Source organism: Penicillium coprophilum (assembly GCF_028826855.1).
Source record: "Penicillium coprophilum strain IBT 35676 chromosome Unknown utg000006l_segment0_segment0, whole genome shotgun sequence".
Lineage (NCBI taxonomy): Eukaryota > Fungi > Ascomycota > Eurotiomycetes > Eurotiales > Aspergillaceae > Penicillium > Penicillium coprophilum.
The window spans coordinates 1,259,101-1,512,022 of NW_026622725.1; the positions used below are offsets into that span (position 1 = coordinate 1,259,101).

Consider the following 252,922-nt stretch of genomic DNA (forward strand, 5'->3'; position numbering starts at 1 on the left):
TTTGTAAATGCCTATATTCAATTGTAACAGGCAAGCCAGGTTTGTCACTTGTGGTCATCTTACACTCCATCAGGCTTAGCGCAGCATACTCTCTGTATTTACCAGCATGATACGATGTCAAAACCAATTCAAGCAAGCTTTAGGGCAGTATATACCAACACATCAGACATCCGCCTAAAAATTGGAGAGCCCAGGGAATAGGGGGGGTCGTCAGGTTGTCAGGTTGTCAGGTTATTAGGTGGGTTTTTCATACTAGTAGCTCCCAGTAGGCTGGTTGCTACTAGTAGGAGGTCGGAGCTACTAGTCGCGACTAATATAGGGTTAATAAAATAAATTATAGCCCTAAAAGCTGTTAGGTTATTAGGTTAAGTCTACTAGAAAGAGTGAAGTATTTACTAGTAGGCTAGGAGCTACTAGTAAAAAGTGCCTAACAATAACTTTTATATATTTTATTATATACCTAACAGTCTTAATATATTAATATATATTATATAGGGGGTTTTCTAATAGCTACTAGATATAACTAGTAGTAACTAAAAATTTTAGGGTAAATTTAATATATAATTAGTATTTAATTTTTAGTAATTACTAGTAATATCTCGATAGAAGTTATTATCTAGTAGGTTCTATATAATATAGGAATAATATATAGAAGTTAATATAGATAATTTATTATTACTAATAATTACTAGTTAGGACACTATATTTAAAATATAGTGTAACTTAAATATTACTAAGAGCTCCTAGAAAGTTCCTACTAATAAATTAAGGGAAGGGGTTATATTTATTAGTAGTAATTACTAGTAGTAACTAGTGGTCTATAGTCTAGTATAATTTACTAGTAAAAAATAAGTATTATATATTATATAATTAAAAAAGTTAATTAATTACTATAAGCTTTATAAAAAAAATAAAGAGTGATACCTAGTTATTACTAGTTATTCCTACCTATAACTACTAACTTATACGTTATTATCGTTATCACTATTATTACCACTATTATTACTATTATTATCACTACTAGTAATAGGGGCTTTACCCTTCCCCTTATCGCCCTTATTACCCTTATTAGTAGGGCCTTTACTAGCGGTAGTAGCTTTAGCTACTTTAGCCTTAGTAGCCTTAGTCCTAGTAGCTCTAGCCTTAGTAAACTTAGCCTTAGTAGTAGCTATAGTAGTAGGGCTAGGACTAGTACCGCTATTACTACCACTATCGCTATTATCGCTAGTAGATCTAGTATCACTATCCTTATTATTAGTGGTATAGGCTAATCTATTAGACCTAATTAGTAGTAATATTAGTTATAACTAGTAGTAAATAGGAATATTAAGGAATAAAACACACTCTTAACTACCACTAGAGACTCCTATAGCTACCTTAAGGTTCTTATACTACGCTATATTTTTTATCTATAAAAATAGTTAGTAATAGCTAGTAATAGCTAGTATTATATAGTCGTAACTTATAGTATACTTATATCTAATATACTTATAAATACTAGTAGCTTTACCTTTCCCCTTAGGGATATAGCTATAGTATAGGTATAATAAATAATAGGCTAGAATAGTCTTAATAAGTAGTTAGTGATAATTAGTTATAATATAGGGAGTAGTAACTTATAATATTAGTATATCGAATTAGCTATTAGCTCTTCCTATATCTTATATAATCGTAGATTCGAACCTTTTTACTAAATATTATTAGTTATAAGTAGATACTACTAGTAAAGTCTAAACTTATATCTATTTATCTAGGTATCTACCTATATAATTACTCCGCTACTAGTGTCCTTTTAGGTACTAAGCTATAAAGGTAGTAATTAGTAACTATTAGGAGTAATAGGATAGAAGGAGGTAAGATTAAAAAATATCTTCCGGTAATAGGTATAGTATAAGTACTAAAATTATTATTATAGCCTTATACTAAGCGATATATACTATAGTAATTAAGGCTCTAGATTTTAATAATATCCCTTTGATAATATCTCTAAATTTATCTCTTTCACTTAGGGTTCTAGGAGCTAGTAGTAGTTATTAGTGGCTAATGAATACTATAAGAAACACTCTATTTTAGTATATATCTCTTTAATAATATCCCTAAATTTCTCTCTTTTACTTAGGGTCCTTAGAACTAATAGTGGCTAATAAATACTATAAGAAACACTCTATTTTAGCGTATATCTCTTTAATAATATCCCTAAATTTCTCTTTTACTTAGGGTTCTAGGAGCTAGTAGTAGCTATTAGTGGCTAATAAATACTATAAGGAACACTCTATTTTAGTGTATATCTCTTTAATAATATCCCTAAATTTATCTCTTCTACTTAGGGTCCTTAGAACTAATAGTAGCTAATAAATACTATAAGGAACACTCTATTTTAGTAGATATCTCTTTAATAATATAATTTACCTTAAATTACTAGTAATATAAGGGAGCGATAGGAAACTATAGTAAATCACTTAAAATTCCTAGATACACTATTATTTCTATTTCCTATCCCCTCTTTTCTAATCTCTCTTCTATACTCTTTATCTAGGTTATTATCCTAGCTTAGAAATCTAGGGTTTACTATATAAACCGATCACTTAAGGAAACTCTATCCTATACCTACTTATTATTAGTCACTACTAGTAGGTTATTACTAGTACCTAGTTCTACCTTAGTAGCTAGTTAAGATTTATAAACTATACTAGTAGAGCCTAGGGATAGTTAGTAGCTAGAAGGAATAAGTAGTAATAATTATAAACCTCTAGTAGTATTAGTACTAGCTTATCTCTTTCCCTTTACTAATTTCCTAACTAGAGTAGGAGTTAATAGATCTTATAGGGCTAGAGGTAGTGACTAGTTATTAGAGCGAGTTAGTAATATTTAGTAAGGATTACTAGTGACTAGTATTAACTAGTAGTAGGGATTTTATTATACTTACTTTTTCTCTTCTTTATATTTTAAGCTATAAGTATAGGAGAGTCTATAGTAGGCTTATTACTATTAATCTCTATTAGTAATAGTTAGTAACTTATAATAACTAATCTTTATAAGTAGTTATATATACCTATAGCCTAAGATTAGTATTTCGAATAGGATCCTAGTATAGATAATATAGATATAGGCTATATACTAGTTTTTATAAAGTACTAAATATCTTTTAAAGACTACTTATTATATAGTTATATACTACTATTATTAGTAATTACTAGTAATTACTAGTAGTAGAACTTATAATTTAATCGCTTCGATAATAGTAAGCTAGATTCTAGTTTCTCTATTAATATAGGTATATAGTGACTCTAAGAGATTAGTATTTAGAGGGTATTTCTAGTAGCGATTAGCTAGTATCTTAGATATAAAGGTATTTAAACTAGTAAGTATCTATAGTATAGCTTTATAAGTAGCCTATATAGTGACTCTAGGAATTCGTAAGCTATATAGTATATTAAGAGTACTATTTACCTAACTAGTAGTTACTATAAGTAACTTAATTATTATAGTATATACTAGTTACCTATAAAACTTAGTAATTAGTTAAAAGAAATAGATATAGTAGAAGATAAGAATTTACTAGATTTACTCCTACTAGTCCCTAAACTAGGCTATATTTAGCTATTCTATAAGGAAATAGCTAAATCCTTTAGTGATTATTAGTAATAAGTAGTAGTAATAGGTAAAGATAAACTTACCTACTACCTACTTAGGATATATATCCCTAATAACTATCTTAATACTAGTACTATTAAGGTAAAACTAGTGTATCTTTACTATAGCCCTTTCTTTAATTAGCTAGAAGAGTACCTTAAATAGATAGTAGTATATTTCTATAGAATCTAAGTTAATAAAAATATACACTAGTATATATACTAAGATAAGATATTATTAGTAACTACTAGTAGTAATTAGAAGTAATAGGGTAAGTATAGTAGATATTATAATTTAGGATCTTATCTTTTATTATAAAGATAACCTCTATAATTAGGCCTTCTACTTACTTAAAGGTTATACCTATTTAAAAAAACTTTACCTAGGTAAAATATTTCGCCTATTTACTAGTAAAATAGATAATTTATAGATTTATACTATTATTATAGAACTCTTAGATATATACACTATTAGGATTAGGCTAGTAGTAGGTTAAAAACTCAAAAAGAGTAGCTAGGAGGAGTTAGTAATCACTAGTAATTATATTAAGTATCTATTAATTACTATATATACCTATACTAATTGTATTTTATAGAACCTTCTCCTTTATAATCTATACCTTAATTAGGTTATAGTTACTAAGGGATATATATAGCTCTATAAGTAATAATATATTTTACTCTATAAGAAAATTATCTATAATTCTTAATTAGATAAACCTAGCTATAATTATTAGTAATAGCTAGTAATTACTAGGAGCTTATAGAAAGGATAGACTTACTAGTAGTTAAGCTATAAAGGTTCGCTTACCTTATTAATACCACTATATTAGCTTTAATACTAGAAGGTATATAGTATAGTAGAGGTAGTAGATAGGTATACTTACCCTAAGAGGTAAAAATAATATATAGAGTTACTAAGAGATCCTTTAGGATAAGAAATATAAAGGTAATATTATAGGGTAGCGAAAGAGCTTTCCCTTTAGACTTATAAAAAGCTATAGTAACTATTAGCTACTAGTAATACCTAGTATCTCTTAAAAAATTATAAACTTATAGTAAAACTATATATAGGATCTTACTATTATAAGGTATATATAGTTATTAGTAGCGTTAACTAGTAGGGGGGTAGTTCCTTTATATAATATATAAAGATATATATTATCTATACTATTTACTTAAGAAAGAGGGTATATAAAGTGCTACTTTCTATTATTAAAGTACTACTTAGAGTACCTAATAAAGGGATATTACTAGATATAGATATTATTAGTAATAACTAGGAATTACTAGAAATACCTAGATAATAAGACTTACCTATTATCTCGATTCCTTAAGAACTATTTTTCTCTCTAGGTATTAAGTTTTATATTAATATATATAACTATAATAAAGTCCCTTAAAATACTACTAAGTTTACTCTTAGACCTAGTTCTAATTAGTTTCTTACTAGCGATTATAAGTAATTATAATTCTTTAGAGCTCTATCTACTCTAGAAGGCTACTAGTAACTATAAAGTAATTAAAGCTATATTAGAAAGCTTCTAGTATCTTCTAGTATACTATAGTACTAGAGTAGGTCTAGGTTTTAAAGATATATCTAATATTACCTAGTTTAGGGTAAATCTTCTCTCTATACCACACTTTATTATTATTTACCTAGGTATTCTTCCTATATTAGATATCGGAATAAAGTTTACTAGTATCTTCTAGTAAAAGGTATAAAATATTAATAATATAGGTAAATCCTTAAGAGTTACTATAAGGGTACTTAGGTAGGTAGAATAAATAAAGGATATATTAGATAGTTTAAAATATTAAGTTACTATATATAGTAAGCTAAAGGCTATTATTATACTTAGAAATTACCCTAGAAAGCTTAGAGCTATTAAGAGTAGCTAGTAGCTCTTCGGAATATTTAGGTTTATTAAGGTATAATTTATAGCTACTAATTTTATATAGTTTCTAGATCTTAGCTTAGTCCCTATAGGGGAGAGAAGGGTTATCTAACTACCTAGCTATAGGAGTTTCTATAAGGAGCTAGAAATATAGAGATAGGAAAGGTAAAACTAATATATTAAAGGGATATAAGAGAGAAAAGAAGTAGGAAAATAGGATAGGTAGATAGATAGGGGAAGAAGGAAGAATTTAAAGAAGAAGACTAATAGTGGTAACTAGTAGGTTTAAAACTAAAGAAAGGTAGGGGATAAACTAACTAGTTAATAAGTAGTTATTACTAGTAATAACTAGTAGGTAATAAGTAAGAATCTACTATAGTTATAGAGTGATTAAAGTCTAGGAAGAAATATATATATCCCTAGGGAGATAAGATATTAGAATAAGAATATTATATTACACTAGATATTACTAGTAATAACTAGATATAATTAGTATAATAGCCCTAGATAGCCTATTTTAGATATAAGGTTAATAAATTTTTTATCTTTAGAATCTACTTAATTAAGAGATCTTAGAAATAGAAGAGAGTTTTAGGTAACTTATAAGCTCTAGGTATAGCTAGTAGGTAAAGAAATATTACTAGATTAGGTAATAGAGGGTACCTAGTACTAATTTCTTATATATAAATACTTACCCCCCCTTATTACTTTTATCTTTCTTTTTCTCCCTCTTATATTTATCTTACACTAGTATAACCCCTCCCTATACTATTTATTATTTATTACTACTAGTTATTACTATCTATTCTAAGTAAGTATATAGTTATCTTTATATATTTATATATCTTAATTAAATATCTAGGCTAATATATAAGGTTAAATAATATATAGAATACCTAGAATAGGTAGAATAAGATATAATTAGCTAATTTAATAAAGAGATTTCACTTTTTTTACTTTTCGCTAATCTTTTCTTCGATTTTAGATATTACTTTTATTTATAACTAGTAGTTACTAGTTATTTCTAGTAGTAATCTTTAAGAACTAAGTTTAACTCTAAAATTACCTAATTTTACTAGAAGCTACTAGTTATAGCGCCTAATAACTAGATCGATTAGCTAGCTTAGCTAAAGGATTTAAAAGCCCTAAAGGTTAATAATACCTAGAAAGAGTATATAGTAAAGAAGCTTACTTAGGAAGGTATAGTGGTTCCTAACTTAGTGATATAAGTTTTAACTTACTAGTAGTTACTAGCTATTACTAATAGTTACTAGTTATAAGGTACTTTATAATTACCCTAATTATATTAGTAATAAACACTTCTATAAGTTTCGGAAGACTAGACTAATTATATATTTTAATCTTTTTTCTACTTATTATTACTATAGGTTACTAATTATTACTAGTAAAGGCTATTACTTAATATATATTATACTACCTCTTTTATAACTATTCACTATATATTTTCTATTTATCGATACTACTTATTATAACTAGTAGCTAATAGTGTCTACTAGTAGTAATAGATCTAGAAAGTACTTTAAATAGTTCTATTCTAGTAGTACTATTAGAAAGTATATTAAGGAGAGCTACTATATAAGTTTATACTATTTACTACTACCTATTTCTAGTAATTACTAATATTTACTAGGGAAATAAAGTATATACTAGTATATATATACTAAGCGACTAGGTAATAACTAAGGAAGGTATTTTATAAGTTATACCTATTTTCTTACTAGCTTTTACTATTAGTTACTAATAATTACTAGTGACCCTATTAAGACCCCTAGTGATAAAGACTTAGATATCGATATAACTAAGAGTAGTGATAATAAGGAGCTAGTCGAAGTTACTGGTAATAATAAGGAGACTACCCCCCTATATCTACCCTCTCTAAGCCCACTAATACCACTTATCTTTCTACTAGTAAAGCCTATACCACTACTAGTAATACCTATTAGGCTACTAGTAATACCTATTAGGCTATTAGTAATACCTATACTACTACTTCCGCTATAGAAAAGGAGCTAGCGAAGTAAATATAATCTATCTATCTATTATTATATTAAATTACTACTAATTACTAGTAGCCCCTACTTATTCTATTATATAGTAAAATATATAGAGTGTAACCCTACCTATATCTTACGTTATATATAAGTGTTACCTATAATAAACGACTACTACTAGTTATAACTAGTAATACTAATATATTATAGGAATCGTTCTATAGAATAATTATTCCTACCCTACTCTTCTAGTGATTACTAGTTTTTACTAGTATTTAATTTCCTACTAATAGTGGTTTCTTTTCTTAAGGTTATCTTTAGGCTAGAGTTTATAGTTATCCTATAACTTTCTAATATACTTTATAATTACTAGTATAGTTTAAGCCTAATTATCACTACTAATAATTAGTTACTACTAGTAATCTAGGTGTAAACTAATAAACTAAGAGTTTAGAAGCTATTATACTAATTATATCTAGTTATTACTAGTAATATCTAGTTTAATATAGTATTCTTATTCTAATATCTTACCTTTTCCACTATTTTACCTTTAGGTATAGAGATAAGCTATTTACTATTATAATTTACACTTAATTCTAATCCTAACCACTAGTTACTACTAGTAATTACTACTAATAAATATAACCCCTTCCCTTAATTTATTAGTAGGAACTTTCTAGGAGCTCTTAGTAATATTTAAGTTACACTATATTTTAAATATAGTGTCCTAACTAGTAATTATTAGTAATAATAAATTATCTATATTAACCTCCTATATATTATTCCTATATTATATAGAACCTACTAGACAATAACTTCTATTAAGATATTACTAGTAATTACTAAAAATTAAATACCGATTATATATTAAATTTACCCTAAAATTTTTAGTTACTACTAGTTATATCTAGTAGCTATTAGAAAACCCCCTATATAATATATATTAATATATTAAGACTATTAGGTATGTGATAAAATATATAAAAGTTATTGTTAGGCACTTTTTACTAGTAGCTCCTAGCCTACTAGTAAATACTTCACTCTTTCTAGTAGACTTAACCTAATAACCTAATAGCTTTTAGGGCTGTAATTTATTTTATAAACCCTATATTAGTCGCGACTAGTAGCTCTGACCTCCTACTAGTAGCAACCAGCCTACTGGGAGCTACTAGTATGAAAAACCCACCTGACAACCTGACAACCTGACAACCTGACGACTACCGCGCCGGAGCCCAGGTTTGATAGAGCCTAGGACATCAACGACTGCTTGAATAGAGAAGTGAACTTAATTTACCCAATATGAAGAGCTTGAACAACTAGAACAAACTGAAAAATAGGAAGGAATTCATGAAACCCCAGCTATCTAACCGGTGTGCCAGACAATTCTTATTTCTACGCGCAGGGTCTACTCGCCAGTTATGGCATATACACTACGTCTGGAGGATATTTAGATTTATTTTGATATATTACAATATGATTATACCCTGGGATGATGATGATGAAGGTATATCGCTTCTGTGGTGATTATCCACCTGTATGTAGTATCTATTATCTGGATTTACGCACACCGCGTCAAGTATATATCACCACCTCCAGCCCATTATGTCCACCCCAATATCTTAGTGAATATAGATAGGACCACCACTAGCAGATAGTCGATCGAGCAAGAAACGCAATTAAATCAATATATAGTATGGTAGCCTACCGCTCTGCACAATGCGAGCAGTCTGCTAGGCACAGAGCACATCAAATTATCGATTGTACCTTGACCAAGAGCATCATAACCAGAGAAGATACAATAAGTGAGATACTCTTCGATTTCATTCTATCCATCTGTATTGCTCGGGCACAGGAGTCGTAATTTGAGCTTTAGCACCCAACAAAGCAGTCCATGAAGCCTCATGTCAGATCTGGAACCCAATATTTGATACATGTCCCGGATTCTTCAAACGACTCCAAACCTGTTCCCGACCGGAGAATTTCTCCATTTTCTTGCTGGAAGCTAATTCGGGAGTGGTCAGGAGAAAAGATATGAGTGTAATCATTATTTTGCTATTATAGTTTGTCCTCAAGCTGAAACAAGCACATACGACCATAGGGTGTGGAAAACAGGGCTTCCCGTCCGCTCAGCCGTACTTAAGCCACACGCCGGTGAGTTAGTAGTTGGGTGGGTGACCACCAGCGAATCCTCACTGTTGTATGTTTTTTTGTCTTTTTTTTCTTCAAAAAATCGCATGCTTAAACAGTGTGGCAGCTCTGCCTGAGCTTTGGGTATCTTCTACTGCATTATTAAGAGACAAAGATAGTCTATCGTTGTGCTTAACCTCTATAAGCTTATGTAGTTCGCTTAACTGCGGTACCCGTACGGAGTAGACATCGATATGTACTTGGTGCAGTTCATGGTACCTATTTATTGGACCCTGGTTCGTTAGATTTTGTCTTTCTGTTTGACTGAAGCGAAGGCCTCGCTTTCCCTCTCCAGTTCTCTACTGGCTTGCAACTCCTTTAGAAGTCCTTCTATCCCTCTATTAGGTGTACCGAGGACCAAAGTTGACACAAATGATTCCACTTGCATGATAAGCCTAGTGTGATACATGCGCGAGATGCCTTGTGAATTTCGGACGATGGCCGAGGACAGTGTTTTGGATGCGAGAACCGGGTAGTAGATCATGATCCTTGTGTAGATTAGCCACAGATCAAAGAAAAAAGAGGACAGACACGTTTTGGTCTGCGTAATCACATACCCGATGAGGATGATATCAGATTTGGGCAAATATTTGATCAAGTCAATTGAAGCTATTGCAGATTTTGTGCACAGAGATTCCGACATGAATACCGCTGGATTGGGTGCAATGTGGAAACTGTTGTCTTTAACTAGATCCACGCCTAGCCTTGACCCCCAGGCCGCGGTAACCCGATGGATAGCAATGAGACAGTTGAAGTATGAGAAATGCAGCAATAGAAGGACTCCGGCTGTTGGGGACTGCGGAAAAGCGGAACGTCTTCTTAGTTCGGGTCGGAACTCGGTGGGGATACTATCCTTCCACTCTTGGAGCTTTTGGTTCAGCATCCCGACCGCGGCGGCCACCTCAGCAAGCGGGCGATCTGCTGCTGCCAATGAGTAGAGGTGTTTGTGTACCTGGCTCTTGATTAAGGCGAGTTCACATCCTGATCTAAATGCGTTGAAAGTTCCTTGTTGGTTTGTTGTTGGCATGATTCCTATGTCGTCCAGTGGAACTTCCATTGGTAATAAGACGTCCATATCATCGTCCCGTTGCGCTAGTGGAATACCATCCCGAAGAGATATCCTAGAACAGGTCAGCATCAGATTGAGATGTCAATGCCACGGAGTTTCGTACTCTTTGTCAAGGCAGTATATAATCCAGAAAATCCGCCTGCGGTGTTCTAGTTCTTCAGGAAACAATCCAGACCCATCCGCATTTCGTTCGAGTCGAATTTGATGACATATTTGCACCACGGAGGAAATCAAATACCCGCAAGGCTGACTGCTCAATGTTCCCAACAGAAAGATAATCTATAGGAAAAGGACTTTTAGTTACATCTTCTCTCAAGGAAGTTGTTTCTCTTACCATCCCTAAGAGTGCTTGCACGGTCCATAGATCTGGTAATCCAAAGCAAAGCTCATTCAAAACACCTAAGGCGTTCTTCATAAACAGCCAGCTTTTCTGATGCTCTGCCTGCACAAGGGAGTTATTCTTTACGCGCAGCATAAAACTTATCGCCAAAACGACATTGAGACTCGCCCAACGACTGGGGGAATCGAATATGCCGTGTAAATTGTCGTCATCACAAAGTGCCAATAGCGATGACGGTTGAAAGATAGGACATAAGGGGTTGAACTGCTGTAAATAGTCATTCACCAGCGATGCGATCTCATCTTTTGGGGGCAATGGGCAAAAGTGTTTGTCGGGAAACAAGTCCTTAAGCAGGCCTTGATCCGTTTTTTGGTGGACACCCGGTGAAAAGAAGGATTCCAAATAATCAACACATCCACTTTCCGTTCTACGAGTCATCCATTTCTTTCCCTCGGGGGAAAAGACCGAGAAGCCTATGCGTATTAGTTAGCTTGAATTAACCACAAGATCGACTATGGTTCTCACCAGGGCCTGGTGTTTCTGTAAAACACCTTGGAACAGAGAAGCAAGGCAGATCGTCCGGTATTCTTGTGTTGACCACGTCCGAGATTGGGCTGGCTAGCGTATGATATGCATTCTGCGTAGGGACAGAGCGGTCTTTTTCATGGTCCAGGTGTATCGGTCCTGAATCCCAAATACTCATGTCTGTTCTTATATCTCTGTTTCCGGCTGGAGTTGATGACGAGGATTCATCCGACTGCTCAAACCCCTCGACAAAGGATGGTCCGTTCACATCTTGACCCAGGTCGAACCCTATCTTCTGAAAATGAGCTTCCATACGCTGGATATTTGCCTCCAGTTGATCGATCATATTTTTACTGTTGAAATTGTTATTCAATACTGACAGATTATGATATCGGCTATGGTGTTGTACTTCTTCAAATGCTTTTGCCGCCTATAATCGGTCAGAGAACAGTGAACCTTGGCTTTGCTGCAGTACGAGCATTTGGATCTGTTGGTAACTTCGCATTTTATCTTTCTGTGCCGACAGGTATCGCATGCCTATGGATATCATTAGTACATGACTTCATTTGTCTCTGTGGAGCACAACCTTTCTCTCCCGCCGTCGCTGTCTTGGGTGTCCATTTTCTGTCCTCGATAGTCGAGATGAATGTTGGCGCAACGAAGATTCGCCACGGGCTAGGCTGTTAAGCACCCCATTCATTTTGAATATTCATGAATCGTAAAAATTACAAAGGTAGGTATAGGATTCCGAGACTGGAGCCCTAAGCGCGTTGGAACCCGGGTGTATTAAAAGAATAAAGCAAAACAAAACCAACATCAAGAATTTCACTCATATGTCCGAAAAGGGGGCTATTTGAAGCACCAGGAGTAAAAAAGCGAACAGTGGAACAACTGTATCAGATAGCGACTTGTGGGAGATTTCCCCATATAAGTTAAGCTCTGACCCTTAATTCGGAATCACTTAGCTCCGATCCGATCTATCAAGTCTTTAGGTATTGCCAGATATGGGAATGTGATTTTACATACGGTTAGCGTATAACGGGTCGTTATTTTCTAGCCTTATTTGGTATAGCTTGGCATCATCTACAGTGTCTATCGGATGCCGGATGTTCTTTAATTGGTAAATACCACGTATTGAGATATGCCAAGACCTCCAGGCCCTAACCGGAGAGTCACTGCCCCTTTCAAGTTTTGACTTCTGGTCTCTCCATTGACCTCGATATACATATGTAAGTAGGGGTCTGGCCCACATGAAACTGGGGCAAAATGAGCTCCGCTTCGGGATCCGGAAGTACTTTGATAGCCAGGCACACATTTCTGGCCGAACTTACATCATCCTCCAGGCTCCGACCTATCTCGGCACTTCGGAGGTTCTTCTGTTGCAGCTATTCACAGAAGATGATTATCCCTTGACCGGATATGCCGGGATGCTAATGAATTTTTGTTTGTCTACGGACATTTTATCTGTGGATTTAGAGATAAACTTATATATGCCGAGCTCCCAGATTGTTTGTGGTTTACTGTTGTCGACCATATTCTTTCTCGACTCCCCATCAATCTATTTTTTTATTAGGTTATTACATTGAATTGTATCTTCGTGATTCTTTTTAGTGTCGTGCTATCTTGTTCGCTCTAACAAGAGCACCCAGCGATACGGCAATCCTGCTCCTTATTCCAGTCCTTAGAGAGCTGACATCGGAATCAAGATGTCGCTCTTGGGGACACTCAACCCGAATCCCTCTCGATCTCAGTCTGTGGTCAGTCACAATACAGTGCTATCCTCGGGCGAGCAAGATCTCAACATGATCCACGACCCAGAAAAGGACGAGGATGAAGATACTATGCATGAGGAAGAAAACAGAGAGGCACTGGTTGGTCGACTAGCGCGACAGCTCACCCGGCAATCGACTCGATTCTCTGTGAACGGTGTATTAGACAATCCGTTCACCAATGGAGATTCTGAATCGACACTCAATCCTAACAGCCCCAACTTTAAGGTACGGGACTGGATGAAGATGTTGCTGGCCATCCGGTCTCGCAACCCCGACAAATACCCAGACCGGAACGCTGGTATTGCATTCCAGAATTTGAGTGTCCATGGATTTGGATCCCCCACCGACTATCAGAAAGACGTCCTAAACTCGGTGCTGGAGCTTGGGACCATGGTCCGCCGACTGGCTGGCCTGAAACTTCAAAAGATTCAGATCCTGCGTGACTTCGATGGTCTTGTAAGGAGCGGAGAAACACTGGTGGTTCTGGGAAAGCCAGGTAGTGGGTGTTCAACTCTACTCAAAACCATTGCCGGTGAAATGAATGGCATTGAGATGTCGGAGGAGTCGATGCTCAACTATCAGGGTAAGCGTCTTGCTATATCATGCCATGTAACTTCAATTATTGAACAGCTTTTAACGCATATCAAACATTTTAGGTATCCCTGCAAGCGAAATGCAAAATTCCTTCAAAGGCGAAGCGATCTACGCAGCAGAGACTGACGTCCACTTCCCCCAGCTCTCCGTTGGCGACACCCTCATGTTTGCGGCTTTAGCCAGAGCCCCCCGAAACCGTCTTGAAGGGGTGGGAAACAAGCAATATGCCGAACATATGAGAGACGTGGTCATGGCAATGCTTGGTCTTTCTCATACAATAAACACCCGGGTTGGAAATGACTTCATCCGTGGTGTTAGTGGAGGCGAGAGGAAACGCGTTAGTATTGCAGAGGCAACTCTCAGTCAGAGCCCCTTGCAGTGCTGGGACAATAGCACAAGAGGCCTTGATAGTGCCAATGCGCTCGAGTTCTGCCGAAATCTCGCTCTTATGAGTAAATACTCGGGAACCACAGCTTGCGTTGCTATCTACCAGGCTTCGCAGAACGCCTACGATGTCTTCGATAAGGTAACATTACTTTATGAAGGAAGGCAAATCTACTTTGGGCGGACCACCGAGGCTAGGAAATACTTTGAAGACATGGGCTATGAGTGCCCAGAGCGTCAAACCACGGCAGACTTCTTGACGTCGATCACCAGTGCTGCGGAACGTGTGGTTCGGAGTGGATTTGAAGGCCGCGTTCCTCGCACTCCTGATGAATTTGCGGCAGCATGGAAGGGAAGCGAAACACGTGCTAAGCTACTCCTTGAAATCAAGGAGTATGAGGCAAGTTACCCCATAAAAGGTAGCTCCTATGATGCATTTGTCGATGCTCGACGGGCTATCCAGGACAAGCGCCAGAGGGTTAATTCACCTTATACCATTTCGATTTGGAACCAGATTTCCCTCTGTGTGACCCGCGGCTTCCAGCGCCTTCGAGGAGACTATAGCTTGACAGCGACAGCTTTGGTTGGCAACTTTATAATGGCTTTGATTATTGGATCGGTCTTTGTGAACCTTCCTAAGGATACTTCTAGCTTCTATGCTCGGGGAGCTCTTTTGTTCTTTGCCGTCCTCCTCAACGCCTTCTCCAGTGCATTGGAAATCCTGACCCTATACGCCCAACGCCCGATTGTTGAGAAACAAGCCAGATACGCCTTCTATCACCCTTTTGCAGAGGCACTTGCATCGATGCTCTGCGATACGCCATATAAACTGATCAACTCATTTACCTTCAACATACCATTGTACTTTATGACCGACTTGCGTCGCGAAGGTGGAGCGTTCTTTACCTTTTGGCTGTTCTCGATCATGACTACGTTCACAATGTCAATGATATTCAGAACCATTGCGGGAACTTCTCGATCTCTCTCCCAGGCATTGGTCCCAGCCGCCATTTTGATTTTGGGTATGGTCATCTACACTGGCTTCGTCATTCCCACCCGAAATATGCTTGGGTGGTCTCGCTGGATGAATTACATCAATCCAGTTGCCTACGCGTTTGAAAGTTTTATGGTCAATGAATTCCATGATCGATACTTTGAATGTGCTGCTGTTGTTCCCTCTGGTGGTCAATACGAGAGTGTCTCCATGGATCATCGCATCTGCTCAACCGTCGGTGCCCAGTCAGGCTCCACAAGTGTGTCTGGATCTTTGTATCTCAGCCAGAGCTTCGGGTATCTGAAGAAAAATCTGTGGAGGAACCTTGGAATTCTCTTTGCCTTCCTGATATTCTTCATGTTCACTTATCTTCTCGCCACCGAGTATATCTCCGAAAAAAAGTCCAAAGGCGAAGTGCTTCTGTTCCGCCGAGGTCATCAGCCAAAACTTGCTGGGGAGAGTGATTTAGAGGTATCCTCGCAACCTTCTGCAGTCGCCAAGACAGATGAGTCCCCTCCCCAAGCGACCGCAATTCAGCGGCAAACCGCGATCTTCCACTGGCAGGATGTGTGTTACGATATCAAGATTAAAGGAGAACCGAGAAGAATTTTGGACAATGTTGACGGCTGGGTCAAGCCTGGGACCTGTACCGCATTGATGGGTGTCTCTGGGGCTGGAAAAACGACTTTGCTTGACGTGCTCGCAACCCGAGTCACAATGGGTGTTGTCACTGGTGAAATGCTCGTCGACGGACATCCTACTGATCAATCCTTCCAACGAAAAACTGGATATGTTCAACAGCAGGACTTGCACTTGTCTACGTCGACAGTTCGGGAAGCCTTGGTGTTTAGCGCCTTGCTACGTCAACCTGCCACAGTTAGTCGACAGGAAAAGATAGACTATGCCGACGAGGTCATCAAGCTTCTTGGTATGGAGGCGTACGCCGATGCTATCGTTGGTGTCCCAGGTGAGGGATTGAACGTTGAACAGCGGAAAAGATTGACGATAGGTGTGGAGCTTGCCGCAAAACCCCAGCTCTTACTATTCCTTGATGAACCTACGAGTGGTTTGGATAGTCAAACTTCTTGGTCCATTCTTGACCTCATCGACACGCTCACAAAGCACGGACAAGCAATTCTCTGCACAATCCACCAACCTTCGGCGATGTTGTTCCAGCGATTCGACCGCCTTCTTTTCTTAGCTAAAGGGGGTAGAACGATTTATTTTGGTGAGATTGGCGAAAACTCGTCCACTTTGTCGAACTATTTCGAACGGAATGGTGCTCACCATCTGACCCCTGGAGAAAATCCCGCAGAATGGATGTTGGATGTTATTGGTGCAGCACCGGGTACGCACAGCCAAATTGAATGGCCAAAGGTCTGGCGGGAGAGTCCGGAGTATGAAAAGGTGAAAGAACACCTCTCGGAGCTGAAATCTACCTTGTCTTCCAGCTCAAACGGTGATTCTTCGCCTGACGCATTCCGGGAATTTGCTGCACCTTTCTACATCCAGTTGTGGGAATGTCTTCTACGTGTGTTTGCACAATACTTCCGAACGCCCACTTACATCTGGTCAAAAGCTGCCCTTTGCATTATCACATCGCTATATATTGGATTCTCCTTTTTCCGGGCCAAGAATTCCATCCAAGGCCTCCAGAACCAGATGTTTAGTGTGTTTATGTTGATGACAATTTTTGGCAATTTGGTGCAGCAGATCATGCCAAACTTTGTTACGCAACGTTCTCTTTACGAGGTGCGAGAGCGTCCGTCCAAGGCGTACAGCTGGAAGGCGTTCATGATCTCGAATATCCTGGTGGAATTGCCATGGAACACACTTATGTCGGTCTTGATATTTGTGTGCTGGTATTATCCAATTGGCTTGAATAGGAATGCAGAGCCGGATAATGCAGTGAGCGAACGAGGAGCCCTTATGTTCCTACTGATCTGGACATTCTTGTTATTCACCTCGACCTTTGCGCACATGGTGATCGCAGGAATTGAACTGGCCGAGACTGGTGGAAATATTGCGACACTGTTATTCTCCCTGTGCTTGATCTTCTGTGGTGTTCTCGCCACCAAGGAGGCCCTACCTGGATTTTGGATCTTCATGTACCGTGTTTCGCCATTTACCTACTTGGTTTCAGCGATGCTTTCGACAGGTGTTTCGGGTGCTGATGCATTCTGTGAGGCAGTCGAGTTCCTAAAGTTCGACCCTCCAGACAACCAAACTTGCCAAGACTACATGGGTCCCTTCATCAAAATGACTGGGACCGGATACCTGAAAGACCCTCAGGCTACATCTGACTGCTCTTTCTGCACTGTCAGCAAAACGAATACATACCTTGCGCAAATCTCCAGCGATTTTGCTGATGCTTGGCGGAACTTTGGCCTGATGTGGGTGTATATCGCGTTCAATATCTTTGGCGCGTTGTTCATCTACTGGCTTGCTCGCGTTCCAAAGGGGAAGAAGGTATCAAAGCGTACCTAGGCAGGCTATTAACATACCATGGTCCCCAAACATAAGTATCTTCGTTCTGCAGCTTGGATAGCAGGGCTTCTTGGTTCCCCTGATGCTTTTGTCCCATTTGTTCTTCCCTTGTACAAGATTGCATTGATCCGCCCTTTCTTTTCTTTCCTTCTTTCCTTCTTTTCTTTTGATTCTTTTCACCGCTATCATTTGATTGTTAGTGGCCTCGAACCAAACCAACATGTTTAATAGAACCATTAGATCCATGTAACCAGTCTGCTGCTCTCTCGGGCCGACCCCCCCTTTCTTTTCCGTCCTGTTGAAACATTGCATTGATGCTTGAATACTTACTAGAAATTGAGCGATTGTCTGATGTTTGTTTAGTAGATTATAGGGGATGCATACTCTACTCTTCCATATACTGAACAGCAGATATTCAGTCTTCTTCTTCCCTGTCACGCTCATTACCTCAACACATCCATTTCACAATATACATATGAACATAGACATTTTTCTTTCCATATACGTACTATCTGGGGATTTCGAGTCTCTTCGTACATTGACACTAATGAAAAAGTCAAATAGTAAGAAAGAGAAACTCATAGGAAGTAAGGCTTATGGTGCATGATCCGTTCGGAGATTATGAGTTCACGCTTTATGTTCTAATAAGCATATATTGCTTTCTTTCCAATATAATGGGAGAACCAGTCCACATTGCGCTCATTATAAATTATATGTGTATCTAATTGGGTACATACGACCATAGGGTGTGGAAAACAGGGCTTCCCGTCCGCTCAGCCGTACTTAAGCCACACGCCGGTGAGTTAGTAGTTGGGTGGGTGACCACCAGCGAATCCTCACTGTTGTATGTTTTTGTTTTTTTTTTTAATTTTTGTTCTTTACTTCTGCTTTCCATACAATCTGCCTAGGGCCTTACAACGACTGCCATGTGGCCAAGGTCAGACATGAAGTGCCCAGATAAATCATGTTCGATGCCGTTAACTGCGGCCAAGTGGAAACAGTCTACGCAAGACTGATCTATTATGTGCTAAGCATGGTTTTCTCTCTTTCCCCTGCCATTTTCCCAAACTCGCCCACCAGTTCATCCCCTGGATCGGAGCCATATTCGAGAGATAGGAAATGAATGACATCCGAAAAACTAACACTGGTAAGGATCATATGCTGGCCGAACCTTTCAAGGCCAACATATATCCACTGATCCAAATCCACAACACCAGATGGTTCTAAGACTTTTTACTTAGCCCCGTCTGTGTGAAGTCAACGCCTACCAATTTGAGCTCTGATTCCCATGACCGAACACTGGAATAGATTCTATCGAACTCGCTTCCTTTCAGCCCAGTCCTGAGCGAAACTACTTTACTAAAGGCATGAAAGGTCTGCCGTAGCTTAAATTTAAGTGACAGAAATTGACCGAAGCTGGAATAGTATCGGCAAGAAGCTGACGACATTGCTGAATATCGCTGATTTATTTAGACAGAAAAATCAACAGCGATACCACTTACAGTTTCATAAGGTATAGTCTCTCCGTCCTTATTTTTCAGAAGATATATAGGGTTGATAATATTCCCTCTCACCCATCGCAATTCGGAGCGTAGTCGGAGATACACCGTGCACCCAACAGGTATCAAGGTCCGTTGCTTGTTTAAACCGCAGATTAAGAGCTAAATCTGTCTTAGATCTGAGTGAATACTCTTGTATCAAATAGAGAGCCTGAAGGGAACTTCGAAAGCCAGACCTCGCTCCAGTTGTAAGTTCAAGGTCTTCGAGAAGATCGTCTCCGAAATCCCGAGCAAACAATCGGCAGAGTTTAATGATGAGGGAAACTTTCTCTGGATAAGTGATTCAACCGTTTGTACTGTTATTCGCTAGACCGAGAGGGGTACTGTGGTGCATTAGCTAGCATTCTTGGATTAGGACATTGTTAGATTCTAGAAAACGCACGTTCCTCGGTTGTTCCTTTGGCCTGGATTGGCGTCATTATTCAATATCATTCGACATAGGCCCAGTTGATGATTCCCTGCCGCTGTCTGGATATCTCTAACACATCATCTTGCAAGATAATTTGTGAACAGCTTTTGGATCTTTCCAGCCTCACCAGATTTAGATGTGGGTAATGTCGACGATAAGACATTATCTGCTTGAATCCTGAAAGCCAATTGTGAAGAACCGCACAATATATCAGCAGTCCACGATTTGTCCACGAAAATCAGCGGAGTTCGAAAACGGAATATCCTTACGTTGAGATCACGTTGGCAAGGTAGTTGTGGGTATTTTGCTAGGTGTAGACTCTATTCGATGATTAGAAATGGGACGCAACAGTGTTATACTTTTCATGGAAATCACGCCTACCAATTTGATTGATCTCTGCACAGCTAAGACGTAGTGATATCTTTCGATGGGATCAATGAATCAATCTTGAGTGTGAGTTTGCGTAAAGGTAAAGATACACTGATCACATATGATAATAAATCAATTTGATACATGTCAATTTTGGATATTAGAGTAGAATATTGTGACTCCAGAAATAGCCAAGATGTCATCCTACATCATGGAAGCAAAGGCGAACAACGCAAACCCATCAGATATGTTTGTGGAAGAAGCAGTAGCGTGACTCGACTCTATATACAGCTCCTATCTGTAGGCGTGGAGTGAAAGCCTTCTCAAGATAAGTTCTATGGTTCCTAGTTCCCCTTGAGTGGTTTGGTGCTTATGCTTTCTCTTGGTGGGGTTTTAGGCCACAAAAAAATGAAATGGACGGGCAGCGATTCGAACGCTGGACTTTTCGCATGCAAAGCGAACACTCTACCAACTGAGTTACGCGCCCAATTGATGATATGATATATCAGTTTTATTGCACTATAAATAACCTACAAATACACCTATTACAGGCGACAGCGGATGTAAAGACGTTGTTAAACATCTTCTCGAGATTGGCAAGACATAATCAGACAGAGAGAGGATAGTAAAGAGACACCGCCGACCGAGCCAACGCAGTCCACATAAAGCCGCTATGAAGAAGTTATTCGAGGCTGGGGCTAACCTGAATGCGAGGAACAGTTGCTATCGCAGGAGACACAGAACGGAAATGAATTGATTTTAAAAAGGATAATAATAGAAAGGGGTCACTGCAAAATAACAAGAACGAGATAGGCAAGGATGGCAGGCGTAGGTCAGCTCATATCACTAGGTCCCGTCCCACATCTGTTCTGTGACCCCACGAGAAATCCCTTGGAGCTTTGTAGTATCTGAAGTGAGCAGTGGTGGTTTATAGACTGACCATATCTGTATTGAGGTCTTGGACCGAGAAACAATGAGGTATTTGCCAATAAGTTCAAAGATACGCTTGACTCACCACTATCTCATAAAAGCTCAATTTATATAGTATTTCTGCTTGGGGCAGTCGCACCTTATTTGAGTTATAGCCCATCATACTCACACCTTTCCAGATTCTTCTATATACAAACTCAGATATCGCTCGTCTGATTTAGGAGAAGGTCATATCTGAATCCTGATAGAAATCCTTGCTAACAGCCACTGGGAAATCTTTGAGAGCAACTAGATGCTGTAAATCAGGTTTCTTAACAGGAGCCCAATGCCACGTTGATCTATGATCTCCTAGTTAGCTGTGACTCTAAGCTCGAGCTGAGATTCGTGTTCTACGGAAATGATACCCAGCTGACTGTGCACCAAATTGAAGGTGGACCAATCACGACCAAATGAGCGAACCCATATTTTGAAGGGCTCCATAATTTCTTGACTCTGATAATGAGCAAGACAATCTATTTTCGAGCCAGGTTTCCGTAGATAATTCTCAAGAACAGTACTTACATGTCTAGGCTCACATCCAGACCCACTCTAAGCCACTTCTATCTTGCTATGCGAGGGAAATTAAATGGACCTGGGAGAAAATACTCCGTAGGGCGAATATGTACTCCGTACGTGCTTTTGCCTAAGGGTGAGCCTCATTCAGGGGAAGCCTCATTTAAGGTGTCACGTGTAGTATACGAGTCGGTGCCTAGCTGCCAAGGCTTTGGCTTACTCCGTTTGAAAGAGATTTGATTCCTGAGTTACACATGAATTTATAACGTTGCAGAAGTTTGCATTTTTCGATAGAGAATTTATTCTCAGAACGTGATTCCCTGTCAGCGCCCCATATTGCGTGGAAACGCACATACCGACATTGCGAGAGAAGTAATTCCATCACCAGTCCCAATATGGCCACTCCTTCAGTGAAGGCAAAGGATGAGGAAGCCAAACCAGCAACCCTCGGAAGCTATGCGGTACGCTTTGATATCTGAATAGATCTGAATTTGCCTCGAGAGACTCACACTTTCTCTAGAGGATTCTATCGTATGGTACCACTCATGGGGGTATCTATATCATGATACTAGGACTGATTTGTGCCATGGGTTCGGGAGTTGTATGTTCAAAGCGAATTTTCGAAGTGTGCTCGAAATCAACTAATGAAAAACACAGGCCCTTCCGTTGATGAACATTGTATTTGGCCAGCTGGTGGGAACATTCAACGAGTACTTTGTGCCGGGGTCGGGTATTACAGAGCAATCATTCAAGTCCGCTGTCAACAAAGACAGGTAAGTATCAGACTCTATTACCCATGACAGTGAAGAATTTACAGTCTCCTTTTAGCTTGTATATTGTGTATCTATTTATCGGAAAGTTCTGTCTGACATATACGTCTATGGTGACTTAGATTTTCTGCCTACTTAGTCTCGTTGTTACTAACACGAGGTAGATTTGTTTTCGATTGATTAGCCTTCGCGCCTCGGGGGCCTTACGACTGGAGTACACCCAGGCCCTCTTTTCACTTCCTGTGAGCAAGCTGGACGAGATGTCAGTCGGAACAGTCACACATGCGATAACGGCGCTATCAAATACGATCCAGCAAAGTGTTTCCGATCGACTCGCCATTTTGTTTCAGTCGCTCGCCTTGCTGATTTCGTCTTATGCAATCGCATTTCGTTATTCGTGGGCACTGACGCTTGTTGTTAGCGCAGCCATTTTATTTGTGATCCTTGGCTTTAGCCTGACAGTGCCGTTTTTAGTAAAGACGCAGCAAAGTGTGGATCAAGCGGATGAGAAGCATGCAGCCCTCGCCGCAGAAGTATTTGGCTCTGTTCGGACAGTGTTCGCCCTGGGTGCTGAGCAATCACTTTTCAAAAAGTATACACGGTGGGTCGAGGAATCACGAAAACGTGGCTTAGGTATGTCCTTGGTCAGTGGGATCCACCTTGGAATGCTCTTCTTTGCCATGTATGTCAGCTTCTCTCTAGCCTTCTGGTTTGGGTTGAAGCTGTATCGTGAAGGCCACATTGCTAATATTAACACCGTGATTACGTATGATCATCCATCTTTTGCATACCTGTGATATCGTGTTCTGACATTCGGTCAGGGTATTTTTCTCGGTGCTTCTCGTCGTCACTATCTTGGGAGGTATTGCGGGCCCATTGATGGCTATCACGAAGGCTATAGGCGCATCAGGTGCCTTTTTCGGCGTTATCGATTCAAAGCAGGATAAGGAAGTTGGGATTCAAGATCCCGAGCTATCCCATGCTGATATCGTGTTTGAAAACGTGGTATTTTCCTATCCCACACGAAAGGAAATGACAGTGCTCAAGGGATTCAACGCACGATTCGAGCGGAACAAAACCACGGCTTTGGTTGGATCTTCCGGTTCGGGGAAAAGCACTATTGTCGCATTGATTGAGCGATGGTATCAGATTCAATCCGAAGAAGAAGAAGAGTCTACGCCGGGCCAAATCCGTGTAGGACCTCATAACATCAATGACCTGGATGTGAAATGGTGGCGATCTCAGATTGGACTTGTTCAGCAAGAGCCGTTCTTGTTCAATGATTCAATATACAATAACGTTGCTTTCGGTCTGATCGGATCGCAGTGGGAGAATGAAACCGACTCCGTGAAAATGGAGCTCATCACGGAAGCTTGCAAGCAAGCCTTTGCAGATGAATTTATCGACCGCCTTCCCATGGTATTGTTGCGCCTTGTCCACTGCAGTCGTGTTAGTTCCATTTTATTGATTATTTGATTTAGGGTTATTCGACTACTGTCGGGGAAGGTGGAATCACGTTGAGTGGCGGACAGCGCCAAAGAATTGCCATCGCGCGAAGCATCGTCAACCAACCTCAAATTCTCATTCTTGATGAAGCGACTAGCTCGATCGATGTCCAAGGAGAAAAGATTGTGCAGGCAGCTCTCGATCGTGTGTCCAAAGATCGCACTACAATTATGATCGCTCATCGCTTGTCCACCGTCCGCCGCGCGGACAAGATCATCGTCATGAAAGACGGCAAAGATATCGAAGAAGGTTCCCACGAAGAGCTGATACTCAAAGAAGGGGCATACCATAGTTTGGTTCATGCCCAGCAGCTGGAGCCATTGACAGATATGGTGGGGGCCGACGTGCCGGTCTCCATTTCTTCGCAGAAAGAGGAAGTCAGGCCTGAAGATTACTCGAACAAAGAAGGAATGGATCAAGGTTTCCAGGATGGCCCCGAATCTATGAAAGAATTTGGCTTTCTCCACAGCTTTGGGGTGCTCTTCTCTGAAAATCGTAGCCATTGGGTCCTATATGCACTGACGCTGATCGGGGCTATAGGGGCAGGTTGTGAGAGCGCACCATACTCCCCCAGTATCTTCTGGATACAAGCTTACAGGATTCACTAGCCGGTTTTTCCCTACAAAGTTGGCTTTTCGCCAAACTGGTTCAGGTTTTTCAGTTCACCGGTCAAAAACTTGTGGACGCTGCGAATTTCTGGGCATTGATGTTTTTCGTCCTCGCTCTTGCCATGGCGACCTTCTATTTCATTCTAGGACTTTCTTCAAATTCAATCTCGATGGTAAGTCTGCATATATTCACAGACTCTAGACAAGGCTAAATGTTCAGTTCGTCGTGTCCACTTCTCGAATGGATTATTTCCACAGCCTCTTGTCCAAACCGGTGTCTTACTATGACCGCAAGGAGAATTCCTCGGGTAGTCTGGTTTCCAGACTCTCCACTGACACAAAACAGTTGCAGGAGATGTTTGGTCCAACTGGTGTCTTCCCTCTCATCTCGATTTTCAACATCCTGGGGTGTGTTTCAATCTCCTTCGCCTTTGGATGGAAGCTGGCGGCTGTCACCTTTTTTGCCGCCATGCCATTCATATTTCTTTCTGCCTTCATGCGTATTCGATATGAGATCAAATTCGAGTCCCTTAATGCCGAAGTTTATGCCGATAGCTCCAAGTTCGCAACGGAGGCGGTTCGGGCATTCAGAACAGTCACTGCCCTGACCATGGAGGATACGATCTTGGAAAGATATTCAAAGCTGCTGAAAGATCAACGTCAAAAGGCCACCCGAAAGGCGTGGTACGCAACATTGATATTTGCGTTTTCGGACAGTATTGAGCTATGTGCTATGGCGCTCGCCTTCTGGTACGGCGGCCAGCTTCTCGCGTCCCACGAGTATGACCCAGTTGTGTTTTTTGTCGTCTATATTGCTATCATTCAAGGCGGCCAGTCTGCTGGGCAGTTCTTCAGTTTTGGTCCGAACATTGCCCAGGCTAAAGCTTCTGCAAGTCGCATATTAGCTGCACGGCTACCTACCCCGGAACAGATTCGGCATGTTCCGATGGGGCCGCTCTCTTCTTTGGATGACACACCCAGTTCCTCCATCGAAGTGAAAAATGTCTCTTTCAAATATCCCTCTCGCGAGGTACCAACTTTTGTCAATCTGGATCTCTCCATTGACAGTGGTCAATTTGTAGCATTTGTCGGACCTTCAGGCTGTGGAAAATCCACGCTTGTCTCGTTACTTGAGCGGTTTTATGACTGCAGTCAGGGGAGCATATCATTTGGTGGCCGAGACATCCGTTCCATTGAGATTTCATCTTACAGAAGCGCCTTGTCGCTTGTTTCCCAAGAGCCAAAACTCTTCGAAGGCACCATCCGTGAAAATCTCCTTCTCGGTCTGGAAGCCCCCGAAGATTCGACCACCGAGGACCAAATGATTCAAGCATGCAAGGATGCCGAGATATATGACTTCATAGTATCTTTGCCAGATGGCTTCCTGACAGAACTTGGCGTCAATGCCCAGACCTCGATGAGTGGTGGGCAAAAACAGCGTATCTGTATTGCACGAGCACTGATACGAAAGCCGCGACTTCTCCTTCTTGATGAGGCTACATCCAGTTTGGACTCTCATTCGGAAAGTCTTGTACAAAGTGCCATGGAGCGATTAGCCAGCAAGCGAGAGATGACTATTGTTGCGGTTGCGCACAGACTAGCAACTATTCAGAAAGCCGATGCGATCTTCGTCTTTGGGGAAGGTGCGCCGGGCCAGGGATCGAGAATTCTTGAGTCCGGAACACATCTCGAATTGTTACGCAGAAAGGGGGCTTATTGGGTGATGGTATGTTTCCCCCTTGAGCCGCGTCTACTGCCCATCACTAACGTGACTAAAGTGTCAAGCACAAGCTCTCGACCAGTGAGAGGTGAATATTCCAAGCAATACTCTTTTTATTCATTTCTCCTATCCTATACTTCTCTGTATCTATAAGACTAGCGCAGAATACACACAATCTGCCTCCAATGTAAATTTTATATGCGGACTGTAACTGGACAGTCTAGTTTATATCGAGATCTGTAGGGTGAGATAAGGTAGGGAATTGATAATGGCTTGAATTGAGTTAGTGAGTGGGAGCGTGGGAAAGAGAGACTGGAGGGGGGATCAGCTAGGGCACAAAGGTCATTTCCATCCCGGTCAGTAACACAGGACCACCAAGATATATCTTTGTCGCCATGTGCAGACACCAAGAGAATTGAATTGGAAGCGTTTCAGGTGACTTGCGGTCTAGTATAAGTAGTATTTTCAATAAGGACAAAATGACTTCAGAGATGTGATAATAAAGTAATGAAGACCATGAATGTATACTAAACAGAAGTATTATTATTGCTCAGTGTTCGCGTTTCATCTAGTTCCCTGCTATTGTTAGAAATGTATAGTTATATTTCTTTATCATGCTAAATCAAGCACATACGACCATAGGGTGTGGAAAACAGGGCTTCCCGTCCGCTCAGCCGTACTTAAGCCACACGCCGGTGAGTTAGTAGTTGGGTGGGTGACCACCAGCGAATCCTCACTGTTGTATGTTTCTTTTGTCTTTTTTTGGGGGTTTGCAGATCTCACTCATCGCTAGCCTTTCATTCTTTTACATTTTACAAAGCGGAGCCAAAAACATCTTTAAACATAGAGCGCAGCGCACAAGCCAGGCCAAGAGCCTGGGGACCAAAACAAGGTGAATGCAGGAAAAGAGGAAATCAGAATTCTTGGTTAGCACTCCAGAGCTCGTTCTTTGTCTGTCGTCCTTTGTCCTCGATGCTTTTTTGGGCTCCCTGGCCCCTCTGCCAGGCTCGACTCAAAAGATCTCTTTGACTTCCCACCTTTATCCGAAACCCAATGAAAGCTACCGCAATGGAGAAGTTATTAATATGATGGTCGAGCTTCGCCCTCGAATCTTTTATCACCATGCTATAGTGCTCTAGGATCTTTGCATTCTTCAGTCTGGGTTGTGAATCGAAATAATTATCAGACCACAATGCCCACCACTCGTCTCCAAAAGAAGGAAAAGGGCGAGGGGCTTCTACATGGTCTTGTTGAACAAAAGCGTGTTCGAAAATCGAGATCTGCTGGGTCCAGTGCTGCGTCCAAGCCAGCTCGATCTGGGGGCACGAAGAAGGTACTATGGCACACTCCTCTTTTTTTAACAGAGCTACTTGAATAAAATGAGCTAGAAATATTTTGAAATGCTAATATTGCTGGCCTCCATTAGGGAGAAGGCAAACAGCAGGAGCCTGATTCGCCTCATGTTGCTCTTGCAAATTCACTCCTCCAGCGTGGTGCTGGTTTTCAATTCACCGAACCGCCTGAGCAAGTCAGACCCAGCAGGATAATATGGGGACCGCGTGAGGTTCCTATCACACAACAATCCCAGCTGCCCGACGGATGGAGTGTAGATGAGCCGGATCTCAACGAAGCGTAAGATCAAGAGCACCTCCCTCTCTGGATTCCTTCTTCTTCACTAACAGTTTCGTGAAGTGATGTGGATGGCCAAATTGAGAGATGCAAAGAACGCATCAAAGAGGGAATCATGCCTGATTTTTTTAAGAACAGGATGACAACGTTTACAGCCATCAAGCAAGAAAAGATGTAAGGAAATACTACACTCTATGCTGTATCTTTGTTTTGTTACATATTCTAACGTCAATTATTTTGCCCTCGTTTAGGGATATGATCAGCTCCGAGCCTCAGGGCCTTGGCTGGGAAGTTGTTCAACGCCTCGATTCCTTGAAAAAGCTGGAGCGGAGCCTCGGAGACGGAGACGACAATGAGGATGATCTTTCTAACGTCAAAGCTATCATGACTGCTTACCGCTCTAGGAAGCTGACCTGGGATAGGGATTCAGTCACTTATTGGTCAAATGGGAAACTGATTGCCGGACCCCAAAAGTTGAATATGCAGGAACTTTATGCTCTTAGCGCAAAGCATGGCCCAAAGGGATTTTGGGTAGAAGGAGTAAGTAAGAAAAAAAAATCAAGACGGGGACATCAACCTAGCGCTACACCAACAATATCCACAACTAAATCAAAGAGGCATACGCACAGTGCTGACTCAAATTTTTAGATCGATGATTGCAGCCCGGGCCCTCTATATCTGTTTTTCTCCATGAATTCGTGCTATAATGGACTCGCGATGCATACGGTAATATCTCCCATGAAGCAAACCTAAGGCCCCAAGTGCTGACATGATTGCGAAAATTCAATAGGTTTATATATCACTTCGAAACCCAACAACCCAAGCAACAAACACAATGGCAACAACCATGACTTTTGATTTTCTCGAGGATACTGGCTCTTCGACAATGCGAATATTCTCCGACGATAGATTCCAGATTGAAACTTTATCTGGCGCACCTCTGCCCGCGGTTGGGCAAGCAATCAAACAAACCGCCGCTGGGCAGATAGTGGTTCAGAATGTGATACTTCAAGCGAATATCATGTTTAATGGTCAGCCCCTAGTTCCCTACTGGGTTGATATTCAAGCTTCTGTAACTCCAGGACGCAAAGGAACCTCAGGAGATCGGCTTTCTGGTGTGTGGATCCAACATTTGTTGTTCGTTTTGTCAATGCCGGATAACACTCAAAGGAAGCACATTGGCACTGATATCGGCGAGATGATACTCAATCTGCCTATTCCAGATTACAGAAACGCGCGTCCACCACGATTTGTATAACCCATTTGTTTACAAAGCTGTCTCACTATAAAATCCCATTATAGTGCCGAGGCGATGAATCCCGCAATTGGCCATGAGCAGTTGTGGCCCTGTTTTGAAGAATTTTTTTTCCATCTGTCTTCGTCTTGCTCTTGTTTTGAAATTGGTTATACTCATGTTATTTGCTTCTTTCTATTTTTTGTCTGGTTATATTGATATTTTATTAAGCTATACCGGGACAGAATTACTTTATCGCTGGTGATTACTCCTATCTCCCATTCCGCACCCATCCCGTCCCTAGCAGTGACTAGTCTATGATATATAGGTATTACTACTACCACAAGCTGGACATCTGACGATAGCAGTAAGACTAGGGAGAAAGACAAAGCAAGAAGCAATAGGATAATATGACCCTATCTATACTACTGCCAAACATGGTCCCATGTCCTACTGTTTGATACGGTGGATCTATATCAGGTGTGACGTTTTTGAAAAGTGATTATTTTGTATTCAAATATAAAGTGTATTACATATTTTTTTATTATGCTGTTCCAAGCACATACGACCATAGGGTGTGGAAAACAGGGCTTCCCGTCCGCTCAGCCGTACTTAAGCCACACGCCGGTGAGTTAGTAGTTGGGTGGGTGACCACCAGCGAATCCTCACTGTTGTATGTTTTTGTCCTTTTTTGACCTAACTTGAATCAGGTCAGATTTACTTTAAGCGATCTAGAGTGATATAGAGGGAGCGGGATGAGCCTTAGGGGTCAGTGCTCCAGGGTATTTTCCACTTTCCAGACTACTCGGTGATGCTCACCAATATTACTATAACGACATTAATAGAATTTATACCAAAGAATTCTACTATGAATGCTACGGTCAATAATCTTGTGCGAAATAGTCCATCGTGTGTGAGTGCGGTTATTGCGTAGCCGTTATTTGGTACGATTGGTATGGGTTGGCCGTTCACGGCAGCTTGTTTTTCTGTTTGCTTAGTGGCATTCCGTTAATCATTCTGCAAACTAAGCGAGATGAATAGATTCAAAAGATGAAGGCTCCGCTGGGGAATAAGTAGGAGGGTTTCCTGGCAGTTTATGAAATATGAAGGGGTAGGAAAGCTGATATCCATCATTACCTGGGCGACGGATATTGTAATTATCTTGGTGTTAGCAATAAGCCCGACGTTAAATGTAGGGAGGCACAGGTACACTATGTTGCAAAATAAGAAGAATCAATGGGATTGCGGCTTAGTACATGTTGTGCTACAGCAGTAACGTGCCATGATCTTATCCAACCAATTATAGGAAAAAGGCGTCGACTGCAAATCTAGTAAGACGTTCCTCTACAAGAGGTCCAGACAGTCTGTTATACTTACTCTAATTATTACAAACTCCCATCATATATGTGTATAGCAAAACACAAACGGAAACAATGCATGCATCCCAAGCGAGCTAAATATAAGGTTTTGAGGGTTTCGGCGGGACCGAAACTACCTTCTTATCCTCGAAATGAGCCAATATAAAGTGAAAAGAAATAGTGACCACACTACACGACGACACATAGCATTTCAATGAATGTGCAATAGAGCTAAATGAGTGTATTCACTATTCATTCACCATTCCAGTTCTCAGACTCGCCAACGCATCATCCATCAGCTTCCTCATTCGCTCATCTTGGCATTTAGTCCTAGCATCCTTGAGCGCATCCTCCCATATTCCCCATCGCTCCTGCGTATAGCCCGTCCAGTCTTTGCCTTTATACCTCTTTCCTGGCCCTGTGCCACATTCCTCAGGATACGAGCAACTGTGGACGACATTCGCCCACAGTCGCTCCGCAGCGTAGATGAACCAGTAACAAGCGGACTCCATCGCCGCCGTATCTACTAGCAAATCGTTCTCAAATGCCATCGTCATACACCAGATAGCCCGTAGTGATCTGTCCAGGGGATTGAACGGCACTTCTTTCTTGGGAGGTGTACGGTCAATATACGCCGTCTGAGTGAGCTGCGCGAGAAAAGCGTTGAGTTTCACCCAGCGCTCTCGTTCCTCAGAATTCAGGGTAGGATCACATGGGACTATATGGTTAGCGTCCTGACTGTTTGACTTGGAGGATAGAGTCACCTTTATACTCGCCACCAAACTCGTGCCAGGTCTCGAGCTCCGTGTAGCCAAACGACGGCATGTCAGTCCACAGGGTATCGCCCTGGACTGTCAGGGGCTCGTTCGTAGAAGGATCAACGGCAACTTGCTTGTGGAGATAACATATAAACTCGACCAGCTTGGTATGTTTGGATTGCTCTAGGCGTTGAGTGAGCTCCATTACTGCAAGAGAGACGTTGTAGTCTGCGAGACCGACCCTCATTTGTTCGCTTGGACCATGAACGGATAAGGCAGTCATGGTCATGTTGATAATCTCTTGGGCTGCATCTTGCGGTGTGACTTCTTCTTTGACTACTTTGTCGAGGAGTTTAAACTCCGCGGAGTTTTCGATTTGTTGGAGGAAGTCCTCTTTCCCCATAGTGAGGGTGGTAATCAAAGAAAGTCGGGAAATGAAAGTAAGATGGAGAGGAAAAGAAGAGACTTTGACAAATGAAAGAAGGCAACTGGGATCTGCAGAAGCGGTTACGGCGGAAGTGGGCTGTGTTGATAGCTCGTTTTGGGGGCAAAGTATTATTGCTTAGAATTGCTTATTCCCAGGTAGGTAGGCCCCCAGTATTAGTCACCGCATTGGCCCCTAGACTTGGCATCACAGTCTTGGCACTCCATTCTTAGCCCTAAGTGTCTAAGGTATCAAGCATTCTTCCAAGGCTGATATGTCTACTCCGTACGGAGTCCTCTGTAGGGGGCCAAATCATGCATGCAGCTCAGCCTTACACATTGATTCTCACTCAGCCTGGCGATTATGAGACGTTCTACGGAGTATGTGCTCCGAGTTTTGATTGAACTCCTACCGAGTCAAGGTTAGCAGCTTTGATGCTTTTACAGCTTCATCACCCATATCTGCATATACCCTGCATCCATGTCGCATATTGAAAATTGTATCTGTCGGATGCCATAGGCATCCAGGCATATAGATCAAACATGTTTGATATGCCATCATGTTTGGCAGTATAAATAGGATCTCAGTATCCTATTCATACTTGCTTTCTCTTCTTCTCTCTCTCTCAGTCTTGCTTCTAGATAGAGAATATCATCATCTTCTCTGTCATCAGTATCTTACATGTGAGGGATTTATCATCTGTATCCACAGGGGTATGAAGCCCATAAATATGGACTTCTTGCCAGGCATTGAGAGCTCAGACAGTTAACAATTTATCTGGTGCTTCGAGGATCAGGATCATCTCTGCAAGAGCCCTTTATCCCATCCACGATTGGTATACTGCAAATCTCAACAAATATCACTGGATCCCTCATCATTACCAGAATCAACGCAATCTAGTCCGGCTGACAAGCCTCTTTCTTCTTCTAAGCCATCAAGTACCCAGCCAAATTTGGTAACAAGAACAACAACCAAAAGGTGTTCAGCAATATCCCTGATGACAGAGAAGATGATGATATTCTCTATCTAGAAGCAAGACTGAGAGAGAGAGAGAGAGAGAGAGAGAGAGAGAGAGAGAGAGAAAGATGAAGAAAGCAAGTATAGATAGGGTACTGAGATCCTATTTATACTGCCAAATAGAATGGCATATCAAACATGTTTGATCTATATGCCTAGATACCTATGGCATCCGACAATTTTTTCAATACTAGGGGTTGATCATATGATATAAATTTGATTAGTAATGATATAGGCATACCAAGCATTTATCACTTCTAGTATATTTTATTTAGATGCTAAGAAATGGATAGAGGGATTCGTATCATATAATCGGGGTAGTACTGTAGTAGTAAAATAGCTGTATTTTACTCCGACATTTAATGGGGGCCTTATGGGTCCCCCTGAATGGGCTATAGGTTGGGATTTGGGCCGGGACGGGACCCATTTATGGGTTTTGCAGAGGCCTACCCCGCAGCAATCATTATATATTTATTTCCTATATACAGGTTCGGATGGGCTTTGGTTTATGGGCTTTGATTTATGGGCTTATGGGGTATAGGAATGGGCTGATTCCACTCTATACAATCAGCATCTATTTGCATACTCGGGAGAGATCCCACTCGGCGTTTGGGTTCGGATTCTTGCTTCAGTTGGATGAAGCGCCTGCATAGTCATACGCAGCTAGTTAGACTGCAATAGGTTAATTAAACTTTGATTGATTGATTGATTGCTTGCTTGATTGCTTGATTGATTGCTTGATTGATTGCTTGATTGCTTGATTGATTGATTGATTGATTGATTGTTTGTTTGTTTGTGATTGATCGATCTATATCAGACATGGATGCCTATGGTATCCAACAAGTTTCCTTACACGTACCTTCCGCCAGCTGGATAGTCATCGATTCAAACCTCCCACCTATGTTTGAATTGCCCAAACGTGCCAGTCAAACCTCCTCTTTATCCGGTTCGGGTAACCGAGCATTGCAAGGCTGACCCCTCGTCCACTTCATCTCCTTGCCAATGTGTCGGATGCCATAGGCATCCAGGCCTATAGATCAAACATGTTTGATATGCCATCATGTTTGGCAGTATAAATAGGATCTCAGTATCCTATTCGTACTTGCTTTCCTCTTCTTCCTCTCTCTCTCAGACTTGCTTTCTTCTTCTTCCTCTCTCTCTCAGTCTTGCTTCTAGATAGAGAATATCATCATCTTCTCTATCATCACAATGGCACCTTCACGTGACCAAAAGGCTGAGTTCAGGGAACGATGCAAGTCTGACAGCAAACTGTGCAAACAGATCCTCCAAAGTTACAAACTCAACGAAAAGCACTATCACCTAGATGGATGGTGCGAAATTCTCTTACTGGCCACTTCAAAGGCCAATGGCTACATACAGGTTTCGTCCCATGGCTTCAACAAGTTTGCTGTCCTTCATGAACTTGTCGTTTGGGCCAACGGCCAGGAGGTCAAGACAGGGCAGGATGCATCACATCTTTGCCATGAGCCAAGGTGTAGCAATGTCGACCATATCGTTCCTGAACCAAAATCTGTCCACCAGTCGCGGAAGAATTGCCTCGTCTGGATACCATGTCATCACTGCACAAAGAAAATCTTTATTTGCCAGCACACACCGGCGTGCATCCGGTTTTGTGCCGGGTTCAAAGATCAACAACAATTTCTAAAGGAAGGTGTCTGTGGAAGATTTGAACCACCTAGGTAATACATTGTGTGTCTATGCAGGCACCCAGCGGCTAGGCTTGATGATGATGAATTTATTTACCCGATGTAGCTCGCTATGCGATGCGGGAATAGCGTCCCAGAGCCTGCTCCCGACGACGAATGGTGGTCAATCAATCAATCAATCAAAGTTCAATTAACCTGTTCAATCAATTAATCAATCGATCAAAGTTCAATTAACCTGTTGCAGTCTAACTAGTTGCGTATGACTATGCAGGCGCTTCATCCAACTGAAGCAAGAACTCGAGTCCAAACGCCGAGCGGGATCTCTCCCGAGTATACAGACAGATAGATACTAATAGTAAAGAGTGGAATCGGCCCATTCCTGTACCCCGTAGTCCCATACATCAAAGCCCATGAATCCAAACCCATTCATAAGAAATAAACACATAATGATTGCTGTGGGGTGCACCCCCTACCTTCCATCTCTCTCTCTCTCTCTCTCTCTCTCTCTCTCTCTCTCTCTCTATTCTCCCTGCCTCAGTTTCAATTGATGGTGATGTTTTCGTGGCCAGTTGATTGGCGGCATTTTTGTCGACTCTGGCCGAGTTCTCGTTTGACAGCTTCGCTTTCGTCATTAGCTAATACCCATCGTCTTCCACACCTAGTCCCATTGCCGCGAGGCCTGTCGGTTCGTCGTCGTTCTCCTCGATCCCAACGTGTTGGAACTGCTGGAGGAGACCTGTTAATCTGCGGGAGTTCCCCATTATTGTGGGTGAAAAGTACACTGGCGGTAAGCTTCTCAAATAGCAAAGACACTGACACAGGCTGATGACTGTAGGCGTACCGGGCAAATACCGTGTGGTCACAGACTACAAGGATGACCAAGGCGACTTCCGTGGTGTGATGCAGCATACCGGTGCAACCACTGGCGGCGCTTATACGGCCTGCACGCGCGTCACAAGCCCCAAGCCTGAGACCGGTAAAGACAAAGGGGACAAGAAGGGTAACAACAAGGAACGCAGCGTCCAGGCGACTGAGGCTGAGATCGCCGAGGAATACACCAGCCACAGTGTCAACGATCTGGCCACCCGCGCAAAAAAGAAGAAGATTGGTAGCGCTACCTGTGAAGGCACCACGCTCTCTAAGAACGATGTCGCCAATGCTTTCAAGGAGTGCAAAAAGGGGGGGTGACCGTCGCGTCGGCGGCTATCCGCACAAATTCGGTAACAAGAGCGCTGGAGCCCAGGTTTTTGAGGGCGTCACCAAAGACTTGCGCGAGTATCCTATCCTTAAAGGTGGAACTTGGACTGGTAGGTCATCAAGGCTATGGTTGTTGGACCGGGACTGACCATTGGAATAGGCGGCCCACCCGGCAAATACCGTCTTGTCGCCGACTACAAGAATAACTTTGTTGGAGTCATGGTTGACAAACCTGGTGCTGCTTTCACCCGTTGCACTGTCAATGCTGATTAGACTTGTTTTGGTATCTGATTAGGGAAGGAACATGTTAGGGGCTAGATTGGCTTTTCTCCTTCCATTCTCTCACAGGGGTTCTTTCACTACTTCGTACTAATTTGGAATCAAATCTACTACGCCTTCTATACAAGTGACTTGGCGAGTGTATTCTCTAACAACCGATTGGCTAAAAACGATAAAATAGAGTAAGCGCCACCCGCTAGCTCTAAATTAGTTTCCCAGGTTTTTCCGGAACAGCGCGTCTGTTCCATTGAGCAGTATAGACAATTTGAACACGAGGTGCGGCATTTTAAATCGATCGTTTGTACTCCGTAGTGAATTATCACTTATGATTTTATCTAGGTTGACTTTATTAAACCTGCTTATCGTATTCCACTGCTATCTCTATTCTTACTTATTCTCAGTAGGTCACCGATATTGATATTGTTAGGTCTAGTATATTCGCTTTTTGACAAAACGTGGAATGAAGGCAATGCACGTTACTTTATCAGCACAGTTTAAGCACGAACAGGAGTAACCTTAGCGACCTCCTTCAGGTCCCTACTGCTGAGTCCAACCCGAAGAGTAAATTCACCCTCAGGAATGAGCCACTTCTGAGAAACAATATCCCAATAACTCAAATCCCTGCGCATCAACTCAAATCCAACAAGACGAGACTCGCCAGGACCCAAATGTACCTTCTCAAACCCGCGCAGCTGCTTAGGCGGCGTTCCGTCGGGTGTACTATCCGGGAATGTGACATACAGCTGGGGAACAGCTGCACCCTCGGTGTCACCAGAGTTGCTCACCGAGACGGTGACATTGAAGATAGTTTCCCAAAGAGCTGGGTTTCCACCGGGCTGGACGGGCTGGTCTTTGGGAATAGAGGAGATGGAGTCAGCCACGTGCTTAGCAGTGAGATTCGAGAGACTGAAGGTTGTGTATGAGAGACCGAAACCAAATTCATATTGCACGGAGATGTTCTGAGCATCAAAATAGCGGTAGTCAATCTCGAGCTTCTCATCGAACCAAGACTGCCAGTCGTCCGGGCCCTTGGTGGACACTTCGGTGGTGGGTGGGGCGTTGTAATCGGTAGTGTTCTTAGCAATTGTGTAAGGAAGATGGCCGGAAGGATTAATGTCACCATAAAGTACGTCCACGATGGAGTTACCGGCTTCCTGGCCAGGGTAATGTGCGGCGAGAATAGCAGTGACGTTGGGGTGGTTAGCGAAGGGGAGAATGTTGATTCCGGAGGAATGAGTAATCACGACTGTATTGTTGCATGACCTGGCGACGGAAGCGACAACTTCGTTGCCGTTGTAGTCGAATTTCAGGTTCTCGCGATCGGCTCCTTCTTCAGCCCAGGTCTTGAGGAAGACAAGACACACATCGGGAACTGTAGGGACCCAAAGGTCAGTGACGCTACTGGTCGCAATCTGGGTGTTGTTCAAAAAGTATTGTACGAGAGTCTTGTCCTTCTGAGCACGGGTCTTGATGGCCTCGAGTGGGGAGACGAGATAGGTAAATCGGCCGGTACCCGAGCCGCCACCGGACGCGAGGTTGCCAAATTCAAAGGTTGCTTGATTGACAGCACCCATAGTGTTCTCGCCTGCATCGTTGCCAAAGATGGCGATGTTTTTAGGAGCCTTCAATGGAAGGGCCTGCTTCTCATTCTTCAACAAGACAGTAGCCTCGGCTGCAAGCTTGCGGATCAGCTTAGCGTGGTTTCCGCGGACATCACGGCTTCGCTCCCCAGTGAGGTTAAACTCCCGGAGCCAAGTTGACCGAGGCGAGAACGTATTCAGATCAGCGGATGAAGGATCGATTTTAGGGTAGTTCTTATCCTGACCTAGCCAGTAGTAAGGAGTCATGATACGGACGATCATGTCATCGACACGAGATTCATCCACAGTCCCATTATTGACAGCATACGTCACGTTCTTGCCGAAGAAAGAGCCAGCTTCGGGGACCTGGCCATAGGGCCCAAGACCACCGGGCATATTCATGTCGAGACCGCCCTCGATCGATGCGACACCAGAGTGAGTGCCACCCCAGTCGGACATGACGTATCCCTGGAAACCAAGCTCTTCCTTCAACAGGCCGTTTAGCGCCTTGGAATTCTCACAAGCATAAGAACCATTCAGACGTTGGTATGAGCACATGAAGCTGGCAGCTTGAGCGCGAACAGCATTGGCAAAAGGCCAAAGATACAACTCGTGCATAGTGCGGTCATCAATGTTGGAGGAAAGTGCTTCTTGGATAACATCCGTGACAGTTCCATTGGTGTCGTAACTAGGGTTACGCTGAGTTTCTTGCTCATTTCCAATAAAGTGCTTAGCAGTAGCCTGCACGCCAGCGTCTTGATGGCCGCGGATGGTCTCCTCCATAGCAACGCCGGTCAGATAAGGATCCGCAGCAAAGCCTTCCCAGTTTCGGCCTGCGTAGGCAGAGCGGCCGAGTGGACCGGCAACAGGGCTGAGTGCAATGTGAGCGCCTTTGGCTTTGAATTCTTTTCCCATAGCATATCCTCGTTCATAGAGGAGAGATCTGTCCCATGTTGATGCTACGGTGACACCGGCAGCAAAGACGCTAACATAGTCAGCGACTCGAATTGACAGGGGACCATCTTGCAAGCAAAGGCCTGGGAAGTCGAGTCGCGGAATTGCGACGATATTTCCCACACACGGCCCCGGCTGGCCGGTAACCATGTCGGCTTTCTCGTCTACGGTCAGCTTCGCCACGAATTCTTGGGCTCTAGCGTGGGCCTTTTTCCAATCACCTGATCCGGTGGCATTTGCTGTAGTGGGGATTAGCAAGAGACTTATGAAATTGATAAAATTTGACAAACACATACGCGAGGGAAATACAGCAGGCGAGTGTCCATAAGGGCCCAGGATAGTTGTGTTCTTGGGCTGTACATAATTAAAAGCATCTTCGCTTCGACCAGCCCCATCAAAAGATTGACCATTAGCCAATATGGCGGCCAAAAGACCTGAAACCACAAGCTGAGTGACAGGTGCCATTTCTCGTGACTTTGTTAGAATGGCGGAAGGTTGGATGGTATCTGGAAGTATCTTGCGATCACCCCAGACCACTCCTTCTTATAGACCGCAACCCGAAACGGGGAACCCATCATCGGCATCAGAGCAGATGCAGCGAGATTTGGGGAAGAGCCGGAGTTTTGCCGAGAAAGGGCTCGAGGTGACATTTTAGGTTCGTGGGGGTGGGGACCCCACGTTATTCCTCTGGGGAAACTTCAGCCCGTGCAGAGTCAGAATTAGTGCACTTATATGGCGTCTTTTAGTACAGATCCAGCCGGCAATACTTCGGATGCTTGTAAAGTTTTATGATCCTAGCAATATCACTGGCTTCTCCGCAAACTTTCTAATCATCTAGTTTTTAGAAGAGGAGTAGCGGCTTAGATTCGGAGGTTACCTATCCCGTGTTTTTCGTGATTTGATCCGTGTTGCCGGTGCAAAGGAGAGAATTGGAAATGATGGCACGGTTCTCATCAATTTTCGGTCTCCCTTGAAGCCGATGGTATCCATATGCATGACTCAGCTTCTCTAGTGTCCACCGGCCCAAAGTCATAATTTCTCCTCACGACGCAATAATCTTCCTGAGGGGTAAAAGATTCATAATCATTACAAATGTAGACTAAAATGTTCTATAGGCCACCTACCGAATGAGTATATCATCAATGTCATATGATTCCACTATCTCCCTTAACCGAAAAACTATATACATATTTGTTCTAAGCCAACGCATTGGTGGGTTTCATCCGATCCCGAATTCAAACCACTTTAGGAAATTTTGACTCAAATCAATTCCTGCATAAGAAATAAGAGTGCATTGTGCAAAGTTCCCAAGGGAAGTGTCAAGTCCAGATCAGCTTCCATGCTGCAACGAGGCAGCCCATGCTAGCGTAATAGTAGATAACGATCGCAATATTGTTAGCTGAGGTATTATTTCTACAGCAAGGAAGCCGACTTCACCTCTAACTCTCGCCTGAGGTGTCCGAAGATCAGATCATAGGGTACATGGACGCACGTATGACTCGTTTGTAAGATAATGATCATTCCCTGGCACATGCGCCGCTAGGTCAGCATAGAGGACTCTAGCTGTGGCAATGAATGCAAATTTGAACGTGTGGAAAGTAAGGAGCGTGGAATTTCAAGCATTTTTTTTGCTGGTGATGGTGATGGAAAGGTACTGCTGTTGTGACCCCGAATTGCTGGCAGGCATTCCTGATATTTAGAATTTGGTTACCCAATTGAATGCCGAAACTAGCTTTCAGTCACGGGTTCCAGTTGAAGATGGCTTTGGGTGATCCCTAGCATGGGTACCCCTTTCAGTCATATGGGTTTTTTTGGCTCATCATTCCAATCTAACTGCAGAATTTTTAACGCCTGGCTTGATTGTGGTTGCTCGATCATCAACCAAACTGGCATTTGGAGCTACTTTCGCATTCGACGGGAGGCAGATCTACGACACGTTCATGCAAATCTAGAGATGGGGGGGGATTAGTGGGATTTGCTTCAAATTTTGCAACAAGGGCCGAAGGTTGTTAGTATTGGTGAGAGATTGAGCGGGATAATACGATTGATGTTAATGGCGGCCGGGGTTGCTGGACCACAGGTGTGCTGGGTTATCACAAGGGTGGATTGAATTGAGTGCATGACTACATTGTCCAAGTGGTTTGATTTTATCGAAAAGGTTTTCATTATTAAGATATACTAACTCGACTTCCTGAGGCGGTTGAACGAGCTATGAATAAAGAAACTACCGGAAAGAAATAGACCTGAGAAGGATGACTCTCAGGCAGATCCTTGCCACCTTTGCGGGTCCGTGGAAGGTCGGACAGGGGCAGTCCCGATGTGGAACGTTTACTGGCCGATGGCAGTGCACTATTTTTGAGATGATTAGACAAGTCAATGGATCGAAACGAGAGAAGGGTTCTCTTACCTCCTTTCCAGCGGGGCAGCAAGCAATGGTGTTGGTGCAGGTGGTTCCCTCATCGCCCTCGTTGGTAATGCCTGGAAATTATCAGTATGATCTTGATGGGAGATGGTATGCGACAACTAACCGAGAATGTTCAGGTTCTTGATGAGGCTGACAGAGGTGCAGGCGGAATCACCAGTGCCGATCAAGTTGTTCAGAAGACCCTCGGCGAGGAGGTTACCAAGGATGCCCTGGCCGCTGATATCCTTCTTGGGGTTGCAGCAGGACACGGTACCAGCTTGGCAGAGTCCCTCAGCCTGGGCAACAGTAACGCCCTTACCCTTGGGGGTTCCGTTGGTGGAAGGCATGGCAACAGCCGAAACGGCGAGGGTAATGATGGTAGCGAGAGTGAACTGCATTATGAAGGCTGGTTGGTGAAGGAAAGTGTGTATAGAAAGTGAAGATTAATGGAAAGATGTGAAGTGATGAAGATGAAAACTGAGGCGCTTAGGACACCCTTATATATGTTCATGTGGTCGAGCTCCCTTAGGGAAGGAGAACTCTGGACTTGGAATGCGACATAATTCTGATTCGCGAATCTAAGACAGACATACCAACATGGATAGAGATCATCAGAGATCATCATTACCCCTGGACTTTGCCTCCTACATTCATCGATCCGATATCTGCAACCCCACTAATCACTGAGTGGATATTGAATTCCTGCTTGATGCCTCCGAGAACTTTCCTGCTGTCAATGCAACTCTAGCTGATAAAACCAAGATCCGGGTAGTCCGGGTCCGGGATATGGAGCATATGGGGCCCCTTGTGATCGAATCACAACGTAGTTACTTGCTACGAAAATCAGGTTTCCTTTCTTTGGGCCTTTCCAGACCATCATGACTCTCTACATTTGGCGATTCATGGCGCCACGATCGGGACGAAATCAGTCACGGGCTCTCCAAACCATCCACTTTCATTTACGGCAATCGAGAAATTCACTAAAAAGGGTTAATGCTCTTGTTCTCATGGTGGACCACTCTCTCCGCAAACCTGAATAGCCCCGTTATTCCTCGTAGGACACCCATGGGTTCAAGGGCGATCCAATGCTTAATCCCACTGGATATCATGAAACCCCTACTAAGAAAGCACTAATGTTTTCCCAGTATCCAGCCATACACTACTTACGAGAGCCCAGGCCTTTAAAGCCTCAAGGGACTATTATCAAGGCATGATCCCAAGTTGGCCTGATTTACCATACGAAACGATAGTTGTGAGGCGGGTAGAGGTGAAAAGTGCCATTGGCGGTAAATACCGTAAAATACTGAGATCGGCAACCTTGTAAATGTTGAATCTTATTACATGGTAGGGCGCTAGGGGCTATGCCTGTCTCAATAAATATCGACCCTGAAGGAGCTGATTGACGCATGTAATATGGAGCGTACTCGCTATTAACTAGGCATGAGACAATTATTACTTTCCGATTGCTTGAATGAGACATCGAAGTTGCTCTTTGCTTTACTTGCCGGGAAGACCCACCAAATCCTAATTGTACTCCCCTGCCTTCCCTCTCCCCTTGTAGGCACGTTGAATGAGACGCAGGCTCCTAAACATCCGTAGATCTACTCAATCTCCGTAATTGTAGTGTTGATTCGGAAATTAAGCTGGACCCCCTAGATCTAGCCCGCAGGAATGTAAGCAAATGTGAAACAATGACCGATCGACATAGGTATGTTGGTTTTGATTGCAAAATTAGAGGTACGTGGCATTCCAAGCCTGGGGTTGTTTTCCTATTAGGAGCCTGGACGTGTACAACAACACTTACTTGTATACTACCTTGATCCTTCCCTAACAATATAAAAGGGTACTCGAGTAACCTGCATCTCTCATCATTCGCTTCTCAGTCCTCACTTTTACGAACACTCTCTTTACTTTTTTATCCACCTTCTTTTCCAACTCACCTTCAAAATGAAGTTCACTATCGCTACCCTGGTCACCATCGCCGTCTCTGTTGCCGCGATGCCCTCCGTCCAGGGACACAATCCCTCCAAGCAGATCACTCTCGCCCAGGCTCAAGGACTCTGCCAATCCGGCAAAGTCGCATGCTGCAATCCCAAGAAGGACATTCATGGCGACGGAATTATTGGCAACCTTCTTGCCGAGGGTCTCTTGAACAACTTGCTTGGTGTCGGCGACTCCGCCTGTGCCTCCCAGAGTCTGATCAAGAACCTCAACATTCTCGGTGCGCTTTTTTCCCTTCATACTTCTCTTTACCCCTAATATTAACAAATATAACAGGTTTCACTGAGGAGGGTAACGAGGGAACAACCTGCAAGAACACTATTGCTTGCTGCCCCACTGGCGAGGATGTAAGTGAACTCTCCCCACACTTCGGCTCCAACCCCAGCTAATCAGTCTCATCGTACACAGTGCAGCGCCATCGAGGCTTAGATTTTTCTGTAATGGTGATTTCTTTGTCCCATTTGGGTGATGGGTGGGGCATTGGCAAGATAAGCATGTTGGAGGCAAAACGGTGCTCTGAAAGTGCATATCTGGTTTTTGATAAACGTCAGGTCGAGGCATTGAGGACTTACGGGGTTGTAAGCTAGTCAATTGAGTTATACTTCAATATAATATACAACTTGCTACTGGTGGGACTGGCCGGATTGTAGATCAAGCTTCATGAAAATATATATCCCATACAACCAGATCGAATTCCATTATGGCTACCATTGGTCCTCGGAATGACATATATATATCTTTTGTACCGTTGTCTGATTCTGAACATCAACTATGGGATTTAAGATATAGAAGGCCATCTCAAAACTCTCGGTCTAGAGTCTTAACAGCATCTATATAGCTGGAAGACCATAAATTTTCATTATTCGGAGTACCAGAAGCAAAAATCCTGATCTGGCGATGAGGAAAAGTGTTCCTTGTATCTAGCACTGGCTATGGAGTATTTTGATCACCATTAACGATGACGCACAGGCCATCATGGACGACTACATCCACTAATAGATAGGCCACTGAATCGATGAGGACCTGACCAATATTCAGACTGACAATTTTCCTCCTATCCAAGCAAGGACTCGACGACCAATATCCTACTTTGTGGCCAAAAAGATGGGACTTCATTTACCCCACTAGAAGCTACAATGGGAAGGACAGGTTCAATAAGTTCTCAGACGTGTAACCATATTCACTATCGAATCACTTCGTCAAAGGTGAGCAACAAAGCAAAGGACTTGGCAAATCACGATCGCTCCCTATATTCGCAAATTGTTACAAAAAGAATCCAGGCTAGTAGAAGAAAGTAAGGGGCGTACATAAATGCAGGGACACCCAGCGGACTCACAACACGCTAATATTGTGATTACAGGCGAGGCAACTACAGAGTACAGGCATTCTGAAGCCTGTCACATTCTGAGAAACCAAGGGATTCAAAATAGTATGAACATTCTTGGCCGTGGAGAGGCTGGTTCCTAGCTTTTTTTTATTTAGGTCCTCGTTCTTTGAGCTTCATCATGCCAATAGTAAGGCTGCTGCTGGGCTTCCTACTGCATTCCCCTCCATTTGATTTGATTAGAAGATATCCGTGACGAACACATCGTGGCGAGCGACTGAACGGCGGATACCAAAAGAGACAATATTTTTCTCTTCTTTTCTTTTTATCAAAACTCAAGTTATCAATCAAGACGCATTAAAATAACGAATTAAACATGACATTTCCATCAGACCTTCGTATGATCCAAATGTTGACATTCAGGTCATCAATACCGTCTGCGACCAAGTCAGTCTCTGTCAGCTTAACATAGAGCAGCCAAAAACACAAAAAAAAAAAAAAAGAAAAGAAAAGAAATAAGAGATACCAAAAGATTCTAGAGGACAATTCTTGAGAAAAGCAAAGAAAAGTTAATGTGGTTGTAGCGAGAGAGATATTGAAAGAACAAGATAAATCCCATACCGGCCTGGCGCGGGTATTGCGGAAAGAAGCTAGCCAAATGGATCTTAGCTCAAACTGGGAAACCTGCATTCAACAGCCCGGCCGGGCTAGCTCAATCGGTAGAGCGTAAGACTCTTAATCTTAAGGCTGCGGGTTCGACCCCCGCGTTCGGCTATTCCTAAAACCAAACCTGAGATTTCTTTTTTTTCTGGATGCCGAAGTAGGCCGGAACTTCTTTGGGGACACCATCCAGCGACGAACGACTGGTTGGGTTTTAGGAAGCACCCTACAGAGACCAGGGTAGCCTTGGTACGTATATATAAACAGACACTTTAAAATTCACGAAAAAGGGCGTTTGAGGGCAGATGGTCGTAGGATCGGACTCTTACTCCCTTTATTTACATATAATTAGTCGGAAGCTCAACTAAAATAAGGATGTGTGGGTTGCTTAGGTTCATGGCTACTGATGCAAAGATAGGTGGGATATATTCAATGTTACACTCCACCATCCATCCAGGTATCTGCGTATCTAGTCTTGTTATATGTGGTGATCTTGGGTAATGGAGGGGGTGAAATGAAATGAAAATTATGACCAGGGGCAAAAAATACATTATACAAAGCGCACTTTTCCTAACTGAAGCTATTCTAAACTGAACCTTCGAAGTTGTCATGCTGGAACAAATGGACATTAACTCTATAAGTAAATCCGGACCGGACCGCGAGGAAGGTTCCAAGCTTTTCTGTTTTCATATACAGTGTACGGAGTACACTGGGGCATAAATGAGGTATCATTCGTCCATGGATTTTTCTAGGGAAGGCTACTAGATATATGATCTCAGTGTTGAGCTGATCAATATTCCGCCGGCAAATTGGTCCATCGATCAAAATTTAGAGCATGCTGTATTGTATGTCTACCACAAGACGCTACAACTGGGTGTCAAACACTTCGGTGAAGTCACTGTGTAAGAGAGGAGTTTAATCAACTTTTTTTTTTAAAAAAAGAAATAAAAACATACAACAGTGAGGATTCGCTGGTGGTCACCCACCCAACTACTAACTCACCGGCGTGTGGCTTAAGTACGGCTGAGCGGACGGGAAGCCCTGTTTTCCACACCCTATGGTCGTATGTACTTGTACTTGTATTGAAAAAAACTATAGAGAGCAATGTATTTCAATATTAAAAAAAAACCCGAAATTACACGTAGTTATGCGCAGAAAAGTCTCTTGCATAGAGTGCCTTTGTGTATTTTTCTGTCGTCTACCTACAGACTGAAAAGGAAAATTTGATCTTCCAGGGACTTGAAGATTATGATCGAAAATGTGGGTTTTCATTAAGGTAAGTTGAATTCAAATCCCATAGCTGTCAGTGTGTCAGTGGATGTATCAACTTTTAGTAAACCCCCCCCGGGAACTGGAAGCTCTGTCGCTTTATGCATAGATTTACGGTTTATAACTTACGAATTTTGTACTCTAGTGAACATCTCGATCTACAAGCGTCTTCTCAGTTCGGCTATAATATGGAAAAGACATATTTTGTAAAGCGCACGTCGCAATATAGAAAGAGACAGGGATGAAACATGTTACTTGTCTACTTGCCCAAGCAGTATGAGCCCACTAGGCTATAAACAGGAACCTGGGTTTTTGTTATGGTCTAGTGGTAAGATAGCTGTATTTTACTCCGACACTACTTGTCTACCCCGGCTTATTCCGGGGTAAACGGGGTACTCCTCCCTCCCCGCTCTGACTCTCTGATGTCACAGCTCAACAATCGCCCTTTTTTTTGGAAAATATATTGCTATTCTATAAAGTATAGGAGGAAGAGATGACCAGGCGAACAGAAAAGCTCGCCTATTTGACCTGCGAGTGACGAAATGCTCAATCTTGCGCCGCACCCAGGATGTTGACAAATTAAGATGTGAAATTGAGGCTGAGTCCGGTAGAACTTATGTATTACTGGTCGTTCCCAGCTGACAACTTTCTCTCTATGACTTTAGTCCAACCCAAATCCTTATCGCACCGCCTTCCTCGAACGAGCGCAAATTGACACAGTCAGGCTACGTTCCTGACAAACGTTACTTTTGCCCTGCTTCTGTCGAGCCAGTGCTCGTTTTACTAGGGGTCCCCGCCAGCCAAATGAGCTTAGAGGATATCCAAAGTGAGCTTAAGCTGGCAACGTACTATAAAGACACAGCAGAGGCATTCATTCCGTATGAAAGCGTCCAAGAGATATGGGCCGGGGATCGGCTGGAGCGGTTTTTGAAGAGTCATGACCCAAGTTGGGGCACTCCAGAGATAGATGCAGTGCGGGATGGCTTGTTGCGCACGATATCTATCCTTGTGAGTATCGCTCTCCACGACTGGTCAGGATGGTCGAGACTCAGAGAGATCTTTTTCCTGCAAGATGATGCTGTTACCGATCGTCGCCGGGACAAAAATACTCTCGTGCTCACCAAGGAGGAACTTCAGGACAACTCCTTTCTTGGGAACGCCCTCCTGGTGCGCGCCTTCATGGATGATAGGTGGATCTACTTTCCAATTGTGCTGAAAGGCAATAAGCAAGGCCCTTATGGAGAAGACCTCCGCCTACCACTTTTTCAGGAGGATCATCCGGTTCGACATGGTGGCTTCGGCAACGTGACCAAGGAGATGATACCTCCAAAGCAAATCATTCTCGGCCATCTAAGCGACCAACTTGGCATACCAGAGGCGCCTCACCCAGTAAGTTCTATAGTGTATGATTTGGTATGGCTGGTTGCTTATGGGTTTTCTTGTGCAGGTCAAACTCATAGTTGCCCGAAAGCGCTTCCCCAAGGGAAATTATGACGTTGAAGTCAGACATCTGAATCATCTCCGATCAAGCCTGTCCGCTCACAAGCGAATCATTTCTGATCTTGCCATATTTACCATTCGAAATGAGTTGAACATCATAATGCCGTGGGCGGACATGGACTTGGAAGACTTCCTAGTCGGAGGTTATAAAGAGATGCAACCCACCCCTTCTCTGAATGATCTAATCCAGGAGTCCAGAAAGGTTGCATCTGCCATTGACTTCCTGCACACACACCTCCAGCTCGACAGTGAATGGCCCGAGTTTCACCACCAAGCAATCTGCCACGCGGATCTCAAGCCCCGGAATATTCTGGTCTTCAAACGCGATGGTTCTTCTACCGGAGTTTGGCGAATTACTGATTTTGGTGTCTCGCGAATAGCACATCGTGATATGCCAGGAGATTCAGGATACGCCACTAGTGTCAATAACCATGCTCCCAGAGGGGGCGCTTACCGGGCACCAGAAGCTCAGTCTCAACGAAGAAGCGATGTCTGGTCGTTTGGGTGCATATTAGTGAGGGTTTTTGCCTTAGGACTCGATCCCGCGAGTTTGCGAGAACTTGACGAAATGCGAAAAGGACCGCCCAATGCACCCTTCCATGACGATTGCTTCTTTCAAGGATCCCCTCCCGCTCTTAATTCGGCTGTTGAAGCGTGGATTAAAAATTTGCCAGTCCAATATTTCGGTTCTCATAGCCCAGTTTTCTTCGAGGAGATGCAGAGGCTCCTTCATTCAATGCTTGAAATAGACTACCACAGCCGCTCATCGGCAAGTGATGTTCAAAGCGGTTTACACAAACTTAATTCCTCTACAATAACAAACATTACTCCTCGAATCTCAGAAAGCCGACTGCCAGGTAGAAGAGTGGGTGTTCTTGTTGCTGTCATACAGACTGACAATATCGATCATATTCGCGACGTTCTGCAAGACGATGTCGATGTGGAGCAGTGCTACCAGGCTGACAGGCCTTTGATATACGCTATTGACATGGGAAATTCTGCTATAATAATCAACGAGCTTTCTGAGCATCAGCGAAAATTCCACAACCGAAATTTGGATGTGCGAACCCCCTCGTCCAAAAGAAAAACGCCACTCTATCTTGCGGTCTGCAAGGGCGATGTTGAGACTGTGAAAGCTGTGATCGATGCTTACATCGATCCTGACTCCCACGCCAGTACTAGTGCTTTGCTGAACGAACTGTGCGAGGGTAAGACTCCGCTCATGCAAGCAGCCTTCCTTGGCCACGCCGATGTAGTCTCATTGCTTTTGCAACGCGGCGCAGATCACAGAATCTGCGTGCAGCAGGAGAAGTTCAACTGCCTACATTTTGCCGTGAAATCAGATAATCGTGCACAAGAAGACGTTATCAGGGCATTCAAGGATATCATGGTTTTTGACCAGCTCCCCCCCGATGATCCTTATAATAGTTCAGAAACCATTCCGAGCACGACAGCATATGAGACGCCAATGATGCTACACATCATACTCGCACCGAACCGACTGGATATAGACTCCGTGTGGACAAGGAAGTTCAAAGCACTCTTGGAAGGAGGAGCAAATGTGAATAGCAAATACGGCCCCGGAATCTATAATCAGATGAGTATCTTGGAACGTGCTGTATGGGGTGGGAATGTCTGCGTTGTCGAGTTGCTTCTTGGTGCGGGTGCCACTCTACCAGCAGGCTATGTCATACCGGGAGAAAGCTCTTCTGCGCTGAAAAAGCTTCTCAACAATACGCGCGGCGAATCCCGCCGGCGGCGTTTTTTTAACTTCATTTGAGTTGGTATATTTAATTGTAAATCAGGATTTCTCCTTTTATATTGACAAAAGACCACATGTGCACATTCATATTTTCAAGTAATTCACACTTCTTCTCCAATTTGTGGAAGTGTATACTCTCTATCTCCCTGGCGTGATGACTTCCGGTAGAGAGGTCCTAAGTGGTCCAGTACTTGTTCCGTTGTTCCCCGGTTGACTATAATACTATCAGCATATATTCATAGCAGATTGGGGTCCGTTCAATGAGTTGAAGCATTAATCCTTACATATCGAGTTCATTTCCTCTAGTCTCGCGTAGTTGGTTTCCGGGACCTGAAATATCAGCATGACGCACAGTACAGAAGAAGCGGAGACCAACCAAAAAGAAAACCAAGATGAGCACCAACACATTCATGGCTCTTTGCAATAGTTAGTATATGAGCAGATAAGGCCATAGGAAACAGCAATCTCACGAGAAGAAGAATAGGAGGTTTGCCGGCCCCTTGAATCCCTTGGTCCATTGGGGCACAATAAGTACTAAAATCCCAAGACCAAGAAAATTAATCATGACACTAAAACTCATTCCCACCTCTAGTACTTGTTAGTCTGATAGTAAAGATAGGAAAACAGGGGGAGACTTTACCGCGTACGCATAGAGGGAACACCTCTGCACTGAGGGTAAAAGGAATGGGCCCAGCACCGATTGAGTAGAAGAAGACAAAAAACACACTGCTGAATACTGCTACCAGGATTGCCCGAGTATGAGGATTCTCGATTTTGAAGAAGCCGCTGACCGCGATCAAACTAGAAAACATCCCAATCAATGAGATAAGGAGCAGAGGTCGGCGACCACGAGAGTCAATAAATCTGTAAGCAGGCAAAGTAAAAAGAAAATTGGCTAGACCAAATCCTTGTTTTGACGAATAAGTTAGGATGATATCAAGTCAGGATGTTGCTCTGTTCTCAATCATCACCTACCGAAATTATACCATTTAACTTGGACGGCTTCAGTAAACAAGGTCATCTGGTGCTTCGGATCAGGTTTGAGAAGCGAGGATGAATAGAATGCTAAAACATTGATCTGTGGGTTTTTGAGGAACCAAGCGTTAGTCAAGTAGACATAGTATTTGAGACGTCCGTGTAGAAAACTTACACCACACAGTTGTTGCGATGCCATCACGATCAAAGCCACCGTGCACGCTCTTCGGGTTCGTGAATTAGTGGCGAGATACGCCATCCGCTTGAAGAAATTGCCTCTTTTGATCCATTTTTGGTAGGCATAGAGTCGCTCTGGCTCTGACCACCATGAGTCTCCTTCGTGGGGATTCCATATCGTGACAGCCTCAGCCTGGAGCTGAGCATGAATGTAGTAAAGATCTCGGGCAGCTTGAATGGGAGTTCCTCGGAGCTCCAGAAGACTTCTGTATGCATCGACATATCGGTTTCTCTGTATGAGAAATCTCGGAGACTCAGGACATATAAAGACCAAAAATAGAAGGACGATAGCGGGTATTATCGCAGTTGCCAGGAGTACTCTCCAACTCCCTTTTACCAAAAATACACACAAGAAACCGAGGAAGATTCCACTAGAAGAAAGTCAGATGGAGGCCTTTCAAGAGAGCTCGAACGTACAATGCATCAAAAAGTTGCCACAACATCAAGACTTGACCTCGATGTCTGTCGGGCGCTGCTTCTGCAGCAAATATAGGTGCTATTGAAGCTTTTGATCCAATCTATTGAGATAAAAATTTGTCAGATAGTGGAAGTGAGAGATGGGATGGAATAGACAGGAAATTGGAGAAAAAGCCGACATACCCCCACACCCAGCAATATTCGACAGACGAGTAGCGACTCCCATGAATTGCAATGCGCTGTTCCTGTGTTCATTATTCGAGTCAGTCCTAATTAAAGAAGCTTTAGAGCCACATATTACCTATCACAAGAGCGACGCAGAAAACGGCAGCAACGAAGAGCGCGGAGCGTCTGCCAAATTTCTCTTGGAGTGGATCGCTCAACCATGTCCCTCTGTAATTGTGATTAGAGACATATCAAGAGTAGTATTCTGGAATTATACTTGACTTGGAGAGTTCAGAGACACATACATGAGACTTCCTGAAAGCCAAGGAGCTGCGTTGATGGATCCAATCACAAACAGATCACGACCATTATTGGGGTCAAGGTGAAGATCTGCCTCCCACCCTAAGAGAGAGCTACCATTGATTGTTGACTGCTGCCACCCCCTATCACAATTGTCAAAATATTCCACTGTACTGACTGGCATGGTGGACATACTGCGTGATTGCGGCACAAGCTGTAGCCATAATCGTAACAAGAAGACCCCTAGTATGTAAGAACGACAGCGAGGTCTCCAAATTCTCTTCCTTTATAGTCGCAACCTCCGTAGGGGTCAGCCCGGGCGTGGCATGACCCCATCGCTGTTTGGCGATTCTTGCGCCCTTGATGAGAGTTCTCAGATCGACGACGCTTTCGAGCTGAAGACGATTGTGAAATTCCTCAACATCGGCCTCTAACTGCTGGTAGTCTTGGTGAATGAGTGGATTGTCTATTCTGGTTGACCAGAGTCATTAGAGATTATTTCTGGAGATAGGGCTTGGGGGTTTCGTGTGTTACATTGGGTGACGGGAAGGCTGTACGTCTGTATTCATCTTGCGGTCTTGTCACTGGACGCTGCTGCAAAGGCTTAGGGAATCGGGGCTATGGCACGTTATTAGGAAAGAAAAAAAAAGCCAATTGGTGAGATCGTTATGAGATAAGTAAAAACACGGACCATGAGCCTTGGTGAAAAAACTTCTTGCTGAGTAAATATGTGATTGCGGGGACCTGTAAGAGCCTCAGAACTTGGGCATAGCCTCTTCTACGTATTATTTATAAACATTGTTCTTGGCGCTAAATTGCATGGGATGTATTTGATAGCTAGTCTAGTGCCGCGCCTCTATGATAGCTTACGCCCAGCTTGCACTAGGAACGCAGATAGAAGCTGAGTTACGAAGACTTGAAACATAGATATTTATCAAAGACAAACTTATCATATTAGCACGCAGAGTGTTAACCCTTGGCACATAGCAACTCACCCGGGAGTTAGCCCGTGTTTACTCCCGATATTTTCAGGCCTGCGAAATATGACTTGCACACATGTGGCAGATGTAGGAATTACAGATAGTATATAAATAGATTCTCCCGGGGGTGTTTTTACCCCTCACGAGTACTGTCTGCAAAACCTGTATAGCTTGGGATTTGCACCCATCGGCGGAGGATGCCTCGTGATGGGAAGCATATACGCCGACAGCCACAATTACCACAATATGGCAGAACTCATGCAGAAGGACAAGCAGGAAAATTCATAATTGGCTGAGACTTAGTATCCCAGCCACACTAGCCTCCATTGAGATAAATCATAGCTACTAGACGTCTGATCACACGTTTCCATCAGATTAAAAGGGTACGTAAATTCTTGGCGTCACATAAGGGCTATACGAAGGGGCTCTTTGAGAGCACCCGGATCGAGTACTGTAGTATGGAGGCGACGGCCATTATTTATCCTGTTAAATCTTACTCTTCTCGCCCTAACCACATTATGCTAAAGTTTACTCCAAACTTGGCCTTGAAATTCCTATCAACACAGCCTCCCCCAAGATGTCTTCGAGCCGTGCACAAAGCGAAAATGTTTCGACCATTCTCAGAGAAGGAATAAGTGGTTACATCAACCAGTCAAGGCTCGAGAGTAGGCTTTACGAACTATTCGGGCGCGAGATCAAAGTTGTAGTAAGCACCTTCTATCCCTCATAGAATCTCAATGTGAAGGTTCAAACGGGTATATCTCGTAGTACTTTTCCAACCGATTCACTTTCCAAGCGCCAAGAGAGGTGCAAGAGGTATGCTTCCCGTGGCCTGAACATGAGATGAATTATATTCTCTGACAGTTTCTCTTGATCTAGCATGAAATATCGTAAGCCAACCTAACAAACTTGGAAGTCCTTTGGTATATTCCGTACGCGGTTTCTGATGCCTGACTTCAATAGGGATCTCTTCGAGGATGAACGGGTGAACTGGGGCTGAAAAAGCAGATATATACCATGATTTTGTGAACTGCTTTTCAGCATTTGGAATCATTTGCTTTGGAATGAATGTCGATCTGCCTTGTGATTTAGCGCCCGTGAATCCGGCTTCCCCTGATAGGGCCAAGGGGCTGTGCACCATCTCAGCCCCCCATTTTCTATGCAAATATGACAAGAAAGAATATATACCCAGTGTCATTTCAATCACATAGCCTCCCAAGAATAAGCAATGCAGTACAACTCTCTAACAATATATGTTGTAGGGGTCAGTTGCCCGTATGCGTTGTCCAATGCCCTATGATCCTGTATACCAGGATCCTTAAGTCAACAGCCCACACCGGTTTTTTACATTTTTATTTTTTTAGGCTAAGCCTTCTCCTTTCCTCTTTTCGCGCCTCATATAAGTAGTCTCAATGACCTTGCAAGCGATAATTCTATTGACTATTTCACCAACGCTTAAACCAACGGGAAAATTCTTTACCGGAAAGAATCTTATGAAATGGCTACTAATCTGACCTATCCTACATTCTGTCTCCCTAGCGATCCAGCCAGCATCTCTATCTACCATAGCGACGGTCAGTTCGGCACTTTCGAAACAGACTTGACGAGTATTAACTTTTATATCCTACAGTTGACACGTCAGATCAACTCATTTCTACTGTTTTCGAAGACAACGGCTTGTTCCAGGAACATATTTCAACCACGCCACTTCCAAAATTGCGGATTGTGTAAGAATTCTGTATCAATTTTCGAATTTTTACAGTGCAGCTTACTCTACGGATCCAGCTCTATACACTCCAGGTCATCAATCAAGCCGCTCCAAATATCAGAGGATGCTCTCTCGGAGCTCAAGAAGGTATATAACATTGGGGATGAAATATGGGACTTGACTTCGACATTCGGAGATAAGCCCATGACTGCAGCTGTCGGTGAAGGAGCAATGAAAGTGCAACGTAGTGAGAATGGCATTCGAGGTGGGGAATACCAACGCGTGAAATTCTATTCAAGTACCGAAAGGAACTAAACAATATTTTAGATATCTCTTACAGAATCACATTTCCAGCGTCGGCGCGAGCGGGAACTCACAATTGGACTATGCGCCAGATTGGTGTTTTCCATCACCATGATCCTAATGACCTTCAAAACCTGTGGATCTTTTTTCATGTCGGCCCTAATACACCTCTGCAGAAAGAAATCCAGCAGTATGCCTCACTGTCGCAGCAGGGGCTACGCTCGGATCATACTTGGCTGACACTTCATTCTTCGGTTTTCTCTTTTTGTCTGCATAATTGGCAGTCCTACGTTAAAGATCTAGGTCATGATGTGGACAAACACGTGAGTATCTGCCAGTATCTACTCTTTGGTTTGTCTAACATTTAGCTCAGGCTGATAGATCACTTGACTTTATCTTGAGAAACATCGATCATTTTCTAACCGCCGGAGGTGACACCAACTTAACGGCAATTCACAACACACGCGACCTTCTTGTGCCCACGTCATACAGATTAAGAGTGATATTGGACACCCTTACAAAACTCGGTCATCTGAGCAGTGTTTTGGCCTCTCAGCATAACGACGCAGACAATGGCTTCCAAAAACTTGCCGCGTGCATGGCATACCACAAAAACCGTCTGGGGGAGGTTGTTATTGGGGTAGACGTGCTGAAGGAAAAGATCAAGGATATCTTAAGCATGGTAGGCATCAACTACCAGGATAAGGCCACTATCACCCTCGCTAACAGGCATGAAGACTACATTAGGGCTGGATTACAGGATGACCAGCCAGATGCTTGACCTCAACAACCGGATGGTTGAATTAAATAACCGCATGCTTAATGCTAATGAGCAGCTGCTCCGAATCGGAACCAAGAATTTCGATGACAATGCAACGGTTAAGGTAGTCACTATCATGACGCTTATATACTTGCCTGCAAGCCTTGTGTCGGTAAGAAGTAACCCGAACTCCTAAAACGAAATTGCCTTCTCACCAATTATTAGTCTTTTTTCGGCATGAATTTGTTCAAGTTTGACGATGGGACAACTGAAGAACTCAAAGTATCTAAGCAATTCTGGATCTTCTTTATTGCTACCATAATCTTGGCAGTCATCACAATCAGCACATGGTATCTATGGACCCACAAGGAGCAGGTTCGAAGGCGGAAGTTCCGCCTGCTGAAGCGTGAACCACCGCAGGATGCTGATAAGGCGCCGGCTGCGGCCTGACGAGTTGTGTGCGGGTCAACTTGAGAAGTGTTGATACTGGGGGAATTTGAGTGCCAGAGGCTTTTGACCATGTAATAACAGATAGACTGCATTGTTTTTTGATAGAACTGCTTGTCTTGGCGTTCGCATTTTCATATGCTGAATTGATGGGCTGTTTAGAAATACAGATTGACACTTTCTATCGAGATACTATTATTTAGACACAGCAATCTTTGTTTTTCTCCAACCCTCTGGAGTACGGGCAGCCAGGCGAAAAAAAAGACAACAACATACAACAGTGAGGATTCGCTGGTGGTCACCCACCCAACTACTAACTCACCGGCGTGTGGCTTAAGTACGGCTGAGCGGACGGGAAGCCCTGTTTTCCACACCCTATGGTCGTATGTGCTCAAGTGTTGGTGGCAAGAAATTATATAGATGTTAAATTAACAACGAAATAAAGTAACTGAGTGGGTATCATTTTGGATTAAAGTAAAGTTGGTCCTCGTGATTTAGAAAAAGAAAGCGCCTGTTCTAGTGTAGCTTGGCTGTAGTACTGGTACCTATTCTTTACAATTCTTTACAATACTCTAATTCGCGACAATCGATTGTCAATGACGAGAAAGTACTAGATATATATATTATATCAACAAGTTGATCAGCAGTGCACACGATGGGCCAGATAGTGGTCAAAGCTAATTTTCTTAGCCACAAAAAATAGGTACATGTTTCGATTTGCCCGTATCAGTATCATCCCAATACTTTGCTCGTCGACATATAAATTCTCATCACCACATACATATATTGCCTCGGAAATAAAGCAAGGTGATCAGCATGGCGATATTCCCCATCGTCTCCCGACTGATTTATACCATCAGTGTTGGAAAGTATACGGAGCAGCCACGGTCACACCACGAGTTTTTATCAAGTTGAAGATATCTGAATGGCCCTTTATATCAGCGGCATAGGATGCAGCTTGTCTATGCCCGAAAACATTCGAAACATTGGACGATCCATCAAGAATCAACCTCACCATATATTCATTACTCAGCACAGCTATATTAAAGCATTTGCTACGTGCCCCCCTTTGCCATATTTGGGCAACATGATAATGATACTCTGTCGATCATCCTAAATACCGCGATATAACGGAGAAGAGAAATGTCGTCCTAGAGCAGCCGAGACATTATGAGCCACGAAGGCACTATAATAACAATAAGCCTTTACCACCTTATTAAATCTGGTAGGAAGTTAGAAGGGAGTGGAAAAAAGTAGAAGAACCCTTGTGTCACTCCATGAGTAGGTGATATATCATTCACACCAGGTGTTTTAGTATGTACTGATCTTCGAATTTACATACTGCAACATCTGTCCTGGAAACACTTCTGATCCTGAGACTATAAATTCTTACTGACTTGAAACAAGTACATACGACCATAGGGTGTGGAAAACAGGGCTTCCCGTCCGCTCAGCCGTACTTAAGCCACACGCCGGTGAGTTAGTAGTTGGGTGGGTGACCACCAGCGAATCCTCACTGTTGTATGTTTTTTTGTCTTCTTTTTTTCCCTAGAAGATTTCTGCTAATCAATTTGCGGGGGCTTCTAGTAGACGTTGCAGAATAGACTGGGTGGACGTGTGATACCAACGTCGTTTGATAACGACTATTTGTGTATTCCGTACCAACAGATTCTGCTCTTGGTGTTGTAATAATTAAACTACAGTGACTACGCAAAAGTCTTAACAACACCTGGCCCCACACCCCCTTGATTATATAATTTACTGCCGGTCTAAAACCTCCATACATCCATACTATAGACCTAATATGCTGTATATTACCCCTAACTATCAAGAATCGCTTCCACCCAGTCTGGCATTGTCTCAGAGAGATACTCTAAGTGCCAAAAGGGGGGAAACGCGAGATATACGCGCTATAGTTAGACCCCATAGCGCGCATTGTATAGCGGGTGAGGTAAGATAGGAAGGCGGTATAGGGAGATAGGAAGGCGGTATAGAGGTGGGGCCGGGGTGGTGTTAAGACTTTTGCTGAGAGACTGTATATGGAACTAGCTGGGCACTAAAATATACGAGTCCGGTGAGCTTCATTGGGGATATTATATGATCGAAGCAAAAATAATCAGTGTTACGATAGTCTGTGGTACATCCATGACCTTTCAGCTGCTTAAGTCGGGAGGGAATACTACAACCGTGGCACTGAATGCAAACATTGGAGGGCAAAGACGTTCTCTGGTGTAGCTAAGACCCCGGAAGTTGCGAAAGCTAAAGTCACAGTTGCAGACAAAACCGAAACTTTTTTGGGACGTTAGATTACGGGTGGACTGCCCTGTCACTTATAGGTTGGACCCTGTATACTCACAGTGAGTGGCTACCCACCACATGTGGCACTCCTTTCCCGTTCAATATTGCGTGGTTCGTAGATGACTAACCCTCAGCCGGAGTCTTATTGTATGCTAGCTCTTGGTGATTGCCGGACCATCCTAAAGGTGCTTGTTGGCCTACAGACCGGGCGATCGTTTGCCAGACAGCAAGGAGGCGGAATATTTTGCTCTTCCTGAGAAATGGTCTCTGGTGTATGGCTGGAATGGGGACTAGAAAGAGAAGATGCTATTGTAGGTCCGTATATCAGTATTCAAAGTGCGACGTACGTCGAGCGGCAGGGATATCACATCTCTTTGGTGTGGTTTATCTACGGGTGCATGAACGTCGATCGTCAACACCCATGGGTTGGTTTGAATATTGGACACGGGTGACATGAGAGAATTAGGAAGAGAGGGGAAAGAATGTTTCCCAAAGAGCACAATTAAATTTATATATCGGAATATCACCCCTGTTCCTGAATGCTGATCATCCTAAACCCCCTGCTCTAGCACATTGAATGATGGTCGCTCCATCCTTGATTAAGAAATTATGCCTCGATGGCAGTGCACTGTGAATAGTGGGTCAGCATGTCAATAACGTGAATTTGGATATGAGTTTGTCTTACATCTCCGCCAGTGGGGCAGCAAGCAATAGTGTTCTTGCAGGTGGTTCCCTCCTGACCCTCCTCGGTGAAGCCTAGAGGTTCTTTGTCAGTCGTGTGCAGGCTGATGTACAATCTGGGATAACATACCGAGAACGTTCAGGTTCTTGATCAGGCTCTGGGAGGCACAGGCGGAGTCACCAACGCCGAGCAAGTTGTTCAGAAGTCCCTCAGCGAGGAGGTTACCGAGAACGCCATCGCCGCTAATGTCCTTCTTGGGGTTGCAGCAAGAAACCTTGCCAGCCTGGCACAGGCCGCTTGCCTGGGAGAGAGAGAGCTTCTTGGGCTTGTTTCCGTTGATGGAAGGCATAGCGATGGCCGAGACGGCGAGGGTGACAAGGGTAGCGATAGTGAACTTCATTGTGAAAGAGAGGAAGGTGGTGGAAAGGGTGAAAAGGAAGGTTTGAAAGTGATGTTTTTGATGAAATGATGTGAGATGGTTGAACAATGGCGGGTACTCGGGGTACCCTTTTATATTCCAGGCTTCATAACTCATACAGTCAGTGTGGTTGAACACCCCTAGCTCTCGAGGGGCGAAACATCCCTGAGCTAGGAATGCCAGGGAACTTCAGTTCTACAATCCAGTTTTACAATCCAAGCTACCCAGGTAGCATGCCAGCGCCGATCAATTATTTTCACGCCTGGGTGTTACTTGCATTCTTCAGTTTAGGTATTTTTCAAATCCTACTTCTACTAGGGCAAGGAGTTTATGGCTAGTTTTGAAAGGGAATGCTATCATGGCCTAGAATAAGCAGAAAAAGATGGTGATATTCATCCAACTATTTCATCTAGTAACATACTTGGGGGCAAACCTCGGAGAGAATAGTTCCACTAAATGACTATGAAGAGAGTTGGTGCAAAATCCACGTCGCAGAGAAGTAGGTCCTGATGAGGAAGTTATAGGCCTCAGGCAGCCCCACACCAACGATCTCTAGTTTCTCGACCACACACGGTAAATCAATGAGTTATAGAAAGATCATCCAGCGGGACTAGTCTATGGAGAGTTCCTCATAGCGTGGTTTTTTGGGGGGAGTATTTACTCTCCAAAGGAGGTTGAAAGAGTTTTCTGTAACATGGCGACCAGAATATATATATCGAGATCTCAGCAACTCACTACTTAAAACTACATAGCAAGAGACTTTTACGATTCCCCCGAGATGAATGATATATATTGCCAGGAATGCCCATCACACGTACATTACAATATATGTGTAGAATATACCGCATCTACGAATGTACTTCCCGAGTAAGTCGCGTAGTGCGGAACACATAGTAGTAGGGCAATCAAATACGTGATATCCCAACAACAATCGAGTAAAAGTATATAGTCCCTGAAAGGGACTTACCTAGGCGGACATATTACATGACTTGTAAATCGAGTGAAATATAGTTCTAGTGCACAGCAACTTAGTTTTTGATGTCAAATCAATGCAACTGTCAGACCTTTTGAAATCATACACAGTGCTGAGACGTCCCACCAACAGATATGGACTTACAATAAAACAAAACAAATTGGTCGTTGCTGAGATATCAAGTTGTAATTACTCTCATTTTATGCATTCCGGATTGCCCAGCGCGCCCGGGTAATACGTATTGCGTCTACTAGCCAACCATCCTGGGATACTGCCTCGACAGCCCAGGCACCTAGCTATCCAACCATTTGCCTATTATGGCACATCTCAATATCTTGTTAGGTCCCACTTCATATCTCTTTCAGCCTTTGGTTATTACTACTCTGTTTAGGGTTACATACATCCAACGAGACGAATTCGAGCTATCAACATTCAGTGTGCAAATTCTCGATGTTTCCACGTCCTATTTGATTAAGTCATATGGCTGAGTAGAGATACTCATAGTCACATTCATGTCCCAACACATCCACACCCTACGAGCTATTGTGAGCTGTCCCAAGGGTGGAGAATTGATACATGGTAGTTTGCCTGAAATATCGGCGGACCGTAGAGCCAGAAATCCACAAAATTCCACCGGTGTATATATCAGTCTTTCATCGAGATCTGCTTTCGTCATATCATATCGAAGAGTTACATATGTTGTATCATTGAAGAAAATCATCGATTGTACCGCCATATTTCTGCCAGGAGGTTTTACCCCTTCCGTGTTCCATGCCATTTCCGTCGTATTCGTATCTCGTCAAGATTCCTTCACGACAATCGTGAGCCAAACCAAAGGGTTCGAAAACCGGTCTAGGGTCGTAGACAACAAGGCAAGGTTACTCCTAGTGGATAATTGCGAGCGGATCGAGTGAACTCCACTACGATTAGATCCCTGTGTTCAAGTTCCTATACTTGAACCCCTAGGTTCAAAATCCCTGTCAATCATCCGCGCTTGAACCCATGCTTAAATCCCTACGAGCCCCTTCTTAATTGGTGCACGTTCGAATTCGGAAGGTGTAGGTGATCATCAAAGTGGGTCTGTCTCAAATGGGGCTCAAAGAGTCCAGTAACCATCCAACATCGAATTATCATTCAATATCAAATGATCATCCATCATCCAATGATCATCCAAGAATCTAGGGCATCGAGGCCTGAGCTTTCAAAAGGGGAGCAATTTACCGCCTAACATTCAAGAAAGGGGGACAAAGTAGCTCAGATAGAGGAGGCACCTCAAACTTCGACTTGTTCTCTACCTGAATCAGCAGACATCTCGGTGCCAGCTAAATGTGTGATTGACCCCCTCAGGGTCCCCTAGCCCACCTGCCATTGCGGTAACACCCAAACCGGAAGAATGTAGGTGTCATACAGGTGCGCCCGCGGTGGACCCCCTGGCATGCTAGCCTTGACTGCAAAATTGACTTGCGTGGCATTCCGAGACCCCCAGAGGATTTGTGGATGCTTAGCCGCACCAGCAATGACATGAAGTCCATCTGAGGATATAAAAGGGTATTCTGAGGACCTGATTCTACTCCATCCATCATCCTCCTATCAACCATAAGCTTCTACGAACACTTTCCCCCATCTCCACCACCTCAACCGTCACAATGCAGTTCACCTTCGCTACCATCGTCACCCTCGCCGTTTCGGTCGCTGCCATGCCTTCCGCCAGCAAGTCGCCCAAGGGCCTCTCTCTCTCCAAGGCAAGCGGCTTCTGCCAGGCCGGTGAGGTTGCTTGCTGCAACCCCAAGAAGGACATCAGCGGTGATGGTGTCCTCGGAAACCTCCTCGCCGAGGGACTTCTGAACAACCTGCTCGGCGTTGGAGACTCCGCCTGTGCCTCCCAGAGCCTGATCAAGAACCTCAACCTTCTCGGTATGTTCTACCAACTAGATCTTCATTCAGCCAGGCACTGTACTAACAAATATACCAGGATTCACTGAGGAGGGTCAGGAGGGAACCACCTGCAAGAACACCGTTGCTTGCTGCCCCGCTGGCGAAGACGTAAGCCGCCCATCCCCTCGAGGTTGAAAGTTACTAATTTTTTCATTTTCAGTGCACCGCCATCGACGCTTAAACTCCCTACCGTGAGAAATGTGATCAAATGGGGGATATCGCTTGTTCGTCAAGGTTGATGGATGCCACCATGATGGACAATTCCGGATCTTTTCTTGGCTTCCTCTATGTACTTCTAATTCTGGACAAAATGCACTTACTCCTTGGAACACCCGACTGGTAATGACAAAACCTGGGTTATCAAATTCTTACTCCGATGTCTATTTACTAGCTTCCTCGCATAGATAATCCGTTATTGAATCCCTCCCTGTAGTTAAGGCTCTCAACGACTTACCCATTGAGGAAGTTGAAGCTCATCACGTTCTGTTCATTTTCACACCGGGCCACTCCATGTTGAGCAGATACAATCCCAACAATATCTGATCGTGAATTGAAAAAAGACATCTCTCTACTGGATGAAAATAGTTGGCTATTTGGTCCGCAGGAGTTTCCTTCAGTGATGAAATAGGTACTATCGTCATGTCGAGCAATGGTATAACAAATGCGTTATTCAGCTCGCCGAGGTTATCATATATACGTATCGAACCTTTCTTGTCGCATAAACTACTCACTTCCGACCGTTTAATGGCCTCATTTATTCTATCATACTAAAAAGTCGTTGTTGCTCTTCCAAATTTTAGTTTGTAAAAAAAGACAAAAACATACAACAGTGAGGATTCGCTGGTGGTCACCCACCCAACTACTAACTCACCGGCGTGTGGCTTAAGTACGGCTGAGCGGACGGGAAGCCCTGTTTTCCACACCCTATGGTCGTATGTACTTGATTTAGAGTGAAGAAAAACTATATAGCAAGCACAAGCTGGTGACCGAGCATGCTCATTAGCATTTATTTCATAAGATATCGTCTGACTGGCGACTAAGTATGCTTGCACCATAGCCAACGTCATCGACAGATCGAAGAGAACGGTACTCTTTCGCTGCTTTGTAGGCTTCCACTTCTTCTAACTGGTGGTGCACGTTCTCGTTCACGTCCACAAGCATCCGTATTGTTTCCAGGCTGTGACGGACGGAAAGTGTGGGCTGTTTCTTGGGCCTCTACAGTTTTTCATGCTCTAGGTCTGGCCATGCACGCAGTTCTATGCTTATGACTTGGATTTCAACCAGTTTCGCAGCGATGGGCTGTAGCCCTTGGTGATCAAGGTCCCGCACTTTTAGCAAGACATGGATATGTGTCGCAATATAATCTGAAGGCTTCTGTTGGTGCATCGCCTTTTTGGTCACGAAGGCGTCCTGCAAAAATTCGCTGGCTTTTGTTCGGTCCGATGGGATGTGAATTGAAATGCATACTCCAGCAATATCACCAATTTCTCTGTTGCTGCCCATTCTCAATAAAGAAACGTCGTAATAGAGATGAGGTTGTTTTCATCCGTCGATGGTGTGTAGATGAACAAGGGTGGACGAGTGAGTCGGTGAAGAGATGAAGTTATTCGTTGTCATGTCCCTGTACATCCTAATATGACCACTTTACCTGCACGTCAACCTTGCAGTGTGGGAGACAATGTGGCCTGAGAACCTCGATCTTTATTATCTTGATGGCCAGCTCATGCATGTCTATTTCAATTGCCTAGTGCCCCGGTGGATATATTGTTTGATTAGTCAGTCCTATCCTTGCTGATACCCAATCTTCCCAAGATCCAAACTGCAATCACCCGGGTGAATACCATCGAGCAGTTACTCTAATTTCTCTGCTTTTGCGCTTCAATCATTCTATTTCTGGCATATTGTATGCATTCGTAAAAGATATCCTTTTTAAAGAGCTATCATGTCAAATATGGTACCGTTATACATCAATTGGCCCGAGTGGTCGAGCAGTTTCCTGGTCTAGCGGTTATGATTTTCCGTTAACAAATGCGACTAGCAGATGTTCCGGAAAGGTTCTGGGTTCGATTCCCAGGGAAACTATTTTTTTGTCTTTTTGTCATTTCCCTGTCAACAGAGGTATTTCCTTTTTTTGCCTTGTCTCAACTATAGATAAACTATGTAGATCTAGACTTTTCTCCCCCGGGAAAATAAGCATGTGTTCTCTGACATTATCTGTCCGAGTTTATGTCCGGCGAACAGAGATGGCCAAGAAAATACCCATGTATCCATTTAATGAGTCCGCAGCGAAAATCAAAGAAAATCAAATCTGAACAAGGGAATCAATTGATATATTTTGTTTAAATCTATCCAACAACGGACAATTTACTCTAAGCGAAGCTTCTCAAACTCCTTGACTTGCTCCTCGAGACGGGCAGCCTCGCCCTCAGCATCACGTAGACGCTTCTCCTCCTGCTCACGGACCTCGGCCTTGACCTTCTCCTTCCAGCCAGGGCCGTTGATGATACCCTGGGATCTGCGAACAGTCTCACGGGCCTTTTCAAGGCTAGCCTTAGCCTTCTCCTCCTGCTCCAGGGCAACTTCCTTAGAGACGCGGAGGTAGACAGCAGCATCAGAGCCGACGGCAGCCACAACACAGCCAGAGGGAGGGTTCTTGTTCTCCGGGCCGAGGTGGGACAGCTCGCCGAGGGTCTTACCACCCAGAGACTTGATGGTGTTCATCTCCCCGGAAATGGTCTTTTCGCTGGTAGCATTGTAGGTCTGGATGATGATATCGCCCTGAGTCTTGACGTCGTACTGGGCCAGAATAGAGCGGATGGCCTTGGAGGTGTTGAGGATGAGCTCGTAGGCATCAGCAGCAGCGGGGTCGTCGAACTCGGCGAGATACTCGGGGTACTTAGCCTTCATGATCGAGATGGTCTCGTCGCCCGCGCGGCGGGGCAGACGCTGCCACAGGTGCTCGGTGACGAACGGCATGATGGGGTGGATCAGGGTCAGGGCACCCTCGAGGGCTGTGTAGAGGGTCTGCTTGGCAGACTCCTTGGTCTCGGCTGAGGCCTCATCGGCCAACAGGGACTTGGAGTTCTCGAGGAACACATCGCACAGCTGGGAGTACCAGTACTGGTAGGAAATCTGGGCGGAGTTGGAGAAATCACGCTGCTCAAGAACCTCGTTCATCTCCTTAGCGGCGATGTTGAACTTGTGCAGAATCCAGCGTTCAGAGAGAGACTCATTGCCAGTCTTCTTAACACCAGCCTGAGGCTTGAAGTCATCGCCCAGCTTGCCGAGGACGAACTTGGTGGCCTGGTAAATCTTGTTACAGAACTTACGGTATCCGTGAATGACCTGGATATCGAAAGCAATATCACCTCCTAAAAACCATTGTTAGCAAATAGAATCAAACAGAGACATGCGATGAAACCTACCACCAGTGGTGTAAGAGACAAGAGCGAAGCGGAGAGCGTCGGCACCACATTCGGGAATACCCTTGGGGAAAGCCTTCTTCTGATACCTGGTAGCAGCGGCAATCTCGTTATCGGCGATGTTGCCCAATTGCAGCTTGTCATGAAGAGCCTGCAGCTGAATACCCTCCATGACATCCAGAGGATCGATGACGTTGCCCAGAGACTTGGACATTTTGCGGCCGTCAGAATCTCTGATCAGGGAGTGACAGTAGACCTCGCGGAAAGGAACCTGACCGGTCATCTTGATACCCAGCATGATCATACGGGCAACCCAGAAGAAGAGAATATCCCAACCAGTCTCCAGAACGGAGGTGGGGTACAGGTTCTCGAAGTCGTGAGTCTTACGGGGCCAGCCCAGGGTAGAGAAGGGCCACAGCCCGGAGGAGAACCAAGTGTCGAGAACATCGGGATCACGAACCAGAGAGAACTTCTTGCCGGGGAACTTCTCCTCGGCCTTCTTGCGAGCATCTTCCTCGGTACGGCCAGTGACCCAGAGGTTACCGTCACTGTCATCACCGTCCTCGCCCTCGATCTTGACAAAGTAGGCAGGAGCCTGGTGTCCCCACCAGAGCTGACGGGAGAGACACCAATCGTTGAGGTTGCGCATCCAGCGGAAGTAGCTCTTCTCGGCGGACTCGGGGCGGATAATGATTTCGCCCTTCTCAACGGCATCGATGGCAGGCTGAACCAGGCTTTCCATCTTCATCCACCATTGTGGCTTCATGATAGGCTCGATGACATCGTTGGACTTGGCGCAACGGGGCACCTTCATGGGGTTGTGCTCCCACTTGACGTACAGACCCTTCTCCTTAAGATCTTCAATGACCTTGTAACGGGCATCGAAGCGCTTCATGCCGGCGTAGGGACCAGCGTGCTTGTTGAAGGTACCGTCATCGTTCATGACAGAGATGAACTCCAGATTGTGGGCCTTACCACGGTTGAAATCGTTGAAATCGTGGGCAGGGGTGATCTTGACGGCACCGGTACCGAATTCGGGCTCGACTTCGGAGTCGGCAACGATAGGGAGAAGACGGTCCAAGAATGGGTGACGAGCGTTCTTGCCGATCAGGTGCTGGTAGCGCTTGTCGTCGGGGTGGACGGCAATACCAGTATCACCAACCATGGTCTCGGGACGGGTAGTAGCAATTTCGATGCGCTCGGTGGTTCCGTCAATCTCGTAGCAGAAGTGAGTCAACACACCGAACTCGACCTTCTTCTCGTAGCCAGGCACATCGAGAAGTGTGCGGCCCTCAATCTCCTTGTTCTCAACCTCGAGGTTGGACAAAGAGGTGTTCAGAGCCACACACCAGTTGACCAGGCGGTTAGCACGGTAAATAATACCCTCCTCGTGAAGGCGAACGAAGGTCTCGGTCACAGCAGCTGAAAGGTTGGGGTCCATGGTGAAGGCCTCACGGCTCCAGTCGAATGAACCACCAAGTCTGCGCAGGGCGTTCTTAATGTTCTTGTGGTATTCATCCTTCCAATCCCAGATCAAGTTGACCATGGCCTCTCGGCCAATGTCGTGGCGGGTTTTTTTCTCCTTCTTCCACAACATCTTCTCGACAACGCTCTGGGTTGAGATGCCGGCGTGGTCCATTCCAGGAAGCCACAGGGTAGTCTTGCCCTTCATTCTCTGCCAGCGGATCATGGTGTCCTGGAGGGCGTTGGTAAGGGCGTGACCCATGTGAAGAGAACCGGTAACATTGGGAGGGGGAATGGGGATGACGAAGGAGCCTTCCGGCTTGACCTTGCCATCAGGTCCGAATTCGGGCTTGAAGAGATCGCGCTCCTCCCACCAGTCGAGACGACCGGCCTCGATGGCAATGGGATCGTAGGCATCGGTGGTCTTTTCCTTCTCGGGTTTCGCCTTCTTCTCGGCCTTGGGAGCTGCGGCCTTGCTGGCGGCAGCCTTGGCCTTGGCCGCCTTCTTCTCTTCGAATTTCTTGTTCTTCTCGGCCTTCTTGCGCTCCTTCTCCACTAGACACCACCCACAGTATCAGCAAATGCTTGTTATATGGCAAGGACTTCCGAGGCAAGGGCCCAAGATAGATTTTGGCAACATACACTCCTTCTCGGTCTTCACCTTGGGAGCTCCGGCCGGTTCGCCCTGGTTCTGACTCTGGGGCTCTTTCGCGGCATCGACGATCTGGGAGGGTGTCTGTTCGTTGACCTGGGGTGCGCTGGTCACGGGAGCCGCTGGCTCACCCGCTGTTCACTGTAAGCTTCTGCGACTGAGAATGAGTCATGTCATGGAACTCACTAGGGGTTTGGGCAGAGTTCTGAGCCATCCTAGAGAATGCACGATATTGAGGAGTAAATCTCCAAGGCGCCGATCGCGCCACGAATCGCCGGATAAGTATCTTGAGAGATGAAGAGGTATGAGGAGGGGTTGTGCGAAATGCGGGCAATTAAATTTCCCACAACGAATGGGAGCGGACTTGGGAGGTTCGGTGGAGTCGGTCACTGCAGCGCGTTTATGTGTCAACGCTCATGAAAGGATTCAATATCATTGAATATCTTATGGTTTTTTTTTCTCGCGAGTTCCTTGCTACAACATTGTATTCGTTTTTTAATTTATTCAACATTGCGATAGCCCTCACGTGATACGCTTGAGCCAACGGGTGATCTGATCTATAACAACATTGGCAGTCTTATATGACTCAGTCGGAGATGATTCATACTCAATATCAGCCATTGGGTCTGATCTCGAGTCTAGGGCGATGAATAATATACATGGGGTGAGACATATCTGGGTACCCATCATATATCGAACAATCCAACACCTACGGTATATAACACCTCTTGAGGTTTCGAGGATTTCTAGGTCTTTTCCCTTTTTTTTTCAACTGTTTTTTTTTTTTCAATCTCGTCCAATGTTTCATTCATAAAAGAGAAGCGTTAAGAAAATGCAATGGGTTGTCTTAGGGAAATCCCTTGAAACACGAAGCACCCAGCAGAAAGGCCAAAACACCAATTCAACTAACAAGGGAGAAATCAATTAGGGAAACCCACGACCAGCGCTATACAAATAGAAAAAGATGAAAGAGGAGAGTGATTTCCCCATCTAAGACGTTGGTTTATCACGCTCATTGACACGCCAAACGACCTAGGCGATAAGAGAGTTGGAGAGACCCAGCAAATTAAATGTCATGATGTCTTGTCATCAAAGTCGTCTTCATTCAGGATTTGATTGTTTGCCGCAGCCCATAATTCGAAGGGCCAGTGAAAAGGAGGAACAGGGGGTACGAAGACCAAGCTCGTTTCATGTTTCGATCATCGTTGTACCGTTCATATCGGCAAATTTCAAATGCAAAAGGTACGTAATTGTCGTGATGCCCGACGCAATCTTGATGGCAGCATGCGAAGAACTTGGAAACCCGGGCATCACAGTAAAGAGATCAGAGCCATGGTCATCACCAGTTTATGCGAGAGAAATTCATGGCAGTGTTACATTGTTGTGGCTAAGGGCCGCTGCATCAGCACGCACAGGGTCGAAGTATGCGTGTGCCATGGCCTCCTGAGCAGTCAAGCGGTCCTTTGAAGATAAGTCAGTATGGGCAACTTGTAGAGATGTTGGAGCAACTTACAGCATGGTCGTAACGCAGAAGCTTGTCAAGGAAATCAATGGCCTCGTCACTGATGAAACGCTGATTCTCTGCGTTGACAAACGAGTGCCACGGCTTCCGGGGGAAACGGGAGAGGATGTCGTCGTATTGCGGGTCCAGTTCAATGTCGTATTTGTCCAAATACTCAAAGAGCTCCTCAGTACCAAGGACCTTGGCGATCTTGACCAACTGGTCGGTGTTGCTACCTCCGTGGAAGAAAGGCTCCTTACGGAAGATCATGGATGCGAACATAGCACCCAGGGACCACATATCCAAAGAATAGTCGTATTCCTGGAAATCAACCAGCAGCTCGGGGCCCTTGAAATAACGAGAAGCAACACGGACGTTGTATTCCGTACCCTTGTGGTAGAACTCAGCCAGACCCCAATCGATCAGACGAAGCTATAATAAGTTAGAACCAACAGTTTCTGCAAGAACTTATTGATAAGCCCACTAACCTTGCGCTTCTCGTGATCAATCATGACATTGTGGGGCTTCACATCCCGGTGCATGATACCCTTGCTGTGGCAGAAGTCCAGCGCCTTGAGCAGCTCGAAAACGTAGAAACGAACATCGTAGTCGGAAAAGCGGGGGTACAGTGTGCGGAAATCGGTGTTGTTGATAGCTTCGAAGACCAGACTAGGAGTCTTGCTCTGGTTGTCACGAACAACATCCAACAAAGCCACAACATTGGGTCCACCTGCGAGATTCTGCAGAATCTTGATCTCACGCTTGATCTTCTTCTTCTTGACAGGCTTGAGAACCTTGATAACGCATTTCTGGTAGTTGACGACGTTGATGCCTTCAAAAACCTCCGAGTACTTTCCGCGACCTGAAGTGGATATAGTGAGAAGGTTTGTTTTTCAATTTCACCCCCAGTTCAGGCTTGCGGCAAACATCTCCGACAAGCTACAGACGGATGGGATTTGATCATTTCTCACCTATCTTGCGAACGATTTCATAATTTTCAAGGACACCCCAAGAGATGTTGACGCTGTCGTAATCCCAGTAGGACCGAGGCATATGCTCGTTGACATCGGCATAGACACGCGCCATCTTGACGATGACAGGCGGTTTTCGAGTGCGCCCACAATTGAAAGATGTGCGGCGGGGTCACGAGGGGCGCGGCCGTGTGACGGAGCGAGGAGCCGGGGGTTAGCTTGACTTAGGTGGAAGGGAGCAGCAAGCCCAGCGACTGATCAGCCCAAACACAGTGCTCACAAGAAGCCTTGAGCAATGGGATGGACAGAGTGAGATAATGTCGTGATATGATCAGTAGAATGAGATCCGTTCCGCCTGAGGTCACGGGATCTGAGAGGTTTGTGGGGACCCGACCCAAAGTAGTTAGTGCAAAATGGCGGATCCTTTGTTAATCCGTTCGATTTTCTGATTGCCTTTTTGGGACAGTTCGATGTGACCAAGAGCCTCGACAAGTCAAAGCAATAACTCCCACGGGCAGGGCTGGCCTTCTTTTAAACCCAACATGTTTTACGATCTGAATGTACCTTACAGCCCCGATGACCCCGAGGTACCCCACACTCTGAATTTCCTCGCCGAACGTAAGTCATTCATTCCGCTCCGCGGCACAAGATCCGCAACTTAGAGCACATGAGGGACTGACCTGACTTTTTAGTTGGTTACACTACGGTTGCACTGTCTCAAACAATTAACGGGAAGCTTCCCCCAACCCTAGCTCCTCCTCCTCTTCCAACAAACGCGCCGAAATCCCTCCAACTGCTGACCCGGTTGAACCTGACTCTGGCCGACCCCGCGCAGAATCAGCGCCTAAATGCCCTGAGTCAAGCGTACGATATCGTTGCTCTCCGTCCCACAAATGAGAAGTCACTTCTAAATGCGTGCACCAACTTGGAATGCGACGTGATCTCCGTGGATCTCTCGGTGCGACTTCCATACCATTTCAAATTCAAAATGCTGTCCGCGGCAATATCACGTGGAATCCGTATCGAGATCTGCTATGGGCCAGGTATCACGGGAAGTGGACTTGATGCCCGAAGAAACCTCATTGGGAATGCAACTTCCTTGATCCGCGCGACACGCGGTCGAGGCATCATCGTTTCCAGTGAAGCCAGAAGAGCCTTGAGTCTACGAGCTCCGTGGGACGTGATTAATCTTGCCTGCGTCTGGGGTCTTTCACAAGAGCGCGGAAAGGAAGCAGTCTGCGAAGAGTCGCGGAAGGTCACAGCTTTGGCCAAGTTGAAGCGAACCAGTTGGCGAGGCATCGTGGATATCGTCCACGGAGGGGAGAAAGCGAAATCCGAAGGACCCGCAACAAAGCAAAAGAACGCCCCAAAAGCAAAAGGGCCCATACAGCCAGAAAATGGAGCAGACAATCTCAAGAGGAAGGCTTCTATCAGTTCTGAGCCTGTCGCCGAGGACGCCGACAAGCCACTGTCCAAGCGAGAAATTAAACGACGAGCTAAGAAAGCACGGTTTGACGCAAAAGGAGAGAATACGACCTGATTTAAACCTGCTACGACGTCTTTAAATTTTCGTTACCGAGGAACTCCGTTCCTCAGCCACTGGTAGTAGGCAGGGATTTTGAAATTCTCTGGCTTCCTATCAGCGAGTGTCATCGGTTATCGGACAAAATCGTCGAAACATTTCCCTTGTGTTTCAATCGAGACTCTTTTGAGCAACCGCTATGACCCCAATCACCACTCAATACTCTTGAAGAGTATTGCTGGGCCGGTATATTGACTAATGCTCCCTTCAAATATGAAAAGTAGCCATGATCCCGAGGTCCCAATGGTGCAATTACTAAGGTAGCTCCCGAGACTTTTTCACATCTCAAGTATAGCACAGCTGAAACGAGCATATATGGATGGATTACAGTATCCCCTACTAGATTCTCAATACAAATAATGTTGGCTTGTTTGCTAGTCGCGTCTATATCAATGTGGGAAACCCTCGGTTCTAAGCGTTTCTGGCGAGTATGACACGACCTTTAGGGTTATAGCATAACTTCCGTTGGCAATTAAGCCACGTTGGCCTGTAGGACCTGCATCTGGGGATCTAATTTTGGCATTCAGCTGCGTTTGATAGATAGATCTGTTGCCGGGAATTTGTACATAGGAACTGGAATTGGCTAGTACCTGTGTATACTGATGCATATTAGCTGTCCAATCTAGTGATTCTAGTATTTGCGAATGAATTGGAATGAATGCACAGTGCACCATATTAGTGATTTAACTATCTAGAAAACAGCCTGCAGAGGGCACGGCACCTCGCAGCAAAGAGTTCATACTACCCATGTAAGTTGCTGATTTAGGAGGTAAGCGAAAGGTCTTCCAGCCCAGTCAGCTCCTGGTAAATCTGCGTTGCTCGCAATTCCCCTTCATCCCCCAAAGGATTCGCTTTGTTGAAACATCTACTAGCGGGACGGCAGGGAACATCCATTTCCCATTCCGTGATCATGGTGTAGATGAAGTCAGGACTGAGCTCGCAGATACTGACGGTGATCGATGGAACATGATCAGATTCAGATGTACAGGCTGTGTCGAGCGAGTAAAATATCTTCTCTTTCGTCATCCTACTGAGTAGGTGGCCAAGCTGTGTTGCATCACATTTTCCAGAACAGCAAATCGGGCCGTTCAACAGATTTAAGATGTGCTTTTTGATCATGACTTCAAATTTTTCGATGCATTTCTGTCTGGCTTGATCGATTGCGTCTGGAAGTACACGATTAGTGATGTCTCAGATAGATCTCAAAATCAATCGACCGTTTTTCACACACCTTTGACGGATTTTGGAATTGGGAGATAGCTTGTGTCGAATGGTCCTGTGCCTTTCCGCATGGCCGTCCTTGTTGTTGCTTCAAAGACGTCAGGGGACTTGAAGACACAGGAGATCATCAACCATGTCCTCATATCTTCCAAAGACAAAGAAAAAGGGCTCCAACCCGGAATCGAAAGAGGCCACCAGAGATCTTTTATCCATATACCAGCAAATACCTCGACTACCTCATGGCATTGAAAAAAGTCGGTGGCCACGGCGATATCACTCAATTGCTGTAGAGATAATCTGAGAGGGACTTGTCGTAACTGTCCATGGATAAGATTCAAAATGATCAGGAGGATGTCTGGTTTGCAGTCGTTGACGGGAATCTCAGCAGACCCATTTGTTCGAAGAGCTTCCCCTTCGGCCCAGCGATCTTTCAGCATTCGCTTGAAATAAGCCGATGAAAGTGCGAGATGCTTCGATGAGACCTGAAAGCGGGCGTAGTTTCCGGGCACATTGCCTTTGCTGATGTCAATCAATGGAGTCTTGGGTGTGAAGAGAACGACATCTCCATCCGTATCAACTTGATAGGGCGGCTGGAGGCCGGCCGACATAGCAGCAGACATCATGGGATTGATGTCTTGATCTTGGTTCGAAGCCATGGATATGGACCGTATTGACTTGTGAAATAGGCGTCACGGAGTGATCCCTTACGCGGTGCCAGGATTGAATTTGCCGGTACACTCAGAAGTGAGAATAGGCAGGGTGAAGAGAAAGAAGAGTAAGAACCGGAATGAAACTCTTATTTATGTCTCTCGAGAATGTTGGATGTCAGCAAAATCAGATCACTTGTGGATGATTTGCACACCTATGGCGTATTATAGCGGCACGTTGGGCATGTTCAAGAGCATGGATTTTGAGTTTCGCCATAGATCCATAGAGATATTTCATGATACGGCGGTGAAAATACTTCTAGCAGACTACTCAATCAAATTAACATGTCCAACGTGGCGCAATTCTACGCTGTACAGCCCATGCATACATTTCCCTAATATACAGCCTGGCCTTTGGATGTACGCATGGTGATATCGCATCCTTGTGTCAGGAGATAATCAATTTTTGGGAAAGGATACATCAGAACCGAGGGATGCCTGGTCCAAATTTTTGAAATCAATAATATAGCAGCGTCTCACAAGTCAGGAAAGAATGAGCAACATGTATATCAATCTGGAGAGGGTCTGCTAACCGCATAAATAACTTCTTTATTCAAACCTAAGTAAAAGCAGCCACTTCCCTTAAATCGAATCACAGCTGTGATACATAGAAATGCGTATAAGAGAGGGATCAGAAGAATCGAATGTGAAACTCACACTTGATCATATATCTTACACGGAGAAAGCAAGAGGCGAAGTAAAGATATAATATGGATCTACTTTCAGTCGCTGTGTCTCACGATCTTCCTTGTATGAACTAAAAAAGACCTCAGTCTCTTGACACAACTCATGTTTGACATCTTGATGCCGTTCCAGTGTGATACATGGACTGGAATACTCTTTTACACTAGAAACTTGGAGACGGGCTCCACAGGTGATCTGGTTCAAGTTCTATATATCATGATCCTTGACATCCTCACATCTCATTGAACAAAGGTATATGACAAATGAGATGTGACTGATTCGAAATGCCATTGAGGGCTGTACCAGCTAGCTAGAGGCCACAGATTGCTAGTCATTCGACTACCCACACCACCAGCGACCACAGTCCGGTGACCATTCTCATCACCTCGATATATGTATTTAGGGAATACATATTCACAATCATCAAGGGCAAAACACCTTATTGTAACAGGGACTACCGGAATAAAAATCATCAAAAGATCTATTCCATAGTTCTGCACGGTTTAAACATCAACCCTTATATTTTAGTTTGATTAGAGAGAAATTTGCTAGTCTGTCTAATATACCTAGGTAGTTATCTATCGAGTCCCCAGCTGACAAATCACTAGTCAACCTCGGAAGTTTCCAGGACCCCGGGATGGATGTGTGCTTACTCCGTTTATCCCCTTTCCTCCCAGACTGCCACTAGATGACTATGACTATGAAACAGCCAGTACAGAAACAGTTGTTTCTTCTTCTTCTTCTTCTTTTTTTTTTTTTCTTCTTGAGGACCCAGATACATTTAATTAAGAGTTTCATCGATTGCTCGTGACGATCCATGTCGATACGTATGTGTTTCCTCTTTCTGTCAGCCGCATTGTAGAGTTAGTTCTGTCGTCTTCTACAGGATATTAGTGTTGAAGTGTGCTGAGGATTTTAGATGCAACGTTGTACAAAAGAGCTACCGCAATAGGTAATATATTTTGTATCTCAAGGGGGCATCTAAGTTGTAAGCTCACTGGGAAACGCCGCAACGCGTGTTCATTAAAAATTGGAAGATAATGATACTTCACCAGGTGGGGATATAGCTTCATACGTACTAGGGCCATTCTCAGCCCTACCAAAAGTGAGCAGATGAATAAAATATTGGACCGAGCCATCCTTGCTAAAATCCCAGCAACTTGGGTCCAAGTTTGGGCACGGCTGCATCGATACGACTTGATGTTACATATATATATATTCTTGAAATAATTCAGTCTTAAATTAGGTGAGCTACACCAGATGAATCCAACACGGAGGTTCAATGTCCGGGATCAAACAGAAAGAGGGGAACACGTAGACATATGTCTCGGTTAACCTCTTTCATGCTCTTCGGGTATGTTGCCTCTGCCAATGTGCTCCAAAGCTGAATGCAGATGCTTCCTCTCCACTATCACATGTTTTTTTTCCCATTCAAAGCGATAAAAAACAGGGAAATAAAAAATAAAAAATAAAAAAATGAAGAAATTGAAAAGAAATAGGAAATGAAATAGCCTATCATCCGATTTCCACCGCAAGGCCATACATTAGTGCGTCATTGCTTCAAATAGGCGTAGACCAAAAATTTCATTGTCGTGCTCAGACTTCGCGTGAGTGGGCTCGTCGATAAATTAATGCATCCCTCGGACCCAAACCATCTCATCGTGTCCTGCACGTATGATTCCCAGACCCGTGGGATGCCCGCATCGTTGGTTTGGCTGTGGAGTCCACTCCTGGCTGGGCTTGGCTGTCGACCTAGCCTCTAATTAGGCAATGTGAATGCTTCTGGGCGGCTGAGGTCGGTTGCTCCGACCCAGCCGCCTATGTGGTTGGTGTTTCGTTCGAACATTTCGTCACGACTATTTGAGTTGTCTCTTGTAAGATGATCGTTCTCAATTAAGGAAGAAGGCGGATAATAAACATTTGACTTACCTCAATTCCGGTTCTGTGTAAGTATAATCAGATGACTTTGGAGTGGAGGAGCTTGCAACGGCAGGACTGGCAGTGCCCATGTTGGTAGTAGGGATTTGCTGGGGGGACGATTGATTTGAAGCTTCCATTGCGTTTAACATAGAGTTTGCGTAGGGTAATTTGTACTTTTGGCTCGAAGAGGTTTGTGGTATTTTAAGCAGGGTTGAAGCACGAGTAGACTCCTTTGAATATCAGAAGGGGAATGCGCCGACTCTTCAAGAAATGAGGAAATTACTGTTGCTTTATATCTGAGCGACCGCTATAGCATGAACCAAGACAGCATCAAGAATCTCATGTCACTGGGAGTCTTCAAACACCGGTGAGCGGACTTCATCCAATGCTATATTGCAACTACTGAATTAGGAATCGGTTCCGGAGGAGCGGACCCAATAGACCAATAGCTATTGCCGCCGTCATTGCGCGCGTGTCATTGAGGTAGGATTGAGTATGTGATTTATTGGCCAGTGTTAGGTAGTGCAGAGAGTATCGGCCCAGTATATTTTTTTTTGTTGTCTCTGGAGCCTCATCTCCGGAACCAATATAACCAAATACGGCCAAATATGTCAGAACCAGTGGAAAACGCGGTTGCCTTGTGCATAAAGTGCGAACCACTGAAATATGCAAAGATCTTGTCTTTTTAGATTGGTTGTCTTGCATCTTTCAGATCTGTCCGTGCTAACCGATCAAGTACTCCAGGGCTGCAGAGTACATCCAAACACAATGCATTTACGCTTCCCACACCGACCGTGATATATCCAAGAGCCAATCAAAGGCAGCCGCCATGGCTAAATGTATAGATATAACGGTGAAAGAGACTGATTCCCCGCACGCATACATTGTATCTATGTATTCCGAGATGATGCCTCTTTTGGGTAAATGAATGAATTGGTGCAGTTTTCCAAGCCGTTCTCAGCACGGACTTCAGTGGAAAGTCTTTTGAAACAGTTCCCGCTTTGGTGCAGGGGCCAATTTTAATTTTGTCGTCAGAAGTTGGCGTATTTCATCACCCTTGGACACAGAGCTAAGCGGCAAGATATCCTGAGGAGCTCGCCATTTGGTTAGCGAGGACGCTAACAGGAACCAACAGAGGAATATAGACCATGTATGTTATTCCACCAGTAATGTCCTCTATAAAAATGAAGAATGAATAATTATATCCTACCTAGGTATACTTCCCCGGCCCCTGCCGCTTATCTTATCACCGGAGCGCGCCGACCTCGGGATATCTCCGCATTAGCTTTAAACAACATCCAATCCAATTTCTTTTTTTTCTTTTCACTTCCTCTCATAGACCTGTTGACCTGCACGCTAGACGGTGGCGGAATCCAAGTGATTGAACAACACATCCATCCACACACACATACACCTAAAAGCGCACTATGGCGCCGATCCTCTCGACCAACCCGACAGTCACACTCACTCCAGAGCCTCTTACGCCGGAAAACTTCGCACAATTTGGCACAGCGGTGGTTTCACCATTACCACGACAACTCAATATCGCTCCTCAATTATCATCCCTGCCGCCACACGACCCAACCCCGGTCCTGGCAAATCAAAACTCTGCTCTCAAGTATAGTCCCATCTCCCCGCTCCTCGATCGCTACACCAATGTCTGTCCAAGCGGCCAGCCCTCCGAGGCACGCATGACCATGTTCTGCTGCTTTCCGCGCGTTTTGCGCACTGTCAGCTCTGGCCCCCAGCTACAGGATAAGGAGGTCTTTGATGTGCGTATCCTCGAGCGCCACCCGTTTACGAATCAGACTTTCATTCCAGTCGATCTATCGGCCCATTCCAAGGTCGGGGATGGCGAGGAAGAGCCACTGTTTTTGGTTGTGGTTGCACCCACTTTGAAAGGGAGCTCGGCTACCGCGAAAAACGAGGCCGGAGAGACCATTACAATCCGTGACCCGCCGGATCTGAAAAATGTGAAGGCGTTTATTGCCCGTGGGGGTCAAGCTGTTACTTATGGTGTTGGGACGTGGCATGCACCTATGGTGGTTTTGGGTCACCGGAGGGTTGACTTTGTTGTTGTGCAGTTTGTCAATGGAGTTGGTGATGAGGATTGTCAGGAGGCTGCGTTTGGGGAAGGCGTTGTTGTTGATTTTGGTCGGAAGGGTCAACTTGGTCGGATTGAGAAGGGCCCGAGACTGTGGTCGGCTAAGCTCTGATCTGTCCATGCATATCAATGAAAAACTAGCAAGGGTTGGGTTCTTGGGTTGAAGTTGAGACACGTGGTATTGAAGGCAAAATGCGAGGAAGAATTTGCCAACCTCGCGTTATGATTGGTGGCATCTTAACAGAAAAAAGCGAACTAATGTACATGATATTATACATAGTACCCTTCAAGTACATATCAACAAGTGACATTTCACCCTCAAGGCTAGGGCTGGTCTTCATCAGCAACTCGAGAGGGTGATTCATCTCTCATTTTCTGACGGACTCGCGCAGCCAGGTCGAGGGTCTCTTTTGGCAAGCCAGCCAGTTGAGCAACCTTGAGTGCATGAGACTGACGATTTACGCCTTTCCGCAGTCGGTGAACGAACGAAAAGGCACCTGAGGCCATGTCTTTCACGTCCGTGCAGTATCTCGCCAATTTGTCAAAGTCCTCTGTCATATCCGCAAGGGCATGGAAATGAGTAGCGAAAAGCACTCGAGACTGGTTGTGGTTGTGTAAATGATGTAGGCACGCAAAGCTTACCGCTGTGCCATCTTCGGGTGTTGTGCCTCGGCCAACTTCATCCATAATCACAAATGACTTGGGCGTGGCTTGTTTAAGAATAGTAGCTGTTTCCAACATCTCCACCATGAACGTTGACTGGTCACGGAAGAGGTCATCGGCTGCACCAATTCGGCTGAAGATCTGATCGACAATACCAATCTCCGCATAAGCTGCGGGCACGAAGGATCCGACTTGCGCAAGGATTGTAATTAAAGCGTTTTGTCGCAAAAATGTACTTTTACCTGCCATATTGGGACCAGTGATGAGCCAGATCCGCTCGGAATCACCTAGGAAGCAATCGTTGCTCACAAACGATCGTCCTTGTTCCTCTAAGCCCAGTTTGACCGTAGGATGCCTCCCACCGACAATCTTATGACAAGTACCATCGTTGAGAATCGGCCGTACCATTTGCTGTTCCTGGGCGAGAGTTGCAAATGAACACGCCACGTCCAACTCATCCATGACTGCCGCGTTTCGGCGAATTTTGACAAGGTTCAGGATCACCTCACGGCGCAGACGTTCAAAGATGGCTTGCTCCTCTTGACGGATCCGAATCTTCACGTGGTCCATCTTGACTCCTAGCTCTGTCCAGGCTGGTAGATAGAATGACCGGGTGGATTTGGTCGATGAGACATTTCGAGTGACCCCGAGGTCTTCCAGGGATTTTTGGGATATCTTTGCTCCTTTGACATGGCAGATATGGCCCAACCCTGGCGTCCACTTAAGACTCAGAGCTGACGAATCAACCGAATCACGGAGACGTTGAGTCAATGAAATCTTTTCCTCGCCCAACCGTTCTAGTTCCACATGTAGTCCATTCAAAATGACACTTGCATCACGTCTCATAATCCAGGTATCGAGGGGACCGGAGTCTGTATCAGCCACAACTGTTCGCTCGCCCTTCTTTGCTCTGATCTTCTTCGGCAGTACTACAAGCTCGCTGGAGGTGGCTTCGTCCATAGTAACTTTGTGTGCCAGGTTAGCTGCCTCTGCGGCGGTACTATCCTCGATGCGTTGCTTTTGTAACAGCCCTTCTTCATCAATGGCCGCAAGAATTTGATCCGCCAGAGCGATGGGACCATCGAGAAAAAGTCGTGAGATCATGATAGCAACACTTTGATTCAAACCTGAAGCGTTGGTTGAGAGCGAAAGTCTATTGTGATCCAGAAGAACTTGTCTGACTTCCTTAGAAGCCTCAATGGCGCGAGAAAGACAAATCAAGTCATCCGGGTCTCCTTTCCCGAAAGCGAATTTTTGGACCAAGCGTTGAGAATCATGGCTGCGCTTTAAAAGTTGGATAACGCTATCACGGAGCTCCATGTGTTCTATGAATACCGAAACAAGGTCAAGGCGCTCATTGATGACTTGTAACGATGTAGATGGAGAGGCTGCATGTAATGCATTAGTAAATTCACACAAAAATGTTTGGGACATAGTTGGGCATACTCAGTCGGTCTCGTAGAAGCCGTGCACCACTTTTTGTAGAAGTCCTTCGCACAGCGTGTAGAAGACTTCCTTTGCCAAAACCGTCTCTCGCTGTTTCTAGAATCTCTAGACCACTCAGACTATTACGATCAATACTCATTGATTCATTCAAATGTCTTCGAACGGGAGGCTGAAGCTTGATATTTGATCCTTGCAACTGCACGCGAGTGTACTCGAGTAGACTGTACCCAGCTGCTACTTCCTCCGGAGTGAATGAGGCGCGAGCATGTTCAGGAACAGGAGACTCTAACATTGCCCCCCATTCAGAAACTGGCTTAAATGCCCCCGGGTATTGGAAAAATGTGACAAGGCGATGATCGTGTCCAACAAGCATTTGCAATTCATGTCCAATAAGGTCTTGCACATTCTGATCTACCAGAATCTCACGAGCTCCAATTCGGGCAATCGCGGATGGAAGCATTTGAGTCGTTGTGAGCTGGGTGAAGAAATCACCAGTTGACAGGTCAAGCCATGACAATCCTACTTGTTGGGGCACAGATGACAATACATGCTGATGCGAAGATTGGAGGTCGTTATCAGCATGTTGCTTCAATTGCGATTGCAAAGAGGGGACATCTAAGTATATGGCCAACAGGAAATTATGCTCGGAAGGATCAATGAACTTCTCATCAATCAGCGTGCCAGGTGTGATGACCCTAGCAACCTTTCGATCAAACAGGAGGCCTCCTGTGCGTGCCTTGTCTTCTGCATTAATGGCGAACTCTTCACTAATAGCCACATACTTGTTGAGATCCCCGACAAGGGTTTTGAGAAAACGATCGAGCTGGAAGAAGGGGAATCCAGCCATTGGGACTGGTCCGCCATTGGTCTTTTTGGTCGCGAGCTTGAGATTGAGCAATGGTGCCATCTCCTCTGCTTGTTCGAAATAGAGCTACAGAGCGCAGCCTTAGCATGGAGCCTCTAGCCATGTAAGTGTCTATCATCATACCTCATAGAAGCCCCCGACTCTGGTCAGGATAACACAATTCTTGAACTTCTGCATGTTGTTTCGGTGCCCCTGCACCACAGTCGGGTAACGAGGAGCCTCATCCACCCGATCATCATAAGTTTCGAGTTTCAAAACCCCTTGAGGAAGGTCTTTCAACTTTACTGTCGCTTTAGTCTTCGCGCCTCGTACGTGAGCTTTCGGTGCGGCGGTGGAGCTGCGTGGGGGTGTAGATGTTCGACGCGCATGGTGACATATTGTCCGGTGTATGTGGCAACGATAAGCCGAAGATATTAAATTCGTCAAAGGCCTCATATAAATTGGCATCAAATGAGGAATAGATAGACCCGGGCGCATTGTTGCGACGCGCTCCAAACTCCAAACCGTTTGGGGTGGCAGAACTATCAAAGCTCCCCTCCTTCCGCCTTCGCCACCGAAATCTTCCCGAGCTGCACTCTCCTTGGCTTCATCTATCTACAACCTTGGGTGATATTTCTCCTTTAAGTGACATTACTTGCGGCAGGAGGATGAGTCAGGTTTGTGAGACCATTTAAAATCGATCAATCGCCGACATTTCGTGTCTCGGCGCGGCCTGAATCTCGACCCTCCGCAGATTCTTGTCGCGACTCACTCATTCTTTCATCTTTATTTCTCCATTGATTCGCCATACAACCACCAAGATGGCGGACCAAAATATTTCGCAGTACAAGTACTCGGCGATGTCCAACCTGGTTCTCCAGGCGGACCGTCGTTTTATCAGTCGCACCCATGACGAACCCACAGGAGACCCGGAGTCTCTGGCTGGTCGTATTGGGATCCGGGAGATGGGTGCACGAGTCGCGCGTGATGACGCCCCCAAATCTAAGAAGGTAGCCCCAACAGCTCTCGAGCGGGGCGCAATTGGTGAGGGTGAAGATGTGCTTTTACGCGAACAGAAAAAGCGCCACCGCGGCCAACCAGCACAACTACGAGGTCAGGGCATCCTCTCAGCAGCTGATGCCTTTGTCGAAGGCTTAAAATACCGTCCTCGCACACCCGCCACACGAGCCACGTATGACCTTATTCTCACAATTACCGGTAGCCAGCTGGGCGATGTCCCCCACGAAGTCGTCCGAAGTGCCGCCGATGCTGTTCTGGAACTACTGAAGGACGAAGAGATGAAGGATTTCGATAAAAAGAAGGAGATCGATGATCTTCTGGGGACCTCAATGAACCCTAAGGAGTTCAACGAACTCGTGAACCTGGGCAAAAAGATTACAGACTACGATGCCCAGGACGAAGATGAAGAGATGGAAGGCGGCCTTGAGGAAGAAAGTGGTGAACTTGATGAACGCCAGGGTGTTGCTGTCGTCTTCGATGAAGAAGATGAAGATGACGAGCGCATGGGCACCATGGACGAAGTTCGAGACGAGGATGAGCTCAGTGACGAAGAAGAAGAAGAGGAAGCAGAACGACTCGCAGCCGACGATGCAGCAGCAGCACAAGGAGAAGATGGAGATGAAATGGTCATCGATGGAGGTCTTGGCCGAGATGATAAATCGGCAGAGAAGACCGGATTGAAGGTCTCCGCTCGCCAAATCGATGCTTACTGGCTACAGCGTCAGATCGGTGCCATATACACAGATGCTCATATTCAGCACGAGAAAACAGATCAGGCACTTGAAATTCTCGGTGGAAAGGAAGAAGACGGAACATTAAAACCCTTGCGTGATGTTGAGAATGACCTCATGGAACTCTTCGACTATGACCATCCCGATCTTGTTGCTAAACTAGTCACCAACCGCGATAAGGCCGTCTGGGTTACCCGCTGGAGGAGAGTCGCAGAAGATGACGATGCGCGCAATCTTGTGGAACTGGAGATGGTCGAAGCCGGTCAACGTGCCATCCTCGATGAAATCCGCGGTAAAGAAGCTGGCGACGAACTCGGAGCACCATCAGATAAGAAGATAAAGTTTGACTTGATGGATGTCGATGTTCCTTCAGGCCCAACTACCGACGAAAAGCCCGCTGAAGGTGCCCAGGGTGGCATTCTTCAGCCCAAGAAAACGATCAACCTGGAAAATCTAGTCTTCCACCAAGGCAATCACCTCATGACCAACCCCAATGTTAAGCTTCCCCAAGGCTCAACTAAGCGAGCATTCAAGGGATACGAAGAGATCCATGTGCCACCACCCAAGGCCAAGAAGGAGGCCGGAGAGAAGAATATCCCGACCACCGAGCTGCCAGAATGGGCTCGTGTTGGATTTGGAACCTCAAAGGAACTCAACCGTGTGCAGACAAGGTGCTACCCTTCAGCATTCCATGACGATGGGAACTTGCTTGTTTGTGCTCCCACGGGTTCAGGAAAGACCAACGTTGCTATGCTCACGATCCTCCGAGAAATCGGGAAGAATCGCAACCCTGAAACAGGGGAAATTATGTTGGATGATTTTAAAATTGTATACATCTCTCCCTTGAAAGCTTTGGTTCAAGAACAAGTTGGCAACCTTGGCAAGCGCCTGGAACCCTATGGTATCCGAGTGTCCGAGCTTACAGGTGATCGTCAGCTCACCAAGCAACAAATTGCCGATACTCAGATCATTGTCACCACTCCTGAGAAGTACGATGTTATTACCAGAAAGGCAACCGAGACCAGCTACACCAACCTTGTTCGCCTTGTGGTCATCGACGAAATCCACCTTCTTCACGATGAGCGTGGCCCCGTCCTTGAGAGCATTGTCAGCCGAACCATTCGCAGAACCGAGCAGACTGGAGAGCCCGTGCGAATCGTAGGTCTTAGTGCTACTCTTCCTAACTACCGTGATGTGGGAAGCTTCCTGCGCGCAGATCCCGTCAAGGGCATGTTCCATTTCGATGGCAGCTACCGCCCTTGTCCCCTCAAGCAAGAATTCATCGGTGTCACCGAAAAGAAGGCCATCAAGCAGTTGAAGACGATGAACGACATTTGTTATACCAAGGTCATGGAGCAGGTTGGACAGCACAGAAATCAAATGCTTATCTTTGTTCACTCTCGAAAGGAGACCGCCAAGACCGCCAAGTACATCAGAGACAAGGCCCTTGAGAATGAAACAATCGGTCAGATTCTGCGCAGTGACGCTGCTAGTCGTGCCATTCTCTCCGAAGAAGCAGATTCCGTGGACGATGCCAACTTGAAGGATCTCATGCCATACGGTCTCGGTATCCACCATGCTGGTCTGAGTCTTGCCGATCGCGATTCAGTCCAGGCACTTTTCGCCGATGGAAGCATCCAGGTCCTCGTTTGTACAGCGACACTGGCCTGGGGTGTGAACCTTCCCGCCCACACTGTTATTATCAAGGGAACCCAGGTCTACTCTCCCGAAAAGGGCGCCTGGGTCGAATTGAGTCCGCAAGACGTTCTGCAAATGTTGGGACGAGCTGGTCGACCCCAATACGATACTTTTGGTGAGGGTATCATCATCACATCCCAAGCTGAGATCCAATACTATCTCTCGCTCTTGAACCAACAGCTTCCGATTGAGTCCCAGCTGGTAAGCAAATTGGCGGACAATCTGAATGCTGAGATTGTCCTTGGCAATGTTCGGACCCGTGATGAAGGTGTGGATTGGCTAGGTTACACTTACCTTTACGTTCGGATGCTCCGATCACCTGGCCTGTACAGTGTTGGCGCCGACTACCAGGACGATGACGCCCTGGTGCAAAAGCGAGTTGATCTTATTCATTCCGCTGCCGTGGTCCTTGAAAAGGCCGGTCTCGTCAAATATGAAAAGAAGACTGGGCGTCTGCAGTCGACTGAGCTTGGACGTATCTCTTCGCACTACTATATTGGCCACAACTCAATGCTCACCTACTCTCAACACCTTCAACCTTCTATTACGACCATTGAGTTGTTCCGAATCTTTGCCTTGAGCGATGAGTTCAAGTATATCCCTGTCCGCCAGGACGAAAAGCTCGAGCTTGGAAAACTGCTAGGCCGCGTCCCCATCCCTGTCAAGGAGACCATTGATGAACCCCATGCGAAAATCAATGTTCTTTTGCAAGCTTATATCTCCCGACTCAAGCTTGAGGGTCTTGCGCTGATGGCAGACATGGTCTATGTCACTCAATCTGCTGGGCGTATTATCCGTGCAATATTCGAGATTTGCTTGAAGAAGGGCTGGTCCTCAGTGGCGAAGACTGCGCTCGATCTCTGCAAAATGGCCGAGAGGCGCATGTGGCCAACCATGTCCCCTCTTCGCCAATTCCCCCACTGCCCAAGAGATGTTCTGCAGAAGGCGGAACGCATTGACGTGCCTTGGAGCAGCTATTTCGATTTAGATCCTCCCCGCATGGGTGAGCTTCTAAGCATGCCCAAGGCTGGACGTGTTGTGTGCGACTTGGTCTCTAAGTTTCCTCGACTCGACGTTCAAGCTCAAGTGCAGCCTATCACGCGATCTATGTTGCGTGTAGAGTTAACTATTACCCCCAACTTTGTCTGGGATGACGAAGTGCATGGCAATGCTCAAGATTTCTGGATTCTGGTTGAGGACTGTGATGGAGAGGAGATCTTGTTCCACGATCGATTCTTGCTTCGTGGTGAATTTGCAAAGTCCGAGATGAATGAACATCTTGTCGAATTCACTGTTCCTGTCTCTGAGCCCATGCCCCCCAACTACTTCATCTCGCTTGTGTCCGACCGATGGATGCATTCTGAGACGAAGATTGCCGTATCCTTCCAGAAGCTGCTTCTCCCAGAGCGCTTCCCTCCCCACACACCTCTGCTCGACATGCAGCGCGCACCCGTCAAGGCACTGAAGCGTGAGGATTACCAAGCGTTGTACCCCAATTGGGAGCATTTCAACAAGATCCAGTCTCAGGTCTTCAAGTCAGTTTTCGACACCGATGAGAACATCTTCCTTGGTGCTCCCACAGGAAGTGGAAAGACTGTTTGCGCCGAGTTGGCCCTGCTTCGTCACTGGTCGAAACAGGATAGTGGCCGTGCAGTTTACATTGCGCCCTTCCAGGAGCTTGTCGACCACCGACTAGCTGACTGGCAAAAGCGCCTCGGTGGTCTAGGTGGAGGCAAAACCATTGTCAAGCTTACGGGCGAGACCACAGCCGATTTGAAGCTTCTCGAACAGGCTGATCTCGTGCTTGCCACCCCTACTCAGTGGGACGTATTGTCTCGCCAGTGGCAGCGACGTAAGAACATCCAGACAGTGCAACTGTTCATCCCTGACGAGCTTCACTTACTCGGTGGCTACGGTGGATACGTGTACGAAGTAATCGTGTCGCGCATGCACTATATCGCTCTCCAGACTGAAAACGAAATGCGTATTGTCGGTCTTAGTGTGCCTCTTTCAAATGCTCGGGACATCGGAGAGTGGATCGGTGCCAATAAGCACACGATCTACAACTTCAGCCCTCATGCCCGCCCCGTTCCTCTGGAGCTTCACCTCCAATCCTATAGCATTCCTCACTTCCCCTCTGCCATGCTCGCGATGGCTCGCCCGGCCTACCAGTCGATTTTGCAGCTCTCCCCCGATAAGCCTGCTTTGGTCTTCGTTCCAAGCCGCAAGCAGGTTCGTGCGACCGCTGCGGATCTTCTGTCGGCTTGTGCCATCGACAATGATGAAGATCGTTTCCTGAATGCCGATGTCAGTGAGCTTGCTCCTTTGCTGGAGCGTGTTCATGAGCAAACCCTTGCCACGTCGCTTTCTCACGGTATTGGCTACTACCATGAAGCTCTCAATGCCACTGACAAGCGCATTGTCTTGCACCTGTTCAACATTGGTGCGATACAGGTACTATTGGCTTCGAGAGATGTGTGCTGGGAACTGGATATTACGGCTCACTTGGTTATCGTAATGAACACTCAATTTTTCGATGGCCGTGAACATCGCTACATTGACTACCCCATCAGCGATATCTTGCAGATGTTCGGCAAAGCCTCCCGTCCCGGTCAGGACAAGCTTGGTCGCGGTGTTCTTATGGTGCCAGCAGTGAAGCGCGATTACTATAAGAAGTTCTTGAATGAGGCCTTGCCTGTCGAAAGTCACCTGCAGGTCTACCTTCATGATGCCTTTGTGACTGAGGCCAGCACAAGGACCATCTCCTCCACCCAGGATGCGGTTGATTGGATGACATATACCTATTTCTATCGACGTCTCCTTGCAAACCCCAGTTTCTACGGTCTCAGCGATGTGAGCCACGAGGGACTCAGCACGTTCCTGTCAGAGCTGGTCGAGAACACATTGAAGGAGTTGGCAGAGGCGAAGATCATCGATGTTGATGAAGAAGATGACAGCGTTTCGCCTTTGAACGCTGCCATGATTGCTGCTTACTACAACATTTCGTTCATCACAATGCAAACATTCTTGTTGTCTCTCTCGTCCCGGACGAAGCTCAAGGGCATCCTGGAGATTGTGACCTCGGCGACTGAGTTCGAGTCTATCCAGATGCGTCGCCATGAGAATCATATTCTCCGCCGCGTGTATGACCGTGTACCGGTCAAGATGTCAGAGGTTTCCTTCGACTCTCCCCATTTCAAGGCCTTCGTTCTCCTCCAGGCCCACTTCTCCCGCATGCAGCTCCCTCTTGACCTTGCCAAGGATCAGGAAGATATCGTTCGCAAGGTCCTCAACCTGCTCAGCGCTTGTGTGGATGTCCTCTCGTCCGAAGGTCACCTCAACGCAATGAATGCAATGGAATTGTCCCAGATGGTGGTTCAAGCTATGTGGGATCGTGACAGCCCTCTGAAGCAGATCCCCCACTTCTCTCCTGAGGTCATCAAGGTGGCCAATGAATACAAGTATGTATCATCAAAACAATTTCCAGACACATCTGCTAATCTCCCATTGTACAGGATCAACGATATTTTCGAATTCATGGAGGCCATGGACCCGTCGGAGAACAAGGACTACGCTACTTTGGTCAAGCGACTTGGCCTCGATAACAAGCAGTTGGCGCAAGCTGCGGCTTTCACCAATGAGAAGTATCCCAACATCGAACTTGACTTTGAGGTTGAGGATGCCGAGGGCATCACTTCCGGCGAGCCCGCATACCTCAAGGTCAAGATCGAGCGGGACATCGAAGAAGACGAGGAGCCCGACGCTACCGTCCACGCACCATTCTACCCCACCCAGAAGATGGAGAACTGGTGGCTGGTTGTTGGTGACGAGAAAACCAAGAGCCTGTTGGCTATCAAGCGTGTTACCATTGGCCGCAAGCTCGAGCTGCGCCTGGAATATGTCGTCCCTACGCCTGGAGAACATGAGTTGACGCTCTACCTTATGAGCGACAGCTATGTTGGCGTTGATCAAGCTCCCACCTTCAGCGTCAATGCGGCAGAGGGAATGGACGAGGATGAGAGCGAGGAGGAAGAAGAGTAAATTTTATGATCTGGTCAATTTGTAATAATAGTTGATGTTTTTCAAAGCCTTAGAATAAAGAGGTGTTCCATATTCTTTACTTTTCTTTCGATTTAATACTAGATACTAGACCTCTGCTTGGTATCACTACTTCATCAATAATCAGTGTAGAGACTGTATAGTTGCTATATCTACCCCGTCACTCGATTCCCAATCCTACATGTCTGCCAACTGGCAAATGAAGTCATGCAAGGTACATGCCGCCTAACCCAATCAGGACCATAACCCCCCGCATGATCACGTTGCTCCCCAACCTCCCTCTTCTCCAACTCTTCTCCAGCTCTATTCCTCTCTTTAATCTCATCAATAGCATCCTAACTCGTGTTCTACATATTCTGTCATCCTAGAACCCCTGTGGATACCTTCATTTAAGCTTAATTCGGCTCTGGAAGCTCCCCCGAGCTTCCTATCTTATCTACCATACGATCTGACATGACAATTCGGGCCATGAAGTTCACTCCCGAGTAAGTCCTGTTAATATCTTGGCCAATCTGACATTAATAATTATTGAGTTCCTATCAAAGTACCGGACTAACATTTATCTCTCCAGGGTCCTGCTCGGAGCACCCAGGCGGTCCTCAGCTATCCCCAATGCGGCCGGCACTTTAGCAGTCTATACGCAGACATCCTATTCCTTCGAGTCCCATTCCAAGACCAATGAGATCCGCGTTATCGACATCAGCTCCGGCCGATCTGCCCTGATCACCAACGACCCCGGCGCCAGTAACCCACAGTGGGTGGATGACAGCGACAAATTAGTCTGGCTGAAGACCAAAGGCAATGGGAACACAAGCTTCATCGTCGGCGATTCTCGCCAGGCCGATGAAACATACACTGCAGGCACTGTCCCGGGCCCTGTATCTGACCTCAAGGTGGTCCTTTTAGAGCCAGGGAAGGTCGGCTTCGCCGTGACAGGCAAGGCCAATACAGATGGATCGTTGTACAACCCCCACGACGCGAAGAAACCTCATGCAACCGGTAAACTGTACACATCACTCTTTGTGAGACACTGGGACTCGTATGTTGAGCCCCAGAAGAACGCGATCTTCTATGGCTTGCTGGAACAGGCTCCTCTGTCACCGGCCCGTAGACGGGCTGGGAAGTACTCCATCTCGGGCCTCACCAACTTGATCTCGGTCTCAGGACTCGCAGGAGTCGAGTCACCGATTCCGCCTTTTGGTGGCGCTGGTGACTTTGATATTAGTCCATCAGCTATTGTGTTTATTGCAAAAGACCCTGACCTGAATCCCGCGACTCATACTTCGTGCTCGTGCTACTATGCTCCCATGTTCTCGTGGACGAGCATGAGCGAGCCTGAATCGAAGATCTGCAGGGTTGCCGGTCTTCAGGGAGCGATGTCATCTCCAGTCCTTAGCTCAGACGGTAGCTCTATTGCACTGCTGGCGATGCGTGAGGATGGCTATGAGTCTGATAAGAACCGTATCCTGTATGTTCCCAACCCATGGAGTGGAGATATGGTTGAGATCTTCAAGTCGGACGATGGCGAAGGGCTCTGGGATCTCAGTCCTTCGGTCGTGTCTTTTACTCATGATGACAAGTCGCTGCTCCTACATGTCGAGGAGGTTGGTCGCGGAGTTCTTTACCAGTTACCGTTAGAGAATGTGCACACAATCAAGCCCGACTCTCTCAAGAGACTGACCCGGTCGGGATATGTGAACGATGCCGTTCCTGCAGCTGCCAACTCCTCCAAGCTGTTTGTTTCTAGCAGCAGCCTGGTCGATAACAGTCTGTGGACCATCATCGACCCAGCCAAACCGGATGATGTCCAAATGGTATCCTCAAACGGTCGGGGCGGCAGTGCATTTGGCTTGTCCTCAGCCCAGGTCGATGAGATCTGGTTCAAGGGAGCCGAAGACCATCCTGTCCACGCGTGGGTCGTGAAGCCGTCCGACTTCAAACCCGGCAGTAAATACCCACTTGCATATTTGATCCATGGTGGACCCCAGGGTGCATGGAATGATCAGTGGAGCACGCGGTGGAACCCCGCTGTTTTCGCCGAACAGGGCTACGTAGTGATCACCCCCAACCCAACAGGCAGTACTGGCTACGGCCAGCCGTTCACCGACGGTATCAAGGGACAATGGGGCGGTCGGCCTTACGAGGATCTGGTCAGGGGATTCGCTTATATCGAGCAACATCTCGAATACGTCGATACCACGCGCGCGGTTGCACTGGGCGCCTCTTATGGTGGCTATATGATGAACTGGATGCAGGGTAATCTGCTCGGGCGCAAGTTCAAGGCGTTAGTCACCCACGACGGAGTGTTTAGCATGACTTCCCAGCTGGCTAGTGAGGAGCAATACTTCCCTCTGCACGACCTGAAAGGGCCGATCTGGAAGGTGCCTGAGAATTGGTCGAAGTGGGATCCATCGCGGTTCACGGAACACTGGCAGACGCCTCATCTGATCATTCACAACGAGTTGGATTACCGTCTCACCATCGCCGAGGGTCTGGCTGCGTTTAATGTGCTCCAGATGCGCGGCATTGATAGTGCGTTCCTGACGTTCCCTGATGAGAATCATTGGGTTCTGAACCCTGAAAATTCGCTCATGTGGCACCGGACCGTTTTGGACTGGATTAACAAGTATGTGGGACTCCCGGCTGTGTCGGAGGAACCCGATCTATCACGCGGAGTGGGCAGTTTGTCGCTGTGATGACAATAGTTTCTTTGATTTGGCGGGTTGAGCCAATGAAAGGAGCCTTTCACTTGAATATGAAACGTATATGATGGATATTTATGAACATGGTTATTGTTCTTTTCTTGGAAACAAAGATTACGGAGGTTCTGCGAGAAGGTCGCCTTGATTGGCGAGTTTAGAATGTCTTTGTGCTATACAGAGACTGTTTCGGGTGTTTCATCTCATTGTCGATAGTTCTTTGAGGGTTTTTCACAATCGCATACATTTCGTATATATAAGAGTCCCTAAATTTCCTCGATTTGCATTCTGGTTGTCATCCATTGCAAGAATTCCACTTGGCCTTCCAAGGTGTCATCTATCAACACATCTATATCTATATTTATATTATTTCACTAAAATGAAAGACGATCCAACAACTCCCAACTCCCCTCACAGCATCAGCTGGCTCTCTGACCGAACCCTCTCGGTCTCTACCACATCAACCACAACCCTAGCAGACCCTTTAAGTCCCATGAGCCTTTGCTCCAGCATAACACCTCTAGACCTCACCGAATCCCCCATCCCGATCGAATACCGCACAATCCCCTGGCGCGAAAGCCCCAACTTCCACCCCCAGTTCCTGCCTCTTCTCCGCCACCTCTCGGCCCAACTCTGGCCCCTCGTCAATTGTGAAACAGGCCTCCAACACCCGGACTTCCCACCAAACATGTTGGCCTACAACCTTCTGACCTCCGAGCAGGTCGATAACCTCGCCCGCCATTTCCATCAGGTTTACCCGCCTGTCCCGGCTAGCTTTAATTATCCTGTTTATATTACCCCGTGGATTGGCACCGCGGAGGAGAAGACCCTTGATCTTCCTACGAAGGTAAAGCGGATGGGGCGATTTTTTGGATTGAAGGGGTGTGAGGAGGGGGAAGTGGAAGTGGGTGTTGATCATGCGAATGAAACTGGGAATGAGACGAGTGAGAGTGCAGATGAAGTTTTACAACAAATGGAGTTGGAGTGGCAGCAGGCATTACAGAGAGCGTATACTGAGGAATCCCATCGGTGGAACTTGAAGTGAAGAGAATGAGAAATATGAAACATCCAGGCTATACTACTATACTACTATACACGAATTTCGAGTGGTTTTAGCCGTCGGTTAAAAAGATAGACAAGTCATAGGCTAATAGGGGGGGTTAATAGGGAGTTCACAGGGTTAATAGGGTGAATGGGGTAATGGGGTAAATATGGGGAGAGATGGAATAGCACGTAAATAATAGATTAATACTCTCGCTACCCTACTCTTCTCTCAATAACCATACTTCATACACGCTCTAACCATCACTTCTATCAAAATGTCCAAACCACTCATCAACCACATCTATACAGCTGATCCCTCCGCCCACGTCTTCAACAACAAACTCTACATTTACCCCAGTCACGATCGCGAAACAGACATCGCCTTCAATGACAATGGCGACCAATACGACATGGCCGACTACCACGTCCTCTCCATGGACACCATCACCGGCCCCGTAACCGACCACGGTGTCGTCCTCCGTGACAAAGACATCCCCTGGGTCTCAAAGCAGCTCTGGGCCCCAGATGCAGCAACCAAAAACAATAAATTCTATCTCTTTTTCCCGGCTCGCGATCAGAAGGGTATCTTCCGCATCGGTGTAGCCGTCTCCGATGCCCCAGAAGGTCCTTTCGTTCCCCAGGATGATTATATCCAGGGTTCATACAGTATCGATCCTGCTGTCTTTGTGGATGAAGAAGCCGGTGGTGAAGCCTATCTGTATGTTGGCGGAATCTGGGGTGGACAGTTACAGTGCTGGGTGGAAGGGAAGGATGTTGAAAACGGGGAGTGGGTCGATGGGGATGAAGGTGGTGTGGATGGGAAGAAGAAGAGACTTGTTTTCGATGAGAGTATGTCTGGACCCCAAGAGCCTTCCGGGGAGGGTGTGAGGGCTCTTTGTCCGCGTGTTGCACGGTTGAGTGATGATATGTTTTCGCTTGCCGAGTCCGTGAAGGAGGTTGTCATTCTGGCGCCAGAGACCGGAGAGCCTTTGTTGGCGGATGATCATGAGAGGAGGTTCTTTGAGGCTGCTTGGGTGCATCGGTATAAGGGGACTTATTACTTCTCTTACTCGACTGGTGATACTCATTTCTTGGCTTATGCCACGGGTGACTCGCCTTACGGTCCGTTTACTTACCGAGGTCGCATTTTGGATCCGGTGCTTGGGTGGACGACCCATCACTCCATTGTGGAGTTCCAGGAGAAGTGGTACTTGTTTTATCATGATTGTGAGCTTTCGAAGGGAGTTGATCATTTGAGATCGGTCAAGGTGCGGGAGATTGTCTATGATGATGAAGGGGCGATTCATCTGGCTGAGAAACAGACTGCTGTTGAATAAATGGTATTGAGATGTGGATTTGCATTTCAACAGATTGTATATCATATTCTTGGATTATTCATAGAAGCTGGTAGTAATCTCATGGTGTATCAATTCTAGTTGAGCATACCCTTCTCCCGGTTCTCCTGGACCAACTTCCAGTACTTCTCGCGAGATCGTTCGCGGAATGTCTTTCCAAATTTGATCATGAAGAAGAAGACCGAAGCGCATGCCATACCAACAAAGGCAGCGGAAATAAAGCACTTCTGGTACCCCAAGTCTTTGATCCAAGGCGTGATACTGTATAAAGTCAGCTCATGCCTGCTAGAACTTGAAGAAAGGGAAACATACCCAAAGCTAATGGCGAAGGACATGGTATTCCGAATCAGCATCACACTAACCAGAGCAACACTGCTCAGTTCTCGGTAGCTGTCAATAAAGTAATTGACGCTCAGTGTGATGCCACAGGCATTACTGAAACCAAGCATGGATATGGCCACCAGAAGTCCAAACCAGTGGATCTCGTGAGCTGCACCGACACCCCATAGAATGAGAGAACAAGGCACAACTATGAAACAAACGATGAAAGGCCACAGACGGTGCTCGGCTTCCATGACACCCCCGTTGCGGCGGGCCAGTTTGACAGTGAGCCAATCACTGAATCGGCCGGTGAAGAGGGATCTATTCCACGTCAGCTAGAGTTGCAGTGTTAGTTAGAAGGGTGTATCTTACCCTATCACCACACCAGTGATGGGGGCTAGATAACACAGACCGACCATCGAGGATCTGGAAGAGTTAGTTTGGATTCTGTGTTCGGAGAAATAAGACAAACCTGAAGTTGTATGGCTCTCCACCAAGAATGATAGAAGTCGTTCCATTCATAATGTTAAAGTAAACCAGGTAGGATCCATAAGAGAAGCTGGGTTGTATGTTAGTCAAATTGTGTAAGTCCAAGGATATTGCCAATTCCTACCCAGCGTAGAAGATAACCGGCCACGAGAGGAAGTAAAGAGACTGCCAAAATCTCCGGAACATCGTATTGGTCTTCTTTTTCGGACTCCAAAGTGCCAATTTCTCCATGTATGTTTTCTTCGTGTAGACTGTACCGGTCTCGGTGGCGGTGTCAACAGCCGCCGGTTCCTTCTCGCCGTCCGAGCTAAGTTTCGGCGACTCTGTGCATGCGAAATTGCTTGGCTCGACGCTCGCTCGTTCATAGGTGGTTTCCTCGCAGAAAAAGAAGAGGAAGACGGTTGCACAGCCGACAAAGATACTCGGGTAGTAGAATACCCACCGCCAGCCGTGGTACTGGGCGATGAAGCCACAGATGACGGGTGCGATGTAATTGCTTCCTGCTAAGCAACATGTGTAAAGCGCCATGTATGTTCCTCGCTGGTGGGTAAAGTACTACCACTTGTGTGAGCGGGGGCTCTTCTGTCAAGGCTGGTTCAACTTACCACATCCGTGACGGAGATTTGCGGAAGTGCCTCCACGGGCGCTGTAAAGAAACCTAATAGAATGCATCGTGCGAGCCACTGACCGGTGGTTTTTGCGTACGGCCTAGCCAGTGTTAGTAGATTGGTTCTCTCATTGTGGACATGATACCTCTTACCCCCACATAGTCATAGCCTGGATGTATCATTAGCTCTAATTTCCAACTGAGATCTCCAATTGCGGACGTACCAAAATGCCCATCATGGACAACAAGTAAGTTGGCCGCTTGCCATACTGCATCGCAAAGGGCTGCCAGAATAGCAAACCCCAACCAGCCAACAAGAACATAAACCCGGTTCCCTGGTTCAGAGTACTGATAGGCAATCCCGTTTGTTCAGAGAGTGGCTTTAGGACTGAGTACACAACCGAGCAGGCAATTCCTCCGAACCCCGTGTAGCTAGAAGCAGGACATCAACATCGACTCGTATGATAAGCTCAGTAGCTTGTACTCACATGCTCACACAGATTGTTGACAGGAGCTTCCGTTTCGGACTCCAATTGAGAGGGTCATCCGGGTCATTTGAGGGTGTAGGGATCAGCACAATATCGCGATCTCCTTGGTCCGCATGTCGGGCTTCCAAGTCATGATTTACGTCCACCAGAGTGACGGTGCCAGGGATAACGGAGGTGTCAATACCTGCCATTGTGAGCAAAAGTGAAGTGAGAAACAGAGGAAGAGCGCAATATAAATGAAATCTCCCCGCAGATCAACATATTGAGAACCCCCAAGAAGTCCCAGGGTCAAGGATAGACAAGATAACGTGCATTCACATTCTTCGCTATCGGCCTTTTTCCCCCGCAAAAAGTCGGTCTTGGCGTGTGCTTTTTTTTATATCAGAGAGGACTTGACTCGACTTCAACCAATCATCTGAACTATCCCGATCATCTCCAATCTATTACGGAGTACGGCATTTAGTCCGAGGGTTGATCATCCACCTTCATTGGACGATTGTAATGTTACTCCCTCCCCCAAACTAGACCAGCTCCTTTGATAACCATAGATTCCCTTCCTATTTCGGTCTAATTTCCTTCCCCCTATCAGGAAACAAACGATGCAACTAATTCTTGGCTTCGTCTCCATAGCGCCTCTGCACTGGCTTCACCCGCTGGGAAGTCAAGGTGTGGTAATTTCGGTGTCTGACAATGGTCTAGAAACGCTCCAGATTGGACTGACATCTCGGGTTCACCAATCAGTATCTTGTATGAAGATTGATTTGTGGGTTATCTTACCTTCAAGCTCCGGATCGAGTAATCCGCGCAGTACTGTGGCACTACCTTGCCCGAGAGACTTCGGCGCTTGCTGTAACAGGACCGGTATGTCTTCACCCGCTGGAAATCCTATCAATATGGTCTCTTCACCGCTGTCTCAAATGACCGACATACCTTCTTTCTTCCGCTGGAGCCAGGACTTGATATCCTCCATGGCAACATAGGTCTGGACGTTGGTTTTGGTATCTGAATCGAATGAGAATGAAGATCGAAAAGCACACGAACCAAGTGACTCACTTCCTGGATTGGCAGAAAACGCAGCGACATTGTACTTCTTCGCAATAGACTTGATGAACAGGATGATCGCCAACATGGATTGCGAATATCCATCGAGACAATGGTAGTTCTCTCCATTCTACTCGAATCAGCACCACACCAAGCAACGAGAAAAGAAAACGCCATCAAAGTTCACTTACCTGGAATCTCAAGTCTTCCCACGAAGGCGCAGGCGCCTCGTTCCGCAAACTAGACGTAACCAGAACGACCCTCGTCGCAGGCCCCATGATCTCACGCAGTAGATTCAGCATCAGGAAATAACACAGGTAGTTCCTCTGGAAATGAGATTCATGTCCATCCACCGTGAGCTCCCACGGTACAGCCATGACTTCGGGAAATCCAATGAATCCGTTAATGGTCACACCCAGCTTCTTGATGGTATGTGCTGCCTCTTGGAACGAAGCGAGACTGCTGGCGTCGGCCGTCACAAAAATCAATTTAACCGCTTTATATTTCCGATTGATGTGATCAAGCACCGGCTGGAGTTCGGGTTGCGAGCGGCCTGTGCATATTATGGTTCCTGCGCCGCCGTGGGCCAGGGCGTCTGCGGTCGTTGCAGGGAGATCGCCTCGTTTGAGGCCGCATATGAGGACTGTGGGAGATCAGTTTCTATACCGGGTTTATTGGGTTGTGGTAATACATGTTTTTCCCTTCACTCGGTCTGGGAACATCTTCGTCACGTCCATCCCTTGTGTCTGCTCATCAAAGGTATTGCTCATTGTGCTGGATATTGTGGAACCTGGGTAAGCTGAGAGATGTCTGCTTTCTCCTTGGCCTGAATAGACAAACTCGACATGTCGTCATCATGAAGCCATCTCGGACAATTCGACATCAATACGGAGAACATCTGGAGCAAGTAATTACTGAATAAAACATGGAATTATGGGTTGCAACTTGTAGACACGTTGGGAGATTCGACACAAGGTAGACGATCAGCCTTAGCAAAATCAAATGCGCATTCATAATGTACAGCTAAACAAATCGCACACGTACGGAGCCTGCCGGTCAAAGGAGAAAAACGTAGAAGACACGATCAAAAGTTATGAGTGAGATGGACCTGCGTCGTCTTCGGGCATTTGGTCAATGACACCCTTCATGAGCTCGATAAGCTCATCAATGTCGGGCCGTTCCGAAGGTTCAACAGTGAGGCACCTGCGGACAATATCCTTGACAGGTGCACTGATCGCAGGGACATCACTTTTGGATGCATCCTCGCTTTCACCCGACTTGGCTTTACCCTTGGAAGCGCCAGACTTCTCATCAGGGAATCGCCAATCACCACCAAGAACACACATGCTCAAGCTACCACCGGTCTCTTCACTGCGCGCCTCAAAGGGACTCTTGCCCACAAGACACGCGTACAGTGTGCAGCCAAGCGACCAGATATCAACCTTGGTATCAATGATCGATCCAGTCTTGACATCGAAGAGCTCTGGTGCGCGGTATGGCATCGTGCTGTGTTCTGCTGCAGTGTCCTGCACCGCCAAGGCGAGTGAGCGCGACGTGATGGCGATGGGGCTGGGTGCCAAAGAGCCCAGATCCATTAGGATAGGTGATTGGCCGTTGTCGTCGATCATGATGTTTCCTATATCAACAGTTAGCTCGTTGGGACTTTCCGCACCAGCCAACGCGTTAACTCACCAGGCTTGACATCTCGGTGCGCATAGGGCCGCAGGTCCCCATCCTCGACACCTTCCTGACTCCGGGTGACCTCGTCATCCATGAGGGGCTCATTCTCCTCATCCTCATCTTCCCCCATGTTATGAGTAGGCCTCCGTTTCGGTTTCATCTGCATGGTCCGTTCCTCATCTTCCTCCTCGCCTTCTCTCCGAACACCCTTTGCTTTGCGCGTAGATGCCGACCCGCTCTTCACCCGATAATGATGCATCGCGCGAAGCGCATCGGCAACACCGAGTATTAGAACCATCAGCCGCTTCTCTGGGAACTTGGTATGGTTGACCAGGTTGGCATTGATGGCATCCTGGAGATTACCGCGCTGGTAGTATGGGAGTAGAATATAGACCGTCTTTGAACCTGGGTCTCCGCCATCGGATCTGAACTTCGAGCCGGATTCTGTGGACACGCAGTGGTCGATTGAGTGGATGATGTTGGATTGGGAACTGAATAGGTTGTAGGCTTCGACTTCTTTCAGGGCCTGCGATACGGATTCTTGGCCGAAAGGACAGCGAATCTTCTTCAGCGCGAACAATTCGGAAGTTGTTTTATCTTGGACTAGGTAGACGTAGGAAAATCCGCCCTGTTGCGTTGTCAGTTCAGGTAGTTCGGATAGTTCAGACCAGGTTGCAGTTCTGGTGATTGGGTATCCATACCTCGCCCAACAAACGTAGGAGTTTGAAACTTCGATTGTTGATCTTCAGCTGTGGGGAACTAGGAAAGCAACACATGCAATCCGTGAAGTTGTATAAGAGGTCGAAGAAGTACTGCGCCATAGTGAATGCGATGGTAGATAGAGGTAGAGGTGACCCGGTGACTTCCGGTGTAGGATAGATGTGCAGTTACAGAATGGACAAGATCATCGAATGTGTTGAAGATGTAGATGTAAGGATATATGCAGAGTGAGAGAGAGTTGAAGTGGTTGGCATTACGTGGAGTGGAGTCTCATTTATTTGTTCCCCTTTCTCTTTCTGTATCTCTACATTTCTCTCGTCTCTCTTTTCTCATCTACTGTCAAATTGGAACTGAGTAGGTCTCTTTCTTTTCATTCGTCTCTCTCTTTTCCTTTCTTCCCAATCATGGGAGTTGGGCCGTCAACTTAATATCCTTGCATTCCCCTAACGCTCCCTCTACACGCCCTTCGGACCTAGGGGCTATTGATACCTCGGAACTCTTATTTAAAAGCCGCATCCCACCTTTCTTTTTTTTTATTCTCTTCATATCAAGATCTTGCCCAATGGCGCACGATGATGTACGTGTCGGTGAGGTGGTGAATGTCCCCGGTGGCATGTATGGGACGGTTAAATACTTGGGACCAGTGGCGGGGAAGGCCGGACGATTTGCAGGAGTCGAACTGAGCTCCGAACACGCGCAAAGAGGCAAAAACAGCGGCGATGTCGACGGCCGGAAGTACTTTGTGACCTCCATCCCGGGTGCTGGTATATTCGTTCCTATGAACAACAACAAATATGTCACCAAACGATCAAATGTCTCGACACCGACTACTCCGGCACGCGGAAGACCCGTCAACTTCAGCAAATCTGTCGGTGCATCCCTTACCACCCCCCGCCCTCGTGTCCGACGACCCTCTCTCCCTCGACCCGAATCCCCGCGCGTGCCCCCTCCGAAACTAAGCCTAGCGGGCTTGCGGACACCATCAGCGGCATCGAGGACCAGCGGGATGAATAGCGCCATGCGTAGCCCTGTCAAGGCACCGTCTCGGCTGTCTGATAGGCCCTCATCGCGACTTAGTGTGGATGACGATGCTTCATCGTATGGACGACCATCGGACTTCCGCCGACCGCTTTCGTCGGAGACTCAAGACCTAAAGGATCAGATCAAGAGTCTAGAAAAGCAGCTTCTGGACCGAGATAAGCAGCTCGACGAGCAGTCTGGAACTTTGAGCGAGTTCCAGAAGACTTTGGAGGAGATGGAAGGACCGGACGGCCATGCGGTTCGTACACAGCTACGCGAACGCAATGAGCGGATTGCCCAATTAACGGCCGAATTCGACGTCCACCGCGCAGACTTCAGAAGCACCCTTGACACATTGGAGGTCGCAGCCTCCGAAACCGAACGTGTCTATGAGCAGCGTCTCGACGAGCTTATGCAGCAGAACAAGGAACTACAGGATCGCGGCGAAGATGTTGAGATTGTTGCGCAGCAGCTCAAGCAGTTGGAAGAGCTGGTTTCGGAGTTAGAGGAAGGTCTCGAAGACGCCCGGCGCGGAGAGGCTGAGGCGAGGGCAGAAGTCGAGTTCCTCCGCGGCGAAGTCGAGCGAACCAAGCTGGAGCTGAAAAAGGAGCGTGATAACTCCGCCGCTGCGCTGAAAGATGCACACGCCGCCGTAGATGGACCCCGCAGCAGCAGTAGTGAATTGGATCAGAAGGATGATGAGATCCGAGGACTCAAGGCTATCATTCATTCATTGAGCCGCGGGAATCCCAACACAGCAGACATGGGACAGAAGGACTTGGACTATGAGCATGATCCGGAGCAGATCAATCAGCTGGAGATTCGACTACAAGAGATCGAAGAAAACACCAACCGCAAAGACAGTCGGATCGAAGAGCTCGAGCGTGAACTCCAAGAGATGCACCTGCAGGTTGGTGGTCGTCGCCGCAGCTCTACTGTCACTCTTTCACCAAAGCAACATAGACCATCGCACTCTGCGGGAAACATTTCCAATCATTCAAACAAACCCAACCCCAACTCCAACCCCAACCGTCTCTCTGATCGTACAGTGGTCCCGAATGACTGGCATGATACTCCCTCAGAGTCTCGTCATCACCGCGGTATCTCCAGCTCTTCTCAGTCGCGACTAGAGACCATGCATGAATCCGAACGTTCTTCCGATGAGGATACCATGTGGTGCGAGATCTGTGAAACAGGCGGCCATGACATCTTGAACTGCACCAGCATGTTTGGCTCTGGCCAGAAGCCTGTTGGACAGAAGAATGCCACGCACGATGCTGCCGACGAACTTGCCGATGAACACCCAGTTCAGAAGACCGAACCCCTTCAGACCAAAGCCTCGTCCATCCATTCCGACACTCCTTCCGCCCTAAAGACAGGACGGGATGTGGTCATGGAAGGATTGAAGGGCATTGGCGGGTTGGGCTCATCCATGGCTCCCATTGCCGGTAAGTCATCGGGGGTCATCGACGAGTCTAAGTGGTGCGCTCTCTGTGAGCGAGACGGCCATGAGAGCATCGACTGCCCATTTGATGAATAAGTTTGTGGATATGCATGGGCTCGGTGCACCACACAAGATGCCAACTCTCTGCTGCATGCATCTATGGGGTGTTTTTCTAGTACATGATTATTGGGTCGGTTTGGTTCCACCACTGGTTAATAAATGGTGTTTCGTTTTTCGAGGGCTGGAACTTCCTGGGAGGTAACTAGGAGCGAAGGTTTGTGCCTCTCATGAAAGACAGGGATTTGCATCACGGTGAGGCTATGTGCTTGTAATAAATACCATTTCTTTGGTCATAATAAGATGTCGTTGGTGTATACCATATTCCGACTTCCATCGTAGCTCGGGTTGACCTTGAATTTGATCGCCTTTTTATATCTCAAGGAACGTATACATACATTCCAGTCTATTCTATTTCTATTTCCATTGATGTCACATCAAATAATGTTGAATTCATCACTCATAACCTTTCATGACCGAACAAGATTGAAGTCACAGCCTGACCGACCTGGCCCTCCGATGCGCCTGATCAGTTTACTACTCAGGATGATTGGGTGGCTGTACAATTTCTCCATCCTGATACTTCGACGCCGCAATCTCTCCACAAGCCTTACACTTGCGCTTTCCTTCGTCGGCCGCGAACTCCTCAACCACAGCCTTAACTTGCGTCCCCAGGTCAACACACACGAACTTCTTCTCCCAGACGATCTCCTTGCAGCTCTTGCAATACCATCTCATAGCATCGAGTGCATCTTTGGCCCGCGGCTGCTCCATCACAACACCGACACTGTCCTTGAAGCGCACGGGGCAGTGTGGGGTGTTCGCGGGCAGTAGGAAGATCGAGCCTTCGTGGATGGGGATGTCTTGAAAACAAGGAGGTGTGGTTGAGTCGTCGACTGTTTTGAGGAGCATTGATCCTCGGAATTGGTAGAAGAACTCTGGTGTTGTGTTGATGTGGAAGTCGGTTCGCGCATTGGGCCCGCCCACTATCATCACTGTGTAGCCGGCTGTTGCCGGTGTTGATGGATGGTAGACGCAGTAGTTATTGACTGGTGGTTGGAGGAGATGGGAGTTTTCTTCGAGCCTGGAGAGATGTCAGCAGTTGGCTATGAGATAGCTTGCTTATGGATCGCGTGATGAATCATAGTATCACATAGTGGGGGGAGGGTGAGAAAGATATAGGAAGCTTCTTGGCTTACCATTTAGGAATGTTTAGCGCTGGAGGAAGCATTGTGAATATACCAAGATCTGATCTTGCCAGAGCCCGATTTCTTTTGCAGATATTGCATGAGGTTGGTTTAGAAACCTTAGAAATCCGAAACGACGATCTGATCCCCGGAGATATCAGCTCCACCCCGGAGTTAAGTACCGGACCGGAACAACTTCCCTCCGTCAATTTTTCTTTTTCATATCTCGAATCAGCCAGACACTGTTTAACGGCGAGAGTCTTGACCAACCACACAAAATGGCAACAACCTCTCAACCCCCCTTCGGTTTACATCCCATCACAACCTGGTATATCGCCTGGTTTTGGCCACCCTCACCGGCCGAACAGTCCACATCTCGCAAATTCGTTCCTCGTCGCCCACGAATCCAGGTCTTGCGCCTCATGAAATTTCTTTCCTCCGTCTCCTAGATGCAATTACCAATGGCTCTCAAATGGAGATCTCATACACGGGAACTGTGCTTGTCTATAAGCCCGGTTTGATCACTGGCAGTACGGCCGGTACTGGAGCCAGCGGCGGCATGATCACTTACGAGCTTCCGTCAAACTGTAATCGCGGTCTCAGTTATTTCCTGATTCCGCTATGTCTGCTGGCTCCCTTCGCCAAAGCGCCCATGAAGGTGCTCTTTACAGGACCCGGAGTGATTACTTCCTCAACACCGACCGGAGATATGTCTGTCGACAGCGTTCGCACTGCGATCCTCCCTCTGTACAACCAATTCGGTATCTTCAACAACATTGAGCTCCGTATCTTGAGACGATCAAACACTGGTCCCAACGGCAGGGGTGGTGGCGGTGAAGTGCAACTTGTGTTTGGCCACCAGGTCCGTCTGCCGAAGACTCTGCACTTGATGAACGCGGGCCGCATCAAGCGCATCCGTGGTGTTGTGTACTCGGTTGGTGTGTCTGGCTCGAACAACGCTCGCATGATTGAGACTGCCCGTGGTATTCTAAACCCTCTCAGCCCTGATACTTATATCTTCTCCGATGTTGCGTCTGCGCCGTTGGTACCAGCTCCAGATAAGACCAACCCCCAGGCAAAGAAGAAGATCGGCCTTGGATTTGGTTTGTCGTTGGTAGCGGAGTCTTCCACAGGGTGTCTCTTCTCGGCCGATGTGGCTTCTCCGCCATCGGGTGGTCAAGCTCCCGAGGAGGTTGGCAAGCAGTGTGCATTCCAGCTTCTGGAAACGGTTGCCAAGGGAGGATGTGTGGCTCCTGCGGCTGCGACAACCATGTTCACTCTCATGACCATGGGCTCGGAGGATGTTGGGCGGCTGCAGGTTGGCCGAGAGGTCATTGCTGATCCCAACGTGGTCCAGCTCGCTCGAGACCTGTCCAAATTCGGTGCCCCCGGCTGGGGTATCCGAGACGCACCCGACAATGGCGATGGAGATGTGATTGTCAGCATTGTCGGCCGTGGAATCGGTAACGTCGGCAGAAAGGTTGCTTAAGCTGCTCCGGACGGCTTTCGCACTTCATTTCAAGTCTACCACCACTCTGAGGGCTTTGCCAAACAATTCGGAAGTCTCACCTCAGCAGTTCACTCCTTCCCAGCAGACGGGACCACGTGGTAGTCCATCAGATGCCGTCGGCGTCACGGGCTTCTGGCCATCTGTCCAGTGCGCGCCAGTGTACTCCAAGAAGCTCAAGACGTTTCAAGGCTTGACTGTCGAGCATGAACTCGACTTGTCGCTCTATCGCGACGAAGCCATGTGAGGCAAAAGACTGCTTTTTCCATCATGATACCCATACAAAACTTGCTAGAGCAAGGTGACAATACATAGGATTCAATAACATTGTCCTCTCTTCAACTTCTTCCACTTCCACTTGTATACTTCTCTATACTTCTACATTGACATAATAGTGACATACATCTCAAGTAAGTTTGTATCCTGAGGCCATCGACGCTCTGTTTATAAATACCCCCATCCTCCCCTTTTTTCTCTTCTCTTCTTCATCTCCCCTTCATCCCCTTTTTTCTTTTTCATCATCCCCCCATCCCCCATCCTTCATCCTTCATCTTTATTACCCTTCCTCACCCCCTTCCATCCTTCACCTTAACATTTTTGGGGTTTTATGACTGTCATCTATCCCTCGCCTTCTGCTCACCGGTCCCGGGGCAACCTGGTGCCGAGTTGGGAAGTGAAGAGACGGACTTCGTCATCATGTTGGTTCTGCAACGTTCTCTACCATTTACCTCATCCTTCATCTTTTGGTTTTCTTACTTGCTATCTATCCCCCGCCTTCTGCTCACCGGTCCTGGGGCAACCTGGTGCCGAGTTGGGAAGTGAAGAGAGGGACTGCGTCATCATGTGTGCTTTGCAACGTTCTCTACAATTTATCTTGCCATCTCTTGCTATTTACCCCAGCGATGGCTCGCACCTCACCGTGGTGCTGGGGTCTAGTAACCCTTCGGGGTGAAGCCAAGACGAGCCTGCCATCTATATGACATCTATATGACATTTGTTTACATCTTGTTTACCATCTCCACGTCATTTAATTGTCATTCATCTTCCACATTTATCCTTTGCCTTCTGCCCACCGTCCCTGGGGAAACCTGGTGCCGGCTGGGAAGGGAAGAGAGGGACCTGCCTTTGTGCAGGTGCCATCTACTTACCACTTCTGTTTTCTTATGTTCTCTCTGATATTCCTGCCATTTCTGCCATTTCTGCCATCTACTTTTCATTTATTCCGAGTCAGTCCAGGTTGCCCTGGGCTGGGTTGGTGCCATTTATTTCGCCATTTACCCCAGCGTTGGCTCGCACCTCATCGTGGTGCTGGGGTCTAGTAATCCTTCTGGATGAAGCTAAGGCGAGCCTCAATATTTACTTTGATTGTGTTTAGGTGTAGGCTTCTCTTTTTGTAGTGTTGTACACAATGTTGGTGACTTCTAAGTAGGGCTTGACGGTCGCGTGACTTGTCTTTTGATTTGTTCTGGTTGGACCCCACGCTCGTATAGATAGATTGGCCTTTTGTTTTGTTTTTACTAGTTATTTACTACGCTAGGTATATGGAACGATTGTAATCAAATGGTTCATGTTCTAAGTTTATGAAATCTAGTAAACGCTAAACAGATGGGTAAGACATGAGACGTCGATGCAAAATGGTCCTCACAAGGACAAAGAAAATGGAATGCTTGAACGCTTTTGAATCCAAAGAAAAAGATCAACAAGAAAATCATAATGAGAATGGGAGAAAGAAAGCAATGAAATGACAGTATGCAATGAAACAGGACCAAAGAATGCAAAAAATTGTGCAAGAAACCGAGAATATGCCAAAAAAAAACAAACAAAATAACAAGAAATCAAAACAACACAAGGAGTCCATCGGTCGGTTGAGCACCTCAATCCGAGGTATCCTCATCCTTACCAGGATACATGATATCTTGGCGATAGACTGCAAGCATATGATTAACAAAGACGAAGATGAACATGCAGACAATGCAAACAGTCATCGCAGAACCAACACCCTTGATCGCTGCGCTATCAAACGCATTACCAAGCGTAATAGTAGCAATAGTAAACCCGGTATTAGGGAAAACCATCGCCCACCAGCTCAGATGGAAGCTCGTCGGTGGCGCCCGAATAACCGCAATAGCAGCAACACAGAAGAACCAAAGGCTCAGCGCCCACAAGAACGCACCGGCTGTCAACGCCAGGATCTCAATCATGCGTCCATCAGCTGCAGTGTCCTCACTCCCCATCACCTTGAATGTCGCCGGCAGTCCCTGCGCCATACCGACCAGAGCAAGAGCCGTGAACGCGGGCGGTCCGACGCAGATGAACATCGCTGGTCGGTGTTCGCGGCATGGAAGACCGCTCTCCATCAGTCGTCCAATGTAGTGCGAGTACATCATGAACGAGATGCAGAAGCCCAGGCCTTGGAAGGTCATTCCGGCAGTGACGATTGGGATTGCTGCGCGCTCGGGCTGGCGTGAGGCGATGACGGAGGCAATCGTTCCACTTAGCATGATTGGGAATGCGGGTAGAATCCAGGAAGGCATCATTGTTTGGAGGCGGTAGGTGTGCGAAGTGAAGACGAAGGAGTATTGTACAACGGCGAGGGTGAAGGTGCAGAAGCAGTAGATCCAAAAGAGGACTTCGAGGGCTGTGGTGAAGGATGGAGCAGCATTTTCGCCAAAGTATTTCTCCAGGCCGCAGATGATGGTTGCGACGGAGAGCCAGAAGGTTGGGAAGAACAGGCCCTCGCGTTCATGACGGAGGGAGTTGAGGGCTCCGCCATGGATTATAAAGCGCGATGCCATGAGAGAGCAAACAAGGGAGAAGAGGACGAGGTTGATTATGTAGATGGCTAAACCGATCTCACGGTAGCCTCTGAATTTGTTTGGTTGGTTTGCTATGAGGAGGGCGAGGCCTCCTGCACTCATGGTGAGAGTGTACCATGCCCATGTGAAATGACGGAGACGCTCACGGAAGCTCAATGGGTAGTGCTTCTCGCACTTCTCTGAGTTCATGAAGGGTTTGTTGGAGTGAGCGGACGGCGGTGCAGATGAGGGTGCGGATGAAGGTGCGGATGAAAGTGCAGAATGAGGATAAAGCTCTGGGTTGTGATTAGGGTATGCCCCTAGTAGAGTTGGATTGGACATTGTGTATAGAAAGTATGAAGCCCTAAGTTGGAACAGGAAAGAAGTATAGAGTGAATGTATTCAAGATAAGACTATAGACCAATGGGTCATAGAATGGGAAAATAGAGTCAAGCCGAGTGGAGACTTTGAATTGAAGTGACTGAGATGATTGAAGTGATTCTGATGATTGAAATGAACTGGAAGGAGCGAAAGGGATATGTTAATATACCAGGATGAGCAGCAAAGACATCCAGGCATATCAATTCCATATTCTACTGAAGATCAGCCAAGAATTTCCAAGACTATACGTTTGATAGGGAAAAAAAATATTCAAAAAGGGATTCTATACAACGTACTCCGCAAGCAAGGCGATAGGGTCATCGTCAACCTACCACCGTCGTCAACGGGCATGTTAGACCCATAATTCTCTTGCACTAAGAGCAATCCATAAGAATAGATCGGTCCGGGATGTTGGGCTCGGACGATTCATCATACTCCATATGCGTCAGGGGGGTGAGTGGCGGTTAATGCCTCTCTAGGGGTTCCGGAAGCACAGAGATCCACTGATCCACTGCGGATATCTGGGCAGCAGGTTAGGCGCATGTTGCGGTTACAAAAACTTCGATGCCTAGGGGGAAGATCACGAAGTCAAGGGCGTGGGACTCTCTTGCCAAGAGCATGAAGGAATCATTGGTGCGTGAAAAAATTTTTATTTTCCCTGCGCAATTGAATATAACCTGGTCCTAGAAAGCCAGTCTGATTGACAATCTAACATATAGGTCAGTTCAACATCATGAATCAGAGACAAGTTACTCAGATGATGAATCTCAACCCCGATTTCATTCGGGCCGATGTCCCTCGCCGAACCTTCTTCTCCGAGATAAATAGAGGAAAGTCTAAGCAGGGATTCAACGTGCCTGGACGAAATGCCAAGAATGAGGATCGACTGTACATCGTTGACGGACCGCTGCCAAGCTTTAATTCGGTGGCTGTGAAGAAGAGACCGGATTGTATGAATTGGAAATACCAAGGTGACACCATTGCGTGTATGCACAACGCATAGAACATGTTCACTAGAATGTTATAATACGCAATATGCGTAGATCTCCAAGGAGAAGTTGCGTCAAAGTCGGTGGAGTTGAAACGTTGACGTACACTTGGAATCTCTTGGCACTTTTTTTTCTTTTTCCCCCTGAACTTCTCTCTCTCTCTTTCTCTTATCTCGTTCACAGCCCCCCAGACAACAACACTATTGAGAGAGGGATTCTCGCCAAGAATTCATTATGACATGGATGTTCTGTCGATCAGTCGATCTTTCAAGGGGGAAGAATTACTATTGGAAACTAGCCTTATCTTTGGTCTTGTTCTGCCAAGACGACGATATATGTCTACTCCTATTCTAGATCTATTGAGGCTATGGAGACTAATGGGTTCTGCCTACAGAGTACGAGAGTATGAGAGCACTGGGCTCACCCTCTGAAGTACTCAACTGGGATTCCACTGATCGTCCCGCAACTGGTTCCAGCAATACAATATATAAATAGCAACTTCATTCAAAAACAAAGCCCCAAGCCAAGATCATGCAAAAGAAAGGCAAGATAATGCAATGCACCTCAACAGAAAATGACAAATTCAAATTATGCAACAGAACACCCAGCACCTTCGAAACATATTCAGGGCAGCAATGCAGGAAATCATAACAAGTTTATGCAGAAAGAAAACATAAAAGTCTGGGCAGACCCATCCCAGACCCAATCACATCATCACATCTCACATCATGCGGTAGACAAGATCAGAGGCCAGCTCGGTCGTCAAGTCCAACAAAGCACGAAGACTCTTCGGAGAAGTGGACGTCTCAACCCGATCCACCTTTGCATCCACAGGCCGTAATGACGGCGTTGCCGAGACAGAATCATCGGCCGAATGATACCGTGCCAATTCCTTCACGTTGCACGCCGCATAGTGCACCACCAGTCGGCGTAACTCGTTCTCCCGAAGCTGTGTCGCGGATGTCGGCGAGATCGGCTCAAGTCGGGCTGTCTTGGTGTAGGCGTAGTGTACCAGCTCCAGTATCATCTGCGCCTTGGTGGCTGCCAAGCCGTCTAGAACTTGGGAATCGTCTTGATCGGCAGTTTCAAAGTCCACCGATGAGAGGATGAGAAGGTCGCGATGTAGCTTTCGAAGACAAAGCTGGGCGAGAGCGGGGATGAGGTACCGGGTGGCGAAGACGTAGACTTTCGCATGGAATGTGATGTAAGGTAGGTCGGTACTTGACGTCTCGACTGGGCTGGGCTTGGTTACCGGCTCATCATTGTATTGTAAGGATGTGAACTCTTCCCATAGGCTGAGGCCCGGCTCGCAGGGTGAGGTGACTTGATGTTGGGCGAAGGACATGTCGAGCATTGGTCTTGGGCGCTGTGTCTGGGTGCTGCTTCTGTCTTGAGTCCAGGAATCTTCCATCGACCCTTCCACGGGTGCAGGCAGTTCTTCTGCAGGGGCGGGCTCTTCCGCCGGTCGTTCCCATGACTCAGTCAGTTCTGGTTCTGCTGCCGGGGTAGGCTCTGCTGTAGCCAGTTCTTCAACGGGCTCTGTTTCTGGCTCTGGGAGACGCTCGACAGCAACTTCTGGGGGTGGTGTTGATGGTGGCGTAAGGTTGACAGGTTCAGTTGGTGGGGGAAGTTCTTCCTCGACAAGCTCTTCTTGTTTTTTGCCCTTCTTCCCTTTCTTTCCCTTCTTCTTGTTACCCTTGGGTTCTTCTGACTCCCATGACACAGGTTCTTCGGTGGGACCTGCCCATTCATCCTCAACAGGCGGCACTTCCTCGACTGGTACTCGTACAGCCTCCGCTTCGTGGTATGTCTCTGGCTTTGCCTCTGACTCCGCTGCAGAGACTGGGGCTTCGGACTCTGGAACCAGTTCGGCCTCAGGCTCTTGCGCAGAGGGTGGAGTGACCGGTCTCTTGACCTCGGCGGGCGCATGCTCAGACACCGACACCGACGCTGGCGCCTCAGGCTCAGGCACAGGCACAGACTGGTGAGCCACACCTTGTCCCCGATGACGATACTGCGGAGGTGGCGATGGAGCCGGGGGTGGCACAGTCGATGCGATTGAACCAGACCGGTAATGCTCTCTCCAGGTAGCGGTACTGGGCGAGCTCTCAACTACCCCAACCCTGTGATCTTCTCGGATCTCCGGACGAGGCACCTTATAATCGCCGGTATATGCATACTCACAGAAAGCGACAAAGGTTTCAACATCATCTTCTTCCAGAACGGCAATTCGGTGTTTTGATTCCCTCGTCGGGCCGTTCATGAGATTATGGAGTGGTTTGGAGACATGCTGAGCGAGTCCCGACTGGATTGTCAGCTTTGTATGTCGTGGGCCGACAAGGAAGGTGAATGATGGTGAGTGGATGATGCTGGGGATGTTGAATTAGCGGTCTGCTAACATTGTACCTATGTTATAGACTATACACACCTGGTAAAATCCGGAACAGACTCCATGAGAGCTAGTTGATCTTCGTCAGAGGGACTGAGAGGAAATTAATCAACATTCTAAGATGCAGGGTAGGCCCCATTAAATATTTCACCGCGCATTCCCACGACACCGGAAGCGATCTCGGGCGAAGATAGTAGTTTGCTACGTGTGCAGCTGTGATGGGGACAGGACCCATTCTGCTAACGCTAGACCAGATGACCCTTCATGAGAGATGTGAAATGGGGCCAAAGGAAATTGGGATGTTCTCGTGTATGTTCGCCCTACACTATACCGTCGATATCCTAATGGTTTATAACTATCCAATGCCGATGACCTCTCTATTTGAACCATTTGAATGCTATCCCGTTATCACCAAGGGGAAAAAAAACAACGCAAAACAGCCATACAGAGCAGCCATACAGGACAACTGGCGTTAACTGGATCCTAGACTGTCCAATTGTTCGGTGAGGTTGGCGTCAGCAGGTTTGTGCCCAATCCCCAGCCTCGAGAGAACCCAATCTGTGGCCTCACTGGCTGATTTGTTCCTGAAAGCTCCATCGGCCTTGAATTGGGAGCTTCACTTAATTTCTATATTTTGATTTGTCTTGGATCTCATGTATATCCTGGGATGTAGCGGTCAACGGCTGTACAGCGGTGCCCTAAAAAAGGTACCCGGACCTAATGAGGTATACCGAGGTTGAATTACTATGATATTCCTCTATATTCCTCTATATCAAAGGAAATATTCACAATAATAGCCGTTTCAAGTTTCTCACTCTTCTGCTGCAGGTTAAGTATATTCTTTGGCCCCTCCTGTCCTCAAAATAACCCTTTTACTAATTAGCAGGCCCATGAGTATATTTGACCTTCACACATGCAATATTCTTTAAATGTATGTAAAAGAGCAATGAACGACACAATCTATCCCGATATGTTCCCAATAAATCCAATAATATACAAAGCAAACTACAGATCAACTAGTATGCATCAACCGAATCTCGGTATTCCCAGGCTCCCACTCCCTCAGCCCTTCTCCAACACTGTACCAAAATCGCAACCGAATACATTCCATCCTCGCAGCCTCCAAATCCCCTTTCTCAAGCGCCTCCCCAAGACTCTCCACACATCTATCAACCCTCCCCTCATTCTCCTTCTTCAGCGCATCGATCTGCGCCTCCGCGTCAGCAGACCCCCCAACTTCCTCAATGGTCTCCTGCACCTCCATGACCTCCATCAGCGTCTCCGCATCAAGCGCATGCTTAGTCGACGCATCTTCCGCTGTCACGTCGATCCCGTGCCATTCCCGAAGAATATACTGTGCACGCTGCAGCGGATCCAGAAGTGTCCGGTACGCTTCGTTGATTCGTGCTGAGAGAGCCTCGGCTTGCTGCTTCTCTGTTCCGTTGGGGTATTTGTCTGGGTGGACGAGGCCTTGTAGTTGAAGGAATTCGCGGCGGAGATCGTTAGTTGAGATGGTGAATGGGGAGCCCGGTGGTGGGCCTGCTGGTAGTGTTCGAGGGAAGATTGTGTAGTGGTTGGTAATGTCTGGCGCGCCGGCGAGGATTGTCTTGCTTGCTTCTGTTGGGGTGGAAGATTTTGTTGAAGCAGAGCGGCAATGTGTCATCGGCGTCATAAGAGATTGACGTGTTGGGAGGGTTGTTACACCTCGCGCTGGCTGGCGATACCGGCAGAGTATGCATGCATCTTGGCTGTTTGATAGCGAATGGGTTGGTCGTGAAAGAGACCGTGGAATTGCTCTGCGGCTGAAATGTGTAATTCTCTGTGGACGAAAAGCCATGACTAAGTAGTGCTTTTACCAAGGCTATGGTCGAGGGAAGAGCTGTATATCTTCATAAGCCGATAAAAAGCCCTCGGCATACCGCTTTACGTCATCCCCGCACCCGACACGTGACGAACTACTTATAGACTGGATATTCGACAGATTTGGTTCAACGAATTACAGCCTGTTCTTTTAGTTGTATACAATTCCCAATTAGGTGGAATACGACAGATATTTGAATAGCAAACGTGTGGAACTGAATCATTCAATCCCCCAAAGCTTCACCGTACGATCGTGGCCACAGCTAGCAATCCACTTTGCATCGTCGCTGATATCCGTGCTTAGAACGTTGCCCGAGTGGCCGCTCAGCGACTTCACGAGGGACCAGTCATCTGCACTGAAGATGTTGACGCTCTTATCAAATCCGCTGCTCACAAAGAATGTGCCCGATTTCTTGGGCGAGGGCGCTTCCGCTGCTTTATTAACTGCAGCTGGAGCACCATCAATGTCCATGGCGCCATCTGTGGAAGGCAAGAACGACGCAGCCTCTGCGCCCTTGTACCAGCGGAGATCTGATACTACACTCTTATGCGCACCAATCCCACCTGGCTCCTTGTTGTTTCGCATGTCCCAGCATTTGACCCAGCCATCCCCAGAACCAGAGAGCACCCGATAACCATCAACACCCCAGTCCATAGCGTAGATCTCACGAATGTGGCCCTGGAGGAGCATCACGTTTTTTCCTGTCCGGAGATCCCAGATACGCCCGATGCTGTCGAATCCACCAGTAGCCACGAGAGAGCCATCGTTGTTGAATGACACTGCATATACCTCTCGTGAATGACCTTCTTGCAGGAGTAACTCGGTTGCCCTTTCGATATCCCACAGTCGCCATGAATTATCGAAAGATGCCGATGCTGCATATCGACCCGAAGGGTGGAACTCGGTACGGCATACGCGCGCTGTGTGTCCAGATAACGTAGCCAGCGGCTTTTCTTGATCAAGGGCCCAGAGGTTGAGATCTCCTTCGCCGCCTCCGGAGATCAAATTGACACTCGAGGGTGAGACATTCGAGCTAGGTAGAGTGGCACCGGGGAACCATGACAGACCACCCACTCGATCCGTATGCGCCTTGAAAGTCGCTTTTTCTTCGAGATCGGGCACGCCGAGCAATTTGATCTCGCCGCTCCAGTTTCCAGCAGCGATCGTCTGTCCATCCGGCGCGAATCGACAAATGCTGACCGGACGATCGCCAGCAATCTGAGATCCGTAAAGGTCAAATCCCCGTAATTTTTCCTTAACAGCTTTGCGGTGCTTGACATGCGTTCGAAGTGTAATTGTTGATTCGTCCTTGAGCCGGGCCACTCGAGCCTTTGCGCGCGGCAAAGAATAGCACGCAATATCTTTCCGCGCCTCGAGTAAATCTTGCCCACCATCTGTATAGAATTCTTCTTGTTGCTCCTCGACCTCCTCGTCCGCTTCTTCCATTTCTATTTCGACTCCGCCTTGTGTCTCCGCCATGTCGGTCAACAATTCACGTAGACGATCGCGACGCTCTGCTGGTCCTTCGCCGAATAGCGTAATGGGTTCCCCGAGCTCTCGTAGTCGTGCGCGCACTCGTGTGTCATCTGTTGGAACCACCATCGCTGCTGCTCTGCGTTTCCGTTCGAATTGCGATAGAATGGCGGAGGCCCGCTCTGTTGGGATACCCCCTGCAGTAGAGGGCATATCATAGTCTTGGTCCATTGCTATATTCTATTAGTAGGCTTCAACCAAAAGCTGGTTGATAACGACTTACGAAGATCGGCATAGCTGACGCCCATATCTGTGTCCTCCGTCTCCTCGACATAAGCCTGTCGCGAGGGGTGCATCATTTTGGGCAACTTAGAAGCTTATGCTTCTCTAGTAGTTCAATGGGCAAATTAAATAAGAAAAGCTTTACGCTTGGGTGTAAGAAAAGAATTGGGGTATCGCGTAGCGAAGCGAAAACAAAAAGGTTGGCGGGAGAAGATGTTGCGGGCGGCAGAATTGATAGAGGTTGGCGGTATAGTACTGGAGAGCATACAAGTTGACATCTGATCCAATTATGGGAGCATTCCACTACATGTTAGAAGAGTGTTTGAAGACCTTGTCTTGATTTGTCTTGTTTTCTTCCTGCATCCAGCCCATACCTGTACAGTTTAACCATTTCTGCCTGAGCAATCTGGCATCAACGAAAAATCAATGACGCCAGGCGGTCGGGGCGATAAGGATCTTATCCGGCTGCGATTCATACAGCTCCTTGATTTTTGGGCTTTTTTTTTATTTCTTTCTTTATACCTCATTGTTTTGTACCTTGTTCCTCTCGCTCGAAAATAGGAGCCCGCTTTCCAGGGAACCATATATAAGCCTCTAGACCTGCGATGATCCCGCCAAGTCTTTCGTGTAGAGCCTGCAGTTCAACCTGCAGTAGCCTACAAGCCATTGTTCGAGATGGCGTCTTTTCAATCTCCACCAATCCGAACACATACACACCCTCATTGTTCAAAAGCAAACATGTCCGCTTCTCGTCCCACACCACAAGAGTCAGAATAGACACCCGTCTAAGCCTGAGTCTAACCCGCCAGCCCTCCCGCCGGGCCTTCCACGCAACCCCAACAACTAATTTCGAAAAACCCTCAAAACTCTCTTACCGCGTCGCTGTCTCCTCCTCTGGCAAAGGTCGCCGTTTCCACCCTATTAAAAATGCATACAACTTCGACCCAACCGGAGACGCCCTAGGCGTCTTAAAGGACAAAAACTCCGTCAGCCGTCGGCGCAACCGCCCAGACTCAGGCGAAGACGCCTTCTTCGTCTCTCGCATCGGAAACCGCATCTCAGACTACCAAGACACAAACGCCGAAGCGGTCGCCTTCGGCGTCGCAGATGGCGTAGGTGGCTGGACAGAATCCCGCGTCGACCCTGCAGACTTCTCCCACGGCTTGTGTAACTACATGGCGCACACCGCGCAGACTTGGCATGAGCCCGCCGAGCGCTTACGCCCCAAAAATCTTCTACAGGCTGGGTACGACCAGGTTGTGGCGGATTCTACCATCCGCGCAGGTGGGAGTACGGCGTCTGTGGGCGTCGCGTTGCCGGATGGACGGGTTGAATTGGCCAATTTGGGTGATTCAGGCTCGGTATTGTTGAGGAAGGCTGCGGTGCATCATTACTCGGTTCCGCAGACGCATGGCTTCAATACCCCGTACCAGCTCAGCGTAATCCCGCCCCGTATGCGCGCCCAGGCATCTGTCTTTGGCGGGGCGTTTTTGGAAGACTTCCCCCGTGATGCGTCCGTTACCAATGTGCAGATGCAGCATGGGGATGTGCTTATCATCGCCACCGATGGCGTTTTTGATAACCTCAATAATCAGGATATCCTCAAGCTTGTCACGAGCCGCATGGTTATGACTGGGGCCTGGACGGCTACCGAGTCTGGAGTTGGGGTCTCGGAGAACCTGCGTGCGTTGGCTGCGCCGGGTGGGTTGGTCGATGCCCTTCCTACCCCGACAGGCTCGCCGCTCTCCAAGGACCCGGCTAACACCGAGTCCGGACCTGAGGATGGAGTCACGTTGCAGTCTGTTCTCGCCGCAACGATTGCTGGCGAGGCGAAACTTGCTAGTGTCGACTATCGCCGTGATGGGCCCTTTGCTAAGGAGGCTCAGCGCTACTATCCCGGTGATTATTACCGCGGCGGGAAAGTTGATGATATCTGCGTTGTGGTTGTCATTGCTGTCGATGATAGTGTTGCTGCGGATATTGCCTGATTTGGACAGGAAAGCTGGAGATCTTATGCCGGCTTCATAGTGTTTCCCTTTGTTTCCAAGCATGGTGTATAGCTACATGCATATGTATAGAAGGCGTGAGGATTTTTGATTTTGCAAAGAGGCACACAAGCATTTCATGCTTCTCCGATACCTTGACGATATTCAGATAGAGATTTTATAGAGACGACCGAACTGAACTACATGTTTTTCGACTTTTTCAGAGGATTACATATATATTGTTTACTGATTTACCAAACGGCCATTATGAATTCTTGTATTCAAGAGCTCAATACATGCAGAGAAGACATATTATCTTCATTACGTATCCTTGACCTTTCTGTTCATTTCCATGGCATAACGCAACCCTCCAATACTCTTGAGCCCGAGGTGACCTCGATAGTCAGATTGAACATCAGGGGAAAATCCTAACTCCCATGCTCCATGGCCAGAACACAGATGTGCAGAAGCTTTCAAAACAAAGGAACAATCACATTTTCAATTGATTCAAAGAAGCCTCGCTGGTTGGTCCAGCCCCGTATCCCAGTATTGCATTGGCAAGTGACAAAAAAGAGAAAAAGAAACAAACCGGCAGAATCGCGTAGATTGAAACAGAGACAAAGAAGAGAACATGAATGAGAGCGCAAATGAATAAGAGTAAGAAAAATAGACGTCGCAGAGTCGTGATTCTTAAACCACTTAAGCATCCTCGGACTTCTCCTCGGACTTCTCGGTGGGCTCCTCAACTGCCTTGTCCTCCTCGGGCTTTTCTTCCGTCTCAGGCTCGGGGGCCTTCTGGTCTGCGTCAGGCATTGGGGAATCAACATCCTTTGTCGACTTGGATTCGGGCTCCTTTTCTTCTTCTGTCTCGAGCTTGGGAGTTTCGACGCCATCCTCCTCCTTGGAGCCGTTAACGGCAGGCTTTTCATCCTTGTCCGCCGGGCCAGGAGTGTCCGCGTCCAAGATATTCTTCCAGCTAGACAAAATGTTCATCGCACGGTGACGGAAGTTGAACTCCTCGTCCCGGGGAATCGAATTGAGCTTGACAATCATCTTGAGGACTTTGTTAATCTTGGTCGAACGGATGATCGACACCTCCAAATCCGAGTGCTTCTCCAACTTGTCAAAGTAGCTAGCCATATTGGCCATTTCATCTTCCTTGGGGGGTTGGTCGCGGGAGATGAAACCCTTCTGGAGCTTGTGACGGAGGAACAAAACTGTAAGGTATAAGCTGGCCTGATCGGACTCGTCGGGGGTGAAGGGGGTTTGCGTACTCTCTTTCTCCTTCTTCTTTCTCAGCTCCTCTGGGTCAATGGGCTTTTCAGATTCCTTGGCATCGGCACTGTCTCCTTCCTCGCTGGCAGCGGGAGCAGCCTTGCCCTTCTTGGCGGGAGCCTTCTTGGCCTTGCTGGCTGGGGTCTTCTTTTCCTCGGCGGGAGCCTTAGGAGTGGTCAACTTCAGCTTTGTGTTGGACTTGGGTGTCTTAGCGGGCTATAATGTTGTGAGATGAGCGAGGCCAACATCAGACTGATCCTATATTACATACCTTTTCCGCTTCGGCATCGGTCTCAACGTCCTTCTTGCGCTTCTTAGAAGGAGCCTTGGACTTCTTAGAGTCATCCGCGTCCTCCATTTCAATGTCAGTTTCGGCACCCTTACTCTTGCGCTTGCCCTTCTTGGCCTCCTTTGCGGCCTTGGCAGCTGCCTTCTCCGCTTCCTGGGCTTCGAGCTCAGCCTCTTCCTGGTCAATAGCTGCCTGGTGATCGTTCAGGAGCTTCTTGAAGTACTGGAGGTTATGGCCCTCGGATGCAACCTTGTAGGCATTGATCAGCGATTTGGTTTTATTCTTCTCGGAGATGTCTTTGCATTCGGCAGGGTCGAGGGGGGTCAAGTTGGTATTGGGAACCCAGGCGCTGTCAAAAAAAAGTCAGTAGGAAGTTTGCGTCGGGCGTGGAGGCCGCGCGGATGTCGACTTACAATTCATTAGTCTCGAAGAACATGACGGGGAAGGTACGTTCATGGGCGCGTCTGCCACCGTCACCATAATCGCCTTTGTAGGATCCATCCTTTTGCATGGCGGTAACGGGACGGGTTTCGAGCAGGCTGGGAGGCAGAATGTCCTCGTCACAGATGATAGCAGGCCAGGGCGCATAACTGCGCAGGCGGGCAAGGTAAGTTTGGCCCGGCTTAGCGTCTAGGTGGGTGATGCGGCTCTGGGACTTCTTGCGGTTCAGCTTCTGGGTAGCACCGGTGGAGGTGCGGCGGTTCTTGGAGGACTTCTTCGCTGAGGCAGGGGTTCCGTTGGCCTCCGCGGGCGCAGCAGCCTCTGCATCGGCAGGTGCAGCTTCGGCAGTTTCACCATCGGCCTTGGCCTCGGGAGCCTCGTCAGAGGGAGCAGGTTTTTCAGCCTCGGCTTCAGCGTCCATCTTGTCGGTCGCAGCTTCAGGCTCTGGAAGAAACAGTGGGTTAGTGTCGCACAAAAATAGGATGTCCCGACCGGGGGACAGCGTTGAGAAAGGGGGCGCAAAATGATGAATTGCTATCAATCAGTCCATACTTACCGACAGGCTTGTCTTCCGACACAGTCACATCCTCAGACTTCTTCTCGGAGTCAGTGGGATTCTCAGCAACGCGCTCGGGCTGATCACCCTCGGGGGCAGAGACAGGGATATCAGCCATAATGGCAAGCTGTGATGAGATGAGTTGCAAGTCACTAAGCGATTGGTAGATTGAAGCTGGGATAGGTGGAGGAGGAGCTTCCAGGGGATGGTTGGAGGAGATGTGGAGAAGAGAGAGAGAGTCGCGAAAGGCGCGGGAACTTCAAAGACGCGTCTGAGAACGGAAACCCCAATGACGCCACGCCTTTTCTTCACCCACAACAAGAGTTGTGTTATAAATCAGAGATTATTTGTTTCGCTTTAAGATATGAACACTCTGATGATTTGGACAATGCAGGAGAGAGTTGCCCAATGCACAGAAGGGGGGGTCTCTGAATAGTTACCTGGAGTCGGTCACAATAGGCGCTTTGAGGTCTTTGAGATCTTTGAGGTCTTTGAGGTCACGACGGGAACATTTAGTCATTCAAGGTGTCATGGAATAGAGTCAACTCCCTGATAGGAAGTGGCGCCTGGGGTGAGATTGCCTGTGATGGCCTTGGATTGCTTGGAATTGCCGTATCGCAGATGGGCAGAGATATAAAGCGAAGGAACGACCCTCTTCTCGGATATCTTCTGATGTTTCACTGGCAGATTGATGGCATCCACTGACGTCTCTCTTCCAAGGCTTTATACCTTCACAACCACCGTATAGCTGGCACGGCACAAAAGCAATTGGCAATAGGTGATTGGTGATTGGTGATTGGAATGCGGAACTTTTGTTTGTCTTTGAGTATTGTTCAATCTCACATTCATTGCTCCATAGTATATGCCACTGCGAAGTACCCAGAGACGTGTATAGCTCGAACAATCACGATATTCAGGGTATGGCTGGGGCACGAGTAGATGTACCTGGCATTCTTCAGGGTTAGATCCTTTCAACTGCAAATTGATCGATTCAAACCAGACGAGGTAAGAAAAAAGTGACCTGTTCCTTTTCCTATTGCCACACTCAGAGCTTGTTACAGCTGGTGACATTCGCCTCCAGTCGCAAGTCGCAAGTGCAAGTCAGTGATCAACATATAGATCGAAGTATGCCAACAGAATGCTGTATTGAATGCTTCGAGAAGGTGGTGCGCAATTATCTGTAGGCAGAGATCGTAAACCCCAAGGGTCGGAAAGCTTGCGACTTGGTGCATACCTCGACGTGATCTCACGTTGTTACCTCGTGCCGGCGTCGGTGATGTTACCGGGGACCATGTTTCAATACGTGATATAGCACATCAGTATTGGATAGGCTGGGGACAAGGTTGTACTTGGGGAGAATACGAGGGACAAATGAAATCAGTTGCAATGGTGTGTTTTCATTTCTAAACGCATCTGAACTTCTATTGTAAGCGCAATCCCCGGATGATGCGATTTCATGATTTCGTTCTTTTTTTTTTTCCAGATCTGAGAGTCTTTCTAGAGGGATTCTTATATTCTAGATCTGAAAGAGATGAAGTTTGCGTGAGTCATTTCTTTTTGTCTTTGTTACATGCTATCTAGATGAAGAATCCCCCAAAGCTTTGTTAAATCTCCCTCCTACAGATCTGGCCAAATCAAAGAAAATCTGTTTGTTTTTGGTCAATCTCTAGAGTTCTTAATTATGAGAGACAGGAAGCTCGGATATTTATGCGACACCAAGAGGAAACCTCAAAGGACTCGGAGTTCACCCTAAGATAGGGACATACGAGTATGAAGCTTAATTAGGGCATTGAATATTGTACATATAGAGGGAAAAAGCCAAGTCTAAGATGTGGCTAGGGTCAAAGATAAATAGGTTCGCGCCATCTATGCTGCCGATGAACAGGGCTCGCTTGATAACAAAGCCCATCGAGATCATACGAGTCCAGACTTGAATTGGGTAGTGATTTGTTTCTCGTTATTGCACAGCTGTGCCACGGAGGCCAGTAACAAGAATTCATTGACGAGCAACCCCGAGGCGATCGTGTTACATTAGGTCTGTTGTTGGATCCATTCTCAGCTTGTCTGGTAGGCTCTGGAAGAAGGTCTCTTGCATAAACATATTAATTAGCCTAGGTACAGGAGGAGACATTAGGATACGCGTTGACCGAAAGATAATAATGCGTCCATATACACAGATTATAAACCAGAGGTCTGGTTGGGGTTCATACAGGGTATCAAGTTCTAAAACAAAGACGCTGATTCCAAAGTCGAATCATGAAATGCCAAACCCTGGTCAGTGGAGTGGACTCAAATGCCACGTTCCAGAGTACTTTCACTCGCGTAGCCCTCTTCGGTGACATCAAGAAGTGACGGTTCCGGTTTGTGAATTCGAACGAGGCAAAGGAAGTAGTCTTCCAGTGGCAAGAGATTGAGCAACACCCCATTGAAATACCACCCCAAGGCACACACCACAGCTCCCGCGACTGCATCGAGAATAAAATGGTTGGCCGTGGCAACGATAGCTACCAGGATGGTAAATGGATATAGGAAGCCAAGTATGACACAAACAAGGCGGTGCCACGATGGGAGTTCCAGTCTTAGGCTGCGGGTCAGCCTGGTACGCAGGATTGTGTGCCGGTGGTGCTGTGGTAGAGGGATTGTTATCAATGTGAGGCCGATCATTAGAGAGTAGCCAAAATGTAAGGAAGGCATTGCCGCTTGGTCAGAGTCAGTCAAGGATCTGTGAGAATTCGGGTTGGACGACACTTACCATATTGATTACAGAAGCGATTTTCCGTCCAAACACTGCCCGATCCATTAATGCCATGCACCGTATCCACAAAGCCATAACTGCGGGCTAGATCCGCATCTTGGCCATCAGCAGTTGTGTCACTTAGTAACCGAGGCGGCATGCAAGGCCAAAGAGTGAAAACCACAAATGCGAGAAGATTGCACACGGCCAATGTTCGCCGACGCGCCTGGTATAGAAGAGGACCTGCAGGCGATCCGCTCGTGGCTCCCTTGGGCTTTCCGGGCTGGGTCTCATCGATCCGATTCCGCACGGTAGTATAGTAATAGAGCCAGACGAGAAACGCGATTGTTCCAGGAATGTGTATAAAGGAGTATATCCAATTGATCCAAGACATAAGAAGGGGGCGGTGAAGGTAGTGACTTTGAATCGAGGTTTCCCAGAACATACCCAACTTCTCCTCGATCACGATTAGTTGCAATGCATGTTTCCTCGCAACATCGACGGTGTCGTCCTTCAGCGTCACGGCGGTAAACGCGCGACCGAGCTGGTATGTCTGCATAAACTGTGAGCTTCTCACCTCTTCCCTGTTGCGGAGCCATGGGTGGGATAGGGTGAACGGTATAAAGAGGAATCCCTCAATCCAACAAGCAAAATCAGAGATCGGACCTACCCAGTAAACCAAGGCCCAATACCAACATTCCACTAAGAAAGGAAACTTTCGAAGTAACCGACTGAGCAAGCGGTCTTGGAAGACAATAGTATTTGGCGAGGACACCTCAAAGGTCACACCCAGGAGTCCAACCTGTCGCTTGTGCCATCGATCTTCCGCTTGTGGTGAATGAGACCGAGAGCGCAGTAAGCCATCCTTTGTCGATTGGCTCGAGTATCCCGACTCCAAGGAATCAGATGAGGCTCGTCGAAGGTTTGAGTTCCGTCGAGTGTTGTACTTAGTCGAGGATCCCACAGAGCGGTTAATCCAAGTACCTCCAAACAAGAGAACAATAACCACCAACGGTTCTATGACCGCCCCGGCTCCCATGATGAGTATAAACACAGGTCCTAGTCCCTTAGATACCGTTTTCCGCACAAGAAAAAGGGAAAAGCCCTAATAGGTCGACCAAGTAGTACCTTAAGAATGAGGGGTGGATATGTTGATACTTGGGAGAAGGGGGGGGAGGAGGGAGGAGGACCTTTTCAGAATCCCAATGTCCACGGCAGGTGCTGTGTGTGAACAAGTACTAGGCAAGGGCGGGTGTCACCGGAATACTGCATAAAATTGTTTTCCATTTGCTTTTTATACATGAACATAATGGCCAAGAGCTGTTGGGGAGCTATACGAAGTACGAATGTACGGAATACGGAGGTACATGTGATGTATTACCAGATTAGCACATTTTAATGCCCAAGACACACAACTTTTTCTTTTAGTAATAAAAGTATTGAGTACACGCATTTTATAGGCAGATCTCGTACTGTGGGAAGTACCCGGTACTCCGTACAGCCAGGCATAAGTTTCTGCACCTGCCCCACAAGGCTGGCACCTGCCCAGCTGTGGGCACCCGATTACATAACATTCCGCCCGCAAAATAACGACACTCCTACCTATCTATATACATATATACGAAGTAGAAAAATATCAGTTCTCATACATATCATAGAGATAACGGTTTCGAGGTTTAGAACTAGAGAAGCCCTTTTCCTGGAAAGTTAGGGCCTGGTAATTCAGACCGGTTCAAAACATCTACGGTCTTGTAAACTAAGTGGGACCCGTGCAAAGGCACCTTGGACCTCGGAACTCTCCCTATCTCGACTCCCGAGACGGAGTCTCCGGTATCCGAGCCGCTAGGTGTACTCTGTAGACTCCTTTGAGTTCGTATAGTTCTTCCCGAGGTCTTTACTAGGAAGTTCCCAATAATTCGATTGTAAAGAATCAACTTGGAAGATAACTTAATGATGCAATCTATACGTGTGCTATGGTTTTCGATGAAATACGTTTGACGTCAATCCATTTCCCATACATAATCTGGAGGCGCAGGGCGGCGCGACCACTTCAACAACCGCCTAGATATGTTCTTGATGAATCCCCTTACCGGGCGTGTCATTAGCCGCACCTCATCACAGGTCATTGCGTGGTCAAAATCCAGGCTATTTTCTACCACGTCGAGCATATATCAAGAAGTCACTCTTCTGCAAGATAAGCAAAATGGCTTTGGTTTCGCGCGATCCAATCCCAGACCTGCCAAGCCCAGAACAAAGGGGGTCACGGAGATCCGAGGCCCCTACTACTCGGTGGGTATTACTCCGTACTCCGTATATCGTATATTACCGGTCGCCCTGAAACCTAACCTCAATCAGGTCATGGGCAAAAGATATCTCGCAGATATCCTCGAGACGTAAGATTCTACAACAAACCCCCAAATAATTCACCAAATGACATCTGACAATCACTGAAAAGGATGGGCGACCATGTAGATGGTCTCAAGTTTGCCGGAGGTGAGCCCCGCCCAATAGGGCTTCGGTCCTCGTCAAGCTTGGCGGCGCTAAGACAAATCAGGTGCTTTTTCTCTCTTTCATGAGAAATCCCTACGGGAATTGGTGGATCTTGCGCATGAGCATGGCGTGTACATCTCAACGGTAAGACTGTCTCAGACTAACAAATTAGCGCCTTTGAGAGCATATTCTTGACACAGGGTTCCATCTTTTTAGGGTGGATGGGCTGAACATCTCCTCACACACCCCGATCCGAACACGGTATTTGACCGCTACTTGAAAAAATGCAAGGATCTCGGGTACGTGCATTCTCAGTAGTCCGAAATATAAAATCTGACTGGTCAACATAGACTTGATGTCATCGAACTATCTTCCGGTTTTCTGTCACTCCCAGAGGATGACTGGCTCCGTCTGGTTGATAAAGTCCACTCATACAAGTTGGAACCAAAACCTGAGTTAGGGATTCAATTTGGGGCCGGTGGAGACACTCCTACCTCGGGACTGGAAGCGATTGGGACCTCTGATCCGGGAAAATTGGTGAATTTGGGTCGTAGATTCCTCGATGCCGGTGTGAAACGGTTGATGATTGAGTCAGAAGGTATTACTGAGAACGTTACCTCCTGGCGGACTGATGTAGTGTCGAAGATCATGAAGGAGCTTCCTCCGGAGCGGGTCATGTTTGAAGCTGCAGATCCCAAGGTCTTTAATTGGTACGTCCGCGAATTTGGGATTGATGTCAACCTGTTTGTGGACCACAGCCAGATTGTGCAGTTGGAATGCCTGCGGACTGGCATCTGGGGCACTGCCGACACTTGGGGTAAGATAGTGTCATTCCGGCCATGATCTTCGAATGGATTTGGACTTGAAGTGCATTTCTTATTGTCATATCAATGTATCAAAGTATTATCCAAAGTTGTGATTCGAAGTCCATGTGTATATTGAGCTCGAGAGGTGGGATAAGCGGCCGCTTAGTCACATTGTGGAGTCCGGGGCATGCAAACGCCCGCACTTGGTGATCTTCAACATTAGATTCAGCCTTAGCGATGGCTTGAATCAGTCTAAATAGCGCCCGGCTCAATCGGTTCGGTCACCTTACGCCCCCGATGACGACCAGTGGAACCCTGAACAAGTGACTCGACCTATTCACCGAGCGAGCGCGGCGATCGGGATGCCTCGGGCCAGCACTACCCCGGGAGCACGGCTTCGATGCCGGCGAGCCTGCGACAGCTGTAAAAGGCGAAAACAGAAATGCAACGGTGAACAACCATGTACAATATGTGTTCAGAGGCACAAAGAGGCGGAATGTCATTTCTCGGATCGACCTGCACGCCTACTCAAGCCAGATCCCAAGGACTCGACAATGTTGCTCAGCGAGCGCGTGACAACATCTCCTCAGCGCGAAACGGCAATGGAACGCCTTCTGAACTCTCTAGAAGATCAAGGAATGAATATGGAACGCCAGGAAAAGGACGAGAAGGAAGGGACGGCTCCCGTGCCAAAAGTAGCGCGGCTTCTGCGCGACGGCCAGGGAAAGTTTATGTATATTGGTGATTCGGCAAGTTTGTCGTTTTTACAGAATTTGCGACGTGTCGTACTGTCTTCTATTGGCCGATGTGAGTTTACCGAGGACAACTCGCGACACTCAATGCTCGAGGCGTTTCAAAGCAACCCAAGCACTCAGCCCGGAGCTCTAGTTACACCACCAACCAACGACGAAGCCCAACGATTAGCTCGTCAGTTTGTGCTCGCCACAAGCCCATTGCTTGACTTATTCGATTTGGAAGAGTTCCATCCACGGCTGGCTAATTGGGTTGCAAACCCGTCGGGTGACGAGGATACCGTTAGCTCTATCTTCTATCTCGTCCTTGCAATTGGAGCTCAGGTCTCTGATATTGATCAGACGGTGGCTGAGCAATATTTTGGCAGCGGCCGTCAACTAGCTTTCTCGGCATTTCAGGAAACCCCCAGCATACACACAATTCAATCATACATTTTGGTTTCCATGTATATGCTCGGCGCATGCAGGCGCAATGGTGCATTTATGAATCTGGGTGTTGCTTTACGTGCTGCATACGCAGTAGGAATTCATCGCAAGGACGCAAACGCGCTCTTTTGCGGGCGTGAGCGCCGAGCGAGGGAGCGAGTCTGGAAGAGTCTTCGGATGATGGACCTATTCCTCAGCGCCTCCTTGGGACGCCCTCCCGCGACTTCAGACTATGACCATGATATACGTGAAGACACTCTTATATCAGCGGAATCACAACCTCGTTTGACCGTAGATCAACAAGTTTCTGCTGCGGTGATCTCTCTTTGTCGAATATTCGAACGGATCTTGACCGATGTGTACATGAAGCAAGTCATATCAATCAATGTTGCCGAGAAGGTCTCCAACCAGCATCGGGCTTGGGTTCGCACTCTACCAACAATCCTCAAAATGCAGACCGAGCGGCTCGAAAACAAATCCATGGAGAACAGCCTAGCTGCAGCTCATGTGTTCGGGTCATATTACTGGTCTATCATCCTTTTGACACGGCCGTTCCTCATATACCGTGTCGCCCAGTATGTCAAAGGCAAACCTGATTCATCCTCCGAAACTCGAAATGGTAGCTCCCGAGTGTCCTTGTTCGCCGATGCATGTGTCTATTCCGCCCTCCGAGGCCTAGACGTGGTCGATGATCTCCGCCATTATTCCTCACTTCCACGACGACTACCCTTCTTGATCAACTCTGTCTTCAACTCTGTCATCGTCCTAGGCGCTGCATGTTTCGCCGACTATGATAATATCCTCCCCTTGGAAGAGGGATTGAATAAAGCCGAACGGTTCCTAGGACTATTTGTCCCGCACGACCCACACGCATGCCGTTTCTTTCAGATCATCAAATACCTTCGTGCTGCTATAACCGAGTATGTTTCCCGGCGAAATAAACAATGGATGAATAGGCGCAGCAAACAGGTTGACCAGCTCTTCGGTCAAGTCGGTGGCGACGAGGATCGCAACTCCCCAGATGCTCCGCCTTTCACCGGTCCAGGTGATATTCACCCATCTGCACCTGCAACTGCACTTTCTCCTACCTCCCCTGGCAAAACACCCGCTGGCACTTCCTACATCCCCTCCGAACCACTCCCTCAACCTCAATTCTCAACCGACAACGACGTGTGGGAAGCCCTGTGCAATGGCTCAGACCCCACTGCAGCTTTGTCCTATGATGCAGCGATTTCTGCGTTAACCACCTCGGGAATTCCGGTGGGCTGCTCTCCTGGCGGGACTATTCCTTCCGGTCCACCCCCGGTGTCCGGCCCATCCCCGCTTTCGGACGTGATGTTCCCCGATAATGGTCTGTTGTATATGGCTGAGGATCTTCCGGTCTTCGGCATCTGGGGGGATGAGCCGTGATTACCCAGGCTGGAATTTTATTTGAAAGATTTAAGATGACATCGAAAGTGGGTGTACTGGCCCAGGTTTGGTTGCGAGGATGTTTATGATTCAATGACTCACCGTGTATTTTTCTGTGCTTGTATGGTTGGACGTGTTCATTAATATATATACCCCCACGTACCGCACCCAAGGGCGAATTGACTTATTACATGGTATCCCTGCGAAACAGAATCTACGTGAGATAGGTCAAATTTCAGGGCGCGACAAATGACCCAATCGGGACAAGTATACACGTGTCTTTATAGGTACCGTTCAGGCCGGGGTTGTCATTTGGGCAATTTGAGTGCCGCTTTATGAGCGCCCTAAAGGGGCTGCTTATGAGGATGATTGGTATTACGCATAGGGAATCCATTCGTCATATTTAGGGTGCTGCGGAGAAGAGGTTTCCAATCGCGCTTGCGGACATCGTGTAACACTATTAATGTTGTCGGAGTGTAGCTGGATACGACATATAGTCGGTGATTGTCTGGTTTGAATTGTCTGCTAATGAGGAGGCTAGTAGAGCATCGGAGCAAACTGTAGGTGGAGGAAGTTGTAATCAAAGACTACCCAATGAATAGTTCATGTCTGGGGGAGGGAAGATCAAATTCATCGATTTCCTCAACGAAGAGACGTGTCAAATGAAGGACCAGGAAGAAGAAATAGTATGAGGAACTTTACAATCATGGCCAATGAAATAGTGAGCTCCCGCCGCAGGCAAGTCACAAGGGGTGGCTTGTATCGCTGTTGGTACAGAATCAAGGTGGAAGATAGCAAAGGCGTATAGTTATGTGCAGGTCACTGGTGTTGGCAGTCATCTTATAGACAATATATGCTATATATACAAGATCCAAGAGCGTATCTGCATGAATTCGATAAAAGCGGCCAGGGAGAAAACCGAATGAACGATATCCCTATACGGATAATAGCTACATGAAGTGTACGGGGGTATACATATTAAATATGATATGTATAGATCTATGTATATATATATATATATATATTACGCCCCTAATGGATGTGTCTTTTTCCACTCTCAACCTCTTCTTTATCCTTCAGCATGGTATTAATCGTCCACTTGGTGATCTTCACGATCATTCTAGCAGTCATTCTGCGCGCTTACAGAAACAAAGCCAATCTACCCCCAGGACCGAAGGGCAAATTCCTCATTGGGAATTTGTTCGATCTTCCCTCGGCAGGAACACAGGAATGGCAGCATTGGCTAAAGCACAAAGACCTCTACGGTATTGTCTCACCCATTGTGTTTGAACAAAGACTGAACCTCGCAGGTCCCATCAGCTCCGTCACCGTCCTTGGCCAAACACTCATTATCGTCAACGATCGAGATCTGGCGTTCCAAATCCTAGAAAAGAATTCTATAAAGCATTCATCACGACCACACCTCGTCTTTGCCCATGACCTGTGCGTTTTGAATATCTAGTCTTTCTTGAGTCTTATATATACTGAATGGAATGGACAAAGAGCGGGATGGGGTAATCTACCACCTAGCCAAGACAACACACCCCTTCTTCGATCTTATCGCCGTGCAATCACCAGAGTGATTGGAACAAGAGAGTCTGCGGCCAAATTTAATGGTTTTCTCGAATTAGAGGCCAGACGGTTTGCATACCGGGTTCTGCATGCGCCGGAGAAGTTCATTGATCATAACCGGACGTGAGTATTCGGTATCTTTGGGAGATCGTTGCTTATACGAATATAGCGCTTCTGGTGCTTTCATTTTGAATGTTACATACGGTTATCACGTTGGACCTAGTGGGGAAGACCCATTGGTACGCCTGGCCAATCTTGCAGTGTGGCGGTTCGCCGAAGCCGCCGTGCCGGGTGCGTGGCTGGTTGATTTCATCCCGGCCTGTAGGTCCCCTTACTTTCGAAGGAGTGGGGTCGTACACTGCTAATTTGCTCTGGATGCAGTGAAATATGTCCCGGAATGGATGCCCGGGGCTAATTTCCAGCGAGTTGCCAAAGAACACCTTCGAACTATCACGAGATTCGCAGAGAGTCCAGTTGCATTTACCAAGTCTCAAATAGACCGGGGTAAAGACAGACTGTGTTTTGTTTCGACGCTTCTCCGACAAGGCGAGGATGAAGAAATCGTCAAATGGTCAGCGGCAGCAATGTATGGCGGGGGATCGGATACGGTATGTTCCTCACTGTCATGTGCATTGCTTCTACTCATACCAGCAAGACTACTGCAATTCTAGAAGGCTTCTTTTTGGTCATGATGCTGTTCCCGGATGTGCAACGTAAAGCCCAAGCCGAGATGGACGAGCTGTTCGGCAAACCTACGTTGCCATCGGCGACCGATCGAGAAAGGCTGCCGTATGTGAATGCTATCGTCAAGGAAGCTATCAGATGGCATACTGTCGCGCCCATGGGCATCCCTCACAAAACGGACGAAGACGATATCATCAATGGGTATTTGATTCCTAAAAACGCAATCATTCTCCCGAATATATGGTATTCTCATCCACACTCATGTTATCTTCGCTGTGTTCACGTATATCTAGGGCATTCAACAATGATCCGACGATATATCCCAATCCCCGGGAGTTCCGACCCGAACGATTCCTCTCCGAGCCAGCTGCTCTTGAACCAGAAGATGTGAGCTTCGGTTTCGGTCGCAGAATTTGCCCTGGACGGTTGATTGCTGAAACTTCCATCTTCCTTACGATTGCACATACGCTGGCCGTCTTCGAGATCAAAAAGCCTACAGAAAATGGTCAAGAAATCGAGCCGAATGTCTATTGTACACCAGGCCTTTTGAGCCATTTCGATCCTTTCCATGCCATTCTTACCCCACGCAGTCAGCAGCATGAACAGCTCATTGTGGATTTCGAGAAAGAATTTCCCTTTGAAATGGGCGATTCGGAGGTCTTGGCAGAGGTCTATCATTAACTAAATAGGGAAAATGATACGTCCTCTACTTTCCACTCTTCACTTTACGTCTACGGTGTTCTTGTTACCGTATCTTTTTTCTTTTTCTTTTCTTTTGATCATATTATGCCAGGTGTCCCATCTAGTAGAGGATGCGAATCCTGCCGAAAATCGAAAAAGAAGGTCTGTGTGTCCGTCGGGAGTCGGAATCAACAAGCTGATTGAAACCGTAGTGTGATCAACGACAACCCTGTTCACGATGCATCCGAATGGAGTTACTCTGTGAAGGAAGTGGCAAACAGCGTTATCACTTCAAGCCGGTCAGAGTCATACCTAAACCCAACCAGCCAGCTCACAGATTGTGGAATTCCATTTCCCAAGTCCCTTACAATCAACTAGCCATTCAGTTCATCAAAACCCTCCATATCAGCGATATTCGCTTTGATATCTCGTTTTATGGTCTTTTTTTGCAGGAGATCCCCAAACGGATCGGAGAAAGTGCTGTATTGGATGCTGCCGCACAGGCTTTGGTCTCTTCACATCCCCTTCTTCATCTTCGTGAGAAAGAAGTTCCCCGTCATGTGTTAGTGCTTTTTGGAAAATCTTTGAGGGCACTCAGAGAATGTCTGAATAATCCAATTGAAATCCGATCGCCGCTTACCCTCTGCGCTGTTTATCTCATCTCAATCTGTCAGGTATGATACTATCTACACCTCTTGGGTATCCAGTCGCTAAGCCCGACGGGTTATAGGCTTGGCTGGGGAAATACGAAAAGCAATCAGCCAGCCATGGGACAGCCATCGCATATTTACTCAGGATTGTAGATATCTCCAAGTATAAAGATGGATTCGAAAGAGACTTGATCGTCACGTTGAGTGTGCCGGTGGTAAGTGACCCTTGCGAAACATGAACCTCCCTACTTCACTAATTCGGTCAGATCCTGGACGGAATATGCAATCCCCGGGTACAAATGTCTCCGAGCTTCTGGGACGACGTGATGGCTCTCATCCAGCAAGGTTCCTCCACAGCTCGGGAGAGTATTCCACGACCAAGCACAACCCTACTGTCGCTTTCAAAGTTCCCAGAATATCTTCATCAGCCGCGCTCTCATCACCTCGAGATTCTTGAAGCATATATGAGACTCCAAGCAGACGCACAGAACATCTATCCGTATCTAGACCAGCTCGTGGTGCCAGCTGCCCCTTCCTCCCCGGTCATTGGTCAACGACCGCGTCATCGAGCAGCATACACCGTGATCGTTGCTTTAGCACTTCTTTTAAACACTATTCTTCGTGCACTGGATTCAGAAAACGTCATGCTCACCCACGAGTCGACAGTATTTTGCGAGAGAATCATCAACGAGGCTGAGGCGGCTTCCAGTTATCGTCCGCTGGGTGCTGCTTATGTTGTGCCATGTCTGGTCGTGGCATTGGGTACTGCAGACGATCCAGGGCAGCTGGCTCGCATCAAGGCCACATTGACCGAATATGAGACTGACTTCCAGGGATTTGAATGGAGGGAACTTGCTTCGTGGCTCAGGGCTGTATTTCGCAGCCACCGTGCACGCGAGCCCCTGATATCCAGCAATGTAGATGCATTAGCTTTCGAGGCTCAGGGAGCTTGTATGACGCAACTGCAAGCTATATTCGGACTGTCTTTCTATTCAGACTGTAGTAAAATCGAATCCCTCTGATAGGGATCACTGATCCTATGTGATTTTTTTCGTTGGCTAAATCCTGAATACTTTGCGCGATAAGACTGGCCTGCTTTTGAGTCGGAATATATCCAATGTCTATTTTCACATCCTTCATAAGAGTTCGATCGGAGTAGTACCTAGAAAGCTTTACTACATGGAGTAGAGGCTTTGAGTAGACTAGGCCAGAATGCCGACACCTGAGCAACTCCATTGGATTATGTTTGAGCTGGTTAGAGAGAGAACAAGAGCCCCAAAAAAAAGTAACCATCCAAACGACAAAAGCAAAATGAGAAAGAGAGGGCATTTACACAAGCGTCATCATAAACAGATTTATATGACAGTAAGCTAGACAATGAAAAATGCAGGATATGAGCGGCCTAATCAGATCTGCCATAGAGCACAGGAAAGGAATATGGATAGCTCGCTAAGTGTTGGGGGGGTTTTGCAGGGGAAAAGGAAGAGGGTTTGTGGCATGGGCTTCGATACGCGCTGCATCAAAACGGGACCAGGATCATGATATGTACACGTGTCGATTCCGAATGCACTGGTTCGAAGAGGCAAGCTGCGATATGTGAAAAGAACATCCTACCCTCAGAATGAGCAAAACGTCAGGCCAACATACGGGGAATTGCCCCAAAAAAAATAAAAACCAGGATTATATACGTCAGTCTAGTATGGACGAACACAGAAGCAGATTAGAAGCCGAACGGATTATTGGGGGCTGTTGTCGAGTTAGTTTCTGTTTCTTCTGTCGCCTGTAAAGGGCAAGGAAACACTTACTGGCTTGCGAAAGGTTGGCTCTGAGTCCAGTCGGTTGCGGCTCAAGCTTCTTGGGGCCATCTGGCTTGACACCGAATCTGATGGAAGGAGGTGGTCCAGTTTTCTGTGGCGACAGGGGAGTGGCTGTTGGCTGCTGGGGAATTGGCGGCACAGGGGGTGGAGATGGGTATGAATGGTTGCCGTAGCCATTGATGCCAGTGGGTTGCGGTTGCAGTGCAGGGGGAAGGACAGAGTTGATACCAGTCTGCATTGGTTGCTGAAGTTGCCCGTATCCACCAAAGCCTGTGGGTTGCGGTCCAAGTCCCTGGAACCCAGTCTGCTGGGGGACCATCTGATTACCATACGGTTGATGCTGCTGCTGCTGCTGCTGCTGCTGGATACCGAATTGGGACTGGGGAGTAAAGGCTGTGGGCTGCGGCATTAAACCATTCTGATATGGGCTTTGACCCACGAATCCTGTCGCCTGTGGCTGCATTGCAGCTTGATAACGCTGCTGGCTCATTTCGCTCAGACTCTGGCCAGGAGGAGCAACCGGAGGGGCCCGCCTGGGGAAGGCCCGTCAATTGAGCCTGCAATGGAGGGGCACCAAAGGAGTTTTGTTGTTGCGAGAAGTTTTGAGGCGCGGACAGTGGACGTTGCGGAGGCGGAGGCAGAAGTGAATTTTGTCCAACTCCTTGAGGCGCCTGAGGACGTTGCCTGGCCTGTGCTTGGAACCCGGTCTGCTGAGGACTGAATCCTTGCTGATGCTGTCCTATCTGTGCCACTTGGGCAAACAAGCTGGGAGTGGCACCTGTTTGCTGGGCCTGTTGTACAGGTGGCGATTGCATGGCAGTGGGTTGCGGCTGTAGGGCAGGCATGGGCGAGGCAGGCTGTGGAGTAGGGGGTTGAGCCGGTGTCGGCTGCAAAGGAGCTTGGAGCAAGGTCAGATCCGCCATTGCCCCTGTTGGCTGAGGAACCTGAGCTGCCACGGGCGGTGGAGTCGGGGTGGTTGCAGATGGTCGAGCAGGCTGCTTCGGCTGCTTCACCTCCCATGCATCATCTTCAAATCCGGCTGCAACAGGCTTTTCAGCTGCCGTAGGGGGTGGTGGGCTCGCCGAGCTATCTGGTGATTTGGGTTCGCCTCCCTGTCCGAACGCTTTAGGATCAACCTCTCCGGCTTGGACGTTCGGTGTTGGTCTGCCCCTGCGAGTGTTGTTGCGCAGCATACCACCAGGTCCAGAGAACAGACCACCTTGCCCTCCATCCTCACCATTGCCAATGAATTCCTCGCCGCCGAAACTGACGTTTCGGGGCTTGGACTTGTCCGGCGTACGACCATATTTAGCATCTAAGACTTTCATCACTCGTAAGGTATCACCCAGGTTCAGACCCAGATTCTGAAGCATCTCAGATGTAAGGTCAGGTAGCACGGATTCATCTATCGCATCCTTGTTGAATGACTGTGCATATCGCTCACAGCGATGTGGACCAACACCAGCCTTAAGGAAGAAGTCAAACCAATCGTAATCGGAACGTTGCACAGAAGCCCCGGTCTTGGAAGCCCCAGATTTGGAATCTTTGTTAATCGCAGCTCGAGGTCGGATGCTTGAAAGAGGTTTGTCCTCATCCAACGAGACACCAGCGACCCTCTCCACATGCTCGAGATCCTCAACAGACATCTTCGAGACCGGAACGGCAATCTTGATACCATTCACCTTGTGGAGCTGGATTTTGCCATCCTGGAGACCTATGAACTGGGCTTCCACTGTGAAGTCCTTGGTCCGATCCGTCCATTTTCGCACTTTAGTTGGATCAGGCTTCGACTTGATTTTGCTGTCGCGCTTGCTGTGACGATCCGATGAATCCATCGAGTCCGTCCGTGTCTTGCCCATCGCAAGTTTGGACAGCCGCATCTCCTCCATCCGGTTCTTCTCCACACTCGACAAACCTGGTTCATTAGGCATCAACGGTGCTTTTGGTATCAATCCTGTGACTTCAACGTAGCTGCTAGGGACAACACCCTCCTTGTTGTTCTTCAGCCGTCGCACCATCCACCACTCTTCGGATTTGGTATCATCAAGGATAACGACTTCGTCACCCACAGCTACTGTAACTTCATCGTCGCCTTGCGCCATGAAGTCATACAAGATCTGGCCCTTCTTTGGACCGCCACCCTCTCCTGCCTCGAGCACCTCACGCAATCCTTCTGCCCGATAGGCACCGGCGATCTCACCGAGTGCCGCTGCAATCTCGTGGGCGGTGTCTTTGGCACCTGCATGGAAATCAATGCTCTTGCTAGGCCTGATAAGATCAACAAAGACGTGCTTTCCTTCAATCGAGTAATGAGTAAGCTTCTCCGCACTCCATTCTTTCTGCCGATCATCACCTTCGGGAGAAATGAAGATGATTCCGGTAGCCATGTTGATTCCCAATGTAGTCGGCATCTTCTTTCTCTTGCCCATAACTTCGACCATCTCGTTGATGTTATAGATATGATAGCCGGAAGGTGACCGAGGCGTCAATTCACCTGCTCGGTTGTAAGGGGGAGATGCTTTGACATGTGTCCCATCACGACCGGTAGCAGGCGCCAGCTGCTGAGGACGGGGTGGCAGACTTGGGTCAGGCGCATAACGGTCTATAGGTGAGGCTGCATGTTCTGACGGTGGTCGACGGGGCAGACTGGGCGGCGGGGACTCCTCGCGGTGCTCTGCTTGATCGTACGATGGCCGGACCGGAAGACTGGGTGGCGGGGGCTCATCTCTGGTCGTCTCGGCAGGGGCATGCTGTTTGTGGATGATACTGGCAATCGCAGCAGCAGCGGGGTTGTGAGACATATCAACCGGAGAGCCGGCGGGCGATGCCTCGGTTTCTTCCGGAGCAGTTTGCGTAGGCCGCTGTGGAAGTGTCGGCGCGGCAGGCTCGGCTCGAGCAGAAGGTGAGGGAGTGACATCAGCTGCAGCGGAGGCATCCTCGATTATTTCGATGTAATTCGATGGCGCAAATCCATACTCCGAATTGGTTCCAACTAACGTCCAATCTGGATCCGAGGTGTCGTACACCATCAGCTCAGCATCTTCTGAGAAGGAAACCTCTTCATCAGTTTGTCGCGTGTAATCGAAGAGGGCCATGGCTCTGTGCGCTGGTCGCACCTATTTCCTTTCTTATCAGCAATTGTTCATGCAGCGAGGCCGTACGGGTGCATCGGCGGAGCTCCGCAGCTTCAACAAGACTCACCTCTTCAACATAGTTGTTGGGGACCAGGCCTTCAGGTTCGTCCTCATCCTCCCGTCCAGCCTTCTTTTTAGCCCTCCACCAGTCATCGTCCGCATTCTTTTCCAATATGTAGAGGAGGTCGCCCTCGCGAATCTCGAGTTCGCCCGCTCCCTGTGGCTGGTAGTCGTACACAGCCGAGTAGACACCGAGAAAACCCATATTGAGAGCAACTTATCAGGGCACCTATCAATTACAACAATCTGCTGCAAATGGCAGCGTCTCAACGTGCCAACTCTAGGTTTCGCAGTGATGTAGTTTGGGGGGATGGACGGATGTAATCGGTGATGCTGGCCGTTGCTCGGTCAGCCTTGGCGCTTAGTGGGCGGAGCAGCGATAAGTCAGGATGCGGATGGGTTGTCGAGGCGCGGGGAGGTAGACAATCTGTCCAGGCGCAAAGGGATTGAGAAGAGAGAGGGAAGAGGGAGGAGGCGGAGGTTGGATTAGGGAGAGGGCGGGAAGGTGGGCCAGATAGGAGTTGAGAGTCACGTTGCCTTATTCTATGTGATTTGGACATTCTCTTCAATTGCAGTCTTTGGCGTTTAATTAATTAATTCTCTTCTTCTGGCCTTATTGCTTTCGTACTTGAACTCTCCTATCTCTCCGGCAAACTACAACTTTGCTACCCAAAGTTGCCCCTCGGCTCCATGAGGGCAACTGACAGCCATCTCCGAAGTACAGGCGACAATATATCACTTTTGGTTCTTCACTTCTATATTAGGCAGAGCTAGACTTATGTGGGATTGCAATCAGACCGTTTTACCCTTCCCCGGATAATAGAAAAACATACATGAATCATTCATATAAAACTTGAGAAGGAAAACATATCAAAATGTACAAGATCTACTATACAATATCATAGTTCATCTTTGAAGGTCTCCTCACTTCCCTCGCTGTTTTCAGGCTTGTTTGAAGATGGCTTTTGCTTTTCGACTGACTCTGTTTCCTGCTTCGGCTTTTGGCCAGCGGAATTTTCAGACACCTTCTTTTCGTGTGGTTCCGACGACTTATCGTTCCAAGTATCTTCCTCGTCCTCTTCCAGAACGCCTTGGAACTTGATCACGCCGTTGCTTTCTACAACCTCCAACGTCCAGTCTTTGCCATCTGCTTGTTCTTCCAATAGGTTCTTCATCTCTTCCAGTTTCTCCGGGTCGATGTCGTACTTTTTCAGAACTTGCTTGGACATTTTCCGGATTTCGCCATTCTCGCGTTTCGCAACCACCTCCACTCGTTCCTCGCCTGCGGATGCCACACGTCCTTTTTCAATGATCTTGCCCTCCATACCGACAAGTTTACGGCCTCCAACTTCGATTCCTCCGATAATCGGGAGCTCGGATTGGGCAACATCAGCATCCGCATCTGTAGCAGCATCGGCCAGTTGGCTGGCCGTGTACCACTCTTTGATTGCTTCCCATTCGGTGACTTCGTCGGGCATCAAGATTTCACGGCACTCGATAGTGTGTACCTCATCCTGTTGTGGTGGGAGGAAAGCAACGTCGTCACATAAACGAGGGGTGTATATTACCATTAGGTAAGAGCACGTGGTGAGTTCCTTGATCCAGCCGATGTGATCTGTCGATTGTGGATGACAATGAAACTGCACTTCGACCTTGCGTTCGCGTCCGGTCAGATCGCACCTGGTCCCGCCATTCAGATGCTGGACCAAGTATCGCGAGCCACCCTTTGTGTGAAGCTCTGCCACATCTGTTTTAGCAGATTGTTTCTCTTCCTCGCCTTGATCGCTGATAAATCTTCCCAGAACGAAGGAATGCGTCGCGGTGTCTTCAATGGGTGGGTAGTGGGGAACACCCCGGCCAGCAGGGAGCGCATGGAACTGCTTGACCTGCTTCTGATAACAGAAGGAGTAGGACCACCAGCCAGAGAAATAGTACATGCATCTCCCTTCCATTTCACGTAGAAGTTCCAGACCACGATCTGTTGCCCGGGCCAGCTCTTTCTGCTCCTCGGCCTTGCTATTCTCCTTGTCTCTTGTTGTATTATGGTCGTCGTTCGTGACACGTGGGATCTGGCAGAGCAGTCGTCGGTCCTCAAGTATCATTTCTTCATAGGCGAATGGAGATCCATTCACATCCTCGGGCTGGTCTGCGGATTTCATGCTACCCTGGCCCATGTAAATCTGGGGATTGTTCTGGTCATTGGCGCGGGGGCTGGCCTGGGACTGGAGTAATGCTTCGGCGTGAGATTCGAGCACATATTCCTCGGGAAATTTCACTTGATACTTTGAGCAAGATTCAACGTTAGTTCGTTTCAAATCGATGCAAGTCATATCCACCTACCTGGGGATAGGCCAGGAGATCGTCATTGATGTTGAACGGCTTCTTATTTGCCCACGCACTACACACAGCACAGGCCAATACCAGCCACGGCGACAGGCTTGCTGAGTGGCCCATCTCTTCAAATAGACAGATAGACAGATTATTATGCAGTGAATCAAGGATGACAGTGGAGTCTAGGGGTTGTTGAAGTCAGGTAGCTTGAAGCTTCCCCGCGAAAGGCGCTTGTCGCAAGACGCTTCAATTCGATAATGTCAAGGCGTTGGCATGTAAATCAATCGTGTATGGGTATCAGTGCTAATTATGTAAAGGTAGAAGTAATCAAATTTGCAAGGCTGAAAGAATCAAATGCATACACAGTAGGCAGCCCTCGCATGTCAAGTTTTGGTAGTGGAGAGCCTGGACAGCTGTTCCGTGGCCTTATCTGATAACGCCTAATCTACTATGTATGCCCGTGGGCAGGTTGGAAGCAGATGCGTATTACAAAATCCATTGAAATGGACCTTTTTGAAATGTATATGGGAAAAACATCTAGAGTCACAAGATACTGGAAATCTGCAACATGGATCTATAACATGCATATATTCATACAATCCAGTAGATTAGTTATTATGGATGCCGTTTCCTGGGTCACCTGATTTGAAATGCTGAACTCAGCATTAGTACCTCATTTATCAGGTACATATGCTAACCATATATAGTTAGACCCATGTTAGCGGCTGCTGACAGGGATGTTGGTAATACAAGCCAAGCCATTCCATTGGCCGGACCAGGCTGACTGATGTCTTGCAAAGCATTGGGGCATCGGATACTAGGTACAAAGAAGAGTATTTATGAGATTGACTAACGCTGACAGCATTTTCTTTCCAAGCCAAACATTCTACTATTCTTAATCCTTCGCATATAAATAGCCCTCACCTTATCCATGAAACTACTTCTACCACTTTTAATTTGCATCACAGCAATTTTCCTTGCCTATAACCCTTCAATCAAAGACTCTTTTAGAGACTCTTTTCTCACATTCGTCCAGCAGCAAGCTCCTAGTTTGTCACAGTATTCTCAGACAATAAGTATTGTCAATCAGACAAACCACCACCTCGATTTGGACACCCCAACTCTCATAGTCCTCCCCATCACAAACATGTCCGTTCCTCGCGCAATCCGACAGGCCTTCCTTGCCGTTGAGCAAGCAGAAGGCGCAGGCGCCCGTGTGCGCCGATCTATTGGAACTGCCAAGCTTCGCAACTTCAGCCCCTTCCTCATGCTCGACCACTTCACCATCGGCAAGGGTGCCGGCTTCCCGGATCATCCCCACCGTGGCCAGGAGACCATCACCTATTTGTTGTCCGGTGGCGTTGACCACGAAGACTTCGCCGGTAACAAGGGCACCATCGGGCCCGGCGATCTGCAATTCATGACTGCAGGCCGTGGCATCATGCACGCTGAGATGCCTCACGAGAACGCAGACGGTAGCCCCAACGTCGGTATGCAATTGTGGGTCGATCTCCCCCAGAAGCTGAAGTTCTGTGAGCCTCGTTACCGTGACCTGCGCGCCTCAGAAATTCCCCTCGCCACAGTCGATGAGGGCCGCGTCAAGATTAAGGTTATCTCGGGCCAGTCGCATGGTGTTGACTCCGTGCGTGACTTGGCCTACACCCCTGTCTGGATCTTGGATATTACCATCAATCCTGGTGGCCGTATCTCGCAGCCCCTGCCGCAGGGATGGAACTCATTTGCCTATACTTTGGCTGGTGAGACTGTCTTTGGTTCGAATGATTCCACTCGCATCGTGAAGGAATTCACAAATGTCGAATTTGAGCAGAAGGGTGACTTTGTTGAATTATCTGTCCCCGATAATGCCGAAAAAGATTCCCGCATCTTCCTTGTGGCTGGTCAGCCGCTGGATCAGAAGGTTGTTCAGTATGGACCTTTTGTGCTAAACACTCAGGAGGAGGTGTATCAGGCGATGCTCGACTACCAGACTGCGTCCAATGGGTTTGAGAGGACTCGAGGTTGGCAGAGTGAGATTGGCAAGCGGATGGGATAAACCACATGGCTGTTATTGATTGTTTTATATTTACTTGGTTTATATGGACTATAGTCACATATATTGTGGGTTTTGGCGTTAAAACATATAATATTAAATGAATAAAGTCCTTTATATGAAATGATTCAAGTTCCATCGAGTATATTATGCGTGGTAAAGTCTGTAAAGTCGTTTGTTGGAACTTTGCCACGCGTATCCAGTATAACGCTCAGGGTTTAAACCCCCAGTTTTCAGAGGGATTTGGTACCAGAATGCCTTATTCCAGAACGGCAAAAAAAATCAAGATACCTTCACAATCCAAGGAGCCTAATTCTACTTTATAAGTGTCGAAAATGTGTAAACAGAGATATCGCTAGTTAGGCGATTTGTAAGTGTTCAAAGTGAAGCTTTCATTTTCTATTTGTATAGGACTAAAAGCCTCATTTTCAGTATAAATAATTTACAATACAATACAACTACTCCTTATAGAGTGGCGGTACAGGAAGCGGTTACTATAAGACTGAGTACGTGCGCCCTCTCCTTCTCGTTGCAACACCAAGGAAAAGAGACGGCTAAAAAGCAATTGCAAAGCTATCTTCATTATAAGAGCCTCTATTTGGAATTTCATACCGGGCTAAGCGGACCAGATTATTGAAGTTTACGTACGTCGTCAAAGACAAGGGCCGCTATTTTGAGAGGCAATGTAGATGAAGTCAGTTTTACCTGCACTTTTTCGGATTTTAACATATGCTAGATTGAGATATCGCTAAACTAGATGAGAGGCAGGAAGGGAAAAAAAAGAAAGTAGAGTCGTTCCGTCAATCCACCGTGACGCCACTCAAATTGTCTCGGTTTGGGTGATTCCGTCAATTTTGATGGTCGCTCCAACGGTACCAATCAGAGCAAGTCCCCTGGGGATGTGGACGTCGCGAATCTTGAAGCAAGCAAAGACAACCAGCCTCTGAAGGGCAGGGCAGCACCGAAGGATGCACTGTGCTAGGTAATCGTCCACGGCAGTACTAAAGGAAATGTCAAGATATTTGAGATTGGGATACATTTTCCCTTCTGCAAACACCTGTTCGAACGCTGTGTATGAAATGTGACGGCACGAGGAGATATTCAAGTGTCGAAGTTTCGAGCCCGAATGCTCCATAAGAGCAACGAACCCGTCGGATGCAAGCCCAATAGGCTCCTCCGGACCGGTGGGATTCGTCATGTCCACATCCCGGAGGGAGTTCAAGTCGACATAGGTAATGGCTGGGTTAGACCAACCTGTGAAAAGGGCGGCTAAACCTTTATCGGTGAAGGTTGAATTGAGGGTAAGACGAAGCTTGGTCAGATGGCGGCAATGCTCATGGATATGCTGTAAAAGTCGGTCATCGACAAACTCGAATTCCTCCAGTGATAGAGTCTCTAGCTGATGACCAACGCTACTCATTATCTCAAGGAGAGGCTCGGTCTTGATCTCGGTCTCGTTTAGAAAACGCAGCGACAAATGCTGAAGGGACTTGAGTGTCGAAATACCCTCAAGCATCTCATTGTCGGTTTTGTGTAAAAACTTAAGTTTCAGTCGCTGAAGGTTGGGACAATGAAGGCACATTAGTTGAGCAGTTTCGTTATCAAAAGCAGAATCTAAATTCCACAATTTGAAGCTCAGGAAGCGATGACCAAGTTTCATGAAAAGTTGGCGCCAACAGGCATCGGTCACAAGGTTTGGCCCATCCAGGTGGAGATCTTTGATCTCCATATCACGTTCCATCATATAGTGGAAAATCTGGTCCTTCATTGGAGTGGTGAACCGAAGGTTAACCCTTGTAAGACGAGGCATGGAAGCCATAATCTTGTGGTAATCATCCGTGCCGAGTTCTAGCCACTGGTTAGACTTTCACTGTTTCACAGAGATGTGATAGCTCTGACTTACTAGCACAGTCGAACAGATCAATGGATGTATAATGAGGTCGTAGGAACAGATCTAGGGTCCGTGAGGTCACAGCCCGTCTTCTAGACAAGATCTGACCGAGACGTACTAACAATGACGGAGGCAAGTCACCGAAGTCCTCAATATCATGAATATAATCTGCCACTTTCTATCAAATGATTAGCAATCTTTCGTCAATGCCGTGGGAGGTTGGATGTCATGGACATACCTTGATGCATGTTTCCAGTAGACTCTGAGTGCCATGGGGAGTCAATCCATCAAGTAAATTGGCTTGATTCTGACGTCGTCCGATCCCGGGGCCACGCTTCTTGGCTGGGGGCTTTTTATCGTCGGCCTTTTGCTTCTTAGAGCAATCAACGCAAAGCAAGCCTCCGTTCGGACCGGCCTTACTATAGGGAGTCACGGTGAAACGCTTGTCGCAGATCTCGCAATTCGCAAGTTGACCGGGTTTAGGTTGATTTTTTTCTTCATGGATCTTTAGCGCGAGCAGGTTATCGTCGCCCTCATCATCGTAATCGCCACTAAAGCGGGCCTTGCGCTTAGCAAACTCCTTGCTATTTTTAATCTTTGCAATGGCTTGCTCGCGCTTGCGCTTTTTTATCGGGTCTTCCGGTGATGCCAATACCGATGGAGACCTAGACTCTTCAGGTGTATTGGACGATTGTTCAGCTTGGTCAGGCTGGCGCTGTGCCTCGGCTTGCCGACGGTCCCAATCATCTCGAATTTGTTGGGCTGAGATATTATTTGACTAGAATCAGTCAGCCAAGCCATATTATCCAGGTCAGAAATATCTCAACATACAGCAAGATAGTCAGTTAAGGCAGAACGTCTAAAGTCACGATCAGTCTTTGGGTCATAGGGCGAAGGGAAGCAAAACATACGGGCCCCGAATCCCCTGAGGCTGACTTGGCTGCCGCTGTCCCCGTCTCCTTCCTGCCCTATACGAAGTCAGTTTGAAAATAATAATGGAGCATGGAGATACTCACATATTTGAATAGTTTGAATATCACAGTGAGGCTCAAGGTCGGTCTGGGCCCGAGTCACTGGACCCGTGGCAATTTCGCGTTTCACTTAACGCGGTCTTATCTGAGATAAGGACACGGGATATGGCGAAGGGGGATATGAAGGATACAAGGGATATGGACAAGAGAGATGAAGAGAGATAGAGTCCTCTGATGCTAAATGATGTTGGAGATAAATATTTGCCACCAAGGATGGGAAAGGAAAAAAATGATGAATCGGAAAATTCCGAGGAAATTTTCTGGTTCAGGCACCTCTCCTCAACTTCATCTTCTCTCACTCACTCACTCCAGGGCCTCCCTGCTTTTAATCTCCTTTCCTTAAACATCCCAAGTAGGGAAAACTCTCGTTTTTATCTCTACTTTCTTGTCTGATTCCATCCATCATCCTATCTTTTCTCTCCTATCCCCGTATTGATAACACAAACAAGTGAAGTTGGCCTCTCTAGGTACTCTCCTCCCAATCACATTTGTCTATATATTCTTCAAACTTGGCTAACAAGATTCATCGTGATAGATTAATACTACTTCAAACCTCTCATTCCACTACTCTCTACATTCACTCCAATATGAGGCATAACCTGAGGCCCAGAACCACAATCCCTGATTCAGATGACGATTCACAGATCAGCGAAACGTCATTGAGGAATTCATCTCCCCTCCGTCGATCAAGTCGATCGGGACCTTTACGGGCCGGTGGGTCATCCCTTTCTCAGTCACGCCCGCGCGTCATCCAAGATTCCGAGGCAGACGAGGGTGACTATGTTGGTTTATCGGACTCGGTGGCACCAGACAATTTTGCTCCGGGAATCGCGGTGGTCGTGCCCGTGAAGAATGAGCCATCTAGTGACACGAATTCTCGGAGCTCACTTGGGGATCAGTCGACGGGCTATAGTACCCCAGCTACCAGCGTTGGTGCTTCGGTTACCGAGCCCGACACCAAGATTGCGGCCAAAACTTCAGCGCGTATCAATGCCGCTGATCGCGTAAAGAAATTACAGTTGAGCTCATTATCCCTAGGGGCTTCCAAAAGAGGAAGAAAACGGCCTGCGGCTGTTTTGGCTGAGGATGATGATGCCTCGGATGTTCCACTGGCTCGTGCCTCTAAAAAAAGGATGGCAAAACGGCCTGCTCTGGCTGTCCAAACCGACCCCGAGGCTTCCGATACTGCGCTGGCCCATGCTCTTCAAATGGAAGAATACGAGTACCCACACCCAACAACAGAAGCCCGTTTGCCCGTAGACAAATTTATTGATGAACACATGGAATACGACTCGGACCCAGATTCCAGGCCGGAGTTATTCTCCCCGTTGAGCCCTGAGCCACCTGGGTTGCTTCCTTCTGGTACCGCTGGCTCGGATAGAGAGGATCCTTTAGAAGGCGGGTCTCCCCTTTCAATTGGAACAGACCTCAATGACGACTCTGAAGAAGAGCTGCCCCCAACCTGGGAAGAGCAGCGGAAAGCTCGTCGTGTAAGTCGGGTCCTTTTTCTACGTACCTTTACATGACTAACCCTCACCTAGGCTGAAAAGGACCGAAAGAACCTTGTGCGTAAGCATCCCACAATTGGTACCATGTGGGATGTGCTCAAAGCACAGCCAATTATCCAGCCAAAGGAGGCGAAGCAACCTGCCTCGATTACTCGGAAACTCAAGGCATTCCAGCTCGAGGGTTTGAACTGGATGATAGCACAGGAGAAAACACAATACAAAGGTGGCTTATTGGGTGATGAGATGGGCATGGGAAAGACCATCCAAGCAGTTTCACTCATCATGTCCGATTTTCCCCAGCCTGACCCAACTCTCGTCCTCGTGCCACCGGTTGCTTTGATGCAGTGGGTATCCGAGATCAAAGAATACACGAATGGCAAGCTGAAAGTCTTGGTCTATCACAATTCCGACGCGAAAGTCAAAAAGTTGACACCAGCTGAAATTCGCAAATACGATGTCATCATGATTTCCTATGCAAGTCTCGAATCCATTTATCGCAAGCAAGAGAAAGGCTTCTCTCGCGGCGAGACGATGGTCAAAGCAAATAGTGTCATTCACGCAATCCACTACCATCGCCTCATTCTTGACGAGGCGCATAGTATCAAATCGCGTACCACGGGTGTTGCCAAGGCATGTTTTGCCTTGGAGGCTAATTACAAGTGGTGCCTATCGGGCACACCCGTACAGAACCGGATTGGAGAGTTCTTTTCCCTGCTACGCTTTTTACAAGTCAAGCCATTTGCATGCTACTTTTGCAAGCAGTGCGATTGCGAACAACTTCAGTGGACCTCGACTAAAGAGGGACGTTGTACCGAGTGCTCTCACACTGGGTTTATGCATATCTCAGTCTTCAATAAGGAGATTCTCAATCCAATCATCGAGGGGAAAACTCAGCAACAACGCAAAGATGGGCTCGACAAGCTGCGTCTCATCACTGATCATATCATGCTCCGTCGGATGAAGCAACAGCATACAAAGTCAATGGAGCTTCCACCTAAACGTATCACGTTGCATAATGAATTCTTCGGCGAGATTGAACAAGACTTCTCTCGCAGCATCATGACGAACTCGACCAGAAAATTTGATACCTACGTCAGCGAGGGTGTTATGTTGAACAACTATGCCAATATCTTTGGATTGATCATGCAGATGCGCCAAGTTGCCAACCATCCCGATCTTATTTTGAAGAAAAAAGCGCAGGCTGGGTTCAACGTTGCCGTGTGCTGCGTCTGTGACGAGCCTGCAGAAGATGCGATTCGGTCTCAGTGTCATCATGAGTTCTGTCGTCAATGCGCCAAGGACTATATCCAGTCTTTCCAGGACGATAGCAAGCATGTTGACTGCCCACGGTGCCATATTGCTCTTTCGATTGATTTGGAACAACCTACGCTTGCAGAATACGAAGAATCTGTCAAGAAGAATTCCATCATCAACCGCATCTCGATGGAGAGTTGGACCTCGTCCACGAAAATCGAGATGCTCCTCTACGAACTCTTCAAGGAGCGCAGCAAAAGCCATACCCCTAAATCCATTATTTTCTCCCAGTTCACATCCATGCTACAACTAGTCGAGTGGCGGTTACGCCATGCCGGGTTCAACACCGTGATGCTGGATGGATCGATGACTCCGACACAGCGGCAAAAGTCCATTGAGCATTTCATGACTAAGCCCGAGGTTGAGGTTTTCTTAGTCTCTCTTAAGGCTGGTGGCGTGGCACTCAATCTCACGGAAGCTTCCCGAGTTTTCATTATTGACCCGTGGTGGAATCCTGCCGCGGAATGGCAAAGTGCCGATCGCAGTCACCGAATCGGTCAACAACGACCTTGCGTGATCACTCGACTCTGTATTGAAGATTCGGTTGAATCACGAATCATTCAACTTCAAGAGAAGAAAGCCAACCTCATTCGGGGTACATTGAATAAAGATCAAGCGGCGGCCTTGGAAAAACTGACTCCGGAGGACATGCAGTTCCTGTTCCGAGGAACCTAAACCCTTTGACAGTCTCCAATTTCTCCAATACGCCACCTTCGTCACGGAGTTCTATGTGTTTGGGGGAGTTTTCGATGATTCCCATGATATGGAGATTTTTATGTACCTTTGGCCTTTAATCCAAAGTCTACTCTTCCGATGAACTAAACAATCTATGTAGTTCAAAATGCAATCATAAAATGTAATATGAAGTAATATGAAACAGGGCAGAACTTGAGGTCATAGTACAGGTACTCTTGGCGAATATCTCTGTTGCCTGGGATCATCTTTTCCTCTTCCGTTCATTTGTAAGGCTGAAAGCTTGGCCCTCTCCACCTCTTTTTTTATATCTTTTCTATGAATATTTTTACTTATCCTTTCATCTCGGGGAGACTCTTGAGCTATGGATTCCCAGCCCCGGTCATTGCCTATTCATCCTATTGACAAATATGGGCCTAAATTTGTCGAGAAGGCTGATAAGATACATCGCGTCAGTATGAAGGAAGAGTCAAAGCCTGCCGGAGGATTCGATGCCACTCCCATCCCTCATGCCCCGCCAGGCTACACCCTCAAGATCACTTTCCATCGCGCAGCGGATTTGCCCATCGCGGATTTTGGCAGTTTCTCTTCCGACCCCTATGTCTCCGCGCACATGATAGTCGACCTGCCAAGGCGCCATAAACAAGACCCCGTCATGCGCTTTCGCACCCCGACCGTACGCAAGGACATGAACCCAACCTGGGAATGTGAGTGGATTGTCGCAAATGTCCCCGCCTCAGGGTTTCAGTTGAAATGTCATCTCATGGACGAGGACCCCGCGGATCACGATGATAAGCTGGGAATCGCTTTCATCGACATTCCTACCCTCTCGGAGAACTGGGAAGGCTTCAAGGAAAAGTCATTTAAGGTCAAAAAACGCTTTGGGAGTAAGCGTGTCTATGTCTTTACTAATATCTCTGCGTTTGCGACTGGTCACCAGAAGGAGTCTTGGTTGGTGGTCAGTATCGAATGCCTCGGCAAGACCCCTGGCACCGAGGGGGGTCATATGTACACCATCGGTCCCAACCATTGGTTCAAGCATTTTTCTCCGATGATCGGACGGCTAGCTGGCATCAAGGACCAGGTCCAAAGCAAAGATGGCAGTGGCTCTATTAGCCGTTACAAGTGTGTCCCTCTCATTCCACCTAGTCCATTTCTATATACTGATCCCCGAATAGTTTTCAAGCGATTCAGATGCAGCTCACAGGCCCCATACCTGCAGAGTTATATCATCGCTATGTAGAGTTCAAACCATTCGTGGCGGGAATGTTCCAGTCGCAGAGTCTACGAGGGCGTATCCTGCATAAGGCCCTCCATCACCAGCACCAGCGCATCTACAATTTTGATCGCACTACCTTGCACGGGTCCTTCCAGACGCCTTGCCGTGAATTCTCCCAGAAGTTCTTGGAGTTTGCGCACTATGGCCAAGGTGGACGGATTTTCACCTACGTGCTCACCTTGGACGGGCAACTCCGGTTTACCGAGACCGGGAAAGAATTTGGTATCGATATGCTGAGCAAGCACACCATGCACAGTGATGTGTCTATCTATATCGCGTATTCGGGGGAATTCTTTCTTCGGCGGCGTAAGCATCGTCATCGTCGTAACTCTCCGGAAGGGCGTGCGGAGCGAGCAAAGAATGCAGAGAATGCAGAGAATGCAGCATCAAGCACAGTGCCCACACACGAGTTCCCCGTGGAGGAAGATGAGGACCACAATGAGGGTGAGGATCTCGGTCAAACCGAAGAAGGGACCCCTATCTCGACCGATCCAGCGGACTATGAACTCTTTATTGATAACGATAGTGGGACCTACCGTCCTAACGCGGAGAAGCTACCACTGCTTCAGGAGTTTATGTCCTCCAACTTCCCCGGTCTCCATGTTACGACTCTGGACTGTCAGGCGGATGCCGAACGAATGGGAAAATTGAAGGACGAGCAGCGCGACTTCAAGAAGAACGCAGGCAATGTCATTATGTACCTACAGCAAAGCAGCGCGTCTTCCCTGTCGATCTCCAGCTCGGAAGAGGAAGAGCTCAACGAGCGCAGCGGTCAAGCCAAGCAACGAGGAGATCTTTCTCGACGAGTCCACGAGATGCGCGATCTACGAGGACAGGTAATGCGGTGGGTAGAAGCGGATGAGAAGCCCGATGGTCATAAGCACAAGCATCGGTACTTTTCTAGCCGTGAGCGCGCCGTGTCGACTGGTGCGATCAGCACTGACCGGACCAATCAACTTGCGACCTGATTTTGTTTTTCTTTTGTTCGGTTTCTTGGGGGTTTTTCTTGCTTTCGGGAGCCACGTATCTTTTCTCGATACTTGGTCTGAGACCGAGTCTTCACGACGTTCACGATTAATTCTTGATACCAGGCTGTTATGCTGTTTCGCCTAGTCTAGTTTTATTAATACAATGATATTTAGAAGGGTCATCAAATGTATAAAATGTTTAAAATGTATGGATTTGGGTTAGGAATGGGGTTATGGTCATAGATATATATGTACATGGTTCATTAGATATCACTTTATAACAAAACGATGAATTAAATTTTATATGTGCTTGTATATATATATGTACACACATACATATTGACTATTCATATGTCTACCGATCTAAATCTACCAAGAGAAGAAACTTGAACGAAAGAGAAGCTTTCCAAATGACATATGGGGGTGTACACATTTTATCCGACTCTCGCCCCCCCCTCCTTCACATCCTAGCTCTTCTCCCCCTTACACACCACTGATTACTCGGTTCCTTGACACGCTTCAGTAGGCCATCCGACTGCAATTTCGCAGACCGTCGATGGCCAACGATTGGTCTACTTCGGTCCCTTTCTCACACCGTGAGATTCATTTGCCATCATGGGGAATGTTGCCAGCCGCCTTGACGATGCGGGGAACTTGTTTTTCAAAGATCAGAATCGCTGTAAGTGAAGACCATCGAGGCTCTGGTCCTCTTGATATACTGATGAACTTGCTGTAGTCTCGATCGCATCCGTCACGATAAGCAACCCACGACGTCGTCTTCTGACTCTATCCCCCAACGCGTTCCCTGCGACGAGGTTCGTAGCCAAGCGCGATGCCGGCGACGATACTCCGATCGAATATATTCAGGTAAACAGTACCCAATAGGCTAGAGGTATGGGGTCGTCTAGCTAACAAGACTCAAAATGCAGGACCCCGACACCCCCTCCGTCGCTCCGATCCCGACGTTCATGCTACGACTGTCGAATGAGGAGGAACTGATCTTCAAATTCACATTTATCATTCGCCAGACACAGACCGGCAATGCTCCAAATTCCGTCAATGGTGTCTCAACGACCATGCCCGAGGTGGCAGACACCAGTCTCACCGGCCTCACGTTCGCTCATGCATCCAACTCAAAGGAACTCGATAACCTGATCACAAGAGAGTTCCATGCGAACCCTAACCTTCAGAATAATTCCAATGTCCAGCTCATCGGGGATTACTCTACTGGGGGCAGCCCGTCCGTGTCGTTCGAATGGTCATGGAGATGGAAGCCTCCGAAGGTAACAGAGGACAAAGGTGGCGGCTGGCGCAACAGCTGCAGCTTCTTGGATTACGATCAAAGAACAAACCGCCTCAACACCCTCGCCCATTTTTCCTTCTGGGTTCACAATTCCAATCGTCCCCTGCCGAGTCCGCAGATCTCATCGCCAAACCTGGAGTTACCCACTTTCCCGCGCTCTCGTATCTCATCAACCCAGTCTGTCCTATCTTACTATAGCGATGCCGAATCCACCCACCCAAACCCGTCTACTCTTTCGCCTGAGCCAGTGGAAAAGTCTCTCCCGCCCCCTCCGCCGTCCGCGCCCCCTCCTCCACCACCAGCCAAGGTGGACCTTCCCCATTCGCGGGCAGGTGATGAGATGAGCGGAGTGGAGGATGGACCCTTGTTCCGAGCGACGATGAAAGCGTTAGAGTCGAAAACAAGCAACATGCGAAGCAAAATAAAAAAAGTCCTCAAGAAAGCCGAGAGCGCACAGCTAGCGCAAGCTAGTTGCAATGAAGCCATGGAGGCGTTCATAGGCTCATTGAATGATGCGTCTACGTCCAATGCAAATGCCATTCAGCCTGCATTAGATCATTATTTTGAGAAGATCGCTCGGCAGATTTTGAAGTACGAGCAACTCAACACGACCCAACTCCAGAAACTCGTGATTGATCCCCTGGTCAAGCTATATAACAACGACATTAAGCAAGCAGAAGCCAAGAAGAAGGAATGGGATGAAGAGAGCCGTGACTATTACGCGTATGTCAGTCGGTATCTAGGCCAGCGACAGGATTCGCTGAAAGAGAAGAAGCGTGCCGAGAGCGATTCGAAATATCAAGTCAAACGCCGGAATTTTGAATTGAGACGATTTGATTACTCCTCATTCATGCAAGATCTCCATGGGGGTCGCAAGGAGCAAGAGGTTCTCTCACATCTCACCAAATATGCAAGTTGTCAGGCCAAGAATTTCCTGTTGGCTGCCAAAAATGTTGAAGCAATGACCCCTCAATTGGATGCCCTAATCCACGAGGTGGATCAAGCCGACAAGGAGTTCCAATTTCAGCGTACAGAGCGGGAAGAGAAACGCCGGGCTCTGGAAAATGGCAGTAACCCATATCTTGAGCCCGACGTAGTGGCCAGTGCGACGAGTATACCTGCTATATCTCCTGGGACTCCCAACAGCGGTCCTTCTACCGAGGTGGAGCTTGGTCGAGCTGATAGCACTGGCTCCCAGCTTCGAGGGGTCATCAGCAACACCTCATCGGTTTCGTCTCAAGCAAATGCAGGATCAGCTACATCAGCCACAGGGGCCAGTGCACCCACGTCAAACCCAACGGCGGTCGGCACCGCGAGCCAGAATCGTTTCAAGGGTATCCGAGATCTCGAGGAGCAGAACAGTCTTGGGTCCGATCGAAGCAGTGGCCAACAACGGAAAGAAGGCCTCCTGTGGGCACTTTCCCGTCCAGGATCTCACATTGATCCCAAGGGAATCAACAAACAGGCATGGCACAAGTAAGTACAAGCGCATGAATGTTTGACCCACTCCTAACTTTCTCAGATTTTGGATTGTCTTGGATCAAGGAAAATTATCCGAGTACAGTAACTGGAAACAAAAGCTGGATTTACATATGGACCCCATCGATCTGCGTATGGCGTCCGTCCGTGAAGCGCGAAATGCAGAACGACGATTCTGCTTTGAAGTGATCACACCCCAGTTCAAACGTATCTACCAAGCCACGTCCGAGGACGACATGTCGAATTGGATCAGGTCGATCAATAACGCGCTGCAAAGTGCAGTCGAGGGCCAAGAGACTCCACCTCCCTCTGCATCTAGGAGCGATAGGCCCAGCAGTCGGGATATTGGTTCCGCTCTAACAGGAAAAAGCTCGTCCGTGTCTGGCCATCACTCCTATTCCTCCTCTAGCTCAGGTAGCAACGCTGGCGTCATTCGTCGAACAACTGTCGGTGCGCGCCCGGGTTATGTCCGCCATGATAGCAACAGCTTTGAAGAGAATCCTGCAAAACTCCTGCAGATTGTACGAGATGCGGACCAAGGCAATAACTGGTGTGCTGATTGCGGATCGTCGTCCAAGGTTGAATGGGTGTCCATCAACCTCGGAATCATTCTCTGCATCGAATGTAGTGGAATTCACCGCTCTCTGGGCACGCATATTTCCAAGATTCGCTCTCTCACATTGGATGTACATTCCTTCTCGAACGACATTGTCGAGATTCTCCTACAGATTGGAAATCGCGTCAGCAACATGATCTGGGAGGCGAACCTGGATCAAACGCTCAAGCCGAGCGCTAGTTCTACGCGAGAACAGCGGTTGAAATTCATCACCGCTAAATATGTTGATCGAGCCTACGTTGAGCATCTGCCGTCACCACATTCTCGCTTTGCGACACCTGATGAAACACTTTTGGCGTCAATCAAACAGAACAACATCCAAGGCGTCCTCTATGGCCTCGCCCTGCGTGGCAACGTCAACATCACCGATCGCTCCCGTAACACACATGCAACCTTCCTTGCCCTCGCCGCAGCCGATCCTGCGTCCCCGGGCTCCCCACCAACCACTCTCGCCGCCAGGTCTAGCGCAAAGGCCATCCCATTCCCCATCGCTGAGCTGCTAGTCCAAAATGGTGCAGAGATTCCACCACAACCTCCTTCCATCCCTCTCTCCCCCGCAGCCAAGCTCTACCTCAGCCAGCGGACTGCCCGCCCCTCTGCCTTCAGCGTGCCTCCACCGCCGTTAGGTGGACATTCCTCTGCAAATGATACTCTGGGCTCTTTGCCAACTATCCGCAGCAAGGAATCTTCCTCTTCGTCAAACACACCAACTCTGGCAGAGACCAGGGACAAAGACCGAGAGAAGCTCTCCAAACGGGGAAGCGCTGGTGCCCGCTTTGCAGGGAAAGTGGCTTCCCTTGGAATTGATCGATAACGGGCTCTTCACTCGCGCTTTATCTTGTCTATATCCCCGTTTAGCACATCAGCGCCGCCCATAATCGTAATTATATCAGTGTTTAATGACATTCCGCATGAAAATTCCCCTCTTGATGAACTGCTGTTTTGTTTTTTTTGTTTTGTTTTTCATTCTTTGGTTTCTGTTTCCGGCCAGGATCTTTTTGTTTCCTCTCCGCTCTTTGGCTCTCTGACTTCTGTCAGGGCCAAGCGGTGATTTCTTTCGTTTCTTTTTCCCTTCTTCGTGTCAATTCTTGATACAAGCATATCGATCCTGCTTTTTGGATGATTGCTCACTACTTTTATGGCTTATTGTCTTCCTAGGACGAATTTAAATATGGGTCCGGTCTGTTGCCTTTTGCCCTGGGCTCGGATTATTCTGTTTAATCACATGTAGTGGTGCACTGGTGGATGTCCGAAGTTCCGGGCGACTTGTACTTAGCGAGCTTTGAGGATCATTCAACTCTTGCAGTGATCAATCGTGACAGCCATGGAAGAATGGGGGTCCTTGCATAGTGATCTCCGACGTATACCGAATGGAGCTACTTAGCGTATGGCTCTTGTCTTCGGCTTCCCTCGTCATCCACTTTCCCATAGCAGAATATCTATAAACAGACCACCGATACTCTACTGGATGCTGGATACTGTACAGGAACGAGGTTGCCTGACAGTGGCAAGCCCAATACGCCCATGCATCCACACTGACCCCAGCAGCTGACGATAATCCCAACGCTCATGGAGCTAGGACTGCAACGCCGTGGGGCTGTGGCGTCTAGCGGTGGCCGAGGATGGAAGGACCTGCAGGTTTCTAGATGAAAATAGAAAGATGTACAAGACGGAGTACTCCGAACGTGGATCTGGAGATCTGGAGACGTGGCCAAGGAACCATTGTATATAACGCCATATGGCCTGCTTGGAGCTCTGCTGATCCCCGCAATGATTGGGGCTATGAATAGTCTAGGGGGCGATAGCTACCAAGCCACTGATGATCAAGGGTGGAATTGTTCAATATGCCATCTCCACCTTGGTATGTTGTACTTCCGCATGTTGTACATGACCCATATAATCTTCAGATTCCTACGTAGGCACTTCTTGGAGTCTTGCAATCGAATGTAGGCGCAATCCGTCACGCGGTCGGAATGTTTTCTCTATAATCGATCACTCCAAGTCTGATCTAGATCAACAATGTATAGCAAGGTCATCGTAGCTCCATGAAGCGAACTCATACTGTGGGGAGGTTATCATGACGTCATTTATACCTCAGGTGTTCCTGTGGCGTTTCAAGGTCAAATACTTCGACCACTCACCTTCTACGGTTGGATAGATCGCTGACTTGGCTTTGAAGAAGGTGTAAGGAAGGCGCTAGAATGCGCCATTTGAATGGGAATGTTCAACTTACATCATAAAAGTGCGTCAGTGGCTCTCTGCTTTGCCCATACACGATGTACAACATGTAGTAGTTCGCCAGGAAATCTCCGGATAATCTCCGGTCCATTTGACGTATATTGTGAGCATGGTGGAGGGTGTGATTGAGATGAGTCATGGCTGAGAATGCATTGAGCAGCGTATGTAGATAGATATACACTAGTCCATGCAGTCCTGAAGCAAAGTACGTCCATGTATATCAAACGAATTGGTCAGCTGACCCGGAGAACTTGTCCGATACTTTTGAGATATCCAATCAGAAGAAGAACTACGTTGAGATCCAAGAGGAAGAAGAGGAAGAATCTGGTAGTCTATATCATGGGTACCAGGTACAAGATACCATGGAAAACCATACCCTACTTCTCCAGTACTAATGTCTCTCTAGGTGACATTCTCGGGCTGATCGGATGCAACGCACCTTACCTTCTGCTAATAGTTTGGAGAACATTGATCTGGTCCCCACTGGGATTCAAAGTTGAATGCCTAAGTATCTCTCGGGTCACTGTGGCTGTTTCTCACAGGGCTGATTGGTTTGCTCAAAAGCCAGCAGTGGGTATATGTCTAGGTTCTTCCATGGCACAATATGGAAGATATGAACACATGTGATTGCCACAGAGAACATTTCCATCCTCTCTCTCTCTCTCTCTTTTTTTTCCATTTTTTTTTCATTTACTATGATGACTATTCTAATGATGTATACTCCGTATATACCTAGGTCGATAGCCCTATATGCCAATTGTAGTCCCAATCCCGGCTTCTGATTGGCTGGCCTGAGATGCCGATGGAGAAATCGGGTGGATCCAACTTCACCTCGTCTTGTCCCTTTTTTTTCTCTCTTTCTCTCTTTCTTCTGTTGGTTTTTTTTTTTTTTTTTTTTTTTTCAATTGGCTCATTTGCAAACAATTTTTGATGTGCTTATGTTGTCTTTTTCTTTGGATCAAGCTTCATTGATCAAGGGTACAACGGCTTCACGTATACTCTTGAAATGTCGAGTTCATACGCAAGGTAAGCTTTTCTCAAGTTGGGATTCGACATGCTCTGTTGCATTATACAGTAGCACATGTCTCTTAAAATAGGTTTAACCCTGGGATTGAATACTCTTGTACTCCCAAGAACTGCAAAGTGGAATATCCATTGGTGGGATTATGATCGAGCCTAGTGGGAGTGTATCCAGAACAGCCCCATCGGTCTATATGCCGTTGTCATGAAACGCCCCCGTCGGATCCAAAGCCTCATTTTGTCCCATTGATAGGCGCCTAACGCCTGTACCATTGTACCAGATAGCTCATTCCATCTATATACTCCCTTCTCATTGGATGTTTTTTTCTCGGCTCTTTTCAACGTTCCTTTTTTTCCTTTCTTTTCTTTTTTTTTTTTTTTTCCCAGGGAGTCTTGTGGCAAATATGTAGCCTTTTTCTTATTGGTCTCGGCTCTAAGAGGCTCGGGCAAGTCACTCCAATAGGGAAAATCCAGAATTAAAAATAACAATTAGCTCTACACAAATGACACCAATTTAAATTTGCAGAGTCCAAGTGCCTCTGTTCATAGCCACACCAGGGTTCCCTGGAAAGTGGCCTATATCTTTCTTTTTCACATATAAAATTGTATATACCCGAACCCACCCGTTACCAATTTCTCTCTTTTTTTTTCTTTTCTTTTTATATAGATATAGATATATATATATTATATATATCTTTGCCAGATATACTTCCTTTTATGAAGCCACTGACATACTCAGCCACAGCCTGTTTGCCATTTGTCTGCCAAATAGTTGATTGGCTTCAATTCTCCCAGGACCACCTTAAAACCATAGTGTACACTTTTTTTAGTTCCCTTTGGGCTCTCTTTTCCTTATATCTGACTCTATTGAATGCCATTGACCAAAATACTCTCTCTCTCTCCTTGGCCTTGTCTAGACCAAGTAACACAACGCCTTTTTGAAACAAGGTATGTCAACTTTTTTTTTTTTTAATTTCCCCTACCTTGTTCTCTCTCTCTCTCTCTTTTTTCTATGTATTCTGTCTGCTAGTTCTCTGCCATGGCATTTGGAGATCTCTTTCCCTATATGTTGACTCCTAGGTATGAGCCATAAGTTTCCCCTATCTCTCATACCCACCTCTCCCCTCCCCTCAAACCTGTTACTCTATAATTCCTTGATGTCTTTTCCCATTGTCCCACCTACTCGAATTTTGTGAGCTTTGGGCTTATGGCCTAAAAGGAGGGGTGTTAGTGCGTGTGTCTGCGCTGATTTTTCCTCTCTCCTCCCCTTTCAATTTCCTCGACTTTGAATTCTCTTTTTTTCCTTCTTTTTGAACACATCTATATTTCATCGGAACTAACTTGTATAGCTTGAGTTTTGCTTTCGATCCTGATCTTATTCCCTTTTACATTCTATCCTACTTCGTTTCTATCGTGCAGAGAGCAGTCTGACTTGTGGATTTGCTAGAACGGTGGTCCCGGGCTTTGTCTCTCTACAGGTAAGGAAGACCTGGAGTAGGGGGTACGGTTTCTACAGACACTAAAATCTATAACGTAGTTCTAAACAAGACTGCAATTGAACGTTTCGTCGACGGCCCCCATGGGCAATGCTCCTCCAGAAAAGACAGCAGACGGGACAGCACCGGTATTAGAACAGGGTTAGTCCTTTCAAAATCTTTCCCAAGTCCTTTTGACTGACTAAATCGTTTTTTTCAGCTGCATCTTCTGCTTCAGCGCGACCCAATGCCAGACACCATTCCAGCTTCGCAGAAGCTCGATATGGAACCACCTCTTCGCCCTTGAATATGGGCATGACATATCCCCTCCCAGGTCATCATTCACAAGGCTCCCCATATGATCATCAGTCAATGCATCAATATCCCGCAGCCCACGGGCAAGGCATGATGTATCCTATGCCAATGCCTCCGTATGGACACAACTCCGGCATGTACGGCATGCCTTACCCAGCTTATCCGCCATATGCGATCCCTCAAGGAACTCATTACCAGCCACATGGAACCCAAATGCAAAACCTCAGTCCCGGGCAGATATCTCCCTATGCCTCGGGTTATTACCCTCATTCGCCATGGGGTCCCCCTTACGGACCGACGGTGCCCACTGGACAAATGCCCCAGGCTTCACCCCCAGTCCGTACTAATTCAACCTCGCCCTCAAAACCGGCCTCTATGCGCAAAGAAGCCGATAAACGAGTGGTGGAATTGGAATACGACGTCTCCAAGACCATCGTGGATGGATCTAATCCCATGAAATTAGCCCACCCCCAACCGCTCCTCTCTGGTGAGCTACTTTTCTTTTCTTTTCCGTTTCCCCCCCTCCTCGGACCTTTCCGCTTGTGGAAATCGTAACTAACCTGCGATTCATCCAAAGATAATACTTCCCCTTCGCAATCAGCCCCGACCGCTCCGAGTACCCCACGAGGACCACCCCGAAAGCCAAAGCAATCCGGCCACGCGCTCTGGGTTGGAAATCTTCCCCCAGGAGCCAACGTCGTGGATCTCAAGGACCACTTCTCACAAGATGCAACAAACGACATCGAGAGTGTGTTTCTAATCTCCAAGAGTAATTGTGCCTTTGTGAATTACAAGTCGGCTGCTGCCTGTGTCGCGGCGTTGGCGAGGTTTCACGACTCCCGATTCCAGGGTGTGCGTGTGGTCTGCCGATTACGAAAGGGATTCACGGCTCCAGGATCCGGGTCTGTAGGTGTGGCAGGTCCCATGGTGAATCATGCTCCCCGACCACGATTGGAGGATATTGCTACGGCCACAGCTACTCCTACGACTACTATTGCGGATCCGGGTGAGGAACATTCAAGCACATTGGAGCTTAGCTCGGCAGCTCCCGCTACGGGGAACTACCCGCCCCCGGCCCGGCTGGTCGATCGGTACTTTATTGTCAAAAGCTTGACGGTGGAGGATCTTGAGCTGAGCAGGCAAAGTGGCATTTGGGCTACGCAGTCGCACAACGAGGCGGCAATGAATCAGGCTTTTGAGGTGAATATAAACATACATGTAGTAACTTGAATGACCGAAACTGACCTTTACCCAGACCACCGATTACGTCTATTTAATCTTCTCCGCCAACAAATCGGGCGAATATTTTGGATACGCACGCATGATGTCACCAATCAGCGACGACGAAGAACTCGCCTTGGAGATGCCATCTCGGCCCGATCTTCCGCCCGGGCCTGACGACCTCGAAGTGACCTTGACAGCGGCGACCTCGACAGCGCCTCAGGGCCGAATCATTGATGATTCCGTGCGGGGTACTATCTTCTGGGAAGTCGAGTCGTCGGAAGATGAGAACGACGCCGCCAGCGAAAAGAGCGTGGAGAAAAATGCCGAACTCGAGGATCCAGAAGAGGGCCAAACCTTTGGTAAACCCTTCCGCATTCAATGGATTTCAACGGAGCGAGTGCCCTTTCAACGCACCCGTGGCCTTCGTAACCCATGGAATGCGAATCGGGAAATTAAAGTTGCTCGCGATGGCACTGAAATCGAGCCGACGATTGGCCGGAAGCTGATTCAGTTGTTTCACTTGCCTTGAAGTTTCTGGTTTCCTGATTTCCTAACCTGGGGATGATCTACCCTGTTTCGTGTCTGTGTGGTTCATCAATCTGCAGCCTGTTTCATGTCCTACAATGGCAGAAATCTTCACAGGGGATTCATTCCAGGAACAAAATAAGGGTTGAGATTTCTGGTTCAGTGTCCAGAAACTCAGATACCCAGCACATATAACACTTTTACACTTTACGGGAAACGAGCAATACACGATGTACGTCTATCTTTTACACATTTACCTCTCTTTGGGCTAGGAACATGCTTCCCCTCTTTTGTGCAGGGATTGGCGGTGGTTCTGCACGGTACCTTATAAACAGCTTGCTTATTGCGTTTTATATTGTAAATTGATGAGGACACGAAGTCATGATATACCTACACCCATATATATAGCCCTATATAGCCCTATATAACCCTATATAGCCCTATATAACCCTATATAGCCCTATATAACCTTATATAGCCTCATATAAGCTTATAGTGTACCAAATCATTCCGCTGCTAACACATTCCTTCAACTTTGGTACCGTTGAACATTCGGCCAATCATAATGCTCAGAGTAGGTCACTCAGCCAATGAGATTGGATTACATACTTACCTGAACCAGATATCGAGATGTCACGTGGATGCTCTCTCCACTTAGCGCCACTTTCCCCAGATAATGTGATGCTTAGCTTTCTTCTACGGTACCTCGAGCATTTCCCACTTTCTTCTCTTCTCTTTCTCTCTGCCGGTCTTCTAACATCGAAATTTGCCTTTAGACACATCTCTCTCTTTTTTGAACTCTTTCAACATCTTCAATTCTTTCAATATCCCCACCATTCCTCCCAGATTTCCTCCAAGTTGAGATCATACCACTCTTCTTGGATCTTACTCTACCTTCCAACTCTTCTATTTTACCAGAAGGGCGGCTAGGCCGTCCAAATCTTTCGTGCTCTCGGTTCAGACCCTCCTTCATCTGACAATGTCCAACGATCGTACCTCCCCCATCTCGGTCCCAAATGCGGAGAACCGTCCACGTCGTGGTTCCCTCGCCGACATCTTCTCCAAGCCGAGTAACCCATCCAACACTCAGGCTACAACCCCACAGTCCAACCAGCGTCGACTGTCAATTACCACGCTAGGCCTCTCGGGGCCCCCCACCCAGACGTCCGCCTTTGGCAACCGCAACTTCCGTCGAGGTAGCCTATCTAGCTCAATGGGCTCCAATGTTCCAGCTGAGGATGCCCTCGAGGACGAGCAAGGATCAGGAACTTCGCCCAACTCGCAGTTTGGGAGACGTGTCTCATTTGGTGCACAGGCCCTGCGTGATGCTCGTGCAGGAAGCATAGGCAATGGTAGAAACTACCCCCCTCCATCTGCTGTAGGCCCACGCCGTTCTCCTCCGGCCGGCTCAGCCCTCGCTACTACCAGATCTTCCGCAAGTACTTCAACGTCTCCTCTGGATGGGACTAACGCATCACGACGACCCTTAGGCGAAGGCTTTAACTGGTCAGAGGCCCTCCGCTCTCGTGCCGAGCGTGCCCCTTCCATCGGCGGCCCTGTCTCCCCGCAGGCAGCTCAACGTTCCGGCTACCACCAGCGTGCCGCTTCCATCGCGTCGATGGAACAGCCTAGCCGGGAAATGCCCCGTCAGCCTAAGCAGAACAAACCGGATTTCTTCCAGGAGAAGATCTTGAGAGGTGATTTCATGGACTAGAAATCTAATCCTCACTTTCCAAGGGAAGTATATCCTGATCAGTGCTACCGGGCCCTCTCTGGCTTCTTTTCTTTCAGTTTTACTCCTTTCTGTTTTCTGCATTCGGCGCCAAAAGTCTCAACAGGCTTGTACCAAATCTGGGTATCCATCCTCTGGATGTGTCCTCCCAGCTCTTTCCTCTTTCTGCAAATAGGTGGAATATGTATCAAAATGATTCATGGAGGATGATCAGCTTTTCGTTTCTAACTCTGGGATCGGCGTTTTCATATGTTTCTGTGCCTTCTTCCTTACACATCCTGGTGATGATGAGTTTATTCTTTATGACTACCAAATTGACATCCACTATTCACTGGTTATTGGACTATGAATTGCATCTTGAAGTACTCTATATCTATTCTGTTCTGATCAGTATATACATACACTGAACTTCCCCCGTATGTTCATTACTTCCCAATATCACGCGAGCTTCTCCCTTTTTCTCCTTGCATCCTTCCTTCGGACCATATACAGACACTTCAACTTTTCGTGTCACCCCAAGGTCAACCAACCCTCAAGCCATTTGCGAAGAAGGTCCAGTCCCAGCAGCATCTTCCGCAGTCTCAGCATGTGAATGTCCAGGTACCTCTGCCGCCTTCTTGCTCGCTGCGCTTTCCTCCTCCTTGTTATACTTCTTTGCAACTTTCCGATCCATGAGCTGATCGGTCGTGAGTCGATTCTCCGGCTCTGGCGGCTTCCACTTGCTGCTCTTCCACGGCGGTACACGCATGATATACATCATATCCATCTCCTCAAGCGTCTTATCCTTGCCCTCAATGACAAAGAAGTAAACGATAATCACCGCGAAAAACAAACATCCAGCGAACACATATCCATATGCAAAGTCAATATCATCAGTGATGAATGGCGTGAAGAATCCAATTAGGAAATTCCACAGCCAATTCGACGCCGTCGCCATCGCCATAGCACGTGCCCGGTATCGGGATGGGTACAGCTCGGCCACGATCGCCCATACCATCGGGCCCCACGTCATCGCAAACCCGGTGATGAACAGACACGCAAATACAACCATCGCTTTGCCTGCTCCGGGTGTATTTGGTGGGTTCTTCACGTCAAGCGAGAAGTGACCCACAGACGCAAATACCATAAAGCAGACGAACATCCAGATACCGCCGGCGATCAGAGACTTACGTCGTCCGAAGTGCTCGATCACGTATAGTCCGCCAAAGGTTGTGCCAAAGTTCACTCCGCCTAGGATCATCTGCGTCACGTATGTGTTACTGATTCCCGCTCCGTTGAAGATCACCGTTCCCTAATACATATTAGCCAAGCTCGATGTGTATCATATCGCTTTCGAAAAAAAAAAACACTCACATAGTAGAAGAAATAGTTGGCACCCGTCAGCTGCTGCAGAGCCTGAAGCACAATGCCAAGTATGATACGATACATCATGCGCGGCGCCTTGAACATTTCAAACCAACCGCGGAGCCCGCCTCGTGCCCCCTGCTCGGCCTCTAGCTGCTCCTCGATCTCGGCAATCTCATGCACGATCACCCGGTGATTCTCGGGTATGCCGTACAGCTTCGACATGGTGCGTCGCGCGCGGTCCACGCGGCCATTTCGGTAGTCAAATCGAGGGCTTTCCGGAAAGAAGAGGATGCCAATTCCAAGGACAAGGCCCCAAAAGAACGTGATACCAAGTGGGATTCGCCACGATCCCGTGTTATCCATGCTTTCTGTGCCGTAGTTGATGCAGTTGGCGACGAATATTCCCAGTGTCACGAATAATTGGTAGGAGCTGGGAGTTGTGTGAGGGTTATTGATGTGCACAGCAATGTTTAAAGTTGGAAGATCACTTACCACACCATCGCTCCTCGAATATGTCGTGGTGCAATCTCACCCTGGTACATGGGTACCAGTAGTGAGCAAGCTCCTACGCCGAATCCGGTTATGAATCGTCCCATCATGAACTGGTACCATTTTCCTGCTGGCGAGGAGATCTGGATGATCAGTCCGACATGGAGGATGATACACCAGAAGAAGATGGACCATTTTCGGCCAATTCGGTCGGTCAATGGTCCGGCGAGGAGAGCTCCTATCAATGTACCGATGGAGAGCTGGAAAGCGTTAGGTTTTCATTCGCGTACTTTCTTCGAATTCGCCTTTCAAAGACATGCAACAATATGCACTCACCAGGGAAACAATCAATCCAGACCGGACATTGTTGAAGTGATACGTCCCATCAGGCCTCAGCAGCGCAAACCGCTGCTTGAAGTTTCTCATCTCCAAAAAGCCCGAGATCTGGCCAGTATCATATCCAAAAATAATACCACCGATCGAGACAAACGCACCTAATAGCAGTGACCTCCACGTCACCCATGGCACATGCGACTCATCCAGGCCGATGCCTCTCTTTTCGTTCTCACGATCTGCCACCGCCGACTCCCCGGACAAGTCCGTCAATGGTGGAGACTTGGACTTGTTGAGAAATGGGATTTTCATGGAGATGGGAGAAGTGAAGGTTTATCTACAATATATAGATGTAGTCTCATGTGTTAATATAGGTCTGGGTTCATTCGGATGGGGTTGGCATTAAAGGTCCAGAAATCATGTCCAGGGCTATCTTGCGTATTATAAAGACCTGGTCTAGGTCGAGTGTCTTTGCATCGTCATATTGCCACTTCCGGAACAGTTCTCAGGTTTTAGAAGATCGTCACATTGAATGCGCCGCCTTGTGTATTATATTATCTTCCCTGATGTTGGCGATCTATGTATGATATTTTCATGAACAGTACACCAGAAGTTGCTTATACTATAGTTGACCATGTACATGATCTTTGTCGATGTATATACCCATAATCAGACTCCGTGGTAGATATGTCCGAGGTAATCGGTATGTCGTGGTGCCGACGAAGTCGTGACGTCAATACTTTTTCTATCGAAAAATGATCTCCGACGGCCCTAGAAAATATCGTTGGTCATAATTATGTGTATATGTGCGGATTATAATAGACCGACGATACCCGTGCGGTAGAATGGCAAGTAGAAACATACAAAAATGCAATTCAGTTCTCTAAAGCGAATGGCCCAAGTAAAACAGTCTCAGTAAGGAATGCCGTTCGTCATCAGTTGGAACTGATCATAACCCTTAGTCGACACGCTCATGTACGACTTGCGCACAAGTTCTCGCATGTACTCAGCTGCATCGCGCTCGCTCTTGTCCAACACAAACCGGTCACGGAAATTCTTCAGAGTCTCGGGCTTGAAGCACGGAAGACCACTGTCAAGCATGAGAGAGACTATATGGGCCAGCTTCGTGCTATAAGGCCGAGATGCGAGGAATGCCTTCACCACCAACGACTCGAACCATCGATATGGTTGTGTGTTGGTCGGGTTGTGGGAGCTACCTGGCAGGTTGATGCCCGAGTTGCCGCCCTGGTGATGGGCTGGGTCGTGGGTTCCGCTCATGACGGCGACCATTTCGGAGGTCAACTTGAAAGGCGCGCGCTCGAATCGCACTCCACCCGGTGCAATATCGAAGCAGAATCCGAAGTCAATATGGATGATATGGCCGGCGTCATCAATCATGATATTCCCGTTGTGTCGGTCCTTGAATTGCAGCAGGTAAGAGATGACTGAGTAGGCGGCCATACTCTTGACGAAGTTGGTGCGCGCTTCTTGGAATCGGATAGATTCTTCGCCACCGTATTTCGACACAAAGTAGTCGTATAGCCCGTTGACGGCCTCGCGGCCGAGCATATCTCGAGAAATGGAGTTGGGGAGCACATCAATCACACCACAGCCAGGCGCGGTCGAGGTCACCCGGTAAGGGTAGACCCAAACGTCTAAGCCAATACTGGTGAAGATGCTTCTGAAGGCCGCAATCATCTGTAGGGCAAGCATGTCCTGACGGCAGTCGTCACCGACCTTGAAGATAGCCGACTGCCAAACTTCATATGTCTCCTGCTCAGGTTCAGAATGATTCGTCAATTGACGTTGGTGGTGGTGGTGGTGGTGGTGGTCACCGGCATTAGCCTCAGCCTTTTCGATCAATCGTGGTCTTGTCTTCTGGATTCGGAACGTTGCCATATAAGGCGCCTTCGCATGACTTTGCAAAGGCTTACCAGACTTGCGGTCAATACCAACGACCACACCGTCAGGGTTGCTGGGAAGGTACACTCCAACTTCCACTTTGATCTTACGCAACTCTTCCTCAATTTTCTCCTTCTTCTCGGGCTTACTCCTCTTGATGTAGGGGCGAAGTTTGCCGGAGACACCCGTGACTTCATTGAAGAAGGAAAATTCTCTCTCGTAGAAGGCACGCTCCTCATCCGAGAAGCTTGAGATCAAGTTATCTAGGAAACGGTCGAGCGTATCCTTGATAGGGTCCGGCTGTCAAGGCAGGATGTTAGCAAAGGGTGGTTAAGCTTCGACAATGTCAATACTTACAATTTGAGAATCTTCGTCTTTGAAGGAGTTGGCTTTCATGTTCCAAATGACCTGGTGGGCAAACAGTTGAGACAACTTGGCTGTTTCGAGGATGTAACGGTCTACATAGCCTAGAGCATCGAAGCGTAGAGCCTGAACGAGTTGTGGCACAAAGTAGAACCGAACATCCATCGAATAGCTCTCCAACGCCCGCATCGCGTACTGCAAGATGTAAGGATGGTTGCCGTAAGCGGGCATGAAGTATGTAATAGCCTCCGTGGGAGTAACGGGGGCCCAGTACAGCATGTACTTCAACTGAGAGCCGACATCAGCGGGCAGACAGTTGTCAAACATAATCTCCAGAGCGCTTGGCTCCTCAATGACCTTCTCGGGAAAATTGAGTATCAATGATCTAAGGTCAGCTTGCATTTTTGGCGAGGGGAACCGGGCAGCCATCTGAATAGCCAACCCTGCATTTTCCGCCCAGGCAAGCCGAAGTAGATATACGGGGCTTTCATCGGGATGCTTGCCTCCAATCGAAGGCATGTGGTGCTTTCGCTCCGGGTCCAGGGGGAAGAGCCAAACTCGAAGCCGAGATCGTTCATTCTCCACGAGTATTTGAAGCAGATCTTGTTTGGCCTGCAACGACTTGTACGATCCTTGCGTATGAGCAGCGATACCTGAAACGCCTCGTAAGGCCGCAGTCACCTCGCTCAGAACTCTATCCTCCGCCTTGATCTGCAGCCGGTTGCCTCCAAATGACCACCGTGGAGGGTGCTTGAACCAACTCAAAGCAGCAGACAGAATCTGGTCCTTGAGTTTCCAAGATGCGCCACTATTCCGGGGGCTAAGATGCCTTAGAACCTTGAGGCCGAGGAGCACAATACGGAAATGGATTTCCCTCGCCAATGGATGGCCCTTGGTCTTTGAGAGTCCAACAACGGTACTGCCAATCAAGCGACAAAACAGCTGTTGATCTTGCAGATTTCCTAGGCGGATCGCATTGAAATGGCTCTCGAAGAAATGAAGAACTCGCAGGTGCGGCGAGAGGGTGTCTTGGGCTTTTTGCTGCATGCGAAGCATAAGATCTTTGTCAGTTGGCAGAAGTTCAATCTTAGTATGCAGTGGATCAAGGTATTCAAAAGTAGGATCGAACATTCCTTTGCGGCGTTTCATGCTTCTCTCCCAAGCCTCGATCACCTCGCATAGGATCCGTGGCTCGGTGTTTGGATTCTCGTGGATGACACCAAGCCAAAGAGATACACCAAGCTTGACTGTCTCCTTGGTGAAAATCTGGAAAGGCAATGCAACCAAGTAGTGAACCACGGAGAGTCGTGGCTTGCTGGTACTGCAAATAAGTCCCGCGGCCTGCCGAAGGACATCCCTGACTTCCACGAGGGGGATATCCTCGCCCGAAATGCTCTTTTTATATAGGCGAGAGAGGGTCTCTTCCAAAGAATCGGCAGACTCAGGCAAAATATTAACACGGGGCTGTTCAACATAGCCGCTACAAGTATCTCCCTTCAACCCGCCGAGAGAAGGTATCTCTGGACGTCGATACTTCTGGCGTGTCGTATACAGTGCCATGAAATCAGATGCGACATTGAAGTCTCTGCTGCCATGGCCGTCAATTGAACCAAGCCGCGGGTCACTTTGTGGGATATAGGAGCCCATTTCGAGAGCGAATGAACGTCCCATCGAAATGTGTCCGTAGCCACCATCGTCGTCATATTCGGAAAGATAGGTCTGGAGTAGTCCCTTGACATCTAATGGGGCAATATTCAGGACGGTTGTCACCCAGGTCCTGGCCCGCTCATGGAACCGATTCAGAGTCGCCCTTCTCAACGCGTAGTTGTCGGGTAATTCGACCTCGACTATTCCCATGGGAGACACCAAGGATGGCTTCCACTCAAACTCATCGAGTTCTCCTTGAAGACAGGAAGACCACATGACAGTCAGAATCTCAAGCAAAGCAAACAAAGAATGCTTTTCACACAAGGCAGAAGGGCATTCGCGAATGATTTTGTCAGCACATTGCGCCGCAATACTTTGAACTCTTTCTATACGATGACAGCAAGCCACCAGGAATCCAGCAAGCTGCTTGGACAGGTACGGGGTCGAAAAGTCATCGTGCTCTCCAGAAAGTGTAAGAGACAAATAACAGGTAACCGCCTTGTCAGCAACAGCATTCATACATACGACCATCTCCGGAGTGGCCAAAGCTGGGTCAAGGAAATAACTGAGCGTCTTGGTAGAGTCCCCCGAGGAGGCACGGAGGCTCTCAACCAAAACCACGGCGTTAAGAAACACTGCTCTTGAATAGTCCAATCTCTTGATATCGGATTCTCGGCCGGGAAGTTCAGAAATCAAAGCTCTCTTCTGTTCCATGGCTCGTTGTGGTCCCATCCCACGTCTGAGCACCGTGTTTAATTCCACGTCGCTCTCCAGAGATTCCATATGGTTCTCGGCAACCAAAGGAGGAGAATGATGTGCAAGAAGGCGGAGTTCCTTCTGATGCCGTTGGGCAACACTGGAACTGAGGGATATTCCGTGTATAGCGATATTGAACCAAGCATCTCGGAATAGAGTCAAAATGGCTTCATCATACTCCAAGGCTGATCCAGGAACCCCGGTAGAAGTACCATTGGAAGACACAAGCAGAGCTAGCGGTTTCAATAGAGGGGTGATATCATCCGCGGCAAAAATTATTTCCTTGTGGCGCTCATATTCAAGGTCTGGCACATCACCCTTATTGATAATGCTCTCCAACAAATGGACGAGATAAAGCCTGTGGAGTGGCGACTTCTGATCCAACGAGATTGAAAGGTAAGCCATAGCACATTGAACAGCATCAGAAACGGTATTCAGTCCCTTGTTAACGCCATCAAGGTATATACGTGCATAAAACTTCAATAAGAGCTGGAACTCGGCTTGCCCGCCGCTCAAAGCAAGAACGGCAGTTTCTTGGATAATGAATGCATCAACTGCGACATTGAGCTTGCCAATCTTTTGCAGAAGCATAGACTGGGCCAATGCGCTGATTTTACCATCGTGGCAATTAGTCGCAACTGTGACGATGGCATGGATGACATTCCTGTATGTGATAGTGTCATCTTCGCCATTTGCCGAGAGCGAAGTCTGGCTTGCATTTTTAGGGTATGCCTCGAGGTTCATGCCGGGCCCAGTGTGATCTCCAATGAGTTGGTCTTGGCTAGATTGATCCACGTTCGTGCTCGGGCTTAGCGCATTACCAAGGGAATAAAGTGTAGTAATCACAGCGTCCTCGGAAAGAATAGTGAGGACCTGCGCGAGGCACCGAGAAGCAACGGCAACGGTCGTGCGAGCTGACACACCTCCCTGGGCGAGGAACCTCAAAAGGCAGCGTCTTCCAATAGATGCACCATTTGGAGACATTCGTGCAAGAATGGCGGTACACTTCAAAACTGTCACTGAGAGGTCTACGTTCGACATTTGCTGGGAGTCAAGCAGTGTATCCTCAAGCCAGGATAGCAGTACTTCGTTGTTGGCTGCATCTTCGCCAAGAATCACGCAGTTCAGGAAGCCTACCAGGGCATGTCCCTTAACAGAGAAGGCAAGGTGTTGTTGCCAAGGGGATCCGACTTGTAGGTAATCAGAACCATCCTCTAGCAAGTGAATTTCCTCGCTAATGATATCCGTGACGCGCTCGACCAGGGAGACATCCGTCTCGTCATAGCTTTTGGCAATACCTACGCCAGTCATGTAGTCATCCAAGAGTTGCTCGTCAGTCAGGTGCTGGAACCCGATCAGCGAGGCTACGCATGATTTCACAAAGCGCATGTATCCTTCTTGCACAAGCATAGCCCCTAATGGGCGACCGTGAGCAGCGTATCGACGGGTGTATTTTCTCCAGTCTTTGAGAGCATGCTCCGCGACGTTTGCATTGCGGAGAGTGGACGAAGCCGTCTCCACTGCAATTAGGAATGGCTCGGACAGCATCGCACGCAGATTATCGACAATGTGTAGCTTTTCGCTTGCATGCCAGATTGAAGTGTATTCTGCGGAGGCTTCCATAAACCCCACAAGGGAAACGGCGATTGACAAGACGGCAACAGACTCATGTATAACGCCCTGTCGCCCCGCCTCAGATCTAGAATATTGGAAAGGTGTGACCGCATTGATAGCCTCGGCGCAGTTGTTTAGATATGCGTGCACAGCCTCGAGGGCCGTCTGTCGCAAATCTGGATACTTAGTTCCCAACGACAAAAGCGCGAGAGTCAGGTTGTTTGTGAGGGTTTCCCAAGGCGACGGCTTTACACCATGGAGGAAGGGCGAGGACCGAAATAGCTGGCTGTGGGATTCCGGCAGATATCGAGAGAGTTGCAGTGCCAACTGAGCAGCATTTTCTGAATCGTTCACCGAGGAGGCCGCCTTGCAGAGAGCCAGGAGGACATCTAGTTCGCGGATTCCCTGTCCAAACTTTAGCCTGTACTCACTACACGGGGGTCGGCAGCGTGGGGGAAGGAACGCACCATTGGAACCTGGGATATTGGGGCCTGTTGCCTCAAGACTCCATTCAGGTCACCATCATGCTCCGAAGTCGGTTGAGACTGCTCCGCGAGGCGAACAAGCTCGGATACATCTCCATCGCGGGCACGCGGCTCAACCGCTAAAGCAGCGAGCTTTTGGAAAGCGAGTCGTCTAATTCCACCTGAGAGGCTGTGGTTATCCATTAGTATGATATGCAAAAATCGAATAATGACACATACCCGTCCATGATGAAGAACCTAAGGGCCTAAGGTTGGGAATGGGGAAACCTGGAGAATGAGGTCAGGGGACAGCACGTGTTTGAAAGACACAAACCTAGGTCCGACCACCAAGGCTTCTATTTGTTGACATATCTATAATTTATACTACTTGATATACAACAAACGGATTTAATAAGTATAGAACAATATATAGAGAATATGTTCAAACACAGGTCATCGTACTTGCCCTTGCCAATCTTTGAGGCGGAGAGCCACAGGGGAGCTTTCTCCAGACTCTTCCTCCCCCCAAAACAAAGCTATAGAATTATTCTCCCTCCTCTCGTGCCTCATTATTCTTTTTCCCTCCCTATCCTCGGTGTATTTTCTTCTGTGCAGAATAAAAAAAAACTGTCTGTATTGACGTTCCTGCCATTGTTGAATTGGCCGATAGCTATCGCTAATTGGTCTGGAACCCTCTCCAGTCAGCGTAATAACAGCCCTGTGTTATGGCCCCCCGTGAGAAAAGCTCGCTCAAGCGAGGAAGGGTACGGTTTACTCCAATTGGTGCCACTCGTTTACTTACAAGGATTACTGTAGGCTACTATCGATGCAGATTCACAAGACCAAAAAAAACCTCGACGCTCTCAAAGAATCTCGAGTCAAGTCCAACAAGACACACCAGTCGACTTGGACTACTTACCAACCCCAGTCACTGGTCCTCAATCTACCGCTACAGAGACTCGGAACGAGCTTACTGTCACACCCCCTGAAAGCCCTCGCAACAGCCATCAACAAATCTCATCCCAACCCGAATTGTCACACGCGATTTCCTCGCCAGCGTTCGAGGATACCCAGGCGCTTTCACAGTTCGTGTATCCCCCCAGAGCATTCGCAGACGATGTGAAGGATGAGGACGCGGAGGGGGTCTGGGGCTACCTGCTACCACTAGATGAGAATGGGAATGGCCCACTTGTGCTGAGGATGCGCGATGGTTGCGATAATGGTGATGATACTGCCAAAACCAAGGGGAAAAAGGCCCAAAAATCCAAGAGTGCCAAGTCGCCAGGTGGCTTCTTGGTCGGCCGTCATCCTGAGTGTGGTAAGTGATAGCTTGATGGTTCTCAAGTGTTTGTTCTGACCATAGTCAGATCGCGTCCTTGAAATTCCCACAATTTCAAACAGGCACTTCCTTATTTTTGCTGAAAAGAAGAAAGGTGACATGGTTGCTGTGCTGGAGGACCTCTCTAGCAATGGAACATTTGTTAATGATGCCATTGTTGGGCGTAATAAGCACCGAGAACTGGAGGACGGTGATGAAGTTTCCATTCTGAATGAAGCTCGTTTTGTCTTCCGCTACCCTCGTACTCGGGAAACAAATGGTTTCCGTCAGCAATACCGGATTCTCAAGCAACTCGGCAAAGGCCACTTTGCAACCGTTTATCTGTGTGCTGAACGATCTACCGGAGACAAGTATGCAGTCAAAGTCTTTGAAAGACGTCTTGGTGACTCGCAAAAATCACAGAACGACAATGCGCTGCAGCAAGAGATTGCATTGTTGATGGGCGTTCATCACCCGAATCTACTGTGTCTCAAGGAACCCTTTGATGAAAGTGATGGTGCTTATCTGGTCCTTGAATTGGCACCCGAGGGAGAACTATTCAACTGGATTGTGAACAATCAAAAAATGACCGAGAATGAAACCCGCGGTGTGTTCCGTCAACTATTTGACGGATTGAAATATCTAGTATGTATATCGACAATCCACACACATACGGTACTGGGATAGCTAATATATTACCAGCATGAACGAGGGATTGTGCATCGAGATATCAAGCCAGAAAATATTCTAGTTGCAGATAAGGACTTGAATGTGAAATTGGGTGACTTTGGGCTGGCTAAGATTATTGGGGAAGAATCTTTCACAACGACCCTGTAGGTGAAACCTCGTCTGTGTCAATATGAATGACCACTAACATTTGTCTCTAGCTGTGGTACACCAAGCTGTAAGTCACCAAGGATGAGACCTTGAACCACTAGTGTGAAGACTAATTCTGCAGACGTTGCTCCGGAGATTTTGCAAGATACCCGCCACCGAAAATATACCAAGGCTGTGGATGTATGGTCCCTTGGTGTTGTACTCTACATCTGTCTCTGTGGCTTTCCGCCGTTCTCGGATGAGCTGAATACTCCAGATAGCCCATTGACTCTCGCCCAACAGATCAAGATGGGCAAGTTTGACTACCCGTCACCATACTGGGACTCTGTTGGAGATCCCGCTCTAGACCTCATCGACCGGATGCTTACTGTGGACGTCAACAAGAGAATCACCGTGGAGGAGTGTCTCGAACATCCTTGGATGACCGGGAAGTACCCGAGTGTCACTGACAGCACAGATGGCCTGACAGGGGCTCTTGGTAAATTGGACTTTTCTAAGCGCAAGTTTCAGCGGGAACGGACCTTGTTGAGCAGCATCAACGATGCTCACTTTAGTGAGCACGCCGAAGGCAGCGAGAAACCAGTCAAGGTGTTCCGAAATGAAGCCGCGAAACGTGTCCACAATCGACCAGCCAAGGTGCCCCGTGAAGTCTCACCCAGTGGCGACCGGGCCCCTAAAGATTTCATCAATATTGGGGAGCGTGGCGATCCTACCTTGTATGACAATTGATGTGGCTTTTTGTACGGAGTACGGACGTACAACTTTTTATTGAAGAGTTTGCGTATGGGGCAGAGATCATTAGGGCGAATCAAATGGGAGTGTATAATTAAGTCCAAATCACAGATTCACACTACATAGGGATGACCCTTCTCGGTACACCCGGTGCTCCGTAGGCAAATCCTTCCCTCATATACGGGAGCCCCTGGGCCGAAGTGGCCTGATACTCCGTACCCCCTTGGCCAAATCAGAACGTAGAAAATTGAATAGAACAGATATTATCGACAATATAGGAGCTAAGAAGAAAAAAATCAATAAAAATAACGTACGATGGTTATATATCCTTGGCATCTCTCTAGTCCAGGGGCGGGTCTGTCGTTCGCCGAATGATATCAGACTTAATTATTTTCCTTCGCCTCCTGTTTAATCTTCTCAACATCTCTTTCTTTCTGAGCAATTGGAGACAAACTGGGTTCTAGGTCAATTGTGAACCTGTTTTCTCGTCTCTTTGTCTTTCTTTTCTCCTTTGACACACTCTTTTTTTGGGGCTTTTGGACAACATGGGCCTCTTCTCAAGTTTCCTCGCATCCTTCTGCGAGCAGTGCTCGACCCAGTCGATATACACTTTAGCTAGTGTTGGAGCGCTGTCGTTCATTGCGCTGTCAGTCGTGATCAATGTGCTGCGCCAGCTCTTCTTCAAGAAAGCCCATGAGCCCCCTGTAGTCTTCCACTGGTTCCCCTTTGTTGGAAGCACCATCAGCTATGGCATGGACCCATATACGTTTTTCAACAACGCTCGCGCCAAGGTATGTTGATCGCAAAGGTAGGACCCTCAGACAAAGGTCACTTGCTAATTCGGGGATTCATATTGGCAGTATGGCGACATCTTCACTTTCATCCTCCTGGGCAAGAAAACCACCGTCTACCTAGGCACCAAGGGCAACGAGTTCATCCTCAATGGCAAGCTTCGTGATGTGAACGCCGAAGAGGTTTACTCTCCCCCTCACCACCCCCGTCTTCGGCCGTCATGTCGTCTACGATTGCCCCAATGCGAAGCTCATGGAGCAGAAGAAGGTATGAAGGAATGGGTTCTACCACAAAGTTCGGCTACTGACCACTGCATAGTTTGTCAAATTCGGTCTTACTTCCGAGGCACTTCGGTCTTATGTTCACTTGATCATGAATGAGGTCGATGACTTCGTGAAGAACTCTCCGGCTCTCCAAGACGCCAAGGGTACCTTCAATGTTTCCAAGGTCATTTCTGAAATCACAATCTACACCGCATCCCGCTCGTTGCAAGGACAGGAAGTCCGCGATCGATTCGACTCGACTTTTGCCGAAATGTATCACGATCTCGATAAGGGTTTCGCTCCTATCAACTTTATGCTGCCTTGGGCCCCGCTCCCCCACAACCGCAAGCGTGATGCTGCACAGAAGAAGCTGACCGACACATACATGGATATTATCAAGGCGCGCCGTGCATCCGGTGATAAGAAAGACTCTGAGGATATGGTCTGGAACTTGATGTCCTGCACTTACAAGAATGGCACCCCGATTCCCGATGAGGAAATTGCCCACATGATGATTGCGTTGCTCATGGCCGGCCAGCACTCTTCCTCATCTACTGCTGCATGGATTGTTCTCCGCCTGGCCACCTGCCCTGAAATAGTAGAGGAGCTTTACCAAGAGCAACTTCAGATTCTGGGCTCTGATCTGCCTCCTCTCACCCACGAAGGACTCCAGAAGCTCGACTTGCACTCCAAGGTGATCAAGGAAACCCTTCGTATCCACGCTCCTATCCACTCCATTATTCGCGCCGTCAAGAACCCCATGCCTGTGGAAGGCACTTCTTATGTTATCCCCACCACTCATAATGTCCTGTCCTCCCCCGGTGTTACCGCTCGCTCTCCAGAATTCTTCCCCGAGCCTCTGAAGTGGGACCCCCACCGCTGGGATGAAGCCGACGCGGAGGCGACCAAGGAAGAGGATGAGGAGCAGATCGACTATGGTTATGGCCTGGTCACCAAGGGCACCAACAGCCCTTACCTGCCTTTCGGTGCTGGTCGCCATCGCTGCATCGGCGAGCAGTTTGCCTATGTGCAGCTAGGCACAATTCTGGCTGCGTTGGTAAGACACTTCAAGTTTTCCAAGCCTAGTGCTGATTCACCTTTCCCCGAGACGGATTATTCGGTAAGTGATCCTCTATCACGATCAACTTAGTGTTCAAACTGACCATATTCTAGTCCCTCTTCTCCAAGCCTCTGGGTACATCCTTTGTTCAGTACGAGAAGCGTGGATCCAAAAAATGATCGGAGTTACTTTTTAGAAAAGGTTCCCATTCACATTTTGATCACATTTTTTTAATGCCCTGCATTGATGCCGTCAAGATTCGGACTGTACTTGAGCCCAGCTCGCTCAGTGGAATTGACAGCTATAGCATCATGGATTTTTTCACACTGAGACGATTCTGCTGTATGAATATTCACTTCTCGCGACTTTGAATCGCATGTTTCTCTAAATGTTTACATAACTCAATCATATCATTTTAATCAGACACAACAACACCTACCTCACTGATCTCTAGAGAATCGAAGAAAATTGAAGATGAAAAAAAAAAATCATGATTGCAATAGTGTAGCAATAGTATAGTACAATTCGAATTTGAACATCCAGGCTCAACAAGAAATATGCAAGATACCTAAAGTGGTATTTCACCGTTCACATTCACGCCTTCTTTCTCTCATCCAGTCTCTTCTTGTTCTGGACTTCCCGGCGTCGTCGCTCACCACCATCGACCTTCTGTCCCCGCCTGTCCTCCCACATACCTTCTTGGACCGAGATGGTAGCTGCAGTACCATTGGAACCCTTCAAGGGCTGAAGGAACGGACCCATGGGCTGACAGCCACGGTGAATCTTCATGTGCGCAAATTTCTTGATTTGTTGTTTCTTGCCATACTGGTATGTGGTAGCATCCGGTGCCAGGTTGACAATGGCTTTCACCATACCGGGCGACAATGTAGCAGAAGAAGTTTGAACGGCCGCTTGTGCTTCATGTGTCAGGCCTCTGGCATTAATCGGCACCTCAACAACCCGCAATTGTGCAACACCATCAACCACAGTTTCCAGATCACCTCCAGGGCCGTACAATCCGTTTCTGAACTTCTCGCGCTTCCGGATCAAGTACCGTCGCTGGCGGGCTGGCTCGATACCAGCTTCGCGGAGCTGGTTGGAGTTTAAAGTGAAAAGTTCTTCCCATGAGGGGATCTTGCTCGCTTGTTTGGACATTTCACGGCCGATCAGCGTGAGAAAGGTCTGGACGTCAGGAACGAAAGGGGTCGGAGATGGCACAGGTGGGGGCGCATTCTTGTGGAGGGATCGAACGTATTGCTTGGAAATTGACACAGGCTGGGATAGGCGCAGTGTCAAGCTGCCTAGCAGTGAATTGCGCATTCCCATGACGCTCATAGTGAGAGGTGTTGCGGGAAGGATGCCGAAAGTCCCGACTTTGTTGTTAACTCGTGTGCTTTTCTTTCCCCCGAAAAAGCGGTTTCTTAGTCCCGACGAGGGAAGGGACTGATTAATGCCTTTGAAGTTGAAGGAATTCCAGCAGCTGCCGAGGAATTGGCTGGGGGTGGTCGCTGTTGACTGACTTGGAGAAATTTCGGGAGTCGCCAACAAAGTCCAGGATCAACAATACTCCGGGCCTATGGGGGAAATGACATCGGCCCTCATATTTCGACATTGCTGCCTTCACCTCACATTCTCATATTTGATAAAGATGATCTCTTAATATTTATAGTAGCCACTAATCTTATGTGGCTATCTCTTTCAACTGCTTGTCACTCCCTATACTTTAAGCTTGTGCTTCAACCTGAATCATGGCACTCTCGCCCTTCGGCTCTCGTTCGCCATCCATGACGGTCCATTCCCCAAATACAGCAATCAGACTAAGAGCTACTGCTGCACAGAAATCAGTTGCTGGACCTTCAGCTGCAGCCGTGTCAAGGCATGTACAGAATGGGGATCGCGAGCTCACCGAACAACTGAACATTGATGTCCGGGAACGATATGTCAAAGGTATTCGAACATATGGTGCAGTGTTTTTCACGGGCTGGTATGCTAACAGAGAACTAGACAAGAAAGTAGGTGAAGGTACATATGCCATTGTATATGTTGGCCACCTCCGAGACGATCCCTCATCCCTCGTCGCGATCAAGAAGATCAAAGTCAATGCCGAATACAAGGATGGGCTTGCTATGGATGCGGTTCGTGAAGTGAAGTACCTTCAAGAGTTGAGGCATCCCAATGTCATTGCCCTCCACGATGTTTTCTCTTCCAAGGACCAAAATCTGAGCTTGGTTCTTGAGTTTCTTCCCGGTGGAGATCTTGAGATGCTCATCAAAGACAGTGACATTCATTACGGTGTGGCCGACATCAAAGCTTGGATGGGGATGCTTGCCCGGGGGTATGGTGGTGCCATGAGAACTTTGTTCTCCACCGGGATATCAAACCCAACAACTTGCTGATCGCGTCAGACGGGGAGGTTAAATTGGCTGATTTTGGTCTCGCCCGATCCTTTGCCGACCCCTTGTTCAATATGACCCATCAGGTCATCACTCGGTGGTACCGGCCACCCGAGCTTCTCTACGGTGCGCGACAATACTCCGGCGCGGTCGACGTCTGGTCCATGGGGATGGTCTTTGCCGAGCTCTTGCTACGGGTTCCATTCGTGGCGGGTAATACTGACCTGGACCAAACCTCCAAAATCTGTGAAGCGTTCGGCACCCCAACGGAGGAGAATTGGCCTGGGGTCAGCAAATTGCCCTACTACATTGCCACTGACAAGGCCCATTTGGTGCCGTTACAAGGACGCGATTTCTTCATGCGACAGTTTCCCACTGCAGGTCCGGTGGGCGCCGATTTGCTGATGTCAATGTGTGCACTTGACCCACGCAAGCGTAGTACAGCTGTCCAGTGCCTGCGACACAATTGGTGGACCATTGAACCCCGGCCGACTAAGAACGAAGATCTCCCGCGAAAATCTGGCGGGACTCAAAAGATGGGAGATGATTTGACCCGACGTGGTGGTGAGCTTGATGAGGACATGTTCAAAAGTGCTGCCCGGCAACTGGATTTCGGTATGAAATAAGACAGGATACAAGGCACAGAAAACCAAAGCGAAGCAGAGTAATAATGGTATTTGTTCATGGCACTAAATATGCATGAGAGTGGCATCTGCAGCAACTATTGGATTGCCATCTCCAGGGCTGAAATGCAATTCGGAGTACGGAGTCATGATAGCTGAATTACTCCGTACTGTGTGGGAGAGAGAAAGAGAGAGAGGGAAAATCTCGGGAAATGCTACTTACTCCCACGATCTGTCATGTTGCAAGTTAGGGCAATCCATAGCCTGTTACTCTCCCTTGCATTCCCTATATTCCCTATCTTCCTTGTCAAGGTTCAACAAGGACGGTTGGTCTCTATACTGGGAGTGAAGGTAGATATAGATTTAGACAGACGGGCCACGGGATAACGTAAATAAGGATCAACAGGTTAATTTTAATTGTCGGTTTACCTGTCAATCCCTACTTGATTGAGTGATCGAACAGGAGTTCATTCCAAGCTTCACCTGTATAGGGAGATATCTGTGGACTCCTTCCACCTTCCACCCTTAACCCTTAAGGAGAGGAACAGGACAATAGGTCCTCCCGATTTCCTTTCAACTCGCTATAATGAAATTGAGAGGGAAAAAATGCAAGCTTAGACTTCTTATTCGCCCCTTTTTTTCCCTCGACCCGAATCTGAAACCTCCACTGCCTATCATTGGAAGATGCTCCGAGCTTCCCAAAGGTGTTTACTGTGATATTCCCCCTTTTTATAGTATATATACTTTCTATGATGGGGATATAGAGAGTTTACATTCTAAAGGTATATAGGGAGAAAAGAGTATATCAGGTAGGAAAGATATAAAATCCAATTAAGTCTGGCCCCGTTCTCTGCGGGGGATTCTGTTGATACCTTTTTCTCTCTTCTCTCTTCTCTCTTCTCTCTTCTCTCTTCTCTCTTCCCTTCTATCTCTCTCTCTCTCTCTCTCTCTCTCTCTCTCTCTCACTCACTCACTCACACACACTCTCTCTCCTTTGCGCCTATCTCTGAGATTCTACAGTACATTTCTATTTTCATCGCTCTATTTTTCATAAATCGGTGAGTACCCGAGACCTAAATCATAACATAACGTCGCGCTTCGACCTCCAAAACTTTGGCAAACCTGGAAACCTCTCGTCGGATCATGTCTCATACTAACTTGGGAAATATGGCGCAGGAACGATCTGCCCGGATGGCCATCGCGTTCACTTATCAATTCCATTCTGTCGCGTTTTAATACAGTCCACTCATGGCCTCAATGTCAACATTACCGCAGCCCTCGCAGCTGTCACGGCCAGTTCCACCTCCAACTGGATCGTTACCCGCCCTCCCAAATCCTAAATCCAGAAAATCGACATCTTCCGACACACGGGCTGCATCCCCCTACCAGGCCTCCAAACTGCGGACCCCATCCAGTCCCAAACCCTCGCTCAAGTCACCTCTATCAACTTCAAATTCAACTTCCAATCTAAATGCCCGGTCAACTTCCGGTGGGCGCACTCCGGGTAGTCCCGACAAATCTTTGCGCCGAACAATTAGTATCGCGTCATTCCCTCAGCCACCAAAGGCCAGTAGCCGTCCATCCACTGCATCATCACTTTCGGGAATCCAAGGTGCTACTTCCAGTGTGCGCCCCCAAAGAAGCTCTCGACTGAGCACAGGGACCACGAGTAGCTACCGGAGCTCAAAGACCCAATCATTACTCAACGGGGGAGAAGGTAAATTCATATCGAGTGGAGATGCGCGAGATCCAGAGACATCTCCAACCCATAGCAGAAGCTCTTCCGCCCAAGGATCTTGCTCAACGAGTGCGACGACTTTTGAGGATGCAGATGATGTGACGGGAAAATCAAGCTCTAAGCCAAAGGAGATCAAGGGCAATGTCATCGTCAGCGTGCGTGTTCGTCCCGACAACAACAACGGTGAGACTTCTCGAAATCATGGTGAATGGTCCATCGATAGCCGGCAAAGCCTCATCTCCTACCGTGGGAAAGAAGGAGGAGATTACTTTTATGGTGAGAATGATATTCCTTACTTGTCCACCGTTCGTAACTAACCGTGGACTAGATAATGTCTTTAATCCACAAGAAAATAACGCCAAGGTTTATGATTCGGCTGCCAAACGTCTTGTCCGGCGTGTCATGGAGGGTTATCATGGAACTGTCTTCGCATATGGTATGACGGGAACCGGAAAGACCTTCTCCATGCAGGGAACAGCAACTTCCCCCGGTGTAATTCCACTCGCAATCACCGACATCTTTTCCTTTATCAGAGAGACCCCACATCGGGAGTTCTTGCTGCGGGTCAGCTATCTGGAAATTTACAATGAGAAGATTAACGACCTACTTTCTGCTTCCGCTGCCAACGGCCCCGCGGGAGCCCAGGAGGAAATCAAATTAAGAGAGGACAGCAAACGAGGAGTATATGCAACGCCGCTCAAGGAGGAGATTGTTCAGAGTCCGACACAACTTCTCCGTGTTATCGCCCGAGGTGACCATGCACGACGAACAAGCAGCACACAATTCAATGCGCGCAGTTCTCGAAGTCACGCGGTGGTTCAGATTGTGGTCGAGAGTCGAGAACGAGTGCCCTCCGGCAGCTCTCAGGACAAGCGCGCTGGGATCGCCCCGGGTGGTGTGCGGGTATCAACCTTGAGTCTGATTGATCTGGCTGGTTCTGAACGTGCAGCCGACGATAAGGAACGCCGCACAGAAGGTGCTCACATCAACAAAAGCCTGCTCACTCTGGGCACTATCATATCTCGGCTGTCGGAAAACAAGGATAAGCAAGGCAACCCCACGGATCGGGATGGGAGGCATTTGCCATACCGGGATAGCAAATTGACCCGACTATTACAGCCAGCCTTGTCTGGTGGCTCGCTTGTGAGTATTCTGTGCACCATTCAATTTACGAGCGCGGTCAATTCGCATACCGGCGAAACTCTGAATACTATGAAATTCGCTGCGCGCGCAAAGAACAATATAGTCAGTCACGCTAAAAAGGCCGAGGAGGCATACGGCAGCGGTGGTGGTGGTGATTCCGGAAGCCGGGTACTGCTTGAACGATACCGCATGGAGATCCAAGCTCTTCGCGGTCAGCTTGACACCCAAGCCAAATCCCAGGCGGAGAAGGAGCTCAAATGGGACGAACATCAGTATGAAAAGGAAGCACAGGCCCGACACGAGGAACAGGTGTTGGAAATGCAGTTGGCTCGGACTGCGCTCAAAGAGCGGATCGAGCATCTCAATCGCCTAATACTGAGCTCCAAGTCTACTGGTGTAAACAACCACAACAGCCTTTCTGCGTTTGGACGTCTTTCCCGCATGTCTGCAACAGATTCCGGTGCGCGCTCACTACGTTCTTCCGCCAGCCAATCTACACTGGGGGCCGGTCATTCTTCGATTCGGCCCATCTCGTTCATGTCGGTGAATAGCAATGATCCCTCATCGGGTATGCTATACCCAGGAGGATCGCTTGGCAACGAGGACGAATACGACCTCGGCGAATTTGGCGATGGCAAAGCGAGCTTACAGCGACAGGTCGCTGCGCTGCAAGCTGATCTCGGTGATAAGAACCGGTACATATCTACCCTGGAGCGCCGGCTGCTCCAGGCAAGACGGTCCAGTCATTCCCGAATGTCAGGCATCAAGCCCGCAAATGCCACAATTGCCGAGCATCCAGATGTCTCGGCTTTGGTTCGCGAGAAAGATATGGAGATCAATGAGCTCCGGTTGCAACTCGATGATAAAGATCGCATGCTTGCTGCTCTTCGATCCGCAGCCCGGCATCGAGACTTGGCTGCTGTGACCAATGACTCACATTCACCCGAGTTGAAGAGCAAGAGTGGGTCTATTGCTGGCGATGCAGACAATTTTGCAGGGACCAATGACTTCGCACAATCTGAGGGACCAGACAAGCGTCCCGTGTCTGGTAGAAGTGCAAAGGAAGACGCGGGGAAGAACATGGATGAGGTCTCACGCATGCTAGAGGAAATGATACAGGGTCGAGCAGAAGGTGGGCACAATGCTAAGCACAGGAGCATTGCTAGTGAAAGCCGACGAGAATCCTCATCGGCGGAAGTCCCCGGTCTAAACCCAACTGCGCCCTCGTGGACTCCAAACCTCAGCTCGCCATTCCGAGAATGAAAATCTCGATGCATGTTGACTTGAAGCTTTTTTTATCTTTTGTTTTGTGGTTTTTTTTTTTTTTTTTTTTTTTTTTGCCTTTTACGAGAGCTCTTTGGTTTTGTTTGATCTGATACCCAATTCATAGGTTATTTTCTTGCGTGTCTTTTATCCGAACTACTTTTGGAGGTCAAGTGCTTGATTACGTTTCTAACTTATTTCGCCATATGCTGTATACTATTGCCCATGGAAGGCCTATATGTTGTTATAGTAGACTGGTCAAATCATATATACTTCGAGGTGGACATATTATCACGAGATGATTTCCAACTCGCCTTCTCTATCTTTAGCATAAACATCCTTCCACTGATTCCACAACCTCATCAGCTCCTCCACATATCGAGTATGAAGTTCATCAATGTACTGATCGTTGATCTTGTCGCGGTTTTGCTGCTGCATGACAGGAATTGGTCGTCCGACCACGATATTGAGAGGGGTTCGATACGGCATCAGTCCGACATCGTAGTTGAACACCCCTCGTGCATGGAACAGAGGAATAGTGAACCCTAATGTCTGTTTTACAAGCATCTGAATCTTGTGGATGATTGGGTGCTGATCTGAGTCTACTTGATCATATAGGTCATTTTCGCCAAAGGCCAAGACAGGCACCAGATCGGCTCCCGTTCGAATAGCGAGCTTGATGAACCCTTTGCGTCGTTTCAACACGAGACGCAAGGAATGAGGCCGGGCATTAAGAGATTCCCGGGCACCTCCTACGACGATTGTAATTGCTCGCCCCATGCCCTCTCCATCTGCGCCTCCTTTGGTGAGAATATTCTCACAGGACTCCCGGGAAACACTGGCAATTCCCATGGCAAGTGCGTATTCTCGGTAGAAAGGGATACGGAAGTTCGCGTCCAGTGTCAACAGAGTGTTGGTGATTCCTGGGAAAAGCTTGGAGAAGCCCAGAGCTTCCGTCCCAAATGCGGCGAAGGCGCCATGGGAGATAATACCATGTGGGTGGTATCCAAATATATACTTCTTTGTAGGCGGAAGCGACTCCTCGCGGTGAAGACGAGCAGGGAAGTAAGATGCATACACTTTCCAGATAGGAAGTGAGCGCAGGAATGGACTTCGTCCTTTAAGACGCCCCGATGTAGCGGCGGTGGAGAAGAGAGATATGTAAACGAGATATGGGACCAAGAGTGGCCAGGACAACGGAATAGCGCAGGTAAAGAAGAAGATAGTCAGGAAGATAGCAATGGTCAAAGTGTGACATAGCACCACGAATGTTTGTAGGCGTCGCTCAAGTCCGATATTCAGAGGGGCCCAGTGGATACTGTATAAGGTTGGTGAGTTATGGGTGAATTGAGGACTTGTTGCGCATATCTTACCGTTTTCTTCCACGCCTCGACTGTGACGTAGGTGCCGATGCACGCCCAGCTGGCCGAGTCTCTCCGTTCATTGTTGGATGGGATGAGAGAGCCCCCTGTAATGATAGAACTGCTGTGTACAGCTCTCTGACTTGGCTCGGGTTGTGGCAATGCGAGAGATGCTAAACTCATGTAGATTGTCAAAGATTATCGGGAGTTGCGGTGGACCCGGGAACGATCTCTCCGTCGAGGATTGATGAATGTGATCTGTACAGCTTCTCCTAGGATGTGAGTCGAGACTGTGCACCCCCAATGCCGAGCAATCAACGATTAGGGGCAGACGCTAAGTTGTCTGATATGACGTTGGTTGTGGATACCACAAGGCACCCGAAAACAGCCCGGCTTATGTAATCCATGTGTTCGAGGTCTGCCCAGGTCGGCATGAATCCATCTATCTTTATATCAGCCTCAAAAGATATGTCCTGAAACATATACGATATGTACGATGTATGGATATGGTACAATAATCACAAAAGAGTATCAGATGATCACTCTTCTTCCATGTTTGATATTGGGATTCTCTTGATTCATAGTAGGATATATATCTAGTTCAAAACAGAAAATCATAAGAACTGAAAACACCAAATAACTCCAGATTTTATGTCCAATGCGCTTCAGATGCAGATATGCATAAATCTTATGCTTTTATCATGAAGATCTGCTTCATGTCAGCAAACAGATCATGGAGAACATTTGTTGCATAGCTTACCTCGTTGAGAGACTTGTCGTCCATAATAGCTCTCTTCTTCTGGGCGATATGGCGTGACCGAGTGACATTCCGTCCCATAGGCCGTCGCTCCCTGGATATTTTTGCTACTACCTTGACTTCTGGTTCAGATGTCTCGCCTGGGGCATCACTCTCATCTGAATCAGCCTTTCTCTTCTTGGACTTCCTTTTCTTCTTTGATTCCGAGCTTGATTCATTGCCATCCGTTTCATTTCGAGAGCGCGATTTCTTGGATTTGGATTTGGACTTGGACTTGGACTTGGACTTGGACTTGGACTTGGACTTAGATTTGCGGGCTGGGGCATCCGATTCGCTTGAAGAAGTCTCGTCGTCCTCGGTAGTCTTTGTGGGTTCTTTCTTATCTAACTTGGATTTCTTCGATGTTGCGACCGTGGTGGTTGGTGGAGTGGACTCGGGTTGCTTTTCTTGTGTCAACAGGCCTGCGCTGACGAACCTGACCTCCGGGAATTTCAGGGCGGCATATCGAGCCAATCGGACGTCATCACGCTTTCGTTCATCCTTCTTCAATTCCACTTCACTCTTTCCATTGAGTCGACCAAGCAATCCTTTGAAGGCATCAAGTCCAGTCGGCTCAGTCTCTCGTCCAATGCGAGCACCCAATCCAAGATTATCGTCCTTGAGGGTGACTTTGATGTGGGAAACGCTGGCGGCAGTCAAAAGATTGGCGTGTGCGGCGTCCTTTGCTCCCAGAAGACTTCCAGGAGTCCAGCCCTGAGAGCTCATGATCCGATGTCCGAACCCAGTCGTGGACCGGGTCCATTTGGTGTTATTGGGATCATTGCCGATCTTGGTATTCCTACTCACAGGGTTAGAAAATGATACAAGAAATTGATAGGATCAATCGCATCAATCGCATACTTCCGCGGCCCTGCTAAGCCCATTGTGAAAAGATCGAGTCGTATGGAGAAATCTTTGTTCGAAATCGAATAAAGAACGAAAGGAAAAAAAAGTTGAGAGCGGGATGAGTCAGCAATCGATAAGGTCTCCCCAGGGTCCCGACCTCGCGGGGAGAAGATGTCTCTGGAGCTCTTGAGAACTCCACCTTCAATAATAATTTAACTGTGATTTTCAGATTTGTTGAAGATTTCGTTCCATATATTGAAGCTTGAAGATATTTCTCCCCTTTTGTTCTCAGGTTCTTGAAGCGAGGTGATTCTTCTCTGCGCTATATAAAATCGCCGAAATAGGATAAAACCATTGTGGAAGCAATGCCATTGCTTCTCCCCACGTCTTGATTTTCTCGCGTCATGTCGAATCTTCGGGTTCTCTGTCGAGATCAGCCTCAACGTACAATTGCGCTGGTCTCGTCAGACCATGCTCTAGTGTTCTACTACACATCAACAGATACCAGTGCGAAGGACAGCCCACGCTGTCAAGTTGAGTTCTCAGACTTAGGGGAAGTGGACCTGCAAGGCTACAGGCCTTTAGGATATGGCTATGGTACCCTTGGTCTTGTTACCCTCAATGAAGATGTATTTGTTTGCGTCGTCACCAGCTCCTCGCAAGCCGCCACTGTGAGACCCGGAGAAACCGTGTCGAGAATTGACAATGTAGGCTTCTGTATGTTTCCCACGCAAAGTCCCTGTCGAATCATTTCTAATAATACCAGATTGCCTCAATCGTTCAGAATACGAGTACGGCCTGGACCACGAGACTGGGCCTCAATTCGCTGCCGAGGAGCGACTTGGCCCAGACGGGAAGGATGTGGTAACTGACCATCCTTTCCTGGCGTTGAAGAAGCTCCTTGGAGATGGAAGTTTCTATTACAGCCTCGATTTCAACCTCACAGATCGCTTACAGGACCGGTAAGCTGTCTGCTCCTTGCTCTTCACCAGCCGATCTTCTTCGACTAACAATATTACAAGGGCCAACAAATCCGTGGCATTTGACATTGACACCCTCAATGAAGATATGCTGTGGAATTCTTACATGATTAGTCCGCTTCTCTTTTTCCGGAGCCACTTGCCGCCGTCCGATAAAGCCAAATTAGATGCATCGCAGATGTTGACCTGTGTTATCCGTGGATTTGCCAGTACCCTGAAAGTACCAGCGACCATCCCAATCCTTCCTCATGTGCGCACAAACTTTCCTTCTATGTTGACGATCATATCCCGACAATCTTCTCGGCGTGCTGGTACGAGGTTCAACTCGAGAGGCATCGATGATGATGGGCATGTTGCCAATTTTGTGGAAACTGAAACTATCCTGTGGGTTTCACCCGGCATTGTATTCTCATATGCTCAAGTCCGCGGCTCGGTGCCTATTTTCTGGGAACAAGCTCCAGGTCTCATCCCGGGCCAGCAAAAGATCGAGGTCACACGGTCAAGCGACGCAACACAACACGCATTCGACAAACACTTTGAATCCCTAGAGCTGGAATATGGCGCGGTACATGTGGTCAATCTACTAAGTGAGCTGAAGCCCGGGGAGGCAGAGTTGTCATCCAAGTTTCGACAGCATATCAACAAGAGCTCGACCCGACAGAAAGAAGGTGATGGGACGTCTCCACGCCGGAGCCTCTTGCGAATGACCGAATATGATTTTCTTGCTGAGACCCGAGGTCCTTCGGGATACGAAGCCAGCTCCCAGATCAAGCACGAGCTTATCAATTCATTAGATGAGTTTTCTTATTTCATGTCGGAGGATTCAGGTCGTCCTAATAAAACTTCCTACGACGGAGCTGATGCAGTAAACAATTCTCCGGTCATTCTACAGCAAGAGGGTGTTTTTCGGACCAATTGCCTGGATTGCTTGGACAGAACAAACCTCGTCCAGACCATTATCAGCTCGATGGCATTCGAGTCATTCTTATCGCACCAAGGCGGCAGATTAAGCTCGGACTTACAGGTTCGGCATTCGACCATTTGGGCTGACAATGGCGATGCTCTTTCGAAGATTTATGCCGGGACTGGTGCCCTCAAATCTTCCTTCACCCGACACGGAAAGATGTCACTTGCTGGGGCACTTGCAGATGCACGGAAGAGTGCAACTCGACTTTATGTCAACAACTTTACAGACAAAGCCAAACAGAAGACGATCGATCTTCTCTTGGGGAGGCTAACAAATCAAGTTCCTGTATACCTCTACGATCCAATCAATGATTTGGTCATTGAGGAATTGAACCACCGAGGCCCGGAGTATTCTTCCCGCAAACAAGTCCGGTTTTGGGTTGGCACCTTCAATGTGAATGGGCGCGACGAAGGCCCAGGTACCGACCTCACTCCGTGGCTTTTCCCAGAGTCAGATGAGTCCGACGAAGATCCGGCAATCTTTGTTGTCGGGTTCCAGGAGATTGTCTCCCTAAGCCCTCAACAAATTATGTCCACTGATCCCAGTACCCGCAAGGTTTGGGAAAGAGCCGTGTACGATTGTTTGAATGCCCATTCGAAGATGAAAGGGACTGGAAAATATGTGCACCTAAGAAGTGGCCAACTAGTCGGCGCTGCCGTCCTGCTTTATGCGAAAGAGGATTCACTCAAGTACATCAAAAATGTTGAAGGCAGCGTGAAGAAGGCAAGACATCCTGAACTCTCGAAGGGGCTCTTCCAACTGACTGGTATTTACAGACCGGCCTTTCCGGGATTGCTGGCAACAAAGGTGGCTGTGCTGTTCGCTTCGACTTCTCTAACACGAGCGTTTGCTTTGTTACGGCCCATCTTGCTGCTGGGTTCGCAAACTATGATGAAAGAAACAGGGATTATGAGATTATTGACCGAGGTCTGAGATTTCAAAAGAACCGGTCAATCGCTGATCATGACGCAGTGATCTGGCTGGGTGATTTCAACTATCGAATTGGATTGGGCAACCCAAGCGTAAGAGAGCTCATCTTACAGCAAAACTATCAAAGGCTATACGACAACGATCAGGTAAGTCAGATATATTCTGGGTACCGGTGTTGGTCTAACAACAACAGTTGAATTTGCAGATGGTAGCGGGGAGGGTGTTCCAATTCTATTCAGAAGGCCCAATTAAATTCCCGCCCACTTATAAGTACGACGTTGGAAGAGATAACTATGATACATCGTAAGTATCCTGTGAACCTAACCAAGAGGCAACTAACATATGGCAGTGAAAAAGCCCGGATCCCCGCATGGTGTGATCGAATATTATGGAGAGGAAGCAACCTGCGGCAAACAAACTACCAAGTTGCGGACTTGAAAGTGTCTGACCACCGTCCAGTCTGGGCAACCTTTGATTGTGTCATCGATATCGTCGATTATGCACTGAAAGAAAGTCTCAGGCGATCAATATACGAGGAAAAACAAGACCAAGGTCATATTTCTCTTGTAGACTCTATCTCTCTTTTGGACTTGGACGACGACGAAATCACACCACACGTTCCTATCGCACCGGGGCTGCCACCGGCAAGCTCTGATAGAGACCGATGGTGGCTGAACAATGGTAAGTATTTCGGTCTGTGGAGATAGTGAGTTTGCTAACATATGACAGGCGCATCAGTGAAAGCAACGGTACAACCACCGAAGCAAGGATATATTCCAAATCCCCAACGCAAATCCAATCCATTTTCTGCAGATGTCGATTGGGTACCAAGTCCAGACTCGATGGAGAACAACCCCACCGAGCCTGTTGAAGTTACGAGGAAGCCCATGCTACCCCCCCGGCGTGACACTTTCAACTCGTCCACGGGGTCTTTATCACCTCAAGCAGTTGAAACTGGAAAAATTCGACCGGCTGTTCCTCGCAAACCACTATCACTAAGTTCTCAGGGAAAAATCAGGACAGTATCACCTGGGGGTCAACACCCGTCACGACAGGACAGTCCAGAGAGTGGTGTGACCGCCAGTACTGGCTCTACAGATCTTCTCAGTGATTCTGGCAGTGAGCAGATCGAGTGGAAGCCGCTGTTTCAATGATAGTGGCCCATTTACAGACACAATCAATAGAGATATCCGATAGATTCTGGATATGGATCATAATCTAGCGATGTTATAATGGTGGATGTCCACATGAAGATCAGGCCTGCCACCTTTTGTGCCGTGCTTCCAATTCCTTGACCTCGATTCATGTCGTAGGGAGTGAGGGCTCGACATTGTGGAATGACCTAGGATGACTAATATGACTAAGTCAATTGATGTCATCTCTGACCGCCTTCTCTCTTCACGCCGCCGCCTTTGTGTTGATTTCCCCCAGAGTATAGGGAGTAAATGACACCTGAGATCTATTTGATACATGTATATCATATATTTGTCTATAGACAGCAGAATGATCAGATCTTTGATCTTAAGCAGGATAGAGTGATATGCAGCTTTGTTCAAAGGACCTCAACAGATCAAACCAAGCTCTTTCGCTATCTCCATCTCATGTCTATAGTTTCCTCTTTTTGGGGGTGAGCAAGGATATTAGGGATATGAGTAAAGTGTTGAATGTATCGCGTCGAACACTAAAGCGCCGATATTACGCTTATCTACAGCGTTAGTCTTCGAAACCACTTAATTTCAGGGGGTCCTTATAAGTATGTAGTAACGTGTCGACTCAAGAAACAACGTGGCCTTTTTTTTGCCGGCATATTGATATCGTGTATCCCTTCCCCCATCTCTCCCTCAGAACATATTTCCCCTAAACCCATCATGGTAGGTGTCACCGTAATATATATTCACGGATCATTAACATCTGTCAGGCCCAAACACCACAGCAACGTCGAGCAAACGAGCGCTTCGCGAAGACCGAGGCCGCAAAGAGAGGGAAAGGGCCAACCACGATCAAACCGAAGAAGAACACAAAGTCTCCCCTTTCAGCTAGCTGGGTCGGTATGTATGTCAACACAGTTGGATTGAACCATGCTAAAGAACGCCCAGTGTTACTCGCTTTCGTTGTTTGTGGCGGGATCCTCCTGGAGCTCCTACGAATTGTGCCTGACCTCTGGTCCACCGTGATCTCATGGTTCACCCGGCTCACAGGATAAAATGGACTTCAAGCGATGAGATTACCCCCTACTGCGCCAATACCCTTTAGCTTACAACCGATATGTTTCGAGTCAGCATGACCCGACCATCCCTCATACCCCTAGATCCCACTCACGAGTAGTCAACTGGACCAGGGGACGAGGGATGGATTCGGGGGACAAATGAATGTCAAAACCAAGATGTTTTGCATCTGTCACAGAGCTCTTTTCTTTTGAAATCTGTATTATTTAATTGTATCTCACTGTTGCTTGAGCCAGATACCACCCATGTTGCAAGATTTATTCCGGCCTAGAAGATAGTCATTTCTCTCCCGATAGCTTTTCTGGTTCCTGTATCTTCTTCTTTCTCTTCTTCTTTCCTACCACGGGCGCTGTAGGATCTTTCACCACCGGGTTGACATCTCGGTCTAACGCAACGTGCTTTTTTGTCTTCTTCTTTTTCTTGACCAGGGTTCCTTCTGCTGGAATGCCCTCTAGTTGGATTCGCTCAGATGCTCGCTGCATCCGCAACCGTACTTCCTCCACTTGTTGCATTGCTCGGGCCATTTCTGTGTCCCCTTCATCTGCGGGGACTTGAGGGGAAGAAGGCCCGTTTGCCAGGGACAAATTTCCTAGGCTGCTCGAGTCAACTTGGAGTAAAGAGCGCTTATATGTAGGGTGCTTATCACCGCCCTTGGGCCTGGATGCATCTGTCAAAGTGTTTTGGGTTTCAAAGGTCTCATCGCCAGCAACTACCAATTTGCTCACAGGGGGTCGGCGACTTCTTTGGCGATCGAAATCAACATGGCGGAGCTGTTCATCTCCCAGCTTCAAGTCAACTATGGGGATGGAATCAATGTCTAAGACTTCGCCGTTGGATGTGTTTAGGGCTTCGTGGAATGGCGTAGACGGGCCAGACGAATCTCCGGAAGGAGCAATATAAAAGGGGTCATCCTTAAAGCGTTCCCTACGCTCGAGCATTCTTCTTTGTACTGCATTAGATGATTCGACTGGCACACCGGCAAAGTTTTGATACGATGCATGGGGCTGCAAATCAACCGGCGCAAGATCACGAGTCTGCTTATTGGGATACGAAAGTTCAGGAAGATGATAGAAGTCCGATGCTTCCCAGGGTTTTGAGTCGTGTGGTGATGAGCTTTCCAGTTTGCGGCAGAGTCCTGACAGATCGTGGCTGAATGCCTCCTCTAGGCGAAGGCTATCCGGCAAGACGACCTTCCTCTGTGCACTTGTCGCAACAGGGTTGAGTTCGAGCCCTGTGAATAGGTTTGGTATGACAGAGGCGAGAAGAAATGGGACTTCTTGTGTATCGGAAGTCAATGCCTCAGCTGCTAGGCGGAGGACCTCTAGAAACTCGATGGCTCGCTCTTGGACATCCAAATCAGGATGGGCTGCCAAAGCCTCCAGGAACTCAACGACTCGAGCAAGTAGAAGCGACATCTCACTTTTCCAAAGATCTCCTGGTTGGCCGGTCTGGCTAACCTGAACAAACACTTTGGGGATGGCTTGCAAAAAGAGGGAAAGAGTTCGGGCGGGAAGCGATGAATTAGAGATGTCAATCAATGACAGCAGTGTCCGGTTAGGCGACAGCAGATATTCAGCGTACTCACCGACGACCCAGGCGACAGGCCCTAAGACACCATCGCCGATGTTTGAACCCGAAGGGAAAAAGGTTGATCTGTTGTCGACAAACATGAGAGACTCGGCTGCTCTTGTGGCCTCCATGCGCACACCTTTTACCCTTACAGCGACATTGCGAATCTCCGTCCCAATTCGGAAAGCAGTGTTCATCCTCGGATTGGGTATAGCCTCTTGCTCTTTCGGATGAGCCCAATCGTCTTCATTCTCCGACGGTGGGAGAAGTCCGACTAGCTGTACTAACACAGCGACATACCACTCAAAATCAACAATCTCGGAGTAGTTCTTTTGAGAGCAAAGATCCAGGATGCGGTGAACAACCTCGGTCTGGTAGTCGCCGGGCCATAAAGTTGGGTTTGGAGGGGTTTCGAAGGTTTCGGGCGCATCAACCAATTCAGCTGCAGGGGCAGACGCCTGTTGCAGCTGGTCTAGTAGACGGCTCACAACTGGCTGAAGGGAATCACTGCTGATCATTCCAACGGCAAGATCTAAAGCCTGCAATCGAATAGAAACATCCGCGTCATCCAGACAATCCATAATGACGTCCTGCTGCATGGAAACCAACGTTGGGTGCGTGGCAACAATGCGGTTCAACGCTAGAAGTGCAACATATTTGACTGCCTCGATGGTCAACGATTGAAGATTTGATCACAATGACGGGATACTCACGATTAGGGTCACTATCCATAACTATCATACCCCTTAATTTCCCCACACAAAGAGTGGCAACTTCATCTCTTTCCTGGAGATTCTCTTCTCCGTCTAAGATGCCCCCTTGAATGATGCCATTGATACATTCATAGAGCAAAGACATTGCAGAGGTCGTTTGAATAATATTCGTCAATGGACGAAGTAGTTTGCGGGTCAGCCTTGGCTCTAGCGGGGTTAACGTTGCAAACTAGAAAGGTCAGAGGGTGCTCAGAAGATAATCATTCCACAAAGGGGCATAAGGGACTAACAAGTTTGATGATCTTGATAGCCATCCAATTATTGCCGCTATCAACCAGAAGCTCAAATAATCGAGGCGCCAGAGGCAAGAAGTCATGAGGTCGTCGCCATCCAAGCTCACAGACCACGTTAATCGCCGCAGTAGTGACACTACCATCTTCTTGATCATCCATCAAATGGTCTTTTATTTTAGGCCATGCCAACTTCAGAGCTTCGGGATACACTAAAGCAAGCCTATAAAGACAGACAATCGTTTTCTTGCGCACCACGGGGCTTGAGTGTGAAAGTCGGGAGAGTAGTTCGGGAAGCAAGGACATTGCTAGAGAAGGTGTAATGATGTGCGGCAAAGTAATCAGAGGGAGTGACATGTTAGGAATACTGGAGGTGACAATATCCTGTGAAGAGTGTTAGCGGCTACAAGAAATTTGAAGCCATGCAAAGTACACACCTTCTTCAGCAAGTTGGTTGCCAGCATCAACACTTCAGTGTCTGGTCGAAAGCTCTGTACTGCTCCGAGATATCCGACTCTTTTCTGGAGGTATTTGGCGGATGACATGACTTCAAGGACGTGGAAAGATGCCCATGACATGTCATACCCAAACATCTCAAGGTAAATGAGCTTCAAGAGGGCTGTAGCCTTTTTGTCTATTTGGGGATCAGTATCATATCCATTATCAGGTGAACAGGTAGTTGGTACCCATGTCTTGTGTCTTAATCTCGGCCTTGCATTCACGCAGGGAACTCTGTATATATTCATTTTCACCTCCCTTATGACCCCGAAGACCTTTGATAAGGTCGTAAAGCGATTTCTCAAACCTAGAATACTGGAGATCAGTATTGATCAATCTGGGATGGAAACAGGATGCCCACATATTGTCAAAGCTATCGTCACAAGCTCGGGTCAGGAGAAGAAGAGTGCTGAAGCCTCCTAGTACGACTAGAGGTGTATCATAAATTGGATTGACAGATCAGGCATAATTCAGAATGAGAATCAAAGATGGTAGATGGATGCAACCCGAGCTCCGCGGGGTGGAGAGTTGGCGTTTGGGGATATCCCCGATAAGGGATCACGGGACTGGGCGCCAATGAAGCTCCGGTGCACTCTGTTCTCTTGCAACATTGAACCTTTAACAACCTAATTGGATCACCCCTGCTCTCGACTTGCAATTTTTTTCTCCCTATGATTTTTTGTTGAAAGAAAAGAGGAGAGAAAGAAAGGTCATTTGCTGCTGTCTATCATGGCTGGTCCTGTCGCTGATATCCGCGAGATCAACGGATCAGATCTGATATCTGCTCTTCATCTTGCCCAACAAGCACCAGCAATCCTTGGCCAAGAATCCGGGTCTGGAAGTATTTCCAATTCTTCAGATACTGCAGATTACTATGCACGATTAGAGCAGCTTATGTTAGCCTGTCTTCGAACAGGGGATGACCAGTCAGCACATACCTGCCTGAATCGCCTGAGCCTCCGATTTGGTCCGTCTAATGAAAGGATTATGGGGCTTCGGGGCCTGTACGAGGAGGCAACCGCCAAGGATCAGTCGACGCTAGAAAAATGCCTGCAGGAATACGACAACACCCTGTCGCAGAGTCCGGTGAATGTGGTCAGTATCGGCTGCAAGTATGGTTGTGGATTATAGACTAACCATACCCACAGCCCATCTTGAAGCGTCGTGTGGCGTTGTTACGCTCGCTCAAGCGTCCCTCTGACGCAATCTCCGGTCTTATTCAACTCCTGGATGCAATCCCTACCGATGCCGAAGCCTGGTGTGAACTAGCCGACTTGTATCAGTCAGAGGGGTTAGGTTCCCAGGCTATTTTTAGCCTTGAGGAGGCTTTACTTGTGGCTCCTAATTCTTGGAACGTATGATTCATCTTTATATATCTTTTATTGCAGTTACTAACATGAAATTTTTAAGATTCATGCCCGGCTCGGTGAATTGCTATACATATGCGCCTCCGATGGGGACACAGCCCGGCTCCTTAGGAGGTCGGTGCAGCACTTCAGTCGAAGCATTGAACTTTGTGACGACTATCTGCGAGGATTTTATGGGTTAACTTTGGTAAGTTAGCAATCATGGCGTTGACTCATTCCCATTCTAATTCCCCGTGTAGGCCTCGACACGGATGCTTGACAATGATTACGCAGGCGTATCAGGTCAACTTTCTAAAAAGACCCTGGAAAGACTGAAGGCCTTTGCGCTCCTAAAGTTGGGCGAGATTGTTGAGTCACGGTCAGTCGATGACCAACATTGGGCATCGAGTCGGAGTGAGCTGATTGCAGCCAAAGAACTGCTGAATCGCCAGTGAAGTAATATTTAGGCGGCTTAAAAACACCAGAATACCCTAATCAAAACATGTTCTAGAGTGTTCCATTGTATGGAGTATGTGGATGAGAGTGTATAGAGAGGGAGGGAGGGACGTATCTTGGGCATTTTGTTTGGGCAGCAGATGTGTCAAAAAGAAAAGAACACACAAAATGCCCAACGGGCCTAATAAACATTCTAAGAAATTCGGCTCTTTCTTTTCTTTCTGATTTTTTACCTTTGCTTTTCTGTATGATATATATATATGAATTGGTGTTCTATTCTATATGCTCCCATCTTTCTTTCCTATCCTATCCCAACCACCCTGTCAAGATACATTTTTTTTTTGGTCTAAGAGAAAGATTTTCTTCTTTTTATTCCACTGTATCTAAACAGGTCAAATCAAAAGAAAAGGAAGAAAAAAGATAGAAGAAGAAGAAGAAGAGAAAAAAAAAAGTCCATGCGCAACGAGTCTTCCCCCCGCGATCTTTTTTTTACATTTCTTTCTCCTACAAACACTTCTGGTCCCTACCTGGGTATTCCCTCACTTCGCTCATGCGAGAGAGTGAGAGGACTCTCATATATATATTCCCCGAGACTTCTTATTGTCTCTATGACGTATGTTTGGATTTTGTTTTGTTTTCCCCCCTTCTTTTTCTGGAAACTTTCTCACCCCCCTCTACAGGCTCAGTATCTCCATTGATCCAGACCCCCACGGTTCGGATCCCTATTACTCTGACGACGGTGGGTCGTCCGGTGTTCATGTTCCCACATCTTCCGAGTTAGGAAGTTATGACTACCAGGATTATGATGAAGACTGGGCGGATTTGTCTTTCCCGGATGAATTGAACTCATCTGATTCAGTCTCCCGACCAAGAACTTCGCACCGCAGTCGTCCGCCCCACGGTTCACGATCCGCTTCGGGCCGCCGCCCAACGTCGCGACGTATGGTTCCAGAACATCAGTCATTCGTCCCTCGAGGCCGAAGACAATCACCAGATTCTCCCGACAGTGATTCCGCCGACGACTTGCCACCCAATGCTGGTCGAAATGATCGGAGAGCGTGGCAGCAACCTATTCCGCCTGCTGCATACCCTCCTAGCCAGTCCCCCGGTCCACCTTATCCCTACCCCCTCCCCCAGGTCATGGACCGTATGCCCACCAAAATCCTCCCCCAATTACATCAGAGCTTATGAGAATTCCTCACCCGAGCCAACCCAATCTCTATGGTGCCCCGCCTTATGGATTCCCGCCTCAATTTCAACCTGGCCCTCATTTTCTTCCTGATCAACCCCAACTTCATCCACGACATGCGCCTCGCCAGCCGCCCCAGATGCACAATCCAATGCAGCCCCCAATGGCGCCAATGGCGCACGCGATGGGCCCACACGGTGCCCATCCCGCTTACCCAGGATATCCTCACGAGTTGATGGCCTACGGTCAGACTGGTTTCTATCGAGATCATCCCGGCTATTTCGGCGCACCGATCCCAGGCATGATGCCTCCTCATTATTGGCCACCGTATCCCCCAGTGCCTTCTCCTCCAGCACAGCCCGAACCTAAGAAATCTCCCCCCCAGCACCTGCTCCCGAACCTGCTCCGGCTCCGGCTCCGGCTCCGGCCCCAGCCCCTGAACCTGCTCCGCCACCACCCCCTCCACCGCCCCCTCCACCAGTAGACACCGCCAAGGATGAGCAAATCGCAAGGCTAGAGAAGTTGATCATGGACGACCGTAACGAGCGCGAAGCGAAGGAGCTTGCCAAAAAGCAGGCCATTGAACGCGCGGCGGCCGAGAAAGCAGCTCAGGATGCACAGACTGCGCATGATAGGAAGATCACCCTGGAAGCTGCGGCGCTTGCTCGAGCGGATGCAGAAAAGAAGGCAGCAGAGGATGCCGCAAAGGCCAAGGAGGAAGCGGAGAAGGCCACCGCGGCGGCCGCTAGTGAGGCGGCGGCAGCAGCAACCGCCGCCGCCAATGAAGCAGCTGCCAAAGCGGCCGCTGAGGCTGCTGAAGCGGCTGCTAAAGCTGCCGAACCGCCGCCACCGCCGCCACCCCCGGAGAAGAAGCAACCTATCAAATTTAAGGACGCTGTTGGAAGAAAATTCAGTTTCCCATTCGAATTATGTGCGACCTGGAAGGTAGGTCAACCCCCCGCTTGGTTCATTTACCCTTGTGTTCTAACCTTGGTTACAGGGAATGGAAGAGCTCATCCGGCAGGCTTTTCTCCATATTGAAGTCATCGGTCCTCATGTGGCTGAGGGGCATTATGATCTTGTTGGGCCAAACGGTGACATCATCCTCCCACAGGTGTGGGAAACTGTGGTCGAGCCTGACTGGGCTATCACTATGCACATGTGGCCAATTCCTGAAAAGCCTAAGGAAGATCCTCCTCCCCCCGCGCCAGAGCCTGCCCCGGAAAAACCTGCCGACCCACCTGCCGAGCCGAAGAAGAAAGCAGATGGTAAGAGTGACAATTTCAAGTACCCCCAGAGACATGCGCTTACCTTTTATCTAGGCCCTAAAAAAGGTAAGGGCAGAGGAGCAGATGTCCCCGGAAGTTTCGCGATGTGGATGTTAGGTGGTACCAATCGCCGGGGAGGCAAGGGGGGTCCTAAAGTGGAAAAGAAGTCTGATGCCCCAGCACCTGCACCTGCACCATGAGAAATTCGTTTCTGCCAATCACCCTGCTTGATCTGAGGTGATAACTGGTTTGGTTTCAGGTCGCTTTTGGCCACTATACCTATAGACCTTCTAGGCAAGAGAGAGGCATGAATGTTGCTTCTGCTAATACCGCTTGGAACATGATGATGAATATGATCAATGTCTGTAATATGTTATACGACATCAACTTTGGATTGCGCTTAAGACTGATATCAACTCAAATTTGTATGTTTTTCAGGATGTCATATTCGCTTAGGCGTTGATGTAATATTATGTAAGATAACGCATAGGAAATGTAACAACATAGAATTGCCTGTATGATAGGGGCAAACTACAATCGACCAATTGGGAAAGAGTAGATTAGAGAAATGCTATAGACACCCACCTTACTGTTACGCACTAGCTAACTAGTCACGGTCAGGTTAGACGGTTCAGGGTATAGTTACCTTAATACGCCTCGGGTTGTTCAAAGTCAACGATATATCCGTTGTCTCTATTGCCTGTCACTGGGCCTTACTATAGCCTAAGTCCTTTGAGGGAGCAATCGAAGAATCGATGCCAGGTAGAGCGCCGAGCAGATCTATACCAGGGTATTAGTCTAGCTCATAGTAGGTGTTAAGTTATAACTAAGTCTTAGTGTGTCTATAGTCCAAAGGTATTTATTGTTACCAGCCAGTTCTTTAAACAAAAGATTATATTTCAACAAGAGTACTAAGTATAGAAAGAGAAGGAAAAGTAAGAAAGAAAACTCTAGGATAGGATCCTTTATAGGGTCCTAACACCACTAAGTATATAAACAATATAAACTCTATTAAGGCGGAAATATCTAGTAGAATCCTTTTAGCGGAAATCTTCTTAGTAGAAAAGATCTACCTTCTAGATTATTATATAACCCCTAACTAAGAATATATTTAGTCCTTAAATACTAGCTTATTATTATTACTATAGTCTTTAAGGACTTAATCTTCTTTATTAGTATTAAGCTATTCCTATAGATATATAGGAGGACTAGGTTTTAAGGGGTACTATATATAGAATTCCTATACTTTCCTTAGTATATACTTTATATTATTAGTAGGATACTATTATAAATTAAGGTTATATCCTACCTATTATACTCTATATTATAGCTTCCGATAATATATCCTAGTATCTAGAACCTTCTTAACTTCCTATTTATCTATCTCCCTAACCTATATTAGTAGAGATAGGTCTATATATTATCCTTCTAAGGGCTCTATTATAGCTATCTTTTATAGCTTACTTAGGTAAAAGATAGGGCATACTTAGATTATCTCTAGTAGATCTATCTTATAGGAGTTACCTACTTTCTTAATTGCGGAGCGAAGCGAAGCAACCCATATCATAAGGGCTCGGTGTATGTCACGTGACCTTGCTCCTATATAAGGTCTAAATCCATAGGATTCTAATGCGGTGAAGAATGATCGCTGAGAAATGGCGGAATAATTCTACTGGGCCTCTGTACTAGAGGGCTAGGTACTGAAAGTTCTTATCACGTGATATAAACTGGCAAATCCGAGTCCAGCGATGATTACGTAATCAACACGCAGTCACTAACTAACTAACTAACTAACTCTTAATAAGTCACTTCGCTTCACAAGGTCTATCTAGTGGCTGAAGGCCACCAAGATCCCTTATAATCTTATATAGTCTACTAGTTAGGTATAAGAGCTTTCTACTTAGCTAATCCTAGAGCTAGTCCTTTATTATAATAAATACTAAGTCACTAACTCTAAAATCCTCTTCTTAGTAGTATTTATTTACTTAACAAATCTATAACTACTATAACTTTATAACTTACTCCTTAGTCTAAGTCTAGATATCCTATAGCTTAGAGAGTATTTATTGCGGAGCGAAGCGAAGCAACCCATATCATAAGGGCTCGGGTATACGTCACGTGACCTTGCTCCTATATGAGGTCCAAATCCATAGAGTTCTAATGCGGCGAAAATGTCATCGCTGAGAAATGGCAGAATAATTCTGCCGGCAGTAGATATATGTTGTACACCAAGCCCAGCAATTGAAATTATTTATCACATGATATAAACCGTCTGAATCTAAATACGATAGTGATTATATAAAAAAAAAACCAGTACCTAAGTAGGTAAAAACCTTGTCACTTCGCTCCACAAGGACTATCTGGTGGCCGAAGGCCACCAAGATCCCTTGTACTATACCTTACTTATTTAGTATTACTATCTCTTAGTCTTTCTAGTTAAATATTATTAAAGGTTTATATCCTCTTTCTATAAAGAAAGGTAACTTCTTTATTATATCCTAGGGGAGAATTAAAGCTATAAAATTAACTATTAGTAAGATCTCTAACTAGTTATCCTAGTTCTATTTAATATATAGTTATAATCTCTATACTATATACTAATTTATAATCTTACTCTATCTATCTATTTAAGGGTAATATATAGTTAATAGTTTTCTCTTAATCCTAAGGATCCTATAGAATTTAGTCTAGAATTTAGAGATAAGCTATTCCCTATAATTAGATATAATTATTTCTAGAATCCCTATAATTTAAATAATTGTAAGAGTATACAATTATCAGGTATAAGGCCTGTTAACTGGGTAGGATATAAGGCTTAATGATTGGGAGAGAGGATTAAATATATTTTTTAAGTTGTAAGACTAACTCTTGTAGGAGGGAATAGGATCCTAAGGATCTTAGGGTTCTTATACTTAGATATAGTACCCTATATTTACCCGAACTAAGTACTGAGCTGATTACGAATTAACCCTGCTTTGACCCTAGGATATGAATGATATACTTAGGTAGATAACTAAGTATTAGAATTAAAAGGACCTTTATCCTTTACAATTATCCTCCCTCTCCTATATAGATATCCCTATCTACGCCTAAAATAGACTATTAAAGTAGGATACTTTCTTTATCTAGTGGACCCTAATTCTAATAGGATTTTTAAGGCTAGCCCTTTTATAAATAAAGGCTCTCTATTTATCTTTATTAAGAATTTATACTTAAGGGGGTTTATAATTATAATTCTATACTATAACTATCTCCTTATTATATCTCTAATTTCTTATTCTAATCTAATTTAGTTAAAATATACTTAGTGTATAAAGTACTTATATACTAGTATTAATAGTTAGGATATAGTAGATACTAGTAAACCGATATCGATCTAGTGTTTCCTTAGGACTACTAATTCGAAGAAATACTAGTAATATATCGAACGATACGATATATATGTGTCCTACTAAGGGAATATAGGGGGATACTTACAATCTAGTATTAATTCTAGCCTAGGCTAAGTAGATATATTCCCCTAATAATAGGTATCTCTTATAAGATATTATTTCTTAGAGACTATAAATAAGGGGGTTCTCTAATTAGTTAAGGACTTTATAGTAGTATATTAAGCTTCTAGGTCTATATATAGTTTTAAGGGTAATACTAAAGTAGATAAGGGGGATATATATAATTACATACTATACTATTTTAGGTATATATCGCTAATATTTTAGTAGCTAATTGATGACAGAGAAGATGATGATATTCTCTATCTAGAAGCAAGACTGAGAGAGAGAGAGAAGGAAAAGAAAGCAAGTATGAATAGGATACTAAGATCCTATTTATACTGCCAAACATGACGGCATATCAAATATATTTGATTTATATGCTTGGATGCCTATGGCATCTGACATCCCCCTCATAGATCAAGCATAAAAATAAAGCAAAAACCCTCTTATTCTAAACCTAGCTACTATATAAAAATCCTAAATTAATCCTTCGCCAATACCTTAGTGAACCTATTAGCTATGTTATACTTGGATTCCACCCTACGTATGCTGATATGACCTTATGTAACAGTATCCTTAACGAAGAAATATCTCAATAAAAGCCAGCGATTAGCTGATCTACCCCCTTTCTTAGAGAGTAGGAGCTACGAATTAATACTATTAGTATAGATAACTGTAGTATTAGGCCTCGGTAATTAAAGCGAGTCGGCCACTTTATTTAGCTATATAGTATCTCTACTAGGCCAATTAAGGGTATACCACTCTACTATAGTGGTAGAATTAGCTATAATAGTCTATTTCTTCGTGAACTATATCACTAGAGAGCTAGCGAAAAACTAGATAATACCTTCTATTAACTTACTATCTTACTAATCGGTGTGTGATACATTAGAATATACTAAAAATTGTAGTTTATTAGACTTTATAAGTGTAAGCATAATAATAATTGTAAGATATATCTATATACTATGGTGTGTGAGCATAAGAGATATATTTTACCGGTAGTATCTAAGAGAACCTTAGATATATTATTTACGGTAAACTATATTATGACTCACAATATATCGCCATAAATCTAGGATATCATAATGAAGTCATTATATTATTAATGACTTTCTATGATATTCTATACTGCTAGAGCTTGCCTATATAAGGAATGAAGGATTCCTAGCTAGAAAATAATAATGAATACAACTTTTCTCACCTCTCACCTATTATTATCTACTTAAGCTAAGTATAAACCTCTTTATATCTTATATAATATTGTATTATATAAGATAAAGCTTACCTAATACACCTTCCCCTACAAAATATTATAACCTATTATTAGGCTATAATATTATTTCTGCTAAAGTGCTCACAATAAGGATAATTCCTAGATTAGGATATTAGCGAAGGTATTTAATAATGTGATAAAGTGCTTCTATATCGTATAACGTAGGTTTCGCTAATTAGTGCTATAGTCTTATCACTATAAAGTGAATATTAGGCCTAGTTTTAACTACTAGCTAATTAAGTATTCTAACCACCGATTAATAGTAGTCGAAGCTATTGTTATCGAGTAAGGCCTCTAAATCTTCTTTAATTACGGTTTCTCTCTATCCTATAGGTAAAGGAATATCCTTAATACCTATAGGATCTTTTATATATAGGCACTCTATAATAAAGAGATTATCCTCTTTTTGTAGTCTCTAACTAAGGTATAGTTTAAATACTATTTCGGTTTACTAAGGTCCTTTATATTATAGTATTTTTAAAGTATAGAAACCACTATTTAAATCTCTATATTTATTAGAGCGGCGATAATAAAATTATCTATATAGATTATTATAATTATTAGGCCTATCCCTTTTCCTTTAATATAGATATAAGGGTTATTACCTAGGGGTAAAAAGCCTATTTATCGAAGCTTAGAATCTATATCTTTATTCTAAAGGTAGGCGCTATCCTAGAGTCTAAATAGTGCCTAGTTTAATAAGTATACCTATTAGTAAGAGGTCCTATTAGAGTACTCAAATCTAGTTAGTTACCTTATATAGATAACCTTAGTATACTCTCTTAGAGTATTAATATACACCGCTATAAAATTAACTTATCTCTATCTAAGGTTATATATTGTAATAAGCGTTAATATAACCTTAATTATATATTTAGAAACCACTAGGGTATAAGATTCCGCTCTATCTTTATCCTAGAAGTTTCTATAGACTACCTAGTGGGCTTTAAACCTATATACTTAATCCTTTATATTTATTTTTAGTGTAAATCTCTATTGTCCTAGAAGGACTTTTAATTATAGAGGTTTTAGGATTAGGGTCTATATTCACTTAGTGGTAAGGTCCTTAAGCTATTTCTCTATAGCTTCTTTCTAATATATCTAGAAAGGTAACTTCTCTACCTACCTATATATTATAGGAATATTAATATCCTTTATATATAGCGGTTTATTATTAAATATAATAGGTATAGTAATATCTACTATAGTATTTATAGATCCTTTAGCTTCTAATAGATCCCTAGGTAATCTTAATCTCGATCTTTATATAGCTCTCTAACTATCTCTATCCTATTTCTTATATTTAATAGAGAGGTATTTTTAAGTAGGGTTATAATACCTCTCTAGTGGTATACTAATATTAGCACACCTTAAGCGATAAGGTATAGGTTTAGTGATTAGATTAGGGGTTAAAGAGATTAAGATAACTTCCTTATTTTACTCTTAAAGTATTAGAGATTATAGGGCTTCTTCTTCTTCTTAAGCCTTAATTATTAGTAAGGAGAAGGGATATTAATATCCCCTTCTTAGTACTTTAGGTAATAGAGTTAATTCTATAGATCTAGTTTCGCTAGATCTAATCTCCTATTTAATAGCTAACACTTGATTCTTTATTTTAGTTATCTCACTACCTATTCTTAAGACTTATAAGGTTAGTTCTAGAAGCCTTCTCCAGAGTTCTAACCTCCTAGTTTAGTCTTCTACTTCGCTAGGAGCTTAATACTTAACTATATTAGTGATATCTTCTACCCTTACGCTAGTTATAACTAGAAGTTATATCGTAGGAATTATACTCCTTAGAAAAATATTAGGCTTTATTACTAGTGGTATAGGTAATGATTTTTGTAATTATAGTATTATAGGTATAGTCTAAACTCTACCTTACGCTCTTAAGAGCTAGATTCTCGCTAAGGGTATAAGGAGAGTGTCCCTTAGGATTAACTTCTCCACTTACTATAAAGATCTAGGTATATTAAGGAAGCTAATATAGCCTCCACTATTACCTAGTGGTCCTTCTAGCTCTAGTGCCTTTCTATAAGAAGGTAGATCTCTATTAGAATTATTATCTCCTAGTTATAGAAAGCCTATATCCCTTAAAACTTTGATCTTCTTACTAATAGGGTCCTAGACTTTAAATATATAACTATTATCCCCCTTATATCTAACTAGTATTCCTTTCTATACCCTTAGGGATACCTTTTTTACCTAAGTGCGCTAAGCTCTTAGGATATATATATAAGTAGTGGATCCCTATAGTAGAAGGTACTTTAATATTAGCTCTAGATTTAGAATATTAAGGTCTCTTCTCTAATATATTAGTAGCGATATCTTAGTCTTAGGGTTAACTAATCTATTTATAATATAGATAGTAGTATCGACTATATAGGGCTATATATTTTTAGGTATATTAGTGTTAATAATTATTATCTACTAAATATTATTAATATAACCCCTAAATCTCTTAATAACACTATTTAGTTAGGCTATATAGGGGGTATAACTTTAAAAGTTATACCATATTTTACCTCCTAGTTAATAAAGTTTTTAAACTTAGTTCTACCATCTATTCGCTAGATTCCTAGGTATTAGCCTATAAGGAGCTTAATCTTCTTATAAAAAGAGGTTAATTTAATAAAAGCCTCTCCTTTATTAGTGAGTATAATTCCTTTAATATATTAAGTTATATTATCGACTATTAGTAACTAGTATCTCTCCCTATTTAGACCTATAGGCTTTATTAGTTAAGTGTTAATATAGAACTTCTATATAGTATCCTATACTTATTCCTAGATATCTTAGGAGATCTTTTACTTCAACTTACCTAGGAAATAGGCTTTATAGTTAAAATACTTATTTCTATATCTTTTATTATCGCTAAGTTCCTCTATATAGCTTAAAGTTAATAAGATTTTCGCCTTTCTAGTATGGCTAAGTTATCTATATATCTCTAGAGTAGTTACTTAGTTAACGATACTAAAATTATATAGTTAACCTTATTTACTTTCTTTACTATAATTAGTGGGTAAAACTAGATATAGAACTCTAGATATTATTTTAGTATAACTAATAGTATTTCTATTACTATTAGTAAGTAAATTCGATCTTATATTATAAGATATATCTTAATCTTAAAGAAGTTTCTATATCCTAAGAAGCTTCCTATAACCACTAGGGCTAAAATAACCCTAGGTTAAGAAGGAATAGATTATTCTATTCTATAGGACTATTTTAACTAGGATTTCTCTATATCCCTAAGTAATAACTCTCTTACTAGAGTAGTCCTTATATATATAGGTAGTAGTTAGATTATCTTAATAATAGGTATAGAAATTATTAAAATTATAGGTTAGGGTTTTATTAGATCCTATATCTAGAAGCTAATTATTAAGCCTAAAATTAGGGCTAGCTACTATAATAGCTATATTACTTCTACCTTCTGCCTTTATAGTAATACTATAGGTCTAAACCTACTTACTACCTATCTATAAAGCTAGCGGTGCCTCTAAGATATAGGTATATTATCTTATAGGATAAGGACTATACCTATAGTAGGAGTATATACTATTCTTATCTTTCTATATTCCCTCACATTTCTTATAAGCGTATTTATAAATATCCTTTCTAGCTAGAGGCTAATTATAAAGGCCTTTCTTCTTTTTGGAGTCTTTATTCTTATCTTTAGGTATAGAGGTATTATTATTATTATTTCCCCTATAGCCTCTATAGTTACCTCCTTAGCCACTATATTTTGATTTTGATCTATATCTAGCTTAGCGATTAGTATTAGATATACTATTAAGATTAGTAGCTACTTAGATTTCCTAAAGATATTAATTAAGTTTTATATTATTAATAGTACTAGGTTTAACCTTACTAATCTCTTTAAGAATAAAGCTAATCTTTAGGACTTTATTATATAACTATCTAAGTATATTAGATAGCGTTTAGAAAGGATAGGGACTAACTTTGAACCTTAAAATTATATAGTGTTAGTTTTATATTTAAAGGATAAATTTATAAGTAGTATTAAAGCTTAATCGCTTAATGTTAAAGTATTTCTACCACTTATTATATATATTGTCTACTTTATCTCTACCTTAAACTATACTTATTATCTAGTCGAATATAGTATTAGCTTCTTCTAGGATATAAGCGAGATTCTTAATCCGCCTTTATAGGTTCTAATTAACCTATAGGAATAGCTAAGTACTAATAATTAATGACTAGTAAACCTATCTTATATATAATAGATCTACTTAGTCTAGTCGAGGGATATCACTTTTAATTAAGTCACTAAATCCTATTAGTTTAAGTGTTATCCTAACTCTTAATTCCTAGCTCCTTAGACTTATTGTGTTATATTTAAGGGCGTTAATCTTATTAATATCGATTTTCGCTCTATCTAGGAGATTGGTTCCTTAATAGCGTAGAACCTCTGGTTCTACTAGTAGATCTACTAGTGTACCCGGAATACTAGGTACCTAGGTACTCTAGGAACTTTCTATAGTAATTAATTCGTATAAATTAGCGTGCTCTCTCTAATATTAAGAGATATATCTTGAATTGAGAGAATAATACCTCACTTTCGGCTTACTTTTACCTCTCAATAAGGTATAAACCGAGCGAGATATAGATCTCTTTTAATAAGAAATCCTAGTGAATCTCCTAGATAAGGAGATATGGTTCCTTAATAAGAAACCACTAGATAAACTAGTATAGAAGAGTGCTAGGAGTCTTTAAACTAGCATGAAAAGGCGCTTATAACCTGATGACAGAGAAGATGATGATATTCTCTATCTAGAAGCAAGACTGAGAGAGAGAGAAGGAAAAGAAAGCAAGTATGAATAGGATACTGAGATCCTATTTATACTGCCAAACATGACGGCATATCAAACATGTTTGATCTATATGCCTGGATGCCTATGGCATCCGACACTAATCTATATTTCTTATCGATAATTTTAAGAGATTTAATATATAATATACCTAAATCCTTATTATTAACCTTTATAAAGTATATTACTAAGGTAGTAGTACTAGTATTATATTAAGTCTAGATAATATTTATAGCTTAGGGATAAAGAATATATATTATAAACCTAGGTAAAGTATAATTTCCTAGATTTAGTCTAGGAAGCTAGTACTAGTATATATAATCCTATATTAGGTATCTCTCTAGTAGTATATATTAATAGTCTTAAGTAATCTTTTCTAATTCTATTATTTAAACTATAGGTAGTAGAGAGTGATTTTAGTAGTAGTCTATTCTTATTTTAATAGGGTAATATTTTTTAAGGGTTTTAATAGAAATAGTAGGTATAATATTTATTATATTATACCCCTTATTATAGCTTCCTTTTTTATAGATTTAGTTATATTATTATAGATAACCTAGGTTTATTTATCTTTTCTTCTTAGGTCTATATTTTTCTTATTTCTTTAATATCTTACTTTATTTTAATCTACTATTTTATTGTAGAATTACCTTCTTTTTAACCCCTTTTTATACTTATATTAGTATTAAATTAATATCTCTAATTATATCTCCTATCTATAACTCTCCTTATAAGCTAGTATAGCCTATCCTATAGTAGTTTACCTAGTATATAATATACTTATAGATATCTCTTTAGGAGTAGACTAACACTAATTTATAGTCTCTCTAGGTTTTTTTAGTCTATTACTTTACTAAGACCTATAATAGTAAGAATTACTAGTATTATAATTAGCTATATAAGCCTTATAAGTTAGTAAGTGACCTATTTTATTCTGGCCCTATTTTAGTACCTAGCTATACTAATTTCACTTAATTTTTATAGGTTCCTAAGGGTATTAAGGGAAACTATTTTAAGCTATTAGCCTACCTTTCTTAGGTAGAGTTATTTTAGTTAAATATAGCTAGTAGGTATAGCCCCTCTTTAGATATATTTATAGATAATAAGGCCACTAAATTACTCCTACCTTATAAGTTTATTATGGCTATTATAGAGGCTATATAATACCTTCTTACTAGCTTTAATAATTTTATTAAGCCCTATTACTAGGCTTATAGATTAACTAGGGTAAATATAACTTAGGTATATACCTTTCTTTTAAGTGCTTTTATTGCGGAGCGAAGCGAAGTAACCCATATCATAAGGGCTCGTGTATACGTCACGTGACCTTGATCCTATATGAGGTCCAAATCCATAGAGTTCTAATGCGGCGAAAATATCATCGCTGTGAAATGGCAGAATAATTCTGCCGGCAGTATAAAGTAGATATCCGCTAAGCCCAGCAATTACAATTCTTTATCATATGATATAAACCGCGCGAATCTAAATTCGATAGTGACTACGAAAACCCAGTACCTACTAGGTAAAAACCTTGTCACTTCGCTCCACAAGGACTATCTAGTGGCCGAAGGCCACTAAGATCCCTTGTAAAGAACTCTTAGCTATAGTATTAGTATTCTAAGTCTAGAGAGTATATCTAGAAGGAGCTAAATATATAGTAGTGGTTAAGTTAGATTATAAGAACCTTATATTCTTTACTACTATAAAAGTGCTTATATAATAGTAAGTATAATAGGCTAAAACCCTAGTATAATATAATTTTAAAATCGAATATTATAAGGGAATAGAAAATAGCTAAGTAGATATACCTAGTAGATAACTAGATTATAAATTAGGAACTAAAGTAGTAGAACCTACTATCCTAAAATAAAATTTAGATAGAATAATCTTATATAACCACTAGATACTAGCTACCACTATAGAGCTATAAGATAATAAATTAATTTTAAAGATTAAAACTAAAGTAGAAAAGGACTAGGTTTAAGAACTAGCTAGAAACGAAGGTAACCTTATTAGAAATTTAGAAGGAATTATCCTAATATATAGACTAGTCTATATACCCTTAACTATAAGGAAGGAAGTAATAAAGAAATATTATAATAACCCTATATATAGATATATAGGGGTAGGAAAGACTATTAAGTATATCTTATAAAACTATTATTTTCTAAATATATATCGAAAAGTTAGATTCTATATTAAGAACTATAATATATACTAAAGGAATAAACCTATATAATATATACTATATAGAGAAATATAGCTATTAGAACTACCTATAGAAGCCTAGGAGTAGATTATAATAGACTTTATTATAAAACTACTAATCTCTAGTAGATATAATATAATTATAGTTATAGTTAATAGGCTAATAAAATATACCTATATAATTCTAACTATAGAAACTATTACTACTAACTAGATAGCTAATATTATCCTATAATATATAATCACTAACTATAGATTACCTACTAAAATTATATCTAATAGAGATAAGCTATTTATATCGAATATATAGTAATTATTTATAGATTAACTAGATATTAAGCTAAGACTCTCTACTTATCTACCTACTATAACAAAATATTAAAACTAAGTAACTAAGCGATAAGCTAGATTATCTATAATTAGGACCTTTCGAAATCGATAAAAAAAATTAGATAAGTAAATTATCGATTAAAACTCCTATATAGTATATAAAGACTTTACCTAGTATTTTATATCTTATTATTTAAACCTATACTAGCTAATACTAAAATCGCCACTAATATAGACCTTAATATAGACACTAAAGAAGAATATAAAGTTTAATATATCCTAGTAAACTAATAGTACAAGGGATCTTGGTGGCCTTCGGCCACCAGATAGTCCTTGTGGAGCGAAGTGACAAGGTTTTTACCTACTTAGGTACTGGTTTTTTTTTATATAATCACTATCGTATTTAGATTCAGACAGTTTATATCACACGATAAAGAATTATAATTGCTGGGCTTGGTGTATATCTACTGCCGGCAGAATTATTCTGCCATTTCTCAGCGATGACATTTTCGCCGCATTAGAACTCTATGGATTTGGACCTCATATAGGAGTAAGGTCACGTGACATATACCCGAGCCCTTATGATATGGGTTGCTTCGCTTCGCTCCGCAATAATAATTAGTAATAACTTCTAGTATAATAGAAAGGATACCCTACCTTAGAAAATATATAGGAACCTATTATAAATTTAAGGGGCTACTACTAGCTTATTTAATAGTACTACTAGAAGGTAAAGTAAACTCTAGAATAGTAAGGGGTAAGGAAGACTTAGAATCCTAGAAGGAGGAAGGGAGACTAATAATCTCTAATAATATCTAATTAAAGTTAGGATAATTAGTAGTAGTAGCTAACTCCTCTAAATTATAAGTAGAAGGAGGAAGCTACTTAGGGGATAAATACTTCTCCTTAAGAATTTAAAGAAGCTTAGTATTATACTCCGATATTTTAAAACCCTTTTACTTTAAGAAAGCTATTTACTTCTATAACTACTACTAGCGCGATATAGTTTCTTAATACTATTTTTATTTATTTAGTAACTTTTAATATAGCTCTATAAGATAAGACTATAGTATAGATAGCTTAGGCTTTAATAAGTTAAGCTTACTTTTATTCTTTTTAATATTAATAGAAAGTTTATTTTTAGTATTATATAATAAGTCCTATTTCTAAGAAGTATAGAAATCCTACTTATATAACTAACCTACCTATATATAAGTAGTATACTTAGAATAATAATAAGAATAATCTATTATATAAGGTAGTAACTATAAGAAATAGTAGTAGTAAAGCTATTTACTTTAATATAATTAGCTTATATATAGTAAGTAATCGAAGAATCGTAAGGAAGCTTAGGGACACTTTTAAGGATAGAATTAGCCTTATATTTAGGTATAATAGAAACTAGATAAGGGAGTTAACTTACTAGAAAAAGAGGGGGACTATAGCTTTTTATAAGCTTGAAGAATAAAACTCCTAGGAAGGAGGAGATAATATTATAGACCTATTAGGTACCTACTAGGATAAATACCCTACTATATAATTAGGCTATCTAGAGCTAATAAAACTAATATTATATATAGAAAGTATTAGTATTATAAGACCCTAGCGCTAGGTTATATAACTATATAGGTAGTAGAATAGTCAATAGTAGATAAGTAGATTCTACTAAGATAAATCTACTAATCTACTAACTACCTAGCTACTAGAGGAAGATAGGAGGATATATATTATAAGGATATTTATTTATGTACTTAGTTTAGTTCTTTATCTTTAATTATATATTATTACTTATATCTACCTTTAAGACTACCGACTCTTAACTTAGTTATAACTTAATAACACTACGAGCTAGACTAATACCTCGGTATAGATCTACTCGGCGCTCTACCTAGTATCGATTCCTCGACACAACTTCTAGGGACTTAGGCTATAGTAAGGCCTGACGGAATAGGTAACAGCTTAGTGACAATAGACGTATCGTTGACGTTGGAGAACCCAAGGTGTATTAAGGTAACTATACCCTGAACTGTCCAACCTAACCGTGACCAGTTAGCTAGTGCGTAACATCCTCTAGGAGTTAGAGTTAGTATACTTATTTTCCTATATATTTAAGGATTCTAAATAGTCCTACCTATCCTAGGGATAGTTTCTTTATAGTTCCTTCTTTAAGTTATAGGTTTTTCATTAATAGTACTACTAGGTTATTCCTTTTAAATAATATTTCTTTATATTATTTATTATAATAGAGCGCTTATATCTTAGTAGCTTTTCGCTATAATATCTATAGTTTTTCCTAAAGCTTCTCTAGCTTTTTAATATAAGATAATACTACTAGTATCCCCCTCTCTATACTACTATTCTTAGTGTATATTTAAAAGTTTAGGTTAAATCCTAGTAGTACCTAAAATAGTGATATTCCTATTATAATATTAATAGTATTATTATAGGAGAACTCTACTACCTATAGTAGTAAGGGCTATATCTTCTACTAGGTATTAATAAAGTAGTATAGGTAATATTCTAGGATTTAATTTATTTATTCTATTTACCTATTAGTTTAGGGGTAAAATACTATTAAGAACTATAGTTTTATCTTAGATAGATAATATAGTTTTAACTAAAATCTATTTATAAAAACTAATCCCTAGTTAGATATAATACTATTTAGTGGTCTAAATCTTAGTTTAACTTTTTAATAGAATAGCTTAGCTAATTCTAAAGTATCTATTATAGTTAAAACTAGGAAGAAAAGGTACTATTTTAAGAAATAATCTATAACTACTAAAATAGTATTAACTATCCTTCCTTCCTAGGTTAATTAAGGTAGCCCTATAATAAAATCTATTAATAGTTCTATAAAGGGGTAAGATAGAATTAGTAGCGATTTAAGCTTACTAAATAGCTTATACTATAGTATTTATATAGTTTAGTATATTTTATAGGTTTTAACGTAGTTTTTAATATCTATTTATATATAAATCTAGTAGTAGTTATATCTAGGTAACTCCTCTATCCTTACCCTACTAAAGTAGCTAGTAGTAGGGTTATTATAGTGTATTTATAATAGTTTTATATAAATACCCTCCCTTTTTAGTATATATATTTATCCTTAGTACTATAGTCTTCCTAAGGTATTAACTAACTAGCCTTTTATACTAGGTTTCTATACTAAGATATCCCTATTTTAGTAGACTATCTCTTGGTCTTTAGCCTATAGCCTTTATACCTATTAAAGAATATCTTTAGTGTTATTACTAATAGACTAGATTTCTACTATTATAGAATCCCTAACGTTAAATAATATTTTTAGATTATTATATAGTTCTCTCTATTATAACTAATTATCTACACTAATACTTTCTATATTTATACCTATAGGTATACTAGATCTAGGGTTTCCCTATATAGCTACTTAAATCTAAATTAGAATTCTAAGTTATATTTCCCTAAATTATACTTATAATCTATATCTAGATTTTTAGTTCCTATAATACTTTATATTATAAGGACTAATAGTTCCCTATTACCCCTATAGGTTAGGCTATTATTATCTATAATTTAGTCTTAAATTAGGATTATTAGTTCTATTCCTAAGGCTACTTACTTAGAATTTAGGATTCTAGATAGCCTATCTATAGGGTTTATCTTTCCTAGCCTATACTTTATAATAAAGTCGAAAGGTATTAGGAATATACACTAATATACTTATTATCTATTTAATTTCTATTATATTATAAAGGTATATAGATTTATATAATTAGATAGTACTTTAATTAGGATTTACTTTTATTAAGGTAGTATCTCTAATATTAGAAGGAGTAGATAATAGCGAATAGCTCCTAGTCTATTATTATTGCGGAGCGAAGCGAAGCAACCCATATCATAAGGGCTCGGGTATATGTCACGTGACCTTACTCCTATATGAGGTCCAAATCCATAGAGTTCTAATGCGGCGAAAATGTCATCGCTGAGAAATGGCAGAATAATTCTGCCGGCAGTAGATATATACCAAGCCTAGCAATTGAAATTATTTATCACATGATATAAACCGTCTGAATCTAAATACGATAGTGATTATATAAAAAAAGCCTAGTACCTAACTAGGTAAAAACCTTATTACTTCGCTCCACAAGGACTATCTGGTGGCCGAAGGCCACCAAGATCCCTCGTAGTAGGTATCTTTAATATCGACCTTACTAAAGTACTAGGCTCCTAAGAGATAGTCTAGGATTTCTGAGATAAGAGATAGTAAGTACTAGTTCTTAACTAATACTCTATTAAAACCCTAATAGTCTATATATAGATATAATCCTCTATCTTTCTTTAGGATAAAGAGGATTAGTATACCTATAGGGCTTTTTAAGGGTTAAATTCTCTTTTTCTTAATATTTTCTATAAGATAGACCTAGAGCTCTTTTAGCTCTATCCTAGATAGAGAGTAGATTAGCCTATAGGGTAGTATTTTCCCTTCATTAAGTTTAATAGTATAGTCTAATACTTTAGAGATTAGTAGGGTACCTACCTTCTTATAATTAAATATATTAAGGTACTATTCTAGTTTAGGGGGTATCTATAATAGATCTAGCCCTAAATCGGTGTTATTTTTATCTAGAAGCTAGACTTCCTTAGGGAGTTTCACTAGGGTATAGATAAATATAGAATTTTTTAATAGTTTAGCGAACTAATATAGGTCTACTAATTTAAAGGATTTTACTCTAAACCACTAGTAGTCTACCTTAGTATAAAGGGTAATATTAAAATTATTAATAAAAGTATATAATAGGAATACTAGACTTCCTTCTATATATATATCTCTATCGATTTCTATATAGGGTCTCTTAATTTCTTTCTTAGTTCCCCTAGAGTCTTTTATTATAAAAGGGACCTAGAATACCCTATATATATATAGTTATTCTAGGGATATACCTTTTAGGGATAGAGAAGAAAATAGGGTAGTAAGTAGTTTTTACCTATAGGTAAATTCTTTACTAACTATATTATATTCTACTCCTATATCTAGGTCTATATATATTTTAACCCTATTTCTAAGAGCGATTAGTATATAGGGTTATATTATAGTCCTAATTTATAGATATAGGACTAGTATATTATATTAGGATATACTCTAGTCTATCTACTTTTCCCTAGGGGTTTTAATCCTTTAAGTATAAGGTTTAGATAAGGGTTTAGACTATTACCTTCTAGGGGTAGTTATTTACCTAGTATATTTTATCCCTATAGAGGAAATAAGCTCTATTTAGTATATTATTAGTACTAGATCCTTTTTCTATAGGGGTAGTATTCACTCCTAAGGTATAGGATCTCGATCCTCTATATCCTCTACCTTATCCTTTAGTTTAGTCTCTAGATTAGGTTCTTCCTCTAAAGGATATACCTTAGGGACCCCCTTATCCTCCTTAAGGTCTATAGTTTAGCTAGGATAAGCTATAGTTATAAGGATAATTTAGTATCGATTTAGTATAGTTTCCTCTTTTTCTCTTATCTTACCTATAGGTTAGGTATTCCTTTCTTTTTTAGTACACTAGGTATATATTCTATAGTATAGATACTTTCTATACTATAAGGGTTCTAGTAGTAGGTAGTTCCCTATTTATATAGGTAATAATATAGTCCTAAAGCGCTTTAGTAAGCTTTATAAATAGCGCCTAGGCTCTCTATTCTTTTAACTAGGCTAGTAGATATTTCTCTAGGGATATAAGGTATTAATTAAAAGTGTAGGGGTCTTATTCTAGGTATATTTCTACCTTCTAGTAGAGTACTAGGACATTAGTAATAATATTATAGGAGTTTTAGAGGAGGGTTTTAGTCTATTCTTTAAAAGCTTTCTAGTTTATCTCCTCCTTAGGGTAGTTTAATATATAGTTTCACTATTTATTCTTATAGGATATATATAGGTAGTTTTTAGCTATAAGGACTTTTTATAAGTCTAAAATATATTTTCTTAGGGTATCTCTAAAAAGTGTATTAAGGTTATTTAGCTATTCTTCTCTTTAGTAGATACTAAAATTTTCCTTAAATCTTTTAATATAGTATTTAATTTCTCCCCTTTAGCTTCGCTTACTTTCTAATAAGGATTCGCGATTAGGCTAGTAGCTATTTAGCTCCTTTTTATTCTCTATAATAAGTTATTTTACTATAATAAGTTATTATTATAGCTCTACCTTCTTTATAAGGGCCTAGATAGTCTCTTCTAGTTCTTTAGTGGTAGCTTTAGCTAGTTCTAGGCCGATCTATTCTAATTCTAGGCTTTATATAGCCCTAACTAGGGGATCCTATAGATCTAGTGGTAGATCTAGTCTTTCTATTAGTTAAGTCTTATAGATAGTTTAAGTTTCTAGTTCCTTAATTTCTTAGACTTATAGTATTAGTCCTTAGTTATTCCCGATTTAAGAGGTTTCCTCTAGATTTCTAGTATTACTTTAGGTAAGATAGCGGGAAGCTATTATATCTTAGGTAGTTAAAGAAGAAGAGTTAGAAATATAAGAGTATACAATTATTAGGTATAAGGCCTATTAACTAGGTAAGATATAAGGCTTAATAATTAGGAGAGAGGATTAAATATATTTTTTAAGTTATAAGACTAACTCTTATAGGAGGGAATAGGATCCTAAGGATCTTAGGGTTCTTATACTTGGATATAGTACCCCGTATTTACCTGAACCGAGTACCGAGCCGATTACGAATCAACCCCGCTTTGACCCCGGGACGTGAATGATGTGCTTAGGTAGATAACTAAGTATCAGAATTGAAAGGACCTTTATCCTTTACAATAATATAGTTAATAAATAGTTAGGCTATCTATTTAGTATTTATATCTTTATAATAAGGAATAGAGATTAGTCTTTTATTTAATTAGTTAATAATAAAGATAGTATTATAACTATAATAATCCTTAGGGAATAAATAAAAATCTATAGAGAGATACTACTAAGATCTCTTAGGTATTAGTAGGGGTTATAATAATCTAGGTATTTAGTCTCTCTAAGTCTTTATCTACTTATAGACTAGATAGTTATTAATATATTACTTTATATTAGTTACCTATCTATACTAGTGGTATCTTATAGATATTAGTTTCTTTAGTTTCTTAACTCTAGGATATATAGTTAGTAGTTAATAGTATATTTTATTAAGTAAATATATAAAGAGATCTCCTTTATTAGGGACCTTAAATTATTCTTTATAAAGGAGTAATTTTAGTACTATCTATAATTAGACTATATAAGTCTTTTCTAGGTTAATAGCTATACTATTAGTACTTATAATAAACCTAAGGAACTTAGTCTTCTTTATAGAGAACTTAGATTTTAGTAAAGTAACTTACAACCCTACTTTTTATAGATAACTAAGTATCTCTCTATCCTATCACTAATAATCTTTAATATTCTTACTATAGATTAAGATATTATCTATAAAGGTAACTATATATTTATCTAGATATTCTTAAAGAATATTATTTATAAATCTCTAAAAGGTTATAGGTCTATTTATTAATCTAAATAGTATTACTTTATATTTAAAGGATCTATATCTTATATAGAATATAATAAGGTTCTCTATCTCTAGTACAAGGGATCTTGGTGGCCTTCGGCCACCAGATACACCTTGTGAAGCGAAGTGACTTATTAGTACGGAGGTCGCTGCCAAAAGTTAATGCGCAGCCATTTGAGCGCTAGTAATAAATTATTCCTAATAAAGTAAGGCTGTTTTTATCCCATGTTTATGCTTCGTCTCAAATTGATAATTAAATACGCTATTTTCTCTCTCTCTCTGCAAACCCCCCCCATTTCTCTCACTTCTCTTTACAACTATCCCCTTCCCTCTTTGTATTCATTACCCCCTTCCAATGCAATTATCTTTTCAATATAGAGGGGGATTCGCTCAATCCAAGCCTAGATTTTCTACTAAGATAATTCAGCCCATACTTTCTCCGAGGCCTTAATTACTTTAGCCCTGGATTTCGGTGTACCTTTTTTTGTGGTTTATCTCTTTAGATAGAACCACGCTAGTTCTATTATATTTATATAGTACCGATACCAATCGATTCTACCTTTTAGGGTCTTTGTCCCTGCACCCCAAGAATCTCCTATTGCACCCCGATTAGTCACCATAAAATTACATAATACCCACCCCATCGGAATAAATAGGATAAAAATCACATGACCGGCAACCTCACACATCAGATCTCCCATTGTAATATATCAGATTTATATACAAAAGCCTCAATTTATCCGCATTGGGCAGTTTTTAAACGTATGATTCCTCTCCCCACAGGCCGAGCACCTGCTTGGGGCCTTCTTCCGCTTGATTGGGCGCTCCTCCTGCCTAAATAGGCAATTTGCGTCCCGTTTTGGCTGTGGTATCCTTGGGGGGAGGATTAGGACTAATTAAGTGCCTGGAATCGTTTTGATATACCAAAATGCGTCGATATCGCTGAATCTGATTAGCTTATTTGATCTGATAAGATCAGATAAGTAGTGCTTGCATGGAAGCCCCATAGAGCGAGTGAAATACCCAGAACATAGCCCAATTTCGCTAGGTTGGAGTGCTAATTCACGTTGGTGATAGATCAATCTAATAGCATGATTAGATATATAAGCCCTAACCAAGTCATATAGCTGAAACGTTGCTATCTTTGGTATAAGGATCTTATCAGATTCAATCTTAATCTGGATTCCTGCTTATTGCTATATGATAACCTTATCAACTGCATTAAAAACAGTTCAAAGGTCTCCATTTACACCATTTAGCTCCGCTTTTAGCTGAACATGACAGCCTTCGGAGCGAGAACTCGCTATATTACCGAAATGGGTAATATCCTTCACTAAGAATCGGATGAATTTCTGTTTATAGGTTAGCCACGTAGTAAATAGATAGTTAATTAGCTTAGGGTAGGGTTTAATCATAGATATAAGGTTAGATAACCTTAAATTATACTCATCTTCAGTATTTGACTGGCATAAATCCTTCCATTGTGTCATAAAAGCCTAAAATTCAATATTTTCATCTGAATTTTGACTATTACCTGCTATAATAGTCTTAGCTTTTGCTAATACTGCTTTATTAATATGCCAAATACAGAGTAAATGGCTATAATCAGATAAAACAGTCTCAATTGCTCCGATTAATGCTAAATCACGGTCAGTAATTAGTACTGTATTATAGGGTAAACTTAGCCATTCATAAAATAAGGTTCGAAGTACCCAAATATAGCTATCCATTTACTCATTTTGCATAAAACAAATAGCAAATAAGAAGCTCTGATTAGTAGGAGTAATACTAACCACTTCTAAAAAGGGTAATTGATATCGATTGGTCTTATATGTACAATCTAGTACAAATACCCTATTATATTGATTAGCTAGTGATATTGCAGCGGGGTGGGATATAGCTAAAAATTCAATTTCATTATCAGATGAAACCTTAGTTTTATACTTATATTGTTTTATCTCTAATTAAGATATCAAAAACTCAATTTTAGACTGAAAGCCTTGTTTTTGACGTCGATATGTGTATATCTGATTGTAGATATCCTGGGGTTTGATTGGCTGTAAGGACGTATTTTGGACTGTTTGTATGATTTTCTTAGGCGGAATAGCTATATCAGATAGCTCTTTAATCTTATCAACCTGATAAGATTGAAGCTTTCGGGCCTGAGGGTAAACTATTGGATTATTAGCAGGGTGGTTATGATCTGAATTCCGGATTTGGAGGTGCCATTTGCTATTTTTAATACTTGCATATAGCCAAAAAGGACAGCCTTTCCTTTTTGAGCTAGTCATCCGAGGTTTTTGACCAATTGTAGGCTTTTGATCCCATCTTGGCTCGCCTGATTCGACACATTGTATAGTCACAGATCTGCCTGGATTACTCCGCTTGATAGCAGTGCAATAGCCCTATGATAGGGCATGCTTCTGTACCATTTCGAGCAATTCATCGCGAGTATCATATACCGCTTCGGGGGGGGAGAAGCGCTAGTAAAGCCATTGAATTAGTATAAAATATAGGTAAGGTGGAGGTGGTATACTTACCCATAGTGGGGTCGACAGAGGTGGGGTTGATTGCAGCCATTTTTGCAGCGGTTGATTGGATTAGATCAATAGAAATCAGATGATTTATATAGAAACTAGGGTGGAGAGAGAGAGAGAGAGAGAGAGAGAATGGGGGGGAGGTGGTATTTATATCGTATACAGTGGTTGCTATGGGAGATCTGATATATGAGGTTGCTGGTCATGTGATTTTCGTCCTATTTATTCCGATGGGGTGGGTATTATGTAATTTTATGGTGACTAATCGGGGTGTACTAGGAGATTTTTGGGGTGCAGGGACAAAGACCCTACCTTTTAACTTTAATTAAGTAAGCTTTCCGGTTTTTATATTCTAATTCTACTTTAGTTTCGTTCTAGGTTTTTACCTTAAACCTAGTCTTCGAAGACTAGATTATAGCTCCTATTCCTCCTAGAGTATAGGTTCTAACTTAGTATTCTATTTTTTAATTGATATCTTAGATTCTCGCTTTTCTATAGTAGTTTTAGGCCACTAGTAGTGATAGGGGCCTTTCTTATTATAAGAAAAGCTACCCTAGAATATAAACTCTAAAGTACCCTTCTAATATTTATTTTATAACTTTAAAGATATCTTTTATCTCTTATACACTAGATTTAGTACCCTCTATATTAGTGTAATAGAATAATAGAGGTTTTATCTATCTAGATAACGTTCTTCTAATCCTCTAAAGTTTAGTCTCGGTATTTAAGACACTAAGCTAATCTTACTTTATATATAGCTTTTATTACGCTAGGCTTTTAGGTAGGCTTTATCTTTTATAACCTAGCTTTCTAGAGGATTCGCTAAATCATACTAGTAGAGATATTAACCCCTTTATAGCTAATTTCTCTAGTAATATCTATATAGTTTTTTTCTCGCCTATAACGATTAAGGCGGACCTTTAAGAGTACCTTTTCTTTTATCTCCTTAGTCTACTTTTTCGGACGACTAGAGCGGGGTATATTAGTAAGTATAGTATTAGAGATATTCTAAGGCCGTAACTACGGATCAAAGCCTTTTGTAAGAGCTATTTTATATATACGGTCAATTATACACTTTGATATACTAAGTAGCTCCGAAAGCTGAGTAGTAGAAAGGCCAATTACTTTGCTAGTCACTATAGCAGAACGTTTAGTAAGGTTGTGGCCTATGGTTATAGGTATATCAATAGGAGAGGGTATGTCGATAGGAGAATAGGAGAGAAAAGAGGGGTAGTAACAAAAGTACTATACAGTAATATTACAAAGTAGTATTTTATTCGAAAAAGTAAATAAAATTCTGCGCATTAATTTTTGGCAGCGACCTCCGTAGTTAGTTAGTTAGTTAACGTATTCCACATGCGAGCTGCGCACACAAGCGAGCTGCGCAGTCCCAAACACATAGTAAATGCGATAAATTACGACTTGATATTTCAACCACTATACTATGTTCTATAAAGATTTCGCCCGATGGCCTCCTACTTTTTAGGTTATATTTGGTCTCTTTACGGGATTTGAAGGAAGTCTCTAACTTCATAATTGAGATATATATATTTCTAGTTTTTAGTAACGTATTTTTTTGGTAATTTTTGTAATGATAATAATATATCTATTTAATATCTTTAAAATTGACATATGGTGCTAATAAGGTTTATCGATAGCTATCGACAAATAAGGAGCCAAAATAATGACATGGTTGTTGAAATATAAATGTAGAATATATCGCATTTACTATGTGTTTGGGACTGCGCAGCTCGCATGTGGAATACGTTAGTGACTGTGTGTTGATTACGTAATCACAGCTGGATTTAGATTCGCCAGTTTATATCACGTAATAAGAACTTTCAGTACTAAGGCCTCTGGTACAGAGGCCCGGCAGAATTATTCTACCATTTCTCAGCGATCATTTTTCACCGCATTAGAATCCTATGGATTTGGACCTCATAGGAGCAAGGTCATGTGACATACACCTGAGCCCTTATGATATGGGTTGCTTCGCTTCGCTCCGCAATTAAATAAATTTAGTAAAAGCTATACTAGATATTAAGTTTTATATAGATCTTAGCCTTACTTATTTATTATAGTACCTTATTAATTAGTAGTAGAGGATAGTAGTCTTTCTTTATAATTATATTTAATCTTTAGAAATTAATATAGAAGTAATATCCCCTATTAGGTTTTCTTACTATTAAGATTAGGGATATATATAGAGCTAAACTTAGAATAATAAATCCTTTTTAAGATTATTAAGGATATATTTCTTTACTACTTTTAACTCTTTAAGTGATAGCTTATAGAGAGGATAATATCTAGGTTATACTTCTATTCTACTTTAAGTAGGTTATACTTCTACTTTAAGAATAATATTATAATCTACACTAGGTCTATAGGGTAGTAACTTATTAGATTTTCTCTTTAAAAAGACTTCTACTAGGTTATAGTATTCTTTTAGAAGAGTTCTTAGGATTTAATTAATTTTAGGGTCCTAAGTCTATATACTCTTTATCTTAATAATGTAGTTAATCTTATAGAGTAAAGTAATAAAGCTTTCGATTTCTCTATTAACCTTTCTTTTCTTATAGAGTCTATTAAAACTAATATCTCTAATAGTACTAATATCGATTATTAGTAATTTATCCTATTATTAAGTCTTTAAGACTACTATCTTACTCTTATTATCTAGATTACAGCCTATCTTTTATTCTTTAATCTACTAATATCTATACTATTACTAGGGATTGGACGAATGAGGGGTTTTTGCAAGTGTTGGGCAATGGGTTGGGAGCTACTGGCATATATATATAGTAATTCCTATATATATCTATAGTTATCCTTTATTTTTAATTCTTTTCAGCTAAAAAGATAATCTTATTAATTAATACGAGGGATCTTGGTGGCCTTCGGCCACCAGATAGTCCTTGTGGAGCGAAGTGACAAGGTTTTTACCTACTTAGGTACTGGTTTTTTTTTTATATAATCACTATCGTATTTAGATTCAGACGGTTTATATCATGTGATAAATAATTTCAATTGCTGGGCTTGGTGTACAACATATATCTACTGCCGGCAGAATTATTCTGCCATTTCTCAGCGATGACATTTTCGCCGCATTAGAACTCTATGGATTTGGACCTCATATAGGAGTAAGGTCACGTGACGCATACCCAAGCCCTTATGATATGGGTTACTTCGCTTCGCTCCGCAATTATAACGATCTAGAAGGTGGATCTTTTCTACTAAAAAGATTCTACTAGATATTTCTATCTTAATAGAGCTTATCTTATTTAAATATTTAGTGCTATAAGAGTACTATAGCACTCCTATAGCACTATATTAGGGCTATTATAGGAGTTAGAGGTAAATAGCTAATAGATATTAAGATCTATATTTAGCTTTATAATATATCTACTACTATACTAATATAGTAGACACTCTCCCTATTTATTTTTAGTTATATTAGTTATAGATTTTATCTAGGTAGGCTATTTATACTTTCTATTTTCCCCTTTACCTTATACTATATACCTATATATACTATTTACCCTTAAGCTTTAATATATTATATTTTAGATAGTACATTAAGGTTAGCCCTTCTTTGTAGGTATATTTATCGTAAATTAGATATCTAGACTATATCACTAACTATAACTTTCTTTTATATAATTTAATATATAATCCCCTTACTCGTAACTAGTTAACTAGGTAATAAATACTAAATCCTAAAGCCCCCTTAATCCTTAGTATTCTAGAGTTCTAGGCTCTATATACTATTACTACTCTAATAACCCTTAAATAAATCAGCCCTAGAGCTAAGAAGCTTTAGGTATACTATTTAAAGATAAATAAAATATAATTTATTAAGTAGTAGCGATACACTATATATACCTAACTAAATACTTTATAATATAAAGTAAACTTTAATATAAATTATATATCACTATAATAGGAGCACTTTAACTAGGTTATACACTATTAGGCTAGATAGCTAATAGCACTTTATCGATAATATAGAAAGGTAATTCCTTATCTATTATAGTCTAGAGGTCTTTACTTATTAAAAAAGCACTATAAGAGTAAGACCTATTACTAGGGTAGAAGGAGTTCTTCTCTTTAGTAGATATTAAGGTAATCGCTATATTTTATAGTAATATACACTATTATATCTTAAAATAAACTATATACTAATTTAATATATCCTAGTCTAAGTATCCTTCGGAGTAGAAGACTACTTTTAATACTAAGGACTAGGAACGAATTTATATTAATTTAATTATAATATATTAATACCTCTTCTAGTTCCTCGAAAGGCTAGAAATATTTAAATTTATTCGATTTACTTACCTTTGAAAAGATATACCTCTAATCTTAACTCCTAAGATAGTATAGTATCGCCTATAAATAATAGTTAAGGGGGATGATTAAAAGGCCCTTTCTCTTTTACTAAAGAATACTAAGCTTTTAATAGCACTTAACTACTAGACTTTACCTTTTTAATAAGTATTTATAGTAATTACTAGCTAGAATTATTATAAGATACTACTAGGCTTTAAGCTAGTATATAGTTAGTATATAAGGGATCTTAGTGGCCTTTAGCCACTAGATAGTCCTTATAGAGCGAAGCGATAAGGTTTTTACCTAGTTAGGTACTAGGTTTTCTTTATATAATCACTATCGTATTTACGGAGGTCGATCGCGATAGTTGAAGCCTATATATTTAACGCTAGTGATAAATTAGTCCTAATATAGTAAGGCTATTTTTATCCTATATATATACTTTGTCTTAATTTACTAATTAAATACACTACTTTCTTAGCCCCCCTCCTAGGGCCCCCTATATTTCTCTTATTTCTCTTACTTTCTTACTCTCTCTACTTACCCCCCTTATCCCTCCCTTCTTTATACTTATTTTATCGGATACTATAGGTATCTAGGTATATAGATTAAATATATTTAATATACTATTATATTTAGTAGTATAAATAGGATACTAAGATCCTATTTATACTTACTTTCTCTTCTTCTCTCTCTCTTAGTCTTACTTCTAGATAGAGAATATTATTATCTTCTCTATTATTAGGTTATAAGTGCCTTTTTATACTAGTTTAAAGACTCCTAGCACTCTTCTATACTAGTTTATCTAGTGGTTTCTTATTAAAGGAACTATATCTCCTTATCTAGGAGATTTATTAGGATTTCTTATTAAAAGAGATCTATATCTTACTTAGTTTATACCTTATCGATAGGTAAAGTAAACTAAAAGTAAGGTATTATTCTCTTAATTTAAGATATATCTTAATATTAGAGAGAGCAGACTAATTTATACGAAATAATCACTATAGAAAGCTCTTAGAGTACCTAAGTACCTAGTATTCTAGGTACACTAGCTAATATACTAGTAGAACTAGAGGTTCCCCACTATTAAGGAACCGATCTCCTAGATAGAGCGAAGATCGATATTAATAAGATTAACGCCCTAGAATATAATATAATAAGTCTAAGGAGCTAGGAATTAAGAGTTAGAATAACCCTTAAACTAAGAGGATTTAGTGACTTAATTAAAAGTGAATTCCCTTATCTAGACTAAGTAGATCTATTATATATAAGATTAGTTTATCAGTTATTAATTATTAGTACTTAGCTATTCCTATAGGTTAATTAGAACCTATAAAGATAGATTAAGAATCTTATATATATTCTAGAAGAAGCCGATACTGTATTTAACTAGATAATAAGTATAGTTTAAGGTAGGGATAAAGTAGATAATTATAGAGTGAAGTGAAGTAACCTATATTATAAGGGCTTAGGTATACGTAATATAACCTTACTCCTATATAAGGTCTAAATCTATAGAGTTCTAATATAGCGAAAATATTATCGCTAAGGAATAGTAGAATAATTCTACTAGTAGTAGATATACACTAAGCCTAGTAATTAAAATTATTTATTATATAATATAAACTATCTAAATCTAGTTAAATATAATAGTGATTATATAAAAAAAACTAGTACCTAAGTAGATAAAAACCTTATTACTTCGCTCTATAAGGACTATCTAGTGGCTAAAGGCCACTAAGATCCCTTATATATATAATAAGTGGTAGAAATACTTTAAAATTAAGCGATTAAGCTTTAATATTACTTATAGGTTTATTCTTTAAATATAAAACTAACACTATATTATTCTAAGGTTTAAAGTTAGTCCCTATCCTTTTTAAATATTATCTAATATACTTAGGTAGTTATATAATAAAGTCCTAAAGAATAGCTTTATTCTTAAAGAGATTAGTAAGATTAAACCTAGTACTATTAACGATATAAAACTTAATTAATATCTCTAGGAAATCTAAGTAGTGGCTAATCTTAATAGTATATCTAATACTAATCGCTAAGCTAGATATAGATCAAAATCAAAATATAGTGGCTAAGGAGGTAACTATAGAGGCTATAGGGGAAATAATAATAATAATACCTCTATACCTAAAGATAAGAATAAAGACTCCAAAAAGAAGAAAGGCCTTTATAATTAGCCTCTAGCTAGAAAGGATATTTATAAATACGCTTATAAGAAATGTGAGGGAATATAGAAAGATAAGAATAGTATATACTCCTACTATAGGTATAGTCCTTATCCTATAAGATAATATACCTATATCTTAGAGGCACCGCTAGCTTTATAGATAGGTAGTAAGTAGGTTTAGACCTATAGTATTACTATAAAGGCAGAAGGTAGAAGTAATATAGCTATTATAGTAGCTAGCCCTAATTTTAGGCTTAATAATTAGCTTCTAGATATAGGATCTAATAAAACCCTAACCTATAATTTTAATAATTTCTATACCTATTATTAAGATAATCTAACTACTACCTATATATATAAGGACTACTCTAGTAAGAGAGTTATTACTTAGGGATATAGAGAAATCCTAGTTAAAATAGTCCTATAGAATAGAATAATCTATTCCTTCTTAACCTAGGGTTATTTTAGCCCTAGTGGTTATAGGAAGCTTCTTAGGATATAGAAACTTCTTTAAGATTAAGATATATCTTATAATATAAGATCGAATTTACTTACTAATAGTAATAGAAATACTATTAGTTATACTAAAATAATATCTAGAGTTCTATATCTAGTTTTACCCACTAATTATAGTAAAGAAAGTAAATAAGGTTAACTATATAATTTTAGTATCGTTAACTAAGTAACTACTCTAGAGATATATAAATAGCTTAGTTATACTAGAAAGGCGAAAATCTTATTAATACTAAGCTATATAGAGGAACTTAGTAATAATAAAAGATATAGAACTAGGTATTTTGACTATAAGGCCTATTTCCTAGGTAAGTTAAAGTAAAAGATCTCCTAAGATATCTAGGAATAAGTATAGGATACTATATAGAAGTTCTATATTAATACTTAGCCTATAAAGCCTATAGGTATAAATAGAGAGAGATACTAGTTACTAATAGTCGATAATATAACTTACATATTAAAGGAATTATACTCACTAATAAAGGAGAGGCTTTTATTAAATTAACCTCTTTTTGTGAGAAAATTAAGCTCCTTATAGGCTAATTAATACCTAGGGATCTAGTAAATAGATAGTAGAACTAAGTTTAAAAACTTTATTAACTAGGGGGTAAGGTATAGTATAACTTTTAAAGTTATACCCCCCTATATAGCCTAACTAAATAGTATTATTAAGAGATTTAGGGGTTATATTAATAATACTTAGTAAATAATAATTATTAACGCTAATATACGTAAAGATATATAGCCCTATATAGTCGATACTACTATCTATATTATAAATAGATTAGTTAGCCCTAAAACTAAGATATCGCTATTAATATATTAGAGAAGAGGGCTTAATATCCCGAATCTAGAGCTAATATTAAAGTACCTTCTACTATAGGGATCCACTACCTATATATATATCCTAAGAGCTTAACGCACCTAGGTAAAAAGGTAGCCCTAAGGGTATAGAAAGGAATACTAGTCGGTTATAAGGGGGATAATAGTTATATATTTAAAGTCTAGGACCCTATTAGTAAGAAGGTTAAAGTTTTAAGGGATATAGGTCTTCTATAACTAGGAGATAACAATTCTAATAGAGATCTACCTTCTTATATAAAGGTACTAGTGCTAGAAGGACCACTAGGTAATAGTGGAGGCTATATTAGCTTTCTCGATACACTAGGATCTAATTAGATTTACCCCTTATAGCTAGTGGAGAAGTCGATCCTAAGAGACACTCTTCTTATACCCTGAGTAAGAATCTTAGAGTTTAGACTCTACCTATAATACTATGACTATAAAAAGTATTACCTATATCACTAGTGATAAGGCCTAATATCTTTCTAAGGAGTGTAATTCCTACTATAATAATCTAGAAGGTAGATCTTTTCTACTAAGAAGATTTCCGCTAAAAGGATTCTACCGAATCTTTCCGCCTTAATAGAGTTTATATTGTTTATATACTTAGTGGTGATAGGACTATATAAAGGATCCTATCCTAGAGTTTTCTTTCTTCCTTTTCCTTCTCTCTCTCTATACTTAGTATTCTTATTAAAATATACTCTTTTATTTAAAGAACTAGCTAGTAATATAAAACTAAGTACCACTCTTATTCTAATAAAGTAGTATAACTATATAGACTATTATTATAGTTAGTCTTGGTCCCACTTTACCCCACTTTTATTCCTTAGTATTATATAGCTAAGACCTAATCTAACCTAAAACCTAAACCTAAACCTAATATCCGACTAATTAGAATAGCTAGATCGAAGTAAAACCTAGCTACTAGTTATAGTAAGTAGCCTATCACTATATCTAATAAAGAGGGTAGTAATAAGTAAGAGATAGTTACTTATAACCTAAATACCTTAATCCCTAAACCGTAGAGACTAGTTAGTGCTAGTAAATATAAAGAAGATAATAATAATAATAGAGAAGGCTCCTCTATTTATAAGTGACTATAGAAGACCCTAACTTATAAACAATTTTATAAACTTACCTATAAATACTAGAACTTAAGAAAGAGAGTCTAGGAATTAGGGGATAAGTTAGCTATCCTATATTCTAATAAGATTAAGGCTAAGATAATTATCAAGACACTCACTTAGGAGTGAGATAAGGTAATCACCTACCAAGATATCGCTATCTATAAATATAGTAATCTTACTTTCCGCCTTATAAATCTCTAGAACTAGACTAGTACTAGTGTACTAATTATAGATGCCACTACTACCTAAAAGTCTATAAAGATATCTAACACTCTAATACTTAGCGATAGTAAAGAAGTCTAATTTAAAGTATAGGAAACTATTATCTAATAAACTTAAAGTGAATACTAATTACTACCTATTACTAGTGTACTATAAGCTCTATATATAGAGTTATTATAAAGGGAAGGCCTAGTTATATATTAGACCCTAAATAAGCTCTAAGTTAAGTAACCCCTATATAGACACTAAGGATATAATTATCTATTTAAAAACTATTTTTATAAATCTAAACTAATATACTAAAGCCTATACTATATACTATAAATTAATAATAAAGCTAAAGGATAGTTTTACTGATTTCCTTACTAAGTTTATATAGCTTATAGAAGAAGCTACTAGAATTAAGGAGAACTATAAGTGTGATTTATACTTAAAGCTACTATATCTACTATAGAGCTAGATAATATAGGTAGTTAATTAGGAAGCTATAATATTCGAATCTTTCTTTAAGACTTACTAGAGTATATCTTATAAGATTAACCTCTAGTAGGAGGTAAAGACTACTTCCTATATATAATCTACTATTACTCCTAGTAGTAGTATAGGAATAGGATTAACTATAAAGTTAACCTTTACCCCCTATATAAAATATAAAGAAAGCTTTAACCCTAGAAGGCTCTTAAGTACTAAGTAGGATATCCTAATAAAAGAAGGTTAATAATTTAACTATAAGGAATAAGGATATATAACCTATAACCGTGCCAAGCGCCCAACACACCGTGGGTGTATTGGTGCGCCCCACAAGATAACAATTTTTCACAGGATCACAAATTTCAAATTGTTATTCTATGAAAACCACTATTTACACACCACCACCAATAGTATCAATATACCAATTGACACCTATATGATCTCTGGCAGCCATTCTAGCCTCATGCTTAGTTTCAGCTAAATCTCTCGCCAATTGGTCCTGTCGTTGCTGTTCCAAAAGCTTAGCTTGTTTTTCTTGGAGCCGGATCAACTTCCTAGACTCGGCCTCATCCCTTTTCGCCATCATTTTATTTGCACAAATAGGCGATAATATCGAGCGCCGAGTACCAAGAATCGACTTATTGTTTCTTGGTTTTTTTGCTTTAGTTTGGTGGTGTTAAGACTTCCGTAAACTATCTCTTATAAGATCTAGTTCTTAGGATAGAAGGGTATTTGCCTATATACTCCGCTGGATATACCGTTTCAATTGACTTAAAATAGTATTTATATCCTCGAGGTCCTTAATAAGCTTAAGATTAAGCTTATTTACTCGCTAGATAGTATCTAGCGGCGAGTTAGTGGCTGAACTGGAGATATCTAGGGGGGGTGATAGAGTGAAAATCCTAAGGGGGGACCCTTCTGATTCAAGCGCCTTTTGACGTAAAGGACTAAGAACTGCTTCTGGATCTAGGGGATAAATACCCCTAGATTTAAATAAAGATCTTATAGTTCTCTGGGTATATACCTACTCCCATACACCATGGATCATCCTAAAAAAATCCCACTTTTTGCTAGCACTTCCACCCTATATAACAACCTCAGTATTTTCAGAACGGAACTAGTGTTTTAGGCATTAGAAAGCCTAGCCATTAAGTGGTTAGTAAAGGTATATTATATAGGGTAAAAAGAACATTAGGATAATGTTTTTCTCTATACAAAAGGTAATAAACTCGATGGTTTTATAAGATCTATAATTATCTATTAAAAGAAGCCGAGGCCTCCCTTTTTAGATCCGAGAAATAGTAGCTTTATAGAAAGAGAAAAGCCATTTAAGAGCTATTTCATCATCAGTCTAGCCATTAGGTATAGGCTTGATTCGAAAATCTAGTATAGTGATATTTTCATACCACTCTACCATATAGATACTACCCTTAGGTAAAAACCAGGGTAGCATAACCCAGCTATCGGCAGTAATACATTCAATAGCAGTAATTGATTCAGCTTAGCCACTAGTAGGTAGATTACTAGTTTTTCTACTAGTAATCACCTTACGTTTCTTCCCTTAGCCAAGTTGGAAGCCAGTCTCGTCCCAATTGTAGATCTCATAAGGTAGGAATTGATGCTCCTTTATCACCTAAGATAGGTGATTATACCAGAGAAATAAAGGGCCAAATTGCTCACTATCAATCCTTACTTTCTCTTTAGGAGTTTGGGTAATATAACTAAATTTTTAGGGTAGCTTTTGGATGAAGCGGTACACCCAATTATGGCCGACAACCCGATCTGAACCCGCTATTTTCAATAGGCGATTAGCGGCCTTTTCCACAAGATCCGGGCTAGGATCTATATAGGCGGAATTGAGAGTATTGATCAAAGAAATCAATGCTTTTTCTTGAATTGGATTTAGGGCTTTGGTTGCTTTGGCACGGTCGGAATTGCTCTGGCGACCACGTACTCGGCCCCTCAGCACTTAGTAGGAGATATCAAAATCCCTGGCTAATTTAGCTAGGTTGGGTTTGCTGGATTCATGGAAGATTTTAACTGCCTCCTTGATTCGATCCTCGCTATTTTTGATTTGATTTGATATTGTGGTGTAGTATAAAATTGTATGGGAAGTTGATTTTGAATAGAAAATTTGTTATCTTGTGGGGCGCACCAATACACCCACGGTGTGTTGGGCGCTTGGCACGGTTAACTATCTAAAGAAGAAGCTAGTTAGTACTATTACTATAGCTTAGCTTTCTCCCTATATTATTAAGCTTGATAATAAGAAGGATAATAATTAGGGAAAAGTTAATACCTAGGTTAAGTCTCCTACCTAGGTAGATAGAAGGTATTACTATACTTACTAGATTTATATAAGTTAATTAGAGATCCTGGGGATAGTTTAGTTTTTAATACTAGACTAATATATAATAGATACTCTTTTTCTATTTTAGCGCTTAGTAATATTAGAGTAAATAGATATATATTCTTAAACTAAGAGTTAAGTATACTTCTTAGTGAATAATTTATTAAAAGTAGAAAATATAGGATAGGAGTATCTTATTTAAGGATTTAATAGAAAGTTTAGTAAGTTAATAATATATATTACCTTTCTTATAATATATATAGATAGTAGGATATAGTAGTAAGTTCTAATATTAATCGCTAATCTTAGAAAATATAATATAATCCTTAGAAGAAAATAGTTTATAGATAATAATATCCTATTAGATTATTATTGATACTAAATAATCTAGCTAGATAAGAAGACTCTCTTTAATAAGGTATTAAGTAAGATAGTAATACTAACACTAACTACTATTCTCTAGAGACTAAAGCTAAACCCTAATTATTAAGCTAATATTAACTAATAAGACTATCTTTTTAGCTAAAAGGAATTAGAAATAGAGGATAGCTATAGATATACCTAGGAATAATAGTATAGACACTAGTAAATTAAAGAATAATAAAAGATAGGTTATAACATAAATAATAGGAGTAAGATAGTAGTCTTAAAGACTTAATAATAGGATAAATTACTAATAATCAATATAAGTGCTATTAGAGGTATTAGTTTTAATAGACTCTATAAGAAAGGGAAGGCTAATAGAGAAATTAAAACCTTTATCACTTCGCTCTATAAGATTAACTATATTATTAAAGTAAAGAGTATATAGACTTAGGACCCTAAAATTAATTAAATCCTAAGGACTCTTCTAAAAGAATACTATAACCTAGTAGAAGTCTTTTCGAAGAAAAAATCTAATAAGTTACTACCCTATAGACCTAGTCTAGATTATAATATTATTCTTAAAGTAGAAGTGTAACCTAGATATTATCCTCTCTATAAGCTATTACTTAAAGAGTTAAAAGTAGCGAAGAAATATATCCTTAATAATCTTAAAAAGGATTTATTATTCTAAGTTTAGCTCTATATATATCCCTAATCTTAATAGTAAAAAAACCTAATAGGGGACTTTAATTCTATATTAATTTCTAGAGATTAAACGTAATTATAAAGAAAGACTATTACCCTCTACCACTAATTAATAAGGTACTATAATAAATAAGTAAGGCTAAGATCTATATAAAGCTTAATATCTAGTAAGGTTTCTACTAAATTTATTTAATACTAGAGGTAGAGGACCTTACTATATTCTATATAAGATATAGATCCTTTAAGTATAAAGTAATACTATTTAGATTAATAAATAGTCCTATAACTTTTTAAAGATTTATAAATAACATTCTTTAGGAGTACCTAGATAACTATATAGTTACTTTTATAGATAATATCTTAATCTATAGTAAGAACGTTAAAGATCACTAGCGATAGATTAGAGAGATACTTAGTTATCTACAAAAAGTAGGGTTATAAGTTTCCTTACTAAAATCTAAGTTCTCTATAAAGAAGACTAAGTTCCTTAGGTTTATTATAAGCACTAATAGTATAGCTATTAACCTAGAGAAGACTTATATAGTCTAATTATAGATAGTACTAAATATAGTAAAAGGAGTATAGTTATTCCTAGGATTCTATAATTTCTACTAATAATTTATTTAAGGATATAGTGTAATTTTAAAGTTATTATATTAATTAACGAGATAGGATATCCTATTTAAGTAGTTAAAGAACTATAAAAAGGTATTCTAAACTCTAAAGAGGAAGCTAGTTAGTGTACTAATCCTCTAGTACTATAATCTAGCTTAATAGACTTAGGTTAAGATAGATATATCTAATAGAGTTCTAGGAATAGTACTTTCTTAGTACTATAAGAAGGAAGATTTTTAGTATCTAGTGGTATTCTATTTAAAGATAATATAACCTATAGAATTAAATTATAAAGTATATAATAAAGAGCTCCTTATAATTATTTATATTTTATAGGAATAGAGACCTAAGCTTAAAGGTCTATCTTAGAGGAATTATTTTAAGATCCTTATAGATTATTAGTTACTTAAGTACTTTATAATAACATAATAAATAAACTAATAATAGGTAAGGTAGAGTGAATTCTTATCCTAATTCTATTTTATAATTAAATACTATCCTAGGAATAAGAATATTATTACTAATATTCTATTATAAAAGGAATCTCCTTATATAGATAATAGATAATAATTTATAATACTCCTAAAGGACTATCTTAAAGAAGGAGTCTATCTAACTTATTTAGCTCTAATCTACTTAGAAGAAATAGAGATAGTTAAGATTATTAAGTAGATAAAAGAAACTAAGTATTAGAGCTTAGAGCTAAATAAATTCTATCTAATAGTATAGAATAGAAATAACTCCTAATAGATATTACTAGATAGGCTACTCCTTTATAAAGGGTAACTTAAGGTCCCTAATAAAGGAGATCTCTATATATACTTATTTAATAAAATACACTATTAGCTACTAACTATATATCCTAAAGTTAAGAAACTAAAGAAACTAGTGTCTATAAGATACTACTAGTATAGATAGGTAACTAATATAAAGCGATATATTAATAACTATCTAGTCTATAAATATATAAAGGCTTAGAGAGACTAAATACCTAGATTACTATAACCTCTCCTAGTCCCTAAGAGACCTTAGTAGTATCTCTCTATAGATTTTCTATTTATTCTCTAAGGATTATTATAGTTATAACGCTATCTTTATTATTATTAACTAACCAGCCCTTATATTTTTTTACAAAAATTATAGACCCTCCTTATAGAGGGTCCGCCACCTATATAAAAGGGATTACCTATATAAAAGATTTTTATTAACCTTACTTTTAACTACTATTTACTATATAACCTATATATAAATTAATTAATATTATAATATATATTAATAGATTAGATACTAAATTACTAAAATATTAAAAAAGAAATTAATTATTTCTATACTTCTTAGCCCTTCTATATCTCCTAATCTCGACTAAAAACTTCTTCTATTTCCGCTGAGTCTTTTCTTAATCGGCCTTTTTAGTTAATTTATACTCTTTTCGCTTTATCTCTTTAACTTAGGATAAATTAATAATACCACTAATTTAAATATAATAGCGAGAAGTATTATATCTAGTGTGGTGAGTACCTATAATAGCCTATATCCGATCGAATTCTTGTTAAAGCTATACCGCTAAAGTAGCTTATACTTTAGTACCCTTTATAAGCTTTATAAGCCCTTCTTTAAATTGTAAAGACTTAGGGGTATATTAATTAAGATAAAGGCTGATTCTCCTTACTTTTTCGGTGGTTTTTAGGGTACTAAACTTAGTGTTTTAAGATATTATTAATAGAGTACTCGACCGGTATAGATTATTAGGATATAGGTTATACGATATTAACTTATCTATAATTATCCTTAGATTAATAGGCTCTAGGCCTATTAATTTAAACCTAAGTTTAATTATATAAGGACAAAAGGTCTTTTTATAGATCTCTATAATTAAATAGAGAAATTTATCCTTTAAGAACTTCTAGTATCTAGTTATTGTAGTAGCCTTAATAGCCTTACTATACTAGTGTTTATAGACACTAAAAATACCTATATCTAAAGGCTATAGTATATAACTAGTATAAGTAAGAAGGAAGAATAAAATAATATTCTTCCGCTTATAAAACTAGATAAATTGGTGGGTTAAATAGGACCTAAATCGATTATATAAAACTAGCTATTTCACACTAACTATCTAAGGTTTTATCTATTTATCGAATAGTTAAATCTATTAGAAAGTAAGGGTATTATTAATATAGCTAGTATTAGTCACTACTATATATTTATCCTCCTTAATTATATTAAACTAGTGTAGTAAAGCCTATTTTCTACTAAGAATAATAAGTGGAGGATAGGTAAAACTATCGGCTAAGATCGCCTTAAGGATAGTTATAGATTTATAATTAGTGATAGATCTATTCAAAAGCTTCTTTTTTAGCTCTCTTATAACAATAAATTAATTATAACTAACCCTAATTTAAAAGCTAGTTTTATTAAAATTATAGGTATCTTAGTGGTTAATACTATACTCTTCCACTATATATTAATAGTCCTTAAACTACCTAGAAACCACTAATTTATCTAGTGTAGCTACTTATTTAATATTAAGGGGCCTCCGCTATTATATATAGTACTTAGGATTCTATTTAAGAAAACGTTTTAGTTAATAATCGCCGATTTATAGGGGATCTATAGAAGGGTCTTAGTGGCTATCTTTAAGAATTAAATTAGTAGTAATAGCGATTTATCGATAATTTATTAAGGCTCTAATAGCGTTAAAGTAATCGATATACTTATATAAAGCCTTCTCTTATTCGATATTTAGTTTCTAACTAGTAGGTTATCGTTAAAAAAGGGATTTTCTACCTTTCTATTAGCGCCAGAGTCGACCCTTAGGGACCCCAAATTTATATATAGTTTCGCGATATTAGGCTTAGATTAATTGGATAGGTAGTTAATTACCTTATTAATCTAATTCTTAATTAATTTATTAGATTTAGGTATATTAGGTAGAGTGGTTAGTAGTTAAAGAGAAAAACTAGGATTTATAAAAAATCTTTTATATAGGTGGCGGACCCTCCGTAAGGAGGGTCTATAATTTTTGTAAAAAAATATAAGGGCTAGTTAATATCTAAGAGAACCTTAGATATATTATTTATTACGGAGCGAAGTGAAGTAACCCCTATTATAAGGGCTTAGGTATATATCACGTGACCTTACTCCTATATAAGGTCTAAATCTATAGGATTCTAATACAGTGAAAAATAATCGCTAAGAAATAGTAGAATAATTCTACTAGGCCTCTATACTAGAGGCCTTAGGTACTAAAATTAATTCTTTATTATATAATATAAACCACCTAAATCTAAATTCGATAGTAACTACGTAATTAAAACCTAGTACCTAACTAGGTAAAAACCTTATTACTTCACTCTATAAAGACTATCTAGTGGCTAAAGGCCACTAAGATCCCTTATATTCTATACTACTAAAGCTTACCTATATAAGGAATAGAGGATTCCTAGCTAGATTATAAGTATCATAGTAATTATAAGATATATTTATACACTATAGTGTGTAAGGATAAGATATATATTTTACTAGTAGTATCTAAGAGAACCTTAGATATATTATTTATAGTAAACTATATTATAACTTATAATATATCGCTATAAATCTAGGATATTATAATAAAGTTATTATATTATTAATAACCTTCTATAATATTCTATACTACTAGAGCTTACCTATATAAGGAATAGAGGATTCCTAGCTAGAAAATAATAATAAATATAACTTTTCTTACCTCTTATCTATTATTATCTACTTAAGCTAAGTATAAACCTTTCTATATCTTATATAATATACCTTCCCCTATAAAATATTATAACCTACTATTAGGCTATAATATTATTTCTACTAAAAGTGCTTATATAGATAATAATAATAATAAATATAACTTTTCTTACCTCCTACCTATTATTATTTACTTAAGCTAAGTATAAACCTTTCTATATCTTATATAATATTATATTATATAATATATAATATTATATTATAACGTATTCAGTAAGCGAGCTGGACACACAAGCCAGCTGGACACCCCACTCAAAACGCGTCCATAAATTAGCACTTTATCAATTCAACCACCCACTATGCCACCAATTCGCTCTCAAAGCTCAAAAAAATCAATAGAGTAAGAGGGTAGGATATTACTAGCTATTCAGGCTATTAAAAAATAAGAAATTCGCTCTATTCGTGAGGTAGCACGCCAATTCAATATACCGAAGTCAACACTCTCTACCTATATCCATAGGGTACAAAACCGCGCGATTTCTTACGCTAATTCCTCGAAATTGACCGAAATTGAAGAGGAATCTCTTCAAAAATGGATTCTCTCTATAGATTTACGTAGAGCGGCCCCCCGGCCTACTACTATATAAGAAATAGCGAATCTTTTACTTCAATAACGTGGAACCACCCCGGTGATTTCGGTCGGCGAAAAATAGACCTATAACTTTATATAACGGTATCCTCTCCTCTCCTCCCGATTCTCGAGACACTATAATTACGAACGTGCGAAATGCGAAGACCTAAAGATTATTTAAGAGTGGTTTACACTTATTTAAAATACTATCCTTTAATTTAGAATCAACCCCAATAATATTTATAACTTTAATAAGAGTAGTTTTGTAATAGGGTTAATCGCTACTACGAAGGTAATAATAAGGAGTGAATTCTATAGTTAGCGCTCGCTTTTATAACCTAGAAATCGTGAATAGGTAACTGCTATTAAGTATATAAATTCGTTAGGTTAGGCCCTCCCTCTATATATTATTTTTAAAGGTAAAGTCTTTATAGAATCATAGTTCGAAGGCCTACTAAATAACTAGCGATTCGAAGTTAGTCCTAATAGTTAGACTTCTAATAAAATAGGCCTTCGCTAGCTTAAAAAGCTCTTTATTCCTAGCACTTCTCTACGTATAAAGGGGGGTATAGGCTTCTAATTCTTAATAGATATAGAAGCTATTTAACCCCTAAATTCGATAAGATTTGTGAGTAAAATAGGGTTATACCAATTTATATACCTCTATATTCCTCTTACCTTTTATAGCCTCTTGATATTAGCTATTTTACGGTGTTAAAACGTATATATAGTCGGTTAGTAGAGATAAAAATAAGATATAGGATCAACTATATTGACAAACTTAACTTCCTTAAATTATACCCCTTTACACGAATTAAGGCCTATAAACCAGAGACTATCAAGAATAGCTTTAAAGTAGCTGGTTTAGTACCTTTTTCACCTAATAAAGTGATTTTAAAGCTTAATATTTAACTCCGAACCCTAACCCCCCCTCCGAGTAGAGGAAGCGATTAGGACCCAAAAACACCCTCGAACTATATATAATTATAAAAGTAAGCTTCGTCAATTAAAGCTTTGCTTTATATAAGGTCGAGGAGTCCTCTAAGTCCGCTAAACAATACGATAAATCAGGTTTTAAAGGCCTATCAAATCACTATATAGTCTGCTACTTTACTTAAGAAAGAAGTAAGCGAACTACACGCTTTAAATAAGAAGTAGAAGCAAAAGCGAAATAGATCCCGGAAGTAGATATAGGCCGACGAAGGCCTCTTAGTTCAAGAAGCTTCTTAATTGATTACTAAGCCTATAGAAGTAGCTAAAGCACCCCCCCCTACTGTAAGAAGTGCTTCGCTAGCATTAGAACCACGTCAACGGGCCCCACTAAGGTGCAGTGGGTGTGGGGGAATAGGGCATAAGATCAATAGGTGTTTAGCTAGATAAATCAATTTAATTGATTAAATTTAAGGGTATTTTCGTCGAGAAAAATATAGTTAAATTCAATGGGTTTAGTGGGGTGTCCAGCTAGCTTGTGTGTCCAGCTCGCTTACCGAATACGTTATAAGATTAAGCTTACCTAATATACCTTCCCCTATAAAATATTATAACCTATTATTAGGCTATAATATTATATCTACTAAAGTACTTATATAGGTATTTCTTCTTAAATTAAGAGTAAAAGTTATAGAGAGATTTATTTAACTTAAAGCCTATCTAAATATATATTTAGATATTTAGTAAAATATATATATAGAGACAATACTATAGAGTATAAGGTACTAGTATCTTACTATTCTATAAAGAATATTATTTAGGATCCTATACCTCTATACACTAAATAATTAAATAGGGTTATTAAGATCAAAAATTAACTTCCTATTAAACCCCTTATTACTATTATAGCTAAGTATTAATTACCTAAATATCTCTAGGGATATCTTCTTAGAGGTATTAATTATATAATAAATTATCTCTATTCCTTATAGATTAGAATATCTATATAAAACACTCTTTAGGAAGAAACCTAACCTTTTAAAACCTTTATACCCTTAGCTACTAATACTAGTTTTTAATCTCTAAAGAAAAGTAGTCTATAAAGCTAGATTCTTATATAGAAGAAGCTAAATTAATCGCTTATTATAGAGTGAAGCGAAGTAACCTATATTATAAGGGCTTAGGTATATATTATATAACCTTACTCCTATATAAGGCCTAAATCTATAGGATTCTAATATAGTGAAAAATAATCGCTAAGAAATAGTAGAATAATTCTACTTAGCCTCTATACTAGAGGCCTTAGGTATTAAAAGTTCTTATTATATAATATAATATAGCGAATCTAAATCTAGTTATAATTACGTAATTAATATATAGTCACTAACTAACTACTAATAAGTCACTTCGCTTTATAAGGTCTATCTAGTGGCCGAAGGCTACTAAGATCCCTTATAATAAGGGTGATAATTATATTCTCTATAATATATATATAAAGAAGATTAAGTGGTCTTATAATATAGTTTTTAATAACACTCCTACTAAGTAATTACCTAACCCTACCTATGATTTAAATATCGATAGTAAAACTCCTAATTAAGAACCCCTAAACTATAAGTGTTATATTCTAGTTAATTTCTTAGATAAGAATACTTTTAGTAATTATTTTAGAACTAAATTAAATTATCCTACCTCTCCCCCTTACCTATAATATAGTCGAAGATTTAGCTAATAAGGATAATACTCTATAAAATAATCTCCCCCTTATAAACCCTATATTATTTAAGGAGTATCCTAAATAGGATCGATATAAAGAAATAGAGGGTAGCTTTAGTAGGAATATAGAGGTATAATAGGAGGATAAAGGTATCCACTTTAATATAGGTAGATTAGGGGTTCTTATAGAACTATAGTCTCCCTCCTAGGGGACTATCGATATAGATTATCCTATAGATTCCTTACCTTAATTAAATTAGTAAGATATAGATATAGTTCCTAATACCTATTCAGATAAAGACTTTATACCTATTTCTAAACTAGAAGCTCTATAAGCGCTAAGGTATTTAACTTAGATTCGAAAACCTAATTAAGTGTAAGAGTATACGATTATCAGGTGTAAGGCCTGTCAACCGGGTAAGATACAAGGCTTAATGATAGGGAGAGAAAGGATCAATGTATTGTCTTAAGTTGCAAGACTAACTCTTACAGGAGGAACAGGATCCTAAGGATCTAGGGGTTCTTATGCTTGGGTATAGGACCCCGCATCTACTCGAACCAAGTGCCGAGCCGATTACGAATCAACCCCGCTTTAACCCCGGGACGTGAATAACGTGCTTAGGTAAATAACCGAGTATTAGAATTATAAAGGACCTTTATCCTTTACAATTATCCTCCCTCTCCTATATAGACATCCCTATCTACGCCTAAAATAGACTTATTAAAGTAGTATACTTTCTTTGTCTAGTAGACCCCAATTCTAATAGGGTTTTCGAGGCTAGCTTCTTTGTGAATAAAGGCTCTCTATTTTTGTCTTTATTAGGAATTTATGCTTAAGGGGGATTTACGATTATAATTCTATACTATAACTATCTTCCTATTATACCTCTAATTTCTTATCCTAATCCTATTTAGTTAAAATATATATAGTGTATAAAGTGTTTACACACTAGTGTTAATAGTTAGGATATAGTAGACACTAGTGAACCGATATCGATCTAGTGTTTCCTTAGGACTATTAATTCGAAGAAATACTAGTAATATATCGAACGACACAATATATATAAGCGTCCTACTAAGGGAATATAGGGGGACGCTTATAATCTAGTATCGATTCTAGACTAGGCTAAGTAGCTATACTCCCCTAATAATAGATATCTCTCGCGAGACACTGATTTCTTAGAGGCTATAAATAAAGGGGTTCTCTAATTAGTTAAGGACTTTATAGTAGTGTATCGAGCCTATAGGTCTATATATAGTTTTAAAAGTAATATTAAAGTGGATAAGGGGGATATATATAATTAGGTACTATACTATTTTAGGTATATATCGCTAATATTTCGGTAGCTAATCTATATTTCTTATCGATAATTTTTAGAGGTTTATTGTGCGATATACCTATATCCTTATTGTCGACCCTTATAAAGTGTATCGCTAAGGTAGTAGTACTATTATTATATTAAGTCTAGATAATATTTGTAGCTAGGGGATAATAGATATATATTATAGACCTAGGCGAAGTATGATTTCCTAGATTCGGTCTAGGAAGCTAGTATTAGTATATATAATCCTATATTAGGTCTCCCCCTAGTGATATATATTACTAGTCTTAAGTGGTCCTTTCTAGTTCCATTATTTAAACTATAGGCGGTAGAGAGTGTTTTAGTGGTAGTCTATTCTTATTTTAATAGGGTAACAGTTTTTAAGGGTTTTAATAGAAATAGTAGGTACAATATTTATTATATTATATCCTTTATTATAGCTTCCTTTTTTATAGCTTTAGTTATATTATTATAGATAACCTAGGTTTATTTATCTTTTCTTCTTAGGTCTATATTTTTCTTATTTCTTTAATATCTCACTTTATTTTAATCTACTACTTTATTATAGAATTACCTTCTTTTTAACCCCTTTTTATACTTATATTAGTGTTAAATTAGTACCTCTAATTATACCTCCTATTTATAACTCTCCTTATAAGCTAGTATAGCCTATCCTATAGTAGTTTATATAGTGTATAATATACTTATAGGTATCTCTTTAGGAGTAGACTAATACCGATTTATAGTCCCTCTAGGTTTTTTTGGTCTATTACTTTACTAAGACCTATAATAGTAAGAATTACTAGTATTGTAATCAGCTATATAAGCCTTACGAGTTAGTAAGTGACCTATTTTATTCCTACCCTATTTTAGTACCTAGTTATGCTAATTTCACTTGATTTTATAGGTCCCTAAGGGTATTAAGGGAAACTGTTTTAAGCTATTAGCCTATCTTTCTTAGGTAGAGTTATTTTAGTTAAATATAGCCGGTAGATATAGCCTCTCTTTAGATATATTTATAGATAAGGAGGCCACCGAATTACTCCTATCTTATAAGTTTATTATAGCTATTATAGATACTATATAGTACCTTATCGCTAGCTTTAATAATTTCGTTAAGGCCTATCGCTAGGCTTATAGATTGATTAGGGTAAACGTAACCTAGGTATATACCTTTCTTTTAGGTACTTTTATATACACTAATATTTAATAGGAGACTTAGGATACCTATTCCTAGTAGGTATCTAGCTATATTTCGCTAGTGGTTCCTAAGCCTACCCTCCCTACCTTAGCTATTGAATTTATAAAATTAGCTAATTAGGCTATATAATACCTACGACTCTAGGTAACTAAGGAGACTACTCGGAGCTAGTATACTAGCGTTATAGCCTTCTGCTAAGGTATCTAGGATATTATAGATAATACTAAGGCCGAGGGCCTTAAGGAGGATATAGCCTAGTGCCTAGATACCTATATAGGTACTTTCCCTTTAAACCCCTATATTTAGGGGTATATTCTTATCCCCTTCTCGCTAGTGTTTTAGTGGTATCCCTTAGCGTTTTCTAGGGTTTTTCTATATCTTCTTCTACTTTATCTACTATAGTAAGATAGTCTAGATAATAATTTATAATATTAAATTTTCGGTACTATTCTAGGTTTAGTTTAGTACCCTAATATTAACTAGTCTTATCTTTCTTAGTTTTCTTATATCTTACTATTATTTTTGGTATATTTATTATATCGTCTTCTAGGACCTATTAGTTATATTCTAAGGGCTAGCCTACCTATTTTATAAGGTAGTATAGTTCTCTATCGAACTTCTAGTCTCCCTTAATCTCTTCGACTTCCTATTTATTATTGTTAGCTAATTTAGGTAAGGGTAATTATTCTAGTTCCCCTACCCTTTATTACTATAGTTATAGTAGCTAGACTAGGAATATATTATAAATTACTCTATATTCCTCTAGGAGTCGGAGTCAGTATACTTATTTTCCTATATATTTAAGGATTCTAAATAGTCCTACCTATCTTAGGGATAGTTTCTTTATAGTTCCTTCTTTAAGTCGTAGGTTTTTTTGTCGATAGTACTACTAGGTTATTCTATTTAAATAATATTTCCTTATAATATTTATTATAGTAGAGCGCTTATATCTTAGTAGCTTTTCGCCACGATATCTATAGTTTTTCTCGAAGCTCCTCTAGCTTTTTAATATAAGATAGTGCTACTAGTGTCTCCCTCTCTACGCTACTATCCTCGGTATATATTTAAAAGTTTAGGTTAAAACCTAGTAGTGCCTAAAATAGTAATATTCCTATTATAGTGTTAATAGTATTGTTATAGGAGAACTCTACTACCTATAGTAGTAAGGGCTATATCTTCTACTAGGTATTAATAAAGTAATATAGGTAATATTCTAGGGTTTAGTTTATTTATTCTATTTACCTATTAGTTTAGGGGTAAAACACTATCGAGAACTATAGTTTTATCTTAGATAGATAATATAGTTTTAACTAAAATCTACTTATAAAAACTAACCCCTAGTTAGATATAATACTATTTAGTAGTCTAAATCTTAGTTTAACTTTTTTATAGAATAGCTTGGCTAATTCTAAGGTATCTATTATAGTTAAAACTAGGAAGAAGAGACACTATTTCGAGAAACAGTCTATAACTACTAAAATATAATTAACTATCCTTCCTTCCTAGGTCGATTAAGGTAGCCCTATAATAAAATCTATTAATAGTTCTATAAAGGGGTAGGATAGAATCGGTAGCGGTTTAAGCTTACTTAATAGCTTATACTATAGTGTTTATATAGTTTAGTATATTTTATAGGTCTTTATATAGTTTTTAATATCTATTTATATATAAATCTAGTGGTAGTTATATCTAAGTAACTCCTCTATCCTCGCCCTACTAAAGTGGCTAGCGGTAGGGTTATTATAGTATATTTATAATAGTTTTATATAAATACCCTCCCTTTTTAGTATATATATTCGTCCTTAGTACTATAGTATTCTTAAGGCGTTAACTAACTAGCCTTTTGTGCTAGGTTTCTATACTAAGACATCCCTATTTTAGTAGACTATCTCTAGGTCTTTAGCCTATAGCCTTTATACCTACTTAAGAATATCTTTAGTGTTATTACTAATAGACTAGATTTCTACTATTATAGAATCCCTAATATTAAATAATATTTTTAGATTATTATATAGTTCTCTCTATTCTAACTAATTATCTACGCTAATACTTTCTATATTTATACCTATAGATACGCTAGATCTAGGGTTTCCCTATATAGCTACTTACTTAAATCTAAATTAGAATTCTAAGTTATATTCCCCTAAATCATACTTATAATCTATATCTAGATTTTTGGTTCCTATAATACTTTATATTATAAGGACCGATAGTTCCCTATTACCCCTATAGGTTAGGCTATTATTATCTATAATTCGGTCTTAAATTAGGATTATTAGTTCTATTCCTAAGGCTACTTACTTAGAATTTAGTATTCTAGATAGCCTATCTATAGGGTTTATCTTTCCTAGCCTATACTTTATAATAAAGTCGAAAGGTATTAGGAATATACACTAATATACTTATTATCTATTTAATTTCTATTATATTATAAAGGTATATAGATTTATATAATTAGATAGTACTTCGATTAGGTATTTACTCCTATTAAGGTAGTGTCTCTAATATTAGAAGGAGTAGATAATAGCGAATAGCTCCTAGTCTAGTATTATATAGTTTAGTTCTATATCTAAGAACTTTCTTAACTAAAAAGTAACTAGATACTATTATCCTTTATTATCTAATTAGGATAGTACTCTACCTATTCCCTTATTTCAAGTGTCAGTCTCTAACTATATATACTATTTAGGGTTAAAATAGTATAGTAGGGCTATAGATTTAAAGGACCCTTTTAGGTATTAGAATATCTTTACTTTAGCTCTATTAAGTTAGGCTCTCCCTGGTTTCTTCCTATTTTTTGATCCTTTAAGTATTTTAGTTAAGGGTAGGGAGATATAGGAGTATCCTTTTATAAATCTTTAATAGAAGTTATAGAACCCTAGAAACACTTATATATTATAGTAGCTTTTAGGTTCCTCCTAGTCTTAGATAACCTAGATATAACTTTTGTCTATTTATACCCCTTTCCTATTAATAATAAAACCTAGGAATTCTACTTCCTTTTAGTAAAAGGTATATTTTAATAGTTTTATATATAGCTCTACTTTTTATAGCTATTTAAAGACTAACTATAGTGCTTTTATATATAATTCCTAATTAGGGGTAAAGATAAAGATATTATCTAGGTATACTATATAAATAGTATTAATTAGCCCACTTAGTGCTATATAGATATAGCTTTAGAATATAGTAGGGGTATTCGATAAACTAAAAGGTATAACTATATACTCGAAATAGCTATATCTTATTCGAAAAGCGGTCTTCTATTTATCTCTTTCTTATATCCTAATACAATAGTAGGTATCTTTAATATTAACCTTACTAAAGTACTAGGCTCCTAAGAGATAGTCTAGGATTTCTAAGATAAGAGGTAGTGGGTACTAGTTCTCAATTAATACTCTATTAAGACCCTAATAGTCTATATATAGATATAATCCTCTATCCTTCTTTAGGATAAAGAGGATTAGTGTACCTATAGGGCTTTTTAAGGGTTAAATCCTCTTTTTCTTAATATTTTCTATAAGATAGGCCTAGAGCTCTTTTAGCTCTATCCTTAATAGAGGGTAGATTAGCCTATAGGGTGGTATTTTCCCTTCCTTAAGTTTAATAGTATATAGTCTAATACTTTAGAGATTAGTAGGGTACCTACCTTCTTATAGTTAAATATATTAAGGTACTATTCTAGCTTAGGGGGTATGTATAATAGATCTAGCCCTAAATTGGTATTATTTTTATCTAGGAGCTAGACTTCCTTAGGGAGCTTCACTAGGGTATAGATAAATATAGAATTTTTTGATAATTTAGCGAACCAATATAGGTTTACTAATTCGAAAGATTTTACCCTAAACCACTAGTAGTCTACCCTAGGATAAAGGGTAATATCGAAATCGTTAATAAAAGTATATAATAGGAGTACTAGACTTCCTTCTATATATATATCTCTATCGATTCCTATATATCGCCTCTTAATTTCTTTCTTAGTCCCTCTAGAGTCTTTTATTATAAAAGGGACCTAGAATACCCTATATATATATAGTTATTCTAGGGATATACCTTTTAGGGATAGAGAAGAAAATAGGGTAGTAAGTAGTTTTTAGCTATAGGCGAATTCTTTACTAACTATATCGTATTCTACTCCTATATCTAGGTCTATATATATTTTAACTCTATTTCTAAGGGTAATTAGTATATAGAGTTATATTGTGGTCCTAATTTATAGGTATAGGACTAGTATATCGGGATCTACTCTAGTCTATTTACTTTTCCCTAGGGGTTTTAATCCTTTAAGCGTAAGGTTTAGATAAGGGTTTAGACTATTACCTTCTAGGGGTAGTTATTTACCTAGTGCGTTTTGTCCCTATAGAGGAAATAAGCTCTACTTAGTGTATTATTAGTACTAGATCCTTTTTCTATAGGGGTAGTGTTTACCCCTAAGGTATAGGATCTTAATCCTCTATATCCTCTATATCCTCTACCTTATCCTCTAGCTTAGCCTCTAGATTAGGTTCTTCCTCTAAAGGATATACCTTAGGGACCCCCTTATCCTCCTTAAGGTCTATAATTTAGCTAGGATAAGCTATAGTCATAAGGGTAATTTAGTGCTAATTTAGTGTGGTTTCCTCTTTTTCTCTTATCTTACCTATAGGTTAGGTATTCCTTTCTTTTTTAGTGTACTAGATATATATTCTATAGTATAGATACTTTCTACACTATAAGGGTTCTAGTAGTAGGTAGTTCCCTATTTATATAGGTAATAATATAGTCCTAAAGCGCTTTAGTAAGCTTTATAAATAGTGCTTAGGCTCTCTATTCTTCTAACTAGGCTAGTAGATATTTCTCTAGGGATATTAGGTATTAATTAAAGGCGTAGGGGTCTTATTCTAGGTATATTTCTACCTTCTAGTAGAGTACTAGGATATCGGTAATAATATTATAGGAGTTTCGGAGTAGGGTTTTAGTCTATTCTTCGAAAGCTTTCTAGTTTATCTCCTCCTTAGGGTAGTTTAATATATAGTTTCACTATTTATTCTTATAGGATATATATAGGTAGTTTTTAGCTATAAGGACTTTTTATGAGTCTAAAACGTATTTTCTTAGGGTGTCTCTAAAAAGCGTATTAAGGTTATTTAGCTATTCTTCTCTTTAGTAGATACCGAAGTTTTCCTTAAATTTTTTAATATAGCGTTTAATTTCTCCCCTTTAGCTTCGCTCACTTTCCAATAAGGATTCGCGATTAGACCGGTGGCTATTTAGCTCCTTTTCGTTCTCTACGATAAGTTATTTTACTATAATAAGTCGTTATTATATATCTACCTTCTTTATAAGGGCTTAGATAGTCTCCTCTAGTTTTTCGGTGGTAGCTTTAGCTAGTTCTAGGCTAGTCTATCCTAATCCTAGGCTTTATATAGCCCTAACTAGGGGATCCTATAGATCTAGTGGTAGATCTAGTCTTTCTATTAGTTAAGTCTTATAGATAGTTTGAGTTTCTAGTTCCTTAATTTCTTAGACTCGTGGTATTAGTCCTTAGTCGTTCCCGATTCGAGAGGTTTCCTCTAGATTCCCGGTATTACTTTAGGTAACATAGCGGGAAACTATTGTATCTTAGGTAGTTAAAGAAGAAGAGTTAAAAATATAAGAGTATACGATTATTAGGTATAAGGCCTATTAACCGGGTAAGATATAAGGCTTAATAATAGGGAGAGAAAGGATCAATATATTATCTTAAGTTGTAAGACTAACTCTTGTAGGAGGAACAGGATCCTAAGGATCTAGGGGTTCTTATGCTTAGGTACAGGACCCCGCATCTACTCGAACCGAGTGCCGAGCCGATTACGAATCAACCCCGCTTTGACCCCGGGACGTGAATGACATGCTCAGGTAAATGACCGAGTATCAGAATTGTAAAGGACCTTTATCCTTTACATTAAGTATTCCTTAATATAGTGGCTTTAAAACTATTCTTCAATACTAATTTAATATAGCTATTTACTAATTATCCTAATATATTACTTACTCTCTTTATAGCTACTATATCTAAAGAATTATTTACTACTTTAAATCTTAAGCTAATAGACCCTAGTTTCGAACCTAATAGCTAGAAACAAGCTATATCCTATCTTAAAAAAATAAATAGCTTCTTATAGTATATTAGGAATTAAATCACTACCTAATAAATAGTACCTAGAGAAGAATTCCTTACCTAAATAATAGGGGTAAAAGGGCCCCTCTTACCCTTCGCTAGGTATTTAAGATTAAGTATAATAGTACCTCTAAAGCTTAGCTTATTACCTAAGGCTTTCGCTAAGTTAAAGACCTAGATTTTTATAAGGTATATACTATTATTACTAAGCCTATATCTTTTAAGATCTTTACCGCTATTATAGTGTCTAAAGGCTAGTACCTTTATTATATTAATATTATTACTACCTTTCTTTATATAGAACTAAAGGAACTAATTTATATTAAGCTTCCTAAGATTTAATATAAGTAGTATCTAGACTATATAGGTCTCCTTAAGAAGATAATTTATAGTCTAAAGTAGAGTCCTAGGGAATATTATAAGCTTCTTTATAATATCCTCTTATTAATTAGATTCTCGAAGATATAGTTAGATCACTTAATCTTTAAGAAAGAGATTAATTAAATCCCTATCTATATATTAATCTATATCGATAATTTACTTCTATTATCTCCTTTAGAGATAGTAATTAGTTATTTTAAAACCACTATCTCTAAGTATTTGAATATTTTAGATAAGGGTCTACTTTAAAGATATCTTACTATTAATATCTATAAGGATTAAGATAGTTTAATTTATCTCTCTTAGAAGGATTATATTGATAAAATCCTTATATACTTTAGCCTTAAAAACTATAAGGCTATTATAACTCCTATAAATAAAAAGGATATATTTACTCTATAATTAGAATCTAATAGCCTAGCTATAAGGGATCTTAGTGGCCTTCGGCCACTAGATAGACCTTATAAAGCGAAGTGACTTATTAGTAGTTAGTGACTAGGTATTAATTATATAATTATCGCTAGATTAGATTTACTAGTTTATATCATATAATAAGAAATTTTAGTACCTAAGGCCTCTAGTATAGAGGCCTAGTAGAATTATTCTACTATTTCTTAGCGATAACATTTTCGCTATATTAGAACTCTATAGATTTAGACCTTATATAGGAGTAAGGTTACGTAATATATACCTAAGCCCTTATAATATAGTTTACTTCCCTTCGCTCTATAATAAAGCTAGAGATTAAGGAATATTAGATATAAATTTGTATATTAGTATAGCTAATAGTGTTAAGAAGACCTAATATCTCTTTTATTACTATTAAGCTTACTAAGTACGCTAAGAATCCTAGTAAGTAGTATTTTTGTACTTAAAAAAGGGTATTTCGATACCTTACTAGCCCTAGAGATCTAGTTATCTCTTTCCTTCCTATAGCTAAGCTAGTAATAGTAAATTTATTAGTAGAATTAATTAATTTAACTAAGTCTACCTCTCTAATCGGCTTCTATAATACTAACTAGGCTAGTCTATATAGTGAGAAAGGTATATTAACCTCTAGATTTCTATTTAAACTAGGGGGTAGTATTATTTCTTAGACCTTAAAAAAGTAACCCTATATTACTTTATTAACTATAGAAAGTAAATATATTACTAAAGCTCTTACTATATAAGAAGCTTTATAGTTAATATAATTACTTATTAAAATAGGGATTCTTAGGTTTCACTATAAACTAGTCCCTATCGTTATAGATAATAATAGAGTAATTACCTAGTATCTAACCTAGAATGTTTTACTAATACTAAGTATATTATAGTTTAATTTTATCGACTTTATTAAGAAGTAGCTACTAGATCTATTAAATTTATTAAGATTCCTATAGTAAGTATAGTAGGTAATAGTCTTATAAAGCTATTACTATACCTCCTATTTAAAAGGTAGATTTTATTACGGAGTGAAGCGAAGTAACCTATATTATAAGGGCTTAGGTATATATCACGTAACCTTACTTATATATAAGGTCTAAATCTATAGAGTTCTAATATAGCGAAAATGTTATCGCTAAGAAATAGTAGAATAATTCTACTAGTAGTAGATATACACTAAGCCTAGAAATTGAAATTATTTATTATATAATATAAACTATCTAAATCTAAATACAATAGTGATTATATAAAAAAAAACTAGTACCTAAGTAGGTAAAAACCTTATCACTTCGCTCTATAAGGACTATCTAGTGGCCGAAGGCCACTAAGATCCCTTATAAATAGGCCTATATACCTATTAGAAGTAACCTATAATTTATATAAGCTTTAGATAATCTAGATTATCTCCTATACTTTCTCTATCTATATATAGATTATCTTAAAGATAAATACTTAAAAAAAAATATAGTTTTTTATACTAAGGAAAGGGATCTTTTAGGCTAGTATAGGGGGTATAGACTAGGATCCACTAGTTATAGGGGTTATTAGAGATTATATAACCTCTAGTTACTCCTAGTATATTATAGTCTTTATATATAGATAGCTTTCTCCCTTCTCTACGTATTTTAATATAGTTTTTTAGAGTATATACTACTTCTTATAAAACTAGTATTCTTAATATTTTAAATTAATAGGTTAGGCTAGGTAGGTAGCTTACTTATATAGGTAGCTTACTTACTAGTGAGATCCGAAAGCTTATTTTAAATATAAGACTTCTCCTAGGAACTAGGTAATAACTCTTAGGAGGAAGAAGTAGGTTACCTAGGAACACTAGTTATAATCCTAGGAAATTAGGAGAACCCTAAAACACTCTATAGGGCTAACTATAGTATAGAGCCCTATAGACTATAATATATAAACTAAGCGATCCTAATTAAGGGACTTAAAGACTTAGAAGAAGAGATACCTAAGTATAACTATAGATAGTACTATAAGGAAGCTAATATAGGGCTTTAGGACTATCTCTAAGAATAGAGCTAGGTTAATATATTAGAAAAGAGAATACTTAATATTATAGAATAGAGTAATCTAATAGGATACCCTTATAATAATTCCGCTTATATATATAAGGGATATATATAATATCTAGATTATAGTAAAATAGCTAGTATAATATACTACAAGGGATCTTGGTGGCCTTCGGCCACCAGATAGTCCTTGTGGAGCGAAGTGACAAGGTTTTTACCTACTTAGGTACTGGTTTTTTTTTATATAATCACTATCGTATTTAGATTCAGACAGTTTATATCATGTGATAAATAATTTCAGTGCCGGGCTTGGTGTATATCTACTGCCGGCAGAATTATTCTGCCATTTCTCAGCGATGACATTTTCGCCGCATTAGAACTCTATGGATTTGGACCTCATATAGGAGCAAGGTCACGTGACGTATACCCGAGCCCTTATGATATGGGTTGCTTCGCTTCGCTCCCTAATAATAAACTATATATAATCTATAGGTCTAGTAAATTAGATCTAGATATCGAACTAAGGCTACTAGCGTAGATAAAGAAACTATAATAGCGAAGAGAATACTAAGGAATTTAGTATAATAGGTAATAAATATATAATTATTAGAACTAGCTAACCGAATACCTCACTATAATAATATTAGGAACTTATATTAAACTCTATATAGAGTTAACCTACTAGAAAAGCCTAGATACTTATTAATTTAAGGGCTATAAATAACTTTATAAGCCTAACTAACCTTCTAGGAAGAATAAGGAATTTAAACTATAATATTACCTTATATAATCCTAG

General features: G+C 43.6%; 70 protein-coding genes across 70 annotated transcripts; 36 read left to right on the forward strand and 34 right to left on the reverse strand.

Moving 5' to 3' along the window:
* Window positions 1-9,970: 9,970 nt before the first annotated feature.
* Window positions 9,971-12,009, reverse strand: N7500_009450 (fungal specific transcription factor domain-containing protein; the record flags this gene model as incomplete). The annotated part of the gene is made up of 5 exons (XM_056680589.1): window positions 9,971-10,217; window positions 10,287-10,850; window positions 10,902-11,077; window positions 11,133-11,611; window positions 11,664-12,009. The coding sequence occupies 5 exons, from the start codon at window positions 12,007-12,009 to the stop codon at window positions 9,971-9,973; spliced, it is 1,812 nt and encodes a 603-aa protein (XP_056527971.1).
* Window positions 12,010-12,032: 23 nt separating this feature from the next.
* N7500_009451 (uncharacterized protein) lies at window positions 12,033-12,363 on the reverse strand (the record flags this gene model as incomplete). The annotated part of the gene is made up of 2 exons (XM_056680590.1): window positions 12,033-12,200; window positions 12,247-12,363. 2 exons carry the CDS (start codon window positions 12,361-12,363, stop codon window positions 12,033-12,035), a joined length of 285 nt encoding a protein of 94 aa, XP_056527972.1.
* A 1,006-nt stretch (window positions 12,364-13,369) lies between these two features.
* On the forward strand, window positions 13,370-17,894 carry N7500_009452 (pleiotropic drug resistance family ABC transporter; the record flags this gene model as incomplete). Its single annotated transcript, XM_056680591.1, has 2 exons — window positions 13,370-14,018; window positions 14,092-17,894. 2 exons carry the CDS (start codon window positions 13,370-13,372, stop codon window positions 17,892-17,894), a joined length of 4,452 nt encoding a protein of 1,483 aa, XP_056527973.1.
* A 4,214-nt stretch (window positions 17,895-22,108) lies between these two features.
* On the forward strand, window positions 22,109-26,402 carry N7500_009453 (ABC transporter ATP-binding protein; the record flags this gene model as incomplete). The annotated part of the gene is made up of 9 exons (XM_056680592.1): window positions 22,109-22,174; window positions 22,234-22,314; window positions 22,371-22,486; window positions 22,668-23,249; window positions 23,305-23,902; window positions 23,965-24,538; window positions 24,598-24,770; window positions 24,818-26,323; window positions 26,376-26,402. The coding sequence occupies 9 exons, from the start codon at window positions 22,109-22,111 to the stop codon at window positions 26,400-26,402; spliced, it is 3,723 nt and encodes a 1,240-aa protein (XP_056527974.1).
* A 1,107-nt stretch (window positions 26,403-27,509) lies between these two features.
* N7500_009454 (uncharacterized protein) lies at window positions 27,510-29,204 on the forward strand (the record flags this gene model as incomplete). Its single annotated transcript, XM_056680593.1, has 6 exons — window positions 27,510-27,650; window positions 27,744-27,949; window positions 28,010-28,120; window positions 28,198-28,486; window positions 28,595-28,672; window positions 28,737-29,204. 6 exons carry the CDS (start codon window positions 27,510-27,512, stop codon window positions 29,202-29,204), a joined length of 1,293 nt encoding a protein of 430 aa, XP_056527975.1.
* Window positions 29,205-30,786: 1,582 nt separating this feature from the next.
* N7500_009455 (DUF3632 domain-containing protein) lies at window positions 30,787-31,819 on the reverse strand (the record flags this gene model as incomplete). The annotated part of the gene is made up of 2 exons (XM_056680594.1): window positions 30,787-31,256; window positions 31,303-31,819. Coding segments are annotated over 2 exons (987 nt in total), but the record flags the coding sequence as incomplete, so codon positions are not given.
* A 3,125-nt stretch (window positions 31,820-34,944) lies between these two features.
* N7500_009456 (uncharacterized protein) lies at window positions 34,945-35,165 on the reverse strand (the record flags this gene model as incomplete). Its single annotated transcript, XM_056680595.1, has 2 exons — window positions 34,945-35,026; window positions 35,047-35,165. The coding sequence occupies 2 exons, from the start codon at window positions 35,163-35,165 to the stop codon at window positions 34,945-34,947; spliced, it is 201 nt and encodes a 66-aa protein (XP_056527977.1).
* Window positions 35,166-35,229: 64 nt separating this feature from the next.
* On the forward strand, window positions 35,230-35,874 carry N7500_009457 (putative extracellular guanyl-specific ribonuclease; the record flags this gene model as incomplete). Its single annotated transcript, XM_056680596.1, is given in 3 exon segments — window positions 35,230-35,573; window positions 35,584-35,711; window positions 35,762-35,874. The coding sequence occupies 3 exon segments, from the start codon at window positions 35,230-35,232 to the stop codon at window positions 35,872-35,874; spliced, it is 585 nt and encodes a 194-aa protein (XP_056527978.1).
* Window positions 35,875-36,374: 500 nt separating this feature from the next.
* Window positions 36,375-38,879, reverse strand: N7500_009458 (beta-glucosidase; the record flags this gene model as incomplete). The annotated part of the gene is made up of 2 exons (XM_056680597.1): window positions 36,375-38,653; window positions 38,711-38,879. 2 exons carry the CDS (start codon window positions 38,877-38,879, stop codon window positions 36,375-36,377), a joined length of 2,448 nt encoding a protein of 815 aa, XP_056527979.1.
* Window positions 38,880-40,742: 1,863 nt separating this feature from the next.
* N7500_009459 (Hydrophobin) lies at window positions 40,743-41,216 on the reverse strand (the record flags this gene model as incomplete). The annotated part of the gene is made up of 3 exons (XM_056680598.1): window positions 40,743-40,763; window positions 40,822-40,892; window positions 40,943-41,216. 3 exons carry the CDS (start codon window positions 41,214-41,216, stop codon window positions 40,743-40,745), a joined length of 366 nt encoding a protein of 121 aa, XP_056527980.1.
* Window positions 41,217-42,765: 1,549 nt separating this feature from the next.
* N7500_009460 (uncharacterized protein) lies at window positions 42,766-43,248 on the forward strand (the record flags this gene model as incomplete). Its single annotated transcript, XM_056680599.1, has 3 exons — window positions 42,766-43,039; window positions 43,096-43,166; window positions 43,228-43,248. 3 exons carry the CDS (start codon window positions 42,766-42,768, stop codon window positions 43,246-43,248), a joined length of 366 nt encoding a protein of 121 aa, XP_056527981.1.
* A 3,628-nt stretch (window positions 43,249-46,876) lies between these two features.
* N7500_009461 (uncharacterized protein) lies at window positions 46,877-49,352 on the forward strand (the record flags this gene model as incomplete). Its single annotated transcript, XM_056680600.1, has 2 exons — window positions 46,877-47,461; window positions 47,520-49,352. The coding sequence occupies 2 exons, from the start codon at window positions 46,877-46,879 to the stop codon at window positions 49,350-49,352; spliced, it is 2,418 nt and encodes an 805-aa protein (XP_056527982.1).
* A 262-nt stretch (window positions 49,353-49,614) lies between these two features.
* N7500_009462 (Major facilitator superfamily domain general substrate transporter) lies at window positions 49,615-51,862 on the reverse strand (the record flags this gene model as incomplete). The annotated part of the gene is made up of 10 exons (XM_056680601.1): window positions 49,615-49,750; window positions 49,805-49,922; window positions 49,975-50,241; window positions 50,310-50,412; window positions 50,485-50,917; window positions 50,964-51,064; window positions 51,147-51,208; window positions 51,265-51,356; window positions 51,434-51,571; window positions 51,624-51,862. Coding segments are annotated over 10 exons (1,689 nt in total), but the record flags the coding sequence as incomplete, so codon positions are not given.
* A 2,044-nt stretch (window positions 51,863-53,906) lies between these two features.
* N7500_009463 (uncharacterized protein) lies at window positions 53,907-55,629 on the forward strand (the record flags this gene model as incomplete). Its single annotated transcript, XM_056680602.1, has 7 exons — window positions 53,907-53,982; window positions 54,039-54,135; window positions 54,194-54,381; window positions 54,444-54,742; window positions 54,793-55,101; window positions 55,157-55,351; window positions 55,405-55,629. The coding sequence occupies 7 exons, from the start codon at window positions 53,907-53,909 to the stop codon at window positions 55,627-55,629; spliced, it is 1,389 nt and encodes a 462-aa protein (XP_056527984.1).
* Window positions 55,630-58,531: 2,902 nt separating this feature from the next.
* N7500_009464 (uncharacterized protein) lies at window positions 58,532-59,006 on the reverse strand (the record flags this gene model as incomplete). Its single annotated transcript, XM_056680603.1, has 3 exons — window positions 58,532-58,552; window positions 58,610-58,680; window positions 58,736-59,006. The coding sequence occupies 3 exons, from the start codon at window positions 59,004-59,006 to the stop codon at window positions 58,532-58,534; spliced, it is 363 nt and encodes a 120-aa protein (XP_056527985.1).
* A 2,637-nt stretch (window positions 59,007-61,643) lies between these two features.
* Window positions 61,644-62,113, forward strand: N7500_009465 (uncharacterized protein; the record flags this gene model as incomplete). The annotated part of the gene is made up of 3 exons (XM_056680604.1): window positions 61,644-61,911; window positions 61,970-62,040; window positions 62,093-62,113. The coding sequence occupies 3 exons, from the start codon at window positions 61,644-61,646 to the stop codon at window positions 62,111-62,113; spliced, it is 360 nt and encodes a 119-aa protein (XP_056527986.1).
* Window positions 62,114-64,296: 2,183 nt separating this feature from the next.
* On the reverse strand, window positions 64,297-67,684 carry N7500_009466 (valine--tRNA ligase; the record flags this gene model as incomplete). Its single annotated transcript, XM_056680605.1, has 4 exons — window positions 64,297-65,303; window positions 65,358-67,373; window positions 67,461-67,604; window positions 67,657-67,684. 4 exons carry the CDS (start codon window positions 67,682-67,684, stop codon window positions 64,297-64,299), a joined length of 3,195 nt encoding a protein of 1,064 aa, XP_056527987.1.
* A 1,148-nt stretch (window positions 67,685-68,832) lies between these two features.
* On the reverse strand, window positions 68,833-70,057 carry N7500_009467 (casein kinase II subunit alpha/alpha'; the record flags this gene model as incomplete). The annotated part of the gene is made up of 4 exons (XM_056680606.1): window positions 68,833-68,931; window positions 68,984-69,403; window positions 69,460-69,833; window positions 69,943-70,057. The coding sequence occupies 4 exons, from the start codon at window positions 70,055-70,057 to the stop codon at window positions 68,833-68,835; spliced, it is 1,008 nt and encodes a 335-aa protein (XP_056527988.1).
* Window positions 70,058-70,484: 427 nt separating this feature from the next.
* Window positions 70,485-71,482, forward strand: N7500_009468 (ribonuclease P subunit p30 family protein; the record flags this gene model as incomplete). Its single annotated transcript, XM_056680607.1, has 2 exons — window positions 70,485-70,560; window positions 70,635-71,482. 2 exons carry the CDS (start codon window positions 70,485-70,487, stop codon window positions 71,480-71,482), a joined length of 924 nt encoding a protein of 307 aa, XP_056527989.1.
* An 804-nt stretch (window positions 71,483-72,286) lies between these two features.
* N7500_009469 (uncharacterized protein) lies at window positions 72,287-73,401 on the reverse strand (the record flags this gene model as incomplete). The annotated part of the gene is made up of 2 exons (XM_056680608.1): window positions 72,287-72,690; window positions 72,756-73,401. 2 exons carry the CDS (start codon window positions 73,399-73,401, stop codon window positions 72,287-72,289), a joined length of 1,050 nt encoding a protein of 349 aa, XP_056527990.1.
* Window positions 73,402-77,483: 4,082 nt separating this feature from the next.
* On the forward strand, window positions 77,484-78,272 carry N7500_009470 (ureidoglycolate hydrolase; the record flags this gene model as incomplete). The annotated part of the gene is made up of 1 exon (XM_056680609.1): window positions 77,484-78,272. The coding sequence occupies one exon, from the start codon at window positions 77,484-77,486 to the stop codon at window positions 78,270-78,272; it is 789 nt and encodes a 262-aa protein (XP_056527991.1).
* A 212-nt stretch (window positions 78,273-78,484) lies between these two features.
* Window positions 78,485-81,702, reverse strand: N7500_009471 (mismatch repair ATPase MSH1; the record flags this gene model as incomplete). The annotated part of the gene is made up of 4 exons (XM_056680610.1): window positions 78,485-80,211; window positions 80,270-81,200; window positions 81,258-81,394; window positions 81,447-81,702. Coding segments are annotated over 4 exons (3,051 nt in total), but the record flags the coding sequence as incomplete, so codon positions are not given.
* Window positions 81,703-81,934: 232 nt separating this feature from the next.
* On the forward strand, window positions 81,935-88,603 carry N7500_009472 (ATP-dependent RNA helicase BRR2; the record flags this gene model as incomplete). The annotated part of the gene is made up of 2 exons (XM_056680611.1): window positions 81,935-88,023; window positions 88,078-88,603. The coding sequence occupies 2 exons, from the start codon at window positions 81,935-81,937 to the stop codon at window positions 88,601-88,603; spliced, it is 6,615 nt and encodes a 2,204-aa protein (XP_056527993.1).
* A 471-nt stretch (window positions 88,604-89,074) lies between these two features.
* N7500_009473 (oligopeptidase family protein) lies at window positions 89,075-91,317 on the forward strand (the record flags this gene model as incomplete). Its single annotated transcript, XM_056680612.1, has 2 exons — window positions 89,075-89,106; window positions 89,193-91,317. The coding sequence occupies 2 exons, from the start codon at window positions 89,075-89,077 to the stop codon at window positions 91,315-91,317; spliced, it is 2,157 nt and encodes a 718-aa protein (XP_056527994.1).
* Window positions 91,318-91,699: 382 nt separating this feature from the next.
* Window positions 91,700-92,365, forward strand: N7500_009474 (uncharacterized protein; the record flags this gene model as incomplete). The annotated part of the gene is made up of 1 exon (XM_056680613.1): window positions 91,700-92,365. The coding sequence occupies one exon, from the start codon at window positions 91,700-91,702 to the stop codon at window positions 92,363-92,365; it is 666 nt and encodes a 221-aa protein (XP_056527995.1).
* Window positions 92,366-92,639: 274 nt separating this feature from the next.
* N7500_009475 (glycoside hydrolase family 43 protein) lies at window positions 92,640-93,701 on the forward strand (the record flags this gene model as incomplete). The annotated part of the gene is made up of 1 exon (XM_056680614.1): window positions 92,640-93,701. The coding sequence occupies one exon, from the start codon at window positions 92,640-92,642 to the stop codon at window positions 93,699-93,701; it is 1,062 nt and encodes a 353-aa protein (XP_056527996.1).
* Window positions 93,702-93,796: 95 nt separating this feature from the next.
* Window positions 93,797-95,815, reverse strand: N7500_009476 (putative MFS transporter; the record flags this gene model as incomplete). Its single annotated transcript, XM_056680615.1, has 9 exons — window positions 93,797-93,980; window positions 94,032-94,361; window positions 94,413-94,466; window positions 94,513-94,599; window positions 94,654-95,084; window positions 95,135-95,237; window positions 95,290-95,306; window positions 95,361-95,568; window positions 95,625-95,815. 9 exons carry the CDS (start codon window positions 95,813-95,815, stop codon window positions 93,797-93,799), a joined length of 1,605 nt encoding a protein of 534 aa, XP_056527997.1.
* Window positions 95,816-96,209: 394 nt separating this feature from the next.
* N7500_009477 (putative oxidoreductase, short-chain dehydrogenase/reductase family) lies at window positions 96,210-97,435 on the reverse strand (the record flags this gene model as incomplete). The annotated part of the gene is made up of 6 exons (XM_056680616.1): window positions 96,210-96,319; window positions 96,402-96,500; window positions 96,555-96,626; window positions 96,678-96,795; window positions 96,857-97,308; window positions 97,357-97,435. The coding sequence occupies 6 exons, from the start codon at window positions 97,433-97,435 to the stop codon at window positions 96,210-96,212; spliced, it is 930 nt and encodes a 309-aa protein (XP_056527998.1).
* A 321-nt stretch (window positions 97,436-97,756) lies between these two features.
* On the reverse strand, window positions 97,757-99,166 carry N7500_009478 (putative serine/threonine protein kinase ENV7; the record flags this gene model as incomplete). The annotated part of the gene is made up of 3 exons (XM_056680617.1): window positions 97,757-98,301; window positions 98,358-98,973; window positions 99,047-99,166. The coding sequence occupies 3 exons, from the start codon at window positions 99,164-99,166 to the stop codon at window positions 97,757-97,759; spliced, it is 1,281 nt and encodes a 426-aa protein (XP_056527999.1).
* Window positions 99,167-99,627: 461 nt separating this feature from the next.
* N7500_009479 (CAP-Gly domain containing linker protein BIK1) lies at window positions 99,628-101,625 on the forward strand (the record flags this gene model as incomplete). The annotated part of the gene is made up of 1 exon (XM_056680618.1): window positions 99,628-101,625. The coding sequence occupies one exon, from the start codon at window positions 99,628-99,630 to the stop codon at window positions 101,623-101,625; it is 1,998 nt and encodes a 665-aa protein (XP_056528000.1).
* A 498-nt stretch (window positions 101,626-102,123) lies between these two features.
* Window positions 102,124-102,817, reverse strand: N7500_009480 (3-hydroxyanthranilate 3,4-dioxygenase; the record flags this gene model as incomplete). The annotated part of the gene is made up of 2 exons (XM_056680619.1): window positions 102,124-102,670; window positions 102,786-102,817. 2 exons carry the CDS (start codon window positions 102,815-102,817, stop codon window positions 102,124-102,126), a joined length of 579 nt encoding a protein of 192 aa, XP_056528001.1.
* N7500_009481 (RNA 3'-terminal phosphate cyclase-like protein) lies at window positions 102,795-104,527 on the forward strand (the record flags this gene model as incomplete). Its single annotated transcript, XM_056680620.1, is given in 3 exon segments — window positions 102,795-103,101; window positions 103,142-104,253; window positions 104,264-104,527. The coding sequence occupies 3 exon segments, from the start codon at window positions 102,795-102,797 to the stop codon at window positions 104,525-104,527; spliced, it is 1,683 nt and encodes a 560-aa protein (XP_056528002.1).
* Window positions 104,528-104,894: 367 nt separating this feature from the next.
* N7500_009482 (tellurite-resistance/dicarboxylate transporter family protein) lies at window positions 104,895-107,417 on the reverse strand (the record flags this gene model as incomplete). Its single annotated transcript, XM_056680621.1, has 4 exons — window positions 104,895-104,985; window positions 105,066-105,142; window positions 105,176-105,252; window positions 106,181-107,417. The coding sequence occupies 4 exons, from the start codon at window positions 107,415-107,417 to the stop codon at window positions 104,895-104,897; spliced, it is 1,482 nt and encodes a 493-aa protein (XP_056528003.1).
* Window positions 107,418-108,189: 772 nt separating this feature from the next.
* N7500_009483 (uncharacterized protein) lies at window positions 108,190-108,459 on the forward strand (the record flags this gene model as incomplete). The annotated part of the gene is made up of 1 exon (XM_056680622.1): window positions 108,190-108,459. One exon carries the CDS (start codon window positions 108,190-108,192, stop codon window positions 108,457-108,459), a length of 270 nt encoding a protein of 89 aa, XP_056528004.1.
* Window positions 108,460-109,166: 707 nt separating this feature from the next.
* On the reverse strand, window positions 109,167-110,899 carry N7500_009484 (uncharacterized protein; the record flags this gene model as incomplete). The annotated part of the gene is made up of 2 exons (XM_056680623.1): window positions 109,167-110,814; window positions 110,874-110,899. 2 exons carry the CDS (start codon window positions 110,897-110,899, stop codon window positions 109,167-109,169), a joined length of 1,674 nt encoding a protein of 557 aa, XP_056528005.1.
* A 947-nt stretch (window positions 110,900-111,846) lies between these two features.
* N7500_009485 (J-type chaperone JAC1) lies at window positions 111,847-112,497 on the reverse strand (the record flags this gene model as incomplete). Its single annotated transcript, XM_056680624.1, has 1 exon — window positions 111,847-112,497. One exon carries the CDS (start codon window positions 112,495-112,497, stop codon window positions 111,847-111,849), a length of 651 nt encoding a protein of 216 aa, XP_056528006.1.
* A 417-nt stretch (window positions 112,498-112,914) lies between these two features.
* N7500_009486 (putative pre-mRNA splicing factor) lies at window positions 112,915-114,527 on the reverse strand (the record flags this gene model as incomplete). The annotated part of the gene is made up of 2 exons (XM_056680625.1): window positions 112,915-114,401; window positions 114,452-114,527. The coding sequence occupies 2 exons, from the start codon at window positions 114,525-114,527 to the stop codon at window positions 112,915-112,917; spliced, it is 1,563 nt and encodes a 520-aa protein (XP_056528007.1).
* Window positions 114,528-115,055: 528 nt separating this feature from the next.
* Window positions 115,056-116,438, forward strand: ppmA (type 2C protein phosphatase PTC7; the record flags this gene model as incomplete). The annotated part of the gene is made up of 1 exon (XM_056680626.1): window positions 115,056-116,438. The coding sequence occupies one exon, from the start codon at window positions 115,056-115,058 to the stop codon at window positions 116,436-116,438; it is 1,383 nt and encodes a 460-aa protein (XP_056528008.1).
* A 696-nt stretch (window positions 116,439-117,134) lies between these two features.
* Window positions 117,135-119,114, reverse strand: N7500_009488 (uncharacterized protein; the record flags this gene model as incomplete). The annotated part of the gene is made up of 4 exons (XM_056680627.1): window positions 117,135-117,926; window positions 117,982-118,348; window positions 118,413-118,884; window positions 118,997-119,114. The coding sequence occupies 4 exons, from the start codon at window positions 119,112-119,114 to the stop codon at window positions 117,135-117,137; spliced, it is 1,749 nt and encodes a 582-aa protein (XP_056528009.1).
* A 2,171-nt stretch (window positions 119,115-121,285) lies between these two features.
* N7500_009489 (phosphatase PAP2 family protein) lies at window positions 121,286-122,769 on the reverse strand (the record flags this gene model as incomplete). The annotated part of the gene is made up of 2 exons (XM_056680628.1): window positions 121,286-121,695; window positions 121,749-122,769. The coding sequence occupies 2 exons, from the start codon at window positions 122,767-122,769 to the stop codon at window positions 121,286-121,288; spliced, it is 1,431 nt and encodes a 476-aa protein (XP_056528010.1).
* Window positions 122,770-123,797: 1,028 nt separating this feature from the next.
* Window positions 123,798-125,063, forward strand: N7500_009490 (phosphosulfolactate synthase; the record flags this gene model as incomplete). The annotated part of the gene is made up of 6 exons (XM_056680629.1): window positions 123,798-124,019; window positions 124,086-124,123; window positions 124,186-124,223; window positions 124,285-124,364; window positions 124,437-124,519; window positions 124,571-125,063. The coding sequence occupies 6 exons, from the start codon at window positions 123,798-123,800 to the stop codon at window positions 125,061-125,063; spliced, it is 954 nt and encodes a 317-aa protein (XP_056528011.1).
* Window positions 125,064-125,580: 517 nt separating this feature from the next.
* Window positions 125,581-127,614, forward strand: N7500_009491 (putative C6 transcription factor; the record flags this gene model as incomplete). The annotated part of the gene is made up of 1 exon (XM_056680630.1): window positions 125,581-127,614. The coding sequence occupies one exon, from the start codon at window positions 125,581-125,583 to the stop codon at window positions 127,612-127,614; it is 2,034 nt and encodes a 677-aa protein (XP_056528012.1).
* Window positions 127,615-128,695: 1,081 nt separating this feature from the next.
* N7500_009492 (cytochrome P450) lies at window positions 128,696-130,551 on the forward strand (the record flags this gene model as incomplete). Its single annotated transcript, XM_056680631.1, has 6 exons — window positions 128,696-129,057; window positions 129,193-129,309; window positions 129,410-129,507; window positions 129,568-129,772; window positions 129,838-130,071; window positions 130,164-130,551. 6 exons carry the CDS (start codon window positions 128,696-128,698, stop codon window positions 130,549-130,551), a joined length of 1,404 nt encoding a protein of 467 aa, XP_056528013.1.
* A 949-nt stretch (window positions 130,552-131,500) lies between these two features.
* Window positions 131,501-132,223, forward strand: N7500_009493 (uncharacterized protein; the record flags this gene model as incomplete). The annotated part of the gene is made up of 1 exon (XM_056680632.1): window positions 131,501-132,223. One exon carries the CDS (start codon window positions 131,501-131,503, stop codon window positions 132,221-132,223), a length of 723 nt encoding a protein of 240 aa, XP_056528014.1.
* A 698-nt stretch (window positions 132,224-132,921) lies between these two features.
* On the reverse strand, window positions 132,922-136,417 carry N7500_009494 (cytoskeletal protein-binding protein SLA1; the record flags this gene model as incomplete). The annotated part of the gene is made up of 4 exons (XM_056680633.1): window positions 132,922-132,947; window positions 133,007-133,551; window positions 133,634-136,134; window positions 136,220-136,417. 4 exons carry the CDS (start codon window positions 136,415-136,417, stop codon window positions 132,922-132,924), a joined length of 3,270 nt encoding a protein of 1,089 aa, XP_056528015.1.
* Window positions 136,418-137,111: 694 nt separating this feature from the next.
* On the reverse strand, window positions 137,112-138,666 carry N7500_009495 (PRKCSH domain-containing protein; the record flags this gene model as incomplete). Its single annotated transcript, XM_056680634.1, has 2 exons — window positions 137,112-138,494; window positions 138,553-138,666. 2 exons carry the CDS (start codon window positions 138,664-138,666, stop codon window positions 137,112-137,114), a joined length of 1,497 nt encoding a protein of 498 aa, XP_056528016.1.
* Window positions 138,667-139,690: 1,024 nt separating this feature from the next.
* On the forward strand, window positions 139,691-140,596 carry N7500_009496 (pirin family protein; the record flags this gene model as incomplete). Its single annotated transcript, XM_056680635.1, has 1 exon — window positions 139,691-140,596. The coding sequence occupies one exon, from the start codon at window positions 139,691-139,693 to the stop codon at window positions 140,594-140,596; it is 906 nt and encodes a 301-aa protein (XP_056528017.1).
* Window positions 140,597-141,413: 817 nt separating this feature from the next.
* Window positions 141,414-143,393, reverse strand: rad7 (uncharacterized protein; the record flags this gene model as incomplete). Its single annotated transcript, XM_056680636.1, has 4 exons — window positions 141,414-142,441; window positions 142,497-142,662; window positions 142,723-143,262; window positions 143,316-143,393. 4 exons carry the CDS (start codon window positions 143,391-143,393, stop codon window positions 141,414-141,416), a joined length of 1,812 nt encoding a protein of 603 aa, XP_056528018.1.
* Window positions 143,394-144,102: 709 nt separating this feature from the next.
* Window positions 144,103-147,012, forward strand: N7500_009498 (DNA repair protein RAD16; the record flags this gene model as incomplete). Its single annotated transcript, XM_056680637.1, has 2 exons — window positions 144,103-145,005; window positions 145,057-147,012. 2 exons carry the CDS (start codon window positions 144,103-144,105, stop codon window positions 147,010-147,012), a joined length of 2,859 nt encoding a protein of 952 aa, XP_056528019.1.
* Window positions 147,013-147,394: 382 nt separating this feature from the next.
* On the forward strand, window positions 147,395-149,277 carry N7500_009499 (C2 domain protein; the record flags this gene model as incomplete). Its single annotated transcript, XM_056680638.1, has 2 exons — window positions 147,395-148,155; window positions 148,209-149,277. 2 exons carry the CDS (start codon window positions 147,395-147,397, stop codon window positions 149,275-149,277), a joined length of 1,830 nt encoding a protein of 609 aa, XP_056528020.1.
* A 615-nt stretch (window positions 149,278-149,892) lies between these two features.
* Window positions 149,893-153,489, forward strand: N7500_009500 (putative ARF GTPase activator (Csx2); the record flags this gene model as incomplete). The annotated part of the gene is made up of 4 exons (XM_056680639.1): window positions 149,893-149,956; window positions 150,014-150,144; window positions 150,207-152,056; window positions 152,103-153,489. The coding sequence occupies 4 exons, from the start codon at window positions 149,893-149,895 to the stop codon at window positions 153,487-153,489; spliced, it is 3,432 nt and encodes a 1,143-aa protein (XP_056528021.1).
* Window positions 153,490-157,512: 4,023 nt separating this feature from the next.
* On the forward strand, window positions 157,513-159,476 carry N7500_009501 (putative YT521-B-like splicing factor; the record flags this gene model as incomplete). Its single annotated transcript, XM_056680640.1, has 4 exons — window positions 157,513-157,570; window positions 157,629-158,210; window positions 158,301-158,923; window positions 158,979-159,476. The coding sequence occupies 4 exons, from the start codon at window positions 157,513-157,515 to the stop codon at window positions 159,474-159,476; spliced, it is 1,761 nt and encodes a 586-aa protein (XP_056528022.1).
* A 975-nt stretch (window positions 159,477-160,451) lies between these two features.
* N7500_009502 (uncharacterized protein) lies at window positions 160,452-161,186 on the forward strand (the record flags this gene model as incomplete). Its single annotated transcript, XM_056680641.1, has 1 exon — window positions 160,452-161,186. The coding sequence occupies one exon, from the start codon at window positions 160,452-160,454 to the stop codon at window positions 161,184-161,186; it is 735 nt and encodes a 244-aa protein (XP_056528023.1).
* Window positions 161,187-161,736: 550 nt separating this feature from the next.
* N7500_009503 (sugar porter family MFS transporter) lies at window positions 161,737-163,685 on the reverse strand (the record flags this gene model as incomplete). Its single annotated transcript, XM_056680642.1, has 4 exons — window positions 161,737-162,495; window positions 162,558-162,981; window positions 163,044-163,300; window positions 163,377-163,685. 4 exons carry the CDS (start codon window positions 163,683-163,685, stop codon window positions 161,737-161,739), a joined length of 1,749 nt encoding a protein of 582 aa, XP_056528024.1.
* A 600-nt stretch (window positions 163,686-164,285) lies between these two features.
* Window positions 164,286-170,367, reverse strand: stt4 (1-phosphatidylinositol 4-kinase STT4; the record flags this gene model as incomplete). Its single annotated transcript, XM_056680643.1, has 4 exons — window positions 164,286-165,575; window positions 165,633-170,060; window positions 170,123-170,309; window positions 170,360-170,367. The coding sequence occupies 4 exons, from the start codon at window positions 170,365-170,367 to the stop codon at window positions 164,286-164,288; spliced, it is 5,913 nt and encodes a 1,970-aa protein (XP_056528025.1).
* A 477-nt stretch (window positions 170,368-170,844) lies between these two features.
* N7500_009505 (uncharacterized protein) lies at window positions 170,845-173,003 on the forward strand (the record flags this gene model as incomplete). The annotated part of the gene is made up of 6 exons (XM_056680644.1): window positions 170,845-170,883; window positions 170,936-171,437; window positions 171,487-172,082; window positions 172,140-172,270; window positions 172,325-172,341; window positions 172,396-173,003. 6 exons carry the CDS (start codon window positions 170,845-170,847, stop codon window positions 173,001-173,003), a joined length of 1,893 nt encoding a protein of 630 aa, XP_056528026.1.
* Window positions 173,004-173,551: 548 nt separating this feature from the next.
* N7500_009506 (cytochrome P450) lies at window positions 173,552-175,300 on the forward strand (the record flags this gene model as incomplete). The annotated part of the gene is made up of 4 exons (XM_056680645.1): window positions 173,552-173,797; window positions 173,867-174,079; window positions 174,117-175,181; window positions 175,235-175,300. 4 exons carry the CDS (start codon window positions 173,552-173,554, stop codon window positions 175,298-175,300), a joined length of 1,590 nt encoding a protein of 529 aa, XP_056528027.1.
* A 415-nt stretch (window positions 175,301-175,715) lies between these two features.
* Window positions 175,716-176,456, reverse strand: N7500_009507 (mitochondrial 37S ribosomal protein mS41; the record flags this gene model as incomplete). The annotated part of the gene is made up of 1 exon (XM_056680646.1): window positions 175,716-176,456. The coding sequence occupies one exon, from the start codon at window positions 176,454-176,456 to the stop codon at window positions 175,716-175,718; it is 741 nt and encodes a 246-aa protein (XP_056528028.1).
* A 413-nt stretch (window positions 176,457-176,869) lies between these two features.
* Window positions 176,870-178,140, forward strand: kin28 (TFIIH complex serine/threonine-protein kinase subunit KIN28; the record flags this gene model as incomplete). Its single annotated transcript, XM_056680647.1, has 2 exons — window positions 176,870-177,464; window positions 177,527-178,140. 2 exons carry the CDS (start codon window positions 176,870-176,872, stop codon window positions 178,138-178,140), a joined length of 1,209 nt encoding a protein of 402 aa, XP_056528029.1.
* Window positions 178,141-179,385: 1,245 nt separating this feature from the next.
* On the forward strand, window positions 179,386-182,281 carry N7500_009509 (putative kinesin family protein (KipA); the record flags this gene model as incomplete). The annotated part of the gene is made up of 2 exons (XM_056680648.1): window positions 179,386-180,151; window positions 180,204-182,281. 2 exons carry the CDS (start codon window positions 179,386-179,388, stop codon window positions 182,279-182,281), a joined length of 2,844 nt encoding a protein of 947 aa, XP_056528030.1.
* Window positions 182,282-182,572: 291 nt separating this feature from the next.
* On the reverse strand, window positions 182,573-183,725 carry N7500_009510 (uncharacterized protein; the record flags this gene model as incomplete). The annotated part of the gene is made up of 2 exons (XM_056680649.1): window positions 182,573-183,599; window positions 183,655-183,725. The coding sequence occupies 2 exons, from the start codon at window positions 183,723-183,725 to the stop codon at window positions 182,573-182,575; spliced, it is 1,098 nt and encodes a 365-aa protein (XP_056528031.1).
* Window positions 183,726-184,330: 605 nt separating this feature from the next.
* Window positions 184,331-185,322, reverse strand: pxr1 (telomerase inhibitor/ribosome biogenesis protein PXR1; the record flags this gene model as incomplete). The annotated part of the gene is made up of 3 exons (XM_056680650.1): window positions 184,331-184,351; window positions 184,403-185,237; window positions 185,300-185,322. The coding sequence occupies 3 exons, from the start codon at window positions 185,320-185,322 to the stop codon at window positions 184,331-184,333; spliced, it is 879 nt and encodes a 292-aa protein (XP_056528032.1).
* A 366-nt stretch (window positions 185,323-185,688) lies between these two features.
* N7500_009512 (SacI domain and endonuclease/exonuclease/phosphatase family protein) lies at window positions 185,689-189,315 on the forward strand (the record flags this gene model as incomplete). The annotated part of the gene is made up of 7 exons (XM_056680651.1): window positions 185,689-186,001; window positions 186,051-186,246; window positions 186,307-187,945; window positions 188,008-188,307; window positions 188,355-188,464; window positions 188,511-188,842; window positions 188,891-189,315. 7 exons carry the CDS (start codon window positions 185,689-185,691, stop codon window positions 189,313-189,315), a joined length of 3,315 nt encoding a protein of 1,104 aa, XP_056528033.1.
* Window positions 189,316-190,029: 714 nt separating this feature from the next.
* On the forward strand, window positions 190,030-190,364 carry N7500_009513 (RAMP4 family protein; the record flags this gene model as incomplete). The annotated part of the gene is made up of 3 exons (XM_056680652.1): window positions 190,030-190,032; window positions 190,080-190,209; window positions 190,258-190,364. 3 exons carry the CDS (start codon window positions 190,030-190,032, stop codon window positions 190,362-190,364), a joined length of 240 nt encoding a protein of 79 aa, XP_056528034.1.
* A 300-nt stretch (window positions 190,365-190,664) lies between these two features.
* On the reverse strand, window positions 190,665-193,819 carry N7500_009514 (putative AP-3 complex subunit delta; the record flags this gene model as incomplete). The annotated part of the gene is made up of 5 exons (XM_056680653.1): window positions 190,665-192,616; window positions 192,669-192,897; window positions 192,959-193,342; window positions 193,396-193,592; window positions 193,645-193,819. The coding sequence occupies 5 exons, from the start codon at window positions 193,817-193,819 to the stop codon at window positions 190,665-190,667; spliced, it is 2,937 nt and encodes a 978-aa protein (XP_056528035.1).
* A 366-nt stretch (window positions 193,820-194,185) lies between these two features.
* Window positions 194,186-195,257, forward strand: N7500_009515 (uncharacterized protein; the record flags this gene model as incomplete). Its single annotated transcript, XM_056680654.1, has 4 exons — window positions 194,186-194,551; window positions 194,605-194,811; window positions 194,867-195,010; window positions 195,063-195,257. The coding sequence occupies 4 exons, from the start codon at window positions 194,186-194,188 to the stop codon at window positions 195,255-195,257; spliced, it is 912 nt and encodes a 303-aa protein (XP_056528036.1).
* A 682-nt stretch (window positions 195,258-195,939) lies between these two features.
* N7500_009516 (uncharacterized protein) lies at window positions 195,940-197,915 on the forward strand (the record flags this gene model as incomplete). Its single annotated transcript, XM_056680655.1, has 3 exons — window positions 195,940-196,405; window positions 196,833-197,392; window positions 197,448-197,915. Coding segments are annotated over 3 exons (1,494 nt in total), but the record flags the coding sequence as incomplete, so codon positions are not given.
* A 3,854-nt stretch (window positions 197,916-201,769) lies between these two features.
* N7500_009517 (uncharacterized protein) lies at window positions 201,770-205,048 on the reverse strand (the record flags this gene model as incomplete). Its single annotated transcript, XM_056680656.1, has 6 exons — window positions 201,770-201,853; window positions 202,072-202,107; window positions 203,347-203,400; window positions 204,371-204,438; window positions 204,489-204,517; window positions 205,011-205,048. 6 exons carry the CDS (start codon window positions 205,046-205,048, stop codon window positions 201,770-201,772), a joined length of 309 nt encoding a protein of 102 aa, XP_056528038.1.
* A 15,879-nt stretch (window positions 205,049-220,927) lies between these two features.
* On the reverse strand, window positions 220,928-221,307 carry N7500_009518 (uncharacterized protein; the record flags this gene model as incomplete). The annotated part of the gene is made up of 2 exons (XM_056680657.1): window positions 220,928-221,152; window positions 221,281-221,307. The coding sequence occupies 2 exons, from the start codon at window positions 221,305-221,307 to the stop codon at window positions 220,928-220,930; spliced, it is 252 nt and encodes an 83-aa protein (XP_056528039.1).
* An 8,684-nt stretch (window positions 221,308-229,991) lies between these two features.
* Window positions 229,992-230,183, reverse strand: N7500_009519 (uncharacterized protein; the record flags this gene model as incomplete). Its single annotated transcript, XM_056680658.1, has 1 exon — window positions 229,992-230,183. The coding sequence occupies one exon, from the start codon at window positions 230,181-230,183 to the stop codon at window positions 229,992-229,994; it is 192 nt and encodes a 63-aa protein (XP_056528040.1).
* Between the last annotated feature and the right edge of the window lie 22,739 nt (window positions 230,184-252,922).